Source organism: Fistularia commersonii, chromosome 12 (genome assembly GCF_037954325.1).
Source record: "Fistularia commersonii isolate RoL2024-O1a breed Wild chromosome 12, RoL_Fcom_v1.0, whole genome shotgun sequence".
In the NCBI taxonomy this organism is placed as follows: domain Eukaryota; kingdom Metazoa; phylum Chordata; class Actinopteri; order Syngnathiformes; family Fistulariidae; genus Fistularia; species Fistularia commersonii.
This window is the reverse complement of record NC_141295.1, coordinates 9747666-10036023: the sequence shown is the minus strand read 5'-3', so window position 1 is coordinate 10036023 and position 288358 is coordinate 9747666. Positions and strand designations below refer to the sequence as shown.

At 39.6% G+C, this 288358-nt stretch overlaps 6 protein-coding genes and 1 long non-coding RNA gene across 12 annotated transcripts; 4 read left to right on the top strand and 3 right to left on the bottom strand.

Annotated features, from left to right (window-relative positions):
- The first annotated feature begins 64314 nt into the window (after positions 1 to 64314).
- Positions 64315 to 75344, top strand: gtf2e2 (general transcription factor IIE, polypeptide 2, beta). Its single transcript, XM_086156948.1, has 8 exons — positions 64315 to 64452; positions 65458 to 65618; positions 71499 to 71581; positions 71743 to 71850; positions 72331 to 72513; positions 72650 to 72743; positions 74419 to 74534; positions 74695 to 75344. Exons 2-8 carry the CDS (start codon positions 65459 to 65461, stop codon positions 74812 to 74814), a joined length of 864 nt encoding a protein of 287 aa, XP_086013074.1. The 5' UTR covers positions 64315 to 64452; position 65458; the 3' UTR covers positions 74815 to 75344.
- On the bottom strand, positions 66608 to 74618 carry smim18 (small integral membrane protein 18). Of its 4 annotated transcripts, none has more exons than XM_086156951.1 (2): positions 74484 to 74618; positions 66608 to 67676 (listed from the first exon to the last, which is right to left on the bottom strand). In XM_086156951.1, exon 2 carries the CDS (start codon positions 67669 to 67671, stop codon positions 67348 to 67350), a length of 324 nt encoding a protein of 107 aa, XP_086013077.1. In that variant the 5' UTR covers positions 67672 to 67676; positions 74484 to 74618; the 3' UTR covers positions 66608 to 67347. The 4 variants fall into 4 exon arrangements, with proteins under 4 accessions (XP_086013077.1, XP_086013076.1, XP_086013078.1 ...); XM_086156950.1 differs by lacking the exon at positions 74484 to 74618 and adding an exon at positions 69868 to 70001; XM_086156952.1 differs by lacking the exon at positions 74484 to 74618 and adding an exon at positions 69868 to 69985 and having other exon boundaries at positions 66608 to 67673.
- Positions 75345 to 75563: 219 nt separating the features above from the next.
- On the bottom strand, positions 75564 to 77769 carry LOC147228749 (dynactin subunit 6-like). The gene is made up of 8 exons (XM_086156949.1): positions 77635 to 77769; positions 77224 to 77384; positions 76975 to 77039; positions 76721 to 76826; positions 76563 to 76648; positions 76422 to 76469; positions 76196 to 76338; positions 75564 to 75856 (listed from the first exon to the last, which is right to left on the bottom strand). Exons 2-8 carry the CDS (start codon positions 77331 to 77333, stop codon positions 75764 to 75766), a joined length of 651 nt encoding a protein of 216 aa, XP_086013075.1. The 5' UTR covers positions 77334 to 77384; positions 77635 to 77769; the 3' UTR covers positions 75564 to 75763.
- Positions 77506 to 89001, top strand: hgsnat (heparan-alpha-glucosaminide N-acetyltransferase). Of its 3 annotated transcripts, XM_086156944.1 has the most exons (19): positions 77506 to 77571; positions 77666 to 77860; positions 78713 to 78828; positions 78985 to 79121; positions 79483 to 79601; positions 79719 to 79788; positions 79993 to 80062; positions 81024 to 81127; positions 81315 to 81391; positions 81489 to 81519; positions 83298 to 83458; positions 83631 to 83746; positions 83893 to 84011; positions 84307 to 84433; positions 84630 to 84716; positions 84863 to 84940; positions 85086 to 85156; positions 86078 to 86190; positions 88665 to 89001. In XM_086156944.1, the coding sequence occupies exons 2-19, from the start codon at positions 77686 to 77688 to the stop codon at positions 88844 to 88846; spliced, it is 1953 nt and encodes a 650-aa protein (XP_086013070.1). In that variant the 5' UTR covers positions 77506 to 77571; positions 77666 to 77685; the 3' UTR covers positions 88847 to 89001. The 3 variants fall into 3 exon arrangements, with proteins under 3 accessions (XP_086013070.1, XP_086013069.1, XP_086013072.1); XM_086156943.1 differs by lacking the exon at positions 77506 to 77571 and having other exon boundaries at positions 77593 to 77860; XM_086156946.1 differs by lacking the exons at positions 77506 to 77571; positions 77666 to 77860 and adding an exon at positions 78266 to 78396.
- A 1642-nt stretch (positions 89002 to 90643) lies between these two features.
- LOC147228747 (recombining binding protein suppressor of hairless-like) lies at positions 90644 to 97257 on the top strand. Its single transcript, XM_086156947.1, has 11 exons — positions 90644 to 90807; positions 91671 to 91709; positions 91856 to 91951; positions 92054 to 92219; positions 94185 to 94359; positions 94446 to 94583; positions 94745 to 94857; positions 94947 to 95087; positions 95669 to 95824; positions 95928 to 96031; positions 96139 to 97257. The coding sequence occupies exons 1-11, from the start codon at positions 90788 to 90790 to the stop codon at positions 96485 to 96487; spliced, it is 1497 nt and encodes a 498-aa protein (XP_086013073.1). The 5' UTR covers positions 90644 to 90787; the 3' UTR covers positions 96488 to 97257.
- Positions 97258 to 98889: 1632 nt separating this feature from the next.
- LOC147228746 (stromal interaction molecule 2-like) lies at positions 98890 to 111442 on the top strand. The gene is made up of 12 exons (XM_086156942.1): positions 98890 to 99781; positions 101992 to 102122; positions 103625 to 103736; positions 103834 to 103945; positions 104040 to 104155; positions 105113 to 105290; positions 105389 to 105566; positions 105672 to 105833; positions 106806 to 106906; positions 106991 to 107247; positions 107329 to 107515; positions 107673 to 111442. The coding sequence occupies exons 1-12, from the start codon at positions 99658 to 99660 to the stop codon at positions 109108 to 109110; spliced, it is 3096 nt and encodes a 1031-aa protein (XP_086013068.1). The 5' UTR covers positions 98890 to 99657; the 3' UTR covers positions 109111 to 111442.
- Positions 111443 to 145801: 34359 nt separating this feature from the next.
- On the bottom strand, positions 145802 to 276531 carry LOC147228745 (uncharacterized). The gene is made up of 3 exons (XR_015106949.1): positions 276481 to 276531; positions 153067 to 153099; positions 145802 to 145867 (listed from the first exon to the last, which is right to left on the bottom strand). It is a non-coding gene; the product is annotated as an uncharacterized LOC147228745 (long non-coding RNA).
- Positions 276532 to 288358: the final 11827 nt, after the last annotated feature.

Below are 288358 nucleotides of genomic sequence, written 5' to 3'. Positions count from 1 at the left end.
TGCTTATATGATATTTTAAACAAAACATGTCAACTGCTGCCAATAAAATGGTGAATAAGCTACTCTGTAGGGTTCACACGTTTATAAATCTGACTGTGATGACGTCAGTGCATCACCAGAACCTGTGATGAACCTCACCACACTTCACTGATGGAGCCATAAACCATTCGCTTTTTTATTCTCACTCATATCACCCCTTTCTCCATCACACCCAAACCGGTTGAGACAGACGGTCGCCCACATCTCACAGTTTCCTCGCCAAGTGCTTGTTTATGGGGGAATATTTGGTTTCCGGATATCATTTCAGGGTGACGACCAGACCTGCTCTATATGTAACCCTATATGTTAAGTTTTTTTCACTATATGTGTATATGTATACGTATATGTATATGCATATGTATATGTATATGTATATGTAAATGCATATGCATATGTACATGCATATGTAGCACACTGGTTTCAATTCCCACATGGAAAGAGGAGTTTGCTTGTTCTTCCCTTGTCGTCATGGGTTTCCTCCAGGTTCTCCGGTTTCCTCTCACAACTTAGATTTAAGCAGAACGTTCTTTGGGAAAAATTGGAAATTTGCCCGGATGCATGAATGAGGGGTTGTTTGACTTGATACGGGCCCTGCGATCAACTGGCAGGGTGGGCCTGTCCCACCCAGTGACAGCAGGAACCGGCTCCAGCATCCCCACGACCATGGGTGCAAGATAAGCAGTAGATAATGGATGAATGGACATATAGAGGCACACAACTATTCACTCCCTCATTCACACGTCTGGGCAATTCGGGGTCTCCGATGAACCTGCTGGTTTTTGGAGTGTGGGATGAAACCGGAGATCCTGGAGGAAATCCACACAGACACGGGGAGAACATACGAGTGCCATGTGAAGGACCTGCTGTAAGAATCAAACCAGGGACTTACTTGCTGTGAGGCAGAAACGCTGTCAACTGCACCTCCATCTTGTGAGTAACGAGCAGGTAAACTTCACAAAATATATAGTTTTGTTCAGACAGGCCTTGTGGATCATCTAGTATGAAATAATTAACTTGTGTTATGGTTACATATGGGGATGTAACCTAAATTACAAGGCTAACACTACACTATACTGTAATTATTTTTTTTCGACCGCCTCAAATCTGGCACTGTCTACTCTTTGTTGGTTTGGTTCAAGCACATTCATGGCCCTTTACTGAATAATTCTTTTTCACCTCTATTCTGAAAAATCAAATATGTTTTGATTCTTCAAAATAATTGAATCACTACCCTGAGTCAGAACGAGCCTGCTATTTTTCCCTTGCAGCAAGGAACATTGATATTAAATGGGGAAATCATGGATTTTCATGGATTCTTGAAAGGTTTTCAATATTTTTTATACTTTTTTCTAAGCTCAGCAATGAGACTGCTTTGTTCTGTCCACCTCCAACAGGAGTTTCTAGTACCACAGTTTCCTGATCACCTGAAGGTTATAAATCTCAGTGAAACTATTGAACACCAGGATGGTGAGGAGGGGAAAAACTTACTCATCTGCTCAAGAGATTAGGTCAAATCCCCCAGCTGTGGTACTTAAGTTTGGCCAGCAGTCATGGATGAGAGGCCGGTGACCCTCCGGTCGAACTGTCCCGGTCAATTCTGCCCGCTGGTCTGTCTGCATTTGACATTGTAAGGAGCGGGAGCAATGTTTTCTGTAAACAAGTTGGGTGGCATAATTTAAATTATTCCATCAAACACTACTCATTGGTACAGTTCTACGAAAATGCGAATTTTGGTGCGAAAATTCATAAATAATAGCAGTTAAAGAATTTCACAACAGGCCAACCTGCCATCATCAGTTTTTAGGTCACACTATACACCAGATATGACAGCGTTATAAGCATCATGGCACTCAACCGCTTACGAATAGGCTTCTCTTCCCCCTTGATCTGCTGTTTGTATCTTTGCGGTGTAACTACTTCTTAATTCATCAGTACACCCCTTCTCTTCTCCAAGCTGCCAGTGAACAGGAGGATGACAGTCTCCATTATTCTCTTATCAGCTGCAACATACAACAATATCCTTCAGTTAATCGTCATATAATGTGCGTAGCTCTCCTGTGAAGGGTGGCAGAAGATGCTTGTACAGGAATGTGTGGCATGGATAAATGGACAGTGGGCTGCGGAAACTTGAATCCAGTCTCAAATGTTGCGAACAGTAGCATTTTACTTATCCACATTCAAGTGTCTGCTCTTTCACTTAGAGAGCGTTGCTCATTAATTTCAAATTTAAATTGAAATCCGAGCCTTCAAACTCCAATAGCTCCTCTTTGAACTTAGATTTCCTGCGCGGATGTACGAAAAGGTGCACCTCCTCTCCGACTTATTGTTACTTAAAAAAGGATTTTCTGCACTTGATTTTCAGCCCTTTTCACAAGCAGACAATTTCGGTTCGATTGCAGAAAAGCTTTCCCCTACATTTTCTTTGTATTTGGATTTTTTTTCTTCACCAATCAGCTTCGTGTGATGTTATCGATGTGGAAATATTTCATGATGATTATGGTTTTCAGTATTTTATCAGTTTTCCTGCATTTTTTGTGTACCTTATTGCTCAGACATTCAGCAGAAGAGAGGAACTTTTAACACAAACAGAATCCAAAATATACATGCACATAATAGAGCTGTGTACAAAGGTCTCATATGACTTAATCAAAATAACAAAAGCACCATTGTAGTAATAACTGATGGTCAAAGAAAAAAAATACAGCCTGCCAGCTTCATGCTGAGCTAAATTTGAAGGAACATTAACTTGATAAAACCCATGAACTGCTGTCACACTTATGACAGCCCGTATTTATTCCGGTAGACGGATAACAACATATTGAGTAAAGAAAAATAACGGAACCAGAGGGGTAATTATTCATTTAGTTTCAACAGTGTTTTTCTATCCTGGATGATTAGACCTCTTATATATGTATTTATTTATTCATTGTATGTAATTTTACCTCTCCCTGAGAAAAATAACAGTTTTAGTAATGACAATCATAAAAAAATATGGGATGTGGATGTGTATTGGTGAATTAAGCAAAGCAGCACAGCAATCGCACACCGGCCCTCGAGTCCGTCTGTCTGAGAGAGAAAGAAGCTTTTTATCGTTTGTATTTAAAGGAGCAAATTTAATAAAGTGAAACTCAACTGCGAATCTCAGGCTATAATAACAATTTACAGTCTCCGTTCTTGTTGAAAATTTGGCATATTTAAATGTATTTTGAAGCGGCGCTTATGGTAATATGGGTCGGGGTTGTTAGTGCCTTTCCCGTTTCCACTGGGCTGCCCACAAGGCTCCGCAGGCTTAATATATCACTTTATAAATATATAAATGATACAAAGATATGCATAATTATACAACCTTTGATGAACATTTGACTCTTTTACACATATTACCGATGTATAATTGACCCTGTTACATATATATAGATGTATATATGTATGCATATAAGAACCCAGCGCTCACACTCCCCCTGTGCCTTCTTCCCAGGCTTATTAAACGAGCATTGGTCTATGTGGGTCACATCTCTGCTGGAGTGCTCTGATCGTTTAGTGCTGCCTGACTGTGTTATCTTCCCACTTTCTCTATTTTCGCTCCTTGAAGGGAAAGCATTTGGTATGTATTACAAGCTGAAATGTTTCTTGGATTAAACTCACAGACTAAAGCAGGGAATCTGCAAGGATGAGCAGTAGTATTAATGAATTTAGGGAGGGACAAAACAAATGAAAATGTACCGCAGAGTCCAAATATAGATAAAATAAAATATATCTGTGTTTTAATTCAAACAGATTACATGAATTTAGGTGTACATATTTAAAGGCTTCAAAAAAATAAATCATAAATGACAATATCCCGCAAGTCACTGTAGAACACAGAGCACTACACACACAAGAGATATCTTATACTGCAATTATCTGAAATGATTAAAATGCATTTTTTTGATACTGTCAGTGTTATGATGATGCAACTAAATTCATTTAATTCAGATTTGATTAAATATTTTAACACAGCTGACACATGATATGCCGACATTGACTCAAAGTCCGACAATTCTGTTCACTCGCACTAATCTGGCACAGATATACCTCTGGATAGCACTTATTCGTGCAACAAAACAAGGATGGAACAATTAGTACAACTAACAACATGGGTTTAATCATGATTAATCAAAATTAATCCACACTGTGCCCTGTGATTAATCTGATTAATTATAGAGGTGTTTTTTTTTTTTACTTCTAACTACACAGATTTCTGTCCCCTCTGAAGCCTTCGTAAATGGATGAAGTTCTATGGAGCAACACATATGATTTCATTTTGGCTAGAAAAAAGGAAAAAAAAAGTTTGATTTAACCAGGTTTTTTTTAAGTCGATATCTGGTGCCCAAACTTCTAACAAATCCAGAGGTTCCCCATGATGGATGTGGCACATTATGTCATTGGAGTTAAGTGTTAGTGAAATAGATGACAGTTTGTATTGGGAAACAGATATTACATTATGGCCTCAGTTAATGAAGGCAACTATGACATTTAAGGCTGAGTTTGAATTTGATTAAATATGGAAAATCAGCCCATCCATATACAGTATGACATTTCAAGATTGCCATCCTATTTCCCTCTTCTGCTCTGTTGAGCACCATAAAGCACATGGTGCATATTTATACCAGACAGTCAACTTCAGGTTGTGATATAATAGAACCGAATGAAGTGTGTGACCTCATAATCCAGAAAATTTTAAGCTTTCACAGAAATGTATAACAATAGTTTACAAAATCTTAATGGTATTGTAAAGACTGTGCATTGATTATATTCAGGCTATTTCCTAGCTGATTAGAACATTGCTGTGAGAGAAGGCTAATTAGGCTTTTTACAAGCCACAACATATGAGCTCTTCAACTGCTTGCCTTGGCCCTGACCTCTGGTAGCACATCCATCTCCTGACTTCTATGTGAGCGCGTTAGCTCTCCCCGCCTGTGCTTGTGATTCTATGCGTGGCCATGTCGATGCCAACTCATCTGCTTGCATTGCTCAGCCTTTGTGCATATGCACTCTTAATGCTCATTGTCTCCTCACCTCAATTTTCCATGAGAGTGCTTGTTGGAGGAAAAACACTTAACAGGTATGCGCAGGCCACCCTGAATAATTCACCCTAATTGGCGAAATAGGGAAAAAGAAAGGCCTCAGAGATAGAGTGACAGGTGAGGGTGTGTCTGTGTATGTGCTGGAGTATATGGGGGAGGCACCAATCCACCAGTTTTTTTTTTTGTTTTTTTTTGAGGTCACGTATACCCCCATGCATGTTTAATTGGCTTTGGGATGGCATGTTTTTTTTTTTTTTTCTGCTGCCTCTGCTGTGAGTCAGGCTCACTATGTCTTTCCTGGAGCGTGACTTTTCACAGAGGCTCAGCAATGGAGATACTATTTTGGGAACATATTAGGAGCTGAGAAAACACTGACATTTAGACTGACTTGGCTAGAGAGGGGATGGGCTAATTACTGGAATATATGAGGGAGTGACAAGTTTACTGCCAGTCTGCTTTTGTTGAGACCTGGTACTGAAGGCAAGATCCATGTCAAATACATGCATTGTTGTTCAAATTAATCCAACAGTGGTGAGGGCTGATTTGGGTTACATAAAACGGTAATCATATGTTTCTCACCTCACAATGTGGCAAATGTTGAAAAAAATGAAACGCTTCAAATGAATAATTTATCACAGTTACAAAAGAAGAAATCCAGTGCAAATAAAAAAGATCTACTGTCAAACCAGACTTTCCAAGAATATTTCGCTGCATGCTATCAAAGTAAATTCTCAACCCAGATATTAAATTCAGAGGTCTTTCAAAAGCACGGGTTAAAAAAAAATGCTGCAAATATGAATCCTTGAAGCTAAAATAAGGTATATTATTATGGCGATTATCAAATGTGCACAACTGCTTTCAGACAGGGAATTTGTAGAGATAGCTAGTATGAGTTTACAACAATAAGTATGTTTGAGTCTAGATGATCTCCGTTTCCTGCATCTTGGTTTAAGATACTGTACATACTCGATTAACCGCTTGCAGGGAAAAAAAACGGGTCAACACTCCATTGTCATTCTTACATACAGGTCTGAAATACACACACACACACACACACACACACACACACACACACACACACACACACACACACACACACACACACACGCACAGGCATGCATGATCTCAACTTATAACCATGCATCAATGGAGAAATAACAGTGCTACTGTTATGCCACTGAGTCCCACTTCTCAGGGACACCTATATATATATATATATATACAGAGAAAATAAAATATATATACAGCGAAAATAAAATGTCTCTCTCTCCCTCTGTCTCTCTATATATGTACAAACACATACACACACATATATATCATATATATATATATATCATATATATATATATATATACACATATATATATATATATGAAGAGAGAGGGAGGGAGAGAGAGAGAGAGAGAACAGGCGGCATGGTGGCACAGTGGTTAGCACTTTGGCCTCACAGCATGAAGTACCCCTGTTGATTCCAACACAGGGACCTTTATGTGTGGAGTTTGCATGTTGCTGTGTGTTTACTCCTGGTTCTTCGGTTTCCTCCCGCAGTCCAAAAACGTGCAGCAGGTTTATATGTGGCCCTTCGTTGGATAGCCGACCAGTACAGAGTGAACCCCGCCTCTCGCCCGATGACAGCTGGGATAGGCATCAGCATCCTTCAAAACCAGTGCAGGGTAAGCGGTAAAAGATGGATTTACCGAGCCCTCAAGCCAAGTCCCAATGGACATAGCCATTGTCACCCCTTAAACATAAGGCATGATATTATTTGGAGAACTATGGGGATTCATGATTTAGGTTTTCTTTGCAATAAGAGGAATATCGGGCATATCAACAGTAGCACAAACAACATTTTGTTCCGATTACCTCTCGCTGGCGCCGCGTATGCTATGCGGCTGGGATGTTAAAAAGTAGGGGGAGAAAAAAAAAATAGCGTTTTTTTTTTTTTTTATGCAAAGAATTAATAAAACAAAGGAAATGAATCAAGCGGGGTGTGAATTACAAACATAGCTGTGCGCAAAACACAAGGCGAGAAGGAGATGGAAAGAACATTCTCGATTATCCCCGCAAAGCACTGCAGTCCAACCTGGTGTCTCCCAGGGGCCTCGTATCCCTTCTTCTCCTGATTGGTAATGAGGCACAGCTGCCATATAGTGGGCCCAGCAGGCAGGGCCTTGATTGCCGCCGCTTACTTGAGCAGGCAAAATGTGGCCAAGACGACAGGATTTCAATATGAGTGCGCGAACAGGGGGGGCTTTTGTTAATGAAGAGATCCCAATCTTGCTTATTATGATTCAGAAAGGAACCCTCGGCGTGACTTAATAAGTTACAAGTCTGCCTTGCCTGTTTGTGTTTTTTGGTGGAAGTGCATATAAACGTTGTCAGATCCCGCGGTGGCAACTGGTTTCTTCCCTCGAAGATGTTTCGCCCCACGTTCCCATCAGTTCGGAACTGAGAAGTCTCTTGGTTGAGATTTGGCAGCGATTGACCCGGATGACAGAGATCAGGTATGTAGTCATATTTCTATTTTAATGCCTGTGGACATGCCAACCACTTCTACCTATGCAAACCAATATGATGTTACCCTTGTTTGTTTGTCTAACACATTTGTGAGCTGTGTTTTTGTGTCAAATACAAAAGTCATTGTGAAGGTGCCCTACCCGACATCACGGGAAGTCATTCTTGTCTGTTGAGAGGGTTTTGAGTTGGTTGTTATATGTTCACACTATTCTTTCATAAACCCAATTTAAAAAAAATTGCTATCTATTGAGAGATCTGGGTGTTTGATATTTGTAGTAGCCTCAAATCAAATATTTACCCATACCAAAAGTCTAAAATTGTAATGATGGTCACGTCTGGATGTATTGTAGCAAGCATTCGTGTTTTGACTTTAGCCGCTCCGTTGGCCATCTACTTCACTTACTGCCTTGAACCTAAATTTTGACAACAGGATATGAAATTAAAGAGATATAACTGAACAACCTCTGACACATGGCAAACCCTTTTTTTCCCCAAAGGTTATAAATGTCCGTTGGTCCATATCTCACATCCCTCAGCGCTTGCCTCATTTCCATGCCTCGCCCCTGGGCCAATCACATCCGAGAGGCCACCCAGGGTGTTGCAATTTCGACAGGCCACAAAACAACAGACAATGTTCAATAAGCACAACATGAATTTTGAAATTGTCAACTTAGCATGAGAGGAGAATCTATCTAGTCTGAGCAGCTGGCCACTGGAAATTAGTAATAGTTTAAAAACCGTGTCCCGAGATCAATTTCAGGATGGGCTGATTCATTAAAAAGTCTCATCTCCTTGCAGAAGGTGATGAAGTTACTGCTGCTTTGCCAGATGCACAACTCTGCATGAACTTTTAATTTGAAACCGCAAATTTGGTGCTCTTGCCATCAAAGCAGTTTAAGAACCAGTACAATAGTTACGGGGTAAAAAAAAAAGAAGACCAGAAGTCTTTGTTTGTCAGTGTCAAGCCTGTCTTTGGATTATTCAATGTGTATGTACTAACGGCATAGCAAATATAAATCCATGAATGCACAATACTACTTATCCAGTAGCTCAGTAGTATTAGTGTAGAGATGCCTATGTGGGTTGAATATTGGATGCAAACATTTGCAGTCTAATATTTTCATCTTGCATGTACCTGCATTATTTGCTGAGATCAGTCATGTTTGCACTGAGTCAATGGGTGAGCTAGTTTTTACAGTACAGTATTTACAATAACCAACAGGTACTTCGTGTGAGAAGGAGCTGGGTAAATGGTAGAGTTTACCGAGGAAATTGCGGAAGCATCCTCAAACATTCAATCTGATTACATTTCTGCCAGCATGATTACCTGCTATAATAGATATGCCAGATTGAAAGGCTGTTAATTAATTTCCATAGCCCCCAAAACTAAAATTACACAACCAAACACGCGTTCAGACAAACACGCCCCTTCATCCCAGACAGTTCACCACTCGCAGGTTGGGGGGGGAGAGGGGGAGCGCTTGATTCGGTGAGCAAAGATGAAGCCTTTTTGAATTTTGATTGGCTCTGTAGCCTGTGATTTAAGGTAGTAAATACCCCTCCACAGACACTCCAACCCCACCCTCGCCCGTTCCTAACACCCCCTGAACAAACGAGCCGGCGTATTTGTCTAGAACACCTCATCTAAATTTAAAATGTAATTTAAGAACATTCAAATGTATAGGCCCCAATATAGCTCGCAATATAACCAATTTACAAACACGCACACAATCCGCGCGAGTATCGGCCACCTGGGGAGGTTATTTGTATGTGATGCTGTATTGTGTATGTCCCCATATCATTATTAAAATGTGTTTTGATGAACTGTTGCCATTTTTATTTTCTCTACTGTGCTCTACCTTCTCCTGAGATCTGGCCAAATTCAAACACCCTGACATTGGCAGATATTCAACCCTCAGGCAGGAAAAAGGATTAAAAAGTTGGCTGTTTGCTAAAGCACCCAAGGACTCTTCATTATGTATCTGCTGCAGCTTTTCAAATCGTTGATACGAGGTGGATGCTCTCCTATGACAGAAAGAGCAAAGGAGGGGAAGCACATATATGCACGTGTGTTGAGGAACGGAGATCCTTTGTTGTTATGTTCAAACAAAGGTTTCCACGACAACCACATGCACCATTAGTCGCCCTATCAAAACTCAGGGCTGAGGTACCTCGAATACCCATCGCCGCAATACGCACATGCACCGGCACGTTTTATGTGCGCACTGGCACAAAAAGACACACACACACACACACACACACACACGTGCACAAACCAGCACACCATTTGCTGTCAGATCTGCAATAATATCTCAGGCTATGATTGAAGATTGCTTTGCACAAATTGGGCAGTTGATCCCACGCCTGTATGACTCAGAGGAGGCTCTCAAGACTAGTCAACTGTGGATGTTGTCAGGAAATAAGTGACCTGTGTATTGATAAGATTTGATTTTGCCTGGAATACTTAAAGTGGCATGTTTTGCAGCATAGCTGCACAGTCTGCAGTGAACAAATGTTCGGGATTGGCTCATTCAGATATGTTTAGTTAGGAATGGGTGTCTGAGCACACTGTTGAAACATGATTTTGGGTGAAATTGTAGACACCGAGAGGACCAGAGGCTATTGTTTCCTGCTATAAATCTCCTCAACTACCAACGTTTTGGTCAGTTGAAATCCACAGATTCTATGGTGTAGAAACTGTGCATATTTCAAAATGCAGCTTTATAAAAACCCTACATCTGTGAAAGTGTATTGTAGCAGCTGGGCTTGCTCGTGCGTGTGTGTGGGAGAAATATAATGAACACACAATGTGGAGCCACATGCCTGCCTGACATAGGGTTTTGATCCCACTATCAATTTAACTAAATAAAATAGCCCAACTGAAACAATGTAGTGTTGTTTAGTAGAAACATCCTTAAAGCTTGTAAATAGCATTTGTTTGTTCAAATGTCACCTATAACTTTAAATGGTGAAACGAATAATCATAGAATTTTTTTTTTTTTCATACCATCATGCAATTGATTCTTATGATTGTCTGTCAACCTATGTGGGTAACTTGATAAAAAGCAGTTTAGTTTAACTTGTGTCCCAAGTGGCTCAAAATTTGAGGTAATTCATTCATATACATACTTTTTTACCCCACTGTATTAAGTCAGCCACCAATTGTGCAGGTTCTCCCACTTAATCATGGGGAGGCCTGTAATTTCCATCATAGGTACACTTCAACATGAGACAGAATGTGGTTTAAAAAAAAAAATCCAGAAAATCTCTTTCTGATTTTTAAAGGATTTATTTACAAATTGTAGTGGAAAATAAGTATTTGGTCAAGAACAAAAGCTCATCTCAAAACTGTGTTTTATACCCTTTGTTGGCAATGACAGAGGTCAAACGTTTTCCGCAAGTCACACACTGTTGCTAGTATTTTGGCCCATTCCTCAATGCAGATCTCCCCTAGTGCAGTGATGTTTTGGCACGGTCGCTGAGCAACACGGATTTTCTATTTGGTTGAGATCTGGAAACTGGCTAGGCCACTCCAAGACCTTGAAATGCTTCTTACCAAGCCACTCCATTCCCCTTGCGTTATGTTTGGGATCATTGTCATAATGAAAGACCCAGCCATGATTCATCTTCAGTGCCCTTGCTGATGGAAGGAAGTTTTACTCAAAATCTGACAATACATGGCCCCATTCATTTTTTTCCTTTGCCATGCTTCACAGTAGGTATGATGTTATTCAGTTGCAACTCCGCATTCTCTCTCCTCAAAACACAACAAGTTGAGTTTTTACCAAGAAGTTCAATTTTGGTTTCATTTGGCCATAAGACATTCTCCCAGTCCTCTTTGGGATCATGCAAATGTCAGATGGGTCTGGACATGTACCGGCTTAAGCAGGGGGACGAGTCTGGCACTGCAGGATTTGAGTCCCTGGCAGCGGAGTGAGTTACTGACGGTAGCCTTTGTTACTTTGGTCCCAGCTCTCTGCAGGTCATTCACTCGGTCCCCTCCGTGTGGTTCTGGGATTTTTGCACGCCTTTCTTGTGATCATTTTGACCCCTAGTTTAGATTGCCTTCCCAGTCTGATGCAGGTCTACAATTTTGTTTCTGGTGTCCTTTGACAGCTCTTTGGTCTTGGCCAGAGTGGAGTTAGGAATGTGACTGTTCGAGATTGTGGACAGGTGTCTTTTTATTCTGTTAACCAGTTCAAACAGGTGCCATTAATGCAGGTAACGCATGAAGGACTAAGATGCCTCTTACAGTAGAAGTTACAGGTCTGTGAGCGCCAGAAAACTTGCTTGTTTTTTAGGTGACCCAATACATATTTGCCACCATAATTTGCAAATAAATTCTTTAAAAAATCAGATAATGTGATTCTCTGGATTTTTTTTTTCCCCCTACATTGTCTCATAGTTGAAGTGTACGTATGATGAAAATTATAGGCCTCTCATCTTAAGTGGGAGAGTTTGCACAATTGGTGCCTGACTAAATACTTTTTTGCACCACTGTATATATTATTTTGGCGGCCTAGTGCTCTTTTTTTTGCTTCACAGCAAGAGGGTCCCTGGATCAATTCCAAGAGGGGGGCCTTTCTCTTTACATGTTCTCCATGTGTCGCTGTGGGTTTTATGGGTTCCTCCCGCAGTGGGTTCATTGGATACCCAAAATTGTCCAGATGTGGGAATGGTTGTATGTCTCGATATCTGGCTCTGTGACTGACTGGTCCAGGGGGAACCCCGCCTCTTGCCCAACAACAGCTAGGATTGCTCCTCCAGGACCCTGAGTGCAGGATAAGCAATATAGACAACGACTGAATTAATTTATTTCTAAAGGATTAAAGTTGGGGCAGTGCAGTGGTTAGCGCTTTGGCCTCACAGCACGAAAGACCCTGATTCGATTCTCGTAAGGTGACCTTTCTGTGTGGAGTTTGGGTGGTCTCTCCCCTGTCTGTGTGGGTTTCCTCCAGGTTCTCGGGTAAGCAGTTAAATGGAATACATTTGAAAAAATTGCTCAGACGTGTGCTTGAGAGAGTGAATGGTTGTCTATATGTGGCCCTGGGATCGTATGCAAACTGGTTCAGGGTTTATCCAGCCTCAATGACTGCCGGGAAGGGCTCCACCATCCCTGCGACCCTGACAGCAGGATTAGCGGTGGATGATGGATGGATGGATGGATTAAGTCAACAGGTTAACACCTACAGTTAGCTGCTTCATGGCTGGCAAAATGTTTCCATGTTTTTCTTCCTCTCTTCTCAAGTTGCCTTAAAACTGTCACACGGTGTTCAGAGCTGAGGGTTCTACATTTGAGTGTAATACTTAAAGACAGAGCCACAACACTTCTGAATGACCTGCTTAGCAAAACCTTACCCCGCCTCTGTTATAAAAGCAAAAAGATCCAAAACAAACATACCCAGTCAGTGTACAGTACAAGGGAAATATTACTTATTTAATCCCATATCTGGCTGCAGAACCTCAAGAACTTGATCTTCAAAAACAACAAATCTCCATCTTACAGGCCAGCCCTACCCGGAGAGAAAAAAGGTACGGCTGAAGGATTTCACATCCAGAGAAGCAATCTAATGTGCGCAGTACATGACAGACAAAGGGGCAGAGGCAAACAACCATTTCAAAAATGCATGGATCAACAAAGCAGAGCAAACTCTGGAACAAGTATTCTACGGACAGCGGAACGAGGAACACTCATCTGAGGACTTAAATAATTCCGGGCGGGGGGAAGAGGAGTGCGAGAGAAATGTTGGGAAGCGGTCTTTCAAATGTTTATTCAGAGATGCACCCATTTTCTCTGGAAATTCAAGATTCCTATGTGCTGATTTTTCAAATTTGACAAAAGTTTTTGCTCCCCAGAAACCTAAAGTGAGGTGTTCTAGGTTTCAAATCACTTCCAACCACATGGATTCCTTTTGAATTCAAAGATGCAGGGCCATCCCAAAAGGAAATAAGCGCAACAGATCAATACAACAATGGGCCTAATGTCGTCTATTTCTGGGGAAATATGGGATTTCAGATAGAAGCCAATAGAGATTTTAAAGGGGGGGGGCTGATTGATGGTAATAGGGTCGGTGTGGTGGTTTTTTTTTTTTTTGAATTTAATGAAAATGGATCCAGCAAACAAATTCTGAATCAACCTCACCATGTAAAAGTACCCAGAAGGCTGCACCTGTGTTTTGTTTTGTTTTTGTTTTTTTTTCCCATTTTTGAGAGCGGTCATTAAAAGATAGATGTGATCCTAAAAATTCATGCAGGAAATAAAAAAAAATCTAAATTACACTGATCAGTTGGTTTTGTGATGCTTTGGGGTGTTTTCGGTAATAGATTCTTTTTACTGGTTCAAAAACACCTCCAGTGTTTGTAGAGAGCAACATACGGCAATAGATCTGGGAAATTTATGGAATTTGATGAGAGATCAACAACATTTATTTGAAGAGCAAAATTTGATTCAGTTTTTAAAAAAAATGTACAGACAAGTATGGTAAGGGACAAAAGCAAGGGGATGCTCTATCTCCTTCTTCGCTGCAGCTTGCCTTATCATCCTTGCTGGTGGCAGACAGATGGTTTGAGGAGTCAGGTCAGAGACTACCAGCCTTATGAAGTTATGTGAATGTCACAGCCCTCCTTCAGCTGTGCATGCAGCGCCACAACCCTGAAAAGGGTCAGAGCTGCCACTACGGGCCTCTCTGAGACCAGTGTCAGCCAAGTGCTGCAGCTTCTAAATTTGGAAAGAATCCAGGAATGACAACATCTGCTTTACAGTCAACTGGAGAGAATCCTTCTTCTGTTGCACTGACCTGTCTGAAGCCTCTCCACGGCCGACCTGTCCAAAAAACCAGTCGCTGTCTCTGACATCCCAACTCGCACGTGATAAAAAAATCTATCAAAGCTGTCCGCCACAGAAGGCCTTGCTCGGGCATCTGCAGTTTGATTTTACCAACAAACTGTGTGGCCTCTTGGACTGTGTGACATCACCACGAAACCCAGCACAAAGGCCAATGTCGCATAAGGGTGTGCGATCTCTTCTAATGTAAGAGAAGCATCTTAAAAATCAATCATCCTGTAAATCCATCGTCCTTGAGTAGAAACAGGACAAGTGTTTGCGTTTCTGACCGCAAGATTCACCTGACCATGATGTGTCAAACATCAATGCCTCGTGTCAACCGGGATTGAAATAAAGTATGAAAGACCACATCGGACACCCTTCACCTACCCTGTAACATGAATCAGTATAATGGATCAAATGAGTTCTGTAAACATATACCCTTCTCAGGGTTTCTGGAGTCCTGGCTTCTATCCCAGCTGTTATTGGGCTAGAGGCTGGGTAAACCACAGACCGGTCACCAGACGGACCGGTCACCATTCATACATCTGGGTAATTTGGGGTCTCTAATTGACCAAATGCATATTTTTGGAGTGTTGGGGGAAACTGGATAAACCCACAAAGAGACCGGAGATCATGCAAACTCCATACAGAAATGCCCCCTGTTATAATTTAACCAGGGACCTTTGACCTCTGAGGCAAACGCTAACCACTGCTCCACCATGCCAGATGAACACTTCCCCTAAAAACCAAAGCTTGCAGCACGTTTCTGGGTGTGAGGCTATATTTAACATATGAAACATGATGTGGATGACTGAGAAGCTCCACAGACAACAGCTAACATAGGAAGGGTACTAGTCACACTTTGACCAATTCTTGCAAAAGTTTGTGGAAATAGAGACACAGTTCGGAAGCCAACAGGGCCAAACTGGCATCACTGTGGAAGAGGATGGGGGGGGGGGCCTTGTAGCAGAGCTGACACCCGAAGGCGCAGCTCTTCCTCTTGCTGTTAGGCAAGTGGAACATGGCAGCCAAACTCAACTGCCAGTGTACGTTTTCTCACTAGAATCACCACAAACTCCCAATGGCTTAAGAACATCCTCTGTTCCAGCCCTACCCAGTCATCACGGCTGAACTGATTGTCCCATGGGCAGGGGTTACAGGAGCTGCCTTAAAGAAGAAAAGTACACAGAGCTGGCAGCCGTGTGCTCATAAGCTGGGTGGAGGGCTTTTCACGCACTCAGTGCAAATTAGCTGCAGAGGCTACGCTGGAGCATCCACCCAGCAGCCACAGAAGTCTCTTGGCATCACAGGCTATGAGCAGAAGAAGGCTCTAAAAGACCTGGCAGAGGACGCGGAGAGGAGGGAGTTACTGGCTCTGGCCCTACAGAAAGGACAATTCGGGGATCCCGAGGCTGCAATGTCTCCCTTCCACTGCTCCACCACTGAGAGATGTTCCGGGATTAAAGGATCAGAAGGGAAGGGTGGCTCTGGCCGAAGGCCCCTACAACTGGCTCAGCAGCGCTGTCGGAGGTGATATAGGGCAAAAATGCCCAGCAGGTGGACCCACCTGTGCTTGCAACTGGGTTAAAATATAGTACAGTTCACAAAAAAATTCTCTGAGAAACCGTTCTCTGAGTAGGATGATTTTCTTAAGACAAAGTGTCTCGTGAATATGTTCATCTCACTGAAGAGTCTTAAAATTTTTTTTTTTTTTTTTTTTTTTTTTTTTTTGATGGGGTAGGATTTAAATAAATCGAAATTCTGATGTTAAATCTTTAGTCAATACACTGCAGTGAAATCCACAAACTGTCTCGGAAAAAAAATAAATAAATAAAGAGATCAATATATTGTGCCAAAGTCATCCATTCAGGCAAAGCAGATGTATCAGACGGGTATTTAATATAATTGAATATTATGGCCTAATAAATTTCCCCCTTTTTTTTCGACCTTCATGTGGAAATAGTATTTAATTAGTTGCGTTTATGTATCATTTATATTCCTTGTGTATTTTAAATTTAGAATCTCTAATTGGACACATAAAAGTAATGCGGAAAAAAACAATAAATGAGTGGTTTGTCTTTGAGGGAGATGTGCAGGACAGGTGGCCGACGCAATGGTTCTTATATCGATGTATCTGTTCACCACAGCGATGGAGTGAAATATGAAGTGACAGCGATCCCAGGCGTGAAAGATAAATACCTAAACAGACTGCAATTAAAAATGACAATATTGGCAAGGGATAGAAATCTTCAAGTTCACCTTTTTCAACAGGTTGATTCGTTTACTCACTTGTGATCAAGGTCTTGTCCACAAATTATCATTATTAAATATGTTAAACTTTACAGAAAAAGTTTCAGAATTTATAATTTTTTTTATTATTATTTATTTATTTTAATTTTCACCAGGAAAAAACGGAAGGAGTTTAAAATCTGTAAACAGCGCGTGTGATTTATTTTCTGGGACGATAAACCAGAGAAAAGATCAAAAGAGCTTTACCGACTAAGGATTTTAATGAATTATGTTTTAAATCTGCAGTGGTTTTCTTCAAAGTATCTCTGTTCTTGCCTCCATCAAACAACTTTCCAGTTCACTATATTACAGTGAACTTTGTTTTTCTTTCTTTTTGCCTTTTCCAGCATCGATATCAGTTACGTAATCAAAGGCCGGGCCCTGTTGTGCAATGTAAATATTGTATCTAGAAATTAGAAATGAACCTTTACTTCCACAACCGGTCTTTGAAAATGCGCCCCTTTTTTAATTGACCTTTGGAATAGCAGTGGATATATCCTTAATTATGTTTAAGTATGATGGGTTAGGCTTAAGTCACATTTATTGCCTGTTGGTCTGGTATCATCTATCCATCCTTTACATCAAAAAAGGGGAATTTTTAACGCACAAAACAGGCTCATCAGAGGCTTCTGCTTACTAGTGTGTCTGATTTATGCACCTTGTAAATCTTTTTTTTTTTTTCCCTATAGTCCTCATCTCCCACAGTCTCAGGACAAGACGCATACAGTATATAATGCTCCTGGCCTCATGTGCTTCCAAGAAATATGAGTCGGAAATATTTCCAACACATTTAATTCTGTCCACGGGAGATAGAATCGGACATATATGCACACAAAGTCGCTCATCATATCTGCTGAGCCAATCATACACCCTGGATTCGGAAAGCAATCTAGGGATTGCACCATCATCAGAATAAAGCCTGCACAAAAGACCCTCACTATATTCTGTGCAGGTAGCACATCTCAGCACATCAGGTCAGCAGAAGCTGGATGCTGGGTAGAGAGCCTGTACTTTGAATGCAGACTCCTGGACTCATCCTGCATATCCCCCCCCCCCCCCCCCCCCACCTCCCCACTCAACTGGCATGAATAAGAAAAGAGAGGAAAGCAAGTCCTTTAGGATATGAAGGCAGTTGGTGTGAGAGAGGAGGATACAGAGAATTAGGGTTAGATGGAGAAGGTTGATGCGCAGTGGCGACCCCTGAAGGGAAAAGACGAGCGGAGAAGAAGAAGGAAAGCAAGTCCTTTGACAGAATTCTGCTTTCCACATGAGCGGTATCGTCTTGGTGACACCCAGGTCTACACAGAGCCTGTCTCACAGCGCCGTTGTGTCATTTTACTGAACAAATGCGCCCGATGGAACAAAAAGGTAAAATACGCTGTTGCATTTTGGTGCATTCACTTCGAACTAGCATAGTAAAACATTGGCTGCTAAGAATATACTGATTCATTTCCAAAACAAGTTCCACCAGAGTTCCAATGCCCTTTTCAGATGGCAGAAGGTGACGTTTTTGTTTTCTTATCTTCTCACTGCGAACCCTCTTCCTCTTCATTTTGCCTTTGCGATAATTGCTTCCAGTATCTAAAAGCAGCAATAACAGCGAAGGACAGATCCACGACTAGTCACCTCCTAAAATAGCATTTTATAGAAAGTGACAATGGAGCTCAGAGGAGAAATTATAAAAAAAGATATCATTTTGTTTATCTAAAGTCCATGTACAATTAAGTCTATGTGACATGTTTCTTAAAATGAAGAACTTGAATAACTTGGATTAAGGATAGATATTTTGTCGCCATATGATTTAAACAAGTGGAAAACCATCTTTATCTCAAATGGAGACGTGTTGAGTATTATATATATATATATATATATATATATATATGTGGCTGTAATGACTGTTGGCTGGATGATTATTTGCTGGTTTCTTGTAATACAGTTGTGAAATGATATTTCATCATTCTGTAACAAAAGTTTGCCTGAATTTTCATAATTTTCAGACAACTTAATTCCATTTCCTTTAATTTCTTTATGTATGTTTGCCTGTGTGTGTCTCAACCTTTATAATTGCTCTTTTACAGTTGTTGTTGTTGCTGTTTCTTTAAACGTTGAAGGAATTATCCAACTCAGTAAGGTATTGAAATGGTTTAGTGTTCATAAAAATGAATGGCATGGACTGTAAATACATGCACATTCGACATGCATGTGTTACTGCTGCATCTCTTGACGTGGTCTTAACCCGCTCTCCACATGTCGGATTTCTGTAGCCCATCTCTTGGCATCCGGCCCAAATCTGTGATGTTCCAGAGTTTTACAGCTATTTTTCTTTTTTTTTTTTCCTATCCATCACTGTCCTTCTTAACCTTTCTTTGTCGTTGGTCATTTAACTCTCCCTGAACTCCCAAAGATGCTTTTTTTTTTTTTTTCCAGAATGAAGTCATGGAGCAAAAGCAATGCCAATGTGATATCATTGTAGGTAACAGGGGACACAAGATATTGATGTAATAAGTAGCTTTAGGTGAACTTTAATAGTGCTACATGCTTTATTGCAACCCACCTGAGTCTTTGCAAACCTCCAGATTTTTCAAATCGATTGTCTTTTGAACCCCGCCTGATTTTTGTACTATTGTGGGGTTGGACCAATTTCGGAGTTTTCAAACTGCCTCTTCGTGAAGGGATTTAAAACTCTAAGACATTATGCTTACTGGTAGATTTGAGCCAAAGCGGTTGTCAATCCAAACACTACAATGTCCATCTGGCAAGGGATGAGTCATACCACTGTCCCAAATAAAATCTCCTCACCCATGTGTAGAACATTTAATTTGTTCCAGCCTTTTCTGGGAAGTAAATAATTTGACTGACCTCCGCATGGGGTTTTATTCCATCATTCTGTTTGCTAACATTATAAAAACATTTATTTCCACATTTGTATCCAGTACAGAAAAAATGTATTCCCATGTTAATATTACCCTTTGAAACAAAACGAAAAAAAAACATGAACACATTAACACATGGGACTGTGCGCCTTACATCGTGTTCTGTTAAGTTAACCAGTTTTTGATTGCATTATCAGTTTTATTCATTAAAAAAAAAAAAAATCAAACAATGCTGTAAAGGCTATCATCCTTTAAGCCTGTGAATTGTATTGATTTGTGGAAATGTCAGCAATATCTTTAAATACTGAAAGAAATGTTTTTACTCACCCGGGTGGTTTTTGTGATTGTTTTATCCAGTAGTGTGGGTACCTTTTATCAAAAAATGTTACATTACATCACAGTCAGTTGGCAGACGCTCTTATCCAAAGCGACTTACAAGAACTGCAATTCTGTCACCAAAGATCCAAAGTACCAGTTGTCGGAAGTCAGAAGTGACCACCCAACCAAATAGCCATCTCAGAACCATAAACATACATACATTAATTTCGTCCCTTTTTTTATTTTTATTTTTTTTAACAGAGGGTTTGGGGGCTAAGTGCGATTATTGGGGTAGTGCTTGGTGAAGAGGTATGTTTTCAGCTCACGGCGAAAGATGGGCAGCGACCCCGCTGTTCTGACCTTTTTTCGGGAGTTCGCTCCACCACCGAGGAGCCAAGATCGAGAGGAGCCGAGACCGGTTCGATCGGCAGCCAGGGGCTCTGAGTGAAAATGTTGTACTTTACCCAGTGTACTTATAGTCCCGATGGCCTGAAAGTCCATGTGGTCATTAATTTAAATTTAGATTTTGCACATATTATTTCGTATTTGTCTTCTCTTTCACCATGCGGGAGATAAACCAGGCTCCACCACTCTTACCTGGTGGTTTAATCGGAAATACCAGAGGTTCATTCATTCATTATCTATACCACTTATCCTGCAAACGGGGTCACAGAGGAGGGCTGCGGCAAATCCCAGCTGACATTGCGCGAGAGGCGGGCAGCCATTTGATCACAGAGCTGCGTGTAGACACGAGTAGCATCCACAAATATTTACACCGAAGAACAATTTTGAGCTGTCACTTCATCTACTGCACGTTTTTGGCTTGTGGGGAAAATGCTCGAGATGCCAGGAGAACCGACTTCGGGCGGTGGGACACAGAAAAGCTCACTTGCACATTTGATTGGGAGCCTTCTCGCTGTGCGGTGAGAGTATTATCCATCAGCACTGCTGCACTGCCTCCCACACCCAGTGGTTTCTAATATTCTGTCTTAAAGGTGTCAAACACTGACAATAAAAACATTTGAAAATTTGACGTACACATTCACCGAGGCCAATAATCTTGTTAGTACTGCCACCTGGTGACAGTACTTCCTTTCCACACCTAATTGCAGCAGTGATGTAATGTCAGATGTGGCGTGATCATGTTCTACGATCTGTCAAACAATTAAAAAAAAAAATTAAAAAAAAATAAGTGTAGCAGGGGCTGGCTCTTTACTGCTACTCTAAAATGCATAAGTAGGACAAAAAAAAGGGATAATTGTATAGTATAAATTATTACTAGATAAAGAAGGTGGAGGGTTTTAAGTACTCAGGGTCAACAGTATAGAGCGATGGAGAGTGTGGGGAAACACGTGAAGAAAAAGCAGGTTTGAACAGCTGGAGAAAAGTGTCAGGCATCATTTGTGATAACAGAGAAACCGCCGGAATGAAAGGAAACACGTGTACAAGACGGTGGTGCAACCGGTGATGTCGAGGAGGGAGAGCTGGATGTAGCAGAAATCAAGACTTTGAGGTTCTCTTCGGGAGCGAGGAGAATGGACATGACCAGATAGAAGTCCATCAGAGGTACAACGCATGTTAGATGTTCTGGAGGTAAATACAAACTGCAATGGATTAGATATGTACTGAGGAGGGATAGTGAAGATTTCGGGAGAAGGATGATGAGGCTGGAACTGCCAGGCAGGATGCCTGGAGGATGTGTGAATAGGTTATTTGGTGTGAGAGAAGAGGATACGGAGAATAGGGTTGGATGGAGGATGTTGATTTGCTGAGGCGACCCCTGAAGGGAGCAGTCAAAAGGAAAAGAAGATAACAGTATAATATAAATTACAAGCATCTGTAGTTGCATGCCCTTGAATTTTGGTGAAAAGTTACTAAAATACCGATGGGAAGAGTGCAAAAAGAAGTTTCGTGAACTGCATCGCTGTGTATTGTTTCTAATCTTTATTATCCAGATCTAATGGCTAGGAGTTACACAATGGAGAAGTGAGTAAATAATTGTGGAAAAAAGAACAGGCGCCAGAAATCTCCCTCGATTTGATCTTTGTTTTGCTCCTTTTCAAACATCTCTCAGATGTCAGGCGTGGAGATTCCACGCAGGGCTTCTGATAACTCCCCAGCATTTAAGTAGATGACCGATTTGTTTATGAAGAGTTTCTTATTTTCGCATGACTTTACAACTTCATTAACTTAAACGCCAAAACATGTGGGAACAAAAGAAATTCGAAGTGCAGGCCAACACAAGAATCCTCCTACGAGAACATTTCCTGGTCCTGCACGAATCAATCACAAATCAATCTTTTTTTGTTTTTTTTCCTCTTTTTTTTTGCCATCATGTCCTTGCTTCATGACTTAATCTTTACCTGTCTCATTTCCTCTTGCTTAATCTTCCTCCCCCGCACTCAAACACCTACATGGTACCACACGCTCCCCCAACCTTAGTGTTTTATCAGCATCACTCCATATCAATTCCCTGCATAGCTGAGGAGAGACAGAGAATGCAGGTAAGAAATACTAAACGCCTACAATACCCACATAAACGAATCAACCAGCACATGCTGAGATATCGTTGCCCACATACCATCTGTCTCATGACAACATCCCATAATGACATTTTTTTTTCTTGACTTCCCGTAATCCTTTTTTTTTTTTTTTTTTAAATAATTTGCAAAGCATTGACCGACCCAGAAACACACCATTAAATTTAAGTCTTTGCGCTGCCGAAGAATATAGACTTTTATTAGCGACACTCAATCTATTTGGAAAATGGACTTGTTTTATGTAACATCTTCTCATCTTGATGTCGCACCTTGGAAGAAAACAAACGCTGTCAGTAGATAATTGATACGTACACATACTGGCCGCTTTACAAGGCGCATCTGTTCAACTGCTCATTAATGCAAATATCAAATTACGTCGGCCAATTACATAGGACAAACTCAGGGCATTTCGGCATTTGGTTACAATCAAGAAAGAAAGGGGATTTAAGTGACTTTGAATGTTTCATGGTTGTTGGTGCCAGATGGACAGATTTAAGTATTTCAGAAACTACTAATCTACTGGGATTTTCACACACAACTCTCTTTAATGCTGAAAGAAAATTGTCCCGAAATACAAGAGAATATATCTTGTGATAGGCGAGTGTCTGGGGGAAATACTTTTGAGATGCCAGCGGTCCAAAGAGAAATTGAAATAACCACTCATTGCTACGAAGGTTACGCAGAAAAGCGGATCAAAAAGGTGCAAGATGCCGAACCTCGGGGCAGATGGGTGACAGCGGCCGACCGCACCAGATGTTACTCCCATCAGCTAAGAAAGGGAAACTGAGGTTACAGTTTGCACGGGCTTAAAAGAAGATTGCGTAATCATTGAGTGGTCTGATGAGTCTCGATTTCCACTAAGACGTTCGGATGGTTTGGTGTAAGCATGAAGATACAGTCTGCCTTAAATCAGCAGCTCAGGCTGATAGAGGAGACTAGCGTCACACATCCCACGGTGTTGTTACTGACCATGTAAAGCATTCTCTTTGTGACCGTAGCATGCTTATCTTTTAACGGTTGCTCTCGACCGATGAACAAAAAGAATCTCAAACTGGCTTCTTCAACGTGACTACATGATTCCCAGAGTCATCACGTCCCATCCATGGCGCATATTCGTTCGTCGTTGTTGGTTGGTTGCTGGCGTTTCCACCTTACAGGTCCCTATTTTGATTCTGACAGGAATCTATGTGGAGTTAGTAAGTTCTCCTTGTATCTACATGGGTTTTCACAATTTGGAACCATGCAAAACATTAAATGGAAACCCTAATTTGACCAGAACTGTAAATGAGAGGGTAAATAGTTGTACGTCTATATATGTTTGTCAAGCGACTGGTCCAGTGTAAACCTGGCCTCACACCCATTGACAGCCAGGAGTCCAGGCTTCTGCCCGCCGCATCAGAATAAGCAGCACAGATAATGAATGAATTGATGTTCAAAACATCTGCAGTGACATTGTGTTGCTATCATGTTGATATGCAGAAGGAACACGTGATGTTGAAAACGTGCCATACAGTCAGTGGAAACTCCAGAAGTGTGAATAAAAGGTTGACTGGTTGTTTGTTTCTATTTCAAGTCTGTGATTGAGAGGTGACCTATCCATGATAAACCCCCCTTCTAGGCCAATGACAGGAGGGAGGCTAGGCTCCAGCCCCTCCCAGTCAGGGCCGTAGAATTAGCAGTATGAATAACGAATGAATGAATGAATGTTCACCCGAGACATTATGATGCTATCATGTTAATGTGGATTAAAATGAATTCTCTGCTGAACACTGTTGGAAAAACCCAGTCCTGAAGACGAATGGGGTGCAACCTATGAATAGCAAGGCATGCTTAGAAAATTGGCCGCTGATTTGACGTCCTCAATAATATCCCGCCCTGTCAGCATGATCTTAATTCAATGAAATGTATGCAATGCAATAACTTAATCGTAAGGCTGTATCATATTTTGATTTCTAGACATTTATTACTCTGGAGCAAATATCCTGCGGAGTCCTTCATCACTGATGGAGACTGGAGATAATTTAGGGGTGAAGTGCGATGCCTCCAGTGTGGATCAGATTAGAACGGTTAAAAGTAGCAAGTACACAAAGTGCAGAGACTAATAACTGTAACTGAGAAAAGTAAAAGGAGCAAAGCAATGAATAAAATTACCGGTATGCAGATTACTTGTTAAAATTAAAATGGAACTAATATGATAATAAACAAATTGCGTGACATCAGCGGCCACCTAACATAAGTATTCTCATTTTTTTGTTATCAGGATAGAGGTATAATACAGAGCCTGGGATTGGAGACGGTCCATTTCTTGTTTAATTCAATGCTATATTTTCGATAAGCGCCCGAGAGATGTAACTAATTGCCATGCTTTGTTAATAAATGTGTTGCCATATTAGTGTGGTTACAAATAATAGTCTATCATGCACAAAATGACAGACGCATGGTATATATCAGACTGTGCCTCTGTTTGTGGAAATGGGGAGAAAAAAATAAATAAAAGAAATGGCTTGTGTTACCCTCTGGTGTTTAAACAAAGCTGCCACTGTGTGTAGAACCCCATCCCAGGCCTAAAAGAAGCTCCTTCTCACATTCATTTTATCACCTTCATATAAATATTCCCCGAGGCTACAGATCACCATATGGTTACCTGAGGCCTAATTTGTCAACAGTGTGTAGAAAAGGCTCTAAATTATTTTGTATGACAGAAATTTAGAATTTGCATAAGTTAAAAAAAAAAAAAAAAATTATCAAATGTGCAGACACCAGGCCTACGCACATTTGTAAGTAATCTTTGTTGATAAATGCCGTGACGCATGATGAATTAGTTACACATGTTCCTACACACAAATATGTACAAAGTTGATAAATCTCATATTTCGCGTGGAAATGTTCATACGAACTCTTTACGCACATTTCTTTGTATCCACAAGGTTGGTAAATGAGGCCCCTGGTAACAAATTGCAGGATGGCAGGATTACATTTAAATAGTAATAAGAGTGAAAATTCTGAGCTAAATACAGGACTGTCTCAGAAAATTAGAATATTGTGATAAAGTTCTTTATCTTCTGTAATGCAATTACAAAAACAGAAATTTCAAACATTCTGGATTCATTACAAATCAACTGAAATATTGCAAGCCTTTTATTATTTTAACATTGCCGATTATGGCTTACATCTTAAGAAAACTCAAAAATCATATCTCAAAATATTAGAATATCATGAAAAAGTATTTTTTGTTTTTTTTTATTGCATTACAGAAGATAAAGAACTTTATCACAATATTCTAATTTACTGAAACAGTCCTGTACACTGGCAACTTCTTCTCGCATGTCTCAAACAATGATTAGGTTTGTTTAAAATAAATAAATACATAGAAATAAAAATTATCCAATAAAACATTATATGAATTCATAATATCTCACTTTTTAAATCTTTTGGTGAGTCTGCTGGATCCTATGAGGAGCCAACAATTTTGGTTGCTTTTTATCATTTCAAGCATGTTCAGTGGTTAACATGAATCTTTATCCTGGACAAAAGGATTATAACATATGCACCTCAAAGGAGGTATTTACTGTCACTCTGAAGTCTGGGGAACGTCTATCCTCTGGGGCATCATTACAATAGTATAGCCATTCCACAAATCCAGAATTTTAAAGTTTGACCTCCTATACGATTCCACTGTTGTCATGGCAGCAGCATCACCGGAGCAGAGTAATATGTCATTTAGTTGCTCAGACCTGCGTTTACATTGCTAAACACGTTAGTGCCAATACAATGGGCAAAATAATGAATAATATAAATCATAATAAAATTATATATATATATATATATAATGTATATATTACATGTAATATGTTACATATATTACATGTAATATATTACATCTGGAAGATTATTACATGTAATATATTACATGTATATAAATGTATATATTAAAAAATATATGTATATATTCATAAATGTAAAGACCTAAAAAAAAGTCATGATATGAAATATTTGTGAGCGCATAAGCCTCTGCACACATTCACAAGAGCAGATTTATAAGCTCACTTAATTTACCTCAGTCCTAAATACAAATGCATTGATCTATTTATTTTCTCATGTTCAATATCTATATTACAGACTGAATGTTTTCGGTTCCAGGTTACCTTAAATTGAAATTAACACGCAGTGCTGTCAGACTTTGACATCTTTATGTTGTTTGTGTAACCAGTTTAGGTTTAACAGAAGTTTCATTTATTCATAATTTAATCAGATTTACAGTTTTCAGTTGTCCTAATCATATAAGGATATCTCTGCTTTTAAAGCTGCTCATTTCATTGCGCAGGGAAACACCTTTCCACACTGCACGTATGACAATAAATGGTTTGAATCTTGAATCTTAATTTGACGGTGTGTTACACACTCAGCGGGCAAACGCAGCACAAATGGTGGCAGGTAATCACCTGAAAGTGTTTTCCTTATTTCAGCAAAACAAATCTTCCCCGCCTTTTTGATCCAAAACAGGCAGAATTTTAAACAACAAGAGTGAGTAACTGTTCCCGCGTTGGGAGGGGGGGCTTATACGGAGATCCAATTAGAAAGAATACATGTCTGGCAACGAGTAATCATTTCTGAAGCACTGTTATTCAAGGGACTAAGGGACAGAGAGTCCAATCTGGAAGTCTAGGAATAATCCCAGTTTCTGTGATGCTCTTTAATTCCTCGGAGATCAGTGACCAAAATTTTGATTAAGTTGAGCATTGGCAATAACACTGCAAATACAGTGCGTAAGTGTAAATATTTACTTGTTTCCTTCTTTACATTGTGAGCATGGAGAGTATCTTAATAGGCTAAATATAAAATTGATATTAGGCTTTTCTTTTCTTTTTTTTGCTGCAGGGAACAATACTTGCAATCCAGTTCACCAAATGTTGCTGCAATAAAGAATTCCTCTCCAGTCGTCTGTTGGTAGTGTTAAATGTCCAAAAATGTGATACAGAAATAAGAACCAAAACAATGTTATGTAAATCAGGTAAAAGCATTTGATGTGCGTGTGCCCTCCAGGTCTTTCAAAAGCAACAATATGTCTATTTGAATAAATTACATGCTTGGAAATTGGCAAAATAAAACAAGTGTATTTGCTTAACTAATCTCAGATTGCACTTGTTCTAATGTCGCAAACACTTCATAAGGGAAGAACTTTCAAACCCTAATCTCTTCCCGATGTCATGAATTAAATATATGGTTGTTACTTCTTTATGACAATTGCAGAAGTCGAGTAGGAGATGAATCCAGTATTCTCAGCTCAAAATGTATCAACTTTCTCTCTGTGCTTTCTACATAAAAGAATTTTTCACCATGTTTGATGGTATGTGCCTTTCATCACGAGTTATCACACTCAGCGGGGTTAAAAGCGAAGACTATTCACCGCGCTGCACATGTTTTCATTAAGATAACAATTCATCCACACATAATAGAATGTTCATGACGGAAGAGGGTGTAGCTTTGAAACGGCGCGGTGTCGAGTTTCCCTTCTCCACGGGAAGCTGCCGTGTCTTCTTTTGTAATCCAGGTCTGTTTCGGCGCCCTATGGGTTTTGAGATCTCACGGAAATTGTCTTTAATACAAATTTATTTTTTGATTGTTGTTGATTTGCACCAGAAACGTGAGGTTAAGAATAAGACGTACCCATCTATCCAAGTTGCACGTACCCGTTTTTTTTCTCAGAACTATAAAAACTATTTACTTTCAAGACAGCCTGCGGGTTTGAAGATACAATTGTACCTGGATGACTCTTTCATCTGCAGCGAGGGAGCGCAGCGGTTAGCGCCTCGCAGCAAGAACATCCCTGGTTCCATTCCGATAAGGTGGCACTTTCTGTGTGGAGTTTGCACGTCCTCCCCGTCCCATATACCCTTTCACTCCATCCAAAGATTATCTCTTTGGTCTTCCTCTATGTTCAACATCCATCTACCCGGATCTCCACAATCCATCCTCTGCAAATGTCCAAACCATCCCATTCTGGCTTTATCTCCAGAATATCTAACATGTGCAGCCCCACTCGTTCCCGATTCTATCCAACCCCATTGCTCCCAAAGAGCGATGAGGGTGAATAGCATCAACATCTTAATCTCTGCAACCAATAGCTCTTTTTTCCTGTGCCTTCTTCAACACTACAGTCTCTAAACCACTCTAAACCACAAACTGTCTACACCTGTCCCGTGCTGATACTCTTTCATCACACCTGACACTTTTCTCCAACCGCTCCAGCCTGAATGCACGTACCAAAAATCCTCCACTCCCTTTATCACCACGCCCTGCGACCGCACCGTTCCCCTCGGGTCCCTCTCAATTCACACAGATCTATTCTGTCTTGCTGCAGCCAACTTTCATTCCTCTCCTTTCCAGAGCATACCTCCACCTCTTGATTTTCTTGTTTTTTCCGCCATCCGTGCCCTGTTCTCACTACAGATCACAACATCATCTGCAAACATAACAGTCCATGGAGATTTCTGTCTCACCTCATCTGTCAGCCTATCCATCACCAAAGCAAACAAGAAGGGGCTCGGAGCTGATCCCCGATGCACTCCTGCCGTCACCTTGAGCTTCTCTGTTAAACCTGCATCACACCTCCCCACTCTTACATTCTCTGCCACTCCAGACTTGTTCATACAGAACTACAATTTCTCTCTTGGCTCCCAGTCATACATGCGTTATAGATAATGAATGAATGAACTAATCTTCCCACTAAAATGGCTAAATGGTTCATGCTAATAAATCTTTTTTTTTTTTTTGTGAACCCTCATTAATATCTCGAAATATCTATAGGTTTCATTTAGTCACAATAAAAGAATTTGGCCCATGTGATCAGAATTATAGTAAAGCAATTTACCTTTCTAATGGATCGCATAGAAAGTAAGGGGAGGTGTGAGAGAGGAGAAAAGAGTTAGATGGAGGAGGTTGATTCGCTGTGGCGATATCTGAAGGGAGTAGCAGAAAGGAAGAAGAAGTAAGAAGTATCCTCTTTAATAGCACTCAATATAGCTATAGAATATATATAGAAGAAGAATATAGCTATGCAAAAATGAGTGTACTGTCTATTCAATTGTTTCATGAAAATTATGAGCTTCATCTCAATTGTATAGTGTTTTTATAACGTTCTTGTATGCTTTTATTTGTTTATTTTGCTCTACCAGAACTATTTTCTAAAGAATGAATTCATCTCAGGCTGGGTTTTTCTGTGCAGCCAAGCGAACCAATAATCATCCAGATTTTGTTCTGTATCTCACAGAACCTCTACCAAGCATAAGATAAAGTAGACCCTTCCTTTTGTGCTGATAATTCATCTAAAGCTGATTTAAAAGCCTTTATTTTTTCCTGGAGAGACTTTTTCGAAAGTTGAGTCTTAAAATTCAAATTCTTATTCACACTTTTTTTTTTTTTTTTCAGCCGCTCTTTGAGGGAATCACTTTTCTTAGTAGCACAATATAAAATAATTAAACCTCTGAGGTGTGCCTAAGCAGCTTCTCTAAGGACCAACGGAATCATGTTTCTAGTATCATTAAAGGGTATATACATGTTAAGCAGCTCCTTTTATAAATGTAACTTGGACATGGGTACTGAGGATAGGATTAAGGACCTGCTAAGGTGAGTATGAATCACAATATCGTTGGCCAATGGTCTGAGACTGCAAATTCAAATAATACTCTCTTTTATTCTTCCCAAAACTGTCTTGAAATAAAGAAGCAAATCAGTGCTATAACAAGAAATTCATAAACAGCAAATCTGGGACTTAGTATTTCTGAATATTTAACAGGTTAAGATCCATACAAACCTGTGTGATAGTGAAGAGGGACCTTTGGAAGGATTATGATCAAGCTGTGAATTTAATCAGCAAGGAGGAAACATGCAGGTAACGTGTCATGAGAGGACACTCACTCCGGGACCACAAACCTCGTCCAAACCGGCTCTCCATACAAATACCTGATTTCTGGCACATAAAGCCTCGCTCCTTTCAACATTTCTTAAGTTAATTTACAGGTCGGTTAAGTTACCAAGTGATTTTCTCTCCCCTTTTAAGTTGTTTTGGAGAGTGTAAAGTCAGTCTACGGGGGAAACGTAAAAGTGAAATAATCATATTTTAAAAAGTGGTTTTCAATTTCCAAGTATTAATAAGGACTAAATCTCACATCTAATTATCTGGTTTAACCCCTGTGATGTGACCAATATAAATTTGATGGCCAGTTTTGGATTGTGCAATTATGGTTCCAGCTCCCCATGCTACAATAATAAAAGTCACAGCTGAACTGCTTAGAGCCTGAGACTTTACTTAGCATCTCACTCACTGTTGGAGCTGACTACTAGGCCAGAGGCAGGGTTTGCCAGTCGATCACAGAGGTATATATATATATATATATATATATATATATATATAGTGAGACGAACAATCATTCAGTGTCTCAAAGTGGGGTCTCCAATTAACTTACTGCATGTTGTTGGGTTAAAACATGCAAGCGCCTTCTCCATGTCAGAATTAAACCTGCAGCCTTCTCGCTGCGAGGTGGACGCACCGACCACTGCGCCACTGTGGCATTTCTTTTTTTTTTTTTTTTTCATATATTTGAAAACCATTTATGGGCTGAAACAGGACAGTTCTGACAGGATCAGCCGACAAAAATTTACATTTTTATTTCTTGTTTGTAAAAAACAAACAAGGCACATTAAATGTTGCCTCTCGAGGACTGTGCACGTTCCGGTCTGCATCCGATTACACCATTTGGATGACGAAAGACCCCGGATAAATCCTGGGAAGAGTAGAATGGGTGTCTTGTTAATCCAGGCTGCCTTTGGAATAAAGACAGAGGCTTAAATACATTCATACGTACAAAAACACGCAAAGAGGAAAAAAAAATCCTGATTATGAGACATATTTATAGATATATATTTATCTATGGATATGTATATATGAATCCACCCAAAACATGGACTTGTACACAGATAAACACCATTATGATATTTTTCTGTGACATGTAAAAGCTTTGCAGTCCGGTTGCTATAAACTACTCAATGTAAACAACATTATATCCATGGGGAATTACAAAGCAGTTTGATTGCATCCAGTAACGGCAATATGGACTGCCAAAATTAACAAAAACGATTAATAATGTTTCTAAAGAACCGTGCCCACCCTATCTAAAAAAGGACAGCTCAGAATCAATGAACAAGGATTCGTCACCTTTATCTTTTCATTCTTGTTAATGTGAGCTTTTAAAATCAGTGCAATTAACTTTTTACTACAACTCAGTGTTGTTTAGTCAAGGTCTCAGCGAGTACTAAACCTCTCCCGTGATTTTAAACATATGGTGTCATTCATTAATAGGAGAAGATCCATTAGTTCACAAAGCAGTACGATTTTATTGGTGAATGGATTTTATATAGAGGCCTAATGCTGTGCTTACATCGCATTATTTTTGGTGTCGCAGACTTGAAACTGAAAGTCGGAAAGAAATCTCAAGAGTCTTATTGGAGTCGCAGCTCCGATCATCTCGGTTGTTAAGTGTAAGATGGTAATCCGAGCAGTTTCAGATCAGTCTTTTCCTATACCTGGAGCTTATGACAATATCAAACATGTTAGATATTGCCGCAAGTCTTTCAGTTTTATATGGTGATATAACACAATCAACTAGGAATAGATGAGTTCCAACTAAACCGGAAAAAGAAATCTGTTTGATAAAAAAAAAAAAAAAATCAGAGCACAGATAGTATTTCTTTACGGTATGGATGAAGTGGAACAGCAAAGGACGTCCCAATCAGTACAATAACCTGAAAGAGTCCAGTTGTAGTTTTCCGAATCTTTTCAAAGTTTTCAGACAAATGGGTTGCATTACTCAACACTCAGGGACACCAGTATAGACAGAATACAGATTTAAAAGAAATAATGAAATCGACCAATATAAGTGACAATCAAAATAAAAAGTTAAAAAGGGTAAGTTATTAATTTATACATTTTTAATGAAAAAAATAAAGTTTGTCAAATACTAGACCATTCGGCTGCAATTAAAGATTACTTTTGTTGAGAAAGGAGACAATTGCTGCAACCGGGACTCGAAACATCATTATCACGGTAATAACCTTGATAGCCATGATGATTTACAATTATGTGTTTCATATAAAACAAAGCAAAAAAAAAAATCAATTCTTTCCAGAACAACGGGGAAACATTTCTTATCAAAAAGATACAGCCGAGATGCGGACGGGGAAATGCGTCTATCATCGCCAAGTACAGCAGCTCCGCCATGAGGCATCCATAATCCTTGATTAATGCTCTGAATGACGTTTTCCGATTGTGGTTTGACCCGATGTAGATAAAAATTCTCGCGCAGTCAGGATGTTGTTGTATCCTGGTCCACAAGGTCTGACTGTGAATTCCAACCCAAAAATTCATGAGCAACAAAAGCAGCCAGGAGTCATACATTATCAATGAAAGCTGGCAACAAAGGACATCAGATGACTCAGCAGCCCTGAGCAGCACAAAATCAGCCACCGAAGCGAGGGATTTGAGCCGAGCCGAGTTAAACTGTGAAAATAATAAGTGACAGTCGATTGCAGATGAGGATTCACTGCAGGGAGGGGGAACCGGTGGGATCTCTGGTAACCGGGAGTCTTATTCCTGCAGTCCGGCGCTTTGCATAAATGGTTACACTCAGGAGACCAGGTTGATTGGAAGAGGGACCGTGGCTATGGATACGTGAGCACTCGAAGTGTGTGCATGTGAGAGAGCTATCAAGAGCAAAATATCAGTAAACAAGTATCGCACAGCAGAATCGATAAGCGATCGATGCAATGATACCCAATCATAGTCGGTGGACATGTTTTCTCATGTTTCTATATAATACCTGTAGTTCTACCACAGCCTCTGTTTCTGTGTTATCTTTGGGTATAAATAGAAATTTTACACATAGCTGGTGCGTTGCTGTTTTCATGAGGTTACGGTTTCAAAGTTCTTTACACTGGATTGCGTGAATGTGAATGGATTCACCCATTCACAGATGAACGGTGGTGGAGCTGCCATGTTAGGTGTTAATCGGGCCATCATATCCCAATGACAAGCAGGCATCGAATTGCCAAAATTTAGAGGGATGTCTCCGGGATGAGACAAACGTAAGAAAAATTAAAAAAAAAAAAATGTTGGACTTTCAAAGCAAAAACTTTTTCCTCGAATCACTGTCATCAGCTGAGATCTCTAGCCTTTCTTGTTGTCAAAAATATATTTCTGTTGGGAAAAAAAAAAAAAGAAATAAAATACAGTATTGAAGAAGCGTCAGGATAATGTGTGATCTGATGTGCGAAAAAACGGGGAATTATTAGAACTGTAACTGTGACATTCGACATATCCCTTTGTATTCTTTTGTTGCTCAAAATGTTACACCATTTACCTTTCTGCCTGTAAAAGCATGTAGAATATTGGTATATGAAAGGAGACAGCTGTCAGGCACACAAAGAACCAAACCCGGGCAGTAGTTTTGCTGATGAGGAAACACTTCATCTCAAAATACGTGTCAATCAGTACCATATTTGCATAACCGAGAGCCGACTGGAATTTTCAAAAATCAACATAATCCCCCGCCGTGTCCGTGCACTAGCACTTCTTTTGTCCACTCGTACTATTATCGGCTTTATCGTGTCGAAATTGAACATTTCTTTGTACTCCCTTTGTTTATATCACAAGCAGACGCAGACATGCACAGTACAGTCCCATGCATTCTGGGGTGCACTCATACACAACGCCGCCATTGTTGACTCACTGATCCTCCTTATTCTGTTGTTCCTGATACACCTGTTCAATTTACCACCTCCCACACACTTATGCACAAACACACACAAAAACTGGTAAGCACCTCCAAAACAGCTCAAATAAGTCAGAAGTTGGGAGGAGTGAGAATCTCTATGTGTACTCCTGTTTTTTGACCGCGTCTGCGTATGTGTGTCTATGTCTCTGTTAAGTGGTGGTGCTGCGACATTGGACATGAGACACACACACACACAAAAAAGTAAAATGAATCTCCTTTTCAAGCTGTATACTCTTTTCTTCTCTCTCCCCTTTCCTTTTGTGTATTTCCCTCTTCCTCCTCCTCCTCCTTACCACTTTTTCTGCATCTTTTTTATGCTGCTCCCATTTATCTTTACTCATAAAACTGCTGTTTTTCAGCTCCTCTTAATGCCTTATCACCTCTACCTTTTCTCTCTCAACCTCAGTGCAATCTGTTGCAGTCTTAAAGTTACATGAATAAATTCTATTAAGATGGAAATCCAAGTTTGTCATCCGACATGGTGAGCCTTGTGTTCATTTTAATTCCCAAGCATTTACTGCAAATAGTTTAATAGTAATAATCAAAAAAAATAAATAAGTAAAATATAATAAAATAAATTGAAAATAGATCTAGAAGGACAAATAAAATTACGATAATCAGATGTATATCCACCGTTGTGACCAGGTAATTTAGTACTTGCTCTCATATATACTTGGCCTGCTGGCTCGCAAACAAATGAATTGTCATTTTTTTTTTTTTTTCTTTTTTGTTTTTTTCCAAGCGGTGATATGCTCCCCCGCCAGAACAGTTTGTCCCAGTTTCTGACTCAGAATGTCTCATACAGTTTATTTAAAAACGTGTGCACACACCAATATTTTTCTTCTATATATGAGTAGAAGTGCGGATGTACACAAAGTTGTGTTTCTCTGTGTAAAAAAAGTCAAAGCTTGCATCCCTGGGGGGATCAGGCGGAGAAAAACTCAGACCCACATAAGGATTGCTTGGTATTCCTGGTTAGGGATTCATATGTGCGGCTCATGAATACAACAACTACATCAAATATCTATCTTCTCCCCACATACTAACATTCACCAAAACACACATGCACTGTTGTAAGTGAAAAATGTCAAGTTAGTATTGTTTTTATGAATTCACTCATTTCAAGGTTTCGGTGTGACTTCCTGTCACAAGCTGCAAATTCAGTGTGTACTACCATGTACGACATGGCAATAACAAACAATGGCGATTTTAATACAATAACCTTTCTTCCTAGTTTGCATTGATTTTAAGCCATAACATCATATAAGAAGGTTCGCAGCAAGAGGTTCCTGCTTTGATTCCTGCACGGTTTCATCGAGGTTCTTCTTTTTCTACCCGTACTCTAAAAAAATGCAATTGGTCAATTAGCCCAGACATGTGAATGAGAGGGTGAATGGTTTTGTGTATCTGTTTGTGACTCTGTGATCTACTGGGTACTGTGCAGGACAAGCAGTATAGACAATGAATGAATGAATGAATAAAAAGTCTATCATATTCCTTGATAAAATGCTTCATTGAATGCGTCATAAAAAACTTGTTTTAATTCTGTATTTGTAGGCCTCAGCCCACATTAGGATAGTCGGGAATGACAATGAATGAAAGAATTATTATTGTTACTTTGTACTCGTTGGAACGTATGCCTCTGTCGGTGTCCAGTTTGGAATGCTGATTTTATGTTTGGTGATTTTTGTCGAAAGCATGATAATGAGGCGGCAGGTTTCAGCAAAACGTTCACCTGAAAAAAAAAATTTAAAAAGAAAAAATTCAAACACAGGCCAACAAATTCAAACAGGGGGCAGGCAGGAGGCAAAGGGCCGAAACCAGGTATGCAAGCTGCATCAAAAGCAGGTTAATTGGGCAGAGCGAAGCGGTAAAGGTTACGTTGGGTAGCACGGCAAAATAGCAGAAGACAACTCGGGCTAAGTGTAGTGGTGTAAATAATGACAAATCGGTGTGAAAATGGGCCACAGGTGTGGAGAAGGACAGAAAAATCCAGGTGATGGAAAACGGCAGATTCAATGAGCCTGGAAGGATAACAAAATCTAAGAAGACATTCGTAGTTGAGACGCGAACAGAACGAGATGACAAAAAAAGAAGATTTTAGGGGATGATCATGCAGACGGGCGGGTAAGCCCGGGGGGATTGTGGGGTTTGCGGGAAGGTTGAAGCGGGCTTCAATTGACAGGCTCAAACTTTGATATATGACAGGTGCAATAAAACTTCATGAGGGGAGGCAAATGAATACCAACAGCAGTAGGATTGATGACCTTAGAGAGAAGTTATGAGTTTCCAACATGGGTATTTCATGGATTCTATAAAGATGGGAGGGTCCCATGTGGATTAACAGATGGAATAACTTTTTTTGGCGGAACGGAGAGCAGCAGTGCGATGTTGGTTTGGAGAGAGATTGCGGAAGTTTAAAAGAGCGTCAGGTCTGTATTTGTATTAACACTTCCAGACAACAGCTAAAATGTGAAGAAACTGAGGGTGTGAGGTTCGACCACAGAGCGCTCGATTATGTAAGGTGTTTTTTTATTTTATATTCAACTCGACAGAAATGATGGGTTTGTAGGACGTTTAGAGAGATGAGGGATTTTTTTCTGTTTGACCCAAGCTCGGAGACCTTGGGGTGTTGGGGGTTGATATGTATTTGGCAGCAGATAGTTTGAGCAATGAAGTGGCCAGAGAATCTTTGAAAAACTGATCGCTGACCATCTCACTGGAAGAGGGAGGTGAGCCATATTCAAAGAGCTGTGGAATCAGCGGTGACAAGGTTCACTTTCACTTTCCGTTCTGCAGATTTGACAGGGAGAGAGAGGGAAATTGGACTGGTGGATATATATACTGAAGGGGGGGGGGGGTGAACAGTATCAGGCACAGGTGTGGAGATAGGCAGATTACATGGCCCAAGAGGAAGGATTTCAAAATAAGTTGTGCACAAACCATCAGTATTCCTGAGATCCTCCAGCATTGGGGTTTTGCTCAAGTCCTAAACAACTGACATCTTCTGTTATTCATCTCCTGGTTTAAATTAACTGATACAGTATAATAAATGATCATCTCAGATGACTGCAATCAACAAACCTACATACTGATGTCAAGAAAACTGGATGTTGCAAAAATAGCATAAAAACAACAAAACATGTCATAGCTCTGACCATTCATACTTTGTTGTACTGTTCAAAATTACTGTTTTTTTGAATTAATAATTTTTTGGACGACCATGAAAGCTATAACTCATAAGGCTCTTGATCTGTAAATGTGCGGAGTCATGAACACCTTTTAAGTCAGTCTATTTCTGTACATCGAATTTCCAATAACATGTATTTGAATCCATTTCATTTGGCCATATAGTCAGATAAATAACAGTTTCAACCACTGGAATCTGGAATGGAGTTACACAACAGCTAATATATATATGTGTTTGTGTGTGTGTGTGTGTGTGTGTGTGTGTGTGTGTGTGTGTGTTTGTCTGTACATATGTATATATATATATATATATATATATTCTATGTTTTAGAGGCTATAAGGGGATGTGAGAAGCTAGACTCTCTTAGTCCATTCTTTCCTCTACTGAGTATTTTGTGACAGCTCCCACACAGGCACGTATTTCGCACGGATTCAGTCATCCCATTACATAAACATAGCACAGCATGGCAAACAAATGCTATCCATCTGAATGTGAAGGCTAATTTCAAGAGGTTACACACCTATCAGTCTAAGTTAGATCTCTTTCAGATGGGGCGCGTATTTGCAAGCGGTGGGTAAACAAAGGTGCAACAAAAGAATGCACCACACGCTGTGTGGTTCTCTGGGTACTGAATGAAATTGGACAGCATAATCCTCTAACTCCCTGAGCCAGAGCGCTGCCGGGGCCTGAACACTGGAAAAGAATGCATAACCTCTAGTTTCTACGCATATGGGGATCCATGACATCCCAGTCTAATAAATAAATGTGTGAAAGGACAGACAGCATAATAACTATTTTGCAGTGGCAACATATGGAGGAAGTGCCATTTCTCTGCCTCATGTGTGCTTTTCAAGTCCACCATTTGCAAATTTGCAACTTGCACTGAATTATTTTCAACTGCGTTCCCACTGCACATAAATGACAGATCTATATGAAGTATATTGATATATCATGTTTTAAACTTTGATTAAAAAGCACATATAAACTTGAAAAATACACCATTAAATACCAGCAGAGAGGAAAATCAACAAATATAATTATATTGTTATTTGAATTCTGGTGATCCTATTAAAAATATTAAGTAGATTTTATAGATTTTGGTTGTAAAAGTAAAAATCAGACCACAAAAGCTCAGTCAACTTTTCATTTGTATTTTTTTGAGGGGGTTGGATAGAAGACAGAGATTTAATGATCAAATGTGGTGAGGAACAAAGGACAAGCAGCTCAAACTATAATGAGGGCCAAGATCATGGTGTGCCTCGGATAGTCCAGGGGATCTTGTATTTGATTCTGAATTTTCCAGGAAGTCAGTGGAGCCAAGTAAGAATACGGACACTACGGATCCACAGCTGGAGAGCTGGATGTTTGGCGGATAATTTTTGGGCTGAGCATCTTTTGTGGAAAAGACGGGCTGAGATAGATATAGACAGCATTACCGTGAGGTGGCCATGAGAAAAATCAATGTGTGCTCTATGGTGGGGCCGTATAGGTCTGTTCTTCAAATGTTTCTTATCTGAAGAGATCAGCACCAAACCATTTTTTTTTTTTTTTTTTTTTATCAAATGACCACATATACCGATCGAACAATGTCAAAATTCTTTGTAGTTGCTCTATTATGGTTTAAGTGAAGTACTCTGGAGTGTTTTTTCATAGTTGATAAAGCAAACTTCAGCATATTCAAAGATTTTTGTATCTGACATGTGTCAGCCTTTTTGTGTTGAGGAACTAATTCATGAAAATCAAAATAACTTGGAATGTAGTAGGTTAGGTCAATTCTCGCTCAATATTTAATGGATGGATCAGTTTAACATTTCAGCTTTCTCTGCGATGAAGAGCCTTGAAATGCACCTGCCCATTATTTTTCGCCTTCGATATGCCTTTATAATTTTTGCCGATGACGTTGTGATCTCACGTGAGATCAGGAAGCAGGTGGAGGACGAGCTGGAGAGGTGGAAGTATGTTCTAGAAAGGAGAATATTCAAGGTTTACTGCAGCAACACAGAATACATGCATGCGCATGGCAGGGACAAAGGTGGAACGGTGAGGTTACGGGGAATAGAGATAAAAAAAGAGAGAGGATTTTAAGTACTTTTAAGTACCGGAACAAGAGCTAATTGAAAAAGGGCATTAAAATGCATGGTGCACGGTCAATTGCAGGCAGTCTGTGAATATTCTGACATAGTTAAATGAGATTAGTCTGCAATTTTGCCTACGGTTGGGTTGAGGATTTTTAAGTACTAGATTTTAAGTCTCAACCAGAATGAGACCATACAGTGACACTGTATGATTTTAGAGACAGTGGCATTGAAGAAGAGGCAGGAAACAGACTTGGAGGTACCGGAGATAAAGATTTTGAGGTTCCCTCTGAGAGCAAGAAGGATGGATAGGATCAGGAATGAATCCATCAGAGGTGACATCACATGTTAGATGTTGTGGAGATAAAGAGAGGACATGAAGAGAGGGGGCATGGTGAATATATTGCTAGAAGGATGCTTGAGGTTGGAACTGCCAGACAGGAGGCCTTGAGGAAGACTGAGGAGAATATTTACAAATGTAGTGGAGGAGCACATGAAGTTAATAGGTGTGAGAAAAGAGAATACATGGAATAGGGTTAGATGGAGGAAATTCTTTAGCTGTGGCGACCCCTGAAGGGAGCAGCCGGTTGAAACAAAAAGTATGTCTTTAACAATTTGATTTTACTTTGCAGATCATCTTATTTCCCCGCAGCCGTCTGTTCTTTTCAAAGCAGGAAATGAGCGCTGAATCAATAACTTTACAAGTGTGTTTATTACACTATTAAAGTCAGATAAAAATGCTACATTGGAGTCTAGTCAACATATTAGTTGTGCGTATTAGGGGGATTTGTCCATAGCTTACCTACTGTGCTGTATAATATAATATGATGTAATCCAAGGCCTTTAGCCAGTGCATGATAAATAAATCGACAATTCATGATATAGAAGCATTTTTCAAGTTATTTCTAATCATCCAGCTGCTTTAGAATATACTGTAGATAGTCACAATCCTCTAAATATCAAACACACGGACACACAAAGGATAAACCATACATGCGTCTTCAAAAAACAAGCGATGAGAAATGTTATTTAGAATATAGCAGAGAGAGTGTCTTTGTGTTTATTCATCCCTTATAGTGCTGGAGCAGCACTGAGAGAGTGTTCACAACATCTGTGAGCCTGACCTTCAATATTATTAAGGAGCTTTCTTTATTCCTGACACACTCACAACTCTTCCCCGAAGAAAGCAATTCATCCATTTTACAATGACTTACCCCCAAAGGCAATTATGTCTGTTTTTCACCACCCCTTTCTGCTTCTCAATAAAGCGCTCACAAATGGAGAGATCATAGATGTGCATCACGGAAGTGAAATTGAAAAGATTGCTAGATGTGTGAGGAAATGAACGGTAGATGGAATGTGTCAATGCACACGCACGTGCACACGTGTATGAGGAAGAGGGTGAGAAATGGATGCGTCAAGAGATGCCAAGATAGTCAAAGGGAAATTGATATTAAAAGGGGAAGGTAAAAGAGAAGAATGAAGAGGCTGGTTTACGAGGAGTTGTGAAAGTGACAGAGCTAAATGTGTGTTTGGCTCAGACTGAGAGGGATTTCATAATGCACGTAATTACTAACGTACAAATATGGCACAACTGAATCTATTTCAGAGCCGTCATTAACAGTTTTATTGTGTTACATTTTTGAGAAATGTTATAATTCTACTATCTACCGTCCATTATCAGTAACAAATCATGTTTTATTACAATACATCATAAACCCATTCGGAAAACATTTCAATTTTTTTTTTTTTTTTTGAAACAACTTGTAAATTATGCAGACGGCACAGGGGCGGGCATTGGTTAGCGTTTACAACTTTGCAGTGAGAATGTTCCTGGTTTAATTTCTTTTCTCTGTGGAGTTTCAGCACGTTTTCCGGTTTCCTTCCACAGTCCAAAAACATCCAGCATGTCAATTGGAGACCCTAAATTAAAATACAGAGTGAATGTTTGTATGAGTCTATTGTCACATTCTTAAAATAATTACCAAAGTCATTTTTTAACAGAAATCATTTTATTTGCCAAGATCAGCTCATTATTCAACTTTTTGAATTTTTTGTGTTTTCTGGAAAACTTGGAATACACAACTCGGCAATTGTATTAAGAAGGCGAAGATACATTATGACGTGTGCATGAGCGGCTGCTTGTTTTCACTTTAAATGACTCTATGATCGTCTGGCAGTCAGTCCAGGGTGTTCTCTGCCTCTCACCCAGTGAAAGCTTAAAAAAAAATTCTGCCAGACCCAAGATTGGGATAGCAGTTATAATTATTATTAATGTATTAATTAGTTAATTAACCGCTCTAAAATTACCTACGTGTACCACAATTACCCTTATTAGGATTTTACCTTTCTTTTAATGACTATTCCATGTTGTCTGCTAGGCACTGATCAACGACAGCAAATCCTCTGTATACGAAATAGTTGCTGATGAAAGAAATTCTGATTCTGGCAAACATAATGTATGATGTGCATTTAAAAGGTCTTTCTATTGTCTTTCTATTTCTTTAGTCTAACTCTGTCCGTTTATTCAGAAAGTACCTTGTTGGTAACAAACAGTGAGTTGCTTTTTGTTGCATTTTAAATATAGAAGCGGCATTAAAATCACCAGCGAATAAAATGTGGTTAATTTCACCAACTTTATAAATTATGAACAGTGCATTGTACTGAGAGAGCTGTACTAGATGTACTTAGTACAATATACTGAGAAAGTTGCGCTAAAGAATCAAATATTTCGCTGCACAAAATAACTTTCGCAAACTTGCATTTTCTTCCCAAAACTGGTAACAATCTTCTGCCTTCATCTGGGTGATCCAGATGAAGGTGATCCTGCATGTCTGTGTGCTGCAGGTGGAGGTGTTGCCGCTCTTATTTCAAAGATGCAAAGAGAAGACGTCCCCCCTCAGGTTGTACCAGAGTGAATGAAGAAGACATCCAAGAAGACAGCCTACCTTGTCGGGACTGATTGAAGAAAAAGCCCTTGTTTGGCATCTTTAGCTGGAGACAGAGCGGTGATTAATGATCTGGGCTATGGCTTGTTGGAGGAAAACATTTTAATGATGAGAAATGTATCATTATTGTGGCTATAAAAAAAAAAGAAAAGACAAATGAACAAATGAAAACCGCAGCCTTGTTTTCCATACGTTATCTTTAAAAAAATAAAAAAAAGAAGCCTGCTACACAGGGTTCTTTCAATTAGCCAAGGCAAAATAAGTACTTCCCACTTGGGCGGCATTGTGTTTATAAGTGATATTTTCTTTTTAAAAAAAAAAAAAATCATAAATGTAACATTAACGATTCCTTTACCTCTATGCACTAAATGACCAGCATCATCCATTTTCATCCACTTGTTTTCATTGAACTATATACAACGGATGCTGATGCAAATCTCAGCATTAGATAAGGTGCTTCATAAATTTGAGGACAAAGTTTCCTTGAGTTGCCAATGTGCTGCTTTTCCAAGTTCTACATTTTTGAGAATAAACAGCTTTTGTTTACCCAGCTTCGACAACATGCAACCAATATGGAGATTAACACATAAGCCCACCTGACCAAAATCGAATCGGTCACGCCGCAAGTTCACACCGGCGTGTCTTACAGTCACAGATATCTGAACTCACACTGAACACATTGAAACGCTTCGCTTGAGAAAAGGCCTTTTTTTTTTGGCTCAGCATTAACAAAAATGACTCGGGCTGGCAATTAAAGTCAGCCTTCCATGCTTAATTTTTCATTACCAAGCTATTCCACCGAGCGGTTCATTTTTGCCTCCTTTGCCGACATTGGCGTGACTTGTTTACAGGTGGAGCTCTCCAGAGAGACTAATAATACCCACAGCTGAAATATCACTTCTGCACACAACAAACAAACAGGCTATGCCGAGGAGAGTAAGATTTGGGTGAGAGAGAATGAAGGACAACACAGTGATAATGATCAAGTCAGTACAACTTCAATGATTTTAATTACTTTAACCAAACTTGCAGAAAACATAAGTATTCCTGACTAATTTTGCACTTAAATAATCAAAATGAATAGTTCACAAGGCCCAGTGACCCCCTTTTGAACCATTTGAATACTGAAAAAGAAAACAGTGCGATAAATCTGCTGAAGAAGTGTAAGTATGGCATTTTATATAATCAAAGGAATATTATCATCTCTATGAATTTGCACATCCTGCATACGCAGTTTGACTTCAGAGGAGCAGAAATTCGAGTGACACTATAAAAGTACGTCACGATTTAATCAGAATGTGTTTCATTCCCTGAAAGGCGCCCCAGCAAACAATACTCCATGTATTCAAATGCACCATCCCTAAGTCTTAAATATCACAGCGAAAGAAACGTCTAAATGAATATCTGTCTGACACCATTTCCTCGCTTCATTTCTTTGGTTTTATTTCTCATGTTCTCCCTCAAAGGAAACAAACGCACATCTCGAACGTCTCTTCATGTGCCACCACAGTACTTCACTGACGCTTGCCAGCCTTGTCATCGCCGAAATTTAACTTGATTAATATCGCCCGCATTCGGATGTCATTGGAAATTTGTGCAAGAATTTCTCTATTTTTGGAATGCCTTTTCACCGAGTTTTTGCATAGATGCACAATCATACACTTTTATGCACATAAAGATTGAGCAGAGCAGTGTGTGTGTGTGTCAGTGTGTCGGTTATTTGCAGGGCCTTTGGAAGGATCCGTTGCTGTGTGTACTCAACATGTCGAATAGGCTCCAGGCTGCCAGGCTTTTCAAAACTCAACCAAAGCGCCAGAGCTTCACCATCAAATATTCAAAATGCAACCCAAGAGCATCTAAGACTTTATAGGTTGATCATAGGGACATATTTAGCAACATACAACCATTCACACTCTCATTCACACTCCGAGTAATTTAGGGTCACCACAGAAGAACCTACTGCAGGTTTTTTCAGCTGGAAAACTTTGCTCCGAACCCTTCAACCCAACCGTAGCCTAAATTGCAGACTAATCTCATCTCACTACGTCAGAATATTCACAAACTGCCCGCATTTGACTGCGCATCATGCATTCTAATGCCCTTTTTCATTTAGCACTTGTTCCAGCCATTGCTGACTCTGGCACAGTAGTTGAAAGACTGTTTATCATATCACATCATATCTTTGTACTTTTACGTGTTTATTTTTATACTACTGTGTTAATCATACCTAGGTTATACTTTCTGTTTTTACTGTTAACGGAAAAGATTAAATAAATCCAACATTAAACTGACTCAAGTATGTAATTTAGTCTCGCAACTGATAGCCTTTCGTGCAACCTATTAAGTACGTAAATCCACCTTCTTTGCTTCATTTCCCGGGAAATGATGTGAAGTTTTGTGTCACTTCAGTTTTTCTTTCGCTTCTGCCATTTCAGTCTGGGAAATGTCTCTAAAAAGGGAAGAGCCTGGGAAAAGTAGGGTGTGCCAGCTGATATCCCCTAAATTTAGCACAAACGTGCACATTCAAAAGACTCACCACTCATGTTCCCACGATATTTTGTTAGCACAGTTGGTCAACCAGGAAAGCTGGAATAATCCGCCTTTGGGCAATGGGATCTATTAAACTGAGATTGACATAACCAAGAAATTGGTAAAATTGGATTTACAGGTTACTTAAAAAAAAAAACAATATTAGTAAGAGCATCGATGATGTCAGCTAGTCCAATTAAGATAAAGAACTGACAATAACCTCTTAACATTGAATATTCTTGTGTGTAGAAAAGGGGGAGAAAATGGCTCAAGGTTTAAAAGCATCTGATGCCGTTGCTGCTTATTTTCGCATCATATAACTAAAGCTAATCCTAAATCTGTATACATTTGTACATTTAATTAGTGTCTTAGAGACACAATGTGGCCAAAATATGTGTGACTGATAAATTAATAAATTCTAATCAGTTACAATCAGATATCAGGTTTTGCACCTTTTTATATAACTGTCATTATCATTATTCATTAACCATTCATTCATTAATCATTAACAGAATGGGCTTTACTATAATATTTGCATTATTTAAAATTACATATATCTACTTTTTTTCATTGTTCCCAAACAGAAAGTCATTGAAATTTAAAACCCCTTAATTAAATATTAAATGTGATTGGCTGAGCAAGAATCATACATGAAACAACACTGAATAACACTTACTTTAACATGGCTCCTGCACACATTGCGATTGATAATTATTTACAAGAACTCTTACTCTGTTACTTACAAGTTCCAGATTTTTGAATTTTTATGCAAAAAATTTGGAAAAACCAGAATTATACTGTTGATTCTTAATAAGTGCAGGCTCAGTGGTTGAGCCTCTGTATGGGTTCTTCGTTTGTGTAGAAACGTGTGGAAACACGGGCGATAGACATGTATTGCACAAAGACTGGACCTTGAGAGAAACATCTTAAAAGCAGTTCTCTCAGATAAAAAATGTTTTTTTTTGTTTGTTTGTTTTGATTTGGTTTGGTTGTTTCTTTCTTTCGATTGAAGGTTAACTGAAGTTCATGGCCACGGGTAAAAGGCAACCTTAATGATAAAGGTAGGGACTTGGACTTCCTGCGCTGCGTTTCCATGGATGTCAGTCACTGTGAGTCACTGTCACAAGTGAGTCAATTTAATACATGTGCTTTCTTTAAAATGAATGTATACAAAATTTAATGTACTGTCTTGAAGCTTTATTTAACATATTCAGCACATACAGCAATGGAAGATGCTTTGAGGGGACATTGTTTAAATGATGGTTAAGTGTTGAGGTAATAATTGATTTAGATTACCTTATTATGGATACAGACTGTAATTCATTTCAGAGAAAATTGATTTTGTGTCTGTGTTTGGCCCAGGTTCACCTTACAATATGCTCTTCATGTATACATATCAATTTGGGTCACAGAGGTAAATGGATTTTTCCTGGATATTTACCTTGCGTGCTTTGAGAAAAAAAGAGCTGTTGTGAATATCACCTTGTATCACAGTATTCTCTGAATCTCACAAGAGTCTTGAAGAGAAAAAGAAGGCCTTTGTTACATTCAAAATCCTTGGAGCTAACTGGGGGAGAATGTCAAAAATATTATCAACATTATTTCAGAAAGTTTTGTTGGTCATGAGGACCATGAAAATACTCTCAGAACAAGTTTTAGTGTATTTCTTATCTTTTTTTTAATATCCCTTTGGGTTTTGGAACAAAATTGTTGAAGTCTTTGTATCCCACTCACCTTTTAGACCCCTCGGTTCCGCTGAGTATAAATGGATCCGGGGCATTATTGGCAAATCAAAAGCAATGAATACATGAGCATTTCCAGATGGAATGAAAAGGGAAAAAAAACAGTCTCAACGCACAACAATACAGGTGATTGTTATTGATGATTATTTTATCAATAAATAAATAAGTAAATAGTGTTACTGGATCTTACTTTCACAAAAAAGGATATATATATATATAATATGTATATATATACAGTGGGGAAAACAGTTTTTTGATACACTGCTGCTTTTTCTGCTTTTCCCATTTGCAAAGCATGTAGCGGTCTGTATATTTTAGGATTTTTAAGATAGGTACTCTTCAACTGTGAGGAAGAGAGTGAAAGAGAGAGAAATGGCAAGAAATAAACCAGATATAAAAATGGTCTAAGACTTCAAAGAAATGAGCAAAAATCAAATAAGTAAATCTATAAAATTTCAATTTCATGACATAGCCTTGTGAGATAAATCCCCGGAAAATAGTGATATCCCATTTTTTCCCACCCTTTGTTTCATCTGAATCTTTACAGAAAAACAAATACTTTAGAATTTGTGGTTGAAAACAAAAGCAAAAGGCTGATGTTTTCTTTCACCCCCTTCCATTTTTAGAGAAATATTTGAATCACCAAAATGCAGGAGAAGAGTCTCATCAATAATAAAGGCGTACATTTTTGTCTCTAGATTTTAAATCGCATATCAAATGAAAGTATCGATATTTGCAATCTTAACTGCGTAATGTGCTGTCTAGCAGTTGTTGTTGACTCGTATCCATGATAAACAGGATAGTGTCACTTATTAATGTGCAATGTCTTAGCCGTTAGCAAAAATATGGGCGAACCATGTGAATTTAGATTTCAAATAACCGACTATTAAGGGTTTATCACTTCACCAGTTAAACCAGCTTTTAAAAAGGCTAGTAATGTTTTATGGCCTGCAGAAAAACCAGATAAAATGGAAATAGTCTTACAGATTCACTAAACTGAACCACCTGCATTTCTAAAAGATTAAAAAAAAGAAGTAATCTGACTGGCATTTCTCAGCAGGCAAGTAAATTCTCCTGTGACGCCACCTGTGCAGCTTAAAGTTGCTCGGCTAACAGCAATTTTTATCTATGTAGTTGTACAGTCAACTAAGTTTTCATGATACATAAATGAACAAATCAAAATGAGGATGTGTAATGACAAATGACAGTCACAATTTGAAAAGTGATATCCTACGTATAAAGAGATTAGCAATAAGTTCTTATCATACCAATAAAATAATATTTCAGTGGCAATTTAAATACTTTACAAAATCCATCCAAAGTATGAATGAAGCAATAGTTTTGTGAATTAAATTATAAAAGCAATTGAGGTGTTAAAAGACTAAAAGAATAAAAGTTTTCAGGAAATGAAATGCAAAATAAACTAAAAAAAATTTAGCAACAAATCAGTTGAATGAATCTGGTATATCAAATCCAGCAGGATATAGATATGCCTTCAGACTTATTTTGAAATAGCTGAAAGTGGGAGCAGACCTGTGGTTGCCTGGACATTTGCTCCGGATATGCGGAGCATGAAAGCAGAACCCTATATGTCTCCATTTTTAGTTTTGATTGGGGCGACAGAAAGCAGCCTTGTATCAGTTGACCTCAGAGGTCTCACTGACTCTTAAGGAAGCAGCAGATAGAAATAAATTTTAGCCCTGAGCCATTCAGTGGTTTGTAGATCAACTGCAGTATTTTAAAAAATCGGGATGGTTCAGGCTGACAGAATGCCAGTGTTGAGTTCTTTGAACCGTAGTGATCTGGTCCATTTTAGGGGTTTTTATAAGGACTCAAAAAGCAGCTGTGGTTGTTAAATTGTGTTTTTAGAATGACTTTTAATGACATTACAATCCTTGGGGTTGCAAAAGATTAGTTTGCATACGTTTGTTGTAGATATTAATACTTTTTCAAAATCAGATCTGTGTCTATGACTGCGCTTTGATCCTTGGCTTGCTTTGTGATTTTTAAAAAATAGAGAAGTTGAGCACTGTTTTAAAGTCGTTTGTCCTTGACTTAAAAAAGAAATTGTTCCACACTTTTATGTTAAACTACAGAAAATTCTGACATCCCTATGAATACATTTTACTCGGTAAATAAAATAATTTTCCCTCTCCCTGTCATGTTATCAAAAAGCACATTTGAGTGTTATCTGGTTTATTGTCATTCAGTATTTTGTTGTTTTCTATAGTCTAACCTTGTGGAAAAAAAAAGTGTGTTGGTTATATGACAGAGGACCCAGAATTGAACCTTGAGGTACTCCATACATCACTTTCATGGACTGAATGCAGTTTGGGATAGCATCACAGAATTCCACTCGATTCTAGTTGAATAAGTGCTGTGGTTGCCAGGGTTAAATGCAATACTGAAATCCAGAAAGAGTCCCAACGAAATCTTGTTGATTACCTTGAAAAATGCATTCAAATTGATATGGTAATGTGGAAATCTGTGAAGTCATCTTGAGAGTTACCTGCACTGAGAAGTTGTTCAGCTGTTGAAAAGCATTTTTTTTTCCCGATGACTTTTATTTAATGTCAATAAGTAATTTTCTCAGTAATTGTCAGTTGTTGATATGCCTTGATTGTTCAATTCATTTGATGATTACTGTTTTGCTGTCTCGTTGGAAAACAACTGGGCAAAGCCACGTGTTGTCAAGTCACTGAGCGAAGGCAAGTGTAAATATTTGTCAGATACAAGAGGTCAGACAATTAAAAACATTTTTGAAAAACAGACAGTCAGAAACCATAGGCAGATCATATTAAGAAGATATTACATGATGCTCTCAAGGTTTTCCTGGTTGCTTGCAACTGTGGTAGTTAATGGGTCTTTGTTGAACACCGGGACAAAACTTTTCCTGATTTCGAATAGATTTTCTGGATTTCGTTCATTTTTTGGCAGCAGTGTCAGAGAAGGACTGCCATGCATTTTTCTGAGATCACAGATTTTAAGCCTGTCTTAATACAAGACCTAGAGGAGTATCACTTTTTGCTACCTACATTCCCTTTTTTAATATTCTCTTTTTTGTTTTCTGACCGGCCGAACCATTTCTCAACTGATGTTTCTTTTCCCCCCACCGACTAGAGATGTCATTTTAATGGGCCACTTGGGATGCATAACTTTTGCAATCTGAGCAACGCCATTGTCTACAAGTTCATTTACAGAGGAGGATGTTATTATGCGTGGTTAAATCACCAACACCTCTGATCACAGTTAGAGTTGATACAGATTACAGACACCAGGCATCAGCATTTGATGTAAAAGCTTGCACAGTATTTTGGTAGTTTTTATGTATTTAAGAAAGTTCGAGAGGAATGCATTCAGGTATTCAAAAGACGCAAATTTCTGCACAACGCCCGCTCATACCGGAGGGAATCATTTAAAATGATAGCAACCCCATCCCTTTTCATGTGCCCCCTTTTTACTCTTAAAACTGAGAACGAAGGGGCTGACTTGATCGTGATGCTTGCGAATTTTTAAGGTTTATTTAAAAACACAAAGTCAAGAACTCCTCATCCTAGGCTGAGTGAAAAGCTGGATGATGATGGAGTAGAAAAAGTACAAGATGAAAAAAAGCATGTTTTGAAGTAGTGCGCTCAGTGTTAAGGAGGTCTCCTATTAACTCTAGCATGCAGAGGCTGTCTTTTGACTATTTCTTCTGGAGGCTGAGGAAATGTTCTGTCTGGCTAGTAATGCTGCCCAACCAATTCCATTGCAAATCTCAAGGCACTGCCTGTTTCTTCTCCTCTGGTTTTTGAGGTGTGTGATTTACTATGCTTGGTACCAAGATAGTTCCACAAGGGACCATTTGGAGTTTTCTTTGCCGCCTTGGTTCAGCCACCAAACAGCCCAGGAACAGAACAATAGTGACTACGGAAAGAATCATAGGTGCCAAACTGCCCCCTATCCAGGACTTATACTTTTCTCAGAGTTAGGAGCCAGACAGTAAACATCACTGCTGACCCATCACACCCCCAGCTATAGGCTAATTCTCCCCTCTCCACTCTGGTCAGAGGTATAGATCACTGCACACCAGCACAAGCCATTATTTTGTTAAATGCATAAAATACCCACAGCACCTAGCATACCTTGTCATGCACTAACAATAACATTTGCCCCCAAATCATCACTTTATTTATCATTTCATTTATCTAATTACCTCATTTTGCACTACCTCACTGACAGCATTACTCATGAGGATCATTACCTCATCACTTAAACCGACATTGCAATATGCACTTTGTATTTTGGATTGCATTATATCCTTGTCCAGTCATTGTTCACTTTGAGTATGAGGTGTAACTGTTAACCGCAGCCAAATTCCTCGTATGTGTGAACATTCTTGGTCAATAAACTAACTTCCAATTCTGATTCTGATATGAATGCCATTGTTCATAGTAAATTCACAATTCATTTCCAAATTCCTACTTGTAGGTTTGTGATTTATTCATTTATTTATCTATCTTAGTCATATAATATTCTACACGCCCCCTTGTCTGTGGATAAGGGGGCGCTTGTGTTCAGAGGTAATAAGATGGAATAATAATATTAATATAATGAACAGACTTTGGTTTTTGGGTGGATTCAAAATATGAGGATTCACTTTCCAATGATATTTGGCACAGATGAAAAAAGAACATCAGAAAAAAAATGTAAGCAAAGTAAACAGCAGGAAGTAAGCCTCTTGATCCTGTGGCACCAGGAAGCAATGATAGGAAGAAAAAAAATATTTGCTATGGCCATGAAAGAAAAAAGTCCATCAACAGTGTTTTCTTACTTTTAAATGTTCTAAATTGAATATATCATATGCTGCCCAAAATATTTCTCAAATCCAGTATTGGTGGGGTTTTTTTTGTGTGTATTTGTTTTTCAAAATGCTGCGTGCTATACTTTAAATCCAAACACATTTCATACAAATAAAGAAATGTGTCAAATCTGGATAGCTATTAAATAAATGGCTTTGTACCCTCTGTTTAGTTTAGGCTTCAATTTTTAGAAAATAATAGGAGGAATCAAGTCTCAGTTGAATTTAAAATGTGTCATCAGACCTTTCTTTATCTTTACATGCTATGTGTATGAAGTTAGTTTCATATAAGGTTTTCAAAATAAATCATTATCACTGCAACCATCCTTGATGGTCAACCTCATTCTGATGTTTCAACATCTGGGGAGGCATTTCATTTCCTTTTTAAACCTAAATGCTGTTGTAAATTTAGTTGTTTGACAGTGATGGGAGTTTTGTTGCTATAATAATGATGGTATTTTATAGGTTTTAGCAGGACTTCAAACACCATCATTATGGTTCTCCCCATGAGTAAGACAACCCACTGTGCTATATCATAGTCACAGAAACTGTTTTACAAACTGCATTTTGGCTTCCTTTGCCCAATCAACCAACATAAGTAAGACATTCATTTCCAGTCCCCTGTGGAGTTTGACACCAACGGCTGAAACATGTGTGCTTTTATCATAACGTAACAAGTAAACATGGAAACTCTGGAGGCAACTGGATCATAATGTGCAGTGTTTTCAAAAAGCCAAGGCTGTGTGTACTGCACATGTAGTCTTGTTTGCTGTAACTGGTTTTATGTATAAAAGAATGTTAGTGAAAATCAAATCTTACATGGCTAAAAGGTAAATCAATCTTGAACTCTATCCATGTTTGATACATGTTTGACTCTCAAATGTAAAAACAAATCCAAAAAGGATAATGGGAAATGGGTACAGGTAGTTAAAAGAGCAGATCCTTTAAATATGCCCAGTTGCTGTTGTTCATTATTGTACGATCTAAACTCTCCCAGGTGGAAAAACCAATGTCCTGGTTCTCGTGAAATCAAACATTATGAGGCGACGCGTGTGACACACTGATCTTCGGTTTTTCTTTTGCAATGATGTTCAACGTTTCTCAAGCCAAACATTGCTTTACTAATGATTTTTGTTTGTGATTTTGTTTTTTGTTTTGTTTCCTTTTTCATGCCCTGAAGAATAAGAAAAAATACAACTGGTGACAGATTGTAGGCGGACATTGCTTGCCTCATCCAGCTCTGTGGAAAAAACGTTTTTCCTTTCATCCATATTCTACACATGAAGAATACGTTAGAGCGGTAAATGTAGATGCTATGCTTGGCTTATTGAGACATGTTTTTGAAAATGTGTTGACAAATATGTATTTTATGGGATGACACTTGATGGCATGATACTTTGAATAGTATTTTTGAGTAGAAAATTGCTCTGTTCTCTCTGTTTCTCTCTGTTTCTGCTTCTCAAGCGCTAACCGTTAGCACTTCTGCCAAATAGCAAGACGGTCCCAGGTTCAATTCTTGCCTTTCTGTTTGGAGTTTGCATGTTCTCCCTCTGTCTGCTTGGGTTTCATACAGGTTCTCAAATCTTGTACAAAAAACTTGCTCAACGATAGATAGGATATTCTCGGCCTGCCTGTAACTGAGCGCAGGATAACAGGTACAGATAATGAATGTTTCTGAAATTAAGTTTGGGGTGATCATTAAGATGCGACCAAAAGAATTGGATGAACAAGAAAATTTGGTATACGCCTTGTGGACACAAATCTGCAGACACATTTTTTTGAGCTGGTACAAAGAGCAGTGAATCCGCTGAGACCGAAGAGAAATTATCATTGTGCAAAAAACGCATGATATGTGGGCCCACATTAGAGGCCCACGCCTCAGAAGTTGGGTCATCTGTGGCATTTGGAAAGGGCAAAAGGGAAATCACTCCTCCAAACACAAACATAGTTTACCCAGGCATGATGCAGACGCTGAACTTTGGTGTTCAGCTACTTGTTCTATGGTGATTAGAAGCCACCCACACCTCCTGCACAGCAACACATGCATCCAATACAAATGCATCCAATACATCTGGGATAACACGCAATGATGCAAAGTTCGTGTCTGTGCAACAGCAGGATGGAAATGTTACCGTTTGGCATTTACTGTTTGACAAAATATCATCAGTGACAGTCCCTATATGTACAGAGATTATGAAAGGTGCAAAGGTGTGTTTGTGTTAAAGATGATCAGCGTTGAAATGCATTATACACTTTGTCTTTTTTACATTGTCGAGCCTTTCACAGTCATCTCAGGAAACTTGTGCAAGCCAATGGAAAGTCTGGCCACAGCAATAGAATTCTCCTCCTGAGTGTCTGTGCTCTGTCACATGAAAACGATGCACCAGCTACCTCACAGCAAGAAAGGCTTGGTCATAATCCTTAAGAAGCATCTCTTCCTTCTTTTAAAATGTCAGATAACGCCAAGGCTTGTCCAGAGCACTCACTGGAATGACAAAACCAGATCATTGATTTTATTCATGGGGAGAAAAAAAGGCGCGTCTGAACAATGACAGGGACTGCTGTCCTGGTTTGGATCATGGTAGAATGTCAGATGTCTGGCAGAATGTTTTTTTTCATTCTTTCTTCCTATTTTTTTTCTTACCCTGAGCCTTTCTATTTATATGTTTGGAAGAAATCTGGATGGTTCTGCAGCCGGGGTGTGCTTTTAATTCTGAAAGGTTAGCAGGTGAGCCACAGCCCCTGTGTGCGGGGTCAGTAAAACAGTTTTGGCTGTTTTATGGTCTCTGTGTCTTGAGTGGCTGAAGCACAGCAGTGACCTCTGAATCAGTAACCAAGCAGGATCATAAAGTTGTGCTTTGCTACTGCCACCTTGTGGTTACAACAATTATGGGTTCGTTTTCAAAATCTCTGAAAAAAAAACAATGCAGTTCTTATGCTTGAATAAAAAATCTGCAGGTTTTCAAATTTGCAGCGACATGTGCGTATCCAACACTGTGATACTTCTTTATACTAATATTACATGTGTCTAAACAAAGAAGGCCCTCCCATGTGTCATCATTACAATACCTGCATGCACTTCTGTTTGGATTCAATTGATTTGCATGGATTTACAGAGCCCGTTTGATAGGCAATGAAATCCTTCAGCTTCAAGCCTTTGGTTTCAAAGGCCCAAATCCAATGTAATCAAATTCTCTGTAAGGTTCATGTTTTCATAAACACATAAACGGGTTTATGTGCATCGTTTCACTTGAGTCCTTCTCTTCCTCTGAGGAGGATTGCAGAGCACAATCAATATGCATGACATACTCCGCAAACACTCCTACGAATAAGACAAGTGTTTTTTTCTTACGTATGGATGCAACAGTGTTTCGGTTTGGGCACCTGAGAACACAACACAAACAAAGAATGTGTTTTTTATGCATCAGTGTGCATAAAATATCCAGTGTGTAGGCATTTATTTAGACATCAGGACATCAGGGATGAAATTATTAGAAAATGGAAGAAGTTCAAGATGACGGTCATTTATTTAGTTACTTTCAATTGTGATGTTCACAGAAGTGCACACATTACACACAGTCACACAAACACGCACACACACACACACACACACACACACACACACACACACACACACAAAGTAGTTTTAAGTTGAGATTAAAATAAAATTGTCATGCAGATATATCAGCAGGTAATCAATTCAAAAGTTTTGGAGCCACAGGAGCAAAAGTCTTGTCAGCCAGCTGGGTACTTGTCCTGCCACATCTATAATATAATTAGGGACTTCCTCATGTAGAGGCTTGAAAGTTACAATGAAGATTTCTACAAGTAATAAGCGTACAAGTCTATTGCAGGTCTTTGCAGGAAAGTCACACTGGGAGTCATCAAATATTTTCAATATTCCTTTGTAGAACAGGAAGGGAATGAAAAAAAAACATGGACAAACTTGTTTAAATACTTAAAAACATGCATTTTTTTACACTGGATATATTTAGTTGATAAGCAAGAAGAATGGCTGTTTATCAGAGATCCACGCCAAATTATTTTGTATTTGGTTTGATTTCATGGAATAGGCTCACTTAGATATCAATAAATAGAAATAATAATAATACAATTGAATACAATAAATAATTCTTATATGTGTGTATATGTATAGTTTTTGCACAACATAAACAGTGAGGAGAATAAGTATTTGACACACTGCTGATTTTTCAGCTTTTCCCACTTGCAAAACATGTAGAGGTCTGTAATTTTTATCGTAGGTACTCTTCAACTGTGAGTCATGGAATCGAAAACAAAAGTCCAGAAAAACACATTATATGATTTCTAAGTAATTAATTTGCATTTTATTGTGTGACGTACGTATTTGATCACCTTCTAACTAGTAAGAATTGCAGCTCTCACAGACCTATTAGTTCTTCTTTGAGAAGCCGTCCTGTTCTCCACTCACTCCCTATATTAACTGCACCAGTTTGAACTCCTTACCTGTATAAAAGAAACTTGTCCACACACTCAATAAAACTCCAAGCTCACCACAATGGCCAAGACCAGAGAGCTGTGTCAGGACATCAGGGATGAAATTATTAGAAAATGGAAGAAGTTCAAGATGACGGTCAGTTTCCCTCAGTCTGGTGCTCCATGCAGGATTTCACCTTGCGGGGCATCAATGATCCTGAGGCAGGTGATTGATCGGCCCAGAACTAAACGACTGGACCTGGTCAATGACCTGAAAAGAGCTGGGACCACAGTCTCAAAGGAACCCATTAGTAACACTACATCGTCATGGATTAAAATCCTGCAGCGCACACAAGGTCCCCCTGCTCAAGCCAGCATCTGTCCAGGCCAGTCTGAAGTTTGCCAATGACCATCTGGAAGATCTAGAGGAGGAATGGAAGAAGGTTGTGTTGTCTGATGAGACAAAATAAAAAATCCTTCTGGTCTAAACTCCACTCGCTGTGTTTGGAGGAAGAAGGATGAGTACAACCTCAGGAACACCATCCCAACCATGAAGCATGGATGTGGAAATATCATTCTTCGGGGATGCTTTTCTGCAAAGCTTTTCTGTTTTTCTGATGTATCAAATGCATCTAAAACAATACTTCTAAAATTTTTGTTTTAGATTCCATACTCACAGTTGAAGAGTACCTATGATAAAAATTACAGACCTCTCCATGCTTTGCAAATGGGAAAAGCTGAAAAATCAGCAGTGTATCAAATACTTGTTCTCCCCATTGCATAGATATATTCTATTTTCTTTGTCTGCTCTCTTTGCCACAGCAAATCAACCTCCTCCATCTAACCCTATATATAAATAAATATGTGTGTGTGTATACATATATATATATATATATATATATATATATATACACACATACTCGTACATATACACAGATGAATATACATATATGCATATATTTGAACATGATGAATTAAATTTGTGTCATCAAAATTAGAATGGTAACGTGCACTTTACTTTCTAATGACTCGGCCCATTCATAAAAATGTGAACTGAGTACAATAACATCCTTGGAAAAGATCTTTGGGGAGTTCAACGGGTAAAATGGCCAAGCCAATAGTACATCAGATATGACAAGTAACAATAGAAAAATTTGTATTGTGGTGTAGGTCACTGTGGGGTGGAGTGGTCTGTTCCTTTCAACACTCTAGTCTAGCAGAACAAGAATGGAGCTATTGCTTTCACCTCCAGCAAGGATAAGGCCATTCAGCACCTTAATTAAAACTGTCTCTGATACTATGTTGAGCTGTAAACTCAGGACTGTTAACAAGCAAGAAAGCAATCAGTTGAGAGGTAATAACTTCTCCTCTTTAAAACCGATGACACTAGTGGGTGTTTTAAAAATGACAGGGAATATATACCAGCCAGACAGGGATGGGTTCATTGATATAAAAATTCACACTCACACTGGCAAGAAGAAAAAAAAAACTACTTTTGATGTCTTTTAGGTTTTGAGACCATGTTCATATTGTGCAAAAACTCCACTAGCACCGGCCAACATCTGCTTCTGTGTTCAAATTCAAAGGGAGTGACCACCATTGTCTCCTGCAGTAAATCAACAGTGGCCATTATTGGCTCAACTTATGTCAGCGGTAGCATTTTTTTGGTCTTGTCTCTATGTGTGGCAGTAGACGTGCAAATTTTTCCCATTTCCTCACATCAACATAAAGACACTTCCTGTCAGCCACCCGGTGGGAGGCTGATACAAACACAAACTCTGGCAGCTTTGGCAGATTGGACAAGTTTCCATCCAGTTGAGCAGCTTTTGATTATATTGGGATGATTTGGAAAAAAAGGAAAAAAAATCACATTTGGCACAAAAAGATATCATTGAACTAAATATGGCACAAAAACAAAATCATAGAAACACGGGACGTGATTTAAAACTATCAATTGTGCCAGTAGATGGTATGCACTTACATGAGGTATATATTGAGAGCAAAAAGAGAAAATATCAGAAAAGGTGTAAATTTTGGGATAAATCATCAGTAGTGCGCCTTTGATTCATAGGGTGTTTTGGTCATTTAACACGATACACCCTCCTGAAAGGTGGCCAGTGACAGGTTGATCATGTCTGAGCTTGTGTCCCATGTCCAATCATTACAATATTAGTTATTGAGTACATCAGGTCCGTAAACCTAACAGGGGTCCTTCCGTTTGATCAAAATCCACTGGCTACTTCTTTCAGTCGCTTCAGAGAAGGATCTAACTGTCTGCCGAAGAGCAAGTCCTTGAATATCAAGGTCTTAGAGCAGCATGATGATAGAGGAAACCACAAAACCACTACATCTCACCTCAACAGGACAGACTTTTGCGTCCCATCCCCGCTGCTGAGCGTCCATTGCCAGCTCGGTGTATCGCAGTTTGTTGCGCTCATAGGACTCTTCAACTACGTTCTCCCAGGGAATAGTAAGTTCTATTATGAACGCAGACTCCAGCGATGGGGAGCAAAGTACCAAATCTGTCCTTGAGATAGTAGATGCAATTTCAGGGGGAAAAAAAAATAGTTGCTGGCCAAGGTCAACCAATATTTTTCAATCTCGGGCCATGGATAGCTGTCCAGGCTTGAGTGGATGGTTAGGCTTTTTCTGACCCCCTCTGACGAATGAGGCTGTCATGGTGGAATTGGTTGCTCTTAGTGGCGAGGAGTTAACTACATTCCCCTTGTTCTCCAGCACTGCTGCCAGACACTTCAACACCTAGTTGTGCCTCCAGATGTAACATCCTTTGCCCATCCAGAATGTGTTTAAGAGTCACACGGGATGGGCAAAGGGCACAGGTTGGGTCCTCGCCATTTCACTGGTGGAGATTTTTTGGTGGTGGGACATGATGAAACTTAGGCTATTTGCCTCCATCTCCCAGAGCTGAACTTTCTTCTCTCAAGAGCTTCCCATTTCATCCATTACCCCTGTTTAGCAAGAGAAACAGCCTTTGCAGTTCTATTAGTCTCCTCCCAGCAACTGACCTCCTCAACCACCATTTTGCTCCTTTCTGCTGTGGAAGCCTTTTGCCAAGTCGGTTTACTCGCCAACAGACCGAAACCTCCTCTTCCCAACATGGACACGACCTACGGTGTAATTGTGCCTTGAGGCCGAGACAGCATTCTGCACTGCGTTGGATATTGTCCACTTCCGTCCGGGTGCTAGGGGTGGTGCAGTTGTGCTGACCGTCCGATCTTTGGAGTTCTTTAGAGTCATTTAGAGCCTCATTTTAGAGCATTCGTACTCTTCGGTGAGACTTATGATAGGCAGCTCAAGGACTCTTTGCCATAGAGGCTGATGTTGGTCAGACAGTGTGGAACACCAAGCCATATCTTCACATAAGTCATGGCTCGGTCCATCTTTTCCACAGATGAACTCATAGATGGTAAGAGCTTGAACTTTCCCGGTAGTTGAGTCTTGCTGATGTTTTCCAGACGGTTGATAAAATCCTGCTTTAGCTGTTGCACTGGCTCTCTGTCCCTAAGGCTGGCGTGTACCATCTACCCAAACGTTTAACAGGTTGCTCATACACCGCTGGTATTGGGTCATCACCAACGTAAAAGCTCATGTTTTTGAGCTCTCCCCACACGATTGATATGCTTCACAATTTGCTCAGCTTGATTTTCATCTGGGCCGCTGTGATGTTCTCCTGAAATTTCCTATGTAGTCGCTTGTTGCATGCTACACTAGTGATCAGAGTGGTCATGTCATCCATGTATGATCGTATGGATGGGAGGTGGATACTGTTCTTAGTTCGCCCTCCCCCCATCACCCACCTTGAGGTTCTGATGATGACTTCCATCGCCATTGTAAAGGTCAGGGGTGATATTTTACACCCTACCATAATGGCTATTTCCAAATGCTGCCGTGATTGTATAGCCAGCTGTTGTAGGGTGCAGTTGCAGGTCTTCAAAGTCCTGCATAATTATATAATACATTTGACTTTTGTCCCACTTCATATGTGGCTGGATTATGGAGATTTGCATATTTTGTGATACTTTATCACTACAGATAACAACTACAAAGTGTAATTCACAAAGTCACTCTGTTCCGGTTGTGCGGTTCATCTGGAACCACAATTGCCTCATATCAGAATCAGAGTCACTTTTATTGGCCAAGCTCAAAAAGAACAAGGAATTGTTTTTTTGGATTGACATTGGTCATTGTACAGGGAAGGGAACAAGAAAGAAAAAAAATAATATGGAAAACTATACATCTAGTAGTATATACAAACTAGGCAGTATATATACAAATAAAAATATGTACAGAAATGTGTAATAGTAATACAAAGTGCAGTGTGGGAATGAAATGTACAATATGGGTATTTTTTATTTTGTGTTTCTTGACACTGACTATTTACTGTTCATTTAATCTCTGGTTGTTGATGCACCTTTGCCTGATATTCTTTCGCTATAGATTTACTTAGCAATCTTACACAACCTTGTTTTTTAATGGATTTAAGGCACATTAGTCTGAATGAATGGCAGTGACTACAGTGTTGCAACAAAATGGCAAAGTTTAGCATGCACATTTGCCAAATAACGCCTAAGACACTGCCAGGACTGATGTGTTAGGTTTTGAATAGAGTACAGAACAGAGTTGGAAGATGAGTAAAACGCCTGTCTGGTTATGTTGGCATATTCACACATTTCTTCAACTGGCTTAGACGAGGAGACATTAAGAGTCACTCAAGCATAATTCGTCTTGTAAAAATAGGTCACTCATTTATCTGCTTCGAGCTCCTGGGCCTGACGGCGTCCGTCGTGAGGCAGGCCATAGACTTTTAAGCGTCGTGTCAAATCTCAGGCTCCAACAAAGTGCCCTGAGGTCAACATAATAAATTGCGTCTTTGTGTGGCCCGGGTGTTCACTAGTCCTTCAGACGGAGTGCATATGAATTAAAAAGAGTAGGGTTGCTCTTTCTCAGTTGGCAGCTGGTTTTATATTTCAAATGTTAAAGCAGACATTGAATGCCTTTCAGAGGATTTCTTTACATCAAAGACCTCCACCATTATTTTGGAGCACTGGTGCTAACAGCTGGTGAAAGATGTACTCATAAACTACATTTTAGTTGTACTGTTTACACAATAGAGACTAAAAGAAATCTGTAATTCATTCTTATACTGCACTCAGTATCGTGGGGAATGAAACCTCCAAGACTATATACAGTAGGTTGCACTAACCAGAACTTACAATTATCAAATGACCTTCTTCTGCATGACAAGCAGGGAGCATTTATGTTGCAGTAAAACATGATAGGATTCATTCAATCAATATTTTCACGGTTAGCCTGCACTCAGGGTCGCAGGACGGGGCCTATCACAGCTGTCACTGGGCGAGAGGTGTGGTCACTCTGGACCGGTCGCCAGTTGATTACAGAGCCATATGTCTCAATATAAGCATTCACTCTCTCATTCACATGTACTATGTACCGGCTATTTCAACTCTCCAATGAACTTACCACATGTTTTTTGGACTGGAAAGCGGAGAACCTTGCAGGAGACCTATGCTGAGAACTTGCAAATTCACCACAGAGAGGGCTGAATTGAACGAGAAACTTGGTGTGAGGAGGAAGGGCTAAACTGCACTCCTGTGCCGCCCAAAATTCTGAATTTAATAAATAAATAAATAAATTTTGATCTGTTGGTTATGACAAAATCCAACACACTTCAAGACAAATTTTATTGCAAAAATATGTGGAGAGACAGATTAGAGGAGACGATTTCCAATTTCTGCCTGAAACGACTACATTTACAGGACTGGTGCCATGGGAACCTAAAACATTATGTTTCTCTCCTTTTCGAGTGTCACCGAATTGAGGGCTTACAAACTGACGCCACTTAGAATAGCACTTTATCATTGACTGAGATACAAAGAGATCATTATTTGGAAGAATCCTACTGTGTCCTTGCTTCTCGCTGTGTCTTGAATACCTGCATTTGGATCTTCTTTCTTAAGTCAAACAAGACCAGCAAAGGGCTCAATCTCCTCGAAGAAAAAAATTCTTATAACCCACAATCCAGTATTCAAGATAATAGTGGAGTAAAATGGTTCCTGTTTTCACCGCTTGCAAAATAGCAGGTCGCGTCCAATTCTTAGTTATGATGTTGGTGAAGATGGATAAATAAACAGAAGGGGCTTAAAGTTCAAGTGTTGCATACAGCATCTGGAGCTTTTATGCCATTAAAACAGATATCTCCTGCAATTCAATTCAAGACTTTGCCATCCTGTTGTTTTTTGTTTTTTTTTTGCACAAACAAAGCTATTAGTAAGTGCCTGCAACTCTAATTATTTCAACTTACAAAATAAAAAAATACAAAATCAAGTTGACACTCAACCCCCTCAGATAAGCAAGGAGGGCACGGTGATTCAGAAAATAAACCGAAGGCCGTTTCCAGTTCAGTTCAGCGTGCAGTCAGAGCATTGGTTCATTTGGCCATGGTAACACTAGTATGGATTGAAAGGCGCTGCATTTCGAGCAATGAGGCAGGGCCATCCGACACAGAATAACTTATGTTTTTCTGTCCACAAGAAGTATTCTCTGAAGACCGAGTCTCCTCCTTTTCTTTTCCCACCAGGCTCTGCTGTGACTCAACCATATAAGTAATTCATTATGGATTTGGCCCTAAATTAGGTTAGTGCGTTTTTAATCATTCATGTGGGCTCACTTCTTTGACTGGCCTGCTGAATAATTAACTAAGAATTTCAGAGTTGTTAATTTGATCTATAAATTGTGTGAATCCGTGCAAAATGTATGCATGTTTTTGTGTTCTGTGCCTATAAATAGACTTTTTTTCTTCTTCTTTTAACAGTATATGACATCAAGGGCAGTACATTGAAATCCCAGCAGATCCACATACACAAACACACCAAACGTCACACAAGTGACAGAGAAGATAAACCACAGAGGATTGCCAAGCACTGCCATATAAGAGACTGGTGATTAATCTTTAACAAAAGAGCTCATCTAGCATTGCATACTTTATTTCAAAAATGGTCTACAGTAGGGCTTAGAGGTTAACTTGTCAACTATCACACTGGGATAGTTAAAACAGTTTGGTGACAAAATCAAATCTAGAAACTCTTTCCACCATCCAGGCACCACTTAAATAGGAAATTTAACTTGTATGTCATGTATGGTTAGTCAGGCCATGTTTAGACCGCGTATTTTCATGCATTTCAGTTATCCAGTCCAAAATGAAAATCTGTAAGAATGTTGGTTTACACATGGATATGATAACAGCTTTTATGAGAGTAATAGTTGGCTTTGGATTGTGTAAGCCATTTTTGGTATGCTGGTTTAACTTTCTAAAATATAGAAAGGGTGTAATATAATGGACCACTAAATATATATATTTCCACTGACATATGGATTACATGAAAATAAACCCTGTGTTGAGCTTTAAAAAAAGATGTTTTTAAAAAAAACATTACTTATAGCTATTTTGTTTTCAAATCCTATGAGGATAATCAGAAAGGATCACATGTTTTTTTCTGTCTCAGTTTTTCTAATGCCCATCTAGAATTGATGATCTAGACAAGATGTAGTTGATTTGGTTTGTGTGTGTATTGATCAGATATGGGATTGTAGGGCAAAATGGTGATTGAGAGAATTGGGGAAAAGTGAAATATGGGTTGGTGACAACATGGGCTTTATACAATAAAGTGAGTCAAGGAAGAAATATAAAAGAGGAAGAACTATTATCTGTATTCAGGTTTTATTATACCACTTCAAATGAGACACTATTAATCTTTACAGAAAGACATTTTCAAAAACTCTCTCCACAGCACAGATGTTGAATATCTGCACAGATGGTCAGCATCTGCATTGTATGAAATATGACAACGAAATATTTGTTAAAACTGGAGGACAAACCACGAATACAAAAGTGAAATAAGAACAAACAAAACAACTGGGGTGAGAATCCTCGATGGCAGATCATTTATTTTATTTTATTTTATTTTATTTTATTTTATTTTATTTTATTTTATTTTATTTTATTTTATTGGCATCTAACGTCGCCAACTTTCTAATGGACTGTAGATGGCGATAAAGGCAATAGGCCAGAAACAAGGAAAGAGAAGAAGAGAACCCAGGCGCCCTCTTTTAAGGATTAGCTGTCGAGATTCGATAAATCGAACAGGAACCGTAAAACCATCACCTGAAAACAAGAATAAGTTAGTTAAGTTATGTTGAAATACATAAACGTTTCAGCACATAGAAGGAGAACACTATTCCTTGCTTTGTAGTTGAGGGGATTGTGTTCCTTCTGGATTTAATTCGCCTTTTTAAACACTGGTTCGGGACCAACTGACGGACAGAACAGAAACGGTGTCAGGTAACGTAAATAATTGGCTTGATGTGAAAATAGATTGAAATGTTAAATAACCGACGGAGTGACCTGTTTACGCGGCTGTATTGTGACCTCAAACCAGCAAAAAAGTCCCAAATGCGATATGAATTAGACGACTCAAACGCGTTTTTTAACTAAGAGAATGTCAACAAACGAAGGCTAAACACAATTGGCTAACTTGTTAGCTGTAAATCAGCACATAGTAGCTAAATTCCACTCTACACGACGCGTAGAAAGCCCACGTCTCTCTATATTGTTCTTAATTTCGGAATTCCCTGGACTTTGATATCGGCAAATGTTTCTTATATCAGAAATTAATTGCTAAATTAAGTCATCAGTGTCAAACGTAGTTGTCGTTACTGAAAAATATCACGTTTCTCAAGGAGGAAGAGCTTCACCAAATTTGTATTTGAATGAAAAATCACTCTACCGTTCAAGGTTTCATTATTTTAACCATCACTAGTTCACACATGATTTAAAGCCCAGATTGACTGTCAGTTTGTTTTAAATTCACGCAAAATAGATAATTGCCGAAAGATAAGTGAAAATAAATTAAATCATCGACATATAAGTGTCACTGTTTGATAATATGGTGATCTTGTTTTATGGAGTTGACAAGCTACCAGAGAAGGTGATGTGTTTCTTAAGGAAACTGCCATATGTGATTTTGTATATTGTCTCAAAAGCCATATGATAGCTGGAGTTGGTTTAGTGGGGTCTCGTCATTCTTTTACTGTTGCCTTTTTCATCCATAATTCTGCTTATGAGTCAATGTCTCACTTGCCATCTTTGTATTCTACAATTCCTCATTAGTCAATTTATCCACATTACTTGTGATGCTTAATAGATCAGTTCTGTGAATGTTTTCAATAGTTGAAATCATTTAAATATAGATACATGTGGAATGACAATGTGAACTAACTTGGATTGTTTATATTTTATGAGAATAGTATTTGCTATATATAACTATATGCACTTTTGCTCTCTCAGAATGGATCCAGCTCTATTAAGGGAGAGGGAACTGTTCAAAAAGAGAGCTCTTTCTACTCCAGCCGTAGAGAAGAGACCAGCAGCCTCAGAGTCTGGATCACATAAGAAAAAGAAGCCCAAAGTTGACAAAGATGGGTCCTCGGCATCAAAACAAAGTACTGGTAAGCACAGTACTTGGCCTTATTGTGAATGCTACATGTTTTACTGCGGCATAACTTCTCACTGCTTGTCATGTAGAAGAAACATCATTCAATAACTGTAAACCTTGGTTGTTGCCAGGGGAATATCCCCTTTTATAGTCATGAGGTTTTTCATTATTCACTTGATTATTATAGCAATTTGAGAGCAGGCTCAAATTGTTTTCAAACGCCTTAAAAATGTAAAATATTCTACCAATGTAAACATGTTCCATTGCTACCCAAAACAAGCAAAAAAAATCTCTCTATATTTTTTTACTTCAAGAAATACTTTTCTTATGTGTTTTTTTTGGCAAAGTCAACATGATGGCATTGGATATTGAGCAGCAAATCTTATTAGGTGGTGTCATTTTGAAATCTCAAAATGTCTTGTATTGAAAGAATTAGTGTTGTGGTATAGAGCAGCTGAAAATGAATGTTTCAATGGTATTTGAAATAGATTTTCATGGAATACACAGATTTGAAGAAAACACAATGTCATCTTTACGGTTAGTGTGAGATAGTTTGTTCCTTGCTTTTTTGCTCTATTTACAATCAAAAAATAACTGTAAGTTAGTCTTTTTTCCCCATTTCAGTTTCAGTATTTGCTCTTAAATGTGACCAGTATCACCAGTGTACAGATAATGTGTCCAGTGTCATAAAGAGTCACGATGTCACGACCATGAACCATACAAACATTAATTTATCAACATTTTCTGATAAGTCTTATTTTCATAACATTGTCAAACCCATCATGTCTTGTGAGATATAAGGTTTTTAGTACTGTTGACTGAGACTATGGCCTTGCAATCATTGGAAAAAATGAATTTTGTTTCGTCAAGATAAAGCATTTGACCAAATAAGGACTTTAAGTTGTAGTCCTACTAGCCTATGGTTGTCTATTGCAAAACCTTTCATGTATTTCCAGTTGGTCTGTCAGAGACAAAAAATAAAATTAAAAAAAAAAGTCAATCTCAATTCATTAACAACTTTATTAGGCAATTCGTAATAAGGCATATGACAGCATAAATTGTGTGCAATATAACAATGAATTACATCACTGTGCAGAAAATAATAAAACCAAAAAAATACTGTTCACAAGACTGACCTAAAGCTGGCTTAAGAATACAGAAAGACACCCAAGTGTTAACAAACGCAATATCTAATCATGTCCTTTCTTAAAACAAGTGTATGCAAGGCTGGACTGACATCACTTGAGGATCCTTTGCACCCTGCAGGTCATGTGCGCAGGAAACACTACAATTTATTGAAAAATAAATAATTTTTAAGTCATTAAGTTTTTTCAGCTCATTGATTGTGTGATTGTTTATGCTTTTTGGTTTAGCCTGCAGTTTCACATAATAAGAGAAAACAAACAGAAACACTGCAGTGAACCTAGTCTGCCACAGCATTAATTTTCTTGAAAAATGTCTCTGCTTGCTCTATAATTTTTATTATGAGCATGTTGTGTCTCTTGGAAATATGGCTTTGAGGTTTTGCCGTGTCTGATATGTCATAGTTAATGTCATTGTGTGAAAAGTTCCTTCTGAGGGATTGTGAAAAACTGGACGCTCCACATCAGTGACTAGCTATCAAGATGTACAGTGTGTCCGCATCCCCCCTCCAAATAGACGAAACAGTTCAGTACTCTGGTATTGCTCAGTTCATCTTTAAAATCCAATCATCATCTTCCTTGGCATAATCCTCGCTGCCCCTATACCAGCTCAGTGTTGCATCCTGGCTCCTTGCAAATACTTGTCATTAGCTTGCTGCAGCTTCCTTGTCCCCCATCCTGTAGCTGTGGATGTGGGTTGTCTTTGGCACAGCAGCCACAGCCCAGTAGTTCATAGAGCACAGCTAAAGCAGCCAGAGACAGGACAGTGAGGATGAAGAGCAGGAGGATGACAAAGCAGGCCACATTCCAGCCATCATGAAAGGGGTAGATCTCCTGGACCTGCAAGGAAACTTGGGAAAGAGGAACTGCCTCTGGGTGCCATGGTAGTATACTTGGGCTTATACTGCTTGTGACGTTGGTCATGGCTTCTGGTTAGAAATAACAGAGAAAAACAGAATATTGTCAAGTAAAAGGCATTTGATCCAATAGAATAAGAAGTATCAAGAAACAGATACTCTCTCCATAGAAATGTGGCTAAATGAAATGTTCACATTCCCATAGCCTGCATGGCAACTCTAATTAGTTTTACCTGAGACCAATTATCCTAAACCAGGGTGCCAACCAATTACCATGATTTTATTATATTAAATTGTTGTTAGTAATAGAAGAGAACATTCTTACAGATGTTTTTTTATTGGTCCATGCATGCTAAAGTAAAACAATAGGATTTGATATTTCTCATACATTTCCGATCTATAATCAGAGTAAAATACTGATGCAACCTACTCTTCATCTAAAATGGAAAGTTATCTGATATCATCTTGATTAAATATTCAGAAAAGTTCCATTATAGCCAAAGTCTGGATAATCTTAATCTTGGTTATGATTCAGAGCCACAATTAGTGAAATTGTTTTCATATTATTGGTTGTTCTTAGAAAACCAGTGCTGTCTTTGCACTGCAAAGATTATTTTTGTATCAATATGTTTTACTCATTCATGGTTTGCAACCCTTTCCACAACACCTGACAATGTTGTTGTGAAGACATATAAAATGAATAAAATAGACATTGGCAGGCAGGAGGTCTACAGGAAGACCAAAGAGATTTATAGACTTAGTGAAAGAGGATATGAAAGTAGTTGGTGTGAGAGATGCGGATACAGAGAATAGGGCAAGATGGAGAAGGGTGATTCGCTGCAGCGACCCCTGAAGGGAAAACCGGAAAGGAGAAGAATACTGTTACAGCACTGTGTTGAATTGAATAGATATACAATTACAGAAAATCAAATTAGTTAAGCCTCATTAGTTAAGCCTGTATCTTACTATGACTCCAGAAAAGTCCAGCAAAGTGGAAGTTTTAAAGGTGCTATGTCAGAGTGGAATGCAGTATCCGTCCATGTCTGGTCAGGGTCAGTGTAAAAGACAGGCCTCTATTAATATTTAATTAATATTCAATATTAATCATACTTATTGTTATTAATAATAATATTTCTATAAATCAACAAATGCCTATCTGCATGAATGCATAAGGATAAAGGGAGAAAATAACAGGGAACCCATGACATCACATGAGGGTGTTGTAAAAAAAGAGCGTGATGTCACATTCTGAGCGCTGTGAAAGGCCTCCCCAATTACACGTAAACGTGCATCGTGAAAAGGTAATATGAGGCCGAATGCTGTGATGTCACATGGACGATGATGACAAGGATGATTCTACACACATCGTGATGAGAATTGCAACGTGCACTGCTCTTGTTGATAGTGTCATCTCTGGCACAATACCCAAAATTTGGAGAGGATAAAGTTCTGATATGATGTCTGCTTGTTCGTGCTGGAGGAAAGTCAAGCAGTTGAGGGGGTGACACAAGTAAAACAACATTTTCTGTGAGATGGCAATTGGTTAATCGAAGCAGACAGGAGAACATCTATTTATAGTGTGTACAGATCATATATGTTTAGTATTCTGTTTTGATTTTTACATTTCCCTGTTCTCCCTTCTTTTCACACTAGGCTCATTTCAGACATATTTCTCTTCATTGCCATGACAACCTCTTTCAGTAATTTGCAAATCCTGGGATTGAATTGGTTCCCTACAGAATCACTCATAGTGAGCCCCACCCCACCTCCCTCAAGTGTGTTGTTGGGCCAGATATTGTTTTCTGGGCTCATAGTAGATGTCTCTCTGGACTAATACACCAACACAGATGTCAATTGTCGCTGATTTGTCCCGGTTGAGATCTTCAGTTTGCACTGAGTCATGCAATTCTGCAAACGAACAACCTGAGCACACACTTGGGGAAAAGGGATGTTTATGCTTCTTTCATAACATGAAACATTATACTCCATGTTAGTTCTTGGCAAAGTGTCTCACATAGATCTTTTTTATCTATGGTGAATTACAACATGTTTATCTCTTGCTGAAAGACTAGGCTCTGTTAACGCACAGACCAAATTTAGTGATGTATGATTTAATTAATGCTGGATGACTCACATATTACCCTCAGTCACACAGAGACTGGAATAGCACGAGCCTGTAGTTAATGTTGTGATGATCTGTTCATCTTGACCACATTATTCTAAGGTTCTTTTTTGGGGGAAAAAAAAAAATCTGGAAACTCACCTTTGAATGTGTCTCAGCTGCAAGAGCATGCAAGTCAGCAGATAGCGCAGATCCTTTCTTTGGTGCCCCACCTATTACTCTGTCCTCTGTTCTGTCCCTCCCCTGTGTTAACTCCCCAGCCTATTTTTCTCCGTAACACACTCATGCGCGTTCAGCCATCACACGGGCGCCTGGTCGCTTCTTCCACCACTCCTTGCAGCTTTTCATGTCTCAACTATGTCAACTGAACAGCGTACCATCCCGCCCATTATTGGCTGTTATCTTAGCCCTGCCTCTGCACCATTTGTTAACTGGCCTGCCACCATTTTTGTGTCCTGCCCACAAAGCAGTTCAGAGCAGTAGCAGCAGCAGCAGCTCCCGCCCCCCCATATAAATCATTCATGAATTTGAGTCTGCCTTCAGCTTTGATCCAAATGAGTTTTGGCCAAATCTCAAGACAGTCTCTGTTGGAAGCAACATTACTAGACTCCAGCAGGGAATGGGGTCCGGCTGACCTGCCTAGACACTTTTGCAAGATAATGCTTTATGGCATTTTAGGATATACACTATATGGCTAAAAGTATTCGCTCACCTGCCTTGACTCGCATATGAACTTAAGTGAGATCCCATTACGAATCCATAGGGTTCAATATGACGTTGGTCCACCCCTTGTAACCATAACAGCTTTAACTGTTCTGGGAAGGCTGTCCACAAGGTTCAAGAGTGTGTTTATGGGAAATTTTGACCATTCTTCCAGAAGCGCTTTTGTGGGATTACACACTGATATTGGCTAAGAAGCCCAGAGTCATCCATCAGATTGCCAGATGGAAAAGCACAATTTGTCACTCCAGAGAATCTGACTCCACTGCTCTAGGGTCCAGTGGCAGCATGCTTTACACCACTGCATCAAACGCTTTCCATTGCTCTCGGTGAAGTGTGGCTTGGATGCATCTGCTCAGCCATGCAAACCCATTCTATGAAGCTCTATGTGCACTGTTCCTGAGCTAATCTGAAGGCTACATGAAGTTTGGAGGTCTGTAGCGATTGACTTCTGAAAGTTAGCGACCCCTTCATGTCCCTCAGCATCCGCTGACCATCAGTTTATGTGACCTACCACTTGGTGGCAGAGTTGCTGTCATACCCAAACACTTCCATGTTATTATAATACAGCTGACAGTTGACTGTGGAGTGTTCATGAGCGGGGAAATTTCACAACTGGATATGTTGCACAGGTGGCATCCTTATCACAGGTCCACGCTGGAATTCATTGAGCTCCTGAGAGCAACCCATTCTTTCATAAATGTTTGCAAAAAACAGTCTGCATGTCTAGGTGCTTGATTTTATACACCTGTGGCCATAGAACACATGATCCCGATTATTTGGGTGGGTGAGCGAATACTTTTGACCATACAGTGTATGTGGTTGATTGTCTGTTTTCATAATTTTATATTGTGTTTAAAAAATAAAACCTAAAGAAACTTAAAAAAAAACAACTAGGTTTTTAATGGGTGCTAAGTTGAGTTGTTTGCAAATCTTGACAAATCCGAGCAAAAAATACTGAAACACAGAATAATTTTGTTGTGTATTAAAAACTCTGCTTGACATTTAATCTTTTTTTTTTCTGATTACCCCTACTTCTCTACCTCCCACAGATTCTGGCAATGGCAATTTCAATATTAAGACCAGCTCTGGGTACAAGTTTGGCTGCCTTGCAAAGATAGTCAATTATATGAAGGTGAGTCTGTGGGAACAATACAACCTTTCAAAAGCAAGTCTTTTTAGACCTGTTTTTGATTAGCAAGTTGAATGTAGCCTTTTTGTTAGTTTTTTAATTAGCACAGTACCACTGGAGATTAGGATAAACCCTTTAAAAGTGACAATTTTTGACCCCTACAGACAAGACATCAGAATGGAGATACACACTTCCTGACCCTAGAGGAGATTCTGGATGAGACCAAACTTCTTGATATCAGCATGAAACAAAAGCAGTGGCTCATGACTGAGGTTTGTTGTTTCTCTCTTTGGTATCAGATTACTGGTTATATGCTTGTCGGAAAAATTTTGTTATTTTTTGTATACCTTACTGTTATTACCAAATGTGATTTCTCAGCCAAGTATTTCGTTGTCTGACATAGGACTTTCTTATATTGCAACACAGAAAAGATATACCATCAACAGAGGAGATTGTAAAATAGAGATCTAAAATTCACTAATCAAAAGAAAAAAACACACACCACAGTAAATTAAAGAAAAAAAATATCAGTATTGTGTGTGTGTGTGTGTGTGTGTGTGTTTACACACACATGACTATCATATTAAAAGATTTGACATTCCTCAAGGGCTTAATAGACTTCATATAGTTCACTGATGTTTGGTCATTTGGAGAAACATGATTGTCAAAATCAAAAACAGATTTCTTTTTGAGCAGATCTAATAAGTATAAGACTTACAAACTCTTCACTCATCTGTCACTGCCTATCTCAGGCTTTGGTCAACAACCCAAAAATTGAGGTCCGGGATGGAACATATGGCTTTAAGCCAAAATATAACCTTAAGGACAAAAAAGCTTTACTGAGACTTTTGGACAAACATGACCAGCTGGGTCTGGGAGGTGTGCTGCTGGACGATGTGGAGGAAGGACTGCCGAACTCAGCAAAAGCCATCAAGGTATCACCAAGCAAAAACAGTTGTTTTTTTTTTCCCCCATCGTACCCTTGAATAATCCGATCCTTAATCATCTATCACTTGTGATGACTAAACCATAAACCAATAAATAACCAATAATAACACTGATCTCCTACAGGCTCTGGGGGATCAGATTATATTTGTGACAAGACCAGATAAAAAGAAGATCCTATTTTACAATGACAAACACTGCCAGTTTGTGGTGGATGAAGGTGAGCATTGGTCAGTGTTGTCTGTCACTCTAATAAATATGCATATTTTTTATTTCCCATTTTGACTTTCAAAAATTCTTTTCATTATTGTTAAAAAGGTAACTGTCAATAAACAAAGAGCATAGCCCATGTTGACCATTCACATTAGCTGAACTCCCCTTTGAAAAGACACATTTTAAAACTAACTTGCTTGTTATAACTACAAAGATAGTCTACTAGGTGTTAAGTTAGTCACACAGAAGATTGGTGCACATGATAGCTGCCTTGTAGGGAACCTGGGTGTTTGGGGATGTTTTAAAAGGAATTTGCTTTGTAAAATGTCATTTAGGTGCTCAGCAACAGATGTATTCTCAACATGATTTGTGTCTACTATTAACAGACCTTTGTCAGTTGGCCACATAAGTCAGAAATTTAGTAAAGGCGCAAATACTGCAGATTGGCACATGGTAGAAAATATTAATCAGTAACCAGTGATTAGTAACGAGCTGGGAGCCTCAACATCGTTCCTCATAATTTGTTAAACCGACACTTTGAGTAATGATACTGGGATTCTGCAAATGCATCCAGTAGAAATGGCTCTGAATTCTAGTGAAGATGGCAAGGTGTTTATAAAAATTTAAATTGTACCCAAGCCTCTTCAGTGCCAAATCTATGTACAGTCATCAGCCACTTTATTAGGTATTCCTTTCTAGTCTGTGGGTGGACTTCTTTTTGCTCCAAGAACTGCCTAAATTCTCTGTAGTGAGGAAACAAGTTACTGCAAAAACTCCCCTAGATTTTTGGTTCATATGGAACTGTATCAAATTGTTTTTCCTGCAACATCCATGAAATGGAAACATTTGCTGTTGGATTGAGATCTGATGCCTGTGGAGGCCACTTGGTTACAGTGACCTTATTAGCATGTTCAAGAACACACTTGATTATATTAGCTCTGCTACTAACCCTATTTTGGTGATAATAGCAATTCGAAGATGGGGACACTGTAGTATGACTATGGGATGAACATACTCCGCAACAATAGTCTGGTTGGCCAGTCATTTAAATGATGCTTATGGGCTAATAGACTACCAATATTCCCACCAGTGGCCCCTGAACAGGTCAAAGGAGGCAGGATAAGCAAGTACTTTCATGTTGTTTTATGCCTAAATCTGACTCTGTTGCCATATCATAGCAGAAATCACAACACAACACACACAGACCAGCCAATGGTTTTCCAACCAATTGTGAGGTTCATTATATTGTGTGTTCAGAGATGGTCTTCTGCATACATTGGTTGGGGAAAGTAGTTTGAATAATTGTTGCCTTTCTTGCATCTTTGGCCATTCTGACCGCTTACATTGAAAAGGTATTTTGTCCTAGAGACCTACAACCCACCCTTGGGATAGTTGTGCTCAAGAAAACCCCAGAATATGGAAATTTCTCATTTACTCAGTCACCACCCATCTGATACAATTGTAAAGTTAAATCAATACAGTTTCCTCTACAGGCGGACTTGACTGTCCACATACCTAAGTGCACTGAGTTGCAGCCATATCATTAGCTGATTGGGAAATTTGCATTCATGAGCAAATATACTTTAATTGGCCTGTGAGTGCATTTTAGCAGAAATGGTTACACTTTTTAGTAGTTCGCCTATCAATGAATTTTTGGCTTTCAAAATATTTTTCAATTATAGAATTTCAGAAACTGTGGCGAAGTGTCCCTGTCGACTCCATTGATGAAGATAAAATTGAAGAGTACCTGAAGAAGCAGGGAATATCTTCCATGCAAGAAACGGGACCAAAGAAAGTGGTCAGTTTTTTGTGTTCTGCATTCTGCTTGATTTTGACTTGTAACTCCCCAAAATGTTATGGTCCGTCCTGACAAATCCATCTAGAAATAAAGATACAGACAACAACTTGCTATAATAACAGTATTAAGTCAGTTTTGAATCCATCTGTGCTTATTGCAGCTCCCAGTCCAAAAGAGAAAGAAGCAAGGTGGGCAGAGAAAAAGGCATTTCAAGACTCACAACAACCACTTGGCAGGAGTCCTTGAGGATTATACAGATGGTGTGCCTGTGAAAAAGTGACATTTCCATCCCTGCTTCATGCCTGTTGGAATGGAGTCTGTAATTCAGGGCTGGAAATGGATACAATTCTGTAGACTGACTACAGAATTGACAGACTAAATGGCAGTTCGTGAACCAACTAGCTTCTTTTTCCTTCATCAGTCCTGAGTGATCTCTTGTATTTCATAGTGAATAGCAACCACGTTTTGGAATCCTTTTTTTAAATGACAAACATTTTCGGGGGCTAAGTATTAAGACCAATAAAATAGAATACCCTTGACAAGAAAATGCTGCATACTTATTGTAAAGAAACGGATTGAGTAATTAGATTAATTTTACTCGGTTTTGCAATTTGTTCTGGGGGATACTCCTCAAATCTGGGTAACTATCCAGCCTTTCAGTCCAAATTGAAGAAGGGCTTTTGTTGTGCATCACTGACAATTCGATCAGCATGAATATTTTTTTTCCCCCACAATACTTTGAATACCATACCGTAATGGCTTTAAATGCAACTGTTTATTTACTTTTAATAAATTACAATGTTCCAGTGATGTTGCGTTATTTCCTCATTTCCACTGCAGTAGCCAGGCGTAAGTGTATTAAGCTGGCAAAAACTAGATCTTCCAGGTTTTGCATTAAAACTGCTATTTGTTGGAAAATCACTCCAAATGTAACTTTATTTTATAGTTTAAATACATATTAGAATGCCCCGGTTCTAATGCAGTTGCGAAATTACCTGTAACAGTTATGTGATCATTGCATGGGACATGTTAGCATTCAAAGTTATTTATTTACATAAACCAGTGAGAAAAGGATTAGTTGCTTAAATCAGCTGTTGTGGGTCATGTAGAAAATATCAGTTTCAAAAATGTACTGATGAAGTTAGATACATATATACACTGAACCCTTTTTGAATTACCTATTAAAATCTGTGAAAACAAAACAAAAAAAAATTCAGGCCATTTTTTTTTTAGCTAGCACTGTGGTTAGCTTTTACGGTTTTCTTTAAATGGTGGTAATTTGGCAAAATCTTCATCAGGAAGTCAAGCTGAAGAGTTTGAGGCTGTGAAGATGAAAGATAAAAACAACAATAAGCAAAAGATAGTGCCACTGACTTTCACATTCTTTTTGCACTCAAACATGACCAGAAGAGGAATGGAAACAACTAAAGATACTTGAAATACAAACAAGTATTGTTGAATACTACTTTGAGTGAAGTAGGAACTCTAATGTATAGTATACCAAATGTATTTTGCCCCCTACAATACTTTGCATTGATGACTTTTAAAGGTAAGTTTTAATGAATGTATGCAGAACCAGTAACAAAATAAAATAGCTCAAAATAAAAGACATGCTACCTATATTTTTCTTCTGGATCACGTTTGCTGACAAAATAATGTACCTGTGGTCTCTCTGTCTGAACCCTCCTCATACATCCAGAGCCATAGATGACTGTGTTTTCAGGTATGACCTCACAGGTGTTCACCTGGCAGAAGGCCCCGATGATACAGCCACCAGTGAGGATCACATTCCTTCCAACATCAGCTAGGAAAAAGAGCATAGATTATTACTTCGTTGAAGGTCTGATCTTCCTGTCATTATCAAGATGTTAGATATGAAAGCCTCACCTTTTGATTCTATAACATTGTTGTCTCCAATTTTCAAGGCTTGTGACACTGGATTGTCAGTTAAAGCAAAAATAGGCTGTGACAGCTGAAAACATTAACATGGCTGTGGAATTAAAGGACTTGGGCAAATCAAAAGGATACCACAACCAACTTCAAACACATTGTTGATACCAATGGTCATTGTCTTTGGCTCCACTTCTGCATCTGGTGTGATATTCTCTGGGTAACTGATTGAAAAAAACAACAACGTGAAATATACTAAAACTTAAATATATTTTAGGGAAACTGAAATCTTCTACCTGTTTATGATGACAGCTTGCTCCTCGATCAAATTGCCCTCCCCGATCACAATAGGTCCCGCCTCTGCAATGATACGAGCTTTGGGATGGACCACTGTCCTGGGGCCTGAGTGAGAAAGTGGAGACGAGTCATTGACCGACAAGTATACTGGATACGAACAAATCGGTGAAACCTAGAGGAAAGCTGTTGATATTCCTGCTTTGTAAATCATGACGAACAATACGTAAAAGTGACGGAATGCCAAACACCTTACCAATAGTAACATCTCCCCTGATTTCACTTTCAACACACACTACGGCTCCAGCGGCTATCTTAACACTGCAAAAGAAAGAGGCTTTAGAGTTTGCTAAGAATATCTTAGTAAACACTTCTAGCTAGCCACCGGAAGTGAGTTTAAACCACCTTCAAGTTAACTTCATTTGAGCGTTGTAAATCTTAAGAAGTTTAAAAATAATGAATGAGCCATCTTTCGATGTCACATCGGATCAAACATTTAAATTACCTTTTTTGGGCGTTTTGTTTGTCAGCCATTGTGATACACGTACTGTTTGCTGCGCCGCCGTTTACCCTCTCGATTATCGATTTGTAATCCTCTTTGTCATTAATGCGCATGCGTCTGTCAGGGGCGGGCCAACGTATATGGATGCTCACGAGATCACTTGACTGTAGTAGTTAGTGACGAAAAAACAATCATAAAATCTCCACATCGTAGGAAATGTCAACGCACCATATGTGATTTGTTTAATAATTTCCTTAATATTGTGCAAAGTGATATTATGTCGGCAAGATACAGTTCAACTAAGATGCCTTTGGTTGTTTAACAAAGTAAACCGAAAACAGCATCAACATGGTAATATCAAGCACTATGACATTGACAAGATTCAATAAAAGGGAACGCTGATAGTGTACTTACCCTCCTCTCCCCTTTCGTCAATACGACCAAGAATCGGAAGGGGACATTTTAATGGCAATTACGCACATAAACAAAAACACAGGCGGTCCATCTGCAGTTGGTAAGGCGACCGGGATAAGTCAAGACGAAAAGACACAGCAGAGGAATTATGAGATGTTTTATCTCACTTGCGTCGCGGTGGTCATAGCCGCTTTTGTGGCACAGCTGAAAGCCGAAACATCTGCGCGTAAGTAAGCCATGCTACCGATTCTAAAGTAAGACAACCGGGAGCCCAAACTGGGATTCCGTTGAGAAGCTAGGTCGGCTAACAGGCTAACGTCCACGAAACAAGAGTTACCGTTGTCACCCTCTCGTGTATTTTAATTCATCCCGAGCAATAAAAATAAGATAATATAAGACTTTTCGTATTCCCTACGTCACGTTGAATAAACATTTTGAAATGAAAGTAGGGCACGGTTAGCGTCGAGCTGAGCTCACACTATTCGCTAGCTTAAATAAAAGGTGTCTGACATTTAAAAGGAAAATTAGCTTCCGGCCTTTAAACTTCCCCCGCCGGGATCTTTTTATGGATTAATTCAGCATGTGACCAAGGGAATCTGCAGTCGGCCACAACTTCTGCTTTCTCACATGCTTTTTTTTCCGAGCCAGAAACTCGAGCCTGAAGCTCAATTTCTTGTTTCTGGGGAGCGGTTTCCTCGCATTTTGCACTATTTATCCTGTTTTTTTTCCTCGGTGAACGCTAACATCAACCGTTGCTTTTAGGTAAGATAACATTAGCACTTTGTCCTCTTTAAGGCGATTCAAGCAAATGATCCCCGGTGTGATCTTATTTTTTTTAGGAATTTTGGTAACATCATTGTGTCAACGAAGAAGTGTGGCATTGAGTACATTTGCATTTCGTTATAGTAAGATCTTGTGTAATCTATTTAACGACCGTACAAAATAGTTGGGTGTGGTGAGCTACAGAAGCAAAAAAATAAAAATAGATTATATTTTTTCCTTTTTTATGATGTTAAATTGTCGGATGGGTGATTCTAAGTTGTATATAAGTAATATTTATTTACATTTCTCACTACAGCTGTCTTGGCTCATCATGAGCACACGATCCTAAAGATGGACGATGCATTGCTCACAGTTTACAATGACCTGGATACTGAGTTGGCTGTGTCCTGGGTGTCAGAGCACTGCTACCAGGTAACACACACACACACACACACACACACACACACACACACACACACACACACACACACACACACACACACACACACACACACAGAGCAGATGTCTGACTGGCCCCTGGAATGTCCCTCATCTATATTCTATATACTTGTTTTTCTTTGTGTTTAGTGTTTGCACCAGCAGCTTGGAGTGGTTCCTGTGGGACATAGTCCAGGTCAACCAAGTTCAGGGCAGTTCACTGTGAACACACAGCATGAAATTACGGTACAGGTCAACAGTACCAACATCAGCTTAGATCTCTGCAAGTAAGTCAAAGAACATTCATGAAAAAGTGCTGCGTGCAACAAAAAAACATGTCTATGAGTTTATGCATTGAAGTGCAATATGAATTTGGGAGCTACCACGATTCTGTTTTACTTGTGCTATCAACACTCTTGTTTTTAATGAAACTTAAATAAATATCCCCAGCTAGAAATATATCTTTTGAAAAAAGTGAGGTGAATATTTATCTTGATTAAAGAGTGAAGGTTTTACTCTTGACAGCAAAATTAGAATTTCATATTACAGGGAAACATTTCCAGACTGTGAATCGTAAATTATTCTGACAAGAGGATACAGTTTAACTGTCTTGCCATGTGGTTCACTAATTGTCTTTGTCCCCTGCAGTGTTACGTTTCACTTTGGGGAGCAGGGGAATTACTCTCTGTGGGTGAAAAATTTAAATGACTCATCTGTGGTCAACTGCTCCATCGTGACAGATGCAGAACCTGTCAACAGCTACATTCGTGAGTCTGTCACATATAAACATATTGTGGGGGTGAAGGACTTGAAAAGTATTCACAAACAGTTGTGGGCACGAGTACAAATCACAAATCTTCTTCCTCATTCCTGGTCCTTTACAGCAATCCTGATCGCCTTCCTTGTCTTCGCTGCACTGGCCTTAATCCATAGCATTGGAAGAGCACTGTTAAGGTACATTTTCTTCATTCCTCTTTTCCCAACTGATTTGCTTAGTTTAATTGAAGTTGAAATACAATGATGCCGCTCTTCAAACTCTGTCTTCACTGACTGAGGCTGATTGTTTTCTTGCTACTGAAGCTGTTTTCACCAATCAGAATGTGTGAGCATGCTGAAATTAAATGACAGCTTATAACTTGGTATTCATTTCCTGTCCAGACTTGATGTTGTGAGGGGTATTCTCTATCGAATTGGTGGAACACTGGAGACAGAGATGCTCATTAACTCTGTGAGTATTTGTGCAGAGGACATCCTGGCATCAGAGCTTAGCTTTTCATGAACTAAGGATCATCACACCATGATGTGTTATCATGGATTTTTAAGAAAATCTGTTTTTTGTTTGGTTTTTTTTTTGTCAAATATTGTGATTAATAACTACACTTTCATCGCCAGGATGTATTTAACTTTTATGAATGTATTTAACATTACGTGCATCTAATTTATCTGACTTCAAGTCTTAAAAATTAGCAAGTAATGCTCAAATGCTCAAGATCAATCCAGGCATATTTCCCTAAGTATTTATTTTCTTTAAAACATGAAACATGAAATATCAAAAATAGACAAAAAGTCCCTTGAATTTACATAAGTGACATAAAAAACAGCAGCAAATACCTTGATTTTGACAAAGTAACTATTGTTATTGGGAGTAAGACATGTGATAAATATATTCATTGTTCATGTTGCTTGGTCTTAGTTCCATCCAGCTGTAATCTAGCCATACCCAGTAAGCCTTTTTCTTTTTTAGCAAGGTTTAAACTGTATGTGTAGTTTTAAATTCAAATGTCCCATCATAACCATGTGTTTTTAGTTTAGATTTTGAAATGCTTTGGAACTCAGCTTTTGAAAGAGTGGCATCACTGAAATGTGATATTTATAGTACATTGGACTTCATTCATTAACCGGCACAAATTAATTAGCTTTTTCACATGCCGTTGAGCTTAAAGAGGCAGACATAGTGTAAATGCTTTCTGCAAAGAAAAAAAAAGAAAAAGAATTCTGATTTGACATGACGGTTTCTGTTAATATATTTTCTTCCTGTTAATTCAGTTGCATTCGTAAATGACATATATTCAACACTTTATGTAAAACTACCACATTTTGATTTTGCACTATATTGGACTGTACAGTGTACAGAAGACTGCATTCTCAAGTGAATTCTTTTAATTCTCAACTTAACTTCGGCTCTTTAGGAACTGGGCTCCCCTGGCAGGACTGTGGCACCTGTCACCGAAAATATCCTCCCACCCCCACCTAGCCCCATTAGAAGGCTGCGATCTCTGGATACATTCAGAGGGTAAACTTATTTTCAGTCTGATCTAGCAAATCCTGATCAAGTATGCGGTCTGATCAATGGTAATACTATGTCATGGGGTTTTCCCTGCCCTTATGAATCCCCATAAGGAACATTTCTTTTATTTCAAACAGATTGCTCCATTTTATAATTAAGTACTTGTCATTTTCACTTCACATCCTCCTCACAGTATCTCCCTTGTCATCATGGTGTTTGTTAACTACGGAGGTGGAAGATACTGGTTTTTCAGACACGAGAGCTGGAATGGTGAGCTTTACCTAGTTTTTCTTTTTTTTTTTTTCCAATCATGTCATGACCGCTCCTCTGCGTTCATTTTAAAACACCTGTGCTTCTCCTGTTCCAGGCCTTACAGTTGCAGATCTGGTTTTTCCCTGGTAAGCTCACTTCACAGGTTCTCCAAGAGAAATGTTTCAGTACATATTTTTAGTTTAACTGACTTAAAATTTGCAGCACTATTTATATATTGTGCATTTATAAAATAATGTTTTATGAAGCCTACTAAATATGTGGTTATATACATAGTTATATGAATATATGGCAGGAATAGGAATACTATTCATATAGTCTATGTTTTGAATCTACAGAAAGATGCTCATCTTTGTCACATTTAATCACACACCTCATTCTGAATGGAGCAGATATCCAGTCCTTTACAGAAACTGACCCAGGCACAAAAAACATTTTTGACATGGTTGAATCTGATGGCTAAAACAGCAAGGGGGTAAACTGAAGCCCTGTAATACAACAACGTCTAACACAGTTAATTTCACTTAACAGCAAGCTCCTGCTCCAAGACCATTCAAATGATGGTGATACATGCAATATCAAAACTTGATAAGTAATTCAATAGTGTGCTCACTATTTCTATATGATTTTTTCACACAACACGAGTGCAGAGGAGTGAATAAGACTTCTTTCCATGATATTCTCATCATCAACAAATCATATATGACACTGAAAAATTTAACAATGGCAGAAGTTAGCATCATCTAGTCATTTACATAATATTATGTAAGCAAACAAGTCAGTGGCCATTTCTGTGTATAGAATTGCATCTATGATCACTGCACAAGCCTGCTGTCAGACGCATGGAGAGCAGTTAAAAACAGCAGCAATGCCATTGGTTGCCACCAGCCCTTTCTCCCCTTACCCGTGTACATGCATGCTGAACATTGGACAAAGTTTGGAAATGATGTCACTTAAGCATTTGTTGCTCTTGATAAACTTCTAAACCAGGGGCGGGCAAACTACGGCCCGCAGGGCACATCCGGCCTGTTGGTCTTTTTAATCCGGCCAGCTAAAGATTGGTACACAATTCATACTTGATGTGAACAATTGAAGGTCTGGATCAATGAATGTGGGAACTCAAACAGGAGATTATTTAATTTTTGGAGCTACTTGAAAACACTTGAGAATTTTCCTGCGCCGAATGACACAGATTGGCTTTGGGATTTAGACTTTACTGTGGACACATGAATGAGCAGGACGTGAAGCTACAAGGGAAAAACGATTTGTGCATGAAATGCAAGCAAATGTCAGAGCCTTCAAAACCAAGCTGGTTTTCTTTTCAATGCAAATGTCAAGACGGGTATGATGTGTACAGTTAACAAATGCGTTTTTTTTAATATGTATCGAATCTTGTGGTGACCCGGTCCGTCTGTCAAATTTCAAAAGTCAATGCGGCCCCTGAGCCAAAAAGTTTGCCCACCCCTGTTCTAAACCGACCCAGATATCTCGGGATGAAAATACATCAATACGTTTTGTTCTCCCATCCAAACCCTTTTTTATTCTGATCTAGCAGCCAATAATTCATGTGATACATTTTTCAATGCCTAAAGGTGTTTGTGATATTGTAGTTTAAGTGCAGTATTCTTGAATAATGTGGTATTATTTTGGAGCATCCTGATGGTAAATTCCCATCATCCCATTCTTCTCTGTCACCCATTGCTAGATAGAAAGAAAGAAAGAATATATATTTATGTTTCCGTAATTACAAGATGAGGATGATGTACTAGCATACATATCTTGGTTAAGTTTGATTTTACAGTAAATAAAGTTAGTATAGGAAGCAGGTACAGATGCTGTTTATAAATCAATTAATTTTGCACATCATAACAGTCCTGGAAGTGATCCCTAATTTCTCCTTTTCTAGGTTTGTGTTTATAATGGGGACATCCATTGCCCTGTCAATCAACTCCCTTTTGCGCTCAGGCTCTACTCGCTGCTCACTGCTGAAGAAAGTTGTGTGGAGGAGCTTGCAGCTCTTCCTCATTGGTGTCTTCATCATTAATCCTAATTACTGCCAAGGGCCATGTGAGTACAAATCGAATTTTTGTTTAATCTTTTAAACATTTAGATACTTGACAGACATCAGTTTAAGAATGCGTAATTTTAGGTGTGTATAAACAATAAATGCTTAGCCTTTTTTAGTCACATTCTAGTCTTTATATACATCATCATCCTCTGTTCTCCTATTTCAATACAGTAACCTGGGAAAACTTACGGATCCCGGGCGTGTTGCAGCGACTTGCCTGCTCCTACCTTGTTGTAGCCTGCCTGGATCTTTTAGTTGCAAGAGGTCACCTTATCACCACAACAATGGTCAGTGATCAACTTTGTTTGAACACCTACATTTGCCTCAGTCTTTACATTTCAATCAAGGTTTAATTATCCTAAAGCAGCATTGCCGTACCTACCATAGATAAGTGGATTTCTAATCTTGTAATGTTTCTGTCCTCTTTTCCTAGGACTCATCATCCCATTTTCTTGATGTCTTGTTATACTGGCCATCCTGGCTGTGTGTGCTCATGTTAGAAGTCATCTGGCTCTCACTAACTTTTGCACTGCCTGTGCCCGACTGTCCAACGTGAGTCAAAATATTTGCATTTTGTACTAACGAATATGACCATCAATTGTAAGACAGTTTTAAAAAACAATTTATATATACATATCTTACATACATATCACACTGCTATTTATCTTGTTTTATAAGAAATCAGCTCACTGGCCTTGGTTTTTATGAGCAAGTTTTGCTTTTTGTTGAACTTTTTATAAATGACCATGTCAGTAACTACACACTTCCATAGTGCACAAACTAAAACCCATCCGTACGGCCGATATGTCTTCTCACTTTAATTATTCTTGCTTCATTATTTGACCAGGGGCTATCTAGGTCCTGGTGGAATTGGGGACATGGGCTTATATGCCAATTGCACCGGTGGAGCAGCTGGCTTGATTGATCGCTGGCTGCTTGGAGAAAAACACATCTACCAGACTCCTGCAGTACGGGTTAGTAACTGGCAAAACAGCCAGAGCATACCAATAGTTAAAAGTTATTTCTTAAAATAATTTAGAATGTTACTTGAGATAGATTGATATGCCTTGCTTATTGGCACATACAAACTTTCAAATTGCCATTAGACCAATTTAATAAGATACAAGGATGGATGGTGTAGTTAACATATCAATTTGTATTTAAATATAGGTCATTTATGCAACACACATGCCATTTGATCCAGAGGGCATTCTTGGTACCATCAACTCTATCCTCATGGCTTTTCTTGGATTACAGGTCTGTCAAAATATATATACACATACACACACATATATGTGTGTGTGTGTATGCATGTATACACACACACATTTTGATACATACCAGATATTATTAATAAAGGAAAATCATAGATTAATCAAATGTTTTGCCTTATGCATCCCAAGGCAGGGAAGATCTTCATGCACTACAGAGATATCCCGACAGGCATTATGTCAAGGTTCCTCATGTGGGGTCTCGCATTGGTAGGTTCACAATTTCAGCTTCTCGCAGGATAAAAAAAAAATTACACACAGCCATATGTTGTCATACTCTTTCAGTCAGTCCTTTAGAATGAACCAGAACAGTTATTTTCTTTCTTGGAGAAATAAAGTCTCTCTTTATCCACAGGGCATCATCTCAGCAGCTCTGACGAAGTGCTCCAGAGACCAGGGATTCATTCCTGTCAACAAAAGCCTATGGTTACATTTGCATTTTCCAATCACATTTTTTCATGAACTATTATTAGTCATAAGCCTTCAAATGACCTGTTTATATAACTTCAAAAAAATAGTTTTTTATGAGAACTTACTTTCTGGCTTAAGGGTTGGAAATTGAAGGTGCAACCTTTTTTCCTGAAAAGACAGGAAAATAGGGTTACTTATAAGAGTGGAGGTAGTAGCATGCAGGTAGACCACATCTTGTATAGACGAGGTACCCTGAAAGAGATCAGTGACAGCAAAGTAGCTGTAGGTGAGATTGTGGCGAAACAGCAGAGGATGGTGGTTTGTAGGATGACTGGTGACAAGGAAGATCAACGGACAAAGGCAGAGCAGAGGATAAAGTGGTGGAAACTGAAAAGGGAGAAGTGTTGTATGGTTTTCAGGGAGGAGTTGAGAAAGGCTCTGGGTGGTCAGGAGAGCTTCCAAATGATTGGATAACTGCTAGCTAATGTTATCAGGGAGGCAGGTAGGAGAGTACTTGGTGTATCATATAGAAGGAAAGTAGATATGGAGACTCGATGGTGGAATGAGGAAGTGCAGGAATACAGGGAGATACAGCGTAAGATAAAGCTAGAGGTAGCGAAGGCAAAACAAAAGGTGCACGATGACTTGCATGCTCGGTTGGACAGTAAGGAGGGGGAGAATGATCTATACAAGTTGGCGAAACAGAGATAAAGATTGAAAGGATGTACAGTAGGTCTGGGTGATTAAGGATAGATAGGGAAATTTATTGACAGATGCTAGAAGTTTTGTGTGCTTGTTAATAGAAACTTTGAACTGTTAACATTTTTCACATACATTTTAGTTTCCTGAATATGAAGAAATTAAGTTTGTATTGAAATATGAACAAAAAGAGGAACTTCTAACATTTCTGCTTATGCTTTTATCTCCAACTCCTAGGTCTCTATCCTACGTGACAACACTCGCCTGCTTTGCTTTTGTGCTGTTAGTGCTGGTGTACTACACAGTAGATGTTAAGAAATGGTGGTCTGGAGCCCCTTTCTTCTACCCTGGTGAGCACTTTTTCGTTTTTTGAGTGCATATTCTTATATTTTGAATTTGAAAGCTAAACCTGGATGAACAGCCCAACTTCATTGAATGTTAATGCTGGGTGGAGGTAGGGGGAGGTTGATCAATTGATACAAGGGATGTGTTTCAGTGGTAATGGAAAAAGATCCACCGAGAAATTGATGCTTTACAGAAATCACACCACTTCCAATCCTCCGCAATAGATAAGATAATTTGTGCCACATTATACCCTCAGATATGTGTGAACTAAGGAAGAGTTGATTCTCAATCGAGAAACAATAAATGAATGAAACAAATGTGCAGTGGGAAGAACAACTATTTGATACACTGCTGATTTTTCAGTGTTTCACACTTTCAAAGCATGCCATTTTTATCATATGTACTCTTCAACCGTGAGTGATGGAATCTAAAACACATTGTGTGATTTTTAAGTAATTAATTTGCTTTATAGTGCATGACAAGTATTTAATCACCTACCAACCAGTAAGAATTGCATCTCTCAAGGACCTATTAGTTCTTCTTTAAGAAGCCCTCCTGTTCTCCGCTCATTACCTGTATTAATATCAAAACTCCAACCTCTCCACAATGGCCAAGACCACAGAACTGTGTAAGGACATCAGGGATAAAATTGTCAACCTGCACAGAGGCAAGCAGCTTGGTGAGAAGGCAGCAACTGTTTGCAAAATTATCAGAAAATGGAAGGAGTTCAACATGACGTCAGTCTCCCTCAGTCTGGGGCTCCATGCAAGACCTCATCTCGCGGGGCACCTGAAGAGAGCTGGGACCACAGTCTCCAAGAAATCCATTAGTAATACACTACGCTGTCATGGATTATTATCCTGCAGCACACGCAAGGTCCCCTGCTCAAGCCAACACATCTCCAGGCCCGTCTGAAGTTTTCCAATGACCATCTAGATGATCCAGAGAAGGAATGGAAGAAGATCATTTGGTCTGATGAGACAAAAATAAACCTTTTTGGTCGAAACTCCACTTGATGTGTTTGGAGGAAGACGGATGAGTACAACCCCAAGAACACAATAACAACCTTGATGCATGGAGGTGGAAACATCATTCTTTGAGGATGCTTTTCTGTAAAGGGGACGATTGCTCCGTATTTAGGGGAGGATGGATGGGGCCATGTATCTTGGCCAACAACCTCCTTCCTTTAGTAAGAGCCTTTAAGATGGGTCATGGCTGGGTCTTCTAGCATGAAAATGACCCGAAACACACAGCCAGGGCAACTAAGGGGTGGCTCCGTAAGAAGCCTCTCAAGGTCCTGGAGTGGCCGAGCCAGTCTCCAGATCTGAACCCAATAGAAAATCATTGGAGGGACCTTAATCTCCATATTGCCCAGCAACTGAAGATCTGCATGGAGGAGTGGGCCAAAATCCCTGCTGCAGTGTGTTCAAACCTCGTCAAGAACATCAGGAAACATCTTATCTCTGCAATTCCCAACAAAGATTTCTCTACCAAATATTACGTTCTGTTTTTCTGATGTATCAAATACTTATGTCATGCAGTAAAAAGGCTAATTAATTCCTTAAAAATAATACAATGTGTTTTTCTGGATTTTTGTTTTAGATTCCGTCCATTGAAGAGTACCTATGATTAAAAATTACAGACCTCTACATGCTTTGCAAGTGGGAAAAGCTGAAAAATCAGCAGTATATCAAAAACTTGTTCCCCACTATGAACGTGCATATAAGAAAATATTTTATGGAAAAGAAACAAAAGGCTGTTGTGTATCTTAAGAATTACAAACATATGTACTCCCTTCTTGTGCCGCAGTAACTGCAACTGACTGGAGAATTCGTGTAATAGTCTACTTAATCTATTGACCAAAATCCACTTACTTGTAGTGGATGGAGAAATGCACAAATTTGCACTTGTTTCTGGTGATTATTTTATGATTTCTTCCAAGTTCAGTCAAACTCACTCCACATGAAAGGGCTACTACAGTCACTGTCATGCACATATAAAAAAACACAGCTACGTACTTTAAGCAACCTTCATCATAATGAAGCTGCTTTTTTCTTTTGGTCAAAGCTTCATTCAGTGAAATTTTACTTTGTGCACTTTTTAAACTGCTGCTTAAACTAACATTGACACTTGGTATTCATAACATCTGGATCAAAGATATTGCACGCATTTGTGTAGGTTGACAAATTACAGAACATTTGATTTATTTTCATATCTTGTTTCAGGAGAATACCATATTTAAATACTTGCATACGTAACTAACTGATGTATGTAAAAGTTTTTGAAAAGACTTTCTTTCACATTCTCTCATCATAGTGCAGCCTGAAATTTTACACTTTATTGGTCAATTGTTCATTGTCTTTGCACCAAAATAAGTTTTGTTGGAATTTTGAAGTTGCTGACGGCAATGTAAAGTGGTGATTTTTGTGAAAATCTATCCATAACCTTTGCCGGTCTAACATTTTGTCTGTAAAATCAGGCATGAATTCCATCCTTGTGTATGTGGGCCATGAAGTCTTTGAGGAGTACTTCCCCTTCCGCTGGAGAATGGTCAACTCTCAATCCCACGCTGAGCACCTCACCCAAAACCTTGTGGCTACTTCCTGTTGGGTTTTCATATCCTATGTACTCTACAAGAAAAAGATTTTCTGGAAAATTTAGATGTGGATTCCCTCAATTTCTAGTCCTTCTGCATACCATAGTGAATAATATTGTTTACATAAGAATTGCTGGATGCTGTTTTTTTAATCAGGAAACACTTAGAGCATTAAAATCAAGAAGCTGTTTTGTTTTTGGCATAAAGTTGAATCCCTCCTGAGTGTAATTTTCTATTGCTTTTAATATTTTTTGCCATTTAATAAGTCTGTTAGCAATAATGGACTTTTCAAAAATATTTAAAAGGAAGATTTACTGAAACTGCTCATAAATGTGAACAGATTCAGTAACAGCTCACTCAAGAATGAGTCCTGAATGGGTACTGAGAAACAAAAACTGTCCCTTTTGCTTCACTGGTTACAGTTTTTGTGTTTCAAGACTGGTTTTACTTCTTGATTTTATACCACTGTGTTGAGCGGCAGGTTGTGGTTTTACAAGTGCTTGTTGGCTTCCTTTTTGTGTAACACCTACCGACATCTTCAGTACCATTCATTACTTTGAAAGATATTGTTTTTCACATTTGTTTATTTCATTATTTGTACCTGGTTATTTGTTTGTTTTGTAATACTGGCTCACTGATGGCCATATAAGAGCCAGTGATATATGCTGAAGAGAAACTAACACTAATGACTCGGGAATTCAAATTATTTTCTCTGCTCTGCTCAAGATAAGGGTTTTAAGAATGCATGGAGACTGAATGTATATGTACAGTTTGGGAAAATACGGATAACAAAAGCAATATTTCATCCATCTATCCTGTAACCAAGATAATCGAGGTACTGGTATTTTGGATTATTTGCTGATCTGAAAGACATGAGCTTTAAGTTGTGCAATTTTCTGTTTCCACTGAATATTAATGCTTGGACTGTGATGCTATGTGTTACAAAGCATTAACCACCCCCCCACCCCCCACACAAAAAAAAAGACATTACCACGAAAAACCCAAAGGATACTTTATTTTGAATTAAGTGAAATGTTAAGCTTGAGCCTAAATTAGGCCTTCAAAAGTTACTAAACTTTTGAAGATTTTGTCAAATGTTTTTATGTAAACAAAATTATAAATTGCCAAAAGTTTGCTTCATTTGTTAGCATTGGTTCGCAATACTATGCTAAATATTGTACATTTAAATATTTGAATGTTTCTCCATCTCTGGAAGGATTACGGCTTTTAAAGGGCACAATTGTTAATGTCAGACAAAAACCAACTTGTTTCCTGTCAAGGACTTTTTTGCATCAAGTACTGTTGTTATTGATAGTATTCATATGGGCAAACTTGTATACACACATATTTTCATATCCATCTTTTGGAAATACATTTATATAATAAAACTATTGGAAACATGTTTTCTGTTTAAACTTTTATACAAGAAATGTATGCAGTTTCCAGCAAATATGAATAATTTATACACTATAGATAGTCGTAAAGGCACACTTCTTTTTTTATAATTTATTCAGTTTAAAGCCCGAAGCCGGGTTCCGTGCTTCAACACAGAAGAGGGATTGACTTTATTGCCCAACGCGGCGTGGGAATCGAGTTTCACTCGTAAGGATTCCTCAACATCTCGCGATATCTGCGAGCACAATTCATATGTGTCTGTTGTGAGAGTTTTTATGTTCTCGCGCGAGTTTTTAACTTTCCCACGCCTGTTGTTTTGGGTGTCTGCTCGCAGCCTGTCAACCCTATCTCCCTCTCTTCTCGCCCTTTCGCCCCGTCTCTTTCTTTCCCTCTTCCCCCCTCTCTCTCCCTCTTTCCTTCCCCCCTCTTCCTCTTTCCCCCGTCTTTCGCTCCCATCTTTCCCCCTCTTGTTCTGCCTGTTCTGCGGTTGGCGTTGACGAGGGGGCTCGGGGCGGAATCTCGCGTTGTTAGAATTGTGTGTATGTGTGTGTGCGCGCGAATGAGTGTGTGTCTGTGTGTCCTTGCGGAGGTAGAGGGGGTTTATTTGGAAGATGGCGCCCGTTGTTACGGGGTAAGTGCCGAAATTCAAAGCTAGCTATTTTCTAACAAAGCTCTGCTCTCTTGTGCCCATGCGCGGCCAGGTGTAGTTTTTCTGCGGTTGTTTGTTCGGTTGTCTCCGCTTTAGTTTAGTCAAGCTGGCTCAGCTTCTCTTTGTGGCTTAGTGAGGGGCGGTTGTCTAAACTTCCTCGTACTATCATCAAACTTTCATCATGTCACTGAACAGTTGCAAATTTTGACGTTCAGCTACACTGTAAAAACCTTTTATTCTACATCTATTGCTTTTAATCATGTTATAAGTCCCATCAATTCTTCTACTTTCGTTCGAAAATGTAAAACAAAATGAAACTACATATTTTCCATTGTTTTTGACGGAAAGGATAAACTGCTTAGCATTTTACTGAGAAATATTTATATGATTGATGTTTTTTAATTAATTTTCCTTTTTTATATGCTACAAACGTGTCATAACGTGCATCACAAGATTTGAACCTCCGGGAATCACTGTAGTAATTGTCAGTAATTATAGAGTATCATTTATTATTATTAAGATGAGAACTGTTATTATTAACCCTTGTACGGTTTGACACCATTTATAGTAGCATAACCCGTAATTAAGATTTTGCCCTTGGCCGTATACCATAATTGATATTAAATAGGAAGTTGTGGTTGAACCTTCTCTGATGTGGCTCTAGTCTGAGGATCATCTATCTGTGTTAGTCCTGAATACCCCATAATAAACACTTCTGGAACCCCAGTCTCACTCTGTTCAAATTTGCTCTCCACTGTTTGAGACCGCTTTTGTTTCATTTTCGCAAGAACACAGAGTCAAAACTAATGCTTGACGCATATTGCAATACAATGTTTGTTTTGCAGGAAGTTTGGAGAGCGACCACAGCCTCAACGTTTAACAAGGTAGACAAAAGCGTCGGCGTCCCCCAACACATCATAGAACTCAAAACAAAACGCTGGCTGAATTCTTATCAGTCATATTTAATAAGAAACTTGAAAAATATCTGCAGTGCTCTTTAGGTAATAACTTTTTCCCCTACTAATTTCAGGGAGGCTATGAGGACATATTTGAAGGAGAAACATGATCAAACAGTGCTCATACTGCATGCAAAAGTTGCCCAAAAGTCATATGGCAATGAAAAAAGGTGACTATTAAAAAACATTACCTTGAGTTTGTGAATATTAACGTTTGAATCGTCACAGTTCATAGTGTTGGCCACTTGTTAACCTCTATTTGTGTCAAATAGGTTCTTCTGCCCTCCGCCATGTGTGTATCTGATGGGCAGTGGCTGGCAAAAGAAACTGGAGATCATGGAGAAAGAGGGTTGCACAGAGCAGGAGGCCCAGCCCTGTGCTTTCATTGGGATCGGAAGCAGTGAGCAAGAGATGCAACAGCTCAATCTAGAAGGGAAGGTGGGTTCAACATTCTCAGACATGGGGTTTAATTCCATCAACATAGAGGAACAATTGCCAATGGCAGATCTTTGTTAGTTTAATTTTATTTTGCCTTTAAATGAATATGACAAACGACATACCCAAGGTGCTTTCGGTACAGTAGACCAGTAGACATGCTCTTGTCACTTGTCATCAGGTCAATCACATCATCATGAACCAACATAAGATATCTGCTTTACCTCGCTTAAACACCCCACCTCATTAATACCACCCTAACAAGCATGGAACACTCCATCACCTCTGCTACTGTTGACAAAATGTGCAGTTGTGAATTACAATTGTCCAATGCGTTTGTTAAGAAATTGGATTTAAAATAGTCAAAGTCAAATAACTCAAGCCCACTGGATTTTAAGTGAGGCTGTGCAGTAACCTGAAATTTAATCTAGAATTGTAATCTGTATTAATTCCACAATCGACCTGCAGAAAGGCACAACATTAGTCAGCGGTGAAATTTTAGTCATGTTATAATTTTAAGTAAAAATGTGATAAACTAAATATGGGTTGACCTGAATATCATATTCCTGACCTATAAAAACCATACCACAATATTTAAAAATATTTAAAGGAGACTGGAAATATAATGTAAAAATTATCAGGTATCCTGGTATCGTAAATGATGTTACGAATGCTATCTATCACAAAAACAAGAACAAATATATATGTAATATTGCAAAGCCTCTATATGCCCCCAAATCAGCCCCTGAAACTAGCAAAGGAAGTAGATGAACAGAAGATGAAATTTCAAAAAGTAAAAGTTAAGCCTGCTTGTTATTACAATTATAAGGTTTGTAATGGAAATTCAGCCATATTGAGTTAGGAGTATGAACTTGAACTTCAAAAAAAAAAACAACAAATAAATGAATCCAACATTAAATCTGCAAAAGTAAAATTTAAACATAATACATTTTAATTTCTTGTTTTGAAAAGTCTGTTATGCTAGCTTATAAAGACCATCAATGTCTACGATGCATCCTTAAACCCCCAGTAAAAGTTAAAAAAATCCAATAATAGCTTTTAACAGTTGGAAGCTACTTTATATTTGAATCTCTTCAGACTTTATGTCACCCCATAGGGGAAATCACTCACCCTAGATTAATATTCTCCCATTTGAACGCTCTTATCTGGCAACATTAAATAAAGCAAGAAATAATATTTTGATCTGCTTCAAAATGAATTAAGTTTTTCTTTGGCCCACATCCTGCTGCCTCACAAAGTTTCATTTGAAGTAGCTCTGCTGCTCTGGCTGAAAAGGATGGAAACATTTTTGAAGGTGGATTTAAATGTATTTCCGACCGATTGTCAGTGTGTCTGTGGAAAGTTCTGCCTCAACACTTGACAGGCAGAGGAAGCCCTGGATGGAACATACTCTTGCTTCACTTTCTACTTCAGCCATATTTTCAGTTCCTATTTTAAAAGCCTTATTCTTAAGTCCAATTTATCAGTGTATTCCTTACATCTGCCTTGAATCATCTAGGCTGATGTGCAGTTCCCCAAATATTAACGGTACACGGTGTTGCGGCCTCTCTGGAACACTTCATTTCCTCCTGCACATTTCTGCACTTATTCATTCCAATAATATCTCTCGTAATTTTCAGCTCTTTCTATTTCTAGTGAGAATATTACATTGGAATGTATTTACTAGTCTTATGCTAGCTCCTATTCCAAAAAACAGGCAATCCTTTATTTTTTCAAAGAGTGGTATAAATGCAAGTCAGTGTTTTTTTGGCACCCACACAGCCACAACAGAAAAGGACCCGGCTGAATTGATTTACATGTGCAAACTAAGGTTTGTCGTACCTTTTCAATGAAGGATCTTGTTTGCTCTGCCGCAGAACGAGACAACGAAAGGGTGTAAACAAACTTTCACTTACTGGACTAATTCCCTAATCTGGATTTTTCTTTCTCCCCCTTCCTCTTCATTAGCACTTCTGCACAGCTAAGACCCTGTACATCAGCGACTCGGATAAAAGGAAACATTTTATGCTGTCTGTGAAGATGCTCTACGGGAACAGTGCAAACATCGGGGTCTTCCTCAGCAAGAGAATCAAAGTCATCTCCAAGCCGTCCAAGAAGAAACAGTCCTTGAAAAATGCGGACTGTGAGTGGTAAAATGCGTCACAGATGCGGACTCTGTTCACTCTCCACGTTTACAAACCTGACCCCTTCCCTCTGCCTGTATTTCAGTATGTATAGCATCAGGAACCAAGGTAGCTTTATTCAACCGTCTGAGGTCCCAGACAGTAAGTACCAGGTATCTCCATGTGGAGGGTGGAAACTTCCATGCTAGTTCTCAGCAGTGGGGAGCCTTCTTCATTCACCTCTGTAAGTCTGACTTGACTTAAAATAATTTCATTCATTTTCTACCAGAAATGTGATTTTTTTATCTGTAATTGTAACCACTTTGCTTGCTTCTGTTGTGGATGCTTCATTAGACTAGGAGAGAACTTTAATTCTTTTAATGGCGTGTATTATACTGTGTTCAGTGGATGACGATGAATCTGAGGGAGAGGAGTTTGCAGTGAGAGATGGCTACATTCATTATGGCCAGACGGTGAAATTGGTCTGCTCTGTCACTGGAATGGCTCTGCCCAGACTGGTAAGTGGGTTTTTCAAAGGTTGCATTAATTTACTCCTTTCATTTGTTTATATGCTTACATCGACTTAATTTTCCTGAAAATTTCTCAGATCATCCGCAAAGTAGACAAGCAGGCTGCCTTACTGGATGCAGACGACCCGGTGTCTCAGCTTCACAAATGTGCCTTCTACTTGAAAGATACAGACCTAATGTATCTTTGTCTCTCACAGGAGAGAATCATCCAGTTCCAGGTGGGCAATAGGATTTTCATTTTGTTTTATACGTCAGGTCTGATTAACTCTGTTAATACTAATTAATAAAGAAAATCAAGCTCAGCTGCAGATCAAGAGAAAGATAATGTTTCCTTTATTTTTACCCTTTTAACATCGTTATCGATCAAAATGAACATCTAACCAGATTAATCAGCAAGATTGACTCATTTATGGCTCGGAGGCTAATTTTATGTCTCCTATAGAGGAGGAGCTATTAGAGATCTTATTTAGTAGGCTCATTACCACCCACACTATGCAACGTGGATCTAACAAATTGGGCTATAGCTTCTGTACAAAATCTCAAATCATTAGCTAGTAGTCATTCATATGTGTCCATGAGAAAGAAAATCCCAAAAATTAGTGCAGAAAGATAGATGGCTTGTACCAGTTAGTTTTGGCTTTCAGTCCATCATGCATTTGCATTTTTGGGGTTGAAGACAGGTTGTAACAGCAGCTGCCAGGTGAGAGAGCATCCTAAATATCTTGTGGGTAAAAATTTGATAACAGCCAGACATTTTCTTAAAAATGTGAGGCAAAATGTACTTACTTTGTTGTTTCAGGCAACACAGTGCTCCAAAGAAACTAATAAGGAGATAATCAACGATGGTGCTTCCTGGACTATTATTAGCACTGACAAGGCCGAGTATACCTTTTTTGAGGGCATGGGCCCTGTACCCATGCCTGTCACCCCTGTACCTGTTGTGGAAAGCTTGCAGGTAAAAAACACGAGATCTAAATTATTAAAAAAATACATAAATAAATAGATCAGTTGTCAATTTGGGCTACAACCTGATTCTCCTTTAATTTGTCTTCATAAAGTTAAATGGTGGAGGAGACGTTGCTATGTTGGAGCTCACGGGGCACAATTTCACCCCGAACCTCAGAGTGTGGTTTGGAGATGTGGAGGCTGACACAATGTACAGGTATGCATGTCTTTAAGTCATGGGCACAGTATATTTTTTCTAAGTGACCTAAATGTTAAAACTTTACCCCCCCACCCCATCCCCATCTCTCCCAACTGACTGCTAAGATGTGGTGAGAGTGTCCTATGTGTAGTGCCCGACATTTCAGCCTTCAGGGAGGGCTGGCGCTGGGTGAGACAGCCCGTGCAGGTGCCCGTCACACTCGTCCGCAATGATGGCATCATCTACGCCACGGCACTCACCTTCACTTATACCCCAGAGCCGGGGCCACGGCCTCACTGCAGCATGGCGGGAGCCATTCTGCAGACACGGAGCGCACCGTCATCATCCCCAGCTTCCTCATCTTCACCGTCATCCTCCTCCTCATTGAGCGGACTCATAGACGGCCAGTGCGCTTACACTAGTACTGATACCGGCATGTCGACAGGGACGTCGAGTATGCCTTTGCTGTCATAGCAAATGGAGCCCGTTCATTTCATTTGTTTTTTTGTTTTGTTTTTTGTTTTTTTTTCATGTGCAGTAAAGGTGTGTGTGAACAAAAGTGTGCATGAGCTTTTCCAAAGAGGCTTAAAGACCTGTGAAGAATTGCACACAACCTCTGCAAGTCACTCACCGAAGGGAAGCAGAAGAGAAGCATAAACCTGGTCTTGAGCTCCATCTTGTGGATGACTGTGTACCCTTCATAATCCTGACTTGGGATGTGAGGTCGCATAGATTGCCACCTGAAGTGGGTACAAGATCAACATTTCAAAACACCCAGCCACCTCAGTTTTCAAAGAACAATGTTATTGTCACGTCCTCTGGTTCCTAAACCATTTTCATCCTTTGTCTTCACACTGCGGTCATGTTTGTACCGAGGAGTGTTGATTTATCCATAGCGTTCAACTGGACTTTGGTAAAATATTACATTTTTTTTCAATGGACCAAGGAATATTACCATATTATTTTATTCAGATACTATTTGAAAAGCTCTAGCCGAGGTACATTTTGACATTTTTTTTTATAATTCATAGTAAGTTCACTTTTGTTACCAACTGGGTTTATCGTGTCTTGGACTCTTAGAGTTGTCTCGGTGAGGTTGTCAGGGTGAACGTGGCTTAAAAGCATGCCTCTAAAAACCCCAGGCCTTTTATTTTCAGTTTTTCTTAACTGATGGGTTATTTAATTCAATTGCCAAATGCGAATGTGTCTACCAGTCAGTAGCAAATGGACTTGCCCCTTCTAAGACAAAAAAGTATATACATTTTAAGGTGATTATTAGACTATATATTGAAATGGTGTCCCTATGTGCATAAAGTCTGTCTTCCTAAAGGCATGTGTACCATGACACTCCAATATGGCGGGGAGAAGTCATTTTAAAGATTTACGTCTTTTTGGGTGACCTTAAGTGTTAAAGAGCTTTAAAACACCACCTCTGCCTTGAAACTGCATCACTATCTCCAGTCCTCCTGTTCATCGATTTAGTTAGATTATGTTGTCCAACCTTGTTTTATTACTCCTAATTTGGTAAAGAAAAAAAATACTGAACATGTACACAGTTCGCTCAGGTTATGTTGTATTTAGAGATTCTCACAAAGTGCCCATAGCAAGCCTGTCTTTTTTGTGCATGAAAGTCACACTTTTCAAAGTCAAGATTGCCTTAATAGTTCCTTAAAAAATACTATACTGCTAACTACAAGCATTTACATTGTTGCAATCTTTCAACATTGATTTATGGTACTTGTCAAACCAGTCTGTAATCAATCTGTCTATTTAGAATTGCATAGTCTAGTGTGTTATAGGAGCAGGTACAAACTGTAGGACTGTTTGGTTTGTTCTACAGACATGTTTAATTGTAATATTGTCTACGATGCACATCTTAGTTAACCAGCCACAGCTGAAGCCTGAGGTCTCCCGTCTGGGTCGGCATGAGCGAGTGGATCTGGCAACCCTGGTCTCTTAATATGCACCTAGGGTAAACTCTGCTGATCCAAATTACAAATGTTGTGGGTTTTATACATCGCCTCAGACTGGACCTCGAGCTATAATATTAATTTATTCTTTGTGCCTATATAGTCACCGTGCCTCCCCGTGCTGCGGTTTTGTCGGCTAGCCGTATGCGCGTGATAGCAGCGTGTAAACATATGCACGCTGGCTTATTTACAATTGTTTTTATATTGGGAAAAAAAAGAAAAAAAATATTCTTGTCACATCCTGCCTTACATTAATCTATATCTTTCCCCTATGAATGATGATCGCCCAATCTTTTTCAGTCTTTTTGTATTAAGTCTGAAAAATTGTCAGTTTGCAGAGGTTCTTCAGTGACAAGCCACGAATAAAAGCAAGCTGAAAGTGATTGTCTCCCTCAAATGTGCCAAACCGACCGTGTCTCCCTCTTCCTCATCATCATAAATTCGAGGAGCAGTATTTGTGGGATTGTGATTACCAGCGTTATGGAACTATGTTGGATGGTCATCTCACTCCCGAACCTGTTGAGGCCTCATTGGACACTTGCCACTTAGGCATACTCCTCAGGGTAGAGGTCAAGTCCTGTCCACTATTTTTAAACCTGGGGCCGGGTTGCCGGGATGAAACCTGACACTTTGTTGCTGTTGAGTGTGTGCGTCTATGGTTTTGATCTCACAATCGCTGAACATTCCACCTACTAATTTTAGATAGACGGAGAATTTCTGCAGGAGTTTCATTGAGTGCAAAGGAAAAGCTCTGTATGAAACCCTATCAACAGGTGCACGGAGGAACATGGAACTGAATGACCCAGACAGCTCCACCACCACGTGGGGTATCGTGTCGTCACCCAGACTCAAGTCTGCTGCAGCGCCGGTGAAAGTCGCATACAGGATCACCGTGTTGATCTGAGATCCTCCATCCAGTGCAGAAGCCTTGAAACTGGAAAAAGACCTCCACCTGTCAATCAACATCACCACCAGATCAGCGTCCTTTCAGATTTTACTTTATTTGAATGTACTTTATTGTATTATATTTATTTAATTTTATTTTTCATTTAGGTCTGTGCACATATTTGCGTTGGGAGTGTTGGAAATCTAATATCGTGGTGGGCCCCTGACTGATGAGCGAGGGGGAGAGAGAGAGAGAGAGAGAGAGAGGTCAGTCAGACAGAAGAGCGTCACATCTCGACATCAACTCTGCCCGGAAAGTGGTGACTGCAGGAGGAACTTTGCTCCGAATTATTGGGATTATCTGCTTTAGAAAAGAGACACCGGACTCCAAATTCAAGCGGACGCGCAGCTGCCCCCCACTTCCCCCTCGGTGCGAATCAGGATTTATTCTAAGTCTCCGGGAGGACTTCATCATATTCCTCTTCTCTGCCATGTGTTGATTCAAGGATGGAGCTGCCTTTGGAATACTAAAATTATACATATTTATATAGATAGATAGATATTTGTTTTGAAGAAGCATTTATTTATCAGTATTTTCAACCCAGAGACCCCTATTATGTCAGCTTTTTCTACTGTGCGCATTTGGCACATTTTCATGGACTGACATCAATACTCATACGCGTGCTAAATATATCCATTTAACTAGTTTTTTTATCCTCTGCATTTGTTTGATTTTTTTAAAAACATTTTTTCAAGATACTTTCTCAAGTCTTTCGCTAAATAGTCCAGATGCTGCCGCTGTGCCCGCTGCTGCTCCTCATTTTCCCCGCCGCGGTCCTGGTGGCCGCACAGGGTGCAGGGGACCTCCAGAGCTTCACCCTCCCTGGCGGGGGCGCAGGTGCCGATTCCACTGGTACGTGCTGAAACGGTGCATCGGGAATATCCCCCTAAGTAAACGGGTCGCTGGTAACAATTCTGAAAATGCCTCAATTTGAATGTTTGCTTGAGTTTAAAAACAACAGTGTGTTGCAGGTCTTGCACACACACACACACAGACACACACAGACTTACAGGTCAGAAAGCTTTCAGCACACACTCTTGATATTTGATAGCCCATCCAGCTGAGAGGCCAGACTGTTGACGAATGGAAGTTTCAACAACAACAAACAACAAAAAAGGACCAGTGACGCGGGGAATGAGGAATATCGATTTCATATAAGTCTCAAATGATGGTATAAAGAAAATCAACATTGAATTTGTTTCACACATTCTTAAACACTTATCCAAGCTTGTCCTACGCAAAGCCATCGCCCTGCTCTCCCACACTCACAACATTTGGATTTATTTTAGGTGGAAGAAATCCAGAAAGAAATGTTCTCAGTATTTAGATTCCTGCTAAAGCTTTATATTTCCTTACAGCAGGACCTTGTAATTTACAGCAGAGCTCCCACGGATCAAGTCGGTGGATGGTTCAGTGGAGGGTTTGATAGGCGACCTTTGACCCCCGTCCCCCCTGCTCTTTGGAGCATTAAAATATCTGAGTCACAACGACAGAAATGGTTCCTTACTCAGTTGACCGGCAGACTAAAATAACATAAAGCCTGTGTCATTTCCCATGTGTTCATATTACCATATTATACCTGAGGCACAGAAACACATCATGGTCGTATCACAATCATGAAACTTGACCACAAAATGAAAACTGTACACCTTCGTATATGTACACAATTTAACACAATTAAGTAAACATATAGGTTCACAAAACAGTGAGTGAAATAGTAAAATAAGGTAAAATAAATTAAAATAAAGTTAAAAACAAATATCACTGCATTAATGCATTCTTAACCCCCAACAATTGTATTCATATATGGGGGGGTGAGACAATACGTAAATGTTTGAAATAATTATCTAATTATTGTGTTAAAAGTTTAAACAGAAGGAGGTTTGAAATATGCTTTCAATCGTTGTTTTCAAGAATAGGACTGTGCATGCATTTTGATTTCCAGTATAATCTGGCAATTTATCCACATAATCCCACAGATAAATTCAAATAATACAAATAAAATTAAAATGAATATAATTGTGATTCATTTAAAAATTACAGTAAAAATACTATTAAGCAAAAATCAACAACTAAATCTATCTAAAATATGGCTTAATCTTATTTTACTTTCATCTATCTATCTATCTATCTATCTATCTATCTATCTATCTATCTATCTATCTATCTATCTATCTATCTATCTATCTATCTATCTATCTATCTATCTATCTATCTATCTATCTATCTATCTATCTATCTATCTATCTATCTATCTATTTAGATAAATACATACATGCATACATACATATAATAAAATTAAAGTAAAATAACATTAAACAAGCAAAACAACTATCAGAAAATGAGATTAACTCATATACAATATATGTATACAATATATCTATATATATACATATTGTATATGAGTTAATCTCATTTTCTGATTTTCTGATATATTTTCTGATATATATATATATATATATGTATGTATAGTAATTGAGTTAATCTCATTTTCTGATATTTTAATCAGCCCACGTAACCAGTAAGTAATAGATACTTGATTTCAATATGTGGTCACAAATCATATATTAGTATACTTAAAGTCAAATGACTGAATGACTCCATCATCAATTACTGTGGCTATGTAAACCTTTTTTTTCCTCTTAAACATATTTTTTTCTGTGTTTATACAGGAAGTGTGGGTTAATATATTTACCTTAGGTAATTAAAAAGGGCTTCAGAACCACTTGAATATTACTCTCACAATGTTGTAAGAAATTAGACTTAACCTTTCATCCTTGCTGCAGGCAAGACGCATATAGATTTCATGATTGCTCATTCCAACTTGTTTCAATTTATATTCTTTAAAGAATTAACCTGATTTATTTATTTATCTTTCATGTAGCAAACTTAGAGATAAAAATATTGTTAAAATAATGTACAAATTGTTATTATTGTATCAAAATACTCCCCAGATCTGTTCAAGGATATCTCAGTAAAAAGATTAAATCCATAGGTATTATGATCATATCAGGCCTGGGTATTTGCATAGGGTGAAATGACATTGCCCTCTTGCGTCACAGACCCCTGTATGATGGTTTCTCCACCGTGTCTGAGCGAAGCTGATCGCTACAGTCTGGAGGCGCTGCGGAGCATCCATCAGATGATGGACGATGACCAGGATGGGGGGATTGAGGTGGAGGAGAGTATGGAGGTACAAAAATAGCCCATTGTTGAATGGGAATATTTGACGGGATAACAAAGAGGCTATGGAAAACAAGTGTTCAGTTTGCCAGAGGAGTGAAACGCTGCCTGAAGTGTAGCAGTGGTATAATTTTGCTTTGAGCTCAGTGACAAAACTGATTCGCACTTATATGCTTCTTTCATATTGGTTTTCAATCTAAATATATGCAGCACCTACAACGGTTCAAGAAGAATCAGACACAACAGATTGCAAAAACATATTGCAACATGTTCCTTTAGTATCTCCATTCGGTCACAAACAATGCTCTTATCAAAACATGAAACTATTTGAAATATGCTCTATAATATTTACTTGAAAGAAACTTGAAATAATGCAATAAATACTATTGTTTCTTTGCAATGAATGCAGCATGTTTCATATGGTAAATGCGCATTATAATTTCCTGGTAAATGACATACCAGGTGAATAACATGTTGTTGAAGCAGCTTGCAAGTAGATTTGTGGTGGTAGTGTAGTAGATTCATATCTCTTGAACCCCCTCCCCCCCTTGCCTATCGGACCACAGTTTAAAGATACAGTATCTGTGGGCTCAGGTTGCAGTTGTCATAGAAACATAAGGAGAGGGGCATTGGGTCATCAAAATCCAGTCCCAAGATCACCCTAGCCATCATATGAATCTTTCTTTTATAGCCAAGAAGACATTCCAAGACCCCCAAGCAGACTAAGATACACTGTCTCCCTCTCGCTCTCTGTCTCACAAGCACACACACACACACACACACACACACACACACACACACACACACACACACACACACACAGCTGCACAATTTTCAAGACTGTCTCATGTGTCTGCATCTATTCTAAATACATTTAGAAAACATCCACTACTTATTCCTGGATTGAAACCTAAGTGCAGGACATTACACACCACCTAGTTTATTTTGGAAAGTCTGCATCTCAGCTAAAGGCATATTTACTTATATAATAACTTCTTTTGAATGATGAATTATGGATTATTAAACATGTTTTCAAGTGTAAGCGAAGGGTGGATTGCAACAATTTCACACCATCAAATAAGAACAGATAATATATTACAAAACAATGAGTGCAGAGTCACGCAGAAAGACAAACACATAAATCATAATACAATCTACTATCACCCTGCTGTATGCTATTGTCTATTTCTTAAGTATTTCTCATTAATCAAATGTTTCTAAAATTTAAACATGTCATGGTGGCTCGGCGACATTAAAAGAAATGTAACATATTAGAATGTGTTTTGCCTGACTGCCAGTAACAATTCTCCAAAGATATGCTTTTTTGCGTTAATTATGGTGACAAGAGCTCAAGACTTTATCCCTGCTCTTCACTTGACATAACATTTAAGTAGATCAGACTTGTATCAAGCCCCAAATTACTGCCTTCAAGATCAGGCATGGGCCCTGTCCCCAAGAGGCCTCCAAAAACCTATCTTCGCTCTTCCCCTCTGACCCCGTCTGTCTTTGCAGTTCATAATTGAAGACATGAAGCAGCAGCAGACCAACAAACACAGCAACTTGCACAGAGAAGACCAGCATATCACTGTGGAGGAGCTCTGGAGAGGCTGGAAGTCATCCGAAGGTGTGTATGTATGTGTGTGCATGTGTGTGTGCATTTGCTTGCACCTTAAATTTGTCAATAAACCTTCAATTTATCTGAGTTTAAATTTCACCCTCAGTCCATAATTGGACTCAAGAGGATGTGCTCCGCTGGCTGAGGGAGTTTGTCGAGTTGCCACAGTACGAAAAGAATTTTAAAGACTTTAAGGTCAACGGAAACACACTCCCCAGGTGAGAATGAGTCCAAATCCAATATGTTTAAGCAAGTTACTGCAAAAAAGCAATCATAACTAAACTTTCACTGACCTTTTCTGCTCATCTGTAGGATTGCAGCCAACGAACCTTCATTTCTGAGTGTCCAGCTGAGAGTTCAGGACCAGAGGGACAAACAAAAGCTGAACATCAAAGCTCTGGATGTCGTGTTGTTCGGACCACCAACTCGTAAGAGGAGTTTATAATCTGCTATTTAAACATGCTTTCAATATTCTTCCGGCATTTAAATGTTTAAAAACTGTGGAGCTTCTATTTAGTCAAGTCTCTCAAAATAGCTCCGGTGTGTATTTTTGATCTTATACTCAACATATTTGGGTTGGGCAGAGTTGTTATGCTGTGGGGAAAAAGAAATAGTTAACTTCAATTTAACACACGATCCATCCTTTCGACTATTTTATACAAAAGGAGAAGTACCGTGGCAATAATGTATCTGTAAGAATGACAAAATTTTTGAGCAACAGAACAGAGTGTGTCTGGTTCTTACATTGTCATTTATATTTAATTTGTTTAAATGCTCAAGGTCAGCATGAGTCAACTGATCATATTATTCCACTCAGACTGTGCTTGTCTGAGCGCGGCCAAAAAAACGGTGTCACCACGGGTCTGCATTCACTGTCACTTGAAGTGCTATGATAACAGAGAATATTTATGATTCTCATCAAATATGCTGGTTTAAAATGTAGACCCTGTGATAGCCGTTTTGCGTATCATATATACAATTCCACTATTCCATCTTGATGAAATTCGCCGGGAAATAATAACAGAAAGGAAATGTCATTTGATAATAACGTTTATTTTTTCCTGCTATGTCATTTCAAATGGCCTGCTGCGATAAAGGTAAAGCAGAGCCTCCATCACACACTTTATAGGTCATCTGACTAAGAGAGTCTCTTTAGTGGTCAGTCTGGCCATCCTAAAAAAAAAAGGCAACGTCAAAAGAGCAGACATGTGGATTGTGTCTTTTTTTTAATTTTTTTATTTTACACAAAAAATAATTGTGTGGTGTGTACCTGCTGCGCGGACTTTTAAGACCAAAATGCAATAACATACGAGGCGGTTGCGGAGGGGGTTCAGTCTATAATCTATTTACTCGATTATTGAATATCTACCTCTATTCCACTAAAGGTCCCCCCCATAATTACATGAAGGATCTGCTGCTAATCGTATCAGTGGTAATGGGAGTGGGAGGCTGCTGGTTTGCCCAGGCGCAAAACAAAGCCAGTAAAGTCCACATAACCAAGATGATGAAAGACCTGGAAAGTTTGCAGAGGGCTGAGCAGAGCCTCACAGATCTACAGGAGCAGTCAGTGTTCTTCCTCAGTCTCATTAAGATCTAATGTTTAATTGTATATCATTAGAGGTCGTTTCATTTCGATGCGCTTTTTATTTTATGTACCCTAGACTGGAGAGAGCCCAGGAAGAGAAACGCAATGTGGCGGAGGAGAAACAAAACCTGGAGGAGAAGATGATGTACGAGATTATGGGGGCACAGGAGGAAGCTCATCGTCTGCATGAGCTGAGACAGGGAGCTGTCAGTGAGCTCAGCCGCCTTCGATATGCGGAGGAAGAGCTTGTGCAGGTAAATAAATCAATACTGCGGTGCACGAAAATAGATGGCTATCCTGTAAAAGGCGTTTCGAATATTTTCATATAAATTACAGAATGAACGATACCTCTCCATCAGGTCCGTGGAGCCCTGAAGCAGGCGGAGAAGGACATGCAGGCAAGCTGGACTGCCTCGGAAGTCCTCCAGCAGTGGCTGCAGTTGACACATGAAGTGGAAGTCCAGTACTACAATGTTAAGAAACAGAGGGCTGTGCTACAGCTGGCCATTGCAAAGGAAGAGGTGACCGAGGAAAATCTCTTGAAAACTCAGCTTTGGCTGTGCTTTAGATATAAAAGTTATGAGCGTCAAAGAATTCATTTTTCTAAGTCTTGTTTCCTGGTACGATTCAGACAGGGGGCCTTTGCATGTTCTCCTCGCGTCTACGTGGGTTCACTTCCATGATCCAAAAAACATGCAGTAGGTTCATTGGAGATCGTAAATTGCCCAGACATGTGAATGAGAGTGAACGGTTATTTGCCGCTATATGTGGCCACTCCAGGGTGAACACAACCTCTTGCCCAAAAACAGATGGGGCAGCCTACAACCCAGAGTGCAGGATAAGCAGGATAGATAATGAATGTTTAGTTAGTTAGTTGCAACTAATCAGAACTGTATAGTTACTACCTGTGTTTATCTGCACCGTGAGTGCAATTGGATTCACACCAAAACATCCATCTGGAAATCCATCTGACAGTTATAGTATGTTGACCACTACTAAGTGTTTTACTTTTGCTATAATTTCTACCGAAATGAGCGCCTGAATTAAAGGTAGTATTGCAGCTTTCCTTCACGCTGGACCTAATCGAAACCCAGAGTGTCTAAATAGGACTTCTGTGTTATATAAATAAACTGAATAGGACCCAGGTCAGCATTGCTGCACACCGTGAAGAGAAGGCTGACTGCTAACGATAAAAAAAACTGTTTTAATGCTGCCAGTGTCCATTTAGCAGCCAGTAAAGTAGACTATATTAGTCTTGTAAGAGCTTTGCTCGGTCAAGGGCTCGGTGCCGACATGAAAATGTTTAGGGCGTCATGTCAGCTACAGAACCAAAGAAGAGCCTCGCTATTGGCAAGCACTTGTTGGCAGTCTTTATACATCAACAGCTTGTGCTGCTGTGATGCACGCGTAGTTTATGAACTTGCAAACCCATCCGGTTTCCATTATATGACACACACATATGTAAATGCACGTCCATCCATATGTGTTTCTAGGCTGAAAGGATTAAGAAGAAGAGGAGCTCTGTGTTTGGGACTCTTCATGTAGCCCACAGCTCCTCGCTAGATCAGGTCGATCACAAGATCCTGGAGGCCAAGTGAGTCACCAATTTACTGTCCCAAGTTATGTTTGTGTTGGTCACATTAAATGTATAATAAAAATATTTCTATATCTCCCAAAGAAACGCACTGTCTGAAGTCACTGCCTGTCTACGGGAGCGGCTACATCGCTGGCAGCAGATCGAGCGCATTTGTGGCTTCCCAGTTATCAGGAATCCTGGCCTTACCAATCTCACATCTCAGCTTTACTCAGATTCACTTGCCCTGGGTTTACATCCCATGATACCTCAGCCATCCTGTTCATGCCATAGTTCTGTCCATGGATCTATAGAGGATCTGATGGAGGAGCCCACTCCAACAATCTTACCACAAATACCAGGTAAACACTCAAACACTATCATTCAACCATATGTGATCTACAAACAAAATTGTCTGAAAATCTTACTGGTTCCTGTTCCAGTTCCACCACTGAAGCGCTCTCCCAAAACAAGGGGTTCCGCTCTGTGCCGGTCACGACGTGCCGGCGTCATCAACCAGCCACCAGCTACTATGATCTCACAGGATCCTGACCTTCTGATCCCGATCCGTGGTCCTTACCCATGCTTTGACGAGGAGGATTCGGTCTTCCTCAAAACTCTAAAGAAACAGTACGTCTCCTTGGCCACAACTTTAATGGGCTTATATTTATACCGTACATGTATACTGTATGTGTGTGTTTGATACAATCATTTGTTGTTATCTCTTTTGTCACTCTCTTTACTTTGTTGCACTATTAACTCTTGCTTTCCTCTGATTTACATTTAGAGACTCCCAAGAGATGTTTCAAGATGCAGACTTAATATACACTGGTTCCACTGTTGAAATGTCTCCTTCCAGAAAGTTTGGTCACGATGAAACAGAGCTACTTGCAGATAGTTCCATTTTAAACCCTTTGACTAAAGAAATAGAAGCTGCACTTGAATCGCCGGTTCGAAGAGTTTCAGTAGAAGACCTCGAGGTCTCTGTAGATCTGTCCCACCTGAAGATGGCAAAAGATAAAGTTTTGGATATTTCACTGGACACCCCTTCTTTGAAGACGTCCAAAGAGGAGTCTTTTCTGGAGGCCACATCGAGGATGATAACCAGAGACAGGAGTGACTTTCCCATCGACGCTGCTGCTCGAAAGATGGCCTCCCATGAATTGGATGCGGACTTTCCCGCCAGGAGAGCAGACAGAGATACAGTGGGTGATTTTGTCGACAGCAGTTCAAGGAATATAAACAGGGACAAAAATGATTTACCGCTAGATGCAAGAAAGATTCTTTGGAATGAATTAGAGGCGCCCAATGTTAAACCGAGGAAGATATCAAAAGACATAATGGGGACTTCAATGGACAGCACCTCAAGGAAGATTATACTAGATGATGTTGAGCATCCATTTGATCCAGTAGCTAGGAAGATTACAAGAGATTCAATGGGATTATCCCTAGATAAAGGTTCTAGAAAGCTCGATTCTTCTGTCAGGGCGATGGCCTTTGACAAAATTGGCGAGACCGGTCAAACAACCCCAAGGAAGATATCGAGAGATGAGCTAGAGCTTTGCGCAGATGCTTCCCCTTTGAAAATACTATCTGGTAATCCTCTTCACCAAGAGAAGCAAGAGTTTGTTTTGGAGCCACCGACAATTAAGAGGATATGGAAAGATGACTTTGAGATGCCTGCTGGCTCGCTTAGAAGGAGAATGCCAAGAGTGCCCAGAGAGAACATCGATAGTTCAGTTGACACAGCCGCTGGAAAAATTTGGGATGGAGTTGAAGCATCTAAAGAACTACTTAAACAGTCCATATTGAGGGAGGAGATTGAAACATCTGATTTAGGTTCATCTCCTGGTCAAATAGAACAACCAGACCTCACAGTAACCTCCCAGATGCCATGGAAGTCATCATCGGATCCGTTCACCATTGGCGCATTGAGTCAGCTTGTGTACGACGGAATATTGGAAAAAGCCTGCAATTCCACGGCCACGACCCCAGCTTGCCTCTCTGCTTCCACTCCTAACCTGCCTCTCAACAAGCTGCAGATGGAGGTGGAGCAGACACTGCCACCAGCGAGAGTGACTATCCCAACACGCACTATGCAGTCTGACTCCAAAGAGGATAGGCACAAAGATAAGAGCAGAAAATCTATGAAGTTAAAAAATCTTTTTAAAAAGAAAAATGAGCCAACTTCTGAGAAACTTCAAAGTGGTCTTCAGAAACTTTGATTACTGAAAGCTCAGCACATTTGGGTTTTTCTTGTTTGATTTAGGTAAGTCTGTATGTAGGGTTTAGGAGGATCTTTCTGGAGGAACGGGAGATAATAACCGAATTTTTTGATACTGTAAAATCAACTGAAACGTATCCTTTTTATTTACATAAGGAGTTGGCCTACAAATCTATGATGTTGTTTCATAGTCCCTGATTATTACAAACCAGCACATTTCTGTTTTACTGTGCTTATGCTCCTTTCTTTCTTTATTTTTTCCTACCTGCTTACTTAGATTAATCAGTTTGTAAAACAGATAATCAACTCTCAGTATCCGAGCTTTTGTTGTACAGCTATTCCAGTCTTATTCTGTTTTCACCAGGGACCAGATAACTGTTTAAGCTGGCCAGCCAGCCTTCTTAGTGACCACAACAGTGAACATCCCGACATAATTTATTTATTAGGATATATTACGTATATCAATGAGGAACTAGCCCAGCAGGGAAAAGAGCGGTATCCCGCCATCACAGGCTGGTGGAAAGGATAGAAACTGGACTCCTGTTTGTCTAAAGAAAAATGAGCTGTTTGCTTAGTGACTTGTGGACAAACCAAAGAATTCTTAAGCTATCAGGGAATCATATTGAGGAATGATTTCAGCATTTTTTTTTTTCCCGTCACTGCAATACAATGCCCGCAAACTCAAAATTAAAAGCAATAGTCATCCAGATAAAGCTCCCGGTGAAAGCTAAGACAGAGGTGTTTTCCAACTGTTGGGTTTTGACAAAAAGTATTTTTCTACTTTCATGTACAGTTAAAGCTGATCATTAATGGAAGGAAATAAGATTTACTTGTGTAGGTTAGTCTCAGACACTCTCCAAATATATGTACAGCAATAAATTATATTCACTGATTTTTTTTCACTGGCAGCCTTGTACAGTGTGACAGATTGTCATCATCACAAGAGACTGGATGCTTTTTTTAAAATCTGGCAGGAAAAGTGGTTGTTGGTGCTTGCTAAAAGTTATTATTAGTTGTATTATCATTTTAATTTAAATATTCTTTGATAGGGGAGAAGTAAAAGAATTGTTAGACTCCAATGTGAATTGTCCTGCTCACAGCATTCAATTTTCCAAAGAGGTGAGTTAATGGCTTAAATTCTCTCACGTATTACACGTTAGATTATGCAGATCCTTTATTGATTAAATTTTTCATTATTTTTCAGTGGAAATAGTGAACAACAGAGTTGTATGATCCACTTAGAAGAATTGTGATAAGTAAATATGTGATATTGGTGGGTTATTTGGACACGTAGCACATTTTTATTTCTTTACTGAATTGTTATTTAACCAAAAAGTCCCTTGAAACTGAGATTGCTTTGCCAGCCCGGCTTACAAACTATTTCAAGTCAGATAGAATTTAGAGTTGCAGATTAACATATATATTTACCACTAGTCATAAAAAGATAATACAAAAATGTGCTGCACAGGTCAAATAGATCAGTTGCATATCTCTGTTATATCAACTTTTAACATTGTTTTCAATGTTTCCAAGGGAACTCAGTTATCAAGATGTAGACAAAGAATACGTTTCATTTTTAATGTGCAATGCATATTTTTTTAAATTTTAGCTTGATTTTTACTATAGAATATAGTAACTTTTACACTTTGATTTTTTTGAAAGAATTAATTTTGTTCATTCAAAGGCTGCTTTTCAGTGTAACATGTTGTACTGCTTCGATCTTAACCTCCAATGGAAATAATTACTTGATATAGTAAAATAATGTAAGATAATTGGAGATCCTTCTCTTGGATGTCTATAATACTGGATGTATAACAATCTTGGCTGGTTTCTGCATAAAGAGTGAGTATCTATTATTTTCTTTGCAATATGTTGCTGGAATAAAAACAAAAATCATTTTCACAAAGTGTTCCCTGATAAGCTGCAGTTTTGTCTTCAATTCAAATTGTACCTATTTTAATGTATTTCTTACCAAACACTCACTGGTACGTCTGTGGTAGTCACCTTGTAAGAGTCATAATTTTATCTAATTTTACTTTTGTGATTATTAGAAAATATTGTTAGAATTATAATTGTCAAGTTCTTACAGGCGCTTTTCAGTGTAAATGCTTTAAGATGAAATATCTAGATCCTTAAATGACCTGTTCTATGGAGGATTTTTGTTTATTTTATTGTTTACAAGAGTAGATTTTCGTCAAGTGTTGATTGTGAATTACACAAATTTCTTAATCACAATTGTTTAGTAAAAAAAAAGTTGTAAACATTTGATGCTGTTGCACAGTGTTCTGTAATAAATATTCTATAATAAACTTTAAAAGTATTCACATTCAAAATGTTTTGATTTATTGGGAACTCTTGTACATCTTTTGTTGGCAACACAAACAATGTTTCAATAACCTTTAGTTTGAAGATTCTTTATCTATTCTGGGACTCGTATGGTGGGGGGATCATTGATAATGGAAAGTAATGTCTGGTAGATCTTTAGAAAGTTTCATTTGAGAAACTGATCCATTCTGGTCCAAATTTAAAAAAATTGGAAGGAAGGTCATCAAGGAAGTTTGTACCTAAACAGTTGTCATCAACTGTTTGCTGCTGTTCTACACTACACACATAAATATACTTCCTTTTTCTTTTTAATCAGCCGACCTCTGTTACACGTAAAACATTTAAGGTATTTTTCCAACAAATCCAATAGGGTCAGATGTGAGAAGACCAGGCAACAAGTAGGTAAACCTACCTACATAATTTACCCGGCCCCCTAAAGCTGCACCTTTTCTATATTATCAACAACAGTGATTGCTTTCATGACTCTCTTTGCTCCAGTATTTTTTGCACCTCGGATTTATGGAACTACCTGAATCGATTCTCGAAACACAACTGCTGTTGTTGGACTTTGAATTCACACAGCAGTTAGAAAGTGTTGATTGAAAGTTTGAGCCAGTGGAGGGGGGGGGGGGGGGGGGGGGCATAGGAGAGTAAGTTTGTCATTATTTATAGTTGATGATGACAATTGAGAATGTTATTCAGAAAAAGACCCTGTAACTACTGGCTGTAATATATTTTAGACAGCTTTTAATTGACTGCATGCTGTCAATCATAGTCTGGTAAAAGAGGTTCATTTTACTCTGAATTCTTCCTCTTCCCCTTTTACAAGGACAGGGTTGTACGCTGTCATCTACAGAGGTAAAACCTTGTCTGTTCCCTTGTCTGTCTGAGGTAGATTTTTCTTCGTTTGCACATAAATAAATTCCATTTCTATCCCTTCATCCTGCATGAGAGGGTTTCAAAAGATCCATCTGGAAGGCTCAGAAGGCATAGGCCAATGTTGATGTGAATTCTTTTCTACTTCATGAATGTATATTAATAATCCAGCACATTTGTCTTTCATCTATCTGTTTTTTGTTTGCTTGGTTTTTTTTTTGTCTTCCAGCACTATTCAAAATTCATTCAGTCATTCAGTATCTACACCAAATATCTTGAATCACGGTCAGAGCGTGGGTTTTGGGGGGAGTGGAGCCCACCTCAACTGTCACTGGGCAGGAGGTGGAATTCACCCTGGGGTAAATAACAGGGCCATAGTAACCATAACCATTCACTCGCTCATTCACAGGTCATATAAAGACATAAAAATCTCTCTCATATGCACAGCTGGGGAATTTAGGGTCTCCTATGAATCTACTGCATGTTTTTGGAATGTGAGAGGAAACCTAGAATCAAACCGGTGACCTCATTGCTGTGAGTCAGCAGTGCAAACGACTGCAAAAATGTGCCGAGATGATGCTAAATTACCTCGCAGAATGAAAACAAAAGCTAATGCAGAAGGTTAACTAGGAAAACTGCCCACATGTGTGAATGAGAGCGCCAATTGTTATTTGGTGGCCCTGCGATTGACCAGTTCCACAATATACGCTGCCTTTTGCTAGATGACAGCTGGGATAGGCTCCAACATCACCCCTGGCCTGAAGTGTAGGATAAACAGTGGATAATAGATGGATATTTTTTCTGATATTTATATATTTACTGCTTTTACACTATTAGCTAATCCTATAGCACTCGCCACTTTCTTCTGTGTGTGAATTGAAATTTCTCAACTGTTGGATGATAAGGAATTTTCTACTCCATTCCATGAGATACTTGGGTTCAATTCGCATGTTTTGTTTTGGCAGAAGTTTTATGGCAGATGCCCTTCATGATGTAACCCTCTGCATTTATCCAGATTTGGGACCTGCTCAGGAAGACACTGGCCTGTGCCCCCCCTAGGCTGCATTAATATTCTATTCTATTCTTGTCTCTTCTCATTGTATTGAGGGGCTATTTAAATAAAATCTAGCTATATTATTGGAAACAGTGTTGTAAAACCAGAAATATTGCACTAGTAAGCAATTTACAACCCAGTGAAAGTAAATGTGGCCAAATGGATGAAACTGGAACCTCTTGATTTATATCCAGGTTCACAAAACAGTGTTTGAGTCTCTTTCAGTTTGAAAGATCTTGTTTCCCAGGGATACAAGCACCAAGCTATCAGCTCCTTGTTCATGATACTGCTTACTTAACTTATTCAATTATTGTTTTGACTGATTATATTTCAAATGATGACACAATTCAGCCATCCAAAAAATACATGAAGTCAGCATAACCCTTCAATTTTTCCAAGGCTAGGAATATTTATGGCCTTTTTTATGTGGTCAAAAGTACTCTATTCTCTTATGGATCAATAATAGCCCATCAGAGTAGAGTAGTTTTCTGGCTTAAAAAAATCCCTGTTCTGAAACCATTTTTTTTTTTTTCGAATTTTGAAACATCACCTCATCTGAATGGTGAAATTCCAGAGAATTTTTATGATAATAAAATATAAAAATAAAATTAAGTAAATAAATACATAGCTAAATAAACACATAAAAATACATGAATAAACAAATATTAAATGGGGAAATAGTTAAATGAATCCACAAATAATTATAATGTAGAATGACCTTCCCCTGATATCAAAGCGGGACTTTAAATAATGAGCCAATAATTGAGAATGAGAGAAGTCATCCATCACAATTTTGTACCTTGTAGACAATCCTGTATTTGTTTTCTTCCTGGTTTGGTGAAAATAAAAGCTCTGGTTGTTATCTTCCTCTGCAGATGCTATATTTGTGTCCTTCAGCCTCCGTTCACCTTGACACATAATATTTATCAGCCAACAAGTTTCCTCTGCTTGCTTATTCTGCAAGGCGGTCTGGGCAGAAATGTGTCTGCATGGTCCCCGTTATGTCTTCATACCTTTAGAAATGTGTGACAATTCAATTTCTTGTGTATTTAGTATCAAGAGTCACTTAAATTAAATTGGCATTGAGCTTAAATGCAATTATTGTAGCGAGTGAAATATTAAAATGAATGACAGATGAAAGAGAACATGGAGGAATTTTCAGTCTCATTGCAATCAAAAGGGCAAATTCCATCTCTCTTCTCTGTCTTTAGGCACATACCAGTGAAATCTTTATTCAATATTCATCAGGCCACTATGGCAGCTGCATATTTATAGTAACCAATAGCGACCCAGCTTGGAGCGTGTCATTGTTGCATTCTGTAATTGTGTTTGATGCTTGAATTTTCTCCATTTGACCCAAACAAAGCAGCAATTGGATCAATAACAATCACATTAATAAATCTGAAGCAAATTAGTAATCAAAAGTCATGGATGACTGTATTTGATACTTAATATATTTTTATTACTCTATATTTCTGTATTCTAATTTTTGCTTGCCTTGATAGTGGTTTTTTCCCATTACGCAATGTAAAATAATCAAGACCCTTTAATATGTAACTCTATAATTTTTTATAACCCTGAAAAATTGCTTACAGTACAGTGCTATACAGTGCTATACAGTGCTTACAGTGCTATATCCTGGCATTTGATGTTTTATGTATCAGAATGTTGCAAACTAGACTTAAATAGTCAACTAGACTTAGTAATCAACAGCCATGGATGACTATACTTAATATTTATTATATTTTTATTTCTCTATATTTCTGTATTTTAACTTTTGCCTGGGAATGTTATATGTAGGAGATGACGTTAGCGAGTCTTAATAGTGTTTTTTTTTCCATCATGCAATGTAAAATAACATAATGCAATGTAAAATTAGACTTAAATTCCTTAAATGAGGACTAAAATCTAGCAGTATTCAGAGTTCCCATACATATGCACTTCACACAAACTGCACTTATTTTCTTTTTACACTGAAAAACCTTTTATGTACACGGAGAAGATTTTCAACACACAATGCAACCTAAAAGCTCTCACAGACAACCTCAATAATGTAATTATAATTTCCAGCGGAAAGGTCTAAAATACATAACAAACAATGTAACTATCAATTTGTAAAAAAACACTTTCCTTATATATTAACATATTCACATTCAAGTACTAAAAAATACTCTGCATGTACAAAACTGAAGTACAAAAAAATGACAAGCTTAAAATATTGATATGTCCTCAAAAAACCCCATCCCAGTCCCTCTCTCTCTCTCTCTGGGTTCCCTGGTTTCCTCACACAGTCCAAAAACATGCAAGTTAATTTGAAACACACACACACACACACACACACACACACACACACACACACACACACGCACATATATATATATATATTTTTTTTTTTTTTTTTTTTTTAAGGTCAATGACCAAACCTATACAGTAATACAAGTAACTCAAAGAAGCAAACCAAGTCGTGAAAAAGAAAGAGCCATCTCATGTGACCCGCAGACACAAGGACATTCTTTTTAATTCCTTATATTTATGTAACACTATCAACATAAATGCAGTTTGCATTTATCTAAATAACAGTAATCAAGAAAGGATTACTGATAACAGCCTAAAGAACTGTTTTAAAGATATCTAGTACAGGAAGCTGGAATACAGTTTGCTGTAAATTAAAAACAGCACATTGAAGCATACAGGGATACTAGTCTTTTCCTTTTCCTTGCTAATAATTTTAAATATTTTTCACTGCAGATTGACACTTCATTTTTAATGTATGACAATTTTTCAGTTTTCAGTTTCAGTTATATATTATAATGCATCAGAATTTCTTTTCCAGTGACAAAACAAATCCCCTGCGTCATGAAGATGTTAAAAGCACAATCTTATAAGTTTAGAATTAAGTACTTCGCCTCCCACAGCCAACTCAAATTTAGAGCATAGCTTGAACACTGTTGACATTTATAATTGACTTGTCACATTTTTTTTTGTCTATTACTAAAGAATATTACTCTATGATTTAACCATCTCAAACCCTACAAAAAAACTATGTCGACTTTATGCCAACACATGGAGAAAGATTTATATGTATACTCAGTACTCAGCTGCCTATAGCGTTCACAGTTTGCATGTAGGAGCCAAAGTGGGATGGATGATGCAGTTCTGATCATGTTCAATACGTTAACAAAATATCAAATAAGCCTGCAAACATCACGTGTTCTGCTAATTGTTTTTCTTTCCTATCACGACTGTCAACACCGAGTAAATACAACTTCTTTCACAGAGACTGTTGGATCTAAAGGTCGATAGAGGCGTCATTTAACTGGATCAGAGGCCCCCCCCCCCCGTGCTCAATTTTAGAGATTTATCATCAATGATTGTTTGTCATGTGACACCGTATTGGACAAAAGAACAACACTGGAGTCTGTTTTATCATCTCCGCTTTTTCATTGCCTCCATAAGAGGGCCTGAGATTGCTAATTTTAGCTCAGCCAATTATGCAGTTGATACTGCTTTGTTTTTTTTTCTGTATTGTAGAATGTAGGTGTTAACTCACATGGTTGTCACAAAAGAACTCAGATTTATTTTTTGTTTTGGGCCAGGTACTGGCTTCATTACAGTGAAATCAATGGTAAGTTTCTATACATTATCAGTAAATTATCCATACAGTACTTTGTACCACCATTGTTTGAAAGTATGGTATTATTTGTAAAAGTACTTTTTAAATAGATAGAGATAATAACTTTCCGGGCCAACCTCAGTTTTTCTTGAATTAGAAATCAGTTAGTTGTTAACAAGTTACTTCTGGAATCCATCCGAGTGTTGATACCTTTCTCTCAGTGACAAATGCACGGCTAAACAAGTTTGTTCTATTACAAACCCATAATAAGCGGCTTCATTTTTCTTAATCTTGTATGTGCTCTGATTGTAGTTAAGGTACAGGAAGTCGGTGTAGCCATGAATTTTTTTCTCAGCTTCCCCAAGGGGTCTCTCAAGTGGGTCATGGCTCAGTCTATCAGTTGCTTCACTGAGCCAAGGTGTAACAGAGCTCTCAGGAAAAAAAAGGAGCGGTTGACAGTTTTAACTGCTCGGGGCTTCTGGAGAGACAGCCAGTGTTGAGTAAAGATGTTTTTTGATAACCAGGCACCAGGGAACAAGAAGTGTCTCTCTGCTTCCTGGCTGGGTGTGAGGGTATTTTACCGTTCATTAACTACCCTGCTGTTTCTGGAGAACAATGGGGTAGTTATGATTCCCATATGGATTGAGTCGGACCAGCGCCAAAGGCCAAAACCCCTCAGGGAGGTTGTTAATCAGCCAGAGAGTTAAGTGGTTTGGTTAAAAAAAAAAGAAAAAAAAAAAGGAAAGTATCTGTGTTTTGTGCTTAGTCCTTTCTATTATCGTTCCTGGAGGATTTGAATAGATTTTAAAACAACACACAAAGAGGAAGAGAGAAGAACTATGAGTTCAGCACCAAGATAACCTTATGGTTGTTCAGTTCTATTATATCTGTGTGCCTTGTTAGTGTGAGCACAAGTTTACCTATTCAGCATGGTATTCTTAGTCTGTGTTTGTTTTAATAATGTTAAAATGTGTTTGCTTAAACTGCAATATCTTAGTAGCCTGAGAGGTATAAATCTTTGACACCAGAGTGGCTGGTTCTGCTGACAGAGGTGGTTGTTCTGAAGAGGGTATGTTTAATTTGACCAGCTCTTTAAAAATGTCATGCGCAAGAATGCAGGTATAGAAGACATTAAGAAACGAAGATATGAGAGTGCTGATATGTTTTTCAAATAAAAGGCACATAAATGTGAATGGAGTTCTTGAGTCATTAAGTATTCTGCTCTCCGAATTGTCACCATGAAGAAGTGAATAGAGCGTAGCTGAAGGGTCAAAGTACGAGTATGACCCTTAGCACCCTTCAATGTGAACAAACCGGGTCAAAATATCAGCTCAGTTAGTATATCTATTATTTTTCTGACCAGAGGATCATCTAATATTTTCATTATTTCCATTACTGGTAGTTGTATAATATTTCATTTTTGTATTTGTGATTTTAGTAGATTAACGACCACTGAACAAATGGAAAAGCAACCAGCAGAAAAAAATCCAAGGCATTTTAATGGCTGCAAACATTTCTAAAAGCTAGGATAAAACAAGTAAGAAAATAAATATGGTGCATTTGGAATGTCTGAGTTTGCCTAGACTGAAGCAAGAAAATAAAAATATATATTAGAGTCACATCTCTGAACTCTGCAAGTATATGGATGGAACAAAAGTCTTAGGGATAATTATAATAGCAGGGGATAAAACACATATATTCAACTGGTTTGCAATTGGGTATAAGTACAAAAATGCATAAAAGCTAAATCGATTAGAAAAAGTATTTCATTCATTATCTACACCACTTATCCTGCACTCAGGTTTTTTTTTTGGGGGGGGGGGGCGTCTGGAACCTATCCCAGCTGTCATTTGTCAAGAGGATTCACCCTGGACCATCCGATCCATCCATTATTTACTGCTTATCCTGCACTTAGGGTAGCTAGGATGCTGGAGCCAATCCCAGCTGTCATTTGGCAAGAGGCTGAGAGTCGCCGGTCAATCACAAGGCTGTATATGGAGACATACAACTGTGGGTTTAACATTGGATTAAACATCTAATTGTCTTTTCTTAGTTAACATTACTTCTTTTGCATCTTAGTTTATCTAAACAAAAGTTTGATTTAATCAATGCACTGACTGCATGTCTTTATGGAATTCAAAGATGCTGTTGTCATGTCATTGCCAAGTAGTTAACCCACTTCCCCTGTTTAGATCCCTACAAGAGAATCCATTTGACCACGCATAACTCATCTGGTCTTGTCAATGATGGGAGTGCAACTATTCAGAGACTCTCGAGGTCTGTAATAGCTGGTGTTGAAATGAAAATCATCAAGAGGTTAAAATCTGGACATCAGTACAATTCTGTTGAGGGGAAAAAATGTGAAAATGGTAGGATAACTGTTCATTACTGGGGTATCTTGGATTATCTCTATTATTGTTATTATTATTATTATTATTATTATTATTATTATTATTATTATTATTATTATTATTATTAGTATTATTATTATCATTATTATTATTATAACCCTTATTATGACCCGTTCATTTTTGGGACCTGAAGGAAAAATGCCTGAGAAGAGAGCTGTGTTTACCATTTGTAATTTATCTGAGGCTATGGAGCCATTTTTTTATTATTGTTATTATTATTGTTGTTTTTGTTATAAGAGACTGTGTGTTGGAAGATATTTGAGGTAACCGCCTTAAAGTTCACAAGATACATTTTTTATTAATTTTAACTGCATCTGCCCAGATTTCATAAACACCAACCTGTCATTTGGACTGAGGAGCTTACAAGTTTAAGTTTCCACAGAGGTGTCAAAGAGGAACTCTTGTTCAAAATTGTAGAGGTCCATCAAATGTTGGAGTGACAACATGAATGAGTCCTTTTCCTTTCAGTAAAAGAGTTTGAAGATTTGGAGGTATATCTATAAAAGTACCCCTACTGTTTAGTTCAAGATTGAAGGTTGCTGTTTTTTTTTTTTTTTTAAAGGACTGCATTTTATTATTCGCCATGTATTTGGGCACAACTATGAAAACAGTCAAACATACTTAAACAGTCCATTATATTTTCTGGAACCTTTAACCGTCACACATTAGTGAGAGCAAAGCATTTGGGTTTCTCATCGTGATGCTTTACTTTCTGCAAATGGATACCATGGTGCTAACTAGGCCATTCAAAACATTCATAGTATTCATTTCAGTTAATTGCAAGTCAGTAGTGACCCACAACATAGCTGTAGATTATTATGATTATTATTATGAATTCATTATCCATGGTACGACACTGCCCTCGGTCACAGCGGGGCTGCAGCCTGTCCTGGCTATCGTTGGCAAGAGGTGGGGTTCACCATGGACCGTTCGATGACAGAGCCACATATAAAGACAAAAGGATTCGACCGTTCATTAGAGGATCATATGGGGGCTCACAAACATTGACTTCCTCATTTACATGTTTGAACCTTCTGTATGTTTTTGGATTGTGCGAGGAAACCCGCACAGAAACGAGGAAAACAAAGAATTCATACAGAAAGGGCAAAATCAGACCGGGGACCTTGAGACTAAAAGGCTCACCAATGTGCCACTATACTTTGTATTAAATACAAACTGGGGATTGTTATTGAAATACAAGGCTTGGGATTTGAGAAGGGTTTCTTTCTAATTAGAATACTTGAAAAACAGTGTTTGTTTAAACACGTACGATGATGCCTAATGATGTGGTAACGAATGATTTGTCTTAATCACTCCTGTGAGGCTGTCAGATGGTATGTGCTGTCAGTAAACAGTTGGTGCTAAGTAATGCTATTCAAACCTAGATCCAATATGCTGTAGAGCTGTGGAGTTGTCTGAATGCTCAATGTCTGCAAATGTCCCTTTTTTTTTAAATGGGAGCACTTAAAAATCAAACCAACACTGGCTCTGCAGAAGAAAATTATATACTTTTTATTTGAAATATATCTCTAAATGTTCGTTATTGTGGTTTGAAGACTTTTTGCCAAAATACTGAGGCTCAGTTTAAGCGACATTGTCTGGTAATCGTACGTCAAAGTCAAATCGACACAGAAAAATGGAAACCAAAAGCTATAATAGTACATAACTTTTCAAAAGTACCTCTTTCGTTTGAGCTGAATGAATGGCTTAATTTGCGATTTAAATGTAAGTGGGAAAGTTAAGCAAATTAAACTGAACCTTCATATCCTAATGGAAATTTTTTACAGACAGGAACAAAAGCCACAAATATTTCCCATCCCTTTTCATGTCGGTCAAGTCAGATATGTTGAACGGCGAAACAGATGATTTGACCTACAGCTGAATAATCTGCCTCATCAGATTTACTCCTGGTTCAATGAGACGGTGTGAAAAATAAAAAAAAAAGATAATTTAAAAACCTATAATTACTTTCTCATATTTTCATTATTTAACTGCAACTTGATGTCCAGCAGTTCTTGTTAGGAACATGAAACTGATCTGCTGGTTTATACGTCAGCTGTATGATCTGGAGTTGAACTTGTTTAGTTCTCTCAAGGGGAAATAAGCAATAAAAAAGGGAAAAAAAAAACTTAAGCATGTTATAATTCTATTGGAAAGGCAGCAGTGTATAGAAAATATATTTCACTTTGTACATTCCTAGACATGTCAACATTTCTCCTATGCACCATTGAAGTGACAGTGGGGTCAGCGTTTTTAGTCATCAGGCTTGATGAAGTCCAGAGTCAGTCATGTTTGCTGGTTTTGTTCTTGTTACTAAGTCCTCGGGGAATATCAGACAGATTTAAATTAGCATATTTGCTCACTCCAGCACTTCACAAGCTTTATTCTTCACTGTTGTTCATTAACATATGCTGTCCTCGACAAATAAACTAATAAAAAAAAAATCCCCAGTGCTTATAATCCTGTCCCCCAAGATGACTTTCATTCTGTTATCTGCAAGTAATGATAAATGACATTTGACCTAAATCCTTGGACAGGGCCAGAAAGAGGTACTATATAATGCAGTTAAAATGGGTTCATATAAACTTTCATTACACATTTTAAATTTGCCTTTAGATCCCCATTTCCCAGTCTATCTAAGTTTTATCAGCAATGTGTCGCAGACATTTTCTGTTGCTTTTCCTGTGAGGCACAAAAAGTAAAACAAACTAGAATCCGAGAAGAGTTTAGGGTTTTTCTTTCTTTATTTCTTTGAGCTCAGAGAGGTACTGATCGTGCAGAGTACAGACTAGTCTGCAGGGGAGTAAAAACAGCACATGGCGAAAACTCCATATATAGACTTATGAGGCAGACAGTTGATTAAACGGCGGACAAATCGTTCTGAATATTTTTTACCACTTTAACTTCTCGGTGTGTCCCCCTCCCCATGGAGACATGAGTTCAGATAATAGTTTCTCTAAAGTTATATAAAATATTTCCACAACAAATATTTCCATTTTCTCATATGTAGTATTCAACAAATTCCAATCCCATCAGATATAGTATTATAGATTTGCTTATATATGTAATTCTATATCTGTATTTTATTTTAATGGAACGATAAGAAGCCCCAGTCACGATTCCAGAAGCTATTCAACCTTTGGTCTGAAAGAAATTACACTTAAGTCCCACAGCTCTATATGTTTGAATGCGTGTGTGTATTTTTGTCCATCTGTGTCTGTTTCTGCGGGAGAGTGTGCATTTATTTTCAAAATGCAGTTGCGAGGCAAGTCGGTAGAGATGTTATTTGAGGATTTTTCAGCTTTGGAGTTGAAAATCCCCCCCCCCCGAAGTGAGTGGCCAGAGTGGGATATATTGCATCTGCATGTATGTGCACATGTTTATTTGGGGGTTTTTACTTTACCCCACAGGAAATCAATTTGTCATGAAAGTGAAATTATGTTTATACTATTTTTACTTTACCACAGTCCACTTCGTGTGTAGCATTCTTTATACTACATACTTATAATCTACCACTTAGTGCACAAACGTACCTAGAAAATTCTATCAAGTGCAACATCATGTGGTAATATTTATACATGCACTTATGTAAATGTGACGATCACTTTTTTATCAATCAAATCCACTCTTAATGTACACATTATTCTCGTGAACTTTTTTGCTGTCGCTTAAATTAGAAAACAGAAATTATGATTTTTGTCTTTCTTTGCAAAATACAGGCCAGTCGTTGTTTGAGGTGAGCAGACACCACACACACACACACACACACACACACACACAAAATAGCTGAAAGAGATGAGGAAAAATATAGTAATGTGCTTGAAAATTCTTTAAATAATCAGGTTTTAATTAGTTTTCAAGGTGGAGCTGCACAGACAAGCTCCGAGTGGGCTGGATCCTAAGAGCAGGGCTTACATATGTATGCAAGTGTTATTACAGCAGATGTTAAGGAATAACTCCTTTGATGAACTGTTAGAAGCTGAGTGAATAATTTCACGCAACACACATTAATGGATGTCACGACTGCAGCCAGCCGCTACATTTGAGGATGACATACAGAGATTCTCCGTGAATATGAGTCTGTGGCACATGAGCCTTTTACAGGACAAGCGTTAATACTTCTGGTTTGAGTATTCACTTTCTGTGTTTTTATATATCTCCATTAACCTCCAGTCAACATGCTGCCTTTGAGCACAATGTGAGTGATTGTCTTTGTGTAAGCATGAGCTCATACTTTTCTTCAAGCACCGACGGTACTTTACGTAGTTACCGTGGACGCCTCCTGTAGGGTGCATGGTACGTGCACCTTGTCTCTTTGTAGAATCCCTGAATGGATTGTTGTATCTCCAATGACATACACAAGGTCAGCACTCCCCCTGCAATACAGCTTCTGTTGCAAATAAAAACTGCCAGCTACTGCCCCCCTCCCTTCCACCCCCGATCCCCGCCTCGGCGTCACTAGATGGCGGTCTGGCTCTGCAGTGAGTCTCTTAGAGACAACCTGGTCATTTAGTTGGAGCTTTGGATTTACGGTGCTCATCACCCTTCAGCAATGAGGTTATATACACCCCAATAACTGTAGGTCTACATTAATTGTTTGAGAGGTGAAATACATCCTTTTATATCTTGATAAAATAGTATCCTAGATTATATTGTGGGAATCCCCGGTCGTAAACATGATTAGATTACAGTAAAATGCTTGCATGAATAGGAAAATTTCTCATCAATACATAATGCATAATCATGACAAATGACAGAGCCATCAAATAAGAACATTTATCCTAATATTACACACTGTACGGTAATATAATGCTACCACAAAACACCTATTCAAACATAAAGGATGATTACGGAAAATGCAAATCACAATTCCATTATTTGATAAAGAGACACAATTGAATGCAATTGGTGCAGTTTAACATCCCATGAATATCAAGAGGAATGATATTATGTTGCGCATTAACAGTGTAGAGTTGCAGTTGTATTTTTAGCGATCCCCTGCAGAGTTGCACCTCAACCTTAAGTTACTCAGCAGCACTTCGAAGTTACCTCCTGTATCTATGTCACCGGCGCTGGCAAAGCATTCAGAAAAGCCCAGAATACTGTATGATCGGTGATTGACTGCTTGTAAATCTTTTCAACAAGCATGATGAAATTCTAATACTAAAAAGCATGACGAAATTCTAATACTACTACAGCTCTGATCCTTGTGTGTATGTGCGTGTGTGTGTGTGAGAACTGAATATAACAGGAATTGCACTAATGACTGCACTAAAAGTCGTTGTGAAAATGCAAATCTAAAGTAAGAGAGGTGTCACCAAATCTATTGTTCTTTCCCAGCTGCAATATCGTGATAAATTGATAACTTACATGTTTCACGTTCCGTGCACAGCTTCGCCCTCATTGTTGGCGAATAATCTACAAAATCCAAAAGCACTCGGCGATTTTTCAAGTTTTATTTTGGTAACCTTGGACCAACACTCAACTGGGTAATGCAGGTGTTTGTGAATTCATTTGTAATGATTTTGATGCAAAGATTTATTGACAGGGAACTGGACAACAGATGTCTCCCATCTGTTTTATCCTCGCTGAATCAGACACCAATTGGCCATGGAATGCAGTTTTGTGTCAAGGTTTGCATACAATACGTCTGATATGGTTGAAAACATAGCCATTTTCGGTTTGCACTTCAGAGGGGTGTTTTTGTCCTTGAAAGATTCAAGAAAACCCATTAAATGCCACTTTTCCATGATGTTTTTTTTTTCTTTGTCTTGGCAGATGGATTTGCTTCTTGAGAAGAATTATTCCTTTATCAACCCACAAATTCACCTGAGATTACTCCAAAAGTAAATAACTATCATTAGTTATCATTAAAGTTTAGCACATTGAATGGCAAGTGGCATCACTGCAGTTAAAACAGTCAATTTTTTCTATGTACTACAACACAGATAGAAAGTCTACCTCCAGATGTAAAATGTTTACCTCCCGTTATAGAAAGATTTCTTTGTCTTTCATCGTACATAAATGAAATAAAAAGTAAAACAACCATCAATGATAAAAATCATACTAGTAACCAAGGTATAATTCACTTAAGAAATTTAGTATGATCAGTCTATTTAAAAGACACGTTGAGTCACTTCGGATCACAAGCTTAAGGATCGAGAGGAGACAACAAATGGGCTCCACTCATAGAGTTCTTTTATCACGTGGTGGTTTCAAAGCGCTTTACACTGGATTACATTCAACCATTCAAACACACACACACACACACACACACACACACACTGATGGGGGCAGAGATGCCTTGCAAGGTGCTAACCAGGCCATCAGGAATACCAAGGGACATCAAACCACTAACCTCTCCAATTGAAAAAAAAAAAAAAAACCTTTTCACTCACTACCAAGCCTCAGTGGCCTACAAATGTGGTTATGCCACAATTTCTGAGGGGAATCTAAACCAGATTTTTTTTTTTTTTTTTTTTTTGAAGAGCACCACGCACACCCTCACGCAAATACAAATATATGAAATTATGATGCGTATGATCCCACGAGCACTCGGCATAGTGAAGCGTCCCGGCGTGCCAGAACCGGGGTCACGGCCATTCGTGGTGAACGAGTGCCAAAGAGAATTGAGGAGATGGAGAGATCAGAAGAGCCCCAAACACACACTCACACCCTCTCTTTTTCTCAGCGCTTTGCTTTGTGCCCCTGATTTCCCTCATGCCTGTTTATCTCAGGACTCTGGCCTAAACTGTTTCTCACCCATTAGCCTTATTAATCTTTTTAATCAGTGGAGTGTTCACACTCGTTAGCCACACACAACCCCGTGGGGATTAACATTCACCAGGTTACTCGTGATGTCAACCACAACCTCTGAAAGCAAAATAAGTGCCATTGGCAACAAATAGGTGACTTGTCCACAATTACGAAAAACTACAACATAATTGCAAGTAGCAGCATTTTAACTGAGCTTAAAAAAAAAAAAAAGACACAAAAAGAAGTGTGTGAAGTGTGTGCGTGCGCGCGTGCGCACACACACACACATGCGCAAATTCACACTGAGGAAGTGGAGCAGGTTAAATGAAGCAAGGGAGACAAGGAGGGATGAATTAAATGAAGGAGAGAAGAGTAGCTTTCCCCATCACCTCATCCTAATCTGTTGTGATTGTATCCATAGTCTGTGGCCAGATGGTCAACAACACATACACACACACACACACACACACACACACACACACACACACACACACACACACACACACACACACACACACACACATAGAGTAATTGTCAGTAACGTTTTGAAAAATAGTGCATTTACTATTCCCCTCATTGGACAATACCCCCTCCCTCAAATGCTTAAAGTATAAGGCAAACAAATTATATTTAATGATATTTGGAAAAAGGACGATGAATGAGCAGAAGGTAAGAAAAAAAAGGCTGCAAGAGGAAAAATGGAAAATAATATATGAGTGATCCTCTTATTTAAAATTCCCACTTGTGTTCTTTCTGCATTTGAGTCTTTGGACCCGCCAGCAAAAGGTTTGTGTTCAATCACACTTTCCTTTCAGAGGGAAATTAGAGTGTAGCCTCATGGCATAGTATTCACAAAGGCTTGACACACACACACCCACACACACACACACACACACACACACACACACACACACCCACACACACTCACATATGCCCTTAGTGCATGGACTCGCATGCATTCACACACTTGTATTTCAATAACCAGAGACGGCCAGGTTGCATAGCTGGCTGGCTTGACGCTCTGGGGCAAGTCTGACATGAATCCTGCCTGATGCCTGTTTTTGCACTCTGATAATTCAATTAGGAGGATGGCCAGTTTGCTGTTGCATACACTGGTCAGAAGTTGTGCCAAAACCCTGGGCCATGGGTAACAGTGAGGAGGGATGCATTACATGATGTTACCTGCATACACTGACAAGAAGAGACAAGTCCTCACCCGTAGGGCATCTTAGCTGGCTAAATAGCAATATGACCAGGCTGTCGCTACACAAATGGCTACTTAGGTCTACTACCCATGAAGATGTGCACGCACACACGGAAAACAATCGTATGATTACATAACATACCGTATATGTTAAATTAAGCATGCTAAGCCGCTAACCTGATTTGACATGCGTCCGTTTAATTGTCGTCTCACATTGAATACTCGCGGTGATACATTGTGAAAACGGACAAACAAGTGTGAAGAAATACATAATGTGCCGTTCATGTTAAGTTGACCATCTATTTGTCAGACTGTGCTTATCATGATCAAACATACTAAAATCTTCTGATGAGTCTTATTTTTAAAGGTCCTCCCAAAATTCTGCTTACGGGCTCACTCAAAGTGTCATGTAAGATTTAAAGTCCATTACTTTTCCATTATTCTCTTTCTCTCTCTCTCTTGTGAGATACATTGATGCCTTCGATAAGGAAAACACACACAAGTGGATCACATATGGCCATTTCTGAGGAGAAAAACAAAAAAAGTCATTCACGCATGAAAAAAAAAATCCCGGTTCCCCCCTTCTCTACCTTTCAGACGCACGCACGTACAAACACGCAGACGGACAGTTGGGCAGACAAACAAAGACACACACACACACACACACACACGCGTATGATGCCTCACATTTCTTGCCCTCCTTCTCCTCCGCTGCACAGCTAATGTCATTCTTGACATGACACCAATGTTTTACTTCCTCTTACATGTTGAAGAGTAGTGAACATTGTGTCCTCTTAACTAGGGCAAGCAGAAGGCCAGTGCGGATGTTTCTCTTCTCAGGGCTTTTAAGTGTGTGTGTGTGTGTGTGTGTGTGTGTGAGTGTGTGTGTGTGTGTGTGTGTGTTGTTTTTGGGATCTTTTAAAGGGTGCACTATTGTTGGAGGGGAGATTGCGCTTCTGAAAGCAAAACTCATTCAGGAAGCATTTGTTCCAGGAGGAGATGAGTAAGGAGATGAGTTGTTTTTCTAGACGCGTGCAAACACACACACACACATACGTACGGGGGGGGGGGGGGGGGGGGGGTATACACTACAAGCTCACGCACTTCCTCACACATCCATGCACCCCTCCTGGGGCAGAGAAAGGGGAGATGAGTTGATGGAGGGTTGCAGGTAGTGGATAATATTAAGGCTGTCTTATTTTTAGGGAGAGAAAGGGGGCAGAGGACTTCTCTCCCCTCACTGATGCAAACTGTACAAGAGGCATGAAAAATAGATGAAAGGAAAGCCTCCTTTCCGGAATCACGTAGATTGAGGTAGAGAAAGACAACAGTGGGGTAATGACTAAGGATAGAGGTTATTTATCCTCCCTCTAAGTGGTTTCACTGTGAACCCCTCAGGGCACTTTGCCTTGAAGCACAAGCGAAGCCACGCACATACAATCACAGATGCACGCAATTCACGAGTAAAACAAAAATTCCTTTGACGTGTCGACCGATCATGTCGGGTGCTTCTTTTTTTTGGGGGGGGGGGTCAGACATGATAATGCATGGCTCCAGCCTTTATCATCCGAGGGAATTCCCGGCGAGACGGGAGGAAAGCTGGGCTGAGGATACATAAAATCACGCAAAGCCACCGGGCATTACATCTGTGAAGGAAACAGAAATGAGCTGATGATGACAGTGAGGATGAGCAAGAATGTGAAAGACAATGTGAACGCAAAAAGAGCGAGAGAGAGAGGGGAGGCTAATTCAAAGCCCCGACAACTCCCCAAAGAATCATCTTTCATAGTTGTAGCAACTGCTTTGAACTCGGTGCAAAGAGCTTATTCTTTAAATGTGATTTTTTTTTTTTTTTTTTTTTTTTTTTTCCTGCAGGGTGCTGCTTTTAGTGAGAAAATTTAGATAGATTCCTTGCCCATATTTGTTGACAGTTCTCTTGAGACAGTCAGCAGAAAGCAATCTTGAGAACCTCTACAGTAGAAATGGCAGATTTCTGCAATAAATAACCAGAGTAGTCGGTGACAAAAAAATTCCAATAACTAGATCAAAATATACAGCGGCTGCCTGTGTGGCTGGACTGTGTGACCGTTTTGTCTCCAAATAAGCGTCATGTCTAGAATATGAGATCCCGGGTGTCAAATACCCTTAAATGGTTCCTTTAAAAAATGGCTTTCTCCTTTTATATGTGAACACGGCAACCGCACTCGGTCCCGTACACGTCCCAGATTTATTTGCAATGCTTGACAGCAGTGATTTTGTCTGCCGTGTTTGTTGTGTCCTCTTGACTTGATACCTGGCTGGGTGAAACTATACAAAAAAAAAAAAAAAAATCAACTTCATTTTTTTATTCATAGCAATTTGGAAATGTTGATAAATTCCCTATTGTGTAATGAATTTGTCGCTGAGGCCCAGTGATACAAAAGAAAGTGTTACCCCTCTCTTCTATAGCAATAGTTCACAGTTCACAGTCAGGACAGGAGCTCAGGATGAAAAATCAATATACAAAATTTTGTTTGCAACTATATATATACGGTTGTATGAAAAAGTTTGGGCACCCCTGACCATTTCAAGATTTTCCTTTATAAATCGCTGGTTGTTCGGATCAGCAATTTCAGTGACATATATCATATAGCAGACAAACAGTGATATTTGAGAAGTGAAATGAAGTTTATAGGATTTACAGAAAGTGAGCAATAATTACTTAAACCAAAGTAGGCAGGTGCATAAATTTGGGCACCCTTGTTGTTTTATTGATTTGAATACCTTTAGCACTAATTATTGGAACACAAAATTAGTTTGACCTACATACAGTGAAGCCGATCATGAGTAAAGGTTATCTTTTCTGAAGAGTGGCAACATGGGAACCTCAAAACAACTGTCAAATGACCTGAAAACAAAGATTGTTCGACATCATGGTTTAAGGGAAGGATACAAAAAGCTAGCTGAGAGATTTCAGCCGTCGGTTCCCACGGTGAGAAATATAGTGAGGAAATTGAAGACCACAGGCACAGTTCTAGTTAAGGCCTGGAGTGGCAGGCCAAGAAAAATCTCAGATAAGAAGAAGGATGGTGGGAACAGTCCTACTCAACCCACAGACCAGTTCCAAAGACCTACAACATGATCTTGCAGCAGATGGTGTCACTATGGATCATTCAACTATTCAGCGCACTTTGCACAAGGACATGCTGTATGGGAGAGTAACGCGGCAGAAGCCATTTCTGCTTACATACCACAAATAGAGTCGCTTGAGGTATGCTAAAGCATATTTAGACAAGCCAGCTTCATTTTGGAATAAGGTGCTATGGACTGATGAAACTAAAATTGAGTTATTTGGACATAACAAGGGGCGGTATGCATGGCGGAAGAGGACCACAGCATTCCAAGAAAAACACTTGCTACCCACGGTAAAATTTGGTGGTGGTTCCATCACGCTGTGGGGCTGTGTGGCCAGTGCAGGGACTGGCAACCTTGTTCAAGTTGAAGGTCGCATGGATTCCAGTCAGTATCAGCAGATACTTGCGAACAATGTTCAAGAATCAGTGACAAAGTTGAAGTTGCGCCGGGGCTGGATGCTTCAACAAGACAACGACCCTAAACACTGCTCAAATTCTACTGAGACATTCATGCAGAGGAACAAGTACAACGTTCTGGAATGGCCATCTTAGTCCCCAGACCTGAATATTATTGAAAATCTGTGGTGTGATTTAAAGCGGGCTGTACATGCTCGGAAACCATCAAACCTGACTGAACTGGAGATGTTTTTTAAAGAAGAATGGTCAAAAATACCTTCAACCAGAATCCAGACCCTCATTGGAAGCTACAGGAAGCGTTTAGAGGCTGTTATTTCTCTGAAAGGAGGATCTACTAAATATTGATGTACTTTTTCTGTTGGGGTGCCCAAATTTATGCACCTGCCTACTTTTGTTTAAGTAATTATTGCTCACTTTCTGTAAATCCTATAAACTTCATTTCACTTCTCAAATATCACTGTGTTTGTCTGCTGTATGATATATTTAACTGAAATTGCTGATCCGAACAACCAGTGATTTTCAAAGGAAAATCTTGAAAATGATCAGGGATCCCAAAACTTTTTCATACAACTGTATATATATATATATATATATATATATATATTACAAACAATAATAATAATAATAAACTTCATTTCACTTCTCAAATATCACTGTGTTTGTCTGCTATATGATATATTTAACTGATATTTCTGATCTGAACAACCAGTGATTTATAAAGGAAAATCTTGAAAATGATCAGGGATCCCAAAACTTTTTCATACGACTGTATATATATATACATATATATATATATATATATATATATTACAAACAACAACATATAACAACAAACCATTAGTAGAGCTGAGCAAGAAAAATAACAAAGTGCATTCATAACAATCAAAAAATAAAATAAAATAAGTCCTGGTTGTTGTTATGTTCAGCCTGTTATGGCTTCCCTTTGTTACAAGCTCAGATTTTATCCTGTTTATGCCCTTTGATTTCTTTCTACATCCATGTCCTACCACCCACAGGTATCTTAGGTAGGTTTTCCTTCACTCATCCTCTCTGGCTCGCCAAACGGTTTACTGGATTCTTTAGCAGGTGGGCAGGAACCCGCCCAGTGGCTGTTCACTGCAGGTCTCCTCTCCTCCTGGTGGTGACTAATGGTGTTGATGTCCTCTCCCAACATCAAATCCCCACTGAAACACTTCCAACAAAACTGAGTATATTGAAGGTAAGTTTCTCCTTAGCAGCCAATACACAAGAGGCGCTATACTAGTGACTAATGACGCTTTTAGTTGAAGTCTTTTATCTCAAAACACGCAATTAACAGACTGCCGAGCAGAAAATGGTAATTTCAACACTCCGCAATTCTGCGAATGACAACCTCGACAGTCTGAGAGTCCTCTTTCTTTTCCTGAACTGATCTCTTTGAGCAGGGCAATCCCTGTGCGGCCACTCCTTTTTCAAGCTCTCTAGAATTTGCAACGCCATTGGCCAATGTCCAATGTCCCATCTGCAAGATTCAGCCAACCCCTTGTCCCATCTGCTCATTCAGTTAACTCCATAATCACCGGCTAAGAACCCTGGGCTACGCTCCTCTCCTGAGCTCATGCACGTCGCTGTGCATGGTAGACGGTTAAATGATAATTAGCCATGTCAAAGCAGGGGGTGACAGGCTCCGCACCATCACTTACGACAACCGCCCAAGTTGTGGACAATCCTTGAAAGAATGATTTCAAGCTGCCATGGCGGTTGATGGTTTCTCCAAGATCTCTCGACAGAACTGCTTGCATTCGCTTCAATCTCCATCCTGTTCGGGCCTGTTCCATTTTCACTTTCCTCAAGTTCTGCAACACCAATGCCAATCCTCTCCTCATCCTTGCCTGATGCGTCTGAAGGAAATGGAAGCTGCCCTCCTTTGACCTCTGGGTGATCATTGGGTAGCTTTCAACTTGGCTGAAAAAATGAAGCGAGTTGTCAATATGTGGTGGATTCTCAAGTTCAGGAGCACCACCAACATTCTCTGCATCCACAGGACTCTCATCAGGACGAGTGCTTGGAGGTTCAGCATGCAGAGAAGCCTGGCCACTGGCCAGAGACAAATTAGGGTGCACAGAATTCTGTCCGACGGTAGGGGCAGGGGGACTAAACCAAACAGGAATGAGTACATCCTCTTCCCCATCTGATGAACTCTCTTCCTCTACTATTAAGTTTCCTTTACATGTCTATGATAACAAGAGAAACAGATGTATTGCCAGTCTGAAATCCTCTGTCCTCTCTGCCTTTCTTCACGGCACCCTTCAGTTCCTACTAAGTCCCATGAGACACTAAAAAGAGGGATAAAATCAAACACTTAAACCACACAACCAATTGTAACACACAGATATTTTTCTGCCTATACTGAGAAAACCACCTGACACACCTTGCACATCCTCTGCTACATCACACACAGGCTGTGCCCTTTGATGAAAGGCCACATGCTGTCCTTCAGAGGAAAGACTCACCAATGGATGTCGGTCAGAGTTCTTGTATGGAGCAACACCCCCAACCTTATGCTCAGAGGGGTCCACATAGCCCTGAGATGATGGAAGAAGGTCAGCCCTTTACAGAGAAGGTTCAGAGAGAAGCTGGACATTCAATAGAAGTCCACGGAGAAAGCTTGGTAGCAAAGGTAAGCTTTAAAACTTGGTTCCACCAAGGGGAGGAAACAAGAACCTTTTGGATGTATTATCCACCACTCCAAAGGAGGAGATGAGAGCCATGATAAGAGCAACAATTTTCTTGGTTAAGAAAGCACTTCTAGACAAAGTTTCATCTGTTTTCAGGGCCTCCTTGAAGCTGCTGCAGCTCATGCCGAGCCAGATGATCCCGTATCTGTGTCCTGACCAAGTAGAGGCATCCCATTGCTTGATTGCCGACCTGGCACTATCTGCTAGCCAGGACTGGAAACTGCCTCAGGCTTGCAGCCATTGTTTTCATCCAGGGAATTGTTACACCGAAGGATGTCCACACTCTGGTGTCCTTCTGGAGAAGCTGCTTCTTGTCCTGTATACATACAACCCTAACTTTGCTGTCTTTCTCATCCTTGTTGGTTCCAGTCAGCACGCATCCTGCCTAATTAGTTTATTTATTTATTCTTGTCACTGCTATTGTAACTCTATTTATATTGTCGTTTAGTGCCGGTTGTGTATTTTTCACCCTTGCTGTTTCTTTATGTTGTCCATTATTATCCCTGATGTTGTGGCTGTTGCTGTTGCTGTTGTTGCCATTGTCTATTTATCCATGGATGTCTTACTATCTTCTGTTTCTCTATTTATATTTTTATTTATGTTCACATTTATTTAACTTGTTTTTTTTTACATTAGAACTGTTACACTGCTGTGACAAAGGAATTTCCCCTTTGGGGATCAATGAATCTTATCTTTTCTTATCTTATTACTCGATGCCTTTTATCTCAAAACATGATTAACTGAATGCTGAGCAGAAAATGCTAATTCACCACTACGAGATTAAGCAAACGGCAACTCCAACCGTCCTAGAGTTCTCTTTCTTTTCCTATATCAACCTCTCAACAACTCTCTTAGCAAGACAATTCCATGCAGCCAGTACATGTGGCTCCTCCTTTTTTGAACTTTCTCAAACGCCATTGGTCAATGGCCCGTCTGCAGATGCAGTCAACTCCTTGTCCCATCTGCTCATTTTGTCACTCCGTAATGAACAACTAAGAAGCCTGGGCTACAAAAGCTCAGGTGCCCTAATAACTGTGAATGCAGTTCAGCTTTTGTCAACGTTACACAGTAAACCACAAAAGTGATGCAGTGAGGGAACGCTCTCAGTGCATGTGGGACCAAGAAAATGATGTGACCATATTGGTGTTGGCCATATTTAATTTTTATTGTGGGTGATACCATGGAGGAATGATGTCATGATAGTACTTCCATATAGTAAATATTTATGTTTATCTATCTCATCAAACATTGACTTCTGTCTATTTATAGTGCGTTTGGTTTAAAGTGTCAACATTTTTGAATATATTTTATGAAAATCCGTACACAGAAGCTGTCTTAACTTGGGTAGATTCGGCACATGTGTGTGTCATTTGTTTCTGTTTTCGCACTTTCATGTGATTTGATCGCTTGTGATCTGGGCTTTTGGAGTCCCAGTGGCCCGTGGGATAAAAAGCACCGCGGTGTCATCATGTTTCATATCTCCTTGTTTCTGCTCTGCTAATTGGTGAGAGCCACAGGCTCTACTACAAGACAAATGCGGCGCCATCAGGCCCAGTGGGACGCCATGCGCTCGTGAATACGTGCGTAATTGCAGGTGGGCTGCCGATTTGGCATTCAAAAAGTGAATATGGAAGGGCTGCTGAGGGATCCGGGTGAGGTTTTTTTTTTCTGATATGAAACATATTCACGATTATTAAGTCTAAGGGTTGTCATATCTCTGTCATCGGTGGTTATCATCTGAAATTTCATTTTGCTGCTTATAACTTGTAAGCTTCCTGTAGTCTCGGGGGAACGCTCCTCCTACTCAAACTAGTGCTTTACTTACTGCACAATTCTTCCTCCTCTGCTCCTGGTTCAGGCTTATCCAGTCTTAAACACTCAATGGCATGTTTGAGGTAGATGAGGTCAAACCTCTTGTGTCCAAGACAACAATTTATACTTAAATGGCACCTCCTGCACGTCCGTCATCAGCCATCTTTCTGCCCTGAGCTGCCAGCTTGTCTCTGACAGGTTCAGTGGTTGCCTGGGCTGCAGGTCACGCCTGAACATGTGGTGTTGTATCCTGTCAGTAACCTCGATGGCTCTACACCGGGGCGGCTTATTTCACAGACAGCCACACCGGTGCACTGCGGGAGGGGGGGTGGGGGGGTGGCAGGAGCGGAAAGGGGAGCGTTTGTAAGAAGGGGAATGAGATCGAGCAAGAGGGCGCCCGGGGTGGGAGTGTATCGGCCACTGACGATATGTGAAAAAAGGTTTCAGAAAGAAGGGAGTAAACACGGGGCGAAATGTGAAATCGATGGCATAACAGAGAGAAGCGAGGATATGAGTGGCGGATAAAGTCGATGAAGGCGGAAGATGTTTACAAAAAAAAAAAAAAAAAAGCGTTACTTTGTAAGGCGGACTGATTTGAAGCGTACAAAATAGAAGCGGTAAAATGTAAAGTAATAGGGTGACGCTGATTTTCCAAGCGTAAAAAGGAAATATCGGGCTGATAGAGGAACGTTAATGGTGACAAAAAGGGGGGACACTTAAACATGGGGGATCCGAGTTACGGAAGCACGGCAGCGAGAGAGATAAGAAAATTGAGAAAAGTCATGCTGATAAACCCCCTTTGTGTCTTATGGATGGAAGAGGAAAGGGGAAGACGTTGGGAAAAAAAAAAAAAAAAAAGCAAACCAGCACGATAACGGCACGATAACAGTTTATGCATTCAAGCAACAGATATACAACACTGATAAAGAGATACAGATAAGTCAGATGCGACTCATATATCCCAACTAAATGTTCACGCTCAGTTGTGATTACGTAGAGAATCTCACACTATTTAGGAGAAACTACATGTGGTTCAAAATAATCTGAATACAGCCAAGACCGGCAAATGACAGAAATTAAATCAGAAGTAGAGAAAAAGTATCGGGGTTTACACAATCGGGATGTGTGTGTGTGTGTGTTAAAATGGACAAATTAATCGACACCGTGAGCTGCCTTTGAAAGCCACTTGGTGTCACTTTAATAACCCCTCCGCCTCTTATTCTCTCTCTCACACACACACATACACTCCCTATTTTCTATAACAGAGGCAATTACTTCTCATCTTATCTTATCTAATGTTCCTCCTCCTGTTCTTCTCAGTCTACCCTTCTTTTCACCACTTCCGCACTTCACTCCCCGGCTGTCCACTTTTCTGTCGCCACCTCTCCAAACTGTCCCCCCCCCCCAAAAAAAAAAGCCTTAAAAATAAAAAATAAAGAGGTCTATTTTACTAAAAGCTGACAGGGAGGTTCTAATGGTGATTTGTTAGCGTGTCATTGCGAGTAATAGTGTTTGGAAGTCCCAGCCTCATTGAACTACATTATAAACTGTTTGATCTATATGCAACCATCTTAGCACTCGTCTCCTTTTTTTCACTGTTGAGATCTCTGACAGGCGTAGAAATGAGATGGAAGACTCTAAGAGACTTTTCAATCTCCTCTGAAAGGAAATTGGAGCACAGGGGTGGGTGGCTAGGGGAATTGGACCAAATCGCATATATTTCAAGAGTTTTCATAAGTTTATTTCATGCTGGAATCGTGGTTTTAATATTTCAGCTCTTCGATTGAGGTATTATGGTTCAGGACTGCACTGGAAATTCTACACAGCTTCCCATGAGCAAGTGAAATCCCTCTTTATTCTGTTTTTGTTTAGGTTTCGGATGATTTGTGTGGAATACGCGTGCTAAAAAAAGAAAAGGAAAAAAAAAAAAAGAGAAAAAGAGAAAATGATCCGGCAAACATTAAGAGCCGAGTCCTCGCGTCTTACCTGAGCACATAAATTGCGGCGGCTTTTGAGGCGGTAAATGAAAAAGATAGAAGCGAGGCTGATGAAGTTCGAGTGAGAGGGACGGGTAGGAAAAAAGGAGCATTTTTCAGATCTGTTAACCCATCGCACTGCAACGACTGTGTGCCATCTGCCTCAGCACATCTATTAAAAAACCCACAATTACATTACATACATCCACACTGACACAGTCTCACAGTATCTCTAATTGCTGCGTGGGTAGCCACCTTTGACATCCTCAATCAGAGGATTGTCACACTTACTCACGCAGTCACGCAATTCACACGCATGTCTCGGCGGAGAACAGAATCACGCGCGTATCGAACACAAAAAAAAAAATACACGGATATGCACGTGTATGATTTCTAATTTCAGCCCAAAAATGTGCACACCGCTGGTGAGAGGGCAATGATCTGCGATGTGTTTATGGAGCTGTGAAGGCTGGATGGAGCTAATGAAGTTCAGAAAGTGATTCAAAGAAGTGTGGGTGGATCTGTGGCTGACAACCTTAATAAACATCACATGCGCATTTTAATTAACTTAATTCTCACATGACAAGGTACTAACAGGACCAGCGGCACTCAATCATGCATGAGTGTTTGCACATGTTAATATTCTTAAAAGTGTGTACCCTTTCAAGGGTGTCTGGGACTGTATGGAGGTGCACGAGTGTGTGCACTTCACCGTTGGTGCAAAGCATCTCTGCCTCTCCATGTTCGGTGCCCGTGTGTCAAGAATTAGTGGGGAGTCATAATTGCTTGAAAACTAATTTCATTTCTGAAAACCCTATTTAATAGCGATTTTATTGCCTCATCTTCCATGGCCATAAATTATGTGAATTACTGTTCTTCCCTTTTTTTAGTATAACTACATGGGAAACTTAAGCTTAATAGATACCATCTGAATAATGGTGCCTTGTAGTACATTATAGATTATCTCATGCGACAACTGGCCTGAGAAAAGGACTTTTGAAAGTGATTTTATCTTAAAAGATCTTGTCGGCTGGTTTTAATAAGCATTTGATTGTTTGGTCTCTCCAGGCTCTCTTCTTGGCTTCCTATTTGTATGTCCACTAGGATGTCATGTTAATTAGGGAGATGTTAAAACAAATGTTGCTACAAAATGACCCAGGTGACATTGAGCCAGAGACCAAAGAGAATGCAGACTTTTTTGAGATTACTCTTAATGAGAAGAATAAAAAGCTGGCAGAAAACATTGTTATTATGAACCAAGTAAGAGTGATGTAACTAATTATACTGAATTGTTATCACTTTTTATACTTATATTAAGTGATGGCTTTGATGTATTTTTTGCATTTGAAAGAACAATATATGTTCATTAAACCTTTTTGCTTTTCCACCTTTCATTCATTAACCTTTCAGCTTATCCTACACTCAGGGTTTGTGCAGACAGAACGTCCAAACTCTTTACAGAAATTGAACCAGGAACCCTCTACATGCAAGGCAAAAGTGCTTACTACTGCGCTGCCTTTCATTTTGCTTTGCATCATTTTTATTTTTGCTCTTCTCCTTTTGTTTCTTCTCAATTTTTTAATAATTATATAATGAATTTCATCAGTGATTAAATATCCCAGCCTTTCATATTGTTAAATATTTCCCTCATATAGATAAGGCTACTTATATAACGAGACAAAAGCTATAAAATGTCTTTTAATGCCGGGAATTATAGCAATTGGATATTTAAAAACACTTGCCAAACAGTAATGTATTTATTCTCTGTAATGCTTATTCTGCTCACATGGTCACACCGAAAGCAGCTAACCATTGGGCCATCATACTATGCATAAAACATTATATAGACCGTGACATTTATCCGGTACGTAAATATTGCTGATAATCATTAACTAGCACTTCGGCTACCTCAAAGGTTTCTACTCAGCAGTTGAAATCATATGCAAATTAAATTGTGAAACATTATATTCCTCAAGAACAAAGCTACTGTGTATGCACATTCAATTATAAAGTGGAGGGTTTGAAAATGTTTTATTTACACGTTATAACTGAGTTTGTTGCCTAAACATTTTGTGAGTGATTTTGCCGGAATACAGTTTTAAATCAATAAAATAACAAGCAGTGGAGGCGGCTCATAAGTCAATGAAACATCTCAGGTTTTGGAATTGCTGCTCTATGGGCGGGAAAAATACTGTCCATATTTTACAGTTACCTTTAGTTAAAAAGTGACCATGTACTGAAGATAGTTTTACTTTCCGTAGTTTGACTTTCCTTTTCACTTGATATTTTTAAAGAAAACTTTGAATACTATGTGCCTCACTCGGCACATTTTTCTTTTTTAAGATGTAGTTTCTTTAAACAGACTCAAACATTTGACCAAAAATATTTTTTTCTGTTTTTTTCCAATCAATTGCAATGTGCATTGTATTAACAGATACTGACCCAACCATTTATTCATGCCACTCTGGATTTTCAAATTGTGCTCATGTTACTTATATACAAACTTATATAGTTCCATAAAACCTGCAGTACTTTGGTGAGTTTTCTTGGTTGTTTAATTGATGGTGAAAGTAATAAACCGCCAACAGGTATCGTGAGTCATCTAAGGGGTCCTTTGGACACACAACTATACACACCATAGGGTGTTCAGAAGTGACTCAGCAGGAGGCAAGATAACATGAAGAGGTTGTCTTCCTGTAATGTGAAGGCGAGTAAATGTGGTGAAAGGTGCATAAATGCTTCACAGTATGAGATTGTTGTTTTGTAGTTTGCTTGTGAGGGAAAGTAATGTAACCGCTGGTAGCATGCTAGGATGTGATTTGCTTGTGGGTGCAGAATACTGTCAGCTTTGGTCACAGCATTGTGCCACCAAAGCTAGTGTTAAAGCAAGTTAGTGTTGAAGCATGCATTTTTATGTTTGTAAAAGTACTGGTTGAATGAAAATAACTGTCAGTCATTGGCGACAGATGGCTTTGCAGCACACATGCTAAAATGATATGCTTATGCGCTTGATATTGCCGCTTTAAAATAAATCCAAACCCCTGCTCACATGTGCAACATACATGATTTGCCAACATGTTTACATAAGCGCTATAGTTGCATATTATTGGAGAATTTACATTAAACATTTATAATATTTTTTCACAGGCGGCACAGTGGTTCACACTTAGACCTCACAACAAGATGGTCCCTTGTTCGATCTCGATCTTGGATTCTGAAACATTTTCTTTTCATGTCTACATTGGTTTCCTCTGTGTTCTCCTGTCCAAAAACATGTAGTAGGTGAATTTAAGACCCTAAATTGCTCAGATGTGTGAATGAGAAAGTGAATGGTTCAGTATTTGGCCCAGAGTGAATCCTACCTCTTCCCTAGTGATATGTGGAATTGGCTGCAGCACACCAGCAACCTTGAGTGAAGGATAAGTAGTATGGATAAAGAATGAATGAATATTTCTTATATTTCATGTTTTTGAAACTCTGGAAGTCTATTTTCATGAAAGAAAACCATACTTTACTTCCTTGGTTCACATAAATTATGCTGACTTGTGAACATGGTTTGTGTCCAAGCATTAAACTGATAGCTCACAGAAAGTGCTGTCGCATCAGAATTTATCCTGATGGGCAGTTTAAGCCTAGAGGACTCAGGGCAAGCCATTTGTGATCCAGTGGTTGGCATTACTTTTCGGTGTTGTACTTATTAATTAGTTAACTTGGATTCCCCCTGGGTTAATTAATTGATTATTGTTTTTGCAGAGCATGCATACTGGATCAGATAATACAGTGTTTAAGTCATATTTGAAAACCAACAGTGTAGCCAACCATGAGATAAACTACAGATTTTTAAGGGGGGTTTTAACTTGTTTTTGGCTTTCATGCAAATGAAATTCAACCATTTAATTTTGCAAGACTCTGCAGAATGATGACATGAAGTAATTCATGTAACAAATATATGGCTAAAGTTGGATGTTGTCTTTTAATAGTACACTAAAGCTGTATTTCATCCTGTACAGATGACCAATCACCTGTATACACTTCAGTCACTTCATTGCAAATGGGCTAGTTTCCCTGCATCTGTGAGTCAAAGTTGTAATTTTACAGTGTTATACTCTCTTTTCAAATGGTTCATAACCCTTAAATAGGTTTGTTTTGGTCTCCCTCTACAGTATTTATAGGCTAATTCCCAAATGTCCATCTTCCAGTGTCTTATCGGCATGGATGCTGAGCTTTAAACTTAAATATTTATATATATATGTGTGTGTGTGTGTGTGTGTGTGTGTGTGTGTGTGTGTGTGTGTGAATACACACACATGTGTATATATATATAAAGAAGCCTGGCAAACAGATTGAAATTCATCTGTTTGCCAAATGTGCAAAGCTGATGGTTTCCCATCTCCACTTTCTTCGACTGAGCCATGCATGAAATACAATTGTTCAATAGGACATACATATTAAATCATTAATTTCCTTGGAGTATAATGTCTCCTCTAATTGTTGTGGGGATGCGAGATAATAGTGAACATCAGTATGCTTAGTGGAAAAAAGCCTGACAATGTGTTAAGCAGCAGTAAGGTGGTAGCAGTTCAAATATATATCTAAACTATACAGCTATATTCCTTTTGCATGCATGTATGTGTTTTGTTATTCAATTTTTTATACCTTAGCACCCACACTGGGAACAATGAAAATGAACCAACCCACATTGTCCTACAGCAATGGAAGTTGCCCACCCACACCTGCTTTGTTGTGAACTTAAGTTTATCAAAGAGTCACTACTGAAAATAAGGAGTCAAACAGACATGTTGTTTTCACAGGGTGAGATGGGCAAATAGTCATCGGCTTACAATAACTTCTTGAAGTCTTGTCACACAGTATGTGAGGTTGCCATGCAACCATCAAACACTCATTAAGAGATGAATAAAACAGTTCTCTTGACTCTTTAAAACAATCAAGAAGCCCATGCTAAGCCGACATGAAAAAACAACAAAATGATAAAAACAAATTATCAGTTGACCAGACAGGTTCCTCTACAGTATTCCAAACTCAAAATAAATTGCACTGTGTTACTGTTACAAATATGAAAATGCAAACTTAGTCAGCATGAAATCAGGATAAAAAGTCAAGTCAAAAGTAGAGTGACTTTCCATATATCATTTAGTCACAGGTTTAGTTTGGCAATATTAATTACATAACTTCAGGGACCATTGGTTACATTCTGTAAAAACCCTTGCACAGATAATCATCTGTAAATGTACAATAACATGGTGCACTGAGCTTGTTCTTTAGAAGTGACGAGACAGCTCTGTCAGCCTCATATTTTAAACACATAGATCACAGGACGACGGCCGGAACACTGTTCATCCAGCCATCAACTTCACTCACGGCCTCTGGTTTGGCCCACATGCGTCCCAAAGGGACCCCTCTGGGATGCCGCAACCACATTTGTCTTCTATGCATGCAGCACAGAGCAGATTCTCCCACTGTCAGTGATGCACTAAGAGCAAGAAATGAGCTCTGGATGGTTTACAAGTATTCGGATAATACAGGAAAACATTAACGCTAGAAGGAATAACAGTAACTGAAGTAGCGGTGCGAAATATTTTTTAATCGATAAAATTACCAATAGCCTGACAATGTGCAACCAAAGTGACCAACACTTTGACTAACTTTTCTGTGTATGTTGTATTGTGGGTTTCTTACATCTGACCAATTGTGTACATCAAACTGATTGATAGTTTTCAGCTCTTGTTAACACCACTTTATATGAATATATATATATATATATTTTTTTTTTCAATATATATTTACTTTGTTGATTCAAAACAAGACTTTAATTCTATTATTTCTAAACTGCAGCTTTTCTTCGTGGAGTTTGCATGTACTTTCAGCGTCTGCCTGAGTAGTCTCTGGGGTCTTCCGGCTTCCTCCCACGCACACCTAAATCTTCCTCTCAGTTAATTGAAGACTATAAATCACCTTTGGGTATGAATGTGAGGTTAAACGGTTCTGTCTCTGTATACATGACCCTGTTATCAAGTGACAACCAGCCCAGGGTGTCCCCAACCTTTTTTGCACTCTCAACCTGCTCTTGTCTGTGTGCAGGATAGATGGTAGGGATAATGAATTAGTGAAACAATAAATGTTTCAAAAGCAAAATAAAAAATTCCCACAAGTGATGCATCATTACTTTTCCTTTATTGATCTTTGACGAGCTGGTAAAATATTTGAACTTCACCTTGTGATGCATTTTTTGCTTGCTCTGTCACAGTGTTCTTAAATGTGGAGATACCCCTACTCACTGGTATACAGAAGTGCTTTTGTAATACGAGCTCTTTACCTGATGTTTTGAGAAATATATACTGCACATAGACGTGCGAATTGCAGTGAAAAGTGTGATGTTGCTGGATGGATGTCAGTATGACTAATTTTCACAGCGGGTTTTCATGGAGCTTTGAAAAGAAGATTCACTCATGGCTCATTATTCAGGCGTTAACACTTCATTATTAGCAATAAAGATAAACATCTATCATGGAGTTTAATGGCAAGTTCATATCACATCAAATATTTAGATCACATACGTCCACTTTACATCATATTTTGAAAGTAGCTTCGGGGATGCAGCGGCAGCTTTGATGTGTGCGATCTGTGTGCAGGTATCCTTTTATTATCCCTAAACAACTTATCTACGGCTATTTCTTTTGCAATTGTCTAATTTGAGCAGCTGGCTGAGATTGATGTTGCTCACTGCAGGGTCAAACTCGCAGTGAAAACCTCATCCAAGTCATCTGGGAACCCCCCACCCCCCAAAAATGTGTGCTTGAGCAGAAGGCAAAAGTCTGAGCCCCTGGAGGGGCACCAAATGTAGCGCACCAAATGTGAACACCAAAGTGCATAAACAAAATGAAAAAAAAACCTGAGCACAGCTGGTAGTAACTCTGTTTGAAAAATGTTTATTCTGACAAAACAATTGTCTGAACTTTGAGTGGGAAGCTGTGTTGTTATTTTATATTATGTGTACCTACATGATCCTTTGTCTTTTTTCCAACATGATGGCCTGCCGGAACTTCGAGGCACTTTGCACCACTTAGAGAATTTTTCCCTCGAGGTAAAGCGATAACACACACACACATATGTGCCCACGCTCACACATATGTTAAACCTGACATTGGACAAGTTTGAATGGGGGGCAAATTAAACGCCATTTCTGCTCACTGAGACAACAGCGTTCCTTTTAACTATGTGGCAAGGAATATCACCTTGAGATGGAGCCTGCAGATAAGGCTAGATTAGCCGGGCATAAAGATGAGGGGAGATAAAAATCTTTAACGGGCTGTGGATGATCTAATTAGGACAATGAAGATTTCTACCGTCTGGCTGAGTCAGCTGCAGAGTCATCTACCTTTTTTTTGTTTCAGCCCCAAAAAAAAAGGAATACATTTAAGGAATATGTGATGGAGAGCAGAAAAGCTGTTTATGCATGACAATGCCATTTCACCTTATTACTTTACAAATGTTTCACTGGTTGGTTGTATATCTGTTCATAAAGACAGTGCTCCCCAGAGTCAGACCTGTAGTAGAGAGCAAATGTCTTTCATCCATTACCCATGTTTTTATTTATACTTTATATCATTTTCAGCTGTTAAAGGATCAGAGAATACACTGAGGAAGCTAGCATTATATGTTGACCATCACCCAGCCAACTACACGAGTTTTCATTGAACAATTCTCGGCCCAGAGAGCCTTGAGAAATCTTCGCAGTCCACCAGGCAAATTAGTGATCTTTTTCCGCATAAATAAAAGTGACTTGACCCGATGTGCAGAAGGATGAAGTAGAACTAAGGAAAAAGTGTATGACATTATGAGAAATATGTGTAACGAAATAATCTTTCAGACAAAAACACAAAGTAAGTAGATGGAAAAAAGATTTACGCTAAAGCTCTTTTTATGTGCTAACATTTTTTATCAAGTTTACTGGTTTATGAGGTTAATGATAGTTTAATCGTGTTTTCGTGCCTCATTGGTTTTCATTCAAAAAAGGAGATGAATGAATAAATAGAGGAAGACATAGAAGGACACTTTTTTTATCATTGTATGCTGCTGGTAAAATGATATTTGTAAAATGTCAATAATACCTTTCAAGGTCCCAAAAAACAATTACATCTAAAAGGAAAAAAAAAAAGTGGCACTAGGACATCAAATTGAAAATAATGAAGGCAGTCATGAACAGAACTGAAAAAGTGAGCCGTGACCAAAGGCCTTGGTAAACAAATGAGATTTGACTTATAAGTGTTTTAAGTGTCCAGTCATGCAGCATGGTGGTTTTCTGCAGGGTGGCTCTTGCAAATGTTAGTAACTGCAATGCCGATGGGCTTTGTTACCCAAAACTTGCTGTTCTTGTAGGTGAGGGTGAGCAGGCCCATATCCAGGGGGACTGCAGCTGCAGGGACTGGTAGTTTACTTTTGTGGTGCAGATGGTCAGTTATGTCCCTGGGTAGAAGGACATGAGGGATTTGATTGTAGAGTGGGATTTTATCGGAAGCAAGTGAAGTAGGTTAAGTGCATCTTTGATGCCAGGTTGAAGAAATCCAGGTTTTGGACTTATGGGGATGGACAGAAACACATCATGCAGAAACACATCACTGTAGAAGCCATCCACATCGTGGATGCACATTGTGCAACGTTTTAGTTTGAACTTGACTATTCATGCTTTTAACTCCAACAGGAAAGATGTTTAGGGACTTGGTTTATAATTTTCTGCCAGAATTAAAGGGTATGATGTGATTAAGGGATAGCAATGTCCCCACGACATCCGAGGGTGGGGGTTACAACCTTTCTTCATTTAAGAATAGACTTAAAACCTTTCTTTTTGGCATGATTCACTTCTCTTGTTCCTCCCACTTTTCCTAACCTGTCTGCACGTACGTCCCCTCAATGCATGATAGTAACCTAGTGTCTTTTCCCGAGTCCTTGAGCTATCTCATTTCGCAGGCTGTCAGGGGGCGTGGCTTGATCTACTGCAACGATCTTGACAGGTATCCAGCACTGTTATTTCTTATATGAATATCAAAGCTATTATTGCAAGAGTTCAGCTATTACCATTTAATTGTTATAGCTGCCATCACTATCAGTAAGAGATCATTTGTGCCTGTACCTATCAAGCCTCTACCCAACCTCAGTTTCTATCACACTCTAGCTTTCTATCTCTCTGTTCTTCTATCTCTCATTCGCATCGTTTCTATCCTTACCGGTTGAGATAGAAGGCTGCCTTCATTGGGCCAAGATCTGTGTCATGGGACAACTGTATAAACAAAATCATAGTTGAATTAGTGTAGAAGCAGGATTTCCGATGGTGAAAAATCTATCAACTAAAAAAAAAAAACTAGACTGTTACGGTCTCTGTGATCTGACAGGTAGCAGAGAAAGTTCGGCAGGGTTGTGTAAAATGCTACACAAAAGTCAAGAACTGTGGGCTAATGGGTGAGGAGAAGGATGTGGCCACAATCAGGATTGATGAGGTCAGTTATAGTCTAGATATGGGGAAGTCTACCTGTGCTCTGAAACAATTTTAAAGGGGGCTGATAGAGGTCGTGGTTGGACATATGCTGATGGAGCAGTGCAGCACCTGTTCTTTTAAAGATGTCTCTAAGGAAATTTATGTTGTTGATCAGCCGGCAGTTTAGGTCACCTAGTTCCAGAGCTGACTGCTTACAGAGTTGTTTTGAAGCTGCAAGGTACAGCAGCAGATTTTTGGGGAGGATTTTTTCATATCTGCCGTGGTTGGCCCAGGAATATGGCAAGGGCACCTAATTGAAACTATAAAATAACAATAAAAAGATATTTTGAAAATATGTGAAGCAGCCATAAAGAATAATACTGTTGATAATACACTCGATTTGATTTAGCTTCATTGGGAAAAAAAAAAAATTACTGTATATCTTGAGTAAAATGACCTTGCTGGGAAATTTATATTTCCAGCAGGTTAATTGCTTTTTCTGTTAAATTCCAGTACTTTTTTTTTTTTTATCACAAAGCATTGTGTGAATATGAATTCATTTGCAAGTATATTGCCGAGCCCATTCATACATCCATCCATCGTCTCCCGCTTATACGGAGTTGGGTCGCGGGGGCAGCAGCCGCAGCAGCGAGGCCGAGACCTCCCTTTCCCCACCACATGGTCCAGCTCCTCCGGAGTGACCACAAGGCATTCCCAGGCCAGCCTGAAGACATATTCTCCCCAGTGTGTCCTGAGACTTCCCTGTGGTCTCCTCCCAGATGGACACGCCCAGAGTACCTCCCCCAGGAGGCGTCCAAGAGGCATCCTGACCAGATGCCCAAGCCATCTCATCTGACTCCTCTCTACGTGGAGGAGCAGTGGCTCTACTCTACTCTACGCAATTTTGTTCTTTCAATCACTACCCACAGCTCCTGACCATAGGTGAGCGTGGTAACGTAGATCAACTGGTAAATAGAGAGCCTCGCCTTTTGGCTCAGTTACCTCTTGACCACGATAGAGGCTGTGTTGCTGCAAACGCCGCACTGATCCACCTGTCGATCTCCTGCTCCAGTCTTCCCTAACCAAGACCCCGGGATACTTCTACTCCTCCATAAGCTCCTCCCGGATGACCGGACACCTCACCCTATCTCTAAGGGAGAGTCCAGCCACTCTGCAGAGACAACTCATTTCAGACGCTTGTATCGGTCACTACCCACGGCTCATGACCATAGGTGAGTGTGGGAACGTACATCAAGAGCTTCCCCTTTTGGCACAGCTCCCTCTTCACCACAACAGACCAGTACAGGGTCCGCATCACCCCGCACCCCATGCAGACCCTGTACCAATCCACCTGTCGATCTCCTGCTCCATCCTTCCCTCACTCGTGAACAAGACCCCGAGATACTTGACCTCCTCCACATGGGGTATGACCTCTTCCCCAGCCCAGAGTGGGCATTCTGCACGTTTCCAGTGGAGCAACATAGTCTTGGATCTGGAGGTGCTGATTCTCATCCCGGCCACTTCACACTCGGCTGCAAACGCTCCAGAGAGAGCTGGAGATCATGGCCTGATGAAGCAGAGACCTGACTCTATGGCCACCAAACTGGAGCCCCTCAACACCCTGGCTGTGCCTAGAAATTCTGTCCATAAAAGTTCTGAACATGATCGATGAAAAAGGGCAGCAGTCAAAGGCGTGTCAGCCAGGACAGCCCGACAGCATCTAGAGCCTTGAGGAACCCAAGGCAGACCTCATCCACCCCCGAGTCCCACTACTGAAGAGGTTTTTGACTGCTTCAGCAACTTCAGCCCCAGAAATTGGTGTGTCTGCTCCAGAGTCTCCTGGCTCTGCTTCTTCACTGGAAGGTGTTTCAATGAGGTTGAGGAGGCCACGGACATATTTGTGCCACTGATCTACAACATTTCAAGTTGAGGTGAGCAGCGCCACCGTACACAGTGTTAGCAGAGTGCTGCTTCCCCCTCTGCCGGATGGTGGACCATGGGGGAAGTCCCGGCCACCAGGCACTCACCATCAAGCCTCGCCCCTGGGCCTGGCTCCAGGATGGACCCTGGTGACCCGCGAACCCCAAAGGGGAAAACTAGGCACAAAGTCTGTGTTCTTCACAAGGGTCTTCTGAGCCAAACCTTTTCTGGTCGCTCACCTGGCACCTGTTCGCCTTTGGTGACCCTTCCAGGGGCATAAAGCCCTTGACAACATAGCTCCCGGGATCACTGGTAAGCGCAAACCCCTCCACCGATGTAAGGTGACAGCTCAAGGAGGGGCCCATTCATAAATAAAAAAAATGCCCTTTAGCTTTGACAGATGAGCAGTACCACAGATATGCTTTGGGGGATTTTTATTCTCCATACAATAATGAGAACATACAATTATGTGGCTCAAAACCTACATGACAAATGATATGAATATGAGAGTTTTTTTTTTTTTTTTCTTTTATTATCAGGAAAGACTGAAAATAACATATATATTTCAGTCAATGTTAAAGCTAGATTTTCTTTTGGATCAGGTAATCTATAATCAGTTTTTAAAATACGTGCCCTGTTATCCTTTTGTTACACACATTTGATAGAAGGGATTTGATAAAAGAAACCCAATTTTAATGCGAGCTTCTCCCAGATTCTTCATTGCCTGCCAACGCCTCTTAGGTGACTTATAGTCAGCAAAATGTAGCTATAAAGTGGTATGAATGCTCCATCCCTCAAGCAATTGTCCAAATGCTCATTCGAGCCCAGTGGCGGTGGACTGAGGAGGTCGACCAAGATGTCCCCGTCCCTATCGATGCACTCTAGCTCTTCCTGTGGGACCTCAAGGTTTTCCCAGGCCAGATGGGATTTATAATCCCTCCAGCATGTTCTCAGTCAAACATGCAGCCTCTTACCAGGTGGAGAAACCTGCAACAGCTCTTCCTGGTGGTGCCTAGATGTCCGAAACACCTCAGTTGACTCTTTCCAACAAGAAGGAGCTGCTGTACTCTGAGTTTCCACCAGATAACTGTCATCCTCAACCCATCACTCAGGCTTAGCCCAGCTACCATTTCAGCCGTTTGTATCCGAGACCTTGTTCTTTTAGTCATGACACGGTTCATGACCATAGGTGAGAGTTGGACATAGATTGAATGGTATATTGAGAGCTTTGCTCTCCGGCCCAGTTCCCTCTTCCCCACAACTGACCAAGAGAAAAAAAGCAAGCAGGCAGTCGCAAGGTTTCTGTATCACACACACTCTAACCCACGACTGCACTGAGAAATGCAGTCCGTGAAGATCACAATCAGAATCAATAACAAATAGCAGCCCTGGGGAATCCCAGCACTAACTTGAAATGTGTTTGTTGTGCCAAGAATGCGGATGTTACTCTCTCGACATGTGTTTGGAGACCGAATGCCTCGTACCAACACCCCAGTGACCTGATACTCCCAGAGCAGCTCCCACAGATGCCCCATGGGACACGCTCTTATGTCTTCTGCAATGAGAATAACTAAAATAAATTGCAGATGAAAAATTATCCAAAGTCATGGAAATATGTTTAATCAAATTAAGGATCTTTGTTTTTTTTGTGATGGATTTAATAGCACGAGTTAGATTAAAGTCTATGGTATTGTTTTGAAATAGTAGAAATAGATAAATAAATGAGTAGATAAATAAATAAAAGGGAAAAAGGAAGGAAAAGATAGAAAACAAACAAAAATAACACTGACATTGGTGTTATAGGCTTTCTTTGGAAACTAATCAATATCCATAGCTAAATCATATTGACCAAATTGATTAAATTACGCACATAAGGCATTTAATATTAATTTTCACATTTAACAAAATCCTCACAACTTATTTTTTTAAATGAATAAGATATAAACATTTTTTGTTTTGCGGGTTTGTGGTTTCGACTCCCAATAATTTTTTTTTTCCTATATTCTGTCTACCTATTTTTTTATTTTTATTCTTTATATTGATGTGCATGTCTGTCTCTGGCTATTCAAATTCTCCACTCAAAGTTTACAGTTCCTTAAACTATAAAATCTCAACGGGCAACTAAACTAAATCTCTGCAGGCAACTAAATGTTCTCACTTGCATTTTTAATGTGTATATTGTGTTTTTTATGTATTACTGATGGCTATGTTCGAATAAGGCAGAACAACAAAAACATAAGCACAGTCTCTGAGAAAAATAATAGAGCGGTACGATAGATAGAGTCACACTGATCTTCAGCTACTATCAAAATTGATTTGAAAACCTAGACCATAATAGTTTTGATAACTATTTGGATAACTAACCACACGAACACAGCCAAAATCCAGCTCCATCAACCCAGCAAACTAAAAAGCAAAGGCCCTTCATTTTACAGCACGACAACAATTTCAAACATTTTGTGACCGAGAAAAAGGGGATCGAACTTCTTTTGAAAGACTGAAATGTTCACTGACACTGAAAAAGAACAACAAAGTGGCTGCAAATACAATGTGTTACCCTTTTAAAAGCACTATGATTTATTTTCAAGTTAAGAATTTGTTTCATAAAATACATTGGATTAGATCTTAATGAAACATAGTCAATTATGATATTATATGATATATTGTATTTTATAATATTACATCATATAATATTATATTATATAAAATATATCACAACAATAAAAGACCTTTATACAAAGGGTTTTACGATCCACAAATATTGTGATAATGATATGTAATAATGATAATCTTGATTGTATGTTGTCCACCTTACTCTCCTGTCTATATAAGCCTTTTGTTACAATTTATTTATGCGCTCTGTTTTGTATTTCTGCACATGAATAAGTGGTCTTGAGATTTTCATCAAATGGTAATTTACGAGACTCCCCTTGATAACTTAGTAGACGTGACTCAAAAGTTAAGAGTACAGCTTTGCATTATTCTCCACGAATGTGAACTTTGGAGACAGGAAATAAATTAAACTACTTCTGCAAAAGAAGTGCCCCAGTGAAACTGCTACTGGAGGTGTCTCGTCTGAGATAATCAAAGACGCGAGGAGGTTCATGGCTGGTGAGACGCCGTCGTCTTTGGAGTCAGATTAACAATTCCAAGAACTCAAAAGAGCATCTTTCTCCATTTTCAATCGGGAGAAAGCATACGAACTTCTGGTGATGTTTCATATCTCATCAGCATTCCTCTCTTTCGGACACACACACACAGACACACACAGACACACACACACACACACACACACACACACACACACACACACACATACAGTACATAGGAACAAATATGACATAGAAAGAACCTTTGTTTTATTCCTTTACAGCGTCAAGAGACAAAGGGTAGAGCAAGTGTGCTGTGCACCCTTCATGTGTTCTGAATAATTCCTACCTGATTCTAAACAAACAAAAATATTGAGTGGTATATGACATAATTTCAGTTATGACAGTTTTTAAAACTTTAAATTCTGTAACTTTAATCCATTTTAATACAGGGTGGTCATAAAGAAGATAACAAGAAAAAGAAGAGAGTATCTCACTTCGGGTCAATTTTTTTTTCTCAAATACTGATCCACATCTCATTTATTTATAAAAAAAGAAAAACATTTGTTTACCTTTATATGCATATGACACCTATCCCCCGAACCTTCTCCAAGGAAAATTACATTGGTTGTATTTGCTTTCCTTATTTCCTTATCTCCTCATATTCTTTTATATATCTTATCCTTTTATTTATCGTAATTATTTTATCCTATATTGCTTATTGAAGGATGGCAGCAACAATCAACTGTCAGCGCAGTACTGTCTGCCTTACTGTATGACTTTTCTTTGCAGGTCATTGTCAGCTCAGCAAGAATAATTATGTTGCACACATAAATTAAAGACATTACACAGGATGTAGAAAGTCATGGTGTATATAATGTAATATAACAAATGTTTTTATAAACATGAAATTAGCCACTGTTGAAAAAAGAAAAATGAGCATGCACGTCGCAACCAAGTTTGAAAGGATAGCGGATTCAGAGGTGAGGTGATGTTTGCCTTTGCCCCACCTCAGGTTTGTGTATTTACTTGGGAAATGAGCAAATTCAGTTTTTTTTTTTCTTTTCTGATTACATAGAAAATACATTGATAACACAGATTTGTGGACTAATATCAATATCTGTTATTATTATTAGTTTAGTTTGTTTGCTTATCAGTGTAGTTATTAGCAGAGTTTCACTTACCTCCCCATACTGCAGGTCACTGAAGATAATACGCTGTCAAAACAAAAAAAAACATAAAAAATCATATTTTCTTCTTTTTCTCATTGTAAATTTTGTGATTTAAATGGAATACACCAACAATGTAATGATGATATTAAAGCATTCAAAAGACAGGTCTGTGATTCTGTATGCAAGTGAATGAGTGGGTAGAGGTGAGAGGATTAGCTTGATTGCTCTGTGCATTATCAAATCGTCACACTTTCACCAGAGAAATCTGAAATAAGTGATAAAATGACATACGTTGAAATGGCAGGGAAACACACATGCACACACACACACACACACACGAACACGCACACGCACACGCACACACAGACACACCCACACACACACACAAATCTGTTCTGTTCAGTGAGTCACCCTCCTTAGGGTTGTAATGGCTGCAGAAAACAAACTGCTGCTGTTAAAAGCTACAGCGTTGTAATAATCATTTTGTCTTTGTCCTTCTCAAATATCATCTCCAAGGACATACTGAGGTAAAAAGGTCCTATGGTAACTTATTAACATTTGAGTCTGATTTAGTATGTTATTGTTTGACACAATGAATCAATAAGGATGTGCAGATATTTAGTAGCAGTTGAAATACCGCTTAACTGGTATGTCTAGCAAAAAAACGTGGTTCACGGTAATAGATTTATTTTGCCTGGCACTGATTGGATCTGGTACCCTTCAATTTAATTTATATTTCACCATGGGAGGTTAAAATGGCCACAGACTTAAAAACCCCGCTGGATGAATCGGGACTGACAATCAGAGGAAACAAAACGTGTAACATGGCAGTGAGAGTCCGAACAATGTAACCAGTTGTACGCTGCTTGTGGAATTGTAAACTCAACACCTTTTACTTCTTTTATTTTCGGTGAAAACTTATAAGTGCTGAATTTTGTTTTATCTGTTAAAAATCTTTAAATCCAACTTGCTGGCTTTTGCTATCCTGTGATTACAACTGCTGGGGAACGGTGGTTCCTAATTAGGTTTTGGTTCTTCCTCGAATCAATCTTGCCCCACTCGATTGATATTTTTGTAATCGTCCATTTACTTGCAATAGATGAACTAGACGGATGGGAAATTAGACTCGAGTTTGATTTGTCTGGTTGCCAAGGCGAACACTTACTCCAGTCAAACTCGTTCCAAGGATAAGAATTTAAAAAACAAACAGCCGCAGTGGATCATCTATGACCTCGCTAAATATCTTCTTTGCTTTAACATCCCAAATATCTTGTGTCAGCCATGCAGAAATCACTTGGGTTCTCTGTAGCTGAATAACACACCTTTACTAAACAATCGCTTTGATGCCTCCAGGTACCTTGACTCTGCTTTCCCAAAAAAAGAAATGAATAAACATAATAAAAGCTAAAATATGACAGCAGCTGCAGAGAGAGATCAGAAGGCATAGGCTTCCTCTAAAGTGCAACCTTTTCCAATTTATTGTGCATGGTGCGATTTCATTTCATAGCACTTAATCCAAAATTAATAAAAGGGGATATTAACCTTTTCGGCACACCTTTAATTCCAGAGCCTAGAAATACATCGTGAGGCTGCTGAAGGCATATTGCTGATTCAGACTAAGCGAATCTACGCATAGCCTTGTGTTATGTTTTGTTTGATGAAAGATAATTGAATTTTTGATAAATTTTTGCTTTTACTTTGAAGACATCGGCGGTTCATAACCATCATCTGCACAGGTCAACATTCTGAATGTCAGTATCAGTAATGTTCTCATTGTCTACAACGTTCAATGGTGTTACTTAAAAAGCAGCTTCTTATATTGTGACGGTATTGCCATTCAAAAAATGACTACACACTCACAAAACAATGAAAAAATAATATATTGTGACAAGTTGGGATTTACCAAAGTAACAATTTGAGTCAAGGATAACTTACTCTCAGGATTATGCTCTTTAGGAGATGGTTTTAATTCAACGATAACTGAACAGGGGAAACCCATGGCGGGTATCTCTCAATGCTAACAGTTAGAAGCCCCCCCCCCCCCCCCCTTCCCCACTACCCCCAGCTCCATTACGAAAACTAGCGGTGCAGGTTAGTGTCACACATCAAGCATAACATTGTCCAGCTATTCAACACTGGAGTTCTGAAACACACATCCACGAGAAGCTCCCAACAGACATCATCACTCACAAAGAATTCTGGGGTTCCGCCAGACAGTCTCCCAACCGCACGCTACATAGCCCCAACCAAGCAGGTTAGCGGTCCTCAGCAATTTCAACGTTCATAACAAAGCCGTTAAAGCGTGTTGGGGTCCTATGGTGTTGGCCAGGTTGACTCGGTCCCTTCTGAGCAGGCTCAGAGGGGGGATGGTCTCTGGTGGTATCGAGTATTCAGTCTCACCCTCTGGTTGGAGTAGGGGTTGATACGGAGCCAGTCTGTTTCTGTGCAAGACCACCATGCAACTCCTTTGCACGGGTCTCACCAACATCTGATTTTTTTTAAAGCAGTACAAGGCCCAACCCAGCGGCTCATCAGCTTTGGGGGAGAGGCCACACCTGAGCCCCAGGAGCAAACTCCTCTCCACAACGTCATAGGGCCCGTTTCTGTTTGGACCCTGCCTCTGTAAGGGCTTGCCTGGTTAGCTCTTGCACCCTCTTGAGTCGTTCTCAGAGATGGTACAGCCAACCCCATTACGACAGCTAACGGTGCAGGTTAGTGTCACACATCAAGCACATTGTCATGTGAACATTGTACAGCTATTCAAAAATTAAGTTCTCTAACACAGATCCACGAGAAGCTCCCAACAGTCATCATCACTGGCAAAGGATTTCAGGTTTTGCTGGGTCAGTCTCAAATCACATGCTACAATATGTGTGTGTGTGTGTGTGTGTGTGTGTGTGTGTGTGTGTGTGTGTGTGTGTGTATCATTTTATGTTAATAAAATAATAGTAATAATGTGCATATATTCTCAACTCATCCAGAGTGACAGCTAAAACATGTTATCTAGGATCTCAGGGGGGCAACGTCAATATCTACACATAAAACTGTGGTAGGGCTCACTTGTTTACCACCCATTTTTGACAGATTGTATTTTATCTTGAATTATTACACCATATTCAATCTGTGGCTGTTTGCAGATATACCCTGTTATCCTGACATAACTCAAACCACAACCATCCAGGCTGCATATCTGAAAGCAAATATCAAAGTCAGTCGGAAATTCAACCAACAATGTCACTTGTGTTTTCGGTCTGCATTATTATATTATCCATCAGCTAAAAGCAGGGACTTCTGAGGCACTGTGTGTGTGTGTGTGTGTGTGTGTGTGTGTGTGTGCATGGGTGCAACATGGAAATGATGACACCATTTTAATGAAACTGAGAACCAGTGACATTCAAAACCCTGGTCTCTGCAGTGCCATGTTAAGATAACATCTTAACCCCTGCCCATGTGTTTCAGGTAGGGTACATGCTCGTAGCTTAGTATACACATGCACGGCATATCCATTGGAGATAATCTTAAAGATACACCCCTGCTGGAAAAATGTCACCGCAACCACAAACATATTTTAAATTTTCAGAACACTACCCTGCATGTATAGATCTCTTTTTATGGTCGCTGAAGAGGTATCGTCAAACCCTGGGTAGCGCCGTGTGTGCTTTATATTTTTGATTTCTGATGCATATGTGCACATGGCAGCACATTGTTCAGGATTTAATAACAGGGTGAGAGCTGTTGCCATAGTCCTCTGATCAATGCCGCTGCCAACGCAGCTGGAAATAATGGAAGGGAGGTGTTTCACCTCAGCATGTTACCTCATCAGCATAGCTGTTAATTCAAACACCACGTACCTATAAACCTTGGATGTGATGAAATAGTTTATGTGATTTTGTCCTTTCAGTCAACTGAATAAATTTGGCTGTCCAAATATGCATACCTGTTCGTCCTCTGCATTGTTATTTTGTGATCTTTCTGTCACTCCGTTGTTACATCGAACGTGTGTGTATGAGGTTTTCTCCTTCTCTTTATATTCAAAGTCAGAGCTGGACCCAGAAAAATCTAAGCGTGTTTTATTGCACTAAGTTGATCTTAACGGTTACCCTCCCATCCACACTGATGTCTCAAGGTGACACAGTAACTGGTCCAGTTATGGCCAATTACTGTGGGCAGGGTAGGTTTTGGTAAGAGGATTGGCCAATAAGAATTAAGGCCTGACAATGTGTCAGATAATTCCAGGGCCGCTACTTAAATGAAATAAGTGACCTGGACGGTAAAAGTAATGACACGGAGCGTAAAGCTTATGCAGAAAGGATGTGTACGCTGGACCTGTGACAGTGTAAGGTAAGCGCCATAAAGTCGGGTTTTCAGATTTTTAGCCCAGTGCCAGGCATTTAATTGTTCTCCTTCCCCAGATATCTTAAATTAAGTGGTGGAAATGAGATCTCTTTGCCTTCCAGCATTAGTTGGGTGTTCTGAAGCTGAAACATTTAACAGCAGTTAATAATCAATCACTATCTGTTGTCTGTTGGATTTTTCTTAACCAAAGGTTTCAGTTGAACTGTGCCATCAAAATGAATTTATGTAAAGTTGTTTTCAGCCCTCCGCCAAAGCTTCATCAATTTTTCTACTTCCTATCGGCATTACCGCCAAAGATCAGCGGGTACGTAAGAGCTGAATGGAGGCTAAGAGAGAAACAAAACACCATCAGCTGAACAAAGACTTACCTGGGCACCTAGGTTACAATGGGTAAAACAAAATCAACAGGCTCAGATTTGCTTGAAGGTTTGTTGAATTAATAAAAGATAATTACAATGTGGGCTGAGCACAGGAAGTACATCTGGACTTGGTGATTAGTCTGAGCTGCTTCTAATAGGCCCGGCCAGTGTGAAAGAAAATTAGGTTGAGCTATAAAAACTAAACACAATAACAATGAGTGCTGTTATAACATAATTTTCTATCACACAGTCGCCCAGTTATTATTAATCATCAATTTTTAAGTAACTGGAGGTCAAAATCGAAATGGGAAGCTGTTTTCTTTCTTATGTCTCCTATAACTGTAAAGGTTAAAATCTAAATGTCCACGCAAGTTGTGTTTTGTGTCTAGTACCTTCTGCTTCGGAATCTAAATGTAACTATGTTTTTATGTACATTTATTCATTCATTATTTTTACATTTTTTTTTAGCTTCAGTAGATGTTTTGAATATTCATTTTTATTCTTTTATATATTAAAAGCCATGTGTAGCATTAAGTCACTGCAGCAATTCACAGAGATACATATAAAATTGTGGCAAAACTCCCAAGACAGAAACCTTGGACAGATCTGTGCTCTATGCGGTTGACCTTCCGTCTTGACTGAGCGAGCATGAGTTAGAAGGACAGAGAGATAGAAAATAGCAGTGGGATAAAGACGGGGTTAGGTGAGGGTGAGGGTTGAGAGCGACAGACACAAATGATCTCATACTAATAATAACAGTTGCACTAACAGTTAGTGCACATGATACAATAATACCTTCAATATTCATGAAAGTAAACACTATCTAAAAGGAAATTCATTGATGCTTAAAGATGTGAAAAAACAAATTAGGTTATGTGGATCAAGACTCAAACGTATCACAAAGAAAATGAAGTGATTGATAGTTCTTTGTGTTCATTTTACATAAATAATTAAAAGACCCACGGGTGATAAAAACCGTAAAGAAAAATAATGAATCATTTTCTTAGCTGATCACTTTTTCAGTTGTTTTTTTAATTAAGGTTTTTTAATGTATGAGGTTAGTGATACTTTCTTTAATTTTATGCCTGTGCTTGGGGGGTGTATCTGGCGCATGCATTAAAACAAAAAGAAAAAAAAAACAACAAAACTCACACAAACCAAGCTCTTTGACTGAAATTTCACCAAACTCTGTATTCAACTTCAATGTCTTGCATGTCACTCCCACCCCCCACGAACACATCCATTAAACTTCACCGCAGTAGATAAATGTGGCACTTCATTTATCTGTATTAAGTCAGTCAGTAATTACAGCTTCCAGTGCAATGCAACTCAGTTATAATTTTGTAGAAAGTCATTTAAAGCTGTAAAAGACAGGTGCTGTAGTATTGGAACATGTTTCAAATGTGCTGTTCTTAAGGCAGCATTAATATTGCAGAGCAGACGTGTTTGAATTTGTTTGTGTGTGTGTGTGTGTGTGTGTGTGTGTGTGTGTGTGTGTGTGTGTGTGTGTGTGTGTGTGTGTGTGTGTGTGTGTGTGTGTATGCATGTTTTTTTTTTTTGATTGAATTACACAATAAATCAGATTTATGTTTTTTTTCTCCAGTTCTTTAACACATGTTTTCCTGAGGGGGAATGCAGAGCAAAGAAACACGTTTCACACATTAAGCAATCTGCCAACAAAAACAACGTAAAAACCAAAAATGTTACAAAGTTTATTCCTATGTTTCATTTTCTCTTTTGAGTTTCAAATACACTAAATTCCACCAGCTTAAAATGTCTCTTGACAATGCATTCTTGGCAAAAGGTTATTGTTACTGAACACAGAAAGTCAGCACAAGGTGAAACTGGAAACACACTTGATGTCGGCAGTCATTTCTTTTTACTCGCTGGAGTAACCATTTTCTCCTGAAATTCCAAATCTATCAAGTGTTCAACACAATCTCTTTGATCTTGAATTTTATTTCGACGCCAGCTGCCGGTGGTTCAACTATATAAAACTTGAAATGAGTGTCGATGAAATTCTCAATCTCAGCATCATAATGAATAAACACCGTATGCAAGGGCAGGAGGAGAGCATAAGCCACACGTGTATTGACTAATTTGCATACGTTTTTCCAACTAAGCCATACGATCAGTGTTTCATTTACATCTGAGTTGTCTAAAACATACACTGTGTGCACAATTATTAGGCAAGTCATTATTTTGACTAGTGAGGTGCAGTCAGTTAAGGCCAGGTGAGGAAGGGCCTCACCTGGCATCATGGAAAGAAAAAAAAAATTAAAATGAAAAAATAAATTGAATGGTTCTATTAATTCAGTGATTTGTACTATAAAGTTATTTTCCAATTAACTTCAACATTTTTAGTTATATTTTTTTTTAAATTGCTGAAAAAAAAATCACAATTACCGCTCAAATATGAAGAAGAGGTGTGCGTTGACACAGCAATCCACTATGGATTGTGCAATGAATATGCTAACTGGGCTGGCATGCTATGCATTGAGACCATATTGCTGTCTCTGTGTATGTCACTATTGAAAAAACACTTTTAATATATGAACTAAGGATTACATAGCTAAACTGAAAGAATTTCATAAACTGGAGTTTCAGTCAAAGCAGGAGATAATAAGTAAGGGAAGACCAACGCTGGCGCTGACGGATTTACTTCAGACTCGGAGACCGAAGACTCGGTCTTTTCAAACAGAGTGGTACACACGAAAAGGCTGGCTGTGTGGATGTCCAGTAAGAAAGCACCTTTTATGCTTTTCCTGCATTTTTTTCTCAACTTCCGACAATGTCTGGAGTCAAATGAGATATTGTGACCTGAAGAATCCGCAAGGAAGCCTAATCAAACATGAGCGGTCGGCCACTCACATTCAAAGTCAAATTGCGCTAAAAACATTCGGGATGTCCAGGATAGATTTGGCTTTGAATGAACAGCAAAGACTCAACATCAGCATCCACAATGCTAAGGTAAAGGAAAACTGCTCAGCGCCGCTCAGCGGTGCATGGACTTCATTTATAAGTAAAGGTAAGAGATTATAATGTTTTTTTTAATGTGCTTTTTCTATGCTACAGCTTGTATATGTAAAGAATGTTGATAAGATATTTTAAATAAAACACGTTAACTGCTGCCAATAAAACGGTGTGTAAGCTGCTCCATAGGGTTCATATGTTTGTAAATCTGATTGATTTGATGTCAGTGTCTCACCAGCCATGAACCTCACCGCACATCACCGATTTTGACCATATCATCATTTTATCCATAATTTCCAACTCCAAGCTATATAAACTTGAGTGCTAATTGGATTTAATGCATATCAGGTATATTTGTGTAATGAGGGAGGGTGTGGCCGAAGGAGAGCTACACCTTATATTAAGGTGCGCATAATTATCAAGTAGATTGTTCTTCTCAGAAAAAATTGGCCAAAAAAAGAAATTGAGCTGATGGTAAAAAGTCAAAAATTGTTAGTCTTTCAGAGGAATGCAGCACTCTTGAAATATCTAACACATTGGAGCGTGATCACAGAACCATCAAGTGTTTTGATGCAAACAGTCAACAGGGTTGCAAGAATACATGTTGAGAAGAAGACGCAAATTAACTGCCAAAGATTTGAGAAGAATCAAACATGAAGCTACCAGGAACCCATTATCCTCCAGTGCTGCCATATTCCACAACTGCAACCTACCTGGAGTGTCAAGAAGTATAAGTTATTCAGTTCTCAGACATGGCCATTTTAAGAAAGACTGAAACTTGACCACTGGGACCACTGGGTCTGCTGGGTCGTTAAACCTCGGATTCAGGAAGAGCAATACGGTTTTCATCCTGGTCGTGGAACAGTGGACCAACTCTGCACCCCCAGGAGGATCCTTGAGGGGGCATCGGAGTGTGCTCAACCAGTCTACATGTCTTTTGTGGACCTGGAGAAGGTATTTAACTGTGTCCTGCCGGAAATCCTGTGGGGGGTGCTCTGGGAGTATGAGCAACCGAACTCCGTCATATGGGCTGTTCCCTTTGTGATCGGTGTCGGAGCTTGGTATGCATTGCCGGTTGTAAGTCAGACTCATTTTTGGTGAGAGTTGGACTCTGCCAGGGCTAACTTTGTCACAGATTCTGTTCATAACTTTTAGGGACAGAATTTCTCGGCGCAGCCAGAGCATCGAGGGGATCTGGTTTGGTGGCCGCAGGATCGAGTCTCTGCTTTTTGCAGATGTGGTTCATTTGGCTTCATCAGACCATGATCGCCAGCTCTCACTGGAACAGTTTGCAGCTTAGTGTGGAGCGGCTGGGATGAAGATCACTACCTCCAAATGCGAGACCATGGTGCTCAACCAGAAATGAGTAGGGTGCCTACTCCAGGTGGGGGAAGAGGCTTTGCCCCAAGTGGAGGAGTTAAAGTGTCTTGAGGTCAAGAGGTGTCACCTGAGCCAAAAGGAGAAGCTCTCGATTTACCGGTTGATCTATGTTACCACCCTCACCTATGGTCAGGAGCTGTGGGTAGTGACCGAAAGAACGAGATTGCGTAGAGTAGAGAGGAGCCGCCGCTCCTCCGCATAGAGAGAAGCCAGATGAGGTGGCTCCGGCAACTAGTCAGGATGCCTCCCGGAGGTATTCCGGGCATGTCCGTCTGCAAGGGGACCACGGGGAAGACCCAGGACATGCTGGAGAGACTGTCTAAAGGCAGGGGAGGCTGGGCCTCACCCGACATCATGGAAAGAAAAAAAATGTAAAATGAAAAAGTAAATTGAATGGTTATATTTATTCAGTGATTTGTATTATAAAGTTATTTCCAATTAACTCCAACATTTTTAGTTGTATTTTTTAAAAATCGCTGAAAAAAAATTGACAATTACCGCTCAAATATGAAGAAGAGGTGTGCGTTGACACAGCAATCCACTATGGATTGTACAATGAATATGCTAACTGGGCTGGCATGCTATGCATTGAGACCATATTGCTGTCTCTGTGTATGTCACTATTGAAAAAACACTTTTAATATATGAACTAAATTTCCATTCTTTAGCTGAAGTGTATAATGTTTTCGTCAACAAGTGTTTCTTGTGCTGAGCGATCATAAAACGACTGTGAAGAGACATTAAGTGAGGCAAGCAGTAACGGTGCCTCATGGTAGGGGGGACTGGTGATCCCAGGGATCCTTCTTACTACTCGGCTACAGAATAATATGATTAGCAATAGCAAGCTACAGAAAACAGTTGGCAAGTCAAGTGCAGCCATCCAGCTATTTTTTCCCGATCTCATCGGGCAGTATAGCTCACAAACGGTGAGGGATGAATGTAAATCTCCTGGGCAGCTTCTCAACTTTTTGGCCTAGAAGGATCTCATTCAAACTGTTCCCAAGGGGACAAAGTTGCTCTAGCTGGTGGCCACTGTTCCAGCTACGACAGCATCTGTGGAACAGTCATTCTCGGCACTGAAAAGACTCAAAACATACAGTCCGAGCAGGACCGATCAAGGACGACTGTCTTCACTGGCTGCGATTTCCATTGAGACAGAAAGACTTTTAAAACCGAAGAAAGAAATGGAAGACTTCTACAAGCAAGTTATTGATGCTTTTCTTCAGAAAGAGGGGCGCATGGACTTCATTTATAAGTAAAGGTAAGAGATGATAATGTTTTTTTTTAAATGTGCTTTTTTTCTATGCTACAGCTTGTATGTGTAAAGAATGCTGATATGATATTTTAAACAAAACATGTTAACTGCTGCCAATAAAATGGTGAATAAGCAACTCTGTTGGGTTCATATGTTTGTAAATCTGAATGTAATGACGTCACTGCTGGGCCTCACTGCTCCGACTGCTGCCTCCGGGACCTGACTCCGGATAAGTGGGTGAAGATGGATGGATGGATGGATGGATGGATGGATGGATGAATTTCTTCAAGCAGTGGTACAGGAACAAGTCTGCATCTTTCAAGGGGACTTTGATTTTTATGCAAGACAATGCTCCATCACCTGCATCATAGTACTCTGCTCTAAAGGCCTTTAAGCCCAGTAAAGGCCTTAAAGATGGAAAAACTAATGACATGGTCCCCTTCTTAACCTGACTTAAACCCTATTGAGAACTTTTGGGCGCATCTTAAGCAGGAAATTTACAGTGAAGGTGAACAGTGTCTAGGAGGCTGTGGTTGCAGCTGCACAAAAAGTTGATTCTGACGGGATCAAGAAACTGACTGACTCAGTAATTGGAAGGCTTGTGACTGTCTTTGAAAACAAAGGTGGCTAATTTGGTCACTTAGGTTTTATTTTTTTGAGGAATATCTTGTTTATTCTCGCTTTAACAGGTGAAAATAAACAAGTGAGATGGGAAAATCTTTTTAATTTAGTAACATAACTCTGCACACTAATAGTTGCCTAATAGTAGTGTACATAGATATTCTCTTACGAAAGGCAAAACTTCACTGTTACTACTTAAATGTTCAGGTTTGAGGGTTTAACATTTTGAATTGACCAAGAACACTGTACTTGTACAATAACAAAATGAATCCTCAAAATAAAACTTGCCTAATAATTGTGCATGCAGTGTACAATCGTATAATCGCATAGTACCGATACGGCAACCCGATAGTGTGAGTGATTTGAGATTAAACTTAATTCATAACCATTTGCCAACTTCTACCACTCAAGAAAGCAAGATATCGAAGTTAATGTCTGACATTTGACAAATTCAGCTCAAATTTGTGAGCTATTCATTTTACATGTATTTGAGAATTTATGACAGAACTGTTTTTAAGGGAGTAGGGAACTAAAGAAATCAAGGCAAAGCAATTGAACAGAAAATCCATCCCTCTCACATCAAAAGATTTTTCAATAATGTAGAATATTTGAAGTTTTCCAGAGTTGTAATCTTTGTTCATTATTGTTTTTAAAAATGTTTGAAACATGTGGACACAAGTGGAAAGTGTACATTCCCATTTGAAACTCTGAAGGGAACATGAGAAGTGTATATTCCTCGGAATGATGTAATATTTCATCAGCTGTGCACAACAAAATGGCCAATCAATTGTTCTACTGAAAAGACAGAAGCTCGATGGTCTGGAAATAAAACTGTGGCAAAGCGGCAAAGAGAAAAAGGAGGCAGACGCGTCAAACAACGATACACCAGTAGACTCAGTCGAGCCCCTACTGAGTTCTTGTGTAGATGAAGACAAACTTGCTTGCAAAGAGAAGTGAACATTGGGCCCTATTTAAAGTGTGAGATGGAGCTAGCTATTTAGCAAAGGATCAAAAACATTGACCGTTCACAATCAATAGTTTGCTCATGGTGCTACCCAGGTAGACAAAGTTATCCACTTCTTCAAAGACCAGGGTACCAGAAGAAGCATTGGTGCCAAACTTTCCAAAGCCTGGACGCGTATTTCCAAACTGAAAAATATTTTGTAGCCCAAACAATACTTAATCAATACCAAGGCGAAGATCTAAAATAGCAATGTCAAGATCATGTTAATGCATGGGTTTGAATGTTGGAGCGTCTTTCGGAGAGACAGTCAGAGTTGCCGCCTTTTTAAAACAACTGCCTGAGAATGATCGGTCAAATCTTTTGGTCAAACAAGATTACAATTGACATGGTATACAAAATGATGAAATGTAATTACAACATCCCGGAGATCATGAGAGGAATACTCAAGTGGCTTGGCCATGTACTTTGGGTGAACCATGATCGCATCCTGCGAACAGCTCTTCGGAAACTACAAGAAAAGTGCAGACCTTGAAACCCTTGAACATCATGGTGTAGGACTCCTTGTCAAAGTCTTTTAAGGGTAACAGGATTTGAATTTCTTTCCTTGAAGACTTTTCACTTATCCATTCTAAAGGGACTGAAGAGGCCTCAGATGAGTGATGAAATGTCTTCAAAGTAAGAAATTCAAGTCCAATTGCCACAACAGGACTTTGACAAGATATAACCATGACCTGGATGATCTTTATAGATATGGTGTAGGACTGTTACTTCAGACCTGAAGCAGGCAGGGTGTTTTTTCATGGCCACAGATTTCAAGTGATGGCAGATGACTGGGAGATGTGGAGAAACATTATCGCTGCCTTATTTCCCTTTTTTAATAAAGGATTAAAATAGGGGGGGATATCAATGAGCTACTTTTTGCATGAGCATTTTTAGACTGAGTGCAACTTTACAGCAATTTCTGAAAATGCCTAGGTATGCTACAACTGCAGGTACTCCCAGTTAGGGTGCGGGTGGGGGGGGGGGGGGGGGGGGGTCAGGGGTTTGGACCATTTTCTTCTTAGTCCTTTTTCTGTTCTGATTCTTTTCATTTCCTCTCCAACTGATTCTTCCTCCTAAGTCCCTTAACAGCATATCTAATTATGATTTTTTTTTTTTAAGTCTTTCATTCACTTTTGCTCATACTTTATCATCTGAATGTGCCTCCCTTTGTGCTCCTTTCATTTCCCCACAGTGCCTCCTTCAGTGCAAACCAGAATTATAGACCATCCTGGATAAGGTCATGTTTTTGTCGCTGTGATGGTAATACATAGTACAGACTAATTACGTAGGCTGCAGTCCTTGTCTCAGCTCTGGGGACGAGGGTGCCAGAATTCTTGGGGTTATGAACAAATTGGTTCCGGTGGGACACAAAGGACAGGAAGCAAGCTTTGATGAATTAACCAATGAGAGACAGATGCTAAAGACATGATTGGTGTACTGGTGTCCACCGTGTTTGTTAATCTGGCTGTTTAGAGGACTGATAAATGACATCAGCATTTTTTTAGTTTTGTTTCCTTGTATGAGACAATGTTAGTATTTGGATTTGTTAATTCTAAGATAGATTCTGTATGGACATATTTGGCTCTTACTTGGAAACATGTGCTTGGTTATGACATTTAAAAGTGCAAGCTCAAGCATGTGTGCTGTTGTAAAAGAGTGAAACCTTCTTAAAACCAAAACAAAACATTGCTTGCAACATTGCTGTTACTCACAAACAACGGCTATATTGTTATTTGGATTTGCATTGGATAATTTTGTGATATTCCTTGCAAAAAAATTCTTAAGTAAGATTGGACAACTCTTTGGACAACATTGGATGTTTTTCTTATAAGAAACATTATCCAACTTAATCTTTGTAACAGAGTACTGTTCTAACTTAAACTTAGTTTTTGGTTACCTGAAAGTGTTTTCTTTCTCTATTTTGAATTCTTTGCCATTCGTTCATTTTCTTTGCCACCTAGCTGTCATTGTGCAAGAAGCAGGGTTCACCCAGGACAGATCACCATTCACTCACACGACCACATAGAGACATACGATTCACATGTTCATGTACATGTTTGAGCAAGTTACGGTCTCTAGTGAACCTACTACATGTCTGTATTTCAACAATGAATAAAAGCCAACTTTTCAGAGATTCATGAAATTCATAAAAATGTGATTTACAGAGTGAGGGTTATGAGGAAAATAAGCAAATAACTACTCATACCAGTATTTTTTTCATCGATAGCAATGGTAAATTTTCACAAGCTGCAAATTATACCTATTCTTCAAAACACCTTAAAGGTTTTAATCTGAGAAGATTTAAAGAAATGCATTTTTTTTTCTTTTAATGGTATAGCAGTGTTTTTAATCAAATCCACTTTCTGTTCTGAGCACTGACCTATTCCTGGCAAACAGCTAATGCTTTTGGGTAGGCAAATTCAGCAGATCTTCACACTGTCTCCGCATTGCACCTAATCGAGGGAGGGGGGGGGGGGGATCCCAAGCACAAGCCATGTGCTTTTCAATTCTTACTGCACCGCTTCTAATCCTCCTTCCCCTCTCTGCTTTCACTCCCTCCTCCCTTCACCGTCATACACACACATACATAGGAGGTTGAGGCAAGATTCATTCAGAACACAATCAGCACGAGGGATGAATACAAAGTAGAGCTGCGTCACGCACAAATACACACAGGCACTTACAAAAAGGTCTCCTCAACCTCTGAAAGTGAGTTTGTTGAGAGGGCTGTATATGTTACATTAATGGCCATACGTGCAGGCACACAAAATTAAGCACATCATCATGCTTAACCCCTGGAAGAGATGATGAGAGGACAGAGTGCAGAGAGCAGGGTAACACTATGCTGCTTCAGCAAACTATTTTTAAGCTGCCACATGACCCGATCATGTAAACTTGAACATCACTATCTTTACTGCAAGAGAAGGTACTGCGATAGGTGTTTCAGTTAACCATGATTACGTGCGCTGTATGTAACTGACACATAGGTAAAGTGAATGGTGAATTCAAGTATACACTTACCTTAAGTTGCTGATTATGTTTTTACAAACTTGGTTCATAGTAACTGGATAAGCTTAAGACAAAACAAGATCACCCTGTTTTAGTACACAACACCTGTGAAATAATTCTATAAAACACTACATGAAGAGGCCAAATTTAATCACCCATGAATGCATTTCTTTATGGAAAATGCTTCCCAGTAACCTTCAGATGGATTGATGCAACATTAGCGTGATCCGTATTGAACAACCTGCCACATCACACATTATTGGGTCTACATTTGAGATTTTTAAATGCCCTATTATAGGTTGGCCAGACATGCAGATTCATAAACCACCTTAAAGGGCTAGTGATAGCATCTGCGGGGTTCGACCTTTCCAAATCAATTTTTTAGATTGGTACAATATTTGTTTGACCCCCAGATCCCTTTTAAAATAACTGAATTTTAATGAGTTGTTAGAAGTATAATGTAATAGTAAAGCTTTTTTTTTTTAAAGCTGTTAATTTCTAGCTCTCCAATATACGACATCGCAGTCATGAGAACACTGGTACTGGGCAAAAATTTCCAAATGCAGTAAGGTTTTAAAATTGGAAAAGGAATAATAACTTCTATAACTTTGTCTGTCTTGTTGCTAAATCTGCTTTCCCATCAGACATCGGGTCATTTATCAAAGTTGTCACTCCTGGCCTCTTGCAGGTATGAAAAAAGCTGAAACAACATCTGCATGGATGCTTGCAAAAGGTACTTAGTCCATACAATTTTGAACCTTTGTGCCACAGAAACTCGACAACTTTGCCATTCCTCTTAATCTATCCATATTTGAAAGAAAGTAGTTTGCTTTGGTGTTTTGAGAAACTATATTTTGCAGAGGATCATCCAGACCTCTTTATTTCTACATTTTACAGGTACGTTACCATACTTTCCGCACTATAAGGCGCACCTAAAGCCTTAAATCTTCTCAAAAATGGACAGTGCTCCTTATAATCTGGGGCACCTTATATATGGAACAATATTGAGTCGCAAGAGGTCTTGCAACTACGGGAAGCAGCCGCTGACTCCGTTTTCTCCCGTAGAAAAAGTAGCTCGCGGTGCATGCTGGGATACATAACTGCATGAAGCGTGCATTTCATTTCCATTTGTGTGTGTGTGTGTGTGTGTGTGTGTGTGTGTGTGTGTGTGTGTGTGTGTGTGTGTGTGTGTGTGTGTGTAAAGACCCCAAAATTTCTCTTTTCAAAAGACACGCTTATGATGTAGAGTTTAAACTCAAGCCAATCAGTCATGTAGTAGGACATGGAGCCCAGCTCCATTTAGTGGATGCATAATGCAACCCCTGCCACTACTGTAGCTTCTATTCTATGCACCTTGTAATTCTGTGCGCCTTAAATATGAAAAGTTTTAAAATAGGCCATTCATTGAAGGTGCGCCTTATAATCCAGTGCGCCATATAGTGCGTAAAATACGGTACTAGCATATTACAAGATTAACAATATATAAAAACAATTTCAAAATTGTTGTATTTCATATATTGAACTGAATTCTTTCCAACATCCCCATGCAAGGATAAAAGCAAATATTGAGTCGTGTGTTTCCTATTGCCGTCCTTTCATTTCATTGGACTGCTTATTTGTTTTTCCTAGCTGTCTAGAGCTTTAACTTTATGTCACCAGAGATAAATCTTTAATTTGTCCCCCACTCAGTATTAATGTGAGGCTGTTTTTTCAAAAAAATTAGGGGATAAAGCTAAAAAGTTGAGGGGAAAAAATTTATTTGTGTGTGTCTCCAAACACAGGGTGTTGTGACACGTCTAGTGCAGTAGATAGAGCGAAGGTGCAAGCCTACTTCCTGTCTTCTTGCTACCTCTCGCTTTCGGAGCTGCCACTGGCAAGCCCTTGTGGTGAATGAAGAAGCAACTCGTACATCGATCATCTGCCAGTACACAGCCTCACCATCACCAAGACTCCTGCCAGGCCTCTTTGTGGCACACATGGTAACTGGGACCTCTTGGCCCCTTGGCTAACTTGGCAGGGGATCTGGGAGTAGCAGTGAGCCCCATAGATATAGTGCGCAGGTCCACCCCAGCAAATAAGTACTTGCACTTATCAACCTCTGCCCCACTGCCTTGTTGGTGAGTCTGGAAGGACAAAAAGCTAAGGGAGCAGACTCCAACAGAGAAACATTGTGCTGGAGCTCTGGCAGCTCCCTGCAAATGCTAGAGTTAGGGTTAGGGCTGTCTTGGGCCCTCCTTGCCACCAGATTACAGACTCCTGCAGTGAAGAATTGCTGCTGGGACATGTGCACCCCCAGCACCACTCTAAATTATCTCCCTGTGTAGGTATCCACCTCTGCCTCGGTGAAACCAGCAACCGGAAATGGTAGAAGTCTGGTGGCGATTGAGTGGGTGGCGACAGGAGCAGGTCCAAATGTGTTGGAAGCTCCTAGTCAGAACCCTGCACACCAGCAGCACAGGGCTATCTATGGTCGTTAGCAGCTGGGGTTGAGTGACAGCTGCTTCCGGCAGACCACTGTGCATCCAAGCAATCCTTTTTAGGAGTCACACTGCTTACCCTGATTGGGGAAGGGCCTAGAAAAGGTGGCCTAAAAATTTTCCACTCAGAACATTCTGGATAGCGAACTGCACATATTAGGACATTCCACCCCGCTGTTGAAATAAACTGAAGAAAATAATCCCTCACAAAGTGACAAAATGGAACATATGAGCCTCCTGGACACTGATGGAGCCAGTTACAAACCACAGAGGAGAACTGCACTCAGTGGAACTTAACCGCAACAATGTTGACATCACAGTTCTTGTTGAAACCAGGTTCCCTGATGAAGGCTCCCTTAAGGAAGAAGGGCAGGGTTACACCTTCTTCTGAAAAGGAAACCCAACAGGGGGACAACATCAGTATGGTGTGGGACTGGCAATAAAAGAGACATGTCTACCAAGACTCCCACAAACACCAGTTAGTGACAGGCTTGAGGATCCCTCTGGCCAAGAATCAATATGCCACCCTTCTGAGTGTTTATGCTCCGACTCTTTCATCACAAGATGACGTGAAAGACCACGTCTACCAAGCATTAGCTACCCAAGAAGAACACTGTGGAGGAGTCAGATGAGGTGGCTCGGGCATCTGGTCAAGATGCCTCCTGGACGCCTCCTGGACGCCTCCCGGGGGAGGTATTCCAGGCATGTCCATCTGGGAGGAGACTAAGGGGAACACCCAGGACATGCTGGAGAGAATATGTCCCCAGGCTGGCCTGGGGACACCTTGGGATCCCCCCAGAGGAGCTGGACCATGTGCCAGGGGAGAGGGAGGTCTGGGCTTCACTGCTTCAGCTGCTCCCCCGCAACCCGACTCCAGATAAACAGGGGAAGATGGATGGATATCTGTGACACTGCTGCTATGCAAAAGAATCAAGAAGGACAGGGGGATTACAGTTGACATCAGGCTCGACGGAAATCATTTTAAGATCAGAAGGCTTCAGGCTGTCACAAAAGGAACCTCCGAGCACATCATTGAGCTACAGTATGCAGACAACTGTGCAGTTGTGGCCCACTCACCAGAAGCACTTCAAGCTGTACTCACAGCTGCTGCAAGCGCCAATGGCAGACTGGCTTTCTCTGTAAATGTAGCTAGGACCAAGGTACTCTGCTAGAAGGCAGCTACTCCCCCACCTCACCCACCAACCCATCTCAGACCAGGCCCTTGCAATTACAGAATCTTTTAAATACCTTGGCCGTTTCCTCTCCAGTGACCGCAGCATGGAAAGGGAGATTCAAAACCGGATCAAGCAGGCATCATCTTCTTTTAGGCGACTCAGACTTAGGGTCTTTTCAGAACAAACACCTCCACACTAAAGTATCTGTTTACCAGCCAGTAGTCCTAACAACGCTCCTCTACACTTGTGAAACATGGACACTGTACACATGACACATAAGGGTGCTCGAGGCCTTCCCCATCAGATGCCTACAATTCATCCTGGACATATCTTGGAGGGACCGCGTCCCCTACATGGAGGTACTCTGTTAGACCAACTGCGTCAGTATCGAGGCCCCAGTTAGCCAGCACCAGCTCCGTTGGGTTGGCCATGTCATCAGGATGCCCAAAGATCCCCTGCCACAGAGAGTTCTCCACGGCCAATTACATCTTTGCCACCGTTCTGCTGGGGGCCAGAAAAGGCAATACAAGGACCAATTGAAAATCCTGATGAAGTGCTGCGTGAAGCCAACCCAGCTGGAGGAGGCTCTGCCAACAAGGTGTGCACAGACTTGGGGAGAATCGAACTGATAGACAGTTGAAGGAACCCACAAGGAGACATGAAGCCAGCATTATATCTACAACCTTAGCTCATTTGCCCTGACTGCGGCAGACAGTGTGGATCAAGGATTGGACTTTATAGCCACAGAAGACTCACGAGTAGCAGAGGCAGGATTGTCATCATCGGACACAATGGACCGCTAAGAGTGTGTGTGTGTGTGTGTGTGTGTGTGTGTTTTATACACACACAAACTAATATATATCAATAAATATATATTACTTTTATGCCCCCAAGGCCTTAATGCCATGACCTGAATGATGTGGAAATCATGTTTGTTGGGGCTGAGGAAGCTTAATTTTTTTTTTTTTTTCATTTATAACTGTGAATCTAGGTTGCCTTTTGAAATTTATAATCTTAATCTAGCCAAAAAAGTGCCCGCTGCCTTTAGCATAGCAGCAACCATTCGAAACAAGATGTTCTTCTGCATGCTGGTGTTGCTGTTTTCACTTCAGCTGCACAGCAAGAAGGTGTCTGGTTCAATTCCTGTTAAACAAATAACAAATGTTTATGGTGCTATCTGAGCTTTGTAAAAACTCATATTGAAAGGCACTTACGACATTTATTTTAAGTTTAAAATGTTGAATGATGAGTTGCAGCCATCTCCTAGGGAATCCCTTGGTCCTACTCCTATATATTTTATACTCAAAAATTCAACACGAACCAAAACGTTCAGGACCTTCATGTTCTTTCACTGACATGTCCTGGGCTGATGCCCTATCGGATGCACATCCATGTTTACAACAACTAAGAGCATATTATGTTGCCTTGTTTGTATGTGTGACATGTGTATGTGTGTGTGTGTGTGTGTGTGTGTGTGCGTGTGTGTGTGTGTGTGTGTGTGTGTGTGTGTGTGTGTGTGTGTTAGTGTCTGATTTTTCATTACTGCACATTTTCGCCTGTTTCACTTCTACAATACTGTTTACACATTTAATCAAAGCCAATCTGTGAGTTCCCTGTGTGTGTGTGTGTGTGTGTGTGTGTGTGTGTGTGTGTGCGCGCACGCATGCTCAGTGCATGCCATCTCTTTGGTGTTGTTTGGGGATGGCTGTTTGCTGTTGTACTCAGTATAGATCAGGGGACCTGTGATGTTTTTGTTACCAGTGAATAGACACAGTGTTTAAATGCAAATTCGTGGCACAGCTACGACAGGGACTGGGAATAGAGTATTGTCAGAGCAGAAAAGGGCAGAGACAGGTTGAGGTGACAAAGAGGGAATATGGGATTTGTAGAGAAAGGAGTTAAACGACTGGGAAAGTGCTGTGGGGCAAGGACGGTAGATTTGGTTGCAGGGTTGGAGACAAGATATTTCTTCATATATATATATATATATATATATATATATATATATATATATATATATGTATGTATATATATATATATACAATAGGACAGAGTGACAAGGTGTTTCAGAGAGATGATGTTTAAAAAGTGAATGCGACAGAGGCAAGAGGTAAACCTATTTCTCAAGCATGAATGATCTATCATTGATTACCACTGTGTAAACGTAACACGTGTGTGTGTGTGTGTGTGTGTGTGTGTGTGTGTGTGTGTGTGTGTATGTGTGTGAGTGTCTTTGTGCCTGGATGAGAAGGCTAAACTGTGTGCAATGACTCTAACCCAGTGGGACTAATGGGTACGCAGTTTATTTTGATTTACAGACATGGTTGCATACAATAGTTCACAGCAGGTTTCAGGGGCTATCCGAGTGATGAGATTCATCAAGCTTAATGGAAAGATGCAAGGTGGAGGTACTGGAGTTTTTGTCAATTAGCTTGGTGTTGCAGAATCTGATGTTATATACTGAATAAACATCTCTGTACACTATGTATTGAACACTGGCTGTGATTGCGCCGTTTTATTTACAGTCCACGGCATATAAATTTCATTTTGGCCTGATATGCAGGATTCCATGAGTCACAGCACAGCCGCTGTGTGTTACTGCATTTTTACTCACCAAAGCATTTCGGATCATTCCTGGGGATGGTAAAAAAAACTTAAATTGGAACTCCATCCCCCTAATTTTTAACATTTGTATAAAACATGTATGAAAATGCCAACATTTCATTCACCAAGTGAATGACATGGCCACTCCCCTGGCCTCCACTTGGCAGGTCTGACCACAACCATGTCCTGTTAAAACCTCTATATGCTCCTGTAGTAATCCTCCTGTTATGTCCCTGTTATCCTGGTAGAAAAGTAGTGGATCACCAGTGACCCGAAGGCTCGGCGGAAAAAGGAGCCAACAGCCTTCAGGTACAGTGACATGGAGGCTTTAAAAAAAAGAAAAAAAAAAAAGGACAGAGTGTGAACTAAAAGTGATACGGAAAGTATTAAGATGCATAAACCTGTTTCACACATGCTCCACAAACCCTGAATTGATTTAGGGTTTTCCTGGATAGACTGCATGTGAGACAGCAGATTTCAGACTATGTCAAGATGAATGTTGCACAGTGTTTACCCACCCAGCTCTCCAGTGCAAGAGCAAGGGTGTTGATACGTTGCAAGGTCAAATGAACAGCCACTGAGAAAAGGGTTGAAACTTTGCAAAATATCAATAAAGTACTGGGACACCAAAAAATACAGTCATGGCCAAAAGTTTTGATAATGTCACAACCATCTGGCAAATACCTAAAAACCCTGAAGGAACAGACTTTGTGAAAGTGTCATTCACAAAATTTTTGGGCATGACTGTATATATCTGGAAAGAAGTCTATCAAATGTTGTGGATGGATGCTAGGAACAAAAATCTCTTGTGCAATGTATGAAAGTTGAACATTAGCCTATCTGCACATATGATGTTTCACCCATTACCTGACCTTATGCGCTGTGTTTAAAAGCAGTACGAAAGAGCTCCAGCAGAATACAGAGAATGTGCAAATGTTAATGAAGCTCAACGGCTTGAACATCAAAAACCTCCATACAGATGACAACTGCACTCACCCACCTGACAGTGAGGGGTAGACCAGGTTGGAAAAAAAAAGTGAGTGGACCTCAGCTGACACCAAAAGTCTTGAAGTTCTCTGCTTCCCAGGCGTGAATTGCCCGCAGCACGATCCACTGTGAGTCAATCAGTGATAATTCTGTCTTTGCACTGCAGAGGCAAGACATGACCTCAAGATTATATCACAATGTAGTATTTCTGTAACATTGACTAATTTTAACTGTTGCCATTTTGCTCCAAGTGTGAGATACACACAGCATCATAGACCAGGGCTCTCCACCGTGTTACTTGCAATCTCTTTCCAACCAATTAGCTCTCCAAAGGGTAACAGAATGATACATAAACTTGAATTGCCACACAGCAAACCACCTTATAAACTACTATCTTACAAACTACCTCCAATCAAATTCGCAGGTGTCCCATCTCCTTCTTACACAGTGATATTTGCCAGTTAGGTGTCCATCAGTTGTGCTGCTGTCAACCTTGATGACCTTGATGAAGTCAGTGGTGGTGTGAGATGAGCATCAGTCATGACCGTGGGAGGCACTCATACCAAAAAAAATGTATGAAGCACTCACTACAAAGATAATACGGTTTGGACCAGAACTAAATTCAGAGAAAGAGCAGTAAAATTGCTTGGAAGATGAAGAGACACCACAGACCAATAATTACTTTAAATGCCAACTTGTTTATCAAAAGAATTTACATTGTTAGAAAGAGTCGTAATTACAAATCGATACCAGATAGACATTTACCCAGACATAACATTAAGTACACAAAACCATTTGCATAGACATAAAAAATATGAGATTCAGTTTCAACTTGTTTCCCTTAAAGTAAAGAAACAAATATGAATTTCTTATTCCTCCATAGATTTAGACTTTTTTAGTTTCAGTATCTAGTATTTGGTTCTATTCTTTTTCAGTCTTTGTTCTTCATAGGTTCTTATTCAGTTCCTACTTTTAGATATTTAAGCAGTGAGTTATTTTGTTGTCTTTCTTTAAAATCAACATAGGCCTACTTTAGTGCAAAGAAATCCAGTATTTGTATTATCTTCCTAATAGCGGGTTATTTCAACTATAGTAACCACCAAGTTACATTAAGCATCTCAATTAACCCAATAGGAATTTAACACCTTCAATTGAAGTAATACTCAGATTCACATGTCAACATATTCAAGATATGCCACATAAAATGAAACATAAAGTGAATATACAGTTAAATAGTTATCAAAATCTTACTACTCAATCACTTCTTTAGCAAGTAAATGCAAGCTGGCAAATGAAAGCAAAGCTATCTCTTATTAGGACCGTGTTGAGATCCACTCCAGACAGTTGGAAAAACCGTGTTGAGATCCACTCCAGACAGTTGGAAAAACTGTACTATCTGCTTTGCAGTTTAAAATCCATGTTCCCCAAAAGCAAGGAGAGCAGAGGAGTAGGAAGGTTCTCCTACCGATGTCACATACACTTGAGTCGAGGCTCTTATCGTGGGTGGCTCGCCATCAAGCATTTATGTCCTTTTGCAGGACGCATGGGCTTCAACAGTTCACTGTTTCTCCTGCAATACCCTCATTAAACTTAGCAGGAAACTGTTCAATGTAACCTCAGTCTATCAACATGGACAGAACATCAAATAAAACACTTCAAAAGATAAAATAAATAACAGAAATACTTAATATCTGTTTCCCTCTTTGTTCACTCACTCGATTAACTCGACAGCTTGACTTTCTATATCATGGCTTCCAGCGGTGGGCCGCCAGGGCCTGCAAGGCCTCCTCTGCTGGCCTAAAAAAAGTATCTGAATCACAAACGTTAATTAAAATTTGTCCATGATTACTTATTAAATAATTCGAAATGGTCTGTTCAATTCCTTTCATAGCTTTTCTCGTGGTTGTGCTGCTTCCAGACATTTTCATACTAAAGCATTTAACCAATCACATTTCAGCCATAATCTGTTGCCAGGCAGGGTCAAAGTCAAAGGAGTCTGCCTGGGGGGGCTGCACTATCGGTCTGCAAGCCCTTTACACAAAACGTAAGTGTTGATGACGCTGTTGCTTCAACCAATCAGATTTTCAGTTGGCGACATCAAAGCCTTCTAGCAGGCTTCAGCATCGTCAGTGTATTCACACCCTCTGATTGCATAGTCACAGAGTGGACAAGTGTATTAGCGAGGAGCTGCTACCGAGCTGCGAACAGAAATATAGTTGTGTTTGTGTAATATTGTTTTTTTGACCCACAATGGCTGCAGGAGGAGAAGAAACGGATTTAGTTACTAATATATTGTTAAAGCGATTTTCTTTTTGAGGAAAAGGTGGACTTGGTAAAGAAAGGACGGGCAACTCTCAAGCTTGCAAACCTGTCTCAACCAGGAAAAGGATTTGTCCAACATTTTCAAGCCACAAACTACGACGGGTACTCCTGGCTCACAGGCTCCGAGGTACACTGCAAATTTTATTGCTGGGAGTGCTTGGAGCCGTAGCGCACGGATAATCTGTACGACAGAATAATTGAACTCTATTTGAGGAAAGAAAGGCAGATGGATTTTGTCTACAAATGATCAGAATTTTGGTGAGTAAAATGCTGCTATTTACCTAAATAATACTGCAAGTTTACAAGGTTATTATTGGTGTTTTTTATTTGTCACAGCTGTTTGATAGAAAGTAATTTATTGTGGCTACTGTCTGTTTTTGTGGCTCCCGCTACGGGACCAGACTTTTGTTGTCCCGGTGTGTTCAGGAACTGATTAAGCAAGAATAATTTATTCTAAGTCAGGAAATACACTTACGAGATATCCCGGGCCAGAGATATCCCGGGCTAGAATGAATGTTGACCCGAGAAGATGGTTCACCCTCTCTGGACACCTGTTGAGACGTGTCCAGTGGATGTGCACGTGAGGAGGTTCTGGCCCCGAGCTGAGAAGGCGCGGTCAATTTATACCATCGCCTCAACTGTCGGGTTTATTTCCTAATAAGGACTTGTTTTACACACTCTTGGAATTGTGGCACTTGGGGTGTCAGGCCACGCCTCGGACAAAGCCGCGGGGTGTGTGATCAATTATGCGTGGGGGTGTCAGTGGAAGAGTACAGAGTTGGGCATCTCTTTGCCGTCACATGTTGTGCTCCCGTGAGCAAATTTTAACACCACACGGGTTATCTATCTACAATGCACCTCACTTTATACTGCATTTCTGCATAATAAGATGTTTTTTTATAGCCATAAACTAATTATTGGGGGGTGTATTGATTCGGAGCGCTACTGAAGGCCTAGGTGTAAAATGCACGGCCCGCCACTGCTGGCTTCTTTCACTTACCACTGCTATTCCGACAACACACTGATCCTGTCCTTCCCTCCGTCTGACACACAGGTGGAAACCCAACTTGCATCTTGCCTGTCCAACATCTCAGGTTGGATGGCAACTAAACACCTGAAGCTCAACCTAGATAAGACTGAGCTGCTCTTTCTAACGGGGAAAGGTTGTCCGCACAGAGACCTGGCCATCATCATTGACAACACCGTGGTAAGGCCAACCCCAACTGCAAAAAACTTGGGCGTGGTCCTGGACAAACAGTCATTCTCAGCGAACGTCACAGCAGTTGCACATTCTGCAGATTCCTCCTCTACAACATCAGGAAGATCTGCAGATTCCTCACTGAGGATACAGCACAGATACTCATCCAGGCTCTAGTCATCTCTCGTTTGGACTACTGCAACTCCCTCCCTGCTGGTGCCCCAGCAGTGACCATCAGGCCTCTGGAGCTTATTCAGAAAGTGACAGCCCGCCTGGTGTTCAGCCGTCCCAAATTCTCCCACACAACTACCCTTCTTTTGTTCCTACACTGGCTCCCAGGAGTCACCCGCATCAAGTTCAAGTCCCTGGTGCTTGCCTGCCAGGCAGTGAATGGGACAGCCCCGTCTTATCTCCAGGTTATGATCAAGCCACATATCCCTACCCGTCCCCTCCGATCTGACAGCTCTGGCTGACTGTCTACCCCATCACTCAGAACTCCTAGCTGCTGATCGAACCGTTCTCTGCTCTTCTCAGTCTTGGCTCCTCAGTGGTGGAATGAACTCCCGAAAAAGGTCAGAACAGCGGGGTCGCTGCGCATCTTTTGCCGTGAGCTGAAAATGTATCTCTTCACCAAACACTACCCTACTAATTGCACCTAGCCCCCCCCTAAAAAAAAAATTAAAAAAAAAATTAGTGTTTGTATGTATATGGTTCAGAGATGGCTATTTGCTTGAGTGGGCACTTCTGACTTCTGACAACTGGTACTTCGGTGACTTAATTGCACTTCTTGTAAGTCGCTTTGGTTAAAAGAGCCTCACTGTTCCACCCAAGTTCCTCCCATTCTTGCTGCGATTATCTTTCATTTCTCTCCTTTCCATCGCATACCTCCACCTTTAGATTTAACGCCCATCTGTTCTCTGCTCTTAATACAGATCACAATGTCATCTGCAAACATCATGGTCCATGGAGATTCCTGTCTAACCTCATCTGTCGGCATGTCCATCAGCACTGCAAACAAGAAGGGGCTCAGAGCGGATCCCTGATGGAGTCCCACCTCCACCTGGAACTTCTCTGTTACCCCTACAGAACACCGCACCATTGTCTCACAGCTAGCATACATGTCCTGCACCAGTCTAACATACTTCTCTGTCACTCCAGATTTCCTCATACAGTACCAGAGTTCCTCTCTTGGCACCCTGTCATATGCTTTTATAGGTCTACAAAAACACAATGGAGCTCCCTCTGACTCTCCTTTTTCAGTCACTGATCTCTTTCAGGTTACCACGTCTATACAAGATGTAGTCTACCTGTGTGCTCCTACCTCTGTTCTTATAAGTTACCCTATGTTCCTGTCTTTTCTGGAAAAATCTGTTCACTACAGCCATTTCCATCCTTTTTGTAAAATCTACCACCATCAGTCCCTCTGCATTCCTATCCTGTATACCAAATATGCCCATCACTTCTTCATCCCCTCTATTGCTTCATCCAACTCATTCCAGAACTACTCCATCTCCTCAAACTCACATCCCACCTGCGGGGCATAGCCACTAACAACATGAAGCATCACACGTTTAATTTGCAGTTTAAGACTTATAAGTCTATCTGATGTTTTTTTAACCTCCAGAACATTCTTAACAAACTCCTCCTTCAAGATAACTCCTACTCCATTTCTCTTCCTGTCAGTACCATGATAGAACAACTTAAAGCCTATGCCCAAGCTTCTAGCCTTACCACCTTTCCACCTGGTCTCCTGGACAGACAGTATATCCACTATCCTTCTCTGCATCATGTTGACCAACTCTCTACCTTTTCCTGTCATAGTCCCAATTTTCAAAGTCCCTACTCTTAGTCCCAGATTATTCCTTTCCTCTTCTCCCTCTGCTTCCAAACACGATTTCCTCTGCTCCTTCTTTCACCAATAGAAGCCCAGTTTCCATTGATTCCCTGGAGGTCATCGGTACCAATGGACAGATCCGGTATGATCTGGTTATTATGATTAATTGCATGTTTGGTTTTGGCAAAAGTTTTACACTGGATGCCCGTCCTGACGCAACCCTTTGCATTTATCCGGGCTTGGGACTGGCTCAGGGAGACACCGGCCCATGCCGCCCTGAGGCTGACTCAGGGACACGCTGGCCTGTGCCACCCTGAGGCTGCATTGATTGGCTGATTGATCTACCACTTTCTAAAGCACAAGCACTGTTAAATTAAATGACAAAAAAAAATCACCAACAAAATCCAATAATATTTTTAATAGTATTTATCTCATTAAGACATTTTCATATCACTAATATGACTTTTTTTTAAATTATGAAATTCTATTCAATATCCAGTCTTATTTATTCAAGTACCTATCAACTTATGGCTGTCTTCACCTGGGTTACAAGTAGTTTCACAAAGTGGTTGTGGTGGTTTCGCACAAGAGTGTGAAACCGAATTTTGTTGAACGAATGTAGAAGACATGTGTGTGTCAGTTGATAAAAGGTGACTTGTGGAGCGCCATTTCACCCAAGTGCAAAACAACCTTCATGGGACAAACATTCCACGACAGGAGAAGATAAAGCAGGTGAAAAGAACTCAGTCTCTGGTCACAAAAAGCAACAAAGAAGGCCATGACAGCAGTGGCTGAAATGCAATTCAGGAACAGAAATGTTGATCTGCAGTTGCAGATGTCCAACTTGGCACCAGTACTGTGCCAGGATGTATGAGGCAAAACAACTGGAATTGGACATGAACAGGCTCAAATAGTTTTAAAGGTGTTGTGACGAGCAGCGAATTCTGTGTTACAAACGTTGTTTATTTTTTAAAACCAAATCTGAAATGCTGACACCAACATTTTGTAAATGTTCAGAGCAAGCTTTTTGAGTTTGTGTGGGATGAAACAAGGTATGAAAATAAATATTAGAATACACAAGTAGCTCTCAACCATTTTTTATTCCGTCAGAGCAGCTCTCAGAGGAAAAAAGGTTGGAGACCCCCGCCATACTCAATTTAGTTGAGGATCCCCTGGCAATAGATCTACTGCGAAACAATCATCATTAAAGCTGATCTACCACATGGGGCTTGCTTGGCAATTACTGTTTATTAATGGAGCTTACTCTGACATTGGTTTTCTGATTTACACCCACTCTTGGTGAAAGCCTTAATAATTTGGGATCTTCAGAATGTTTGCAAGCGGCTCCAGTGAATTATTTCCATTCACTATGCAAAAAGGATACTGTTCTATCATTTGGTACATATTTGAAACATGGTCCTATCTCATGTCTATGAATGGTGTTGGTCTTTCGATGTAAAATCTTATCTTGGCAACTGGCCTTCAACTAACTTTTTTTTTTCTGCACACTCTGATAAAGATCATATACAGAGCGGTAAAAAAGTATTTAGTCAGCCACCAATGGTGCAAGTTCTCCCACTTAAAAAGATGAGAGAGGCATTCATCAAAGGCTAACTTCAACTATGAGAGACAGAATGCAAGAAAAAAAAAAATCCAGAAAATCACATTTTCACACAAGAAAATCAATGAAAAAGACTTTATTTGCAAAGTATGGTAGAAAATAAGTATTTGGTCGGGAACAAAAGTTCACCTCAAAACTTTTTTATATACCCTTTGTTTGCAATGACAGAGGTCAAACGTTTACGCAAGTCTTTGCAAGGTTTTCACACACTGTTGCTGGTATTTTGGCCCATTCCTCCATGCAGATTTCCTCTAGAGCAGTGATGTTTTGGGGCTGTCGCTAGGCAACACAGACTTTCAACTCCCTCCAAAAATTTTCTATGGGGTTGAGATCTTGAGACTGGCTAGGCCACTCTAGGACCAGGAAATGCTTCCTACGATGCCACTCCTTCGTTGCCCGGGTGATTTGTTTGGGATCATTGTCATGCTGAAAGACCCAGCCATCTTCAATACCCTTGTTGATGAAAGGAGGTTTTCACTCAAAATCTCATGATCATGGACCCATTAGTTCTTTCCTTTACACAGATCCTGGTCCTGGTCCTTTTGCAGAAAAAACAGTCCCAAAGCATGATGTTTCCAACACCATGCTTCTCAGTGGGTATGGGGTGTTACTCAGATGCAACTCAGCGTTCTTTCTCCTCCAAACACGACAAGTTAAGTTTTTACCAAAAAGTTCTATTTTGGTTTCATCTGACTACAGGACATTCTCCCAATCCTCTTCTGGATCATCCAAATGCTCTCTAGCAAACTTCAGACAGGCCTGGACATGTACTGGCTTAAGCAGGGGGACAAGTCTTGCGCTTCAGGATTTGAGTCTCTGGCAGCGTAGTGTGTTACTGATGGTAGCCTTTGTGACATTGGTCCCAAGTTGCTTACCTATTGCAGATTCAGTCCTCCCAGCCTGGTACAGGTCTACAACTTTGTTTCTGGTGTCCTTTGACAGCACTTTGGCCTTGGCTATAGAGGGGTTGTGACCGTTTGAGGTTGTCTTTTATTCTGATAACCAGTTCAAACAGGTGCCATGAATACAGGTAATGTATTGAGGACTAAGGCGCCTCTTACAAAAGTTACAGGTCTGTGAGAGCCAGAAATCTTTCTCGTTTGTAGTTGACCAAATACTTATTTTATAATGCTCTCAAAGTTGAAGTGTACCTATTATGAAAATTACAAGCCTCTCTCATCTTTTTAAGTGGGAGAACTTGCACAATTGGTGGCTGACTAAATACTTTTTTGCCCCACTGTATATGATGTTCATGCAACTGCTCTTGAAACTATAATTGTCCACAGTAAATCACCTGCCTCCATCTAACCCTCTCCTCTGGATCCTTTTCTCTTGCACCTACTAACTCTGTGCCCTCTTTCATCCATCCATAAATCTCCTGTACTATAGCTGAAACTATATTGTTTTTGATTATAACATGTCAGGTTTATATGCTGTTATTGAACATTGTTATCTTCAGTAATTGTCCTCTCCTGTCAGAAAATTAAGTTTGATTCAATTACTGGTAATCTATTGGTATTATCTGTTTGTGGTTTAATTTTATTTTTCTAAAGAATCACAGCGGTCAACAAGAAGTACAAAGTGTATCTATCCATTTATTTTATATTACTATATCAACCATTCCATCATGATCAGTTTCTTTACACATCAGTCGGTTATTCTAATATTTAGAATACCCAAAGTTAGACAAAGCCACAGTGAGATTATTTATTTGTATCTATTGACATGTTTTTTGGAGGCACTCATTTTAAAACTGATAGTAAGCCATCTTAAATGTATTTAGCAATATTTTCAAAAATAGATTTCAGATACCATTAAAACTCAATTCCAAATCCAATGAGAAAGATTGTTTTATCAAGCTGGCTAACTGAGTAACTTGGGGAATGAGTCAGGCTGACTCAATTGACTTACTCATCCTTTTGGTTTATCTAATGTATTTAAGATAATTCGAAGACCAAAATGAGTGTACTTTAATTTTCATTTTTAATGTTCAGGATTTCAATTTGCTCAATATCTTGACTCTGTGTGTGTGTGTGTGTGTGTGTGTGTGTGTGTGTGTGTGTGTGTGTGTGTGTGTGTGTGTGTGTGTGTGTGTGTGTGTGTGCGTGTGTGTGTGTGTGTCCCACTTTGGAGTATGTTTAATTCATGTTGTTCCTGTTCCTGCTTGTCCAACCAAAGGTTACAGTTGATGCATATGTGTGATTTTATCAACCCAGCAGCTATGACAAACTCCACCTACACACACACATACACACATTCACACAAACACACACACACGTCCTGCTAACATTCGCTGTTGTCATTCATCCCCTGAGTAAAACTATGACTTCTAAGAAGCTTGCTAGTGTCAGCTGTTCTTTAGAATGGAAAAAGGAGCTTCATCTGGTTAGTTGATGAATGACCCCCCATACAGATTGTCTTTCCCCAACCGCATTCATAGGACTTTATTTGTCTCTTTATGTATGTATATGTATTATATGTAATGTGATGTGATGTGTGTCTGTGTGTGTGTGTGTGTGTGTCTGTGTGTGTGAGTGTGTGTGCACCTACATAAATGTATACATTAACTATGTTACTGCTGCTGATGCAAATTCATCTGAGTGTCATTGTCAGCTTTGAAATGAGACACTTATTTTTCAGCCTACACAAATTGTGCTGTAGTGGTGTTCTTGTCAGTGCAGTCCATCCAGATTTATGTGCATGGCATTTTTATGCAGGGAGCACAGAGGGGATATTCTTTTTTTATCTATCTGTTTCCCATGCTCACTATATATACTATTAGTGAATTTCCAGCTGAAGTAGTTCTTTGACACAGGCTCGAGTGCTCTCATGCTTTCACATGAGCCGGAAAGTGGTTTGGATTTTTTTTAGACTTTTTTTCAAACTTGTTTTTTTCTTTGAGGGATGTGAGTATATTTTATATTATCCCTGTGAGTTTGTCTCTACGGGGCTACTGATAAACCTATGGACTCTATATTGTGTGTCAACACCTTGAGAAGTTGAGGATTTCTTGTCAAACACACTCTTGCGGCTCTTTTTAGTCATAACCATCCTAAACAAACCAAGCGGTGAAGGGTTCATGATGCGCTAAAAATTGGGAGCTGTTCCAAAGCAATTCAAAGCCATTGTTTTGCTTTGGATATTCCGATGAGTCTCCCTTGACACCTGTTGTGAACAGTACCCTAAGAGAGCAACTGGAGTTGGTATGAGTGATGCAGACTCTCAAAGAACTGCAGTGCGGAACTGTAGGACTATTTTCTTGTCAACTCCTTCACATGGCCAAAATATCATTTTTCCTCGGGGCCAGTTCATTGTCCAAATATCCACACAGATCAGCGGCCAGATGTGGCATTGGCTAAAGATGTGCCTGTTTCATATACTCTTATAATCTGGACCTCTTAAATGGTTAAACTGCTCAAGAAATTGAGAATGTCGCCATCATCCCTCTGCAGTACACCTTTCGTAACTGCAAGCTCTTAGCCTGCATCCAGCTTTCCACATTTACCTACTTAAGCCAGTTTCTACCAGTCTTTGCAGTCTAGCCTCGATCTGCTGATGTCTCCAGGATTTACAGTTCCCTTACTCCAGCTCACCTGCACCAACCTCAACAGTCATCCCTGAAGTGTCACCACAGCCCCGGTTACATTTCGCTCCGGATGTTATTGGCAGACATTGAATGATTTGAAAATATAATGGATTCTGATTGGCTTGGCAGGGTGACTGTTTGTAACTGGAATGAAGCAGAGAGGGGCAGATGGATCTAGAAAGTAAAATGAACTTTGAGTTCATAAGTATTTCCCTTGAATGAACAACTTAACTAGTGGTCCTGCATCAATAACTGTGACTTCTACTGAATTGTTGCATCTTAACTATTTACAGACTCACACAAAACTAGATTGCATTGATGAATACCCCTCCTCCCATTCATTTATTTATACATTTATTCTCTATACCTCTTATCCATCTGTAAAGATGTTTATACCAACAAAGTGCATGATGGGAATGTCTCATCTGCAATATTTTTCAGCTGGGCCAAATGCAGGGTTCTTTGCATACATCTAGTTGTCTTGAACTTCATACCAAAAAAAAAAAGGAAACTTCAAGCTCAAGGGTTTTCTTTCCTTTCATGAAATACAGATGAAGTAGTGGATGTCTTGGCAACAGTGGTGAAACTGAAATGACATAAATGAGGTGGTGCATGCCAAACTGATGGAGCAAGGTTCCAAATTCACCTGTCTCACAAAATCATTTCATTTTGGCAGCAAGAATTGCACTCTATTTATCACTGAGTTGATGTTTACAATCTCCCATCACAAGTACAAAAAACACATCTTTCTTCTCAACGATAACGTCAATTGCTGCTTTTGTTCAAATCTTAAAGTGGCAGCTTTCGTGTTTATGTAAATGGGGGTGTTCCTCAATAGACATAGGCTAGTCCTTGAACCCGTCCCACCTGCAATAATTGGTTGCTATTGAACAAGCATCCATGAAATGCTTTGAAAAAAGAATGAATCGGAGGAGAGCCAGGAAAATCCTGCAGAAAAATTAAGCTTGAAGGTTTATCTGTTTGCCAGGCCATGAATTTAAAAAAAAAAGAGTTCTGCATGTATCCATGTTAAGCACTAATCATAAAAGTTGGTGCTTTGCTTATAAACCATAGCAAACAATGTGATCAATATCATCCTGGCCTTGGCCATTTTTCCCAGAAAGCCTAGATTAGGCATCAGTGGAAGGGAACTGATCTGTTCCTGGTGCTGATCCACCCCAGAGCTAGCCAACCTAGATTCTGGAAACATCACCTGTTCTGCGAGAAGACTGACCTAGAAACTTTGATGCTATACTTCAATGAGATGCCCCAACGTTCGTCACATTATGCATGTTTCCTCTGTCAATTTTGAAAATAGCATAATATATATCCATCCATCCATCAATCCATCTTCCCCTCCTTATCCAGAGTTGGGTCACTGAGGCAGCAGTCCGAGCAGTGAGACCGAGACATCCCTTTCCCCCACCACATGGCCCAGCTCCTCTGGAGTGACCACAAGGCGTTCCCAGGCCAACCTGGAGTCATAGTCTCTCCAGCGTGTCCTGGGACTTCCCTGTGGTCTCCTCCCAGATGGACATACCCGTAATACCTCCCCCGGGAGGCGTCCAGGAGTCATCCTGACCAGATGCCGAGCCACCTCATCTGACTCCTCTCTATGGAGAGGAGCAGCGACTGCCAAATGACTATTCCAAGCACCTCCCAAATAACCAAACTTCCCACCCTATCTCTAAGTGAGAGTCCAGCCACCCTGAGGAGGAAACTCATTTCAGCCGCTTGTATCCACAATCTCATTCTTTCAGTCACTATCCACAGCTCGTGACCATAGGTAAGGGTAGGAACGTGGATCGACGGGTAAATTGAGAGCCTTTTGGCCCAGCTCCCTCTTGACCATGACAGACTGGTACAGAGTCTGTGTCATTGCAGAAGCCGCACTGATCCGCCTGTCAATCTCCCACTTCATCCTTCCCTCACTCGTGAACAAGACTCCAAGCTACTTGAACTTCTCCACTTTGGGCAGGACCTCTTCCCCCACCCGGAGCATTCCGCGCATTTCCGGCACCATGAGCACCATGGTCTCAGATTTGAGGGTGGTAATCCTTATCCCAGCAGTTTCACACTTGGCTGCGATCCGCTCCAGTGAGACCTGGAGATCATGGCCTGGTGAAGTCAATAGAACCATATCATCTGCAAAAAGAAGAGACTCGATCATGCGGCCACCAAACCAGATGCCCTTGACGCCCTGGCTGCACCTAGAAATTCTGTCCATAAAAGTAATGAACAGTACCGGTGACAAAGGGCAGCTCTGATGGAGTCTAACTCTCACCGGAAATGGATCCAACTTACAGCCAACAAATGCAGACCAAGATACGACACCAATCATACAGGGACCAAACAGCCTGTATTACAGGGTTTGGTACCCCACACTCCGGGAGCACCCCTCACAGATTGCCTAAGGGACACGGACAAATGCCTCCTCCAGATCCAAAAAAGACATGTCAACTGGTTAGGCAAACTCCTATGCCCCCTCCAGGACCCTGGCGACGTTATACAACTGATCCACTGTTTCATGACCAGGACGAAAAACCACACCGCTCCTCATGAATCCGAGGTTCAACAACCCAGTGGACCCTCTTCCACAGCACCTCTGAATAGACCTTACCAGGGAGGCTGAGGAAGGGGATCCCCTATAGATGCAGCACACCCTCCAATTCCCTTTTTTAAAAAAGGGGATCACCACCCTGATCTGCTAGTCCACCGGCAGTGTCCCCATCATCCATCCGTCAGTGTTGACGGAGCACTGCGTCCCCCTCCAGAGACACTGGCTGATGGACCAGAATCTCCTCAATGGCCGCTGGAAGTCAGAGTCAGTTATTCAGTCTTTCTCTTCATATATATATATATACATATATCCACACTAACATATGATGGCCATGAAACTCCTCCACAGTTTTTTTTTTTTTTATTCTCACCATATTTTCATTTCTATTTCCTTCATCCAGTGTTTACATTTAATATAATAGAAAAGCAGAATTTATATGTCAGGGATGCTTGTAGCCGATGCTTTCTGATATCCCATTTCCAGTGAGAGCACTGCAGTCAAAAGTGGAGGGTCTATTTAAAGTGCAGTCAGATAGTTATATGGCACTGTGGCTATATTTATTAAAAGTCTCCTGAACACTGCACCAATTTCCCTCCCCCGGGCTATCTGGGTTTGACTGGCCATGTCTGCTCCCATTTAATATGAAGTGGCAGACAGAAGATGTGCCGTTCTCTTTACATTTGTCTCCGTTCGGATCTTGCCGAAAATGTTTTAATGGCTGACACAACAATTACATTTCTTTCTCTCCTGATTTCCCGCTAAAACGTTTTGGGATTTAAAATTATTGACTATGCTGTAGGTTTTAAAGCAATTTTGTGGGAGGAGGACTCACCACATAATCACCTTTGGCTTTTGTTCCCGTCTATTATGTGTCCTAAGGCCCCCTCCTTCCTCTTTAAGCAGAATTCATGCCCAAGGCTATATACTCGTGGCCCAATGCTGTGCATAGTTCGGTGATACTGCAGGGCAGGGCGAGGCAGAAGACTCGCTTCGAGGTGCCACTGCACACCCAAACATCTCTATATATGGTATACAGTGGATCAGCACAGCATGGGTGTGACACCAACTGCGCAGCTTTGGTCTACCTATCTACCACTGTGCAGTGTGGTCTGGGGCTTCTCCACAACATGAAATATCCATGAGTGACGTTGGGCGCACAGATGCCACTGTACCTGCTAAGCCCCTTAACAGGAGGAATGTGTTTAGGTCGGTGAGTGTGTGTGCGGCTGAGAGAAAGCGTTAGATAGAGGTGAAGGGAAAATACATCTATCATCCAGTACCCCTGCAAAGAGAGGTGGCAGTATGTTTTTACGGGCACGGATGTTTGTCTGTACTGTTGACATGCTTATGTTAATCCCTGCATGAACACTTGTGCACCTTGTTGCAACTTTAATCGGGTTTGAGGACCACGGTGTTCAAAAGGGAACCAACGAGGGAAAGTATGGAAAAGAAGGATAGGTTGAAGGTTGCATATGGGAGGGTTCATGAGGTATGAAGTGTAGGGTACCAGCATTCAGCATCAATGATTAATTCCTGAAATCAAGACGATGGTGCATGTGAAGAGATTTGTGAGCAGGAAAATGAAGGTGTGGTAGTTGGCAAATGGAAAGGTATAGGGTAGCACTGAGAAAGAAAGAGGGAGTGCTGTTTTCCAAGTGCTGTTGTTTGTGTGTGTTGCGGAGATGGAGGAGGGGGGGTCTTGGGTATTGGGGAGCCAAGCAGGGTGTCGTGCAGCAGGATGGGAGGTCAGAGGGGAGCACAGCAGGTAGAGTGTACATCTGTCACCTTCTGCGCCTCCAGGCAAAGAAGGCTCAAGAGGACTGGAAGGGGAGGAAAAGAAGCACTGCTTAAAGGGCTAGTGCTCACTCCATTTTTAGCTGAATTATAGACATTCCTAGAAACTTTTCATACGGCTCAAGGATGCTGAAAAGCATGCCCGGGAGTGTCCTATAATCCATTTATTTGGTATCTCATGAATGCATGCTGTGCCTGAATGTTCTCCCTGAAATGTTTGTATATCACAGGGTTTTAAAGAATAAAGAAAGAGGTAAGAAAAGGGTTACGTTCAGAGATGAGGTAACACTAAGATAAGAGAACGTCAGCAGGCACCACATGGTTTTCTCAACTGAAGTTGACATTGTCTCTGGAACTTATGAATAACATCCCAATGTGTCAGCTGGTTCCAGCGTGTGTGTGTGTGTGTGTGTGTGTGTGTGTGTATGTATATGTGTGTGTGCAAGTGTGTGTGTGTGCAAGTGGGTGATGAAGCAGAAGAACTCATGGGCTTAGCCAATGTCTGTCGTGCAGGGCCATGTCTTTGTTAAGTCCACTGGGATTGTGAGCAAAACAGAAATGACCCAGAAAGACAGGACACACAGCTGTAAAGACGTCGGAGTATCCAGGCAGCAAATCAGTTCAAATCATTTGCCGAACAGCTTGACTCTTTGTCCAAGTCATTTAAACATTCACTACACCAAGGGGAACAGAAAAGAGTCATCTTAATATCTTGAGTGACATGTACTTTCTTTATAAATGTTTAAAGTAAACATTAATATTAGATTTTACATAAGAAAATACATTTGTTTCATAGTCACATTTTTGAATGTGGGGATTATATTTCAGTAGTAAAAAAAAAAAGTAGCAGGTATATTGAAATACCATTTCAGAATTCTAAAATCAAAACATAAATGTTGGATTTTGCTAAAATTCAAAATACATTAATTTCATAATTAAATATTTTGAATATCAGTACTGTATTTTCGTATCAATACAAAGGCACCAGGTACATTGAAAATATCATTTTCAATATCTTTTGAAATTAATAACATGACACACATATTAAGCGCAAATCTCAAAATCATTATTTTTCAAAATCCTAAACACAATAACCATACCTAATTAGAAACATCAGATGGCCAATATTGTTTGTGCAAAAGTACCGCAGAATGGCAATGCAACACTATTCGCATTGTTGATTGATTTTGTCCAGCATAAGTTATTAATCAAGTGTGAAAGATGCATATGTAGAAAAGTAAACATAATCTGTTACACACCATTAGGTACAAGAGGTGTTTAAGTTAAGGAGAGGTTCGGATGAATAAAGCGGTTTTGTTGTTAAGTCACTTAAAAGGTTGAATGATGAGGTGAGGCTTCAGCGCACACAGCACCTCATTAGGGTAATGACTAAGGTTCTTAAAAAGAAATCTAAAAGAAGAATATTAAAACCAATATATTTGAAATTATCTTTTTCTTAATCTTTTTCACTCTCTTTTTTCCAATATCATTTCCTGCTGGTGCACCTATAACCTTTAGCGAGACAATGATCCGGGGAAACGTACCACATTACTTTCAGTCTCAGTGGAACATGAGCAAATCAATATGCTGATTGGTTTGCGAATGGCAAATTTCAGCTCATATCACTATACACACACACACACACACACACACACACACACACACACGCATGTGTATATGTATATGTGTGTGTGTGTGTATATGCATATATATATATATATATATATATATATATATATATATATATATGTATATATATATATGTATATATACTAGGCTTGTGTGCTTATACAGTATACCTGTATGTCTATAATTAATGATATGCATGTTTTAATCAATTGCGTCAGAGACACACATTTACCAAAGCCATTTAGCACCACACCCTCCCACTGACACGCCTATTGATTTCCGTATGGGATATGCAAGTCAGCACTAATTTATACCACCATTTCAACTCAGTTTTCGCAACACCGTCTTTGCCATGCAATTCCGCCTGCCAAAATGCTTAAGTTTCCGATATCCCCTGACACACGTCTCAGAGGGAAAAAAACGGAAATCAATATGATAGCCAATCAGTAGTTTGTGTGCGCGTGGGGTTGTGTGTGCGTGCGTGCACACGCATGCATGTGTGTCTGTGTCTGTGTGTGTAAATGGGTACAGTGTAAATGGGAGCTATTGATAGATCCCCCGCACACTATAACTGATACCGTGCAATAACAGCCTTTGCCATATTAATAGCAAAAATGCGTTGACAATGACGAAACACAAAAGTGTGTCTTGTGTGTACATGTCTGGTGCATGTTATAAAGGACCCAGGGGCGTAACTGCACATCTCATTGACTGAGCTGTGGGTTGAGATTGGTGTAAACACATTCATTTCTCATTCAGTTTAATTGATCTTGGAACCCCTTTCAATTTAAGGCGAGTTTCTGGGGTCTTATTATTTAAGAATAGAATAGAGTAGAATTGAATAGTTGTTGTTTCAAGAATAAAATATTAATACTCTGCAATGATGTCCTCCAACTGTGACTGTTTGGGCGAGCACTCTTCTGTGGCAATCTTGTCATTTCACTTGGTTGGTGAGCATCACTGTTCTGGGTCAAGCGCAGACAATTTTTAAATGAAGCATGTGCACATCAGTATTGGTCATACAGTGTAAGTGTCTATTACAAATTAATTGGCCCAAAATTTCTTGAGGGTAACTCTTAATGCTTTTCTATCTTAAACGGCTCATACATGTAATTAAAAAAATCACCAACAGTCATATTAAAAAGTTGTATCTCTAATTAATTTAAACAAGCCATCCACTTGGCTGGGCATGGAAACAGACTCGAGTAAACGTGGCGCTCCAGACACACACGCTGAACATATGGATTGGCCACAGTAAAGGGATATCAAGGGATATCAGGGATACAAACTGTTTACTACATGTAATACTATGCAATTAAAATTGACCTTCTCCTTTCGGCTTTTCCCTTCAGGGGTCGCCACAGTGAATCAACCCTCTCCATCTAACATTATTCTCTGTATCCTCCTCTCTTACACCAACTACCTTCATATTCTCTCTCACTACATCCATAAATCTTCTCTTTGGTCTCCGTCCATCAACATATTTACTATTCCTCCTCTGCACATGACCGAACCATCTCAGTCTGGCTTTTGTGACCTTCTCTCAAAGACATCTAACATGTGCTGCTCCTCTGATAGACTCGTTCCTGACCCTATTCATCCTGGTCACTCCCAGAGAGAACCTTAGCATCTTCATCTCTATGACCTCTAGCTCTGCCTCTTGTCTTTTTGTCATTGTAAATGTTTGTAGGGCATACAGCATTGCTAGTCTCAACACCGTGTTGAACACCTTTCCTTTCAGTCTGGCTGATAGTCTTCTATCGCATAGTACTCCTGACACTTTGCGCCACTCATTCCAACCTGCTTGAACCCATCTCTTCACCTCTTTTCCACACTCTCCGCTACTATTGACCACAAGTAATTGAAATCCTCCAATTTCTTGATCTCCACTCCCTGTAGCCTCTGTGTTCCACCAAGTTCCTCTCATTCAAACACATATACTCTGTCTTGCTGTGACTAATCTTCATTGCTTTCCTTTCCAGAGCATACCTCTACCTCTCCAGATTTTCCTCAACTTGTTCTCTGCTCTCACTACAGATCGCAATGTCATCTGCAAACATCATGGTCCATGGAGATTCCTGTCTAACCTCATCTGTCAGCCTGTCCATCAGCACTGCAAACAAGAAGGGGTGCAGAGCTGATCCCTGATCGAGTCCCACCTCCACCTTGAACTTCTCTGTTATGGCTACAGAACACCGCACTATTGTCTCACAGCTAGCATACATGTCCTGCAACAGTAACATACTTCTCTGTCACTCCAGATTTTCTCATACAGTACCAGAGTTCCTCTCTATGCACTCTGTCATATGATTTTTTTAAAGTCTACTAAAATGTAATGCAGCTCCCTCTGGCCTTCTCTGTACGTCTCTATTAGCATTCTCCAAGCAAAAACTGCATCCATAGTACTCTTTCTAGGCATGAAGCCATACTGCTGCTCACAAATGCTGACTTCTGCTCTCAGTCTAGTTTCCAATACTCTTTCCAATAACTTAATCAACTTTATCCCTCCATAGATGCCGCAATTCTGCGCATCCCCCTTATTCTTAAAAATGGGCACCATCACACTTTCTCTCCATTCGTCAGGCATCTTCTCACTCTCTAAGATCCTGTTGGCAAATGTCAGAAACTCTCCTGCTGCCTCTCATAGACACTTTCGCACCTCCACGCGTATATCATAAGGACCAACTGCCTTTCCACTCAGTCACTGATCTCTTTCAGGTTACCTCGTCTATACAAGATGTAGTCTACCTGCACTCTCCTACCTCTGCTCTTATAAGTTACCCTATGTTCCTGTCTTTTCTTGAAAAAAATGTTCACTACAGCCATTTCCATCCTTTTTGCAAAATCTACCACCATCAGTCCCTCTGTATTCCTATCCTGTATACCAAATCTGCCCATCACTTCTTCATCCCCTCTATTGCCTTCACCAACATGCCCATTAAAGTCTGCTCCAATGACCCCTCTCTTATCTTTGGGGATATTCTACATCGCTTCAACTAACTCATTCCAGAACTTCTCCGTCTCATCAAACTCACATCCCACCTGTGGGGCAGAGCCACTAACAACACTGAGCATCACAACTTCAATTTGCAGTTTCAGACTCATAAGTCTATCTGATATTCTTTTCACCTCTAGAAAATTCCTAACAAACACCTCCTTCATGATAACTCCTGCTCCATTTCTATTCCTGTCAGTACAATGATAGTACAACTTAAAGCCTGCTACTGCGCTTCTAGCTTTACTACCTTTCCACCCGGTCTTTTGGACACAGTATATCCACTTTCCTTCTCTGCATCATGTCAACTGACTCTTTACCTTTTCCTGCAATAGTCCCATTATTCAAAGTCCCTACTCTCAGTCCCAGACTCTTGCCTTTCCTCTTTTGCCTTCCTCCTCCTCTTCCTAGTAGCCCAATTACCACTGTAACCCTGTAGGTCATTGTTAACCCCGTCCTCTAACCGATCCAGCATGAGATTATTAGGTTTAATTCACATGTTTGGTTTTGGCAAAAGTTTTACGCTGGATGCCCTTCCTGACGCAGCCCTCTGGATTTATCCAGGCTTGGGACCGGCTCAGGGAGACACTGGCCCGTGCCGTCCTGAGGCTGGCTTAGGGATACAATTGCCTGTGCTGCCCTGAAGCTGCATTAAAATTGACCTATTTTTGCAATATGCCACATAAAAAAAATTTAAAAAAAGCTTAATGATATCTTTCTGATCCATATGCTGGAATATTCACCTTGAACTAAGAATGCACATCTCCTGCAGTGAACAGGGATACTGTACAGCACAAATTTCTTTTGACATACTGTAGCTACTGTACTTAGCTCATGCTGCCTTTTTCTGTCATTTATCATTTTTTTCTACTGTCCAGAACTCATTGGACCCTACGTTTCTTTAGCCCTGTGTAAATTTAAAGACCAAAATTAGTGCATAAATAGTCAGACTGCTTTTAACCACTGCAGTCACAAATTATACCTGGAACGGTTCGTAATTGCTTATGGAAATAAACCTATATTCAAACAAAAAGGCGCCCTCATATAAAGGCTTTTACTGAACCCCCCCCCCCTCATGCAAACAGCATTGTCATAGTGAAGTAGATTGAATAAATGTGGACAGCAAAGGAAAACGAAGAACACAAACAGAGACATTTAGTTTTATGCGATAACTTTACGTGATAACTTCTTTTATGTGATACTGACAACATTTATTGGTCTGAGAGCCCCTGGCTGCGAGATCGAAATTTGCTAAATAGCACAACCACAATTTTTTCCTTCCTTCCTTCCCTCACTGCAGTAACATTAACATTCCTGCGTGTGTGTGTGTGTGTGTATGTGTGTGTGTGCATGTAACTGCACATAGATCATCATGGCCTCTGTCCAGTAATAAGAGGGGAGGAGGAGGCAGCAGAACAAGGAGTAGGAAAGGTAAGCGGAGGATAAAGAGGGAGCACTGTGAGGGTAAACCATATTCAAAAAGGTAAGGAGAAAAGTGGATAAAGATAAAGATAAATGCGCAAAGCGCTTGTGGGCTTTGTGCAGGATAAGAGAGAGACGACAGATAACAAAGGGCACGACAGTGTTTAAAGTTAACAACTTTGGCTGCAGTGAAATCAGTTTAACCAATCAGAAATTATACAATGAAATTCTGTCAGCCAAATACCAAATGAAAATTTGTGTCTGTGCATTAAAGACTTTTGAAGTACACAAGATACACTATAATCATAATTTAAATCGAGAAACAATAACATGAGCAACAGAAATGGCATGATTGAATGCAACAAAAGCAGCCCTTCGACTTTTATTCAGTCACCAGCATTAAGAGTAATATTTTATTTGTTAATTCACAAGATAAACAGTTTAATAGGCAAGTGAGGAATGTTGTTTTAACCATTTATTATCCTTAGTTCTTTTTATTATACATATTTTTTGAAACGATAGAAGCATCTTGTCCATTCCCATTCTATTCAACCCAATCATAGCCAACACCTCCTGTCATGCGGCAGATAATTCAGACACACGTTTCATTTTATATTTTGGTAAAAGTTCTTGTAAATCACAGTAAAGTCCAATGATATAAAATTCAAATCAGTTGATATTAATACCCAGCTTGCTATTTGGTTAAGGGGAGGAAACACAGCTGGTAGTTGAAGTAACTGTATGTATTTAGAGTTATCTTATTTGCATCTTAAGACTTGTTAATTTGCATTTGCATAGGTTTTGGCGGGGCAAAATAAAGAATCTCCAAAAGGACCTTTTTCACTATCAGGGGCTCACATTGACCTTGATGAGGCAAGCTGATAATCAGTTGACAATCTGTGAATAAAACCAGTCAAAATGACCAATATTTTCATCATACCGAATAACTGAATTCAGCAGCTTCGGTAATTCAGACGATAGTGAAGTAAAAAACAGATTGGGTCAGGACATTTGGAAAAGACAAGCGTAAGCACGTTTGGGTGGTCAGTGGTTCCGATAAGCACTGGCACGGAAGAGAAGTGATCAATTTGCCCACGGGGAGTGAAGATCATTGGAGCAACAGAGATCTAAGGAAGGAAGCTGCTCAAAATACCCCATCGGAGACTGAAAACGGGTGTTTTATATTCCATGAACACCCTTGACATTAGTAGAATAGCCATACCATGAAATAAAGCAAAATTTGGTTACCCATTTAGGTTGTGACAAACAAACAAACAAACAAACATACAATCATATATACAGTGACCTGCGATTTCACACTTTGGTTATGCTATATCGCTATAAGCACATATCATTCGACTGATAAGGTGTATATGGTGGTCAAATAAAATTAGATAGGGGTGGCTGCTGAGAGAGCTGAGGCAGGCAGATGAAGACAGAGTGGTGGGCAGGATGTGCATGTGATGGATGAGACTACAGGGGAGAGTTAGACTCCTGATGTGGTGTGCCTCTGATTTATATTTAAGGGAGTGTTCTGCCACTCTTGGGAGGGGGGAGGGAGCAAAGAGGGGTGAGGGAGATGGCTGTGGCGAACTTATCTGTCGATCAGATGGACAGTTCTTCAGTGGGCACGTTGACACGTGTTATGGTTGTGCTGCCTGCACGTGTTTGCTGGGCGAAACTTTTTCTGCGTATTTACGATACTGCATAAACGCGGAAGCAATAATGCTTTGTCTGTGTAAGCGACTGTGTCGGGTTTGTGTCCATGCAACTGTTTAACCTTAACATGAAACATTAAGAAATAACGTTTATTTATTCATTTATGTATTCACGTCATAATTGCTGTACTGTGACTGTGCGTGTGTGTAAGTAATTGAGTGTGTGTGTGTGTGTGTGGGGGGGGGGGGAGAGCTAGGTGCTTGTGGGTAAAATTAAGAGGATAGAAAAAGTGACTCCAGTCCTGAACTTTCCAAACATCCTCATAGTTGTACAATACAAATACAAAAAACACACACAAACACACACACACCAAAATTCGCTTGTGGTAAAAAAGACACAAGTGTAAAACCCTTTAAGCAATTAATGTACTTGAGCAATATCTTCATACACAATCACGAGTCTTAAGATTGCACCCGTGACCAATGAGGATAAAACACTTTAATCTTTGTATTTGCCACAAAATTCAAATACTCATGTTTGGCTAAAGGGCAGGAAAATCATAAATCTCCATAACAAATTGCAAAGCTTTCAGGTAAATAAAATGTAAGTAATTCCATCAGGCACAAACTGACTCATTGATTATAAAATGTTTGTTGTTTTTTTTTTAGTCATTTTTCATCCTTTAATCAGACCGATGAAATAACACAATTATGTGAGGGAATTTAATACACACCTTTCAACAAAAAGCAAAGATAACGAAATGCTCTTTTCACAAAATAATAAACTTAAAATAAAATAATCATTAGTATGCAGCTGTTGCCGCCGCAGACCGTTGTTATTAGTAGAGATAAGGTTCAATAGTTTGGTTGAAATCAATTAACAGGTGACTTGTTCACATAATGTTGCTTTTATGAACCATTTTACAACCCTTAACTTTGTCATGGGCTGTATTTCTCTAAAAAAACAGTCTTTATGTGGGTGCCAGAGAGAGAGACACACACACACACACACACACACACACACACACACACGTGGATGCATGTACATGCACAAACGCAAAAGGCTAGGCAAGACAGAGGCACGTCACAATCTAAAAGGGAACTTGCCTCAGGCGTACCTTAACATGCATTCTACCATCAGATAGGATACAGGCGTGTTGTTTACAAAATAACAGTACATACTAACACATGCACAAGACACAAAGGACCATGTGCAGTGCTCGTCCACATATGGGCGTGTTTGTAATTAATTTATTCATTCATTTATTTACTTATTTATTTATTTGGCATGACTGGCTGTATGTCTCTGGCTCTGAGTGTTTTCCCTGTAAGGCCAATGCAGGTCAATTAATAATGCAGCACTTGCGGAGGTAAAGCAGGCTTGTGTCTGGTGAGGGAGCAGAGGGAGAACAAGACAAAGAGACGAAGCGAGACAAAGAGAATCGGGAGATTGGCAAGTTTTGCGCGAGGATAGCATGTAACGGTAGCGTAGGGGTATACGAGAGATTTTTGTTATTTAGTTTTTCTTTTTCTCAAATGCAGCTTCGCCTTTTCCAAATTAGGGAGAAACTATGCAGCCAATTAAATAGTTTAATTTTCTTCCTTAGTTTACTCAGAGTTCCGTCTCGCTGGTATCATAGCAACTAAAAATAATCAGCTTTGTGTCTGGTGAGTGGGATGTATGACTGTTGAGAGTTCAAACCTTTGACCACTTAACCTTTTTCCTTCTCACCTAGTTTGTCAGCGTGAAATTGTTATATCGATGTTATTGATGTTATTGATGTTATTCTGTAGTTCATATATATATTATACCTCATAAATGTTCTCCTTTAGAACATGCACAAATGGTAAATTTGCGCTCTATGTTTTTCTTCAAAAGGAAAATGGCAATGCTATAACAGTGGAAACTCAGCAATGTTATTAATATTGCCATTTATATCTATGGAATAAAAATGTACTTATAGTTGTATATTTCTGCAAAGAATTACAGCTGAATGGGGAACATGGGTTTGAATTACTTTTTCTTTTTTTTCCTTATCTTGTAATATCAGCTCAATTTAGATACTACAAAACGATCACGTAGACAGTGGCAAATTAAAGATCGTTCGGCGAGTTACATGACTAATGAGGTCTTCAGTTATTTACTTGATAACCTGATATTCCTGTCATATTTGTACTTACACTGGTAAAAGCCACAGAATAGGGCAATGAAAACTGTTTTGTGTGCTGTTTTGTTTTTATTGAATGAAAATACCTCAGTATACAGAATTAAAACCACCATTTATGTAAGGTTAGCTTTATATAACATAATTAACAGGCTATTCTGCAGTTAAATGGAAGCATTATGGTGATACAGAAAAACGGGTTGGATGGAGGAGGTTGATTCTCTGTGGCGACCCCTGAAGGGAAAAGCCGAAAGGAGGAGAAGATGAAACATTATGGTATTTTTTGACATTCTAAAGTTTCAAAATCATGCAGTGTGAGAAAACCTTAAATGTTTTAGTTTTCCATGCCCAAAATGTAGTTCAAAACTTATTGGTTAGCTGGAAGGTTTCTTGACTGAATCACGATCGTAGCCATGTTTTTTTTAACTAAAAAGACCGATACCCCTTTCATAATTTTGAAGTGCTTCATTATTGGACTCATCCGTGATTAATTATAAACATATACACATAATAGGACGAAATCCCCAAAATACCCTTTGTCAGATAATCATTATAGAGAGATTAAGAATTGTTTAAAAGGGGACACGAGGGAGTGCATTAAATGAACACCCAAGCCAATATCAGCCCTGGGGTCTGTAATGACTGATAAGATGATTTTAGACAGAAAATATTGAAAAAAAAAAAAGTCACAGTTGTTTTTTTTAATTGATTTTTTTTTTTTTTTACATTTTAATTAAGACATATTCATAGATCCCTGTCGCTGTGCATTGGGTGATTTATTTGGGTTGAGGTAGACAAAAAAAACAGAAGGACTTTGGCATAGAGAGAATGGATTGTTGTAGGGGGTCAGTAAGAATAAAGATGGGAGGAAAGTGTTTTTATAGCCTGTTTATGGGTAAGCAGGCAGAATGGGGAGATGCGATAGAGGGAAAAGGAGGCTGAGCAGGTAGTGGCCGGTATAGAACGGAAGGAAGGACCCATGAAGGTAGAAAATATCTTTTGGGAGATAAGAATGAAGCAGAGGAGGGATGCATCAGCACATGACTGGATCACTGGAGACACAGTGTAACTTGCGGCCAGAGGAGAAATGCTGTGTGCACCCCAAACAGGAAGTGGTAGTCAAAGCCTGACTATGTGTGTGTGTGTGTGTGTGTGTGTGTGTGTGTGTGTGTGTGTGTGTGTGTGTGTGTGTGTGTGTGTACATGGAGGCAATACTTGAAAAATACGGGGAGAAGTTGTGGGAACCGAGGTGCAAAAGGGATGTGATGAGGATGGATTTGAGTGTGCACATGCATAACAATGGTAAGTGGTGCGGAATGAAAAAATTTAAGAGTTGTGCTTCTTACTGCAGACAATAGAGTCAAGGGTGGGTGAGCAAGGTCCTGTGGGGTGACACTCGAGAAGCGAGTGAATAGAAGGGGTGAGAGTCTGGCGACTGAATTAGGGCGTTGAGGCTTGTGAAGGTTGGATGTACAGCAGAAAACCAAAAAACCCTAATTGTTGTGAAAGAGGATAATAAAAGGGCAGCGAAAAAAAGACAAGGATGGTGATAACAAAGAAAATAGGGGCTGGATGAGGTGGAGTATGTGAGAGGGTTTCGGCATAACAGCAAGACAAGGAGGTAGGGAGGAGAGCAAAAAAAAAAAAAAAAGATGAAGAGCGAGGCACCGCAGCAGAGTTTCTCTCACACAAAGGGACCCCATGTGGACTCAGCCACAATGCCAGAACCACTGCAGCTGGGATTGGAGAGTGTGTACGTGCGCATGTGCGTGTCTGTGTACGTGAAGGTTTGCAACTGAGATGAATTGTTTGTACGAGTGTCTTTGTTTGTTCATTTGAACCCGCTGTGTCCAGCCCATCCTTTACAAACTGACCATGTATGACACTTTTATCTCATCTTTTTTTTTTTTTTTTACCTTTCCATCTCACAGCAATGTTGTGAAGGACTGTCTTGAATTAAAAATTAAAGGTTTTAAGAGACCTGAATGAGGAAAAATACAGGTGGACAGGAGGAAGAAGACTGAGAGGGAAAAAAACGGACAAGAGCCAGGGAGGGAGAAAGAGAATAATTGACAGGGAGAGAAAAAAAGATACTGACAAAGTTAAGACAGAGGAGGGAAATAATAAAATACACATCCACAATGTGCAGGGCAGTAAAGAGTGAGTGAAGAAAGTCATGACAGAGACCAAGAGTGAGAAAGGGTGGGGCAGTAGAAAGATAGAGAGAGAGAGAGAGGGAGATGGAGGGAGGGAGATGGGGACATGGAGATGTAAGGTGAAAGAAGTAGATTGAGTAGCAGAGAGGGAAGAGGATGGATTAATGAAATAAATGCAGTCAAGGGCTCTGGAGGAAAAAAAAAAAAAAAGAAATGGAGGCAGAGGAGAGAAGAGGCAGAAGGAGAAAGAGGAGAGATGGAAAAAGGAAGCTGGGGGGGGTCAGAGGCAGAGATTAATACGTCTGTAGATCTGCTCCTGTGTTGTTACCTCAAGAGTAATGCTTCTTTTTCCTTACAATCCTTTATTCCATCCTCCTTGTTTCCCTTTTAAAAGCCTTTTTGAGACACGCCAACACACGCACGCACGCACGCACACACACACACACACAAGCACACATTAGCATACATGAACACATAGACAGATACACACACACACAATAAATATCTGCGGTGATTCATGTAAGCTGTCTCCATTCCAAGGAGCATTTGCCAGCTCACTAATAGGAGAAATGCTTTAATACTGCGCCACTGTGGGTTTCAAAGCCACTTACTGTAGTTCACATGTCGTTGAATGTATTCAACGGCCCGGGTTCTCAATCCGCCGCCATAAATAACCCAGAATAGGGCAGGTTGAAGTATCCAGAGGGGATATTTGTGGAAGTGCATGTGCGTGCTCATTAACAGGTGAACAAGTGTGTGCTTGCACGCACATCATTGCATGGTCATGCAAGCAAAATACTAAGTAGTCCCTTCTGCAATTGCTTCTGGACAGGAACTTTGATCTTGGCGCTTATGATTAATTACTCCAGCAGGGGTTTCTGTCAGTGACACTGAGACCCCGTTGGTTATTCTGCTCAATAGCCGCCTTGTAAAAACATCAGCATGTGCAAAACATAAATTAGGTAATACTGGATACCACTTGGTATTAAGAAAAAAATCTATAAATAATGCAAGTTCGTTTTTCATTTATTCGAAAGAAAAAAAAAAAAACCCGCACACAAAAAGTTGAGAAAAACCTTCATGAAATTATGCTAATGATTATGTAAAACATTAATGTCTTATAGTTCTTGGGAGTGCAAATTCTGCAATTCCACTGTTCGGCTACAGTTTTCGGGGCCTCACCTGCAGTAGCGCTGTGTTCCTGCAGCTGAAACTGAGTTCTGGCGTCATTAATATTTAACTCTGGAATGCTAATGATCTCCCTGACTCATATCATCATGGCAAGACCCCCAATTAACCTCTCCATACCGTTATCGTTTTTTCACACCCTTCACCTCATCCTGTTCTAACATACAGGCTCATCTTCTCTCCCTCCAATACTGTATACGCCGTCTGACTTTCTCTCTGACAACCCAGCTTTCACTTCGCTGTCGTACTCCCTCATTCTCAATCTCATTCTCAGTCTCTCACTGGGATGCTTTACCTTTGCCTGCTTAACCTCCTTTCATCTCTGGCTCTCCTTGGCACATTTTGCTTCTAAAAGACTGGTATGCTGAGATAGTATTACCGTTCTTCTGTTTGTATTTTGCGTGTGTGGCCGTAAGTGCCTGTGCTATAAAAACGAAAGACGGGCGCTTTCAGAGTTCATCCGGCCTCTTGAGAGGACAGCCCTGTCCTCCATTTGTCCTTGGTACATTTTTAATAAGCCTAATCGCAGATTGCTGATTGAACTTCGTCACCTGCCTGTCACTTTACACTTTCCTCTCTGTCTCTGCAGTATTTCTATTTGTGACACTGGCAAAGAGAAATAGAAGGATGAAAAAAAAAATCAGAAGAAACTTACGAACCCTTTGCATTGTACTGCCTATACTATCCATAACACACAATATAATGATATACTCAGAGGCAGTTGATATCAAACTGTATCGCACAGGATTTCCCTTCAGCTCGTCAGGAATTTGTATAAGACAGAAGTACTTCATGAACAAAAGGTGGTGAACCTGATATTTCATCTGAATCTGTATTGTGCTGTTGATATTTGCACTTTACACTGTCCTACCTTGTATATCCACCACCCTCTTCACTAGTGCCCTTCTCTGAATTACTTTAGAATTCAATGTCTTGACCTTGGTAGTGGAGCCACTGTGTAAAACACTTGTATATTGGGCTGATTTCATACTTCTGTTGGAAAAAGATGTTGGCTAAGGCATGAACAAAGACGCCGTTCTGCTTTTAGTTGGCGGAAACACAATTCACGATGATGTAGACTGAATCTCCAAACTGCACGATCAATAAAGTGCCCTTTCATTTATGAGTTTATGTCAACAGCCAACAAGTTGGTACCCATGGAAATAGAATATGATAATTTGGGAACATTTGCACTACATATGCAAATACACCAAATTTCCTCTCTTCTCCTCATGTATTTGTGAATAAGAAAACAGAGATCTCCCATTATCAAAAAAAAAAAACTTTTTAAAGTGCAATTAATGCTGACCAGTTGTGTGAAGTGACCAATGTTATTGTTAATTTGTAATTCTGCTGAAATACTATTACTTTACATAGTTTGCATTAGCCGTGACAACAGGTCAACGTTTAATCATTCATTTAGATGAAATAAACTATATCAAATGATAAGTATAGCTGGTCCACCTCACAGATACCCATGGAGGAAGAAAATCTTTGGATCATGTCTTCCCTTGCCCGGACGCGGGTCACTGGGGTACACCCCTGGAGCCAGGCCCGGGGGCGAGGCTCCCTGGCGAGCGCCTGGTGGCTGGGCCTTCACTCATGGGGCTCAGCCAGGGACAGCCCAAAGGACTGACATGGGTCCCTCTTCCCCTGGGCTCACCACTCACAGGAAGCGCCAAGGGGGTCGGGAGTAGCGTGAGCCGGGCGGAGGCTCGAGCGGGGAACCCTTGGCGGTCTGATCCTCAGCTGCAGAAGCTGGCTCTCAGGACATGTAATGATGGGCAGGATATATTGCTTGCCCCCCGACTTGGGGTCCCTCGGGGAGCTGCTAGAGAGTGCTTCTACCGGGGCTCCCTCATCTCTACTGGGAGACTTCAGTAGGATGAGGGAGTGGTGTCTTGTTATTGGACTTCAGTGCTCGTCACGGATTGTCCATAACAAGCACCATGCTCAGGCATAAAGGTGTCCGTATGTGCACTTGGCACGAACACACCTTAGGCCACAGTTCTTTGATTGACCTTGTGGTCGTGTCGTCAGACTTGCAGGCACATGTTCGGAACAGTTGGGTGGAGAGAGGGGCAGAGCTGTCAACTGATCACCACCTGGTGGTGAGCTGGCGCTGATGGTGGGGCAGGATGCTGGTCAGACCTGGCAGATCCGGACGTAATGTAAGGGTCTGCTGGGAACGTCTGGAAGAGTACCCTGTCAGAAGGAGTTTCATCTCCCACCTCAGGCAGAGCTACAACCGCATCCCGAGGGAGGCATAGGGGCATTGAGTACGAATGGGCTATGTTCCGTGCTTGCATTGTCAAGTGGAGCTGGGGCCGTAAGGCGGTCAAGCGCCTGTTGGGGCAGCTACACTTGAACCCAATGGTGGACTCCAGTAGTGAGGAATGTCGTCAAACTGAAGAAGGAGTCCTATCTGGCCTTTCTAGCTGTGGGGCCCTGGAAGCAGCTGACAGGTACTGGCAGGCCAAGTGGCATGCGGCTTCGGTAGTTGCTGAGACAAGAACTCAGGCGTGGGAGGAGTTTGGGGAGACCATGGAGAATGACTTCCATCGGGCGTCAAGGAGATTCTGGTCCAACCTTCCTGTGGCTCAGGAGGGGGAAACAGTGATCCGTCAACACTGTGTACAGTGAAAGCAGGGGGCTGCTGACCTCAACTCGAGACATTGAAGATCGGTGGCAGGAATACTTAAGAGACCTCCTCAACCCCGTTGAAACACCTTCCAATGAGGAAGCAGAGCTGGGGGACTCTGGAACAGACATACTGAAGTTTCTGGAGCAGTCAAAAAGCTCGTCAGTAGCCGGGCCCCGGGATGGATGAGGTCCGTCCTGGGTTTCTCAAGGCTCTGGATGCTTTGGGGCTGTCCTGAACGACAAGCCTCTGTCACATTGTGTGGATGTTTGGGGACAGTGCCGCTGGACTGGAAGACCGGGCTGGTGATCCCCTTTTTAAAAAGGGGGATCCGAGGGTGTGCTCCAACTAAAGGGGGGATCACTCTCCTCAGTCTCCCTGGTAAGGTCTAGTCAGCAGTGTTGGAGAAGAGAATCCACCGGTTGAACCTCGGATCCAGGAAGAGAAGTGTGGTTTTCGTCCTGGCTGTGGAACAGTGGACCAGCTTTATACCCTCGGCAGGATTCTTGAGGGGGCATGGCAGTTTGCCCAACCAGTTGACATGTGTTTTGTGGATCTGGAAAAGGGATTCAACCATGTCCCGTAGGCAATCCCATAGAGGGTGCTCTGGGAGTTTAGGGTACCGAACCCCGTCGTACAGGCTGTTCAGTCCCTGTATGATCCATGTCAGAGCTTGGTCCACATTGCTGGTTGTAAGTCGGACTGGTTTCTGGTGAGAGTGGACTCCGCCAAGGCCGCCCTTTGTCACCAATTCTGTTCATAACTTTTATGGACAGAATTTCTAGGCGCAGCCAGGGCGTCGAGGGGATCCGGTTTGGTGGCCACAGGATCGAGTCTTTGCTTTTTGCAGATGATGTGGTTCTGTAGGCATTATCAGGTTTTGCTCTCCGGCTCTCACTAGAACGACTCGCAGCCATGTGTGAAGTGGCCAGTATGAGGATCAGCACCTCCAAATCCAAGACCATGGTGCTCAACCAGAAGCGGGTGGAATGACCACTCCAGTTTGGGGAAGAAGGTCCTGTCCCAAGTGGAGGAGTTCATGTATCTTGGAGTCTTATTCAGGAGTGAGGGAAGGATGAAGCGAGAGATAGACAGGCGGATCGGTGTGGCATCTGCAGGGATTGGGACTTTGTACCAGTCTGTCGTGGTGAAGAGGGAGCAGAGCCAAAGGCGAAGCTCTCAGTTTACCGGTTGAGCTATGTTCCCACCATCACCTATTGTCGCCAGCTGTGGGTAGTGACCGCAAAAACAAGATCACGGATACAAGCGGCTGAGGAGCATGTCCGCATTGAGAGGAGTCAGATGAGGTAGCTTGGGCATCTGGTCAGGATGCCTCCTTGCCTCCTGGACGCCTCCCGGGGGAGGTATTCCGGGCATGTCCTTCTGAGAGGAGACCCGAAGGTAGACCCAGGACACGCAGGAGAGACTATGTCTCCAGACTGGCCTGGGAAGGCCTTGGGTTCCCCCCAGAGGAGCTGGACCATGTGGCAGGGGAGAGGGAGGTCCCGGCCTCACTGCTTCGACTGCTGCCCCCGCAACCCGACTCCGGATAAGCGGGGGAAGATGGATGGATGTTTCTATCACAGACAAGACCTATGACTGCATATACTGTATCATGGAAATAAATATATATAATCAGAATAAACAGAGCGCCAATAGATTTTTGAAGACAAACTGTGAAAATGACGCACTTCTTCAAAAATGCAAAGATGTAGAGGTAACAAATGTGGTCATTGATACAGGGAGGGACTTGGAAAGTGCTGGAAGGACTGAGGATCTTTGGTAGAACAACACACCAGAACTGACAATGTCTCAGTCTCTCCATTTTTTACAAGAGGTACATATTAACACTTGACAATGAACAACATTGTTTGGGAAATGAGGAAAACAAATGTGTAATAGATGTTTATAACATATAACATTTACATTTTAAATATGCGTTACCTGTTCTGACCTTGTTTGTTTCCCTTTTCAAAAAAACACCGCTCAAAATACAAACTATCTACCCAACACTTCTCACTTACAAATTGCAGGTAGTTCTATTTGGACAACGTGAAAATGCCCACTAAGAGTCTTGGTACATTAGGTATGTTCCTTTAACTTCCTGCATACAAGCAAATTTCATTATTTAACCTCTGCATTGTACCCTCACCATCAAAATTTCAGCACAATTTGAGCTTGCACTCAAAGCTCAAGATCAAGACTTTTTCCAACAAATTTCGTAGGTTCCAAAATCTTCAACTCAAGTCCATAAAGTCGGAACTTCTATTAAAATGTCAGAGAACCAAATAACAGATCATGGAGTAAAGACATTAATGTCTACAATCCCTGAAAAAATAACCATTAAAGCCATTAAAATACCATTAGACAGAGAACTACAGATGCGTAAAATAATATATTTCACAAAAGAACCACAAAATACCGATGTATTCCTTCATTTACTTTGCTTTAAAAAAATGCTGATATTCAAAAAAAAAGAAAAAACATATTTACTTTGTACAATTTATCATGTGCCAATATATCCCTCAGGCAACATCCAAAGCAGCTGCAGTATGTTACTGAAGCTATTCTAGCTGATTTATAATGTTTTCTTCATGTCTAAACTCATGGATCATCAATGTGGCTACTCTTCCTCCCAGTGGTATTGGAGCCTGCTGAGGAATCTGCCAACGGACGATGTGATTGGCTGAATGAGTTATGGAAGTGTTCAGGGAAAGGCTCTCTGATTGGTTGATTAAAGTGGCTACAAAGGTTTGTTGAAAACAAGCAACTGAAATGTCAAGAAAAACAAGCATTTATCTTCTGAATTTAAATTCTGTTTCTTTGGTTGTAAGTTAATCCACTTCAGACAGTCTTTGGTTGTAAGTTAATCCACTTCAGACAGAAACATATATCTAAACTGTTACAATATAAAATATGCTTGTCAACAAATGCATTCTGTGCTTATAATGCACAAGCACGATAAAAGTATGTCCTTAGGTCTTACAAGTTTGACACTACAATGAAGATATAAATATATTAAATATTTTGTTTAATATCAAGTACTTTTATCTCACCAAAATAAGTTTGGTTATTATTAGCTTTTAGCTAACATTGACAGAGGGCTTTTCTTACTGCTTATAGGTAAATAAATGCTACCCCTCCAAATGGTATTCTCCCATTTGGTTTTACATTTATGAGGCTGCATCTGAGTTTTTGAAATCTGTTGTTCAGTTGTGATGAGATCAGTTAACCGATTCCGATTATTGTCGTGCTCCAGACTCATTTGTTATCTATCACTAAATTAAATTCAAGAGTAGATGCATTCGCTTAAGTAGCTACAGTCTCTTTATAATCTTATGTCAGACTATCAATGCATTACAGTTTACACTTTCTCTTTTTTTTTTTGCTTCTCCTTCCTTCATTTTTCTTCATCCTTCTCCTTTGTAACAATCATTGTGATGAATAGATTCATCTTAAGTGTATCCTCTCTTTGTGGATCTTTAGAGAATTTCAATCCGCCTCCCTTTCCCCTGCCTCCCCATCTTCCTTCCACCAAATTTCCTCACTTTCTGTAAACTCATCACTCCATCCCTCAACTCTGTCTATCTCTCCCTGCCATTTTTATGCTTGTCTGTGTCTCTCTCCATCTCTGGCTCAATGCCTTTATCTGTCTGATGTACACTACTCAAGCACAAATCAAAGCTCAGCCATTCCCCCGGATCCCTTTCCACCACCACCCTCGGGGAGTAAATAGGTAATTTTCCGAACAGAAAGTGAATGAGTACAAATGGTTAGTCGTCTTTGAGTTGTACTGCAAATCGAATGAAATCACAGCAGTTTGTGAGGATGTGTTTCATGTGTGTACAAACAAATACCCATACAGAGGTACACACACAGCCACACATGGATAAACAAGTCCGCATTCGCATCTACACCACTGCGGTTATTCGCCAAGGTCGTGACCTCCAGTCACACTGCATCATAACAGCAGAGAAAAAAAATCAAGGCAGAATTTTAATCAACCCGCAGGATGAGATGCAGTGGGCCATCAATGGAATGGTGTAACTGCCACTGATGCATGACAACTTAGGAATGCATCACACCCAATGAGCTATGATATCAATTTGGAGTCACTCTGATGGTATGGCGTTCTGAGTGGGTGACATCTAAGCAAAAAGCACAACTATCATGGAAAAAATATATTTTGTATGTATATATGTATTGACATGTATTTCCACACTACATCACACATTCACAAGAGGCTTTGTATTTGAGATGGTCTGAAAAGTAGCTGTTGCAAAGACATCTGACATGTTTAGAAAATAACTAACACTCTCCCTGAATTCTCAGAGAATAGTCAGTCACATTCCCAGCACTTCTCATAAAAGTCTGTCACATCCTTGACTAGTTATTGCTTAATGGTGGGGAGAACTTCCGTATAAAATGTATCTGCAGTACAGCATTTGGGGAGGGAGAAGTCTTTGATTTGCCAATCAAGATGCTGACTTCTGAACGACCGCCACTGTATGGCAGAGACAGAGAGCCAGAGGGCTGTCAGTGTTCAAAGTCAAGGGTCTTCTCGGTTTAACAGTCACTGTATGTCATTGCTTCCAAATTTTAAGAGATGGCACATCAATTGACTGTTGCTTTTGATCCGCACGCACACACACACACACACATACACACACTCACAAACACTAGAATGCGGCTTTTGGGGCTGAATTTGTTGGCAGATGACACTGTTTAGCACTGTCTCATCTGCTCTCCCCTTTGCCAGCACAGCTATGGGACACAGCCAGGTGCAGGGAGAGACAGATTGATAGAGAGACTAAAAGGAGGAAAAACGATGCCCAATGGCGATGCAAAACTGAAGCAAGGTGATTTGGGAACAAAAAGAATAGGAAAATGTGTGTGTGTGTGTGCGTGTGTATGTGTGTGAAGAGGGTGCAGGTGTATGCACAACACACAACACAAATGAAAGTTGTATAAAACGAATCAAAAGAAAAAAAAGATGGATGTGTGAATTCATCTAATAGGTTATATCAAGTGTGTCAGCCTCCATGACACATTTTCTCAGTTGCCAAGTGTTGATCACTGCCACTCTAACTGTTCAAACTGTGAGGTGTCATCCGCTGTTTTGAAGAAAAGCAGTGAAATAATCAAAACACCACCAGAGAGAAAAAGATACTGATCAAAACACATCTAGCTGAGAAGGAGAGGATGAAATCAATATCTCAGACTGATGTGAATAATCTTCGATCCTTCCACCAAACACTAGATATGCATCGCTATGCTTTTTGGGCAAATGTGGACAAACGGTAATGTAATTTTTTTTTTTTAACTGTCCCCAGCCTTGTCTCACCTCAGAAAATACATTTCGATCAGACTCAGTACATAATGCCCAGGGCCTTGAGTATCTCCAGAGGCCTCTCATCCACATCCAGCGCCGTGTCAAAAAAACGCTTCCGTACTGCCTTGCTGACCCTAATGAGGTACATGAGCAACGCTGCGTTTGTCTTTAAGCGCTGCCCTTCTCCACATGACACTTGGGTTTTAGAGTTCCTCAAAGTATTTCATTCAGAATTTGATGGGGTCTCTTGGGATTTTGACAGTTATCCTTTCTCTCCACCAATAAACCTAGTTCTCTGTCCTGAATCCCCTGAAACTTTCCCAGAAACTGTTTTAAATGACCCAAAAGACCTTCATTGCGGCCTTGTCCGAATAATCCAATGGCTAAGTTTTGGCCTCAGGGTCTTCCCAGACTTATGTCAATCTAAGCGTCCATTACTTGTTTGTAGTTTTAGAAGATCCCCGGGTCACCCTGGCTTAAAAAAAGCCTTTTTTTCTTTCTCATGGTCTTCTTTTCTACCTGATATGTTTTTAATCACAAGAGGCACAGACAGTTTTTTAGACAAGAAATTTGAGAAATCTTTTACATATTTGAGGCCTTGAACATGAAAAAGGGAAAAATAACATTCAAATGTTTTAACTTAACACAGCATTGGGTTCTCTTTCCAACAATTGCGGTTCATCTTCACAGTCTGTATGGTTTGACAAAACCTGACCAACACACTTCCCTGCTGTCTGGTTGAACTCACATCCAGGGGAGAAGTTGACAGCGCTGTTCCTTTTTTTAACCCGGGTTTGCTCAGAGTGATAATTCCCCCATATCACCTCAATTCAACACCCTCAAACAGCACTATGAAGTCACCCCAAGAGCACAACTTTCAAGTCACCACCCACACACTCCATGTTTGGCTCAAGAGTGAACAGTGCAAATGAATGGTGGTTCCATCTAAATCTTCCCCGCAACTTTCTTGTTTCCAGAGGACAAAGTTGTTTTAACTGTTGTCAGCACTTTGAGGTTCCCTAATCTGCCTGGTGAGCCTACATTGCAGAACCTGGCTAAACCCCACGGACCGAAATCTGACTATCAGCTTCTTGCTGCCAAACTCTCCCTGCATGCCCATCATACCCAGAAGTCATCGTCACCCTTTTTCCAAGTGAAGTGGGCTATGTGAAACTTCATCACCTATAAGGCAGGAGTACAGTACAGTTCATTTATTTTTTATATTTTTTTACAAAAGCCATACCATTATATTAGCCATGCCGGCAATTTTTGGAGGCATGACCACAAGATTCGAAATTTGCAAGGTGTTTAAGTCTGTTATTTCTACCCTGTAGTGTAACAAAGAAAAAGTATCAGCTTTTAAAGTGTGACAACTGGTTTCCTCCCACCAAAAAGCGAGCAAACAAACAAAGAAAAATGTAACATGTACATTGAGGTACTAAATTTGCCATAGATATTTATGCAAGAGTGAATGGTTGTAGCCCTGAGTCTGACCGGATGAACAATTCAGCATCTACTCTGCCTCTTAATGTAAACTGGGACTGAATCCAGTTCCCAACCTCCCTGTGACCAGCATGAGTGGTACTGATAATCGTGGATGGAAAACACATCATCTAAGTATCAGAGGTTTCTCCAAGCCAAGATCATTTGGAGGGAGAGTTGGGAACAAAATATGCATTAAGGCATTTACCTTTACATTGACCAAATAAAAACAGTTACTAGGAATAGTTATTTGTAAGGCTAATCTGTATATTTTTGGGAAACATAACAAGTCCGTTAGTTCACTTGGGCTGAAGCTCAGGCAGGAGTTATTGACCTCTCTAGTTGAGTTGTAGGGTGCGGCTGGATCTGCAGATATGTGTATGTTGGACCTCAGCAATATGTTATATGAAGGTGAAAGGTTGAGTCGAAAGTCCCTTCCTCCGTTCAGCGAAGGTCACTCTAAATTGATAAAGATGGCTTCTTTTTCTCCTCTCTCAGACCATCTGTCTTCCCCGGCCAGGATGAGGACATTGCTGTCATTAAAGGAGTCCTGTCCTAAAAAAGTGACTCTCCAGTGTTTGGCCATCCATTTGTGTAGTGGTTGTTTTGTCATTACTGATGTATAGGTCATCACACTCCTCATTGCACTTAACAGCAAACACCACATTCTCGACCTTGTGTCTGGGTGTAATGCGTTGTGAGGTTTGAAATGTACCTGGATTTGATGTTTGTTGAAAACCCTTTAGAGTTTTTTTTTCTGAAATACCAGGAAGGTATGGTATGGTGTCAAATTGGAGACCTTCACCGAACAGAGGCTGGGGACCTTCAACATTAACTTTAATTCATTCACCACTCGGTGCTCGGATCCCTCCCTCGACGTAACAACACACACATACCTGCAGATCCAGCTGCACCCTACAACTCATCCGGACAGATCATCAACCAACACTGGGCCCTGGTGGCTCCTGCCCAGGAGCAGGAACAGACTTCTTTGTTTCCTATCAATCTACTCATTGGCCTTACAACTACCTATTCAAATATCAACTCAGGTAAATTTCCCAATTATTTAACTTTGTTTCCTACGACACACACATTAACATAACAACACAATTTCTGCCCACATTAACACAACAAACCCCAATTCGATCCAGAGCAATGCCTAGTTATATATTGGAAACATCCCAAAGTCTTTTAAAACTGAGGAAACCTTTTCAGATGAAAGGTGAAATGTCTATTAGGCAATAAACAAAGTCCAATTGCCTCAATAACATTTGACAAAAATAGACACTGGCGACACGGTGGTGCAGTGGTTGGCGCTTCAGCCTCACAGCACGAGGGTTCAATTCCGACAAGGGGACCTTTCTGTGTGGAGTTTGCATGTTCTCCCCATGTCTGCATGGGTTTCCTCCGGGTTCTCGTTAATTGAAAAACATTTTTCGGAAAAATGCCTCAAGTGAGTGAGTGAATGTTGTCTGTCTTTGTATGACCTTGCAATTGTCTGCCGACCAGACAGAAAGTAGGCAATGACCTGGATGACCAAGAACATTCACATATGTAATAAGTTTTAACAATACCGACTATCTTTTGTTTTTTCTAATTCACAATTGGTGTTTAACAGTAGATTATGTTGAATTTGAAAACATAAGCTCCACTTAATAGTGGGATGTTGTGGCACCCTAGATGTTCTAAAAGTTTGTCTGAGCCAATAGTATTATATGGTATGTTAACTAAAAATGAAATGGCCATGTTTTCAGCAGAGACGAAGCAAAGATGTAAGAACGGAAAGAAGGCATAATTTATTGAGTACTCTACACTAGCCAAATTGTCACTGTGCATTAATCTTTTTAGACCATAGAGATTTTCCCATTGTTGTTGGTGCAATAGTTAACTGTCATTAGAGTTTACTACAGATCTTTCTGCACTTTTCTAAAGGGAAATAACCCTCTCCCATAATCTAAGAATGTCAATTGTGTGGGAAGGAATTGTGTAAGTAGCGAATTAGGCAAGCAGTATAATGAGTAAGAACAAGTAAATGTCAGACCTTAAATCACGCTTGAGGCAATTAAGTTTTAATCAAGATGCAAGCAACAGGCATTCATTTGTTGTTTTGTTTGTTTTTCTCATTTTACCATTTGCCGGCAAGGGAATGTTGTAAAAACAGCCTTTGAGGATAATATTGATTGATTACCCTTCATGTTATATAAAGAAAGATCATCAAATTCAGCTTTTAATCCATGAAAACTAACCTGTTTTATTCACACAGAGGGGATCTATGATTACTTACAATGTATGTTAAATACCAGAAGTTGTTCTTACAATCAAGAATCCCTCTGTCAGAAAATGACTTCAATAGTCTTGAATAGAGGGATTAGGTTGTCCAATTATTTTATAGTGATATAATTCCAGTGCATTGACGAAATGCTGTATTTCTTAATTCACAATTGAATGAAAAGTAGAATAGCTAATGATAAAAGGTACTTTTCCCAGTCCACTCTAACACCGCATAATTACCTTAATCTACGGCACAATAATTTTTCCGGGCAGAATTCTCCTTTACTCAGTCGTCCATGGAGACAATATCTTCTTTACTATATTATTTCCGCCAATGACTTAAACCAGCAAGAAAAAGCTGTCAAAAAACTGAAATAATCTTAAAAGTAATGGGTGGAAGTATTGTTCACACCATCCAAGGAAAAAATGATTGGAATTCTCCTCAGTTCTGGATAGATTTTACATACTTTGCTAACGGTGTATTTTTTCCATTACTGATTTGACTGAAACTGAAGAACTGTTTATGTCAATCGGACTCTGTAACACCGGTCCTGCGCTCCTGCCCTCTGTCTTTCTACCCTGACTGGTCGAGACAGAAGGGCGGCCACATTAGTTGGGATCCGTCCGAGGTTTCTGCCTGATAAAAGGCAGTTTTTCCTTGCTGTTGTTGCCATGTGCTTGCTCACCGGGGATTGATGGCCGTCTGTAAATCATTTTGAAGAGTGTTGTACAGAGCTGCCTTATATGTATCTGTCACAAGAAACCTGTGTTGTGAATTGGCACTTTCTAAATAAAATCTAAATTAACGGTCTTGAAGACCAAATCTAAATTGACTTTCCCCTTGTCTTCATGTTTTTGGTGACTGTTAAATAAAAAAATAATAATAATATAAATGTTTTATATTAAATATAAACCTTTTAACATGCTGAAATAAGATTTTGGTAATTTGGTCAACATTTACAAAATGTTGTATGAGTTTAAACCACCAATTGCTTTGTTGAGTAAAACTTCCAAGTAAATGAAAATAATTCATAACTGAGCTCCTTGAAGTTAGAACATACTTGAGTTCTATCATTGGCCTCAAAAGCCTATTAGTTTTTGTTTTTGTTTGTTTTTCGGGGGGGTATTTGAGACTGTAAAGCCTCAAATATCTGCATTTCAAGGCCAGTGAAGGACACTCCATGAATGGGCTTAATAAATGACATCCTACAAATGGCAACTCCGCATCCTCATACATCATCAGACCATTGTGGCACTAAATCCTCGCACGTCGTCGTACTCTGGTGTAAACTCACTTCAGTTCATATGCGCACGAGCGCAGACCCTTGAGGCTGACATTTTAAACTGTCATGAAGAATGCCATCAAACTGTGCATTATTGTGGGTCACGCCGGGGAGTGGCTGTGTTTTTCTACATTTGAGTGAGGGTGAGCTTGTGAATGTGGCTTGATAACAAATTTAAATATACTGTAAACATTCGGATTATATATATTTATATATAATGTGTGTGAATGTGAAATGCTCATTTCAATTGTTCAGGGGCAAATCATATCCTGAACACAACAAACAAAGACAAAAGATGCATCAGTCGTGGTTTAGACTTTTTTTTTTTTTTTTTCCACATATCGTCCATCAAGATAGACAAACACAACACACATACAATCACACACAAGGTTCATCCCGCTGCTTGCCCCACCACCACAGGGACCTTCATGCTTATGCATCTCCTCCCCTCCAAACACACTTATCGAATTAAATAAAGTCAGCATTTTGCAGCTAGTCGGGTGCGGGGAAATAAAACACCATGTCATTTAGAGCTGATGGGATGGAGCCTCTATAAATAGTCATTTCCTGTTTGGCTTTAATTAAGTGACGCTGCTGTCAGCTGTCACAGAACACAATTATCAAGCAGACCCATTTAGCAAACTAACCCTTTCGCTGTTTCACTGTCAGTTTATCCCCCCGTCAGTCTGTCTGTCTGTCTGTCTGTCTGCTCCACGCTGTCTCCTTTCATGCCCATCTCCCCTCTCTCCATTATCCCCATTTCACTGTGTCTGTGTGTATCTGTCTACTTACGTGGGTCAGCCTGGCTCAGAATGTTTACCTTGTTTTATTTCTCTTTATATTCTCCTTCTCTAGCAAGCTTTTCACTAGCTCTAGTTTACTTTGCCCAATGCCCCCCCCAGCCCCCCAAACCCCACTTCCCCCCCCAGATTCCCTTCTAATCTGCTGCAAGTTTTCCTCTCTGACAGCTCGTTTCATCTTTCTGTCTCTGTACAGGATCTGCTTTGTGCTCGGGCTTTTAAAGATGTTTTTTTTTTTTTTTCTTTTTTTCCACCCAGGTTTGTATGCACCAGAGTTTTAGGAACTCTGTATGTGTGCTTGCATGCACGCAAAGCTGTATTTGATCACAAGACTTTGTTTCCCCGTGTGTGTGTTTACTGGAAAGGTCTGGTGCACTTCTAATCGGAACCACTCTCCCTGTCCCCATCTCGAAGCTCTGAGGCCTGCCATGCTCCCTCTACGTAAAGTTCCGGGGAAAGGAAGAGCGAGAGTGAGGATGGAGGGAAACGCAAAACATGGAGGAAGAGGGATGAGGTTACGTGGGTGTGGAGGGTGAAGGAAGAGGACAGAGAGGGAGAGAGAGAGAGAGAGAGAGAGGCCAGGAGATTGAGATGGCAAGAGAGTAAGACAGAGGGAAGCAGCGAGAAGGACATTGCAAGGACAGTGCAGAGAAAAGTGAGGGGAGTAGGAGGAGGGAAATGCACTCAGGGACACACAACAAGGGGAAATAAGACACTTTTTTTATATACATATATGACTACACAAAACCTCCCACACAGCTACATTTTGTGCCAAATCTCTGACGATATTGACAGACAATCGGTCTTCATCAGAGACGATCCCCCTATCACCCATATTCTCATTTCCACAGACACACTTGACAACAATCCCGGAGACAGGTTTCATACATGCTCACACAGACATACTGACACAGAGGGACAAGTTCATAAATTCACATTAAGTGACTGCTTTTTTTTTCCCACACGGTTTTGTTTTGATGCTGCACGCTGAAACACGTGCACAGTCATTCAGGCGAGGTGGAGCTCAAAGTGAACCACCGTTTGCCACAACTGGAGCGTCAATGGATTTATCACCCTGGAAGTATGCAAGAAAGCACTTTTGCTCAGAGGGAAGGACATCAGATACACAAGCACACTTACTTGCTCACTGGCTCACTCGCTTACACGTACACGCACACACACATGCATGTGTGCGTGCACAAAAATATATGCAGACACACCAGGCAAATGCATTTGTGTGAAAATGTACATGTCTCAACTTAATTTGGTGTTCATCCACATGTACAGGCTGATGCATGCACGCGCACGTGTACGCAGGCATCAGATTCACACATGAAGACATACGCGTGCACTCACTCTCACACATACACACGCACGTACACAACAGCAAGATGAGAAAGTCCAATTATCAGCTGGCATTCCTCTCTCAGGGTAATTTAATGCATTGGGTGAGAGCTTCTCATTTATGTTTGGTAATTACACTCTCTCTGCTTTACACTCCCTTTAATAAGCTCTAACTTCACTGCATAAACCGTAAGATTACTTACACAAATACACACACAAAAACGCACACAAGCATAGACACCCGTGTTGGCACACACCTGCACATGAATGTAAAGGCACGTGGCTGGTTCATATGTTAATGATAAATATATATCGGAAGCAGGAACAATCTATTCTGAGATTTTCAAGTAAGCCTTCCTGCTTCCGCGGCCACTATCGCCTGCAACTGAAGACGCTCCATCATTTTCTCTGACATTATCATGTATTAAATTATTGCAGTTGTTTTCTCTTTTCCAGGTTTTTCTCTGCAGTCCGTTTCTTCATGAGAAATTTTTGTCAAGGCCTATTATTTTCATTATGGAAATACAACTAATCACAATTCACCATATACTTTCACGAACCTTCGCCTTTCAAATATGTGTGTTCTTGCATAAAGTTGAAAGTCTCCCACAATCAGAAGGCCCAAAAAGGCATAAAAGTTCGGGATTCATTTTTCTGTCATTAAGTACTTGCATGATTATTCACCCCGGGAAGCCAAAACTCTGTGTCTTATAGATTTTATTATAGTCAAAGTCATCTGCATCACTTGCTGTTTCTGGAACACACTGCATAATGATTTCTCACTTATCTTTTCTGATATGGCAAGCAGACTCCTGTAAAGACAGATACAATCTAATTTGATTGTAAAACATTAATGAAAATAAAAGAAATCACATCCCATCAATTAGTTTAACAAGTGAAGGCGTTTTTGGGCTGTTTTGACACTGAACTCTTTCAAATTGATTTCATTGTCAAATCTTGCAGTAGCGATTGAATATCAAAAACTCCTCACAGTCTGTTGAAATTGAAGACGCCTCTAGGATGAGCGTTGAAATGGCTTCAAGAAAACTGAACAAGTCCAGTTTGCATGACAAGATTTGACAAGAAAAGACTGTGACCTGGATGAATGAGAACTTATGCAGCCACTCTTCACTGTAATGCTTGGAGACACTCAACAATTCCCCGATGAACGGCACGCTGGCGACAACGGAAAAGGAGAATTTGAGGTTTTCAGCGAGAAAACTCAAAGCAGAGTAATTTCTACTATTTAGAAAATAGATGAAAGGGAACATGTGAAAGATGAGGCAGAGAATGAAATTCATTAGCGGAGCTCCCAACTATTTCTATTTCTAAAATCTGGGTGCGCTATTTAAATCATCATGCACTCAAAAGCAATCTTGTTTTATGTTTTGTTTTGTTCTTAAATCTCATTGTACTTGTGATAAATTGGAAAATATATTTTATGATTGACAGTAAAAATATAAATCCACAAATCAAAATGTTGTCTGACTCTTAACGACGCATTGGTTTTCCAAAAACTGAAAGCACCTTCAGTCCTTCTTGTTCCAACAGATCACAAACGATGGATACAGCATGTGGAACAATTCAGAAAACAGTGTATTAGAGGCGGTTGATGTTAAATAATGGTTTCTGCGGCTTATTTTTGATTGTGATGTATTGCTGTTTCCTTCAATGAACACCACTATGATTGGAGCTTCCATATTTAAGAAGCTAATATTGCTTGTGCTTCTCACAGATACATGGTCTTTGTGTGCACCATAATCATCCTTTTTCATAACAGACTCCATTACTGCTAACAAATTCATTGTTTTGCTTATAATCGACCCCCACCCCTTTCTGTAGGTTGTTAACCGGATGCATCGCAGCCCTCAGGATTTTCCAGCAAGCTGCTGTATTTGTTGTTGGTCAAACAAGGAGCTGAAATGCATTCAGTGAATAGGTTTGGGTGTCCGTTTGTAATGGTTGCGATAAAAGATCGGTCATTGTTAGAAGAGGAGGGATGGAACCGGGAAGAGAGAAGCATAAGAGTAAAAGCTGATTTGAAAAAAAAAAAAAAAAAGAAAAATCAAGGGCGAAAGTGCTATTGAAGGTCATCATCAAGGCAACGAGGAAATGAGTTTAACCACCCAAAGAAAGGCTACAATGACTGTATTTTGTACCACAGAAAAATCATTAACAATAAAACCTATAGTGTTTTTTTTTTTTCCTTAAAACATCTATTCATTCATTATCTATACCACTTATCCTGCTCTCACGGTCGGAAGGGGGAGGCCGGAGCCTATCTCAGCTGAAATTGGGCGAGATACCTTGGAATGTTAAAGCACAGGACCGCATATAGTCATGCTGCTATTCACTCCGTCATACAGAAACAAATAACCATTCACTTGCTCATTCACATGTTACATACTAACATTCAGCCATTCACTTTTTCATCCACACATCTGGGCGATTTAGGGTCTGCAAGGACCCTGTCGCCCCCCCCTTACCGGAATCGAACCACAAAAGCACCACCACAAAAACATTAAAATAGAGAAAATCCAATCAATGTGTATTTAAGATTCAGTATACTTAGAAAATAACACAAGCAATATAAACTGCAGGGGTCTGGCTCAATATATCCTCCCTTAACTCCTTTGAAGAGAGAACAAGAGGAACAAGAAAGAAGGGATGTTTTGTTAACGCGTCAGCCAGCTTTCATCCACAGAAGGACAGCTGTGTGTGTGGGTGATGGAGAGAATAGATAGAAATAACTGGAAGTAAAGCTTGGAGAGGCCGAGCGATGGAAAAGCCTGTTTATGTTATGAAATGCTTTTTTTCACTTCCATCCAAATTAAGAATAATAGCTGTCATGTTCAGAGTTACCGAGTGTTTCTGAGTTATGCAATTATACTGCTTGTAATGACTCTTTAATTACCCAAGTTTGACCAAATAACTTCCTGGTTGCAGTGGCCCCAATTTTCACACAACATGGCTTGTTTTTAATTGTTTTACTGCCGGGGGGACATTATGCTGCAAACGGCAATGAAGATGAACGTTTAGGACAGTTTGCAAAATTAAACTTATTAATAAATCAGAAAGTCTTAAAAGCAAAGTTAAATCAAAAGCAGGGCAAAGAACTGAGCTTGTTTGTGAGGAATAATAAGATATACAGTACGGTATTATTTCAACAAAAAAAGGGGTGAGAACATTCTTCTAAGCTATTTTGTCACATAAACCGAAGAATCTTGCACCAAAACAGAAATTTTAGGGCGCCGTTTTTTTCGAGTAAACCTTTGCTTTATTTGAATGAATCCAAGGTTGGGGTTTCACCTGCACACACACTCTGACGATTATTGAGGAGAGCTATTGTCATGGGGGATTCTACCTTTGGGCCGACAATATGTGTGAGTGTCGGGCATGATTTCGTGATCAAAATGTTAGATATTAAAAAAAAGGGTATGCACGGTGTTACAAAACAAAATAAAAACAGTAATAAACAGTATCTTCGGATAATTCACCAGGACCAAAAATCAGAATTCTTTACTATAATTTCATGTGCAACCATAGGATGGAGCGAGGACATGAACAGTAACGCTCATGAGCTGACTGGGCGAAATGAAAGGAAGCCCGTGGTCAAGGAAGAGGGTAATGTTACAGTTGAGGATTAAAATGAAGGCCTTCACAGCCGAAATCAAGCCACATGATGTCCTCTGACTGAATGATTCAGTAATTCTCTGATTTTTTTGCACTTCCATCAAGGCTAAGTCCCTGAATATAAAGGTAGAGTTTATAGCGGAAGACCTGAACACTTTTGCTCAAAGAGCCAGATTCTGGATTTTTCTGAATTTCGTATTTCTCTGGTTAGATATTTCGGGTGTTTTTTTCAGTTTGTTTTGTTTTGTTTGTCGGCATCCCTAGTAACAATTTCTATAACGGGGGGGCTATTTTTACTTCTTCTCCTGTTGCATGATAAACATCAACATAAATTCTGCCTGTATTGCCCCCATAGACAACGCTGCTGTCCCCTCAGTCAGTGATAACACAGCCTCAGCAGTGGGGAGCAGGACGGTTTAACCCAGTCTAGCATTCAATTTTGAGAAATACAGCCCATCTATCCAAAGCCTACATAATTTAATGCTTGCAGCAAATGCATTAAAAGATGACAGACTGTACTGAAATGGACTTGGGAACCCCCCCAACCCCCCAACCCCCAGTAACATCGCTCTCAATTCGGGGGCAAGAGCAGCTGAATGACCTGCTCTTACACCAGTAGGGCCTATGGATTAAAAAGCCTATTGCAACTGCTTTCTTATGTGTGGATGGTTCTCTTTTGAAATAAATATTATAAAGAGATTAAAATCTATTAAAAAGTAGGTGAACCATCTTAATTACCATGAATTATTATTTTGATAGCTGGTTCAAAAAAAAAAAAAAGGAAAAAAAAAAAACGCCTGAAGACAAACTCACAGCACTCTCTACTCATGACTCGCTCTGCCCTTTTTCCGCTAATCAGGGAATTTGCCCTGAGGGTCAGTGACTGATGTGCTTTCAGCGTACTTTCCACTGGACAAAAACATATCTTTTATGTAAGACCCAGTTTTATTAACTACCTTCTCATGGGCTAGCACTTTCTGTCCATGACTTACTGTTTTTTTCTTTTTTACACTTTTGTAAAACACCGATACGGTTCAATTATAATCAAAGTTGTTATCCTTCTTCATATTAATACATTTCCATTCAACCTCACTTTGCCGATATGGAAAACATTCTGCAACATTTTATTTCTTCCTATTTGTCGAAGGAGCTTTTTATTTCCCACACTTAATGTTAGAGCTGATGCCCAAATTGCTTGAAACCTATAAATCGTTTTGAATAGTGGGAATTTCTGACTGATAACCGCAACACTTTCATGATAGTTTACACTTTTCATTCTGCCTTATATGACTAAACACTCGCCTTTGTGTGGGAGAAAATGTGCGATGATATTAAGCGCCGTGGGATAGAGACGCTGTGGAGGGGGCTATGGGTGCAGTAAAAGATTGGTAGAAAAATATCGTAAAAGAGTCATCAAATGTAAAAGAGATGTCTTAGATGGATCAAGAAGGCTTGTGTATTTACAAAAAAAAATCACATTTGGCTAATGGTTAATTTTAAAGTGCCCCTCACATTTTAATAATATCAGCCAATTAATGTCAGACCCTTTTAGTGAGGAGGCTAATGTTCTTGATCTTGCAAAAATAAATATAGAGTTTAATTTCAAAAGAAATTTGCAACATAATCAGAGTTTTGTTCACTGAACAAACTAGTGCAGGTCAGACTTGTCTGATGTGGCAAGATCTGACATAGGAGCACAGGAAACTTTGATTCATGCACGAAAAAACATCACTGTCAACATGGTTCTGTCTTAACTTTGGACAGTTTGTTGAATTTTGCTGAGTGTCGCTATTTTTCAGTAGCATCAGGATGTTCCTGTCTTGGATTTATTCACAATTTAGAGACTTTGAACAGGTGACACAATAACTATAATGAATCAGTGATGTATTTTTTTCATGTATTTATAATTATTATTATTATTATTATTATTATTATTGATTATGGGATTATCATTTTAAGTGAATTGGTCATTCTGTTTGCCAACATCTGAAATTGAAAAAAAACGGAAAAACAGAAAATTTAGATTATATCGGAACTGTGGGTTATTTGTTGAATCAGATGTAGGACAGTTAGGTATTATGAGTCCAATGGATGTCTTGTGTCCATCAGCAACCGATAGTCATTCATTCATTCATTCATTCATTCATTCATTATCTATAACTCTTAACTTGCACTCAGGGTCGCATCGAAGCTGTCATTGGACGAGAGGGAGGGTTCACCCTTGACTAGTCACCTATCAATCATGGGACAACATTGAGAGACATACATCCATTCACTATCCAATTCTCACTCCATAAAGAGACAAATTACCATTCACTCTACTATTCAAACATCTTTTTTTGGGGATTCTGGGAAGAACCTATGCAGACAGAAGGTGAAAATGCAAACCCCAAGCACTCCAACTCTAACCCACGTGTTGCATTCAAACCAGGATCCTTATTGCTTCGAGGCAGAAGCAATAACCACTATGTCACTGTGCTGCCCAGTTACCGATGGCAACGATAGTAAAAATAAACGAGGAAAAAAAAAAAACCTTCAACCCAGCAGTTTCTGAAGCTTTTATATATATATATATATATATATATATATATATATATATATATATGTGTGTGTGTTACTGGGGTATACTGCCTGTTGATTGTTTTTAGCCTGACAACTGTTGTTTGTCTGAAACATGTAATTTTGTTTTTTCTCCCCTTACCAATCGTACCTCATAAATACTGATCACACTCCAGTTGCCAGACTGACTGGCCACTAGTCCAGGTTGTGCCCAACCTCTCTCCCGATGACAGCTGGGACAGGCGGCAACATTCCCCACGACCCTGAGTGCAGGATAAGGGCCAGATAGAGAATGGATCGATAGATAGATAGATATTTAGCATCGCCATCCCATATCTTCTGTGAGTTGGCCGACAACAGAGAATGAAAATGTCCACACTGCGGACTGACAGTTGTTTTCTTCTTTCGTTTTCTAGAGCTGTTTAGTTTGGTTCAACCTTGTCCGATTCTTTACCACATTTGATTGACAAGCATCCACTTTTTGACATGAAAATTCTGACAGTCTTTCCCAGAAACACAATTGTAGAAACTGAAAATGTAATTTAGAGAAAAATGATCTTTCTTTTCCCCTGTCTGTCCTTCTTAATCTATTTATTCTTTATTCATTCTTAGTATTGGATAAAAGTTTTTAATTGCCAACAGGATCCAGCTTAAATAGACATTTTAAAAACCTTTGAATAGCAATTTTCTTAATGCTTTAAAACCATAACTAATGATAATAACAATAACAGCAACAATACAACTATTACTATTACTACTAATAATAATGATGATAATTTGATTATTGAATATTAACTTCCTATTCAATTTTAATTGGACTACATTGAGAGAGCCGAATGTGTGTGTTCTGTTAACTGTTTTTGCCCATATCTAAATATTTCTTAATAGTATATTGCCATTGCCCCCCCCACCCCCCCCCCCCCCATCTGCAGAAGTTATCTATGTCTGAAGGCACATTTCCTTCTGTTACTTGAAGATTTTAACAGTCCAGGCAAGGGTAGTTAACGTTTCTTTCCAAAATGGGAACACTTTTAACGTATAGAGTTCATTTAGAGTGTATTCCACTGCAGGGAACCCAGGTGCTCTATTGTACTTCCTGCAGGGCTGTAATTACAAACACAGAGGCAATTATGTCCATACAGGGTGGTGCGTTTAAGCATGAAACATTGGGTTGAGTTAATTAGTGAATGACTGACTGACAAACTGACCGACTGACTGACTGACAACAAAATGTAGGTGTGTAGCAACACAAGAAATGGAGAGTGTTGGGTTTCTTCACACCAAAAACTAAACATTGCAGCACCGGATATTCTGCTGAGTTCACAACTTGAGTATTTTTGCTGTGGTTCTGTAAACAAGGAATGTTTACTCTCCCCTTTTCGGTTTTATTTGGTGAGTGCGGTTGGAAAGAAGGAAACAATTGATTGTGAATCAGTTATGTTACAAAAATATTTCCGAACAAGTACTGCAGACATTTAATTGTCTGAGCTACTTTTTAAAATATGAAACTAATTTCAACAATTAAATGAACAATCGATTTAATTAAAAAAGGTGCCGATACAATCTTTAAATTGCAATAACTACTACAAAATGAAGTGTTGTGCTGTGACTGAACACTGGGCCAAAAGATAACATGGTGTCACGGAATCGTTGCTTGTTATCCCAAATGAGAGGCTATTTTTTTTGTCCCTTTTTTCGTCCCCCAGACAGCAGCGAGCTGGCGATACGAGCACAGGACCGTAGACAGAAAGAAACAGCATGAAAAAGAGGGGGGAGGAGGAGAGGTCAGTTCTTTAGAGATGAGACGTGGTGGTGTGCCAGGATGGTTTAGCGCATAAATCCTGCCTGTTTATACACACATGAAACTCTGCTGGCCAAACACCTCGGGCCTTTTTTTAGTATCAGTCACACATAGCTACAGTACAGGTAAGGATACCGCTTACTCAAATAATGCCCCGACCATTATAATATGCCCCATTGAGGATATGCTCTGTTTGCACGCATTATATTTAACATGGTGTTCCTAGTTAGCAATTTGATGCTGCTGTTGGAGCAGTGTTACACAAGATATGTTTAAGCCTAAGCATGACACAACAAAATTGCGAATTTCCCACAGCAGCTGGGTTCTCTGAGTCTTATCTAAATCCTCTTGAGTACTCCAGAACATTCTAAAAATGACCAAAAATGACTAGAAAATATTCAAAGGGCAATGGCATGATGACATTTCAGCAGAACTCACATTGAAGTTTAGGATTACATTCTTTCTATGTCTAACTCTTTCGAGAGTATTTCAACAGACTAGAGGGGAATCTATGATTTCCTGCAGGGTAAAAATAAAAGTTTGAGATGCTAGGCACTGCATCAGTTCTCGTATATTTGACCTGTTTTCAGATAGACAGAGATGTGTGTGTGTGTGTGTGTGTGTGTGTGTGTAGGTGTGTGAGGAGCGTGCTCAAAAATCTGTCTTTAGCATTTTTGAAGATCGAAGAATGAGTTTTTGCTTTGAGGTGTGTCTCCAAGGGTGAATGTTAATATGGGTAGGCACACATAAGAGAAGATAATTCCTTCTACACCAGGAAAAGTCCTATTAAATCAAATTCACCAGAGGCTTAGACTCCTGGGCTCAATTTCAACTCAATAACTCCACAAGGGAATATGTAAATATATGTGCCACACAGAAGATAACAATGTAGCACTTGCGGAAAACATCTGCATTCAGCCTTATATTGCTTTTTTTTTTTTTTTTTTGTCTCATGTAGAAAACCTTTTAGCGTGTGATCAAAACAGTCTACCAATGCTGTAGCAATGTAAAAGTTTTACATCACACAAAAGTATTCTTCTTAGAAATCCAACCATTTCAAAAGCCATTTTATACTAATTTTTCCCGCATGCTGCAGGATTTTTGCATCGCCCCGTGTTGTAGAAGTGGAGTACGTCAGCAACAAAACGACCTTCACATCGGCAACATGCTGTTTTGGTGACTCTAGTGCTATGCATTAGATTTGCATTGAATCAACCCTGGGTCACCGCCCTGCAGGCGACACATAAAGTCGGTACATAAAAAATATAGCGCTATTTACTCATCTGTTAATTTGTAACCCTACTTAATAATAAGGTGCAAAATTAAAGCCAAAATTGTCATCGGGGTCTGGTGAGAGCCGAAGGATTTCATCGAGTTCCTGACCAGTGCGGAAAGAAACAGGCATATATGTACTGTATGTATATATCTTAAAAAATATTTTTACTAGATGTAAGAATACACACAGTGATCGTAATCCATGCAGATTACAGATTGGTGGGGCAGTAGTTGGGACCTCTGACTCACAGCAAGAAGGTTCGCACTTCATTTCTGATTGGGAGCCTTTCTGAATGTAGCTTGCAGACTCTAAATTTCTGAGATTTGTGAATGCGAGAGTGAATGGTTGTATATCTCTAAACGTGGCCCTATGATTGACTAGCGACCGGTCCATTGTGAAGCCTGCTTTTCATCCAGCTGGGATCGGCTTAAGACCCTAATGCAGAATAAACAGTATAGATATTTAATGTATCAAAGAATGCATGTAATACAAGCATTAAGCAACAGTAAGAGGCATACCATTGTTTGACATGATACACCTCTATGTATATTATAGACTGTGGCATGGAATGCCAAGTTGTACTCCATGAAACCGCATGATGGATTGTGTTATTTGCTTTGTGTATCTCAAATAAATGAAAAGGATTGGGTATGTAGCTTCTCTCTGAGCTTAGGTAGTTTGTTGGAGACTCACTGTTATGTGTCATTTTGGGTCACCTTGAATCAGAAATGGATTCTTTGTTGTGACACTTTACAACGATGTAATTCCTTGAAAGCAGTGCACCACTCAAAGCAGGCCCTCACATCACTGGATTTAAGAGAAGCCTTGGTTTGGCTCCATGTACCTCCACGTGGCTCACTGGGGGAAGAACTGTGCTTGCAGCCATTGCACAGCCATCCAGAAGGACATTTATTGCAGAGGTGATGTAGGGTGGAGCCATGGTTTTATAGGATTCCTGAGTTGTGGTGGACACCACGGGGTTGCTACTAATTTATTTCGGGTGCATAGAGGCAAGTGGAGAAAACGTGACGGTGCCCGGTAAGTTGGCCTTACATGCAGGGCAACATGATGACGTTGCCTAATTCCCTAACCTTCCATTGTGTGAAATGTAGCCTCTTGCTCTTTAGGGGTGGCCGTTTAGTTTATGTCAATTGCCATTTGGGCCAGAGGTGCTAAAATTGATTCTGGTCTTAACCCCCAAAATAAATTTTCCATAAAGTCTTGACTGTAGTAATCCATTGTTGATTTGTATTTAATTCTTTATTGATTTTTGAATAATTTTGTAGTTATTTTGTGGTGGGGGGTATGATTTCTTGTTTTGGTAATTTCTCCAACTATCTTTTTTTTGCTATTTTTTCCAATATAATATCGTTTTTTTCACCAAAGACTAAAAAGTGCTAAATGTATGTTGTTTTGTTTTGTTTAGTTTTTCAACATCAAAGAAAAAAGCATATCCTCCTTGCAAAAAGATGAACCAGAGATTTTTAGGTAATTTTCAACTTTGGGTCCCCTCTGTCTACAGCTGATGCCCTTTTTCTTTCTTATGTTATTATTTTTTTTCTACCTCTTGCCCCTAAAACACTTTGAGTTTGCCTCGTAATGATGACGGCAACAGATAGTGGCAGACCGAAACTGTCCCAGGTCATTGCGAGCAATAAAATGCTCCACGTTGTCCTAGGCCCGGAGTTCTAACCCAACTAGAAAGTGATAAAAAAAAAATCTTGGCCAGTGAGTCATCATTTACTCCAATAATTTGGGACACCTTATTTGTGTGTTTAAGAAGAAAAGATCCTACTCAACTCAAACTGTATGCTCTCAGCATTAGTTTTCCTAGATTATACAGTATATCAACTCCCGGTAATGGTGTGCAATTTGCATTGTTGGTTTTTATTAAAGTGCATCAAGTATAATGCAAATGAAGTTTTAAATCACTGTTGCATCACATTTTCCTAATGACATGAAAAGCTTACTTCGGTCCCCCTTCTGTTAATGGCGCGGACGTGCAGACAAAACGTGACAGCTTTCACAAGCATAAATATTCAAGGTGGCAAAGCCACACTGACGCTTTTAACCCATCTTGTAAAAATCTAAACAGAAACATGTGCACGATGGACAGAACATACATACAAGATGGACAATCATTTGAGTGAATACAACTGTACAGCTGTGCGTGTGCATTAACATGGAAATTAATACTCTCATTTCCACATGTCTTGATGATTCGATGTAAAAGCTGTGTGTGTAAATTGTCAATGAATCTTACATTGTTAATTGGCAATTAAGCACTAAGATAACACTCGCAGAGTTTAAGTGGATTGATGTAATTAATGCAATGATTGTGTGTGCATCGGTGTGTTATAAGTGCCAGTGAAGAGATACAATATAACTTTTTTTTTTTTCCCCATTTATCCGTCTACCATGAATGAGAGCAAAACGCCTTGTCTCCTGTGTCATGGAGATGATATGAAGGAAGAAAAGACAAAAGGGGATATTAATGTTTAACACAAAGATAAAATAGACACACATTCGCAGTACGCAGGATGAAATTGCACAAAGTGGGAAGAAGTAAGAGGGAGAAATAAAGATTAAGGTTGTGTAAGGACATTGAAAGAAAGATGGAATGACAAAAGGATATGATAGTGAAGGAATGAAGTAAGGGGAGTGGGGAAAAGATAAAAAGAACACTTAATTAGGCAGCAACAACAGCTGAACAAATCTGGCTCTTTAACTATTCATCTATGCATTTTTGAATTCAAAATGAATAATTTGCAATAATTCTTATAATTACAAAGATTCATTGATCCATCCATACATTTTAAACAGGTGGTATTTGGCATAATCAGAAGTAGAACTGATATCAGTTTTACCCACCCAGTGGGAGCACATGAAAAAACAAAACAATATAGATAAAGACAAAACAAAACATCAACATCAAGAACATTAGGAAAATTGTAGGTATATTGTCTGACTGACGGGTTTCGCAGCACGGGGATAATTTTGACGCATCTTCGAAGCCAAGCAGGCTGCTATGAAATTAGCGGGTGGATAATGGTGGTTCTTCAATTTGGGTGGGAGAAAAGTAGTATCATAAGTAATGAATATTCCAAGGCTAAAAGCTTTGCAAACTCGAGCAAATCCCACAAATGATGATTTTATTATTTGATAGGCTAGAAAGGGCATCCAAAAAGACAGGTGATAGCCACTTGCGCAACTGCAATAGATCGGTCAATTCTATATGAAGAATCGAAATGTTGAGAGGGCGGCCTCAGATATATTGAAAAGAAATGATTTAATATAATATTGATTATTGCTATGAGCATATCCAACAATGGATTTAACTCTGAAACATACCAGCAGCGCCGAAAAAAAAATCGGTCCAGTTGTATCCGTGCAGTGCTTGGTTAGTTTAAGAACGGAGACGAGCAAATATCAACACTGAAGTGAAGTGGCAGCTACACACAGCCGAGGTGTACAAATGAAAATCCAGGTTCTCCTCCGCAGGTGTTGGAGTGCTTCAATGACTTTGTTTACTTTTCAAACAGTTTCTACATAAATGCGAACCTTGACCCAAAGATCAAGGTTCATCATCTACCGGTCACCATGAAGTGGGAACTTGCAATGACACCAGAAAGCCTTTGAGACTAAAGGTTTCAACCCGCATCTTTCTCTCCTTGAATAACTGCTACTGAATGTTCATGGAGGCAAAGTCTGTCTGACCTTGAATTGTAATGGCGTGCAAGTCCTGCTGCAACATTTTCTTTCCTACTTGACCCTCCTTGCTATCCAAGGATCCAAGATCAGGCGTCAACCAGTCGTCCCTCAAGGAGCACTGACAATAAATGCATTTAACCACAACAGTTCAATTCTGACTTGTCAGATATATCTCTGTGGCGTTTCCGTCCCATTCTCTGTTTTCCAAGAACATGCAGTTGGTTAATTCAAGGACTAATTCTCTAAAAATCTCTCCTGTGATTTACCAGCCAGCCAATCCAGGCTGTACCCGGATAGCTTTGTTTTGTCCCCAGCCTGGTGCAGACATGCTGTCTTGCATAGCGCTGTAAAAATATAACAGTTCCTTTTAATACTGTCATTACAAGTTAAATAATTGATGATGGTAACATATTGACCGGTTGACATTAGTTACATTTAATTGTACGATACAATTAAATTGACTTGTAACTACCATCACCGGGAGGTTGTAAAACCAATATCAGAAACCAAAACAAATCCATTAAATGTACATGACAGTCAGGAAATGTTATTCCACCTCCTTGTCTCGTAGACTGGTGATTTGCAGAAGGAATCAGGAGCTGAACTGTTTATCTGCTTTGATAAAGCAACAGAGCTTTACATGGAAACCAACTAGTTAGCTACCAGTTAGTTATATGTTAATATCACACATGCAAACACAACTACACACTCACTCTCACAGCACAGTATGATCACCATCACTGTTTCCAATTCGAAAACATTTTCAGCATCATGGGTTTTGTTTTGTAGAATTTTGTAGAATTTTTGAAAAATACGACCTCTGCCAAAAGCAACAGGGAGTATTCATTCATTCATTCATTCATTCATTCATTCATTTCCAATACTACTTATTTTGTAGCTAGAGTATTGGAGCCATCCCAGCTTGCCATTGGGCATGAGGCTGCATACAATTCAGACCGGTTGCACGTCCATCACAGTGCCACATATAGAGACATGTAACCGCTATTTAGGGTCTCCAATGAACCTACTACATGTTTATGGACCTTCTGGAAGGAACCTGAAGAACCCAGACAAAACCCACACAGACATGGGAGAACATGGAAACTCCACACATAGAGGCCTTCTGTCGGACTCTTGCTGTAAGTTTTACGCACTAGCCACCGTGTCATGGTGCTGTGCCAGCATGCAGTAATAGGTGCTAAATGACAAAAAAAAAATGGAAACATGCATAGAAAGTAGAGACAGTGGAAGTTATTGGAAGGCAAAATAAGACTAGGTTATGAATATGCCATTATCTTTTGTTTTTCGAGTTATGCTGACTGTCTGAGCTCATGTTAATTTCATCCCATCCATTTAAATAAAGTTGTTGACAAACTTAATCGCAGAGTTACAATCACTGTATTGGACATAATTAAGCTGATTGCATAACAGCTGCAGTTCTGCTGATGCCTTCAAAAACGGTAAAAAGCATGTTGGAAACGTCGCTCTTGGTTTTAGCTTCAAGCTTAATGGTTTTCATTATGAATGTATATAATTAGGTGTGTTGTTTTTAATTTGCAGCATATTCTCGTTTGACAAGAGCCAACACACGAGTTGAAGTTGAACTTATCGAGACTTGTTTTTTGGTTGGGTTTTTATTGTCAACATGGAGAAATTCTTGTTGAGGTTTCACTTAGAAAAGGTTCCACAACTATAACCTTTTTTTCACTGCAGAAAAGTTGCAAAACTGTTGTCAATAAGTCGACACTTTGTGAAAAGACAGTAAATCAGATGTCTGTCACAAAAACAAAAAAATTTGACTAAAGGCTTGTTGGAAAACTAGTGGGCAGCACTTAATAAATAATATAAGTTATTTAGTTGGTGCCCAGCATTCAGTACATGACCCTGCGGTGGTAAACTGTGGACAAAGCAACTGGGTTGCAGTTTGACCCCAGCCCGGCTGTCGTTGGCTGAGACGTGGTGTTCACTCATGTGGCCCTGTGATTCACCGGTGAATCACTGGGCCACATAGAGAAAAATGACCAATCGCTCTCTAATTCACACATCTGGGGAATTCAGAGTCTCCGGTGAAGCTACTTTTGGACTGGTGGAGGAGACCTGAGAAACTGGAGAAAACCCACGCAGAGACTCAACACAGAAAGGCTTCCTGTTGGAATTGAAGCAAGGATATTCTTGCTGCGGGGTGAAGCGCTACCCACTGCGCCGTTGTGCCGCCCCAGTGATTCTTACTATCATATTGAATATTCACTCTCAATTTTAGTACCATTGTGCTGCAAGTGTACATTCCTGATTTGCCAAAGAACAGTAAACTCTTCAGGTCCCCATTTTTTGGCAAACTTTGTTCTGCAAAAATCGAAAACACACACTCATTTTTGACACTAGAAATTATTCAGAACAATTTTTCACAGCTTCTAAAAGAAAAGATTACATTGGCTGAAACTCAGGTCTTAAAAGCATCACTGAATTCAAATGAGCCATTAAAGGAATATCTTTGTCCTCTTTTATTTCTTTGGTTATTCTTTAATAAATATTTGGATCTTATTCATACCTGTCTTGATGAGCATGTAAACAGGGGGATAATGTTTTGTATCGCGTACTTTCATAGTTTCATGGCATTGATCGCATTAATTGCAAGATCGGGGATACGATTTGATAGATTTTTCCATTATAATCTTTAACAGTGAAACCGATCTATAAGACACTACTGACACGGGCCGCCACAAATATATGATGAGGTTTTCATTTTAATACATGTTTCATGCATTTTAATATCATGTGTCATAAGTTGTTAGTTAGTTCATGCTGCTTTGCAGAAACCTTGCACACAGGATATGACGACAATTAATTGTTAGTTAATTGTTAATTGTTAGTGAAGAAATCAACCAAATATCTTTGTAAGGCGAACACTTAAAACAACTGTAAAACATCTTCAATAAACCTTGTCCATGTTAAATTTGAAATGTTTTATTACAGAAAAACTCTTCACTGCAGACAAAATTGTTTTTGAATTGGATTTAATTAATATTCATGAGGATCTGTTAAAAAAATCAAATATGCCATTCAGTGATGGTCGAAATGCCATGTGTGTCAAATAACACTTTATTTATCATTATAGACTTGCCAGGCACTTGTCAGATGGGAGATGTTCACTAACATGTTGGATTTATGATACTACTAAAATGAAAAAAAAACGACAAAACAAAACAGGATACAACTGTTAGTTTGAAACAGACAGGCAGCCTTTTTGGATTTATTTGCACCAATTAAAACAGATGCTAATTAAATTCAAAGACAGCTAACCCCGCACATCCCATAGGAGAGAGCGACGCTTCTGGATCTAACTGATGAAGCTCTGAAGTTTTGACAGGGACAGAAGCCCAAGGGTGGAGCTCAAAATTCTGGGATCATTACAGTCTCTGCAGGCCCTCTGCATCCCCTGTTCCATTACCCTTGTGCATCATTTGCAAGAACCAAAATACCACGGATCTGGCAATTATAGGAGTAGTAACCGGGTATCAAAAAAAAAGGATTTGGTTTGATCTGCAGATTTTCCTTTAAAAATGCTAATGGCTGTGAGCTGTTTTATTCTACTTCTTTTATGTCACAGCCGGATTTGGGCCGTCGCCCTTTATGAGTTGTAGACATCGTGTTTTCTGTTACAGACTTGGTTTCAGACTGAAGCTGTTTTCAAATCCGGCTTCAGCGGACCGTATCAATAAAAATGTTGAATCCTGGACATCAACAGGGGACTCTCCTGGCATCCAAAAGAAGAAGAAGAAGAAAATAAGAAACACTGTGGAGGATAACTTAAACCATGAAGGTAGTTACAAGAACAAAACAAGTGATTTTTTAATTTTTTTTTTGTTGAGTGGAGTCATTAACGTCCTTGAGACAGTTTTGCATAAAGCACTCAGGGAAAAGAAACAACAAACAGGATACTGCACAAAAAAAACAAAATACGGATGCAATGGCCAAAATCAAAAAAAGGATACATTGAAGTCAAGAAAGATTAAAAACTCAAATTGCAGACTCTCAAAATTTATTATTTAATCAAATAAATCATATAGATGATGATCTATTTATCCTTGACTATCTGATCATTCATAAGTGACGATGTGTTTCGTTGAGAGCTTATCAGGGAAATAGATAAACAATTCCAAAACAACCTGGTTTATACATGAAATTGCAGCAAACAGGACAGACAGTCTGGGAGCACTGTGAGGGGAAGAATTGATCGTTTTATATTTTCAAGAGAAGTAATCAGCTATTTCATCTCCTTGCTCAATTGCACCTCGCTTCAGAGAAAACACCAGGGTAAACCTGAGTAAGCCACTATTCCTGCTTCATGAAACAAGCTCCTGGATTTTTACTATTTTCTGCTCAGTCCTTATCAGTCTGGTCTTTTTTGTATTGTTGTCTTCAGCGGGTGAGCTTCTCACATGCCTTCATTTTTTATTTTGGGTGTGTTTTTTTACCGCCTGTTGTCTTTGCCTCACTGACCCAGATGTGCCTTAGCTCTGTTCTTTCTTTTTACCCTTGTCAGATTATCTTTCCTGCTTCTGTTGCAAGCTGCATCCTTTGGTTACGAAAGAATTACTTTGATTACTGCCTGGCTGTTTTACTTGCATTAAGTGTATCTGCCATTTGATCTGTCACAGGTTATAGTTTAAGCTTTACAACAACAAACTAATTTCAGCCTCAGCCATTCATTTTATTTTCCATCATAGCATTGCATTTATTAAAATTGACACTGAGCACCTTTAATCTAATCTTTTGATCACTGAAATATATATATATCACTATATATATATATATATATATATATATATATATATATCCATCCATCCATCCATCCATCCATCTTCTGCCGCTTATCACACACAGGGTTGCAGGGAATGCAGGAGTCCATCCCAGCTATCAGGCGAGAGGAGGTTCACCCATATATATACATATATAGATAGATATGTATATATTTATATAAATATGTACACGCATACAAGTGTGTATATGACAGAGGGCTCTGTCACAGATAAAGAACTGTAATAGAGGATTGAATTATCATGTATGGAAAAAAAAACATACAAAAGATAATTAAAAACACCCATATATATCTATATATCTATATATCTAAATATATATATATACACACACACACACACACACACACACACACACACACACACACACACACACACACACACACACACACACACACACACACACACACACACACACACACTTGTATTTATAAATGTATATGATCTACCACAGGTTATAGTTTTAGGGTTACTTTTAGCAACAACAAACTAATTTAAGCCTCTGCCATTCATTGATTTTTCACCATAGCATTGCATTTAATATTTAGTTAAAATTGACACTGAACACCTTCAATCTATCCTACTGACAACTGAATCAACTCATGAAGCAGAAGCAGTTTTTTATATTCACAGTTCAGTGTGTGTCTATATACATATATATACACACAAACACACACATATATATATACTTATTTATTTTTATATATACATATATATATATTTATTTAGATATATAGATATATAGATATATATGGGTGTTTTTAATTATCTTTTGCATGCTTTTTTCCATACATGATAATTGAATCCTCTATTACAGTTCTTCTTTATCTGTTACAGAGCCCTCAGATAACAAAATATTTTTGGATATTTTTACAAAGCAAGCCTGTCCCACAAAACATTCTTTCCAGCCTAATTGTAAAACCTATTCATTGAGACTACAGTGAGGTTATAAAGACTTTCATCCAACCCCATAGTCTTGAAACTCAAATATCCAAGTTAATTGTGATGGTGAAGCACAGGAATTGCGGTTATTTAATGTCTTTCTAATATAGAGAACTTTGTGTAGTGTTTTTCATTAAGCCTATTTCCTTTCAGTTGTTGAATAAGTGAAAAGCAGAGATCGTGCTCATAGTCCGGTATACTTGATAAAAAGTCCTTCTTTTCACTGCTTGGCCCAAAACACCAAATTTGTGCATTATTTTGTGCGGTTTTTGAAGCTAAGAATTTTTTGTAAAAAAGTTGAATAGAACCAGTGGGATAAATCAGAGGTCACTTTCATTGTTGAAAGTTTTAAAAATGAATATTAGTTGTAAATATGCCTCCTTGGACACATGGTTTGTGATATAATTATTCCCCACTAGCACTTGTACTTATCCACAATGAATGAGCCTGCAGGTGACTATCCATGAATTGCTGTCACATGCAAACAATAAACAAGTAGTTATTCTCAAATATTAAAATAAATTGCCTTTATTATTAGCAATGACATGTGTAGGAAGAATATCTGGGGTAACTCTTTCCTCGCATAATGGAAATTAGAGATTTTATAAAATACAAACAGCCCACTCTGCCTCATGTGGGAGTTATCTATCCAGATGCAATCATTTCACTTCTCTTTTTCTCATCATGTTTTCTTATGGATAAGTTCATGCATTAAAACTGTATGACTTCATGTATGAATACATGAGTATTAGAAATAAATCCTTTCCTTTAGTGTGATATTGGGATTTCTATCTTGCCGTTTGCTGTATGGAGAAAAAACGAGAACGATAAAATGCATTTCTTTCCATGCGCAATGGATTGTTGGAATGTATTGACTTTACAGATATTGCATTGTACTATCCTCAGCCGTAATCTGTAAATCTACATGTATATTTGTATATTGCATTGTCATGCATTCAGGCACCATGTCAGAGTGAAAACACTGTTTGCATTGCCTGCTGTAAGCATGACTGCTGCTATGCTGTATTCTCAATAAAACTGAAACTGGGCAATTGGTCTTTTGAAAAAGTAACCTAATAACAGATCATTGGGGCAAAATGGGTTAAATGCTGCAGTTGAATTGTGCTGTATGTATAATTGAATGTGAATAAATACAGAGCTTTCATTTTTCTCTTTTAATTTTATCTATTATACTTCTTTAAAAGAACAACCAAGCAAAAGGAAAACACAAAAGTACCACCAAGTACCTTCTATCCAATACTTGTTAGGACAAACCTACTAAAAAGCACATCAAATATTGAAAAGCCAAAAAAAAATATTATTCCAGAGGGCAGCATTTGGTAGCAAGTTTCATTGTCTTCTCACTTCTTGTTATTGCGGTTACATGTTGAGAAAGCAAAGTTAATTAAAAACAAACAATTCATAACTATTGCCCATGAGTACACAGAGCTGTTCCTCTCCTGACACTCACTTATCAGACTCACCTGACATTCAAACATTGCCAACTGACAGCCAAGACATGCTGCTCTGACAGATCAAACCTGATTTACAATGCATGAATGCTGTCTGTGCGTGTGTCTTTCAGAGTGTGGGGGAAAAGAGTCAGGGGATTTAGGGGTCAGAACTGTAAATTTCATTGTCACATATCATGTCATTTATTCATTCATCAATCCGGCACCTCACCTCTTCCCTACTCCATGCGCATTTGCACACGTGCACACATAAATGCATTCATGCATGTGCGAACCAAGACCGTTTACCACATAGGCGTCAAACTCTGGTCCGCGGGCCAAATTTGGCCCGCACTGTAATTATATTTGGCCCGCAAAGCCAAACAAAATGACTCTTAGAGCTGGCCCGCCGGTATAGTCTACAGTGCATGTATCGCTAAGTCTACAAATCGCAGAATTTTCTGCTGGTGTTTTGGCATAAAAATCACAACAGGACTTACAAACGCCCTCTCCTCTGTGTACAGTAGTCATCGCAACCTTATGCTAATACTGGCATCCTGCTACTGAGGCAGACAACAGGATTTTGCATGTGTGCAATATTAAGTTATATACTGTATAGCATTAAGCTATGTTTGTTCCATATTTAGTTTTTAAGCAGAACTTGTTTGGGTCCGTATGAAAAGGTCCATTGTTATATCTGGAGGAAGATTTTTTTCAATAAATATCAATGTTGGCCCCTGACTTTGTCCCAGTTTTGAATTTTGGCCCACTCTAAGTTTGAGTTTGACAGCCCTTGTTTACCAGAATATATAGGATAATAGATAAAGTCTGTCTCATTTTGCTTTTTATTTTGGTTTTTGTTTGACTTTTCAATTGAGGTTTGTATCACCATCAACCCTCCTCGCTGTTGAACACTCCTATCCAGAATAAACAACCAGGCTAAAAGCAACCGATTTCATGTAAGTTACCATTCCTACTTTGGAAATTATCAAGAAATACACAACTATGTTATATTATATTATATCATATTATATCATATTATATCATATTATATTATATTACATTATATTATATTATATTATATTATATTATATTATATTATATCATATTGTTATATTATATTATATTATATTATATTATATTGTGGCGGATATGAAAGGGTGTGGCCTCTCACCCCACAGGACTAAGGGTCGAACGGTGTGGCTAAGCCGGGTATATATGTGCAATCTCGGATGTTCAAGTTCTAGTTGTATTTTGTTGGTGTTTCAAATCAAAGAATCGAACTCCTCTACGCCTCCGCCATTATTTCATCGCTGAAACACCACAATAGAAAAATGTTGTTTAGATACAATATGGGTCAAACTAATTCCGGTCTCCATAAATATCATCAATTGCAGAATTCTGATATTAACCATCTTTTCTATTACATCTTAATTACAATCCCAAGTCATGCCATAACGAAGATTTCCATTTGGTATCATGATACACCTTTCCAGACACAAAGTTCAACTCACTGATTTCTAGTCAAGAAATCAGAGGCGAAAGTTTGATTGGAAGAAGATGACATTTCCATGTTTTTATGGCAAATCTCCAGCCAATTTGCCTTGCTTATGTGTCATCCATATAAACCAGAATACTCTTCTCATATTCAGCTCTCAGTTATTCTGCTCCCCCTCCTGCTTGCATGATTTGCCCAAAGATATTTGCACTGAATAGCAAGTATTGGAGAAACCGTTTTTGGTTTTATTGTTTTCTCAATTTTGTTGATAAGCATTGTCAGTTGAGGTCTACGGCAGTATAAACAGCAGTTTAATGTCCTGTAGCACAGTGGGTGTTTTGATTGAATAATACACAAGACTTCATTCACTAATCAATAGATTCACCCAGGTGCCATCCTTATCAGATGCCTCTGCTACTTTTATCTGATGTGAAGGAGCATCGATTGTAATATCCAGATAGCTTCTGACCGTAGCTGAGTGTTAGATTGTAAACAGACTAGTACACTGAATACTACGCTTTCCAAGGCGGCACTTTCTTCAGCGAAACAAAGACATGCAGCACAAGCACAGATTCTGAAACAATTATGTTGCATTACTAACACATCTGGCCAAACTCCAAAATAAAACAAAACCCAAAGAATCCTTCCTGTGGCAGCCACTCTCCTCCATCTCTCTCACTGCCACTGTGAATCCACGAGAGGAAAGTGTTGCTGTTTATTCAATCAGCTACGAAGCAGGCTGACAGGTTAAACACTGTTTGATACTTACTCCAACTTAATCTGACATTTGCTTTGAGACATGTTGCCCGTTCAATAATTTAAGGTTTGTTTTGCTTGTGTGAAAGGAGCAAGGCACAAGGGCCACAACAGTTAGAAAAAAGCTGAAGGTTCCAGGTTCTCTTTTGTTTGGCACTATCTTCCCTACCGACTACTTTCATAGAAGAAATGAACAGAATTTTTCTGTTCATATTTCAGTCCCAAGAAACCCTAACGCCCACTGGAGAAGTGTGTCAGACATGGCTCTCAAAGCAGTAATACTGTACAGAGTCTAGATAGCAGAGCCCAGTACCCAGTATTCCCACAGCATACACTACAGGGCACCCTGTAGAAATGGGATATATTCCTTTTCTAGATCCATAAAACACATAGTCTAAATGAACATACCCCCAGGAATCCACCAGGAGCACTGTGAGGGTGATAAGCTGGTCAACTGTTCCCCAGCCAGGCCAGAAACGGCTTTGGTTCTCCTGAATTTAACGATTTGACAAGTCGTCCGGGACCTCTTTTCCCGGTATAAGCTTTTCTCGTCAGGCTCAGCTGTACGATCTTCTTTTAACTGGAGCTCACCGCTTTTTGAAAAATAAAAAGAAATGTAGGTCCGTAATTATTACATACAATGAGATGCCTCTGCAAACACATGCCAAACATGTTTTGAGAATTAAGAATCATCCAAAAAAAAATGTAATAAGCAACAGGAACCATGCTGTTTAAGTGTTCAGGGTGTTTTTTGCATCAATTTTTCTCGAATAGCCAGGGCCAACCGTTGCTCCTGTTTCCAAAGTCATCAGCTTTTTGCCAGACCAGCTCAGAGGCGACCCCAAAGTCCACAGGGGCTGCTACTTCTAGCTTGAACCACTTTCAGGAAACCTCTGGCCCCACTAACTCCCACAATTGGGTTCTTAGGTTGCAGTTATGATGTTCTTCAATCAGGTGCCGAGGCACTGAAGCATCGAAGTAGATCAATGGAAGACATCAGTGCACCCAAACCTCACCCCCTGGTGGCTTCACCAGTAAGGGTCAACCCTAAGGGTTTATTCTATGATTGTGTAACTTGAAATAATTTTCCAAATAACTTGAGAAAAATCTACTTTTAAAAAAATTGAGTTTAAATTGTCACCCCCGCACAACACTACACTTATTTACAATGATTATAGTTATCAAAAAAAGTATTCCATTTGTAAGTTCTCTTCTTACAAATACAACTGTAAGGATAACAACCCAGGGCAGTGTGATACCAGCACAAGTTCCACAAATCTCTCATCTGTAGCTTCAAACTGCTATTTACCAACACACAATGATCTGTCAAAGTAGTAAACAAACTGTGGGAGTAAGTGGCACTCACTGAGAACTGGGATGACAAGTGAATCCTCGGTCGGTTGGCTGTCATTCAGTTTTCAGAGAAGGCGAGATCATTTTGTCTTGTAATACCAGCTGACCTTACAAATGGGATGGTCAGATTCAATTTATTTCAATTTATGCCTTGTGACATTTTAGAATGTCACCCGATAAATCTTAACAGTAATTATAAGATGATTTTTTTGTTTAGATTTTTTATTACATTTTATTTCCTGACCTCAACTTGGTTAAGTGATGAAAAGCCTTTTGGTGGTGTAACTGCTTATCATTAGGCACAATTTTAAAAGAGAATACAATTTGAGGTTTCCTACCGGTATTCGAAAATTATGAAAATAGTGTAATATGTCATCAAACCCCTGATACCTGAAGACGAAACCATGCAACGCTTGCCTTCAAGCAGCTATATCAATTAGAATTCTCATATGTAAAATTATTAATGACTAACAGGACATAAATAGTAATAGGTTTTATTTCTATTTTAGTATACTGCCAAAACAGATAAGAGGCCAAAATGTAAAGATGTGTTCTGTATTAAAACCACTGCGCATGTAAGAGTTAAACGAAGTCATTTACTAGGAATCCTCAAGGGCCTGTGACTATCTAATCTGAAATTTCATGGCAACCCAACCAATAATTGCATGAATGTCTGGATCAAAGTGGTAGACCGACAAACACACTCACACTGATAGCGCTGCGAGAAATTAGGACATCTATTTCAGAACAGAAACACTGCAAAACAACTGTCAAAACGGTAAGGTACACATCTGTAAAGTACAAGCGCTGTCACATCTGTCAATATAGAGGTTTGAACTTCAGTGCTGGACTCAAACACTGCAGTTTACTTGGTCAAGACAATAAATGACAGGAGTCAGCGGGGGAGAAAAAAAAAAAAAGAAATCGCAGTCACAGGTTTGGCAGGAGGACCGAGCTGGCAAAGGAATGAGGGCTGGAGAGCTAAGGCTAGACCGTACACTGGCAGTTTGACAGATGACGGGAAAGAAGTTGGGTATAATAGAGTAAATGAGGACAGCTACAGGACGGATGAAGAATGACTGCGTTTTGCGAGGGAACACACAGAGGAAAACAAACAAAAATAAATTGGGGAAAAAATAAAAACGAAAAACGCCTAAAACCGACAAACCGTTCAGTGAGTACGTGACTCAGCCAAAGCCGATAGCATGAAAATCTGATACGGAATCGATATCCTAGTCTCTCACGGATTCGAAATCGACACATTTTAATTTGTGAAATATGAATTCATTTATTTAGAATTTCATGAAAATCCCTATTATAGTTTAAGCATGGTTTTCTGGATGACTGATTGACTAAAGCTCCTTTCACACATTTCATCCAACCTGTAATTAACCAGACTGGATGGGATGTGTGTGAGAAGTAAATGCTATGAGTTGTTTAATTGAGCAATAAATAGTCATAAAGTGTGCTGATTGAAAAGTTTATTTTATGGTACTTAAAGCTAGAGAATCATTTTTCGTGGGATTTTCTGCAATAACATACATGATGTTTGGTATAAGTGTAGAGAAACATAAAAACTGAAGAAGAAACACTAGAAATGCAAATGTAGCACCAAGATAATGGCAAAGATATCAAATGGTGAAAACGATGGCATTCGCAAATTTACTGGTTCGACTGCTGTAAAACCCGTTCTTTAAATTTTTTGTTTCGTAATGAAGTTGTTTTTAGCTTTACATCTCTTCATTTACGTTCATCTTTCCCTTCAGGGGTCGCCACAGTGAATCCAATCTCACAATTCCAATCTCAGCATCTTTCTACCGATGTAACTTATTGATATGATCACTCACATGAAACATTTTTAATCAATTGAGAAAATAATTTCTTTGATTGTCAGCTGAATCAAAATAATATCATAGTAAGCCAAGTATGAAAAGAGGGGGGGGGGGGCTCATACTCTTAAAGCCCGGCTAGGAAAATCAAGTTCATAATATGCACATCAAAGATGAATTACAGTTAACTAATAATGTAAAATATTATGGGTATCTGTCAACATTATATATGGTACACTTTTCAATATGGTACAGTAACTTATGCTATACAAGTATGATATTAAATAAAAACCATTCTAGGTAAGAGGGATGAAAAGTGATGAAAGGAGGACTCCACTAGTGCAATTCTTGGAGAGTATTATTGCATTTATGAAGTGGTATAAAACCTTTTGTTGTACCAGAGGGACCTGCACAAATTCTATTACATTTACTAAAGTGATGTCACATGTGGCAGTTTTTTTTTTCTTCTAAATTAAAGATTTAACAACGGTCTGGGGATGTGAAGAATGAAATGTGGTTATCAAAGCTCAGTATTTTCCTCCTGGTCTCTCTCCTGCAGGTCATGTCAGATTTGGTCAAGGACAAAGGATATGTTGAATGCAAAAGACAAAAAAAAAAAAAAATTGAAATACACACAAGAATACACATTTGTAAGGATGTCTTAGAACTAGGTCTTGGCAGTTTATGCAATTTATGACCAGAAATTACTTTCAACAAAACATGTTCAAATTTTAAAATGCCCCGTCGACTTATCATTGAGCTTGACCACCCAAGAACTGAATAAATCTTTACTTTACTGAAAACCTGGGAATTTTTCAATGGATAATAACTTCATAAAATGACTGTATTAGACAGCAAAGAACCAGCAGAACAGAGTTGTTGATTGTTCTCTGCTCTGAAGTTTTCCCTCCTGATCGCTGCACGCTCTATCTTCAATGAAAATGCACCTACTTGAAAGTGATTAAGGAACAAAGCACTAATACCCATTTAACACCTATTTCACATTTATTATTGAGAAGGGATTAAGCTAGGTGATCAAAATTATAAAAGGGATACACGCCAATTTAAAAAGGAATATATTAACTCACCTTGTTATTAAAATATCCATAAAATATAACAATGTTGTACAGTAGATGCTCATGTTTTACAGAAAATATTCTTACTTACTATTATCACTGTTATCTGGAAATAAGGGTTTTAAGTAAAGTAAGTAGTCTCGATCAATAGAATACAAAAGAGTCCCAAAAGATAATAACCGAACTAAAATCCGTGGCTGATATATTGGAGACTTAAATCAGTGTAAGAACCACATGTTAAAACTTAAATGTAAGAGTAGGTGGCTACATCACATAAAACCTGTACACAATCTTCTCTGATGGTGTGCCACTCCAAATTTAAGAGAATATGTAAATAATATTTAGCATCTTACCAGAGAATTAGGACAAGAAATTACGTCAAGTGCTCAGAAATATGTCGACCTATCCGCTTCCCAATGAGTGTTGCCAACCCCCTGGTTCAGGTGGTTTTACTGATGTGTAACACATTTTCAAACTGGAAAAACAAAAAAGAAAAAAAAAACACAAACAGAGCTCTGTACATCACAATTACAGAGAATCGGTATCATTACCCACTAATTTGTTGCTTAGATACCAGAGGAGAAATTGACGTTGAAGATCCCACCCTGCAAACAGTGAATAAAGGGAAGATATCGTTTGTGTTTCCTGTTTATGTTTTAATGGAACCCATCTGGATCTTGCGTCCAATAAATAAACCCTGCATTCATGTCGAACATTCATTCATTCTTTATCTGTACCACTTATACAACACTCAGGGTCGCGGTGAGAGCTGGAGCCTATCCCAGCTGTCCTCGAGCGAGAGGAGGGGTTCACTCCAGACCTGGCAACAGTCGAACGTCGGGCCATATTTACGGTAGATCAGGGGTCTCAGACTCACGGCCCAATTTGCGGCCCTCGGAATAATATTTTGTGGCCCCGTGCCTGAAATCAAATCTTTGTGTTACCGCATGTTTTTTTCTCACATGCATCCCAGGGTTTTATACAGTGGGTTTAAAAAAAAAAAAACGGGCAAGGAAAACATGAAAAAGTAAATTTGCAATGTATTTTTTGCTTCAAAATTTGAAAACGAAATGATTTTTTGATGAAAAAACATCTGGTGACATTGTTAAAATGATCTTTTCTTTTCTTATTTCTATAAAAACCACAAAAACGATGGCAAAATTAAAAAGATTGATTTAATAACCAGAATAACCATGTAAACATGACACCCCCTATTATACATGCTACCAATCCATTTTCTAATAAATTCTTGTGGCAAATTTTCCCACAGCGAAAAGATTTTCTCTTATAACTCAACAATATTTTTAGGGTTTAATTTCATCAATTCTTTTTTAATATTAATTTTCAATATTAATTCAGCATGTATTTTTTATTGGAACTGTCCATTACATATAAAGATTTTTAGAATTTACCTGTTTACCTCCTTTACACAAAAACAAAGGAAAACTTTTGACTTTGTCTTACTTCTGGGCAATGATTTTACTGGTGCTTGACATCAAATCAGGCCGTAATTGGCCAAAATGAGTTCGAGACCCTTGCGGCAGAGGCATACAACTATTAGCTCATTCACGCATCATGACGATTTTGGTTGTTCTATGAATCTTCTGTGTGTTTTTGGACGCCACAGAATGGAACCATGGACTGTCTTGCTGAAAAGCGGAAGGTGTCTACATTTTCTAAACACCTGAAATAGAGAGCATTTAGGTTTTAGCATTTGGTTACGGGCAATCCCAAATCAGCACAAAAAATGTCTTTGCTAGAATTTGTCTAGCTAAGAGGTCAACTGTTATCGTTGTCTGCAAAGATACCAAGCATTCTAAAGAAAGGATGGAATGTGAGACTTTTTATACATAAATGTCGATTGTGCTTATTTTTCTGTGTGTGTGTGTGCATGAATTGAGGCATCCTTGCTGATGTTCTGCGTGGATCTGAGCCCCATTGGCCAGATCATCACAAAGAGTGTCTACAGATGCTGACTCCAAAGTGGAGCAACTCCCCTAGATGGATAACATCAAACTGCATGCTAGGAATGAACGAGACATTGACTCACTGATACACATCACTGGAATCTACTAGGATGCCTTTGGGAAAACAATCAGACCTGATAAGTGTGGTCGGATGGTCTACAAGGGGGTGAGAATGATCAGAACCGACAGGGCTGAACTATCGGAATGTACCATTGCAGATGTTAAGGGTATCTGCAAATACCGTGGGATCCCGGAAATAAATGAAAACCAGAAGGAGCCATGAAATGAATTCAGCCGAAGCCAAATACCTTCACAGAGTAAAGAAGGTTCAGAAGAGTCGGCTGAATGACGGGAACAGGGTCTGAGTGATCAACACGTACAACATGTGTGCCACGCTGGTCATCAAATAATCCAATGTTAAACTGATCTGGCCAAAAGAAGAGATAGGAGGAATCTGGGTGAGAAAAGATCCCCATAGTGTATAACGGGTTCAATCAAATGGCCGGCACCCTGAGAGCAAATACTAAGCGGAAAAAAAGCCAAGGAATATATCAGGTAGATGGACCTCAGAGATGAACGGCTAAAATAAACATGTCAGGCTGGAGACATCCAGCGATGCGGTGCAGAATGAAGTGCCAGCACATAGGGATAAGCCATCCCATGGCATGTGCCACAGATATATTAAAGAAGTGGCTGATATGAAGCTCTGCTACCAGCGGCTAGAAAAAGCTGGACTAAAAACACAGCACAGAAGGGCCGATTATGGCGGCACAAGAGTCGCCACTTAGCGACACAGCAACAGACATTGGATATATTGCACCGAAGCAGCATCCATGGTGGAGTCTGTGCAGCTGGTATAACAGAGGGATGTGAAGTACAGGCATAGGTCAAGTATATCATGCATATGTGCACATGTACTTGATGTGTAAATGTATGTATATAATGGAAGACGCACACGGACATCCACACACGCGTTTACCGTCACAGGGTCATCAAGGTCTTACCTAACAGAGTTAGAAGCATTATTTAAATACAAACATAGACTACAGTCCTTTGAGATAGGTCATTGCACAAAAGCAATTGCGGTTTAAGCTATAATCTGTTACATGTGGACATGCATGTATGCAGTCTCCATAGCGTGTAGCATGATTAGATTAATATATAAGGGTTTACCAAACTTACCCAGAGGGCAAGTGCAACAATGCACGCGCTTGGCGTTATTCACACATCGCGCTTGCTCTTGCTACATGTTCCAGGGACAAGTATCAGTCTTGGTTGCTCACTCCTCACAAAAAACAGGCTCTCTTGTTGCCTAGGGAACATGATGCTTTGGATTTTGCTGTGATTTATATGGTAGTCAAAGGTAGGTAGAGTTCCAGTCATTTAGGGTCACCAGTACTTTCTGCACTGGCCCTGAAAGCATGGACCACTGACCCAATTTTTCATTGGTTAATACTTTCGGGCTTATCTTAGGTATGTTGAATATATAGCCTTTTAAAAATCAAAAATCAATATAACATCAGATTTTTTTTTTTCGCTCAAAATGTTCCCCTTACTTTGATCCCATCCAGCAGATATACCAAACACTTTATCAATGATTATAACCTTGCTGTACTGGAAGGGACATTGTAGAGCAGGTAAAAATGTGTAAACATTATTTTTCCATCAAATGGTATCTCAACCTTTGTGAGGATATTATAGCCGGGGGATGCGGATTCTGTACATTGTGAAGCACAACCAAATAAATCTATCCAAAGTCATATTGATCCATAGACAAAAACGTGGACGCCTCAAAGCTAGAATGTCATTTTTTTTTGTTTGTTTTGCGGTCTTGAAATTGAATTTGGAATTGCTCTCTTTCTCTTGGATGATACAATAGTATAAGGACAGAGATAAAACACTTCAACATTCAGCACCGCTTTCTTAGCTCACACTGTAGAAAGAGAGATGCTCACATACGGCAAGCTGTTCAGTATTTTCTTTTTTTTTTATGTGTGTGTCTCCTCCAGTGTTGCCAGCTATTGTTCCTTTGAACGGTTCCCCCACTTTCACTCAATTCAAAAGAATAATGCTCTATTTAATAGCTCCTCTCTACTACATGATTTTGATGCCAATATACTTTGCTCAGGGTCGCTCAGGTAATACAGATGTACCGTGGCCAATGGGTGTAATTTTGCTCTGAAGTAACATCTGTTTATTTCTATTTTATTACATTTAATTTCTCTCACACAAAAGAATGCCTGTAGTTAGTAAGTGCTTGCTGACATAGAAATGATGCACTGAGTGTTTAAGCTTGAAAAGTGAATGTATAGTTTCAGTTTTAGTGTAATGCAAGTCTATCTTTGCCTATATCTTTGTCTTAATCCACAAAACTACAGCCCATTCTTTCATTTTGTTGCTCCGTAACAAAACTGGATCACCTTTTGCTCACCCAGCCGATAAAACCATATTCAACCAATTAATGAGCTTGAACTTCCCTTGTTACTGTGTGACACCTTCTCCCATCTCAGTATAAAGTCTGCACCATCTCATTACAATCTAATGTCATAGGTTGTCTTTGTTTTTATTTAAAAACATGAATTGTTTCAAAGCCTGTTTTTCTGTACACGTACACTCTATATCAAGCCACCGAATCTCCTTGCTGCTCTTCGAGCAGCTGATAGTGCACACTGTGCGGGTCTTACGATGCGCCGTATTGATTTCACATTATTCTGCAAAGCAAGACGCATGTAAGGAAAAGGAAATGTTGTTTACCTTTAAAGATTGGAATTTTTTTTGATTTAAGGTTGTTGCGCTTAAAAACCCTCTATTTGAACGGGGGTGGGGTGCGGGGGTGCTCGGCGTGCATGCATAGCAGGCTTTTAAAAAAAAGACCTCCCTCTCTCTTCCTCTCCCTCACTCTCTCTGTATCTGTCTTTTGCTCTCCCCACATGTATCCATGTCTGCGAGTTGCTGAGTAAGGATTCTATAATGAGAGAACAGTGACGTTAAAGCGCAGAGGAAGAAAAAAAAAAAAAAAAAAGAAAGGAAAAAGAAAAAAAAATAAGCAGAGTGAGTTGTGGAGGTTACAGGAAGAGGGGCAGGGCGGGGGGAGGTTGCAGGGGATGAGAAAGGGAAGAAAGAGCGAGAGCTGTGTCAAAAGATCTGGATGCACGGGAAAAAAAAACATCCCGGTCAAGGTCTTTCATAATGAATGAATTATCATGAAAGGATCTGGCTGTCCACCCTCATCCTCATCAGCTTTGCGTCCTATCCATCTCTTCTTCTCTTAGCATTGTTCAGTGTCACTTGCTCTCTCTGTCTGTTTTCTGCCCTCTCACAACTCTCCCTCTCTCTCTTTCTCACTTCTCTCACTGCTTCACTGCTTGACCTTGGCTCCCACCTATCTTAAATCCCTCCCTATTTCTATAACCTTGTTTATTTTCTGCTGCATTCCTGTATTTTTTTTATCTCTGTTGCTTCTTCTCCTTTCCACTGTTTGCACCCTGCCTTCATTTCCGAGTTCCTCCAGGCCTTAGGCGGTGGCCTGCTGCTTTAAAACCTCTCTATCAGCACATCCTTGCAACTGCCGGGTCTGACAGTCATTTTCGCTGCAGAATCACGCACACGCACTCACATGCACACAAACACATTTTCCTGTGTGTGCTCCGCTAACACAGTTCATCCAGCGAGTGAACAGTATATGAACGTGAGTGCGATTGTGGTTCTGTATCACTAATAACAGCATCACAACCTCTTGCATGAATGGTTTAGTTTCACCGCAAGTATATGAACAAATATGAGAGAGCATGCGTGTGCTAATCTGATGTACATTCTTCCCCCCGATGTCTTTCCTCCACCTCCCGAGCTAACTTTTCATTTCCTTATTACCCAAGCAGCAATGTAAAGGTCATACAATGCAGCCGCACTTGACTCTGCAGTCTGTTAAATAATATTGTTGCTATTTACTCTTCGCTGTTGTCTGACATTTCTGGCCCTGGGGCTACATCATCCGTACAGCATCACTTCACTAGAAACGCCGCATTGTGTCAGTGCAGACTGGGAAGAGGTCTAGTACATGTCGGAAACTTATTTAGCATCCGCTAGTTAAGATGAGGACAGAAAGGGCATGAAGAAATCAATTGTTCTAGAGTTAACATGGTGTTAAGCAGCTCTTTTGTGTCTCTGCTGACATCAGGATTGAGTGTAAACAACACAAAAACGATTTGGCTAACTGAATTTGTTGTCTGTGGATGGTAAATTTGGATTCCGTCAGAAAAGATTTTACTTATTTATTGTTGTATTTTATTTATGGAGGTATAAATGTTCCCGTCAATCAATCGGCTAACGCGGTCTTATTTCTTCCGTTTTATACCCGAAGAATTTGAGTTCATCCAAAGTTTAAGCTCAACTTGATTTCAATGTTATTTTTAAGTGAATTTTAGAAGTCAGTGATGATGATATCACAGGGTCTTTATTCACTGTGTCAAAAGATTAACATTGATTAATTTGGGACAAACTTTGGGAACTTATCATCAATCGCAAATTTAGTCAGCAAGCCTGTGATGGAGTGATTCTGCTTCCTCTGTAAAAGATCCAAGATGATGTTTTCCTTATTAGATCCCCCCCTCCGCTTAGTAAACGCAACACTATCATCGTCAGTCATTAATTTTCCTTATTATTCATGTATGATGTCAGCGTTTTGCTGCTTCCAAGCACCAATACTAATGTTCTGTGTTGAATTAAACTTTGAACATTTGTGTATCTTTTGAGTTGCTCTAGGAACGTTCTGTCAACTACGTGAAATGTGATACACGGTAAGAAATATGTCACGAGCTGATGAAGTCATTAGAAGAAGGAATTTGTTGTCTATTTTGATCCGGTTGATGCCTCTCAGGTTAAAAAGGTTGGTTTTTCCTTTGTTTGGGAATCAAGGAACATCTGTGGTTTGGGGAGATTAGCAGATACTTTGGTTTGGAAAAGAAATCTTACCACACACACACACACACACACACACACACACACACACACACACACACACACAAACATACACACACACACCTTATGCAAATTACAAAGGGCTCATAAATGCATATTGGGCTATCAAAAATATATTTAGCCCTTGAAGTTCAGTCATGTTTGTCACTTTATTAGTTGAACGATTTAACTCTGTCTCTTGGATTTTATGAATAGAAGTTTAAAAAAGAAAGTTACTCAGTTTACAACGCCCTATCACTCACATATTTTGCTTTTCTCACAAAGTTACCGGTATTAATTACTTTCTGTGAAGTAACAGACAGTGAGACTGAATGATTACAAAATCTCCATTATTTGTCTTATTTGTCACAAAGGTTGACACCCAATTAAAAAGCTATTTTTTTTTCCATACATGTCACTTCATTTAATTCCCCCAATAAACCAGGAGTCGTCTGACAGGGAGCCAGCATGCATAAAAATTGGAAACTTAAATTGAAGCAACCAAATGGAATACCGGCATCATTATGCCAAAATGTCATCCTAGGAAAATGCAGCAATGCTTTTGTAGGCGCTCGTGGTCCGAGTTCAGGAAAACAGGAAAATATTGAGCTTCTATCAGCCTATTATTTGTTTCGTTTCTGTTTGTGCTCGCAGCTGGAAAATTGCAGCTAATTGCCATCAAACATCTTTTAAATGCTGTGTGCGGCATTATCTGGAATTAATCTCATCTTGGACTTTTTTTTTTTTTTTCTTTTTTGTGTTGTTGTTTAGGCTTCCACCGTGGAATCCTCATTATGAAGCAAGGCGTAGCAACGCATTTAACTTTTTAAATGAATTCCTGAACTATTGTACGGTTCAACCTTGAATCAATACAGTCCTGTTGCTGTATCGGTCTTTCAAGGCCGTTTTTCCATTTCTGTTGGATGTTACAAATAATTTATCATCAGACTAATATCATATTTTGATTACAGTCCCCCCAGGATTCCTATCTTTTTTAACCATCCTGCCAAGCCACTTGGTTGTATGTTTAAATAAAATATAGCTGCTATATGTTTCATCCAGTATCATATTACAATATTTATTTTTATAGATTATATATATGATCTTTTTGCTTTTTTTTTTTGATTGCAAGCATTAAAGAAAATGAGTATAATTAGCATAACACAGCCAAGGACATGTAACCAGAACATGCAGGCGGGTAGATCTGGTGTTTATGGTGATATTGCATTGGTCATCAAGTTCAGACAAAAAAATGAATAAATATTCATGAATAGTTGAGAGGGATGAGATTCTGCAGCAATAACATTAAATGTAATTTATGAAAGGTGTTCTTTCATAGATGGCTCATATGGATTTGTATGAAGAGTTTTAAACTAAAGCTATGGAAGTAAACAACACAATTTTAAGAATTTATGCTGATGAACAATAACAAGAATTACCCTCAATATCACCCATTGTGTGGGTAAACAAGAAAATCCTCAGGGGTTGGAGTGAGGAGAAGATTAACAGAACAGGTAAACCTGGAGACTTTGGATTTTGGAGAGGAACTTTCATTCCAATTCCCATTGGTTATCACAAAACCAGAAAAAAAAAAATCATAATCCGTTTTCTCGGGCAGTCTACAATACTAGCACTAAAGGGGACTGAATAACATTGATGGTATGTTTATTTTCAAAGATGAATAATGACAACTTAAAGCTTTTGGTAACAGTAAAAAATGACAGCTGGACTTTTAGAAGCAGGAAATTCTTCCAAAGTCTCTTTCACCAGATGTCCAGATTTTGCATTGTGTCAGTTGATGTCAACGTGCAGAATACAGATATGCGAACTCCCAGTGGTTACCATTTGAAACAAGTGCATGTGACTTAACAAGTGCATGGGTAAGGTAAAAAAAAATTACAAAATAAATCCTGGCAATTTCCAAATCAGTGAGAGGACCTTCATATTCCTGATCAGAAATGTGGGGGAGACAAAGGAGGAGTTTGCAACTCCACCATAGAGGGTGTGCTGCTTTTGCCGGTATATACGGCAAGAAATACTTTTTTTCAAGCTCTGGCTTGCAACTTTTTTTCTTGAAAACCGCTTCCGTTGAGCCAAGAGAATCAAAGGCTGATGTGTTCGCAAAGTGATTTGCTTCTTCTAATGAGCCTTTCAGAATGAGGGAAAATAATTTCGCTTCTGGTAATGACAGTGTGTGAGCGGAGTACTGGTATCCAGTGTGCAAGGTCAAGGACAACTCCAAGAGTCATCTCTATTATAATGACATAAGTGCTTTCGAATTCTCAGTCCTAAGCTCAACTGCAGAATAATTTCATATGGCCATGTTTTGGCATTCTTTGACATATTACCTTGTTATTAAAATATCTGGGCAATTTCATTCATGCAAGAAGTGAAAGCCCTCATTCTAAAATTGTATCTGGCCTACAGATATTCATAAAAAGATACCAAAACGCCCAGGATCAGTAAGAATACTTGAATTGAGAACACTTATTGTTAATCGAACGCGTAGGAAACCAGTTGTAAAAAAAACATTGACCAGAACAGCCCCTCTGTGCACATACACACACACAATAGAATTTCTGGCTAATGCACATAATTTCCTCAACACACAGGACAATGGAGGAATTTTCCATTTCGGGTGAAATTTTCTGCAGCCAAACACACAAACGACATCGTTCCAATCCATCAGCCCTAAGGCTTGCCTATGCCAGTCAAGAAGAGTTTATCTTTGTTTGATTGGAGCTCTCCCGTGTCCTATTCCTTAGACTATGTATGTCTCAGCAGCCCTGGTTCAACATGTGCTGTGCCTATGTTCTCCTAAGTGCTTCTTCTCCCTGAGGCTTACAGTGGAGAAAAGACAGACGACAAAAGCTTCTTGTCTGATAAAAAAGGAACAATTCAAAATAAGTGCACCGCAGGTGTATGCAAGAGATCATTTTGGTGTTTAAAACCAGCCTGTGTGTATCCATATCAGTGCAAGTGTGAGTGTGTCTATTTGTATGTATACACATGTGCAAGCGCTGAGTAAAACCATCAGAGAGGGTGTCTGTGCCTTATGCTACCTGGCCCCATTGACTCAAGGTAATTGCTCTTTATCTGGTAGCCTGTCAGTTCAAATCGCTGTGACTAAGAGAGGGGGAGAAGAGGAGCAATTTATTCTCTCTCTCTCTCTCTCTCTCACCCTTTCTCCCTCTTTCGCTCTCTCTCTCTCTCTCCCTCTCTCTCCTTTTAATGATCATTATGAATGATTTATGCTCTACTGGAGTATTTGTGAGTGTGTGTGTGTGTGTCTGTGTATGTGTATGTTTGTGCGCGTACATGTGTGTCCTTGCATGTTACAATGAAAAGATAATACACGAATATGTGTGCACTGCAGACAGAGTGAGTCACCGATGGACGGACTGTTTGTTCGTGAGCATGCTTGCAACTTTGCACCCACTCACCTCCCCCTGTCCTTGGTTAATTCTGCATTCAGGGAAAAGGTGCCTTTTCGGGGGGGGTAAATATTGTTTTTGGGAGTGGAAAATTTAGTATGTGGCTTTCTGAGATTGTAACAGTGACGTACTTGGAAAATAGTGCAGCCATAAAAGGGGGGGGATTATTTGTGGATAAAAAAAGCAGAATTAGAGATCAACAAATACACAAGAGGATAAGGAATTAGGGAAATGGTGCAAGCGTTTGATATGCTTGTGACTGCCTGTGGCTTTTATGAACATAACATGTTCAATCACAACATGTAAATATACACACATTTTATTGTGTACATGTATATATGTGTAAACTTAATGATTTTTTTTTCCTTTTAACAAACAATTCATATAGGGCTCAGCTGTAGTAACAAAATGTCTATGATGGTAACGACCCAAGGGCACGAAGTCACTGAAAGCTTCCTTGAATATTTTCTGTCCAGACAAGCATGTGCTTTCCAAGCTTTCACCTCTGGCTAAGCCAGAGCCACCGCTGTTGGCATTAAGAATCTCTCAGATAACGGTGACCAGATTTGCACAGCGCTCAAATGGTTGAAGGAGAGACAGCTGGAATGAAAGTGGTGGTTTCATCCATCTGTGACTTCAGCATATAAATGACTAGCTGTCATTAAACTGTCACCGATTTGCCACAACAAGCGATCAGTTCATTATAGCTTTTTATCTCAGGTCCTGTTTGGAATGGACAACTCATTCTGCACCTCTGGTAGTGCAGGTGTTACAAATATATACCATACTGGCAGCCCAACCTATATGCCCTAGCCCTCCTTTATTTTCTTATGACTCACTTTTGTCTTTTTTATAATCGCTCGTTCCACTATCTACCCACTCCTTCAAATTTTCTTTGTTCCAACTTTATGCATGTTTGTAGTCCCCACCCCCTCCCCGCTATTTATGGTCCCTTCCAAAGATGAGTAAAGCTGATAATTTCCTGATACTCTGCAGAGGTACAGCGAGTAAAAATAGAGAATTACCTTTCATGCTCAATTTTAGAGGAACAACTGAGGTTTCCCAGGGATGATTAAATAGGAACACTCCTGACAAGGTCAAACACATTTTCACAAAAACACATAGAGTAGCACTCATATGCAAACACACGCTACAGAGAGGGCCTCTTTGGTTGTGCTGTTTCTTTTAACATCAAAGAGCAAAACAAAATGTAAATGCGTGAAAACTACAACATATGACTCAAAATTGTAGTAAAAAGGGGGAGATAGTGCTTGTTCTCCTGTTGATGCCACACAGAAAAAGCAAAATTGATTGCTTTATGTCCAAATGACTTCAGCACATGCAATTTTCTTTTTCGGCTCAACAGGGCAGGCTCCTTGTTGTTGTGTACGGGATTTTGAGGTGAGCACTTATATCGAAATATATTTATATGTTTGTGTTTACAACCTTATTAAGGCCTAGCCTTTAGCTTTAAGCAGCATTGTATCACTAGAGACCAATTATTTGACAGGCTTAAGGAAAATCTCTGGTGCCAGGGAAGGGAGATTGTGGAGTTCTGACAACATTCCAGCATGTTTCCTCGGGCAGTATGTGTATGTGTGTGTGTGTGCTTGTGTGTGTACGGGCACGCGCTTGCACACGCATGCATGCTCTGCAAATGTGCGCAAGCCTGTATTATTAATCACTGAAGGCATGTGGGTAACAAACATGGCTTTCCAGGTTACTTCTCTGATTATGTTCATTGCCTCAAAACTTAAACAGCAACCAAAATGTTGTCATGTCTGGGTCTCCAATGTTGCAAATTGCTGTCAGTCGATGTTAATGTATTCTGAATATGTCCCAAGCGCTACAGCAGAGACTGATAGAGTTGCTGTGGGACAGAGAGGAGTTGGCGTTTTGAATGAGTTATCCTGAATTCAGACTGTGTCTGTCTCCCGGGGCTGGATGAATAGCCTGATTCTTTCTCCACCTCAGTTTTTCTGTGACTTCCCAGCCCTCTCCCCTTTTTTCTGTGGCTGGGTTTTATTTATTTATTTCCCTCCTCCTCTTTTCCCAAATCCTTATATTGTGTTTGTTTGAATCTCTCTCCCTTTAGCATTCTGCCCCATCTTGAGTTTATCATCATACCCCATTGCTAGTTGAAGTCAAATAGTCAGGGTGGCAACAAAAACTTAAATGTACTGTTCCAAAGACTAATTACATTTTATAGACAATAGACACGTGTTACTTATATAGGGCAGCTTTTTATGATATAGGTCTTTCATCAATTCTTACACTGCAATAAAATATATGATTTTGGATGGAAAAAAAAAAATCTCTTGCTTGATTTAAATGCCCTTTGAATGCGAAAGTGACATTTGGTCTGAATATAAATGATTTGTTTTCATTGAGTATGCTGTTGATCTTTATATTTTGTATTTTTTGACGAATGCTTCAGCCATAGATTAATCCTCCCTTTGCCCAAAGGGGTAAGGATTTAATTGGGTTGGCAAATAAATGTTTAAATTTAAATCTGTGGGTCCCCACGTAGCTACATTAGGGAGCACAATGTGACATGATCGAAATCTGCAAACACCCCTGCAGAATTTTCAGACGATTAAGAAATGGAGGCTTAAAATAGTAGTAAGCTAAAAGCCAGACTGCAGACAATGCCTGATTTATCATTTCAAACATTATTGTTTTACAGATAACTGAACATAAAATTAGAAAGCCTATTAACTCCACCTAAATGCATCGATTCAGTCTCATAAAGTAGCAAATTCAGCATGAGTGTTTAAACAAAATAAAGAATCTCTGGGGTCTCTCAAAATATGGTTCTAAACTAAGTTACGTCATTATTAAATATAACGTTTAAAAAAAATGCCCATAGTGTAGAAATGGCAATTGAATGACACTTATTAAAGCGCACTTTTGTCCATTTCCTTGTATATAGATGAACACGTTGTTTATAAGTCACAGAAAAGACACAAATTCTGTTTGAAAGAGTAAGTAACTCTAATTCTAACGGTGTTAATACATGTTGCATTGAATCAGACAAAAAGGTCACACTTTTGGGCCTGGAAACATTATGAATCTGGGTTTAGTTGAGGACATCAAAGTTGAAAACAGGATAATAAGATTACTTGCATAAAAGCAGGTCCAGATTCCAATTTCTGAAGCATATAGCCACTGAATGGTTCATTTCAACAATATAATTGATATTCAAGTCAAATGGAATCGAAAAATGGCAGCCGTGCTTTACAATATGCCCCTGACCAAAATACTATTTATTACATCATTGTGTAATTTAATTAATTGTCATTCCAAACATTGTGCTTTACATACAACTATTGAAGCGTGTTCAAATTGTCTTGCCGCTCTCTCTCTACTTCACGAAATTTCAGACTGAACTCGCATCAAATAGAATACAGTTGATTGCGCCAGCAAATCTTTCCCCTCAGAATATCAGCCATTTAGCCATTTGAAAGAAACAAAGGATAATTTGAAAATAATTAACAAAACAAGGCCAATGGTAAGCAAGGGTAGAAAATTAATTTCTTGTTTGTTTTATAATATTTTTTTTTTTTTCTATTTTCCTACTCATTCATTATCTTTACAGCTTATCATGGAAACGGGGTTGTGGTGAGGCCAGAGCCAGTCAAAGCTGGGGGTACATCCTGGACCGGTCCATCACAGGGTCAAAGAGAACAATAAAGAATAAGTCACTCTTATTCAGACGTGGACACACTCATGAGTTTTAATTTAATCTTCTGTGTGATTTTGTATTGTGGAGGGAAACTGGAAAACGCTGAGAAAACCCACAAAGGCAGATGGAGAGAAGGCGAATGGCACCAAAAAAAATGCCCCAGTCAGATTTGGACGGGAACCTCCCTGCTGTGAGGTGGGAATGCTAACCACTGTGGCACCGTGCTGCCTCCATTTTCACATTTCCCATCTTAACTCTTTGAAGGGTCTTCTATTCTATTCTACAACGAGTACTCAGAGGGCTCCTTCACTGTTCCCATAGAAAAAGGCAATATACCTGTGCTTTTTTTCTCCATCCTAAACCTTTTACATTTAAATTTCCTATGTCCACTTCGATTTGAGACTGACTAAAGTGACATTTTTGTTTGTTCCCCCTAAACAGGCAATTCATTGATTTAGAAGTTACTATGGATGATGGTTTTATCTGGACCAAGTGCAAGGGAAACTTAGATATTTCACAATGTAAGCTATCACCCAAAACTTATCAGGAAGACAAAGTGTTATTATTTCTGTCTTTATACATAAGACATGAAGTCATGATTATACAAAAACAAGAACAGATGTTGATGAGGAAACATTTTTAATGTGGGAAAACATGTTTTTTTCTTTCTTTCCCCTTGCTTTGCGCTGCCAAGAATGAAAAACCTTCTCTCACTTTTATGTTAACACTCTACAAAAACGATACAACATCTGCACATGGTCAGCGCGTGCTTAAGTCTTTGTTCCCTGAATCAAAATCAGGCAATCACATCATTAATGTCACTCGTGCAAAGCAACAATTCAGTCAAACCAATATGATTTTAAATTCCTGAAAGAGCTTGCAAACTAGTGCTCTGAACTCTCTGTAAGTGATAGGTTTTGAGTTTTTTTTTCTTGCGTTGACCGAATCTTTTGGAGCAGCCAGTGACACTATATTAGCGCCTATGGACAGGGTTCACAGGCAGTTTGCACAAAATAGTTAACTCAGCTTCTGCGCCCTGTGCTAAATGTCTTTTTTTCATCCCATTTTCCTGTGTGTGCATAACCCCATTTCCCCATTTACTCATCTCCTTACGTGCATCGTTCACCTACCATCTGTCTCTCTGGTCACTCAAATTTTCCTCCAGTGTCTCCACGCAGCTCTCCGAAAGCTATCCTTTTCCTTCCATCCAGAGAAAAAAATCCCATGGATAAAACATGAATCAGTCAGTATTTTTGGCCAGAATCTAAGATAGTTGCAAAAATGGGTAAATAAATAAAAGAACATCGCGGACTCTGTGCACATGCATATAAAATCAGTTGCGTGAAAAGCATGCAACTCGATGAGGACACACACAAACATATAGGCATGTAGTCACAACCGTGCAGATGCACACAAGCACGTTACACATTAAAACATTTTCGTCTGTGTAAAAAACACATATGCTCCCAATAATCGCAAATAATGTATGTTGATTCTTATACATTTTACAGTTTCCCAACAGATGTAGTTAAGCGCTTGCTACAATATTGTTACAAGAACTTCTCTGCAAGTACTCTTGCATGGCTGTCTGCCACTGCTCCTGCAGCAGTTTTTATAATCTCTTAAACAATGGCTTCTCCCCAACAATTTATCCAACTTTGGTCGTTGTGTTGAAATTCTTGAAAATTGTATTTGCAAAAAGTGAAGATTGTGGGACTTGAACCTAATGATTAGGTTATATGCCATGGCCACCACCTTCCATTGTTCCCTTCCCCACCAGGAAAACAGCATCGAGACTGAAAAATTCTCTCTATCCCTTTGTCATCTTCTTCTTCTTCTTCCTCTTTCGGCTTTTCCCTTCAGAGGTCGCCACAGCGAATCAACTTTCTCCATCTAACCCCATTCTCCTCCTCTCTCACACCAACTACCATCATCTCTCACTACGTCCATAAATCTTCTCTTTGGTCTTCCTCGAGACGTCTTGCCTGGCAGCTCCATTTCCAGCATCCGTCTACCAATATATTCTCTATCCCTCCTGTGTACATGACCGAACCATCTCAGTCTGGCTTCTCTGACCTTCTCTCCAAAACATCTAACATGTGCTGTTCCTCTGATAGACTCATTCCTGATCCTATCTATCCTGGTCACCCCCAAAGCAAACCTCAACATCTTCATCTCTCAAACCTCTAGTTCTGCCTGCCGTCTTTTGGTCATTGTAACAGTTTCTAGGCCATCATCAAACTCCTAAAAAGCTGACAGGAGTTTACAATCATGGATCCGAACAATCAGCTGTACTTGGGTGTTTACTTTTCAACTTGCACTTTCTCAATTTGCACACTCAGTGCTCTACTAGACTGGTTATCTTTCAATTTGCACACATATAATCTGCCATTGCACAACAGCAATCAACTTGCCAAACAGCCATCAACTACCAAATAATATTCATGGATTGCCTGCTCTTGACCGGTCAATTCATAATCTTTGTGTTTGCAATTTAATTGGCACGTGTTAAATTGCAACATTTCAACTGCATCTTTCAATCACTGCCCGACATTGTGCTGTTATACATCTATTTGCATTATGCCGTTACCAAGGCTACCAACACATCTTCTGCGTAATTAACTGCTGTTATACTATCTGGCGCTCTCTGCAGACAGCAAAGTAAGAATAATAAATGGGACGAACTTTTAATTTCAATTGGGAGGCAAGAAACTGCTCTCTAGATTTGCCTTTTTGAACTGGGCGTCACCATTCATTTATTCATGTTAAAGGGAAGTACACACTGGGCTTTACTGTAGGTTACAACGTTTTGGCAGGGTGACCTACATCCCGAAAAACATCCCATCCACCCTGAACAACTGCAGATTAGCTGTTCTAATGACCTGTCATGGATGCTTGTTCAAGCCCACAAGCCCCTGACTCAGTTTACCTTCCAGTCTCTTAAAGGTGTGGATGATGCTGTGCTCTGCCAGCTGCTGTACACTTTATCTTAACTGGATGGTGGTTTGCTCATGTTTAAAGATAATTAACATCAATCTGAGAGCTGTTGGCTGAAGTGTTGATCTTTCCCATTACTATCCAGACACCAGTTGGCTTAAATACACATTCAGAGGAATGTAAAAAGAGTTTCCTCTTCCATTACAAGTAACATAACATTAAAGAGTCTTGCTGGCACTTGTCTTTTCCTGATTATTGCTTCAAAGTGGCCCCTGGTTGGAATGGTGAAAGACATTAGTCATGGAAATCGTGCGGAGCTGTGCATCATCCAATGCAATACAATTACTGTTTGACAGATAAGGTTCTACGTCTCCCTTCGTCTGTCAAGATAATGTGATTTTTTTTTTTACATGACAGTTGCCTTTAGTCACTAATTTGCCTGTTTTACATGGCTGCTGCCTGAAGTCACTTGTTTCTGGAAGCCATCTCTGTTACTTGTGCCCAATTTAACTATGACAGCATTTTTATTTGTGATGTCTTTTCATGACTAAGGTGAGATAAGCACAAGACAGATACGCCACTGATCATTAGCTGTAACTACAATTCCATGTCATAATGTTGATGAGAAAAATATATAGTTTTGTAATACAATACAATACAACTCGGTACAATCCTGTATTATTCCAATTTATTTTTGGTGAACTTTTGATTGAGTTTCCTGAAAAGATATGCTGTCCCAAAAGTGTCAACTCAGTTTGTCTTAAAATACAGACTGAAACTTTGCTATGACTGCTGAATGTGATGATTCCAACTGCAAAATCAAACCAGTGGTGATTACATATTTTCTTATAAATATCAGTGAAACAAATACATGTGCAACCATGTTTTCTTCTAGCAATCAAAAAACATCATGAATTGTGTGATATTTTCATTACATCTAGCTTTTATAAAGTGAAACTGTCTGAAGGACAAGGAGGCAATATGGCCAATATTCTTTAAAATAAATTATTAAATAGAAACTGTCAACTGAATCAAAGCAAACATTAAATGAATAATGGGATGTGGTTTATCATGCAAAAGCGCGCTAATGTCTTCCACCTTGCACAATTTTTTTTTTTTTGAATAGCAAATATCACTGCTTACAAATCACTCATTCCAGTTCGTATAAAGATTTAAAGTGATATTATGAAAATATTTCAGAATTGCAAAAGTAAAGGACTACGATATATTGCTTGTGGCAACTTGTTGGTGCAGGAGATTGGTCTATCTTATGTCCTACCAAAGAGAGACATCCCTGTTCTATTTCTCATGGATTATCATCAGGAAATCAAACGTATACATTTAAGGGACAGTTTGGGATCCACTGTCTTTCAGAAATGGTAGTACAGGTTCAGTGGAAATAAATTATTCCCATATGTTAGACAATACACAATATCTTTTTTCAATTGAAATGTACACTTTTGCTTTGTCAGTATACTGCTTAGTTATTGTGCTGAATATCATCATAATCTTCATTTTGTGTGTGTGTGTGTGTGTGTGTGTGTGTGTGTGTGTATGTGTGTGTGTGTGTGTGTGTGTGTGTGTGTGTGTGTGTGTGTCCAAATTACAAAATTATACATACAGTCACAAGGAGGACCTGATGGTCTGTGGGGTTATGAGATCATCTTGAATCTGTTCTCCTTGGTGAAGGAGAAATGGCAGACTGCCTAAACAATAATATTATGTAATAACATATATAACAGCAGCCAAGGTATTATGACATCTCACAGGGGATGAACAATATTGACTATATGATTACTGTTTACATTGGTAATTAACATGGGTAGGACAAATTTGGTTGGATGTATTTGCTAATGTTCCATTTTTGTCTACACGCCCCCAAACTGGTTAGGGGGGCCATGCTGACCCCTGTCCACTACTGAACGCTTCAACAACAGGCACTTGTGTATGGGAAAATATATCAGAGAGTGAGTTGGTCTGGTGAATCATGGATACTTTCACATCATATGTCACATTGCATCAGGATGAACTATGAAATAAATGGAAACCAACAGAAGCAGTGTGATGCTTTAACAATGCTCTGCAAACCTTGGGTCCTGCCATTCATGTGTCTGTCACTTTAACACATACTGCCCACCTATTCATAGTTTTAAACGTCCCATCATTGAAACAGTAGTCCCCTAACAACATTAGCCTCTTTGGGTTAAAAATGCATCAAAAATGCATCAAAAATGCACCAGGAAGGGCTTTAGGAACACAATAAATGAGCTCAAGTTGTTCTCTAAATTCGGTACATCTGTACATATGTCCATTGTTATGGACTGACAAGTTTGATTCATGGCGGTCCCCACCTTAAAACCAAAGGTTTGATCATTAATTTACCGAATCTTAATACTTTCGTGGGTCGACTGAAATCTTTGTCTCTGTGGACCAGGGCAGTTCTAGCCAAAAGGAAGATCTACACAATATCGGCAAATCAGTTATAATGTATCAGCCTGTCATAGTTGGCTACTGTAGTCAGACAACAAGCATCTGTTCAGCAATCCCTGGAAGCGGTGTTCATCCCTTTTCTCTCAGCAGGTCTTAGAGAGCAAAGCCTATACAGGATTCTGCAGATCAGTGTGATGAATATGATTCTGTATTCTTTGTGCACAAATATAATTGTTTAAGACTCCTGGTAACATCTGCATTAGCTGACAAAAACTGCTTTGTGACGAAAGCTCAGTTCACACAATCATTATATACAGCAGTTAAGGACTTGAGCAAAAGAAAACGAGTCAAAGTTATAGCTATTGAGATGAACCCTGCCCTACAGTCATAAAATCTGAAGAAACATACTTGACTTATATATGTAAAGCTGTGTTTGTCAACATGTCACTTGTGACATTTTTTATCTCAATTTTGACTAAGATAAGATGTGAAAATACTGCGTCAGCATTTTTGCTTGAAACTTGGTCTGGCTGAAAGCCAATTTCTGACTTGGAACATAATGTATAATTTATGTCCACTTATGCCCAGGCAATCTGTCAGGATGTGCTATGTGTTTTTGCATATGTATTTGTGACTGGCTGTCAGGTCAGGGTCTTCCAGAATAAAGCTTAAATAGCATCATCATTATTTTTTTCCTTTTCCATCAAATACATCTCAGGCATCGCTGGTGGGACTGTTTTTCAAATTGATATTCTGTTCATCTTTGCTGTACGGTGGTCCTGGCAGTATAGGATGTTTGCTTTTGCAAAGGAGGAATCCTAAAGAATAACAACAAGAGGCACAAAATCACTTCATCCAGATTAGGGATGATCAAATTCCCAGTGCAAGGCCTAGATGGGGAACACTCAAGCAAGTGGTTGTTCAATTGGTCTTGCACCACAGGGCTCATTTGGGGACATCTGAAACAATGTGAGGCCATTGCAATGTGGGTTCACATTCTGCAGGATGAGGAATCGTGATTGGGTGCTATGTATTTTAGGTGGCAGACAGAGATGATGACCTCAATGTGCTGGTTCCCCGCGTAGAAAACTGTTTCTTGGCATGTGGAACGTTACACTCCTGGCAGATCTACTGCAAGAGGCAGATTACTTCCAACTAGATATCTAACCTGAATAGCACTGGCTCCAGAACTAAGCTTCTGAAGAGGGGTTGGACTCTTCTTTCTGGAGCAGCCTCAGGTTAAAAGGTTTAGGGACGGTGTGATTTTCAAAGATTTGAAAGGGGGCGCTTCCTTGCAAATACACAGGAAGAGGATACATCTGATGTTGTTTGCATTTAAAGGCTTGAAGGGCTGCATTCCTGTGGTTGCAGAAGCAAATACCAAAGTGTGGGAGGAGTTTGAAGAAGCCATGCAGAGTGACTTTCATTTGGTCTTGTGGAGAAAAACTGAATAAGTATATCGGAGTGCTTTCAGGACCTACTGGACCAAATCCTCCATGATGATGGCAAAGAAGGATGACTCTGACGAGCTTTCATCCGTCGGATATTGAGGTGTTCCAGAAACTCCTCTTTGGCAAGGCATTAAGTGAGGTATCCATCCAGAAATGCTGACATCACTGAGAATTCCAGCATCATCATCACGGCTGAGATGCCTCTCCGGTATCTAGAAAGTGCTAGACTGGGGTGGTGGCCTCAATTTTCCTGACATATGTCCTCATGGGGTGTCCTTTGGGTGTACTACAGGAGTATAGTGTCACTGGCTGTTTTTTATGAGCCATCCGGTCTCTGCACAAATGTAGTAAGAGAGGCATCCAAATTCTCAGCAGTAAGTTTCTGGTAGGTTTTGGATTCCACCACGGCTGCCCTATGTTCACAAACTTAAACGACAATCAGGGGTAGGTGAACGTGGAGTATTGAGACCGATTTTTTTGCTTTTCTCCTTTTCCTGGACAATGTGTACCTGTTTGCCTCATCACCATTTTACGTGGAGCATTTCAGACTGTGATGCACTCAGGAGAGTCAAGATATTCAATCTAGAAGTCATGGTGGTGTCCTGGAAACCAGTGGATTGCTGAAGGTGCTCAAGTATCTTGTGATGTTTTTGACATGAACTTGACAGGAAAATCAGTGTCGTGTCTGCAATGATGCAGATGCTGCATGTGTCAAGATCAAAAACAGATTTGTTTTTCTTGATCACAAGAAAAACAAATCTGTAAAAGCATTTGTCAATTCACAGTATATTCCAACTTTTGCATATAGTCACAAACTATCTGTCAAAACCAAAAAACAAGGTCATGATAATGATAGATGGTGATAATATAATGAAGTAAAATCATATCAATTATGTGAGAAATAATGCGACAGGTGTAAACATTGAAGCTGAAGATAAACTATTTAATTATTCCCTCCTTGCATGACAGTGACATCAGATTGATCTTTGACAGCTAAATGCACGGGCAAATATTGTTAAAAGTTATACCTGCCGTCATATTTAAAATGTGCTGTTATTATGTGGGAGATATACAAGGATCCAAGAAGGATCATGGCTCACTTTTTCAACCAAGTAGCCTTTGTTATCTGGAAAATTGTTTTAACAGCTGTGGTTATTACTCCCCAAACTCTAAATATTAGTTTATACATGAAAAAGTTCTTGGGCTGAAAGGTACAAAGCTTTCAAGAATTTTTAAGACCTTTTTTCCCTTGCTTCAACCCCAGTGGGCTAACACTGAATTTGATGACAAAGGATCTCCCAGACATGTGACACTGCAGACTTTGCATTTCAAACACTCAGTCTTTTTGGAAGGTTTCAGTGAGCACTATTTTTATTTGTCCTCCTTTGTGTACACAGACTTACTCTCATATGAGAATTTATTGGTTAAACTTACATAGAACTAGTGATGTTAAATAGCACATTTGACAGACTCAAATGGAGAACTCTATTCTAATAGTAAATTTTGGACCTATAATTTGAGCTGCTATTGACGGATGTGCAGACAAGAATTAAAATTATCAAATCAGTGAAAATTATTTAACATAAACTCGTGCACAGTGGACAAGTCTACTCGCATAGAAACGACACAGTCTTTTCATCCTTCTGAAGGCACGGCTTATAAAAGGTCAACCTTTGAATTATAGCAGAATCTACTGGCACAACAACCTGAGCGTGGGTGGCTGAGCAGTGGCCCTTTGCCACTGTGTGTGAGTGTGCGTATATGTGTGTTATTGTGTGTGGGTGCTTGACTGTGTGTGCGCATGCATTTGCGCGTGCATGCGTATGACCGAGAGCAGGTGTGGTTATATTTATGTGAGAACGGGGGAAGTCCTCTAATGATCTCACTTCTGTTGCAGGGCAGGAAATGTAGTTAAGGGAAAAATAATCACAACCCTGTACAAATTGTATACAGATACATTTTCCCTTTGACCTTTTGTTGGAAAGATGCACCTTTTAGGAAGTATCAAATAAATGACTGAAGAGACTGAAATTTTAATTTGAAGCAGCTTATTAGGGATGTACCGGTGGCAGAAATGTATAGGAACAGACTACAGAAGTATATTATGGGCAGGAATACTGTCATCATAAGTTTTCCTTGCCGAATTTATTATCCACATCTGGAGGCTTTGCCCATAAACAAGCTTATTTCATGATCTGAATGATAACAAAATATGGATACAATCCAGTTTTATAAGCCAACTGGTTTCTTTATCTACATGACCTCTCACATGACCAAGCATCACATCCTACAGTATCCCTGAGACAAAGCTCAGACACCCTGAAGATGAAACTCATTCCAGATGCCTGTAACACTGATCTTGTTCTTTCAGTCCCTGTCTAAAGCTCTTGAGTATAGGTGGGGGTAGGACTGTAGATCGAGTGGTAAAATTACCTCTACAGACTGACGCAGAGTCCACATCACTACTGGTGCCACACTAGTGCCACACAGATCGGCCTATCGTCTCCCTGCTGCCCTGACAGAGTCCTGCCCTCACTGGAAACCAATGCATCTTACTGCCAGAAATGCACACCAAGCTCTGACATCAGTCATACAGGTACCAAATAGCATGATCAGGGGCCCATGATGATGAACCTCCATGAACAACCCCCACAGGACTCCCCAAAGGACATATCCAATGCCTTCAACAAATGTACAAACACATGTGGACTAATTGGGTGAACTCCCATGCACCTTCCAGGACCCTTCTGAGGGTGTGTAGCTGGTCCACAGTTCCACAACCATGACAAAAACCACACTGGCCTTCCTGAATCTGAGGTTCATCTAACCCACGAAACCTACTCTTGACCCCCGAATAGCCCTTACCAGGGAGGCTGAGGAATTAATGCAGCCTCTGGGCGGCCAGTGTCACCCTGAGCCGGTCCCGAGCCCGGATAAATACAGAGGGTTGCGTCAGGAAGGGCATCCGGCGTAAAACTTTTGCCAAAACCAAAGATGCAAATCAAACCTAATAATCTCATACTGCAACAGAGGGGATGAAAAAGAGATGAGCAGATTTGGTATAGGAATGCAGAGGGACAGATGGTGGTAGACTTTGCAAAAGGGATGGAAATGGCTGTGGTGAACACTTTTTCCAGAAAAGACAGGAACATGGGGTAACTTATAAGAGTGGTAGGAGGTGGGGGCACACAGGTAGACTACATCTTGTATAGTTGAGGTAACCTGAAAGAGATCAGTCACTGCAAAGTAGTTGTGGGTGGGAGTGGAGCCAGACAGCATAGGATGGTGGTTTGTAGGATGACAAAGGAGACTTGGTGGTGGAATGAGGAAATGCAGGGGTATACACAGAGAAAGTGGTTAGCAAAGAAGAAGTGGCACACTGAGGGGACTGAAAAGAACAGACAGGAGTACAGGGAGATATAGCGTAAGGTAACGATGGGGGTAGCAAAGGCAAACCAAAGGGCGTACGATGACTTGTATGCTCAGTTGGACAGTAAGGAGGGAGAGACTGATCTATAGAGGTTGGCGAAGCAGAGAGATAGAGATGGAAAGGAAGTACAGCAGGTCTGGGGTCAGCAGTCCAGAGCAGCGGAGAGTGTAGAAAAGAGGTGAAGAGATGAGTTCAAGCAGGTTGGAATGGGTGCAGAAAAGTGTCAGGGGTACTATGCGATAGAAGACTCTCAGCCAGAATGACAGGAAAGTTGTACACAACAGTGGTGAGACTAGCAATGCTATATGGCCACAAAACAGTAACAATGACGAAAAGACAGGAGGCAGAGGTTAGGTTAAGGTTGCTAAGGTTCCCTTTGGGAGTGACGAAGAAGGATGGGATCAGGAATGTGTCTATCAGAGGAACAGCACATGTTAGATGTTTTGGAGAGAAGATCAGTGAAGCCAGACTGAGATGGTTCCGTCTTGTGCAGAGGAGGGATAGTGAATATATCAGTAAGCAGATGCTAGAATTGGAGCTGCCAGACAGGGGGTCTAGAGGAAGACCAAGGAGAAGATTTTTGGACACAGAGAGGGAGGATATGAAGGTCGTTGGTGTGAGAGAGGAGGATACAGAGAATAGGGTTGGGTGGCTAAGGTTGATTCGTTGTGGCGACCCCTGAAGGGAAAAGCCAAAAGGAGAAGACGAAGATGAAGAAGGGAGGCTGAAGAATGTTATCCCCCTTTACTTGGAAAGTAAATCTGCTATGAAAAACAAAAATTGTGTGCTTTTAAAAAAAATTGAAGCCCTATGGGACTTGTCACTCGATACTCCCTTTCTGAAAATACTGAAAATAGATCAGAAAAAAAAGTTGTTTTATTGACTGCTTACTTTGGCTTCACCAATTTGGAAAACAACAAATATGTATAAAACTATTTTCTATCAATTAATTCAACATTAAGAGTAATGCCTTGTCATAGTGGGTCTACTCCAGAACCCTTTTATGAAATTATATCAGAATTGAGTCTATATTATACATCATGAGCCAAAAGCGAGGCAAAGCTTACTCATGTCTGATCATCGATATACATGTGTGAGAATGACGGGTAGAAAATGGAAAAGCATCCTGGCATACATAAAGAAGAAATACCAAAGGCTGCAATAAAAAAAGATTAGAGCTGAAAACAACATCTACTTAAAATTAGTTACTCAGTCTCAGCACTTTCTCACAGTCATACTGCTTGTATTGGAATCTTCATTTAGAATCAGTCTGGTATAATTATACCGTTCAACAATACTTCAAATGTTGACAGATGCATGTCAAGATGGAGAAACAAATTTAAGTAGTGTAATTGTGGCATTGTTGGTGTCCCTTTTTGTTTCCAAATGTAAACAGTGTGACAAAGCAGGTGACAGGAGAAAATGTTCAAGTAATTATCACACTGTCACTGCTCTGTCAATTAACTTGTCCTCGTTGCTTCAAGACCAAAGTTAAGATTGAAAGACTAATGTGTTACTTTTGCAAAAATACTCGACATTCACTCAACATTTACTCGAAATCTAAAATCGCGATCTGTCTTTTTCTTAACATGTTCTCTGTTTTAATGGGTGACGTCATGGGACGGGCTGCAAAAGGTCACCCTTCAAATCGCAAATTTGTTTGGGGTTTTTTGTTTTTTATGGGAAATATGATTAATTATATTAATGGCTAAACTGGTAAAAGAGATAGTAACGCTATGAATTCCTATAGGGGAACGTGTCGTTATGTTTGTTGAAACAAAGGTGTTGCTAAATCTCCGTCAAAATGATGTGATTTATCTATTGTGTCGATACATGTCAGTCAGTCTGTGTGCTTATGCTCATCCATTCATGTAAGAGTGTGTGTACGAGTCAATATGTGTGTATGTTTTGGCAGCGGCAGAGGGGCAGATGCTGCCCGCGCTCCAGGCCCACTCCTTTACGGCCTTCTGCGGAAACGTTGCTGTGCCAACCATAGCTCTCATCCACAGCCAATCATATGCCCGGGTCCGCGCCGAACCGGAGTTAATGCACACACACAGATACACATTTTCATATGACAGAAGCAGGAACTCACACACATGGGCTCGCTTGGATGAAAATTCCATAATGAGAAACAAGGGTAATAAATGGAAAGTGTGTGTGTCAGTAGTAATTCTTTTCATTAAGGTGTAAGGAACAGTGTGTGCTTCTAATAAGGAGGGGGATTTTGGAACACTTTTTTTTCACACATATCCGATGGGCAGCGGAGCCGGCTAAAACAGTATTAACAAATGATGTAAGGATGTTTCATGTTGGCCATTATGACCTCTGAATCTGTAGTCACTGCAAGACTAATACGGAATACTTCCTGGGAAATATTGACATCTACTATGTTTCCTTAACCACCTTTCTTTCCCTTAATTTATTCCGCTTTGTCATCTGTCTTCCCAAGCTCAGAAGAGTGCTTATGACTGAACAGAATTCATCTCAATTTTTGAAATTTTAGATAATTGTTTTTTTGTTTGTTTGATTGATTTCTTGAATGATTGATTTTTTTTCCCTCCCATTTTTCTTTGTGGTCCAATTTATTCACGTTACATGATGTTATTTAATTGCTTCCATTCCCCAATGCCTCCAGGCTGTGATTGTTAGATTAAGTTACTTTCTTTGTTCACAGTTTTTTTGGGACAGTATTTTTTATTTTTTATCTATTTATTGTTTTGTTTTTTACTGTGGAGTCAAGCATGTCAGGGCAGAGGGCACGAAACAGTTCAGAGAGAATATGATTCCACAGGAGAGAAAAAGGGAGAGAATAACCTAGAAATAAACACCTACCAAAAGGAAAGGAAAGGAAAGGAAAGGAAAGGAAAGGAAAGGAAAGGAAAGGAAAGGAAAGGAAAGGAAAGGAAAGGAAGATAAGACAAAGAAAAAAACAGAAGGGGAGGTTGAGAGGTATACAGCCAGATCACAACCAAGCTAAGACCAACCAACAGCTGTGAGAGCAGAATTTGATACTGCAGCAGAGACACACACAAACACAGAGATGCACAAACATATACGCAGCTGCTAACACTGTGTGTGAGTGTGTGTGTGTCTGTCTGTGTGTGTGCATGTGCACGTGCGCCTGTGCGTACAACACTCACTACCACGGGCTCACACATGCTCACACTATCCAAAAGGGACACATTACACATGAAATATTAATGGTGCAAAGCAATCAGCAAAAATGGGGATGGAGATGACATAGAGAAGAGAGAAGGTAAAAGAAAGAGGGGAAGTAAACGAGACAGAGAAAGCAATATCTCTTTTTTTTTTATAAGTCCTACAGTGACACGAAGACCATCAGCATTATGAATCATCACTTTCACGCTTGCTTTGTATGGCCAAGCTGCAGCGACTACAGCTTTACTGGTTTTACATTTTTTTTAATCAAAAAACAGTGCAAGGTCACAACCCTGTGCTGACAAATCTTAACAGGCAGCAATGAACATTAAAATTGTGTGCCTGTGTGTGTGTGTGTGTGTGTGTGTGTGTGTGTGTGTGTGTGTGTGTGTGTTTGTATGTGTGTGTATGCTTGTACATTAACTTGGGCTTAAGTAAGGCTATGCTTCTCTGTCTAAATAAATCATTGATAAGTACGTATCGGGAGATGCAAAGATAACATTGGATGACAATGTCTTCCTATCTATTACCAATATTGTCAATCGTAGTCAATATTTTCTTACCGCATAGAGTTTGTTCAAGATTTTTTGGTGTTACAGACAGACAGTTTGGTTTGTCGCAGAGTCAAAGTATGTCATCACATATATACCAGTCCCAAGTATGTATTGTTATGGGACAGTGGGACAGAATGTACTGATACTGTCTAAGCTAAAGTTACATTTTAATCATCAGTGGCTTTATTATAGGTAAATCAACCTTATAAATATTTGCTTTTCTAAATAAAATCCGACTGAACCGCTCCTTTGGTGTAATTTTTATTTTTTGTTTTGCACATGCTTGGGACATATGTACATGTAATGCATGTAGTATAACTTTTGCTGACCAGCTGTGGATCGGTCAGAAAATTATATTTTTCAAAAGTCAAAATGAAATGGGACAATGGGAGATCAATGAGACAATGAGATCTCAAACCTAAAACATGGTAAAATTTTTAACATCAAGTTGTTGGTTTTCATCAATGTAATTACATTCAATACCAAAACATCCATTTTGGGCAGTTGTGGCTCACTTGGTAGAATGCTATCTAGTGCAAAGCACTTTGACGCTGCAAGTTTCGAAAGCACTCTATAAGGTAATACCATTTATCATTTCTCTCTATGTTGTTTTTGTGAGTTTTGTTGTCATGAGTAACGATAATGTGTAACATTTGCTGGGTAGTCAGTCATCATGGCCTCATCGAAAACATCCTGTGTTGCATGTTGAGTCACATGGTGCAACTAAATTGTATTCTCATGTGTCTAAAAGTTTCGGGGAAAAGCGCCTGTAATACCAGGAATAAAGTTGGTCTCTTTTCCTGAACGCAATCTCCTCACTGATGAGTTTTTATACTGTAATTAACTCGAAGGTTTTGAGGATTGTGACACAAAGTCATTTCAGTTGTTTTATTTGGCTTGAAGAAAAGATTTAGAGAGATTTCAACTTTTCACCTTGGTTAAGCAAAGAACATTCTTTCCTACCACATAAACAGATGTTCGCGCCTCCGGTTGCCTTTACATCACACGATTTTTGTCTGCCCAGATTTGTTAATCGTGATCTGATCTAAATGCCTTTATCGTGGATATGTTGCATTTTGTCGAATGGTTTGGGCGGCTTTATGGTGAGTTGTTGCTCTCCACTGAAAGGTGATTTATTTGACAGGCTAACTTGAAACACTAAACACACGACACACTTATAAACTATGAAGAGGAACCTCTTGCCAATGGGTTCTCGCCTTGTTACAGCAGTTATAATGTGGATGTAACTGATGTGAATTTATGATCATGAGCCTGTGAGGTAATATACTTTCCTTGCTTTACAAGTCCCAAGCAGGTCTCACGTATTTATATTCAACTCCGGGATCAAGTCCCAGGTCAAGACACACAAGGCAGTACCTTATTAGCTCTAAAAGATTCTTAGCACATCATTTCTTCATTTCCTCTTCTTCTTCTTTAAAAATCCATTATCTTGCCAAAAGACACAAGGATAAATATATGTATCAAATAAATGTAGTCTTTGGTTCTTTGGTGCTCTGCTTTACCATTTTAATTTCTAGCCATCAGCATGCTTACGTACTTACACATACTTTATATATAAGCGGATTACAACACATTGAATATTGAAAAGTAAAGACAACACTCATCCTTTTTACACTGAGCAAGGCATTGGTATTACAGCTCGGGTTGGCAGCTATCAGTGCAAAATGCCGAGGGTGAATTTTCTAACGGGTAAAACTTGAGGGAAAAAAGACAAAATAAGTCATTTTCTAGAGTTTTTTTTTGGCACATTATTTTCACGATTTAGGCTTCGGATGAGTATATATAAAGAGTCAGAGTCATGGCTCTCGTTGTCAAAGTTGCAAGTCTTCTATGATTTACAACTTCAGTCTTTTGTCATAACAGAAATCTACACATCTGCTGTGCGCTATGCCAGATATAATATTATTTGTTGTTTGACTTCTGGCCTCCTCAAGCTGGCTGTTTCAGCAAAGCACAGTCCCACTAGGTTCCCATAGAACATGTGTCATCAAACGGTTGCTAACACAATGTCATCTGCATATTGGATAAAATGCCTACTATGAAAGCTGCAAGTATAGGAGTCAGTGAATACACTAAACAATTTAAGGTATTGAATCACATCCATTGACAAGCCGATGAAATTGGAAGGTGGCAAGCCCAGTCTGATCGACTGATTCTACAGCTCAAAACAAGATTGAGTAAAATTAAATCAACTTCAGCATAAAAACTATGCATCCAATGTCTCTGCCAAAGGGAAGTGGGCATGTGGGCATTGCAGTGTGAATTCATGATGACAAAACCCAAACAGCTCGCTCTGTTAGTTCTCCTAATCACCTTTCTGCCCTTAAAAGCCTCAGGTAATAACACCATCCATCACCAGCTTGTGTAGACATTTGAACATCTAATACATGTGTGTGCATCGATGTTTAACAGAAAGGTCAAAAAAAAGAAAAAAACAACAGGGGTTTACAGAAACACATAAGCTATCACTTCACCATAGTACTTTTATCATAAGAATAAAAAAAAAAAAACTTGCCAGCATGTTCACACACATATGCTGACGCACAGATGCGCACACAAACAAGCCAAAATACCCAGGACATGAACATGAGGAGTGTAAGTGCATTAGTTCACAGCAGTTGCTCCTTAGTAATGAAAAAGGGAAGTATTTTTGAGCAGCATGTAATGGCAGGTGTGAGGAATTGAACACAAATGTGGATCGGCACAACAGTTGCTCCTTTCACTTAGATCACTGACTTTTTTTTTTCTCCGTCGTACAAGATCAACCATCTCTGGCCTTTCCTTTTCATAATACTCAGTGTACATTTAACATTTAACACTGCCCTTGTTTCAGTGTCATGTTGATGTCCTTGCAGTATTCAGGAACATTACAAAACTCTGCTCTGCAGACTTGCAACTTAAATTGCAAACTATTATGATTCAGGCAACCATAACTAGGCATTTATGCATTACACAAATACTATTTATACATAGAAATACAACACATACATACATACACACACACACACACACACACACACACATATATATATATATATATATATATATATATATACATACATACATACATACATACATATATATATATATATATGTTTGTTTTTTTTTTCCTGCAATGCGAAACATGTATGTCAAATACATAAGCAAACCATTGCAGTTAAATCTGCTGCTCAGACAAGCACAGTTCATTTTTTGAGATTTCTGGCTAAGTTACCTCTATGCATCACTGCGCCGTTGTGGTGGCCTTAACTGTTCTGTGTCCGTGTGACATCACCCAACATCACCTGTAACATAATGGACAAGCAGAACACTCCAATTGACTTTATGAATTCCGGTGGATGGATGGAAAGATATGGATTGATGGAGGGATGTACATGGATATCACATAGACAACCCTGCTTTGACAACATCATAGCTATAGAATAACAAGCAGGCCCTCAGGTAATATTTCTATGAAAAGCTAGTTGCATATGTGCTGCTGGAAAATATTTTAATGAAGACGCGACTGACTCCGGGTTTCACTGCTACAATTTACTTTTAAAAGTATGCTGAGATTTAAAAAAAAAAAAAAGACTTATCCATCCATCATCTTAAGTGCTTATCCTCCACTCAGGATTGCAGGAGTCGACCCCAGCTATCACTGAGAGACAGGCTGGGTTCACCCTCCCCAATCAATCACAGGGCCACATATAGAGACTTACAAGCATTCATAGGTCTCTGGGTGATTTGGGGGTCTCTGATCAATCTGATCCATGGTTTTGGACTGTGGGAGGAAACCGGACAACCCGGAGGTCACCCATGCAGATGCGTGGAGAACATGCAAACTCCACACAGAAAGGTCTTCTGTCAGATTTGAGCCTTTTTGCTGTTCGGCAAAAGCACGGTCCACTGCACCGCCCTAAATGCTAACTTTTCTTGAACATTAATCTAAGATTTTTTCACTTCATTTTTGTCCCATTTTACCTTTGACGATGTATCTTAGTTTATTTTAACTGACATTTAAGGTTTTGTCCTTGACTTCCATCTATTGGGCACACACAAATGACAAATGTGACGAATGAATGTAGCCGCTTTGAGTTGCGGATTAATTTACACCTAGATCCGCTCTTCACAATTTCTTCATTTTTGATTCAAGATTCAAAGTGTTTATTGTCACATGCAGTGTAGACATGTGTTTCCCTCTACAGTGAAATTCCTACTTTGTTGTCCGCAGTGCATTTGTGCTGATAGGAAGAGTGGGAAAATTGTTATAAATATGATTATAGGTATGAATATGACCAGTGCAATAGAACAGTGGCAGTGCAATAAGATATTTGAGTGCAGCTTGGTGTGCATTCAGCTTGGAGTTCATGTGTGCAGCTCGGTGTTTATGTGTTCTGAGAAGTTCCATGAATACTGTCAGCGAAACACCAAATTCGGTCATCCCATTTGTGCTGATGTTATTTTATTGATTAATTTTTAGAACCCCAAGTTGAATGACTGAAAAAAATATTGTGACATTTCAAACAATATAAGGCAAGTATCTATTATGACAAATTATGGTGACATGTCCGAGGTGAAAGATAAAATGGTCAGATCTAAATTATAGATTTAAGATCAGTCTGTGATTTTTTTTTTGACAGCAAGCTTTGTCATTGTAAATTCACATTATGTGATACCCTAAGCTGTCTCGGCCAGCATGCTTGTTATTCTGATGATGGAAGGAAAGGAGAAAAGGAGGAATAGCTTCCTGATCTTCATTACGAATGACTCAGCTGCTTTTCGCGGGTCGTCAGCATTTCCAAAGCTGATGACATTCCAGGGGCACTGCTGAGAGGGCTATTCAAGAACGGAATTGTGAGTTTAAGACTAAGTCTGGTAAATTAAACTATAAGAGACACAGCTGATTATATATTGAGTGCATATGGGAGACTCAGGATTGTCACAAGCTCTTTATATTAGAATTCTTAATATGATTACAGACTTGGATTTTTTGCTTTTCTAACTTAATGGTACTCAAAGAGCTTTACAGGCTTCTCTCCCTCTCACACACACACATGCATGCACGCACGCGCGCACACACACCCACACACCCACATTTAAGCTATTTTCATACTCAGGTTGCAACAAAGGTGTCTCTTTGCTTATTAACCTTCAATGATTAGACTGTTGCTTTGCCTTCTGGGCCCTTGGTGAAGACGGAACACTGTCAACCAAAAGTAAAATCAGTTCTAAGAGGAGTGTTAGCTTTACTTAATTTGAAGTCAAAATTACTAAAACCAGTGTTAAACTAAAGTTGCGTGAGGGTTCGATGTGTGGTAGTTGGACAATTCTACCGAAGTAGCAGCACTTACTGTTCAAATGTCCATGTTTTAACAGCTTCACAGTGACAGCCAGACCTCCTAAAAAAAAAAAAAAAAAAAAAAAACATACTTCCTTATATAAACCACATGACAATGAAGCAACCAATCAGAAATAGAACTCAGTGTGAGGGAACGAAGTGTGAAAGAAAAGAAGGTAGAATCACTCAATTATTTTATTTTCAAACCCTGCTGTAGATATTATAGCATGAAATTATATAAATAATAATTTGCAACATGTACATGCAAAAAGTAAAATGTAACAAAATATTTTTAACCAAAATTTGACTATTACATCTCACCCTACCCATGACAATATGTGTTGTATTTTCTGTTCTTTTAACCCATATTTTTCATCAGTCTCAGCTAAGAAGAAGTACTACTACTACAAAATGCAAAATAACTGTAATGAGCAACTTAAAGCAGGAACTACTACACAATAGGAATATTTAGAACTCTCCTTTCCTTTCGGCTATTCCCTTCATGGGTCACTACTGCCAACCTGCCTCCATTTAACTCCATCCTTTCCATTCGCTTCTCACACCAACTCACTTCATGTCATCTTTCACTCCGTCCATAAATCCCCTATCCGTGCCTCCTGCCTGGCAATTCCTACCTCAGGTTCTATCAATATATTCACTATCCCTCCTCTGTTCATGTCCAAACCATCTCAGTCTGACCTTTCTGACTTTATCTCTAAAGCATCTGACATGTGGTGCTGATGGACTCATTACCGATTCCATCCATCCCACCTCACTCGCAAAGAGAACCTAAACATTATCATGTCTGCTACCTCCAGCTCTGCCTCTCGTCTTTTCCTCAGTGCCGCTGTCGAAACCAGGTAGCACTGCTGGTCTCGCCACCGTCTCGTAAACTTTGTCTTCAGATACTCTTATATCACATATCACACCTGACACTTCTGTCCACCTGTTCCAACATGCTTGCATTCGTTTCTTCACCTCTTGTTCACACTTTCCGTTGCTCTGGACCGTTGACCTTAAGTACTTAAAATCCTCCACCATCTTTATCTCTACTCCCTTTAACCTCACTGTTCCACTTGGTTGCCTCTCATTCACACATGTATTCTGTCTTGTTGAAGCAGACGTCCATTTCTCTTCTTTCCAGGGCAAACTCTCCAACTTTCTAGATTTTCGTCAACTTCTCTCCACTCTCAATGCAGATCACAACGTCATCTGCAAACATTTTAGTCCATGGAGGTTCTTGTCTGACCTCGTCTGTCATCAGCACGTACACATTAAAACAGTGATTTTCGGCACATATTTTACATTTACAAAAACCTGGGGCACACCACCAACCAAGATGACACTAAAACAGTACATATAATACATATAGTCAATAATATGGTCTTTTTAATGTATTTCTACTCACGTAGTGTGAAGCCTGGGGCTGTTTCGATGAACACAAAATGGATATCCTGGCAGTAATGGTAGAAAGACACACACGAAGCGCTTGATCAAGTTTTACAAGTTGGCAGTATTAATGTTTCTGCCACAGTGTGGGACTTTTTTGATTTAGGTACAAGTTCAGCAACATGGTAGCTAGCTTTGAGGGCTCTCTCTTTCACCTTTGTGGTTTTTCTCCCACAAAAAGCTTGCTTCGCACCGTGGCGCTATTGGTCAGCTTCTCACCGCACACCAAGCACAGCGTAGTCGGTGCCGTTGCATCCCCGGTGAAAGTGAATCCAAATGAAAGATAGCTTTCGCTGTATTGCCTCGAGCTCACCGTCTTTTCTTTTTTCTTTTGTCCATCTCCATCACTGTCACTCGCTCGTCTTGCTGTGATCCACTGTCACATGTCGCCCAGCACTAACTCTAACATTGATCTCTGCGATGACGTAGCGAGTGGCGTTTCTTTCTTGGGAACAGATGCGCCTTATAATCCAGTGCGCCCTGGTAATTCCCCACGGCACACGACGATCTCTGACGATCTCTCACGGCACACTGGTTGAAAATCACCGCATTAAAAAGAAGGCCTTATGAAATTATGCAAAGGTAAAAAACGTCTGTGGGATTTAATTCTTGATTCAGATATTGTGTGTCAGTTTGTCCGCAGGAATTTCCCCCTAATAGCTGTTTTATTTTAATCAACATTAAATAACTTCTGATGTTTCAAGGCAGTTCATTGTCCTGTGTTGTTGTTTTTGTTCGACTACAAAACCACCAAGGCCATTGTACAATTTTGGGAGTCCACATAACAGTGGCCCCTTTCTCGGCTGAAAGCAAACACAATACCTCTTATGGTTGATTTGGTTCAGCTCCATGCAGCTGAGCAGCAACTGAAACGCCCTCTGTCATATCATCTCACAGAATTTCATTCGCAATATTTGTTGCTGTAAACTGAATGATCATTCAAGCATTTGTCTGTTTCTCTGACAAAGCATGAGGTTTATAACAGAACTCAGGTATTTTGGAATTAGATATGAAAGCATTCAAAACAATGGCTTGGCATCGATTTGGAAATAATGCCATTATAGGGGATGCCTACTGACATACGTTACTTATAATATATAAAAGTAAAAAGCAAATTGGCAAGGCTTTTAATGAAGATGGATTTGCTGTTTAGTTTTTGCATGTTTGTTTCTCTCGAATAAGAAAATATATACGTGCATATGCACCTATACATAAAAAGTCTGTTTGACTCTTTAATAATCTGACAGAAATAGAGTTTCAGTTATAAAGAAAAAGATAAAATATATAAATCCTTACAGCAATGAATGATTAAATGAATAGATGTTCTTCAAATGCTAAATGCTACATTTAGGTTTTTTGTTTTGATTTTTTTCTGTCAGATGTATTTTGGGTTGTTTTTTTCTTTTGTTGTGTTTTTGTTTGTTCTTGTTTTTATCTTACCATCTAGGGCACCTTGCAAGGAGACAGGATTTATTGTTTTGAAGATCAAGTGGAAATCTCTCTCCCGATGATTCGGCTTTTCTAATTACTACTGGGTTCAAACTCTCGTTCAGCCAATCTTTTGTCTTATGAGTAACACCAACGATAACTATCAGTCGAAGTGACCAAAATGTGGCTGTAGGTAGAGATTGTATAGATATGGTGTAGATATTGCTAAAAGCAACAATGTTATCAGAACTGCAAAGAGCAAATAAAAGCAACTTTAGACTGCTTTCTTCAAAAGGAGATTCTGTTTGCTGTTCTCCCCATTGACTCCAGCTTTTGTCTTTGGCTTCAGCTTTGATAAGTGATAGAAATATTGTTCACTCACCCACCTGCTGTGTATCTTTTTAAAGTTTCTGCCCCCCTTTGAACATCTTTATAACCCATGTAACAACACACTGTATATACTTTAAACAATCAGCCGTGTCAGGTCACCCCCCGCGTCCCATTGAGATCCAGTATAAATGTATTGTTTCTTTTCTTAATATTTATTTCATCACCCTTGCTGCAGATGCACTGATATAAAATAGGTAACGGTTGCCGAGAACAAGCCTGAAAGTCGAAGGTTTTAACTTTTCACGGAGGGCTGATGTATTTTCTTTTGCTGAGCCACTCGGTCAATTTCATGACATTTTCTACTACTTTTCTACCTTTTTCTATTTCTTTTCTCGACAGATGTATTCGAGTACTATGTTGTTGATGTGTACAATGAATACATATATTGGTATTCATTGTACAATGAATACATAAATGGTGATAAGTGTATATGACAGTGACATTATAGCAAGTAAAAGAGCAGTGGCAAATGTGGGGGTGAGCACATCAAAAGATATAAATTACAAATTTTCAGTGTGTTCTGGCACATTTGCTACTTATGTTTCTTAATTCTGTTAAGGCAAAGATAGCTGCAGAGGAAATATTTCAAAACTGAGACACTTACCTCTTTTTCCCTCTTCCAGTCATTATGTTCCCCTCCCTTCCATTCACAAACACACACACCAGTTTAGCTGTCAAAAATATGCCCATTCAAAACGACCTGCAACTCTTGATGATACAGCAGAAAATAAAGTGCGACAAGAAAATAACAGGAAATAACTTTCCATGCATCTTTACCAATAGGCCATCAAGCAGAAATATGAAAGATAGTGACTATAATTTTGGAACCAGTATTCCAGGATGACAGCATAAAATGAATGAAGTAGAAGCTATTTGGCTGTAACTAGTGTATAAGAAATTGTGACTTTAACTAGTTGCAGCCCCAGCCTATACTCAGATGGTAATAACAATCATCATCATCATCATCATCATTTCTGCTGTTCAATTGCACAGAAAAAAAATTCCCACTCTCCTAAATGAAAATTCCTCAATCTGACCAAATGAAATTTTTGCAATTGAGTTTCCTCATAATCATTATATGACTATTACTATGAACTTTCATTTGTGCGTGAGTGTGTTCGCGTGTGTATATTTTATGCATGTAAAGATAGTCCCTTCAGCGTCCTCTAGGTGAACCAAAGGGACCCCCTACCAAAAAGAGGTGTACTTACCAGGTGCATGAACCACCTCAGATGACTTCTTTCAACATGGAGGAGGAGCTTTAGCGAGACAATATCTGTACAAATGACACCAAAATCCTTAAATCATACAAAACCAATGCATTATTCACAATTAAGGCAAAAGAAACGTGGGAGATTAAATCTGTGAACTCCGGTGGATGAATCAGGATTAAATTTTAAAAACATGTGAAACCTTTCTCTGTCAGACTAAAATATGTAAAGAGAATTAAAGGACATTATAGAGAGTTTGAAGGGAAACCTTGGGGAGTTATATGGAGCAATGAAAGGTCGCAACCAAACAAAGCAGTGACTGGGTATGAATGCTCGGATTTGTTTACTACGCAGATATATACATTAGATTTAGACTGTAAGATTAAAATCAAATCCCTTTGTCAAACTCTCTTGCCCTCCCAACAGGTATAATGTTATTTTGTATATTAATATGAGAAAGGCCAAAGCATTTGTCATCTATTCCTGCACCAGTATGCAACACCAGGATCCAAATACAAATACTATATTCTACGACAAATAACTTGAAATATGATTGAAAGGATTTGTATTGTGTACTTTTTTTTCCGAAATCCATCACTGAATTATCATTCCTGTGAATAATAGTCACTCTAATATCTTATATAAACCACTTGTGATTTCAATGCACAGAAAAGTGTCTCCAATACAGATATGGAACTGAAATTATCTCAAGACTTCCAAACTAGAAGAGCTGAATAAATAAATGATGGCCTGTAATCATTGGTTTTGGTTTTTTTTTTATGTTATTTTCTTTTGTAAACTGGCCACCCATGGATTAATACTCAAGGTCAAAATGATTTTTAATTTTGATTTAGTTTTCTTTTTTAATTTCAACGTCCCCGTGTTTCTACTAAAGCCAACTAATCAAAAATAATTTTAGCAATTTAATCGTGAGTCGCTTCGACCTCTATTTTTGAGGACTGCGGACAGATTTCATTCCCACATTAATTTAATCATTCTTTTGATTAGCCTATTACTGGCATTGGGATTCAAAGATAAGAATAAAATCAGCAATTAAATCTGTATCCAAAGTTCATCTATCTTCCTACATGTTTTGTTGCAACATAGGGGAGACGCCATTTTCTATATATTCGGACAAGTTCAAATCTTAAAAACAGACATAAAAATCAAATCTCAGTCGGATCTTATGCTAATAGTACATAAACCTTTGCCTTTAAGAACCTACAAATCCAGGAATGGATCACGTGTCTTTCTAAAGAGAGTTTTGAGGTAACTAATTCATCATTTAGTCACCTTGACAGCCTGCAAGCTGAAGTTTAAAGAGAGATAAGAACCTGGGCAGATATGTGACAATAAGCTAGAGGCAGTATATCCCTCCTGACAGGGATTTCCTTTGTGGTTAAGCAAAGACCTTGTGATTATTCCACTTTCTTGGTGCTGAAAGTGAACCCCAAAGGGGAAATCCTCATTGGTATTCACAATGTTCACAGATGTTGTAGGTTTGATTTGTGAACCCATGCACATTGTTTCTAATTTATCCATGGGGGTGGATGGCCTTTAAAGACTGTGATATTCAGCAAACATGAACAATAAATCTGTTTAGCCACATGAACAAATAAAAAATATCCTCGGGTGTTATGCAAAAATGTCGAGATGAAAGCAAGAGTCGGTCACATCCGAGATACAAAGATATGACACGAAGGCTTGTAGTTGACAGCTGACCACAACTGATGAGCTAGTTAGTATTCAGTGTATTACAACATCAGTAGTGGTAACACAACTGAGACCAACCAGTTCAGCTTGATGGCCCAACCAACAATCACAGAACTGAGAGGAAGGATGATGTCAAAGGACGCGCAAGAGTTTTTATCAGCCCTAATATTCACCCAAGTCCCTGTTAAAATTAGTTATTCCACTACGTGTTATGTTCGACAAGAACTTTGCCAGTTTTCAAAATGATAGCAGGGCTCATGAGTATCTTGTATTTATCGCTTGAAAACAGCAGGAGCTGCGCGCCGCTGCTCAGAGACAATAGCAATGTATTAAAACTATATTAACATACCTGAAGCTAAAAAAGATATGAGGATATAAACCTAACTGTCACCATGTAGACTCATTAAAATGTAACTTTTCACCGCCTTTGAGTGCTGTTCTGTTCTTTCATTGTAGATTCACCATCTTAGCTTGATGTAGGGATCCATTTGACTGGAAGTATTCTCATTCAAGATTTTAGACAGATACTTCAGCAGCACACAAATGATTTAACTATGATTTTAAGTGGAATGGTTCAGAGAGACTAATTTTCCAAAGTATTCACATCATTAGAAAATATAATTTTGGAACACAATGCATGGATGAAGTTCAAGCCTGCCAAGCACTCTATGACTTGAAATCTGTCATTATAATGAATACCAAATGTCATAAAACATTATCAAGGAAGTATCTGTCATCATCAGTACATAAATTTACATGCTTAATACAGGGGTACAGAAATGAACGAGAAATCCCGAGGTACAGAAACACAAATCAAAAATTCATATTAATTAAATGCACTGTATGTCTCCAAATGTGACCTGTGATCAGTCCTGGGAGTGAACCACCTTCCACCTAAAAAATGTTGGGATTGCTTCAGACAGACAGACAAGTACATACATAGATGCAACCCTGAGTTCAGAATAAGAGTACATATATATATATGTATATTTATGTGTGTGTGTGTGTGTGTGTATATATATAGTATAATATAATATAGTATATAATATATAATGTATGCCGCTTATATTATTTATATAGATATGTATGTGTGTGTGTGTGTGTGTATGCGTGTGTGTTTGTATATATATACAGTGTATATATAAATAGACAGTATATGTTTTTGTTTGTGTGTGTGTGTATTTCTGTAGTTATGGCAGTATGTATGTATGTATACTATATGCATCAACTGTATATAAATATAGAGAATGAGATAGATAAAAATGTACTTATAGAATCAAGATAGTATATATGCAGAATGAGATGGGTAATTAACTTACAATCTCTGGAGAAATTCAAAAATTAATATAAGCTGAAAGCAAAAGGGAGGCAGATGGGAGTAGAGTTAATATAATGTAGAATTCTTTTTTTAAGACACTAAATCAGAATCAGTGACCATGACTAAATTATTTATAACCCATTTTTTACCATAAGGAGATATTCTCTGCTGTTGCACATAAAGAAACAGAATACTGTGATTTTGCTACTAAATATGACCGTTCAGGAGAAGTCGGGTACGCAGGAACGGTTTGATGAAACCTTTTATGTCTGATGCTGCAGGTGTTCTGCAACTGGAAATGACTCAGACTTGTCTGACGCTGGTGTCTGTTCAGCACTTTTGCCAAAAAAAAACAAGCATTTTGAAGCACTTTCTTCATTAGCATTCTCATAAAACCAAAATGTGCACTTTATGAATGGGTGGTGGCTGAATGTCTACAATCTGCCAACAACGGTGAAGAAATACACTGCAAAGAAAAAATAATGGGAGGGGTATCGGCTTTTCTTTGCGAGGGAACTGAGGTAGTGTCTCATTTAGAGAGAGGATGAAAAAGTTAACGGGTAACATGGAGAGATAGTACAAAATGAGCTGCCAAACCTTAAAAATGAAATCCATGAATATAGGTTGCTTTGTGCTGATACAGGCTGTACGAACTGATGGAAATATGCTCACTGATCATAAACATTATGACCATTCATGGACAAAGCATAGCAAAGGCTTACTGATTCACCCAGGCATCGCATGATAGCGTGTGGTCAAATAGAGAACATACAGCTGATGGTTCTCGATATATTGCTAACCAGTCAGGCTAGCCAGTCAGTGTGGATCCCTGTCCACGGAGAGCATGTCTAACAGGGAAGCAGACGTCATCTGGATGGCTCGGCAAGACAAGGCACCAGGCTGCACCAGGAACAGATGGCAGCTGGCAGAGATAATGTGGTGCTTTTGATGATGTTTCCTCAGGAAAACCTTGATCCTGTCGTTCATGTAGCCGTCAGTTAGACACACACCTCCTGATTATTAACGGTGGCGGTGGCCTGAGTTAGCCTGAGCATCTGTGGGATGTCCCGGAAAAGCAAGTGCAATTCAGAGATACCACAGCTTGCCTCTCGCAACTTTGGAGGATCTGCTGCATTCAGCATGGTGCAAGATAGCAGAGTGACACGTCAGTGAGGTGGTGATCTTGCAACAGCAGACAGTGATTGTGAAGTTCCTTATTCAAAATCTGTCCAGTAGATCAAAGAATATCTTTGGAAGGGGGCTTATGTATATATGTGTGTATACACATATATAAGGGCTACTAATAGATATCAGTAAAAACTAAAATTAAAAATATGAACCAACGCATGGTTCTTAACATTAACACATAGCCCATAAATCAAGGGATATATTTTTGACTTGATAAATCTGTTTTGAAAAAGTTGCTCATACTTCATAAAAAAGAAAATTAATCAATTTGGCAGTGCGGCAGCAACAGGGTCCCTGGTTTGATTGCAACAGGGAGCCTTGTGGAGCTTGCATTTTCTCCCAGCGTTTGAATGGGTCCGTCTACACCGATTTCCTCCCATAGACAAAAAACGTGCCATTTTTCAGTTCATTGGAGAGCCTAAATTGCTAAGACGTACAAAGTACAGTGAATTGTTGTATGTCTATATCCGGCCGTGTGATCAACTGGTCCAGGGTGAACCTTGCCTATCACCCAGTGACAGCTGGGACAGGCTCCATCACCTACTCAACCCTGAGTGCAAGGTAAGCAGTATTGAGAATGAATGAATGAATGAATGAATGAATGAATGAATGAATGAATGAAGTCTTGGTTGCTTGCTTCACATTTGACTCCTAACTGCTTCTCTTCCATGAAGCTCTTCAGTGGCTGGCACCTATGGATTTGCATTGCAGCCAACTTTTAGTGCTGCATTCCCTCAGACCTCATTGCTTTCAGATTTGTTATACATTTCATCTCCTCATCCCCTGTCTCCGTTCCCCATTTTGCTGAATTTTCCACATACCCTAATCGGTACATCTCTCCTCCTGGTCTGACTTTCATGTATATACTACCCGCGTGTTAAAATAATAGGCTCCAAGGTTTCAGCCACAGTACAATGATCACACAGGCCTGTCAGATAATTTTCTCTAATGAACAGTGTAATATTGAGATTACTGTGCCCATTTCTCAGTCTGCTCATTATTATTTTGTACTTTGCATTTTGCCCATCTATGCCCCATAATTTCTTCTGTGTTCTGGACTGAATGCAAATATCTG

Bases quoted from the DNA above. Each gene is read 5' to 3' on its own strand.
- gtf2e2 (XM_086156948.1), top strand. From the start codon at position 65,459: ATGGATCCAGCTCTATTAAGGGAGAGGGAACTGTTCAAAAAGAGAGCT. The intron at 71,851-72,330 runs GTTTGTTGTTTC...TGCCTATCTCAG, and splicing joins AGCAGTGGCTCATGACTGAG to GCTTTGGTCAACAACCCAAA. The intron at 72,514-72,649 runs GTATCACCAAGC...GATCTCCTACAG, and splicing joins ACTCAGCAAAAGCCATCAAG to GCTCTGGGGGATCAGATTAT.
- smim18 (XM_086156951.1), bottom strand. From the start codon at position 67,671: ATGACCAACGTCACAAGCAGTATAAGCCCAAGTATACTACCATGGCAC.
- LOC147228749 (XM_086156949.1), bottom strand. From the start codon at position 77,333: ATGCGCATTAATGACAAAGAGGATTACAAATCGATAATCGAGAGGGTA. The intron at 76,339-76,421 runs GTGAGGCTTTCA...TCTTTTTCCTAG, and splicing joins CAATGTTATAGAATCAAAAG to CTGATGTTGGAAGGAATGTG. The intron at 75,857-76,195 runs GTACATTATTTT...TCATCTTCACAG, and splicing joins TTCAGACAGAGAGACCACAG to CCTCAAACTCTTCAGCTTGA.
- hgsnat (XM_086156944.1), top strand. From the start codon at position 77,686: ATGGCAATTACGCACATAAACAAAAACACAGGCGGTCCATCTGCAGTT. The intron at 83,747-83,892 runs GTCAGTGATCAA...CTCTTTTCCTAG, and splicing joins ACCTTATCACCACAACAATG to GACTCATCATCCCATTTTCT. The intron at 84,012-84,306 runs GTGAGTCAAAAT...TTATTTGACCAG, and splicing joins CCTGTGCCCGACTGTCCAAC to GGGCTATCTAGGTCCTGGTG.
- LOC147228747 (XM_086156947.1), top strand. From the start codon at position 90,788: ATGGCGCCCGTTGTTACGGG. The intron at 90,808-91,670 runs GTAAGTGCCGAA...TTTGTTTTGCAG, and splicing joins ATGGCGCCCGTTGTTACGGG to GAAGTTTGGAGAGCGACCAC. The intron at 91,952-92,053 runs GTGACTATTAAA...TGTGTCAAATAG, and splicing joins TCATATGGCAATGAAAAAAG to GTTCTTCTGCCCTCCGCCAT.
- LOC147228746 (XM_086156942.1), top strand. From the start codon at position 99,658: ATGCTGCCGCTGTGCCCGCTGCTGCTCCTCATTTTCCCCGCCGCGGTC. The intron at 105,291-105,388 runs GTCAGTGTTCTT...TATGTACCCTAG, and splicing joins CTCACAGATCTACAGGAGCA to ACTGGAGAGAGCCCAGGAAG. The intron at 105,567-105,671 runs GTAAATAAATCA...CCTCTCCATCAG, and splicing joins CGGAGGAAGAGCTTGTGCAG to GTCCGTGGAGCCCTGAAGCA.